Source organism: Pseudopodoces humilis, chromosome 8 (genome assembly GCF_049639895.1).
Source record: "Pseudopodoces humilis isolate 2021_Gansu_Grassland_sample_001 chromosome 8, ASM4963989v1, whole genome shotgun sequence".
Taxonomy (NCBI): Eukaryota; Metazoa; Chordata; class Aves; order Passeriformes; family Paridae; genus Pseudopodoces; species Pseudopodoces humilis.
This window is the reverse complement of record NC_142207.1, coordinates 35,399,421-35,647,921: the sequence shown is the minus strand read 5'-3', so window position 1 is coordinate 35,647,921 and position 248,501 is coordinate 35,399,421. Positions and strand designations below refer to the sequence as shown.

General features: G+C 44.8%; 7 protein-coding genes across 36 annotated transcripts; 4 read left to right on the top strand and 3 right to left on the bottom strand.

The window, feature by feature from the left end:
- Positions 1-12,441: 12,441 nt before the first annotated feature.
- On the top strand, positions 12,442-112,851 carry LRRFIP1 (LRR binding FLII interacting protein 1). 18 transcript variants are annotated; one of them, XM_014257776.2, is made up of 26 exons: positions 12,442-12,628; positions 56,088-56,174; positions 62,739-62,756; positions 66,003-66,050; positions 67,303-67,347; positions 67,851-67,901; positions 71,229-71,261; positions 72,315-72,362; positions 75,298-75,354; positions 78,191-78,271; positions 79,431-79,475; positions 80,399-80,464; positions 83,396-83,473; positions 90,388-90,420; positions 91,198-91,323; positions 91,836-91,907; positions 93,947-94,117; positions 95,010-95,102; positions 95,560-95,652; positions 96,789-96,881; positions 97,348-97,489; positions 106,842-106,888; positions 107,664-107,781; positions 108,213-108,292; positions 108,907-109,011; positions 110,029-112,851. In XM_014257776.2, exons 1-26 carry the CDS (start codon positions 12,539-12,541, stop codon positions 110,137-110,139), a joined length of 2,031 nt encoding a protein of 676 aa, XP_014113251.1. In that variant the 5' UTR covers positions 12,442-12,538; the 3' UTR covers positions 110,140-112,851. The 18 variants fall into 18 exon arrangements, with proteins under 18 accessions (XP_014113251.1, XP_014113252.1, XP_087915277.1 ...); XM_014257777.2 differs by lacking the exon at positions 79,431-79,475; XM_014257779.2 differs by lacking the exons at positions 12,442-12,628; positions 79,431-79,475 and adding an exon at positions 49,186-49,268.
- A 1,338-nt stretch (positions 112,852-114,189) lies between these two features.
- RBM44 (RNA binding motif protein 44) lies at positions 114,190-122,678 on the top strand. Of its 6 annotated transcripts, none has more exons than XM_088059032.1 (14): positions 114,190-114,303; positions 115,359-116,212; positions 116,333-116,382; positions 116,923-117,099; positions 117,463-117,637; positions 117,733-117,758; positions 118,240-118,287; positions 118,628-118,700; positions 118,999-119,089; positions 119,440-119,571; positions 120,223-120,296; positions 121,146-121,291; positions 121,412-121,563; positions 122,570-122,678. In XM_088059032.1, exons 2-13 carry the CDS (start codon positions 115,451-115,453, stop codon positions 121,530-121,532), a joined length of 1,875 nt encoding a protein of 624 aa, XP_087915158.1. In that variant the 5' UTR covers positions 114,190-114,303; positions 115,359-115,450; the 3' UTR covers positions 121,533-121,563; positions 122,570-122,678. The 6 variants fall into 6 exon arrangements, with proteins under 6 accessions (XP_087915158.1, XP_087915154.1, XP_087915159.1 ...); XM_088059028.1 differs by having other exon boundaries at positions 116,330-116,382; XM_088059029.1 differs by having other exon boundaries at positions 114,203-114,303; positions 115,363-116,212; positions 116,330-116,382.
- Positions 122,679-123,517: 839 nt separating this feature from the next.
- RAMP1 (receptor activity modifying protein 1) lies at positions 123,518-145,618 on the top strand. The gene is made up of 3 exons (XM_088058922.1): positions 123,518-123,617; positions 136,918-137,056; positions 144,603-145,618. Exons 1-3 carry the CDS (start codon positions 123,578-123,580, stop codon positions 144,856-144,858), a joined length of 435 nt encoding a protein of 144 aa, XP_087915048.1. The 5' UTR covers positions 123,518-123,577; the 3' UTR covers positions 144,859-145,618.
- Positions 145,619-147,379: 1,761 nt separating this feature from the next.
- UBE2F (ubiquitin conjugating enzyme E2 F (putative)) lies at positions 147,380-200,560 on the bottom strand. Of its 2 annotated transcripts, XM_005528931.3 has the most exons (10): positions 200,422-200,559; positions 198,465-198,598; positions 190,433-190,462; positions 189,433-189,498; positions 184,284-184,351; positions 180,736-180,806; positions 176,931-176,988; positions 168,056-168,088; positions 165,979-166,041; positions 147,380-148,162 (listed from the first exon to the last, which is right to left on the bottom strand). In XM_005528931.3, the coding sequence occupies exons 2-10, from the start codon at positions 198,580-198,582 to the stop codon at positions 148,112-148,114; spliced, it is 558 nt and encodes a 185-aa protein (XP_005528988.1). In that variant the 5' UTR covers positions 198,583-198,598; positions 200,422-200,559; the 3' UTR covers positions 147,380-148,111. The 2 variants fall into 2 exon arrangements, with proteins under 2 accessions (XP_005528988.1, XP_087915047.1); XM_088058921.1 differs by lacking the exons at positions 189,433-189,498; positions 190,433-190,462 and having other exon boundaries at positions 200,422-200,560.
- Positions 200,561-204,207: 3,647 nt separating this feature from the next.
- On the bottom strand, positions 204,208-205,330 carry LOC102112572 (interferon lambda-3-like). Its single transcript, XM_005528932.1, has 5 exons — positions 205,163-205,330; positions 204,842-204,904; positions 204,543-204,692; positions 204,400-204,462; positions 204,208-204,309 (listed from the first exon to the last, which is right to left on the bottom strand). Exons 1-5 carry the CDS (start codon positions 205,328-205,330, stop codon positions 204,208-204,210), a joined length of 546 nt encoding a protein of 181 aa, XP_005528989.1.
- Positions 205,331-210,980: 5,650 nt separating this feature from the next.
- Positions 210,981-215,547, bottom strand: LOC102104780 (putative methyltransferase DDB_G0268948). 6 transcript variants are annotated; one of them, XM_014257753.2, is made up of 8 exons: positions 214,712-215,025; positions 213,687-213,815; positions 213,253-213,413; positions 212,777-212,990; positions 212,108-212,208; positions 211,847-211,984; positions 211,271-211,407; positions 210,981-211,170 (listed from the first exon to the last, which is right to left on the bottom strand). In XM_014257753.2, exons 2-7 carry the CDS (start codon positions 213,795-213,797, stop codon positions 211,317-211,319), a joined length of 816 nt encoding a protein of 271 aa, XP_014113228.2. In that variant the 5' UTR covers positions 213,798-213,815; positions 214,712-215,025; the 3' UTR covers positions 210,981-211,170; positions 211,271-211,316. The 6 variants fall into 6 exon arrangements, with proteins under 6 accessions (XP_014113228.2, XP_087915370.1, XP_087915368.1 ...); XM_088059244.1 differs by lacking the exon at positions 214,712-215,025 and adding an exon at positions 215,413-215,547 and having other exon boundaries at positions 210,981-211,407; XM_088059242.1 differs by lacking the exon at positions 214,712-215,025 and adding an exon at positions 215,106-215,248 and having other exon boundaries at positions 210,981-211,407.
- Positions 215,548-218,752: 3,205 nt separating this feature from the next.
- Positions 218,753-233,149, top strand: MREG (melanoregulin). 2 transcript variants are annotated; one of them, XM_005528933.2, is made up of 5 exons: positions 218,753-218,887; positions 222,069-222,228; positions 229,769-229,859; positions 231,419-231,582; positions 231,895-233,149. In XM_005528933.2, exons 1-5 carry the CDS (start codon positions 218,799-218,801, stop codon positions 232,018-232,020), a joined length of 630 nt encoding a protein of 209 aa, XP_005528990.1. In that variant the 5' UTR covers positions 218,753-218,798; the 3' UTR covers positions 232,021-233,149. The 2 variants fall into 2 exon arrangements, with proteins under 2 accessions (XP_005528990.1, XP_087915372.1); XM_088059246.1 differs by lacking the exon at positions 218,753-218,887 and adding an exon at positions 221,089-221,177.
- The last annotated feature ends 15,352 nt before the right edge of the window (positions 233,150-248,501 follow it).

Here is a 248,501-nt window from a genome sequence, read left to right as displayed (position 1 = left end):
GGCCATGGACAGACAGATGGATGGATGGATGGATGTGTGGGGCTTTCCCCCTTGTCTTGGGATCCAAGATCAGCCCAGCTGCCAAGGAAATGGGGGTAAAACCCCCTCAGAACCCCCAAGGTTTGAGGATTAGGGAGGGCTGAGTGTGGCTGGTGTCATGGCATACACGGGATCTGTCCTCTCCGGATTTTTATAACACGGCAATTCCTGCTGATGAACATTAGACCTGGCTTTGGTCTTGTGCCAGGCACGGGCTCAGATATCTCGGGTTTGGGATTACAAGGGGGATTTGTTCTATGGAAGAAGACACTCCCACTTCTCTGGCGAAATGCTTCAGCTGCAAAACAGCTGCTCCTGAGTTTGGGAGGTACAAAGTGAGCAAAAACTGAGCATTTTACTTCCTTTTAATTAAGGTAATAGCTGGTTACCCCGGCAGCTGGGGCTCAGTGTTTTGAAGAAGGCTGCTCTTGTTTAATATCTTGAGAGAGAAATCTCAGCATGTTATATTGCATTGGGATAATGGGTCTGGAGTGAGAATGGGAAGATCTGATAATTAAACATCTGATAAGATGATAACGCTGTGTTTCTGTCACTCCTCTTGTCACAGTCAATGTCTTTCCTTCAAGTAAGATGCCTGGAAGTGAAACAGGCTTAACAAAATCTGGTCCTAATGGTTATAGGGAACAGGGTGAAAAGCAGAACTCCTACAAGAAAGCTTAAAAACAATATAATCTTAGTTTTGAAATGAAAAATGGGTCTTGTGACTTTCAAGGCCTAAGCACAGCAGTTCGATTACTTGCCATTTCAATGATGAAAAGCCATGTACAGTTTCCCTTCCCAGGCTCTTCCCATCAGCTCTGCAGAGGCTAGAGCTGGATTTGGGGATCCTTTGAAAACAGTTCCTAACAACCCTATGAATATATATGTAGTTTTTCCAGCCCAGAAGCAGTTTAAGGTGCTCCTACCCCTTTCTTATAACTTGTTTCCCAAAGAAGCTGACTTAAAGCCTTATTTTTTCTTTTCCTAGGGCTTTGGATGAGTCAGTCCTTCAGTGGGAGTCTCTGTGACCCTGTGCAGAGTTGCAGTGGTACAGCAAGGGGGTAGGAAGATACTTCAGGGTTTTGCAAGGGCTGAGTGTGGATACCTTGGGCTGGGGATGCTGCAGCAGGAATCCTTGCCCACAGCAATGATTTTACCCACTGGTTTGGACCTACAGGCTCTGGTAGCACCATACACTTAACCTAAGCATGCAATTTTTAGTAGAAAAAAAAGGCTGGGAGGCTTTGAAGCCTGATGAAAGCATGGCTTTGTCACTGCTAAGCGAAACTTCATTCCCAGTTTGTGCTGCTCTGTTATTTTCATACCAGTCTCCTCTGCCCCAGCAGATGTCACATCTCAGAGGCCTTTGTGAAGGGCTTGTATAAAAGAAGACGGTGGGGATGAGGTGCCCAAAGTGCTATGGTCTGGCTGTAAATGCCTTGGAGGCCTCCAGAGCCCAGGGGAGTGAGTCCCTTATGTGGGAGAATGTCCCCTGGAAGGCTCTTCTGCAGCTCCTGCTGAACCAGACCCCACTAGAGGGCACAGCTCAGCTACCATTTAAGACAGAGAGGATGCTGCTGCCCAGTCTCATTTCTGAGCTGGACAGCCAAACAGACACCAATCCATGAGAGATGGACTGAGGTCTCCTTCCAGAAGTGTGGATGGACAGACAAGCTTCTCTGTTCTTTGTGCCCCAAACAACGGGAATGTGAACATCTCTGACAAGCACTGTTGCAGTGCCAGGAAGACAGAGGTTTTTCCCATGTGCCTCTGTCTGCTTGCCTGCTTCTTGTGAGGGAAAACATCCAGGGTGGATCAGACCTCCTTCAGTGGTGAGTGGGTGGCAAATGGAGACTGTGGCTGCATGGATACTGGATGGGTAGAGCACCCAGAGCATCCTGCACAAACCTAGAGATGCACCTCACTGCGCTTCTGCAGTGAAGAGTTCCTCACCTGAAATAAATTTTAAAACTGGGCATGGGCCGTTTTTCCAAGATTTAGGGCCTGCATTTCATTTTACGGTCACCTGGTGTAATTACATCATGAATATTTGGAGGATGGGTTTGGCCACAGGAATGGTGTGGATCAAATCCACCTGGAGCCCCCTTGTAGACTTTTCCCCACTGCTCCACCTCAGCCTTTTTATTTGATTTTTAACTATGAAGGAAAGGCTGACACGTCAGTGGTGCACAAGAATTCCAGAGGAGGTCAAAATAAAACTTCTTAGCATGCAAGAATAATTCCAATAATCTTGTATTTTTGGCTCTGTCTGCTGTGTAACCTTGAGCAGGATGTCTCTCCTTCCTCCTTTCTCTGAGTTAAAGGAGGCACAAGCACAGAGATCTTTGTGGGGCAGTTTAGAAACTCCTGGAGGGTTCTTTTTCAGTGGTTGTGTAGCACTTGATTCTCCCTGACTGTGAGGAAGCATCGATACAGGCACTGTAAATCCTCCCTTGCTTAAGGAAGAGCGGTTGTGTGGGAAAGGCAGCAGAATATGGCAATAAAAGCACAATCCTGAGCTGAAAACAAAGACTGAAACTTCAGGTTTGCCTCTTGTTTGCTGTCTGCCTGTGGGAAGAGTTCTTTTTTTTCCCCTGACTTGTTTCTCCCTCTCTCCTTGAGCTTATCCACATGGATTCCATGTGGAATCCATTCCTGGTGGTCCCTGTGCAGGCAGCTCACTTCAGGAGGTCTGCTCACTGTCAAGGCTCCCACACTATTGAAATGATGTTCAGGCTTTGTATTGCTCTGAAATTATGCTCATCTTCATAATTTTTGGTCCTCTGAAGTCCCTGAATACCACAAAATCACTCCTGATGGGTCAGTTTGTAACCAAAACACTCTCATTTCTTATTTTTTCAAGAATAAACACCTGAAAGCACGGTCAGCAAAATAAATTCAAAACAATCTTTCCATCCAGAGGTCACAACAAATGATGTTCTCAAAACTGTTTGCCACACCTGTGCTGTTAAACATGCCATCCCTTGTTTGTGTGCTGGTTTTCATACAAAACATGGCTAAAGAGTTAAATCACAAAATGGAAATGCTGGAAGTGTCCCAGTCTTTGCTGTTTCTCCTTTTCTGTGTGTGATGAAGTAATGAAAACCCAGGGCATTACACTGATGATCATAAAGGCAAGATCTGTCATCACTGCCATGGAGAATTAAAAGGTCATTTTGTTTTGAGAGGATCAAGGGTTGTGCCTTTGCTAATGAAAAATAAATAAATAAATAAAACTTGAGGTCCTCACTGTTACAGTGATAAAAAGGTTAAGACATATTTTAAGGATTGGTGGAGTTGTAATGGTGAACAGTTCATTTACACTGTGGCTCAAAACTGTGAGCCTGGCCTGAGCTGCTTCAGGCCTCTAAAATGCTCATCTTCCTGAATTAATTATTAACGTTGCTAAAACACTCCAGAGATTGCCCTGGAAACATTAAACAAGCTTAATATTAATAGCTCCCAGATGATAAGTGATGGTGAACATTAGCATGTGTTAAAAACCGAGGAGGGAAAACAGCTACTGACTACAATAAACATTTGAAGACTGGTGGCATTAAATTACAAAAAGAATACAAGTGTGAACCACAATAAAGGCTTTCCTACAGCATTAACGCTTGAAGAGACAGGTGAGATTGTTTTTGCCTCTGAAATTACACTTGACAGGTCACAATAAATAGCCTTGAGATATGTGCTGAGGTTCTTGCCATATGTCTAATAAGTAAAGTGCAGCTTGGGTGAAAAGTAAATGTATGTGCCTTGCTCGAGTAAAGAAGTCTGCATTGAACATTTTGCTTATCTCAAACTTCCCTTTTCTCAGCAGATGTTGGCCAGGAAGATCCCCCTCCAGGAGTCCAGCCCAGGAGAGCTGCCTTTGGCTCTAGCTGGGTACCTGACTTCAAAGGAAAAGCCGCTCCTGAGGGCCATGGAAACAGAGGAAATGGTTCTGTGACACAAGAGACATCATTATCTAGAAAGGTGCAGGTCTGGCAGCATTTTATGTCATTAAAGCATTTAAGCACTCCCTTCCACTTGCAGGGTCTGGTGTCTACCCTGAGCTCCATGTGCCACTTTTTTTGCCAGTGGGGATGGACCTTGACCTCTGAGGAAAATTTGGTGGCAACTGGCCAGCTGGCATCAGCTTTTAGTGTGGGACTGGCAGAGTGATCACACGTGCTCCCTTAGGAAACCAGGCTAAAAATGTCAATAGGAGGTACCTTTCCAAGCAAAGGCTGTAGAGGAGCTCCCTGAGAGCCAAAAGTTGCTCAATAATCTCCCCCAGCAATGCTTCATCTCTCTGTGTTTGTGAGGCATTTGTATCAAATGTAACCGAAAATGGTTTGCCTGTGCATAGAAAGATAAATATTTAAGCAATGCTGTCTAGCACAGACTTGAAAAGCTCATGTGGGTGTGAAGATGAGCTTAGTTTCCCCAAAGTCCCCACTCAGCTTTGGGGATGCCTAGCCCAGAAAACTTCACAGGGCATTTTATGACAGGTTTTGCCTTTCCATGGCAGCCAGGCACAGTTTTGCTTTTTCAGGTCACGTCTAAATGTTTGGCTGGTTTTCAGCTGGTTTTTAGTCTCAGGCACTGGGTGTTGCAGGCATGGTCCTGTATAGGCACAAGAATAGAAATTATTTCATCAGTTTGAGCCTGAGTAACCTCGTTTAAGGCCAGATGCTGCTGGAAGAGTTGTAAAGCAGTCATCTTGGGCAGAGGTGAAATGAATCATCTGCTGCCAATAAACTTGGAAGGAACAGAGATGCCTGGGGGAGGGCGGGGACACCATTATCTGCTGTTACCTCCAGCAACTCCTTTTATAATTGAAAAGGGTATTAAAAATTATTTTGGGAATTTTTAATTAGTTGAGTTGAACCACTAATGTGCTCCGGATGTTTCGGAAACTTAACCTAGTAACTTCCCCTAAAGAGGCCACGCAGAGAAGTGTGTCCTCCCTGCCTTTCCCCTCTGCCACCACAGCTCCAAGGTCAGAGAGGATGAAAACCTCTGCAGAAACTGAAGTTGAGCAACAAAGGCAGTGCCTGTCAGCCCCTTGGGGAGGTGCCTCCTCCTAACAGTGCCCAGACATCCATGGCTTAAGGCTGGAAACCCTGCAATATATTGAGTATCTGTCTTTAGGGAAAGGCACAGATAGGAAAGGCAGAAGGCAAGAGGAATGAAAAGCAGAGACTTGGTGTCAGAGGCCCTTCTGCTCCTGTCTCTGGCATCTTTCTCCAGCATGATCCTTGATAAGTTGTTCAGCTAGCTGTGGAAATTGGTAATTTCTAGATGCAAAATATTTTACTTTCTGTGCAGTTTGGGGTATTCTGTGCTTTATCTACCTATTGATTTATTTGTTTACTGTTTTTACAGCAGCTGATACAAAAGGGTTCTGCAGCAACTCATTCTGTTTGAAGGAGAGGAAAATGATATTTCTAATTGTTGCTACAATGGGAGGGAAAACTAAACACTGGAGATACTGACAACACTTGCCTGACTGTTTCGGCTCTTTGTTGATGGAGAAGAGAGGAGCTGATTCCTTCACATTCCTACTGGGAAGGATCAGATGGGTTTTAGTGCTGCAATAATTAATGCAGAGGAAAAGCTCACAGGACAAAGGCAGAGCACAGTACCTGCTGCAGGGCTGGGGTGGATGAACAGGGTTGGGATGCCCAGTGAGGCAGAGGGCAGGAAGACCATGCTGGGCAGGTGAGTCAGCCCCATAGGCCATTCGTCAGTCACTCTGCATGGAAATCCAGGAATGCTATGGATGCCAGAAAAATGTGTTATGATTTAAAATCAGATGCACCAGCTTTAACACACTGTATCATCTCAGATGTTTTGTCTCTGTTTCCTCTAATGTTTTGTTACCAGTATCATCTTTCACTTCCCAGTTTAAGCAAAGTCCTTTATTTCAGGAAACTATAATGACCTGTCTTCCTGCCCTGCTGGTGATTATCCCAGCTGGAATGAGAAAGCACCAGCATGGCTTTAGGTAAGCCAGGAATTGTTAGCTGCCACGGCTGTTTTGCCGCTGTTCTGTGTGGGTGGGTGACTGGAGAGGTGACAGGAGGTGGGGTAGGGATGCACAGCTTCAGATCATAAAGCAGAACCACGAGACATCACACAGCTCTTCTGTCTGATATCAAGTGGTTGGAACCATTCACTGAGAACAGGCCTGGCAATTTTTCACTTTGCTGCAGAACAGGTGAGTGGAAAATACCTCCTCCCTGACAAGAATGAAAGATGGTTTGAAGCAGAGCACAGCTTTCTGTGCTTGAGAAGAGGGACGGTTTGCCTCTGCCTTGGATGGATCTGGATAGATTTCCATGGGGACAATAAATGGCACCTCCTTCCCCTCTTCCACTCCAGCTGAGGGAGTTTTAACTGTGATGTGGTTTCCCAAAAGCTCTTCCAAAAGCATGTTCATACGACATTTTACAGAACACTATGACTAATTAGTGCAAGCACTTGGTCTTTTGCAAACAATCGGTTGTTTTTAGGCCATGTGTTGTGGCTATGTTTTACTCGAGTCCAAAACAACTGGCGTTTAAGGAAATCTGGAGGGCCTGGTTGGAAAATGTGGCTCAGCTTAATGCTGCAACATTTGGGATGGGAGTGGATGAGGCCACACAGCATGGAGCAGGAAAAACACAGGGAAACTTGTAGCAAGGCCGTGTGATTCCTCACTCCCGTATCTCCGGGCTGTCAGTGGGGTGAGCACACCCGCACCACGGCAGCAGGAATGCTTTGATATATTAATCCCAAAGTGATGCAGGGTTAGTTTCTCAGCTGCTCCAGCTGATGTAATGCATTGTTTGCACCGAAGCCAGCCTGATTTTGTCTGGCTGAAGGATTTACTCGTTCAGACTATGTTTTTGGACAGATGTAGAGGCTGTATTCCCAAATTAAATATATACATTGATCTCTCGCCTGGGTTCTGCCTGGAGTTCAGGCAGAGGGGATGCAAGGCATCCCACAGCCTGGAATAGGTTTCATGCCCACAGCACTTGAGGTAGGGAACAAGGAGTGTTTTTAGACTAGGTGGAAGAGACAAGGATGTCTTTTCTTCTGGAAATAGCACAGGGCTCTCTTAAAATGTAGCTTTTTTTACACATCAAGAGGGGAAGCCACAGGAGAAGCAGCCAAATTTGGAGCTCAACAGTGCTGTGGCAGGCTGGGAATAGCAGATAGGAGCAGAGAGAGCAAACAACAGACCATGACCATCCGGCTTTGGGAGGCAGCCTGGGATGGTTTTGGCTCCCCACAACCCCAGCTGCTGTGGAGCTGGCTTCACTTTGCTCTGCTGAAACACTGAGCCATGGCATGTCTGCTGCTAATTAGATTAGGTCCACAGAGGCTGCCTTGAGCGGGTTCTGGTTTTTGCCTGAGATGTGCTGTTCTCAGTGAGCTCAGTCATGGCTGGCACGTTGCAGGTGAGCTCCCTGCCTGGCACAGTCACACAGAGTGCACGTGTTGGTCTGGGTGAAGGCTGGCTTGTGCCCTCCAAGCAGGAGCATTGGTGGGACAGGAACAACCTCTCTGGGGTCACTGAGTGTCAGCTGGGGGTGGATACCCATGTCCCAGATTTCCTGGCAGGGTAAAAAACCTGCAGTGTTTGGACACTAAGGCAGACAGACTTGACATACCCAGCTACTCACAACCTCTTTTGGGATGCATGCTCAGAAATTTGGCAAGAAATCTCTGGTATCCGGACTAAAATTATATATGGTCTGTTTAGCTGTATGCTTTTGTGCTGACTTGGCCTTAAGCTTTACATAGCATCATCCCCATCCCACTTATCTCCAAAGGACTTTACAGAAGAGAGATGCAGCTTGAACAGACAAGCCAACCCCTTCTCGTCTCAGTGAAGTCCTCCTGCTGCTTATCCTAGGAGCTTTTCTCTCCACAGCTATTTTTAATATGAAAAAGTAGACTTGCACACACCATTTTAGGTAAGGTCTTGCAGATGGTTGTGCAATGACCCTTTCTTGAAGTGCTCTCAACATTAAATGCAATGTTTTGGTGTTTCTGTTGTGATGGTGGCACGCAACCAACCCATGGCCAGTTTATGATCCCAGAACTTCCTCCTTTTCCCTTATTAACAAATGGTGATGTGATGAATTTAGCCTTTGGCATGGTACTGGCTGTCTGCTTGATTTCACTCCACTTGTTTCTCAAGTCCTTAACCTTTTGTATGACTTTACCCTCCTTTTTTGGTGACACTTTAACACTGTGTCATCAGCTTATTTCATTAGTGCTGTCCTACTTGTGCCAGGGTGCAGATGAAAACACTAAATGAAATCAACCCCAAGGTTAACCTTTGAAAAACTCCCTCCTAGGGAAGGTTTTTCCTCAACCCTAAAAGTGATCCAACGCTGAGACCTCGAGATCCCCAAAGTGGCATCCTCAGTGACCTGTGAGAAATTTACAAATGAAAAACTATCTCTCATGGCATTCCAAGGTGATTAGAGGAGGCCAATAACTCATTGAGGGGTTCTGGCAAGATGAAGCCAACCAATAAGGTTTCTTCAGAAAAAAAATCCCACATCCACTCTGCTGTTGGTAAAAGCGAACAAGGTCTGCTGCTGTTGTGGGATTTTTTTTCTCCAGTCCTCATAAAGCTTGGCTTAGAAGCCCACAGTATTCTCCTTGGACAACCCAAGCTCATGGATCTCTTTTTTGGACCAACTGGGAAGACACTAATCAGTTCTGGCTTTGCTGTGTGACTACAGACAGACTCCAGGCTAGACATGACAAAGCTAGGCAAGGCTCCCAAAGGGCCAGAGCTCTGCTGATGCAAATAATGACCCTGCTGACTTGAAGAGACGGAATAACAGTAAGAAATTTCATCCAGGCAAAATACACATGGACACCACCAGTCTCCTGAGCCCAGTCTTGACACTGCTCAGATGTGGCAGCACACCTGAAAGCTTTTCCCAGGAGGTCTGATTTGCTAGAGAGGATCACCTTGGGCTCCCTAGGAAGTCTAATAAAGTACAAGCCCTTTAGCTGCACCAGTGTTTTTTTTATTTTCCTGCAGAATTTCAGTGCCAGCACATACTTGTCTGTGATGTAATTTTTTTCCATTAATAAATCTGCAGACCCTGCTGGATATCACTGCTGTTATGTTTGCAAAATATTGCAATACTAATGGAGCCCTGCTCATCTCATGTATCCTGACAATCTCAAATATTGGCCTCCTCAGTGTAGATTTTCCAAGGTCTTGAAAGCATTCCACTCTCCTTGGACTAATGGACATCTTGTTAAAGCTGTCAGGTTTCATTTCTGGTTTGGCAGATGCCATGACCTTACAGAGTGGCAGAGTGGAGAGGTGCCCTTGTGTTTGCTTTTAACATCCTCACTCAGCCACTGGATTCCCCTATCCCAGGGCTTGCCTCTAATAGAAATGTAATCACATTTTTCTGCACAAGACACAAAACCACCCATTTTATTATGAAAAAGCAGTTTGTCAAGTGCACCACCACCAGTTTTAACAGCTGATTGCTTATTCTGATTCTCAACAGAGAGGTTTTGCAAGAGGCTTTGGTTTAAGAGCAGCACAGAGGGAAAACTGCATCTTTTAGGGTGTGCTCTGCACAAAGCAGCCTCCTTGCACACGGGATACTGGAGAATGAGGGGTGTATTATACACTTAAAACAGACCCCTTTAAAACTGGCATGGGATACTCAGTGTTGTCCAGCCATCATTCATCACAGTCATGACTTTCAGACAAAACGAGCCTCACCCTCCTGTTGCTTGTTAAAATAAGGAATCTATGTTCAGTGTTTTATTTTCATTCACTGCTCTCCACAGCCAAAACCAACGTGGTTTGAACCATTATTTCAAGTTTATCTGGACAAATTATCTATGTATACTATTTTTATAGCAAGATGGCTTATTTTGTCTATATTCAAAGAAAAAAAAATTACTATGCATGTCTGGAATGCAGGAGAGGAGAAGGATTTCTTACACTGCAGAGCACATTCAGTGAGTGATTTGAAATCTGACTGCAGTCACCCACCAGTGGTTTCTCTTCCAATTTCTCTGCTTTACTCTTTTAATTCTTCCTTCCCTCCTCCATCTTTCTTTCCCCCTTACCATGTATTTCCTTCCTCTCTTTCTTCCTCCTTCTTCCTTTCTCCCCTACTCTATTTCTTTCTTCTCTCCCCTTTCCATCCTTCCCCTGGATTTCTTTTTCTCTCTGTTTCTTCCCTCTCCCTTTCTCCCACCCATTTCTTTTCTCCTTCCCCTGTATTTCTTCTCCTCTCTCTTCCCCCTTCGACATCCCCCATCCTCCCCCCCCCCCCCCCCCGATTTCTATTCCCCCTCTATTTCTTTTCCCTCTTCCCTTCTCCCTTTCTTTTGTCCCCTTAATAGTCGGTTTTTGGATTAAAAATCCTGCCTTAGCCCAAGGCTCTGCAAAGCTTTCAGCCAGGCAGGCAAACATCAGTGATGCAAATCCTACTGCACCCCTGAACGTGGAAATTCCTTGCATGGATACGGTGATGCAGCTGCACAGGTGGCTGAAATCCCTGGGTAACAGGGACCTAAAAATAAGGCACTGCCCCGCCTCTTTAGCCAGGATTGCTCAAAGGGCAGGGGCAAGTGTGAGGCTAAGGGCTCAGGGAATGAGTTATGCAGAGCCTGAAAGGGTGGTAGCGATAAGCCAGGGCTTGGGGAGGTGAAGAAGGGAAGCCTGAGGGATATCCAGGAAAACCAGACCCAGCAAAGCTTGCCTCCAGGGTGAGAGCTCAGTTTAAAGCCCCTGTGCTGCCTTGCAAAGCATGCCCTTTTTAATCCACTTGTCTGGGGTCAGAGTAAACCTGACACCCAATCTGAGGGTGTGACACACGTTCTGCTGCCCAGGCAAGGTGGGGGACTCATCCATCTGCTTCTGCTGACAAAATAATCATTTGATTCTTGCAAAGATAAACAGGTGCAAGGAGCAACATCGATGCAGTATCACTACCCAGTCAGTCTGAGGATGACTCAAATCTCAGGTGTTGTACATGAAAACTGCCAAAAAATATTGAGCAGGCAGGTGTTGCCTTTTATTTCGATTAATTTTAAATCAATGGTAAAATTAAAGATTTTACATAAAGATTAAATGCAGCTTTCTGGTCAGAAGGGAGTGGGTGGGTTTTGTAGTCCTGTTCTTTGTTTTATGTAATAACATTAGCTTGAGAGACTTTAATTCATATTTAGGGAATTAGCATGAAAATTGAGGTATAAGGGCTGTGAAAAGAATCCCAGAAAATACATGTTCCTTGTCAAAGTGAATTAATTAAGCACTGATGTACTTGACACTAAAATTAATCATGTCCACTTATACTTGATAGGAAAATTCATTGTTGAAGAGACCCCACAGGGCTATTAAGATGTGTGAGGTGCCATGGCACGAAGAGTTGTGTTTCTGTCTTGCTCCCCTTCTATTTGTGGCAGAGGAACCCTCCAGCTTTACAGCTGGTGAGGTTTCAATGTCCATTTCCATGATTTCCATGTGTCTGGTCCTGGGCTCCTCAGGACAGGAAGCTCCTGGAGGGGATCCAGCAGAGGCTGCAGAGGGGATGAAGGGATTGGAGCATCTCTGAGGAGGAAAGGCTGAGGGAGCTGGGGCTCCTCAAGAGGAGCCACAGCTGAGAGGGGGCCTCTGTAATGTGTATAAATATCCAAAAGGTGGGTGCCAGAGCATGGATCAGGCTCTGCTCCATGGGCCCAGCAACGGGACACGAGAACAGGCAGATGCTGATGCCCAGGAGTTCCACCTGAACAGGAGGCAGAAAATCTTTCCTTGGCAGTGACCAAGCAGGGAACAGAGAGTCCAGAGAGGGCGTGGAGTCTCCCTCAGTGGGGATATTTCAGAGTCCTCCGGACACAATTCTGTGCTCTGCGATGTCCCTGCTGGAGCTGGAAGGTTAGACCAGATGACCCTTTGTGGTCCCGTCCAATTTGACCTATTCCGTAATTCTGTAATTTCCTAGGGCAGGGAGCCCAGGCACCCCAGCGGGAAGGGGGATGGCCCACAGCGGGGCTGAGGGAGCAGGAAGGGGCATGAGGGGAGCAGCAGGGACCGCGCACACCCCGATTTTGGGTGGCGAGGAGCGTGAGCAGTTACCATCCCACACACACACCGATTTCGGATGGCGAGAACAGAGAGCAGGGTCCCTCATACACTCCCCCTTCCCCCCAAAATTTCAGGCGGTGAGAGCAGCGAGCAGAGACCCCCAAACACACCCCGATTTTGGGTGGTGATGGGAGCGAGGAGGAATCAGACACACACCCCGGTCTCGGGTGTGGGGGCAGCGGGCGGGCACCCACAGCCCGGCCCCTCAGGGCGGGGGGCGGCGGCGCATGCGCGGGGCGGGGGGCGGTGACGGCCGTGCCGGCGGAGGCGGCAGAGGCGGCGGGAGGGTCGCTCTGGGCCGGTGGGCAGCGGCTCCGGCTCCGGGTTCGGCTCCGCTCCGGGCCGGGCCGGGCCGGTCGGGACTGCCCCGCCATGGGGACGCCGGGCGCCGGCCGCAAGCGGCTGCCGAACCGGGAGCGCCTGACGGCGGAGGACGATGCGCTCAACCAGATCGCCCGCGAGGTGAGCGGCGGGAGGCGGCACCCCCCCTTCTCCCTTCTCCTCCATCCTCCTCCCCTCGCCTTCCCCCCTGGGCTCCCCCGAGCGCCGCGCAGGCGCCCCCGGCCCCCGGCACCGCGGCGGATGAAGGGCGAGGTGGAAACCCTCCTTCACCCCCGGCTGTGCCGCCATCCCCGGGCACCGCTCCGGCGGTCGGTGAGGGAAGGGCGTGAGGTGCCGGAGCCCCCCCGCTCCAGCCCCTCAGGAGGGAACGTCCATCGCCAGCCACTGCTGCTGAGAACCACCGGGATTGGTGTTAACCACTGGAAATAGGCCGCTCGGGTGTGTTATGGATACGTATAAATCATAGAATCACAGCGTGGTTTGGGTTGGAAGGGATCCCAAGGATCATCTCGTTCCAAGCTCCCTGCATGAAACACCCTCCAGTATCCCAGGTTGCTCCCAGCCCCGTCCAAGCTGGCCTGGAACACTTCCAGGGACGGGAGTGAAAAATGAAAGCCAGAATACTGCAAGGTGATGCTGGGTGTGGGTATAAGCGAACCCTCTAACTTGGAAACTGATTTTTGTATTGCTGCCCACCAGACACTGCATCGTGCTCAATGTGACTTTAACCTTCAAAACCAGCTGATTGCTGATGCTTCCTGCCTCCTTATTCTTCTGCACACTTAAATTGGTTCAGTGGTAACCAAGATAATGGCAATTTGGTTTTTATGTTTCCTAAATCTGACCAAGTCTGTTCTCCATCCTTGCCATGGCAGTCCTCCAGTGGGGGAAAAGGGGGATAAGCAGCCCTGGGGTTTTTCTCCAGTAGGAATCCTATGAGAAAGATGAAGAGAGGCAATTTACAGGAGCATGTAGTGACCGGACAAGAGGGAACGGATTCAGACTGAAAAAGAGCAGGGTTATATGGGGTATTAGGGAGAAATTCTTCCCTGTGAGGGTGGTAAGGCTGTGGCACAGGTTGCCCAGAGAAGTTGTGGCTGCCCCATCCCTGGAAGTGTCCAAGGCCAGGTTGGATGGAGCTCTGAGGAACCTGGTTTGGTGGAAGGTGTCCCTGCCAATGGCAAGGGGTTGACCTGAGGTCCTTTCTGACCCAAACCATTCTGTGATTCAGTGTCTAAACTGCTGCAGTGCTGCTGCTGAAGGTGGCCATCCTTATCCTCTGGCATGGGTTATGTGTGTCAGGCCAATTGGTGTTGGTGTGGGTTACAAGAGAAATTGCTCTTCTGGAAGAATTTTAGATCTCTCTTGGTTTCCTTTCCGGATTCACAGCTGCAGCAGGATCAGGTGAATGCTAATGTATAGCTTATTTTTGGTGGCACTGGCTGGCAGGTTGAGTTAGCTGTGACATCGTGCTCCTTATTACACCAATGGCTTTCCAATTGTTGTGCACCATTTTCAGGTAGTTTGTAGCATCTTTGGAATACATTTAGTTGGCTGAGCTTTGTGTGAGTGATTCAGTGTGTTCTCTGAAGTCAGATTTTTGTGGCAGGGTGATGAGAAGGTTCCTAAGGATGGAGTTTGAGGTAGGAGGACAAGAATGTCTCATGTCCTGGACATGAGATAACAAGTAAGAGTGATTGTGCTGTCTGTTAGAGTAATGATAATACCCTAAGAACTGTTCTGGGATGAGGGTTTGAATTCCACAACTGTGTCCTGGCCGTGCTGTCATTTGATTAAGGAAGACATCAGTTTCTAACAAGGAACCCAGCTGCTCTTTTCTGTTGCACGTTTTTCTCCCACTTTCTCTTTTTCTTTATCTTAGATCTGCTTTTCCCTGCATTGTGTATTGGTTTGAGGACTCAAATATTGTGGTGGTTCATGGCTTTTTTTTTTTCCTTCCTTCTCCTGGGGTTTGTTTAAAGGACAACTCCATTTGCTCAAGAAACCCAACACAAGCATGTCTTTTATCTTTTCCCTTGAGTGCTAAAACTGTGAACTGCCAAGTTCAAGGTTCAGCATTTTCCCATATTATTTTATCTATTTGCATTACTCTGTCTCAGAGCGCTTTAATTGTTTTGTTGTTTAACTGCCTCTTCTCCACACAAAGGATCCCAGATGAATCCTTCTGCGTGATCCAGTCTTAAAATATGTCAACTAAGCCTTTTGTCTCTCCTTAGCAAGGATGTTGGGGGTCTCCATGTTAAGAAGGTAGGAGGGTTACTGATATTCTGGCTCTTCCAGCCTTCCTCACAGCTGTTTAGACAAAGCTGGGACACAGACATGTTGCTTTTGCACATAGATTTTTCACTCCTGTCTTTGCTTTGGTCCTTTGTTATCCAGAAGCCAGAGGTGCTGGCAAGTTATTTGCAGATCCTAGAGTCTCATTTTCCTGATGTCCATACGGGAGCCAAAGAGAGCATCCAAACTAGACTGGTTCACAGAGGTATCTTTTATTTTGTGGTTGTCAAAATATTTTGGCAAACCCACCGTTCTCGCTCTGATACGTGCTCCTATAAGAAGACAGCAAGACTTGCAAGGACTTTTTGAAACTCCTGCCATTTGAATATAAATTTGTTTGGATTTGCACCTGGGATGTCTTGCTCTGTGTCTTGCACAGACCAAGAGAGAGCCTGGTGTGGTGAAGGGGGCAGTGAGAGCAATCGGGAGGGGAAGTAACTGAGCAACAGGAAGGAAATGGTGAGAGTGAAGCATCTTGTAGTGACAAGGGTTTAGTAGCAGTATTAGTCATGTTAATCAGTAGCACTTTTAATGTTTGAGACATTAAACATCTGAGTTAATCACCTTGTCTAGACCTATTCAGAGCAGAGGTAGAAGGTGCAGTTACTGCAAATCACTTCCATCAGGAGAGGATAGTGCTGTACCACCAATCTGGCTGCAGAGTTTGACAGGCACGGTAATTAAGTGGATGGCAAATATGTAAATATAATTAGCACAAAACACGGTGTTCTGAGTTTCTGACAGACTCACAGACTGCCACTCAGGATTTGCTGTTCACACACCTGCCTTGTGCTGCTGAGCTTGTTTTTTCCCGGGCGTCAGCGAAGCCGATCAATGATCTGCTTCTCCGCTTTCAGGCTCGCCTTGACGCCAGTAGATTGTTCTGTGTTTAGGTCAATGGAAACCTTTGGGCTCTTTCATTCCCCTTGGTGAGCACATGCCAGCAGTGTTTGCAAAATCTAGCAGTTTGATACTGCTCAAGGTCTGTGCCAGCAGAGCCAGCGGGAGCTACGGCCGCGTGCTGCGCGCTCATCTGTCCGGACGGAGCGCGTGTGGCTCGGGAAGGCACAGTCCTGCCCAGCTGAGCCTTCCAGGAGCTGGCTTCCTGCTTGGATTAGATGGCTTTGATGTGATTACTTGAGACATTGTTCCTAGGGGAATATCTTTTTTGCTAATTTCCACTCCCCTAGCTGCAGGAATAATTGTTGTGTGAGCACGAGTTCTGAAAATCCAACAAGGAGCTGATATTTCTCTTGTAGGCTGATAATATTAGTTACTGTTTTTTATTTTCTTGAATGAGGAAGGACAAGGTCAATTTCATGTTTGTATTAGGAAAGTAATTGACACCTTGTTTTGCCACAGTTTTGCGGACAGATATGTGTTACACTTCTCAGAAAAATGATCCTGCCATGTGTCCTCTCTGTGCTAGAAATCTTCATCCACCATTTTACAGAGCAGAGTTCTTTAGATAATAGTTAATTTGAAATTATTTATTTAAGCAATATAATTTGTTTTTATTGTTAAAGAAAGTAATGTTGTGAGGGTTGTGCCTTCACTCTTTGTACACTTTATGTCACTTCCAAGAACTGTCACCTACCTCTTTGTACATACATAATTATACTTTTTTTTAAAATTAGCACGATCCATTTATGGATCATACATTTGACTATTTCACTGAAGTAATCAGTTTGGGCATTGATCTGTATTTTTAGTGATTCAAAAATTGGGATGTTACACTGCTGTGAAGGAGCAGAAAGTGCTGCTAATTAGAAAAAGCTCAAAATGCAGACGAAACCAGCCAGCCAGGTTTAATGGTTACAGTGAGAAGGCAGTAAGTAACTTCAGCAGGCTAACTTGGAGTTTAGGGACTAGTGATGAGATGCTATGATGGCTGAATGTAAAATCTGTTAAATTGAGGGGTTAATTTGGGGGAGAAAACTCTGTTTTATACAACAGTTTGGGTGACTTCCATAAATAGAGATGAAAACAATTTAGTACAAATTGAAGCTAAAGCAAGCAGAGTGGCTATTTGTATATGGGTATGCAAGCCACACAAACTTTATTGAACTGTTATGCAAACCAGAGCATTTAAAGCAGTGTGTTCCCTAAGGATATACTCCCTTAGGATATGTTCCCTATGTATTAGATCTGTGTGCCTCATTAGGGTAGAGGTGGAACTTTTTTGAGCAGTATTTGGCATTATAGATGTGTGAAGGCTTTTGTAAGCTGGGTGAATGTTCCAAGAAAAGCCCTTAGAAACAGCCTGGCTTATGTAGCACCAGTACTTGACTTATATTTTTATTGCATTACTTTTTCCCTTTATGAGTGTTAATGTATGATCCAAACAAATGATCTGAAAAAAGCATGTCTGGCTTTTCTGTTCTAGAACAGAAAGTTATGAAAGCAAGGGATGCTCTTGGAGGGCTTGACTCAGCCTGGCTGACCTAAATATAGGAAGGAAGGAGGACTTTGTAGGCGAAGCTTGCCAGTAGGGCGTGGGGAATTGTTCTAAATTTGAGATGATTTTATGTGGCAAATATGCTCTTCTTCAAACTCTCCTTTTTCCATAATGCTTTACATCCATATAGCCAGCAAATGGCATTGGCATCACTTACAATCTCTCCCAAAGTAAATGTGTGAAGGAGCAGTTTAAAGAAGTGAGATAAAAATCTGGAGACCCATCTCATGTTGGTTAAACTGGGGACTGGAAGCTGTCTTACAATCTACCTCTCAACTTGAAGCAATTAGCTGCCTTTTTCTGTGTCCATGCTTGGCCTGAGTCCCTTTCAGCTGTTCTCCTGCTGTCTGAGGAAGCAGCTGTTTAGGAACTGTGATTCCTGTTTCAGTCAAGCAAGGGACTACTGGTAGGATTAACAGCATGGGAAGCCCAGCCTCTGTCTTTGTAAGCCCAGATGCTGAGCTTGGCTGCAGGATGTAACACTAATCATTACCTCATCTAGAAGGATGTTTTTCCAGGCCTTTTGCTGGATAAAGTTGGAGCTCAAATGTACTTGCAAGGCTTTCAACACGGGGATCTCTTTTTTTTATTTTTTTTTTCATCCTTTGCTTGCAAGGAGCGTAATCCACGTAGTATTTTGGGCTTGTGAAGCAAGGTATTTGTCCCTCCTGTCAAGTGAGCAGGTTGCCAAGAGCAGTGAATGTGTCTAGCTAGACTGGAGCTCTCGTAGGCAATCCTTAAAATAGCAGCTCTGAAATATCAGCTGTTGTCTCACTGGTGCTGAAATACTTTTTGGGGAGAAGCTGCCCACTGGAATGGTGTGGGGGGGGAGGGGTAAGGGAGCTGCAGTAAACCAAAGTTTCCTTCAGAAAGGTGGCTTTGAGGGTTTATATTAAACCCCAGAGAAGGGAAGGTGCATGGTCCCTTCAATACCAGAAGCAGAGAAAGCTCCCTGATAACTGGTGCTCTTCCACCTCTGAATTCACCAGTGTCACAGCTGGCCTTGCATGTAGTAGAAAAATAGCTGATTTTTGGGCTTCATCACACAGTAAAGATGAGGGAAGTGCTTAAGGGCTTCTTGTCAGAAGACATTTGTAGACTTTAACTCCCAAGACACTCTCCTTTCCTTCACCTTAGTTATGGAACAAGAAGTAGGCTGAAGAACTTTCCTGGCTAATGCTGGGAAAATAAACTGATATGTGCACTGAAATGAGAACAAATACATTTCAAAAATATATTTCAAAAGCATCCTTACGGGCAGATTTGATGTAGAAGTTGCAAGAAATGTAAGGCAACTCTCAAAGGCCTGGCAGTAGAAGATTTAGCTGTTGAAATGAAAGCTTGGTGTGGCACAATAAATACTAAGTAAAGTAGTACTTCAGTGGAAACATGTGATGGTTTTAGCTATGCAGGAAGAGCCCTGCAGTGCATGCAATGTGCAAATGATTTCAGGTAGCTGAATGGCCACGTGACATAATTTTCTGTTATGAAGATGTGGAAGTTCTGGTCATGCTGTTAAAAACTCATGGTTTTGGGGGTCTGCAGAGAGGGTACAAAAGTCTGGGAAAACACAGAAGCACTGTTTTGATGTTGGCAGGAATGTGCTAGAACTCTGCCCACTGGGAGAGTTTGACAAGTGTCCTAACCTAGACCACAGCACCAAAGGCTTTTCCAGTTAATATTTGGATGGTTTCTCATTCTGCCTTTAAACAAACTTAGCTAAGTGGCATGAGGCATGAAGGGCAAGGCTTGGGAAGCATTTCCCAATGAGCAGAGCTAATAGCACTTTTATGGCCTAACCAGCTGAGAATTTTGGGTTTTGAGAGAAGATACAAACGAACTTATGACTAATGCTGTTTCCAAGACTGAGTGTCGCTTGTTTTGGGATGTGGATGTGCGCCTAAACCAAAAACTGGGCAGAAATGGGTGGATCCCTGGCTAAACTCTGTCGAGTGTCCTCCCCAGATGGATTTGACTTGTACTTGAGCATCCAGCCTGCAATTCTGTGCTCTGTTCCTCCATCCCCTCAATGTTTCACATTTTCCTGGAAGTGAAGTTCTGATTCGCTGTGTGCCTACGTCAGGAATTCTGAAAGGAGAGATGTTTGTCTTCAAATAGTTTGAAAAAATGTTTGTTTTAATCTCAGATATAAAAATGTGCAAGTTTTAACAAAATTATCTCTTTCTAGGTTGAGGAAGGATGGGTGTTTTGGGATTTGGATATGCTTGAACATAAAGGGCACAGCTCTGGTCTAAAACTTCAAGTGATTAGTTCTGACTTGAAAGTTTCACCGAATACGTTGAAATAACTTTTGTTAATTTAAAGACTTAAGATCCTATTTGATGCCAAGAAAAATGAGTGTCTGAGCTAATTGCTCATTAAAAATGTCTGACCTAGAACTGGGAAGTTGATTGCTTTGAGGTACGCTTTCAGTAGGAAATAGCCTGGGTGTGATTGGAGGAGAGGCGGATTTGCTCAGTGGCATCTGCTTTGCCCTTCTGTGTGCCTGTGAGCCAGCTTGGCATGAGCTATGGGTTTATCCACCTAAACACTCCTGCAGCTTCTCAGAGTTGAGCTGGAGACAAGGAAAGTGATCTGAAAGTGCTGAATCTGAGCTATGTTCCTGTCTCAGATGTATTGAGGAATGAGGAAGCCTCTTCATTTCTTATTGCTTCTACTCCTCGCTGGTTTATCACCTCTTTCCTCCTTCCTGCACAGTGCTTTTCTCTGCAAGAGCAGAGTTTCTTCTGTCATACAGCTTAATCCTCACATTAGGCTTGCAAAAACACCGTGTGCCTTGTGGTTCTCTGACACTTCCTGGGCTCCTGTGCTCCTTGAGACAACATTTAGATTTTCTTTTTGTGTTACATGTTGCTGTACAAGAAATCAGAGGCTTTGGTAAACCATAATTGCCAGGTGCACCACCGTGGCCACATTCCTATTTTTAATACCTGGTAATTAGGTATGAGAGTGCTTGTTGTCTTTGGCATGTGAAGAAATGCAAAGACAGTAGTTGGGTTTCAGGTTTGCAGTTTCCTTTTCTTTTAGCTGTTGGAAGGTTTTTGTGAAGGAGACTGGAATATTCAATTTGTATCCAAACTTCTGTCCAAGAAATAGCAAGATGGTATCTCCAACTGGCTTCCTCAAAAATATATCCCTCAAAGCTGGGCTTTTCCTACCATGATGTCATTACTTGCAGTTTTTGGACATAATTAGTGTCAGATTGATTTATCTCTCCCAGAACAGCAGAGTTTAATGGAAGAGTGTTCCACAAAAGGAGTTTATTCGTGTGTTTGCTGGTGTAGCTGTTTGGGCAGTGACTTTTGTGTTGATATTGCCTGCAGTGAAATGGTGATGCGTCTGTCCCACTGGTGATTCTTTGCAAACCATTCCCCCAGTCCAACAGATGCTCTGCTCAGACAGGGAATGTAAAGGAGTAATATTTCTTCCCTCCTGGTTTCTGCTTGTGCGTATCTTGTGACCTTTCCCTTCGACAGCATCTGATTTAAATTTAATATTACTTTTTTTTTCCCTTTGCCCTCCTCTTTTGAGTACTTCCTACGTCCCAAAATAACCTTTCTCTAATCCCACTGAATACCATGTTTAGTTGAGTCTGTCTCTTGTGTCAGCCTTTGCCAGCCCTTTCCAGTAGGCAGAAATGGAATACAGGAGGATCTGGCACACTAAAAGCTGGGTCAGGTTTTTAAACTCATTCCCTCAGGTCAGATAGATTTCAGGCATCCCCACTTGGGTCTTCTAATTATGGAGCGTTTATCAGCTAACATGTTGGGATGACAGGAGAGCAAGGAAAGGCTCCTGGTGTGCTTCACATGCAGAAAAATCCCTGGGCTCTGGTCTCCTATCGGACTCTGGTAGCTTCACATTTTTTCCCTTTTAAAACACATGTTGCTTCAGAGTCAGATAGTTGAGATATGTCTTTTTTTTTTATCAGTGCCAAAGTGCTGCAGTCTTCACACAAAACCCATGAAGTTGTGTTTGCTTCTGCTGATTACAAACAGAGGAAACAGCCTACTGCATTGGGTTTTGGAATTTTGTTTTGTTTTAGATCTGTATTTACGTTTTGTTTCTCTCTGATTGCAAACTTGAAGTTCCTTCAACAGACTTGCCAAGAAAACAGTAGATACAACTTGCTGTGCTCTCAGGAAACAAGTAAATTTTTTTGATGGTCTGCAACTCCTATTTCTTTGCTGTGCATTTCCCATAAGCTGTCTTCCTTAAAATGTCCGTTCTCCCATATGAAAAATGTGTGTGTTGGTCTTGGTTTGCTTCCCTTGCTGCATGTGCTGCTGGGCTCTAAGAGGATTTACACTGACAAATATGTTGAACCAACATCTGTTGAAAATGAAAGTAGGCTTTTGGGACTTGTTTTGTGATACCCAAAGGTCACGCTGCTCCATTGTCTCTTCCATATGAAATTGAAATCTGCCCCCATGTGAAATGAGTGCATTGGAACAGTGATGTGACCTAACCTTTACATGAACTGTGGAGGAATCCAGGGGCTCTGGGAAATGGTGTGGATGCAAGAGATAATGTTGGTATATGTAGAGAATGTCACTGTTTTATTTATAGAGGGTTACGCAGTGTTTTTAGGAATATTTGTGCATTCTTGTTTAATTACCCTGGGAGGGAAAAAAGTCATTATTTGGTGAACTGGAGCAAGTGAAGAAAGGTTCTGTGTATGTGCTGGTGAAATGCTTTTGTATCACTGATTGAATAAGCACATCCTATCAAATTTAGCAATAATTTTCAGTCAAGAGGTAACCCAGAACTTTCTGTCTAACCAATCTACAAATTTAGCATTAGAAAATACAGATCAGTGATCTTACAGTACTGTTAGAAAAATCTAGCCTAATGTTTTTTTTTAGGGGATGCTGAACCTGTTAGAACAGAGACAAGCTTTTTAGAGATCTGAATTATCTAGAAATGCTCCTCTGGGGTCTGCTGGCTACACAAGGCTCCTCTTTCAGTCTTCCCACTATAAAATCAATACAGTGCACCCAGAAAACATCTTGGATGCTCTGTGAGTTACAGCAATCAGGTATAAACCCCATCGGAATAACCTTTCTAAGATTCCTTGCTGCACCTCAGGAACTAGTAGGAAATCTTAAGGGAATTGGGGTTTCATTGTGATTTCCTCTAATAGAATGTGATTCTCCAAGGGCTAAGCTTTTGCTGTTTTTCAAACACAGCTGCTCCTGACCTTAAAGGTACTGGTCTGCAAAATTTGAGTGTTAAATAGATTGTGTGACTGAGGATACAATTTATAATTGTATCTGCTGGGTGGTAAAGACTGTTGGGGAAGAATGGAGCAGGCAAAGGAAGGAGCTGCCCAGGGACGAGCTGGCCTGTGCTGTTGGTGCAATTCCAATCTTTGATTTCCAGAATTCCAGTAAAACAGCTGTGAGGGTCACTCTTGCTGAACTCCTAGACAAGGTGCATGTAGCCCAGTAGCACATTTCAAACTGAATTAATTTGTTACCGAGGGTTAGGACACAGATTCCCCAGGTAATCCATTACTGCTGAGGCCCAGTTTGGAGGCAGTAATCCCGTCCCACCCCCACGCAAAAGCTGTCCAATCGTTTCTTAAACAATGCTGTTTTTTTAGCCCTAATCCCAGTTGAAGGGTGGTTCAGCGCCATCACTGAACTCTGGGCAAGTTCTCCTGACATGTCCTGGCTCTTTCTCAGGGAATTCCTTTTCCTAGGAAGGAGAGGGTTGTGGAATGATAGCAGCATGAGAGGGTAACTCCTGTCTGCCGGCCAGGTAAGACCGTCTCACGAATTTTTGATCTGGTTGCAGTTCAAAATGATACGGAGGACAGTGGGGCTTTTTTATTGTTATTTATTTATTTTTTTAATTTAGTTTTTGACAGGTCTCTCAAAATTGCTGGAAAAGTGTGAATTTTTTAAAAAAGCTTGTTCCCTGTGAAATATCCTCTGTGTGCTTTTTCTGCAAACTGAGTGTAGGACTTGGCTTCTCTCCTGGAGAGCCGTGGTTTCAGCACCGTTGCTAAATGTTTGAAGTTTGATATTTGTGCTTGAAGGACAGAAAATCCAGTACAGCATGGTGTAGTGGAGGCTGTTACCCATCCTCTGCAGCATCCAGCTGTATTAACAAGAAAAGTCTGGCTTTTTTTGAGGCAGTTTCTCTGGATTTAGACACTCTCCCTTATATCAGATTTGCTCAAGCGGGTTGTGGCACTCCCTTGGTGGATGTTACAAATGGAGAATGTCAGCCTGTATATGGTTTTTTCTGGCTTTCCCTTGAGAATATGGGTAGCCTGAGGGAGAGCTGTGGGCTATTTCTTGTAGCAGAATATCTAAATTAACCAGAAGCACAGTCCCTCTGCAGGAGGGCTGTACAGTTGGAAGAATTCCATGCAAGACTTTCCCACCTGGGTCTCTCCAAACACTTGTTACACAAAGAAGTGGTCCAGAGCTTAACAGAAATGTATAGCAGTGAGGGGCATGAAAAAGCAATTTTTACAATAATTCCCTTGTGTATGGTGATTTTTTATTTTATTTTATTGTGTGGTACAGGAGTATCTCTCATATGGTGAATTTGAAACATGGCTTGTTTTATATATAAAATAAAAACAGTCACTCCTAGTGATATCTCTTGTAGGGTCCCTCTTGCAATATATTTTATATACTGATTTATATTCTCATCTTCTCCAGTGCTTATGATGACTCTGGGCCCTTCTTTTAGAGTTCATATAAAATCAGTGTAGTCGGAGAGGGTGAGAAACCAGTGCCTTGCAGCTTGTAACCACTGCAAAATCTCCAACAAAACAGTACATTGTAAACATAATAAAATGGTCTATTAACAAATTGCTTTATTAACTCTAATCAGTCTAAAGAGCTAAATTTAATTAAATCTGCTTGTGGATGAGAACATTCCACTCATGGAAGGGTGCACTAAAGGTCATCTCCTGTTTTGAATCTTAATGTTTGCATGTAAAAGTTTGTTTTGTCTTTCATTTGCTTGAGGTCAGGTAGGCCTTTAAGGATTTATTAATTATTTGAAGAGGTTTTGTCTCCCTGCCTTTTTGTGAGAGAAATTAGAAATACACCTATAAGGCATGAAGAGAAACTTAGTCTATTAGATATATGAAGTTGTAGGTATTTAACACTTTTTGAAATGAAAAGTGCTGTGTAAAAGGAGGTGGAACCCTTTGTTCTGATACTTGAATGTTTCTGTTTTGAACTCCCACTTATTAAAGTACTTAACTCTAAATAGTAATTTGTTTTTTAAATATCTTGAATTTTAGGCCAATGCTTTCCAGGACAAAAGGCTCATAAATGAGGAAAAAGGAAAATATCTATTTTCAGATACATGGCTGGGAAGGGAAAATGCCACTGAGTGAAGATGAAATATTTTTCACTACTGAAAAGTTGTCTTTGACTTACTTTTTTAAAGGGTGCTTGAGTGTCCACCTTTCTGAGTGGCTTCTACTGCATTATCCCTTGTTTAGACATTTTTATATTAAATTTTGGAGCTAGGCTCTGGACATCTGCCTTCCCATGAGAGTGTTTCAACACACTGATTTTTCTCCTTCTGTCAATGAGCACTGGGACTGAGGATCAAAACTTGCAATGAGAATTTAGCAGAGGTAAAATAAAAATTATTTTGACTCCCTAACAGTTTAAGTAGTGCTGATAGCAACTGAGAATGTGGGGTCCTTGTAACCTGCTTTGATTATGCAGTCTGGTCAGAGATTTTAACAGAAGTGTTGTGTGGCACCTGAGATGAGGAGTGAGGCTGTGCTGAGCAGTCAGTGCTGCCCAAATGCTGGAGAGACACGTGCTGAAACAGAGAACAGGAGTTCCGGGGATTGGACAGGTTAAAAATCCTTCAGTGGTCATTAGAAAAATTCATTTCACTTGCACTTTTGACATGAAACTTCAGGAAGTTCCAAGGACTGACACCATGGGCATGGCAGGAAATCCTGCCTAGCAGCCAGAAGTCTGAGTGTCACCTTGGGAAGGCCTGCAGAATTTTATAAATTTGATCAAGGGTAACTGTGTTATGCCTATGCTATACCTCTGTTATGTTACTACTGGAAAACTTAAGTGGTTTTATTTCTGTGTGGGATAAAACACACTCTTCTATGAGTAAATGCACAGTGGTTTCTTGGATGTATTTTTAATATTTAAAAAAGAAAGGATGGGGAGGCAGAGGGGGAAGAAAACAGGCCACCTGGGGGAAAGGTGGATGCTGGTAGGGAGCGAAGGAGCAGCTGATAAGGTTTGATGGCAGCAGTGGTACAGCTTTGTCACTCCTGCAGGGTTTTGTCTACTCCTGGTCTCAAATCTTTGTTTTTACTGCTTTGAGTTCTTTACAAAAGGCTTTGCTAACTTAAATTCAGTAATGAAGTGTTAGTGGTAGGTGTGATGGCTTTTTTTCAAAGATTCTGTGCACTCCTGCTTCTTGAGAATATTATGGGGTGCTTTGGTGCTTTGAAAATAACTCCAAAGAGGGACTTTTTTCCCCCCCTCATCCAGGAGAACTTGGATTTGGCGTCAGGCCGTCTGTATAATTCAGACATACTGTGCACCAGACAGGCAGTTTATATATAGAAACAACACACTTCTACTACTCTCTTTAATGTGCTAAGCCCGACAGAATTCCATCTTAGATGCAGTAAGTAGCTGATGAAGACTGGAGAAAAGAGGGAAAGTGTGCCCTGGCAAATAAGGGAGATGTAGGTCATTAACATCGTACATTGAATTGTTTCCTTCAAAATATTATACATGTTTTCAAAAGGGGTAATAAAGTAATTATGTGATTTATTGATTTATTTATTTATTGACACACTCTTCACTTTGCTCTTGCCTCAGCTGTACAACAGGAAAGCAGGCACAGGATACAGTGAGATGAACTCTTCATCCCAATGCTGCCAAACCAGGACAACTGTATAAATGGATTTAATTTCCAATTCTGTGGTGTTTCAGGGGGTTCTTTGTGAAGTGTGACCTGATTGTGCAGGGAACACCTTGGGAAGTACAAATTTTTTTTATCTAAGATAATGGGCCTAGTTGATAATTCTGTGCTTATTTATTTATTAAATATAGCTTTTCTTGCACAATAGTTTTAAAACGAGTCCTATTTTTATAGCACATGAAGATACTTAGGGTGGGAGTCAGCAATAAATATTTTTATTCCCCAAAGTGGTGGCTCTTAGCCAACTTCTGTGCTCTTACTTGTGCCTTAATTCTGCTGAATTCAAATTTTTATTTATTTTCTTTTAATCTCTGAGAAGCAGAAGTAATTATTTATGCACGATTCTTGCTCCTGAGTGTTGTTTCATTAATGAGATGCTGTGATTCTGTGGTTCTTGAAAGGAGTTCATTCAGGGGCCTGGCTGTGCCACTGCCCTGTGTGACACCGTGCAACTCAATCAATAGAGAGGTTGGCTTCAAAGTGTCCTTTTTTTTTCCAAATTTTATTGAAGATGGAGTCCCTTGAAATATTATATGGTTGGCAATGCTCAGTACAAGACATTTTTTTCCCATAAAAAGTAAATTAAATCAAACTTTCAGCATAAAGGTCTCTCTTAAATAAAAGATATCCAAAGTGGGGGCTGGATCTGAGCACAGCAAGGAATTTTCACTGTGTTGGTTTATCTCCTCATCCTGCTTGGTTGCTTATGCTGTGAGATTATGCTGCATAAAAATGAAATCCCAAGATTAAAAAAAACCCAAACCCCACACACTTACAGCTTCCTAGAAGTTTGTCAGTCAGTGCTTATTTTAGAAAGGGACTAGTTCAGGGGCATGAGAGAAAATTATGGTAATGCCACTGAATGCTTCAGTAGTCAGATGTCAAAGCACTCTGCATTTGTTTTGCTTGAATGCCATTAAGTGTTGCTGCTTTTAGAAGATAATGTTCTGCTTTCTCACTTTCGTGCATCCCATGCTGGCATCAGCTGTCTCCCTTATGGAATGTTCCAAGTTCATCAAATCCAGAAGTTTCAGACTTCTTTTTGGTTACTCTGAGGTGCAGGAAATAAGAGCCTGGATTGTTTTGTTGTCTGGTGGCTTTTCTACCATAGCTGGAAATTCCAGGGGAAAGGGTTATGACTGGGATGGAAATGGAGAATGAACTTCCCTCACTTGGACATGGATTCAAACCAAGAGCAGAGTGATCCTGGGAGAGAACTCTGGGGAAATCTGTCAAATGCCATGCTGTGCAACAGCAACATTTATTCAAAAGAGGAAAAAAGGGAAAATTAATTGATTGTGGGGGGAAAAAAGGGGAGGATAAAAAGGAGAGAGGTGTTATATTTAAAATATCTTTGGAAGTAAATGTTGGTGTTGATTTTACCAGCTGCTTGGAAGTTGTGCTCTAATTACAGGAGGGGACATGATCCTGTGTGTTCATCCAGGGCACCAGTAAAGAATGAGAGCAGAACCCAGTTATGGTGCATCTTTATTCCTCTTTCTTAATTCCCAAGCAGTTGGTTCCCTCACTTTCCCTGTTGTTGGAGAGGTGAAGCGATGCTGGCTCTGGAATGGTGTTACCCTAAGGCTCTGTCTTCTTCCCCTCCCTGCTGCTGACTCATGTTTGCACCCCTTAGAACAGGAAAAATATTAACTCTTCTGGGAATGCACAGTGCAGGAAAACTGCTGTCCTTTCCTTTATTTTTTTTTCCCCCCCTTTGGAGTCTGGTTTTTGCCTCAGCACTGCAAATGTACTGAGCAGTTATCCAGGCTGAAGTAGGTCAGAGTGTGAACTGTCTCAGTCTCTCTGGTTCAGGTGTCACAGAGATTTCCTGCTTGCTGGCTAACTTTCAATTCCATTCTGAAACACGTTAGAGGTCGTTAGCAGCTTTTTTTGGATTCAGCATCTTGGGTATTAGGAAATGTTTTTTTGTTTCTTGGAGAAGACCTGCCTTTTCCTGCCTGGATTTGGCAAGATAGGAAGCCAGAATCGAAGGATTATTGAGATGAATTGACTGGAAGGTTAACCTTGCTGTTGATAGTCCTTCACTATCTCCGTGTCAGGATGGTTTTAATTTAGTGCTGGTCTCTAGCATCTGAAATCTATTATAAAGTGATTACATTGGGTGGAATTGCACTTCAGAAACCACAGCCTGAGTTCAGCAGAAATTGCACCAGACCTACTTTCTGTGAGTATAATCTTCCCTGGTGCAATGGATGTTGTCTTAGGATACTTCTAGAAGACAAGGATGTATTTAAAAGCAGTACTGATTTATTAGTAAAATCTAGAGAAAATGAGCTTTTGTGCTTGGCAGTTCTTTTCCTCCTCTAATACATCTTTTTTCCAGTGCTAATTTGAGAAGGTGTGTGTGTGTCCCCAAAGTTTGGCAAGTTCAAACTATAGAACTCTAAATATTTAATTCTGGAGAAGAAAATCAGTAGGACTTATGAATGAGGTGAAAGAATAGACAGGACAAGCCAAGAGATTCTTGATAGTTCTGGCTGCTTTTGTATGTAGTGCACCTTTCATCACTGCATTTGGACTGGAGTCACCTCCTCACATCCAAGTTTTTTGGCATCCTGACTCTTCTCTTAATCTAGCTACAGAAGCATTAGACCAGGATTGCTTAGCAGTAACCTCAAAGAACTTTTTGACAAGAGCTGGAAAAGTATCCTGGTAAAGTGCAGGAGCAGAGCTATCCCTTCATCTGTTTCTCAGAGTGACCAAGCTGGACATGTGTAGTGTGTGCAGGCAAAGGGGGCAACCAATGACAAATGAATGCTTGTGTTCACCTACTTCTGGTAAAAAATTGTGGTAAAACAGTGAAAAAAACTTGTATAGAGAGCTCTGCATTCTGGCTGTGGCTGAGGTTTTCCCCCATGCTGGAAGGCTGAAAGCTTAGCTCATTTCTTTTGCAGGATTATGTTGTGATCACTTGCCATCTGAAGCCAGAGCTTTGGCAAAAAAGACATTGAAGATGACAGCTGAGAGCTGAAGAACTGGCACACCTAAAAGGGGAGGGACTTGTCACACTTGTTGCTGTTCAGATTCTCTGCAGGGTTCTCTGAAGATACTGCAGATGCAATATTAACCTTCCCATATGGTCTGTGAGAGTGAAGTTTGAGGGACAGGAAATCTGTACGTGACAACTACAATTGAACCAGCCTCTGTGGGAGACCTCCCAGCTTGGCAGCTCCAAATCTCCCCTATTTCACCTTCTCAAAGGTGGCAGTGTCTGCTTTTCCCATTGTGCCAGTTCCCCCTGATGCTTGCAGTCATTCAGGTGCCACTCCTTACTAAAAAAAAATTTCCCTAATTGCTGTAAAATACCAGTCGAGGTCTGAGCTTAAATATATCCCTGATTTTAAATTTATGAAGCACAGCATTCCAAACAGGTGTGAAAGTAAAAAGATTTATCATCAATTTAGCATCAATTCTTTTCAACACTTCCTCGAAAGCCCATTTTATATCTCCAAGTGAATTTCGAAAGGGCTGTTGCAGACTCATAGTTGGATGCTAAAGCTTCTCCACAGAGATATTCACGTTTACCAGTTTCAGCTGCTCATTGTACTGAGCGAAGCAGTTCCATCATCATGAGCAGTTAAGGATGACAGATGATCAAATGGATTCTTAAAGAAAAAAAAATACCACACACACACACAAAAATAAAAATCCCCTCAAAAAATTACTCAGAGCTTTGATTTGTACTGGTAATTATAGCTAAAGACCTCTCTGAGTCCTACAATTAACTTTAATAACCTTATAAATATTCTCCAAATATAATTAAGGGAAATTACATGTTAGGGAAATAAAGATTAAGTGGCTGTGTTGGTGAGGACTAATAGGCCCTAGCAGAGCTGTGATTTACAAACAAGACCTCACAGAGAAAGTGGCATCTGTCTGGCAAGGATTTTGCTGATATTTCTAATGTGAGGAGTTGGTATTGTTTATACACCTTGTGCATCAAAATTAATAATTATATTGGATAATTTAAGTCTGATCAACACTAATATCACCAACCTCTGCTTGGATTTTTTTAAGTTTTGAAAGGTAAGTTCAGCTTGAACCAGACCTACTCCCCTTACCCTTTTTCCCATTGGATGGGAAGGATGAGAGAATCTTCCCCAGAGTCATTCCCAGGCAGGGAGGCACAAATAAGGAAGGGCTGTGTTACATGAGGGAGTTATGAGAGTTATTTGGAGTTGGTCGACAGCTGCAGCCCTCTGCTCTCGTGTGAATGGTTTCTTTTTTGTCACAGTGCTTATTTTAATGAACTCCATCTGCACAGAGCTCAGTCCATCACTGAGATGAGAGCAGCTTGTGATCCCTATGGATGCACTATGGATGCCATGAGTTGTCCAGTCTATCAGGTTGCACATGAAAGCTGGATATGAAAACGAGCTCATAATCTGTGAAGTTTCTTTTGTAGTTAACTCCCCAGGGGTTTGTTGTCATTTGGTTTTAATTTTTTCTTATTTTTCCTCCCCTCCAAAAGTCATGATGATAGTGCCTTACCATTTGGGATTTTCCTGCTGTGGAAAGTAATTTTCATTCTGGAATCTCTGGTTTTACTCAGATATTGGTGTAGAAACTCAATGTCCTGTCCTTCAACCTCTTGCCAAGAAAAATATGACAAAGGGAATACAGAACGGGATTATTTTAAGGCAAATTCCATCTGAAATCAAAGAACCTATTTTAAAACATAAATAAGGAAGCAGAATCAAAACAGAAATAAGGAAAATAACTTAGATTTGTTAATAAGACTTCATTTTTAGCCTCAGCTTACTCAGGTGAAGTTGCTTCTGCCTGAATCTATATATATGAAGGATGACATCCAAAGGTTACTGGGAATATATGGTGCAGCATATTTTCCTTTTCCTCTGCCATAGGTTGCACATAAATCCTCAAACAGCTCACCACACCAAAAATAAGTCTGTATAAATATCTGAGCACATGGAAAAATACCTCTCCTGTTGCTAGCACATTAGAAATTAAAAGAATTAGACAGTTTGAGGCACTAGGCGGGGACCTCTTAAATTAGTAACAATTCTCTGAACACAAACATCCAGGTTTTAGGCAGATTTCTGGAAATGAGCAAGGCAATGCTGGCACTGAGATGACAGTTCCTAAGTAGTATTTCAGAGGAAGTGTTTGTCTGAGCGCTTGAACAATTTCCAGCAACTGACATTTTGCAACCAAAAAGTGTGCCAAATTAGGTAATTTATGTTGCTTTTTCTCTCTTTGTGTTCCACTTGCTTCTCCTTAGATTGCACCATTGACACAGAGAATTCCTGACTTAATCTGTGACTGCCTGAAAGCATGAATTAGTCACCTGAGCACTTTTAATAATCTTAAAATGACTCTGTGGAAGGGAGTTAATGCCTTAGGCTGTCGCCGGTGGGATCTGTAAACTCTCATCTGCAGCTGTCAGGTCTGCATTGATAAGGAATTGGTGTTGCAATTGGATGCCTGTGATAACAGGCATCCAATTAATTAGGATGGCAGATAATTAGGATGGCAGAGATGCAGAAAAGAAACTCAGCTGTTAACCTGGGGTTGGTTTGCTGATGGAGGCTTCTTGGTGCTTCCTTTGGACACTTTCTAATAACTTTCTATCTTCTTTATATTGTGCTGCCCAAAACTGCAAACAGTAATCTCTGCACTCAGTAATCTCAGTCTCCCAGGCAGATTTGGGAGCACTCCCAGTGCTTTTCCTGTTAATGAAAAGTTAATACCACCTACTCCCCACAAATCCTGCGCAAGCCAAGAAAGGGAGAGTATTTTATGACTTCCTCTGATTGGCATAGCTAAGAAGGTACTAAAATTCAGGATACTGTAGCTTCCTGGTCCTGTTCCTGAGGCATTTCTTCAGTTAAAGGTTAAACATGACTTTAATACCTTAATCATCAGAATGCAGGGTGTTCATTCCTAGATTTTAGCCACAAACCCTTCGTGTTCAGCTGAGCTGTTTGCGTCTGGTGTGGCTGAGTCTCATTTCTGTTCAAAGGAGGTAGAGTTTAGATGGATGCCCTCATTCTCCTAGTGGAAGCAAGAATTCATTGCTGTGTCTCCAGGCAGCTTTTTACAGCATGTGTGGCTTTCATTGCTTCCAGCTCTGAAGCTGGGAATAAAAACATTCTTTCAGGTGAAACCAAGTGTTCATGAAGAATTTAGCCTGTATAGATTCTGTTCTGTAGGACTGAACTTCCATTGCTCGCGGGGTTGTGGATGTGTAGACAATGGGGGTGACTTCAGCTGGTTGTTTTTATGAACTTGTCCTTTTTCTGCTTATAATAAATACTCTGCTCAGGTGTATGAACAAACTAAGTGTCAGTTGGCAAAAATAAAAACTAATGCTAAACACGGGGTGAGAATAAAGGGATTGTGACTGGATTAACTAGGATTTTGCTGGAGAACTGGGTTAGAAATTCAGTGTATCATGTGCCAAGGTCTGGCTGAATTTGCTGAGATGTTACATTTTAAAAATTGAAAAACTAAAACAATGATAGATCCTGCTTTACTAATGGTGTAGCTAATGGGTATTTCAAATTTTTATATAGGCTGTTGTCGTAGTTACACTTGGTTTAAGTTTAGATTTGGAAAAATCAAGACACTGTCCATTTTTTCTGTGAATACCCATGTGTTAACAAAGCTTAGTAACTTTTTACTTAAGACCACTTCATCCCTAAGTCCTCTGGAGCATCATGAACACTTTGAAACCTGTCAGCTACCAATGAATTTGAAATCAAAAGCCTAAGCCTCAGATCTGTGAAAATATTTTCTTGACTATCTAGTTCTCAGTAACTTAAAAACCCCATCTCTGTAGTTGTCTGCATTTTTTTTTAACATCATGGTTATGCAGTTAAGGGTCAACTTAGAGACCTTGGAGTGGTCTCCCTCCACTGTGGCTTTGTCACATCAGGGCTGATGTGAACACGCACAGGTCCTGACCTTGTGTTCTCTGAATGCTTGAAGGAAATGACTCCTGTAGGTTTGCATCCATGAAACTGAAAACCTGTTTATGAGTATCTGAGGAAAAAGGTTCACATTTAAAAGGTTGATCCTCATTTCCAGTCTGAGCAGCAGTTGGTAACGGTGGTGACAAGAAGAGGAAAAGTAATTTTAAAGTACATTTTAAAGTAATGAAAAAAATAATTTCTCAGTAAATTTTTGTATTCCAGTTTCTCTTGGAAACGGTTTCCTGGAAAGCCCAGTGATGTGTAGATGGACCCATTGCTTGGGAAGCTGGGACTGAGAATGCCTGGGGGAAGTGCAGTGTGAATCTAATGGAGTGGTCTTTGAGTGCTTTAGTGAAAACATTTTAAAGATAAAAAAAGCACAAGAGCTGTGCTGAATTCGCGATGAAACGCCCCTGTAGCACAAAGGGTTTAAATGTCACTGTGAGGCATAAAAGTCTCAGTTTGATGAGAAAAGGCTATTTTTATACAGCTTATGTGCTAGAAAAAACGTGGTCACATACTGTCAATTCTGATGCTTCTTTAAGATCAGGAATATAATATCCCACTTATATTTAGCAGAACTATGGCTCTGTGTGAACGCTTGAACATTTTTTCTTTTTGTAAAGGCCTTGGGCAGCTCTGTGGGATTCAGAACAGTGCTGCTGCTTTTTGACACCAATGGACTGAAAAGGTGGGGGGTCTTCTTAAGCACTGCTCATGTTAAGACAACATAGAAAAGCCCTTAAAAACCCACTAATAATTATATTTATAAACAGCATTGCTACCTACCAGACAGGCAGGAATCTAGTTTTGGAGGGTGATGTGTGCTGTGAGGAACATGCAGCTTTCCAGAGTCCTTTCCTGGCTTTCCTGTCATCAGAAAGGCATTTGCTCGTAGTAAATGCATTTAATGAAACTAATTTTAGAACTACAGGTCAGCACTTAAATTTGTTTTCTCCTTGTTAGTCTCACAGCTGGATCAGGCCTTAGATTTTATAACAAACAGAACTTCCAGGTCTCATTTCTCCTCCCTGTGCCAGAGCTGTCTTTCACACAAGTGAAAGAACACAGTTGCCGCCAGTTTTGAACCCTTTATAAGTCAGGTTCCATTTTCTAACACTTGAATGTACTTCCAGCACTAGGGTGGTGCTTTTTCCCCTTTCTTACTCAATTTTCCCTTTGTTCCCGATCCTTTATTTCTTTTGTTAGCGACAGAAATAGCGGTTGCGTAAATCAGCAGCGTTGTCATGGGGAGACTTCACAGCGTGAACGTGATGAAAATGGCCAGTTTTCTTTTTTGGGTTTTTTTTTTTTGGGTTTTGGGTTTTTTTTTTCTTCCTGTACTGAGACACCACAGGGGGATGAGCAGGGAAATCACTGATTTCCTTTGATTTTCCAGGGGCAGCCGGTGGCTGGACAAGGAGCAATGGGGTGGTTGGTTCAGCGGTGCTGCTGGGCTGAACAAAGGGAACTCTGGGAGTATCCCTTGGCATCGCTCAGCGCTCCGAGGCAGGCGGATTCCTCGGAGCAGCAGATTTGTGGAGCAGCGTGGCTCCCGCAGGAAGCGGTGCCGGTGCCATCTGTCCCTTGTCGCTTGGATCCGTGGGGCTGAGGCCGGAGCTGTCGCCGCTCCGGGGAACAAATGGGATGGGTGGCAGCTGCCGTGCCTGCTCCGGGCATTAATTCCCTAAGGAGATCGGATCAAGCCCTGCCTGCAGAATGGGAATAGCGCGGGAGCTACGTATTCAGCACGGGGAGAAAGGCGTGAATCCCGTCTGTAAACGCCAGAGTGAATATTCAGGTTGTGCAGATGCCTCTGTGGGCACCCTCTGGACAGAGGTTTTTAAGGGATTGGTGATAATCGGTCTATTTAGGGTTCTTCCTGCTGCAGGGGAATTGGTGGAAGAACGTGGCAGTGGCTCAATCCTGAACATCATCAGGGGAAAACAAACCCTTCACCTTGGCTTGCTGGTGGTGAGAGATGGTTGTTATTGCAATAACACAGCAAGATTTAAAAGCTTGAACAGATTCAGGGAGAATGATCGATACAACTGATCCCAGCGGTACAATTTTGTGGAATTTACAGGACTAATAAAAAACTGCACAAAGAGGGCAATACAAGAAACACTTAAATTTCCTCATAAAAGAGATGGCTGGAATGAAAGCTGTCCAATGCTTTGCTGTAAGGAGGTGGGAGTATATGACTTTATGGTGGCTGTGATAAAGCTTTCCTTTTTCAGAGTATATTTAAGCCACGGGAATCTGCATGAAAGTGAGGAATGTATTCTAGGAGTAGCACACTAAACCTGTCACCTGCTTTGTTAATTATGTGCTGTTTTGAGAACAAAAGGTAAACCATGTGAAACATCTAATATAGAGCAAACTCCATATTTAATACTGATCAACTAAGTGATTTATTTTATGTGGGTGATGGTATTGGCCAGATGAATCAGGTACTGCTGACCCTGTAATTGTATCAGTGTTATATCTGCATTGTCCATCACAGCTAGAATCCTTATATCGTCAAATATTTAGACAGGCAAGTTGTGATCTCAGCTGAATGTTGCCAGAACATCAACATTTATAAGGATATTTTATAAATAAGAGATGAAAAGTCCTTATTTGTGAAGAGTAAATATTGCTAAATATAAATACAAGTAAATAACCTAGCTGCAACAATGTTCTGTTACATTTAAGTGGATAATTTATCTCCAAAGGTGATACCTGGTGAAAACAAACTAAGGGCAATTTTGTATCAATGTTGTAAAATGAATCATCCTGGTTGTGTTTTTAATGGGAGAATCAGTCGGAGAAGATCAGACGATCAAAAGTGGTTCAAAAGTGGCCACCAGAGAGGAGGACTCATAAAGCATCAGCGTGTGTGTGCTGTGTCCTTTGCACTGGGCAGTTGGGCAGCCGGGCTCTCCTTTAAACTCAGAAGTGGCACCTCCCAAGCCAGCCTCGGACAGGATTCTGCAGAGCCAGCGTTTGTTTTGCTACCTGAGATCAGCTCAGCAGGGTCCCACGTCTGATGTGGGGAGTGAAATCCTGTCAGTGCTCACTGGGGGAGACCCCGGGTTGGGATCTGGTGCCTGGTGTTGGGAAGTGGGACAGCGGCTGAGCTGCTGGGCTGGCTGCCAGGGCCCTGGAGAGAAGCTGCAGTGGCCAGCAGGAATCCGGCTTCATCCCCAAGGCATTCCTTAATGATGGAGATTCGTGGGTGCTCCCCAATGAAAACCATGCACATCTCTGCTCCTGCTGGAAATGTTGGAGAGCAGGGGCATCCTTGCCTCCCACCCCTCCAGGCAGTGTTTGGAGGAGACTTATTCCTAGGTTGAAGTGGGAGAACTGGCCAGTGAGGAGTGGAGGCTGGGCTGGGGCCCTGTCCTGGCTGCTCCTTACTCAGTTTTCAGTACCAGTGCTCAGCTTTCAGTCTGCCATAAAGCAAATACTGATACGTGTCTAATGTGAAGTGACTTGTTCCTCCTGAATTGTACATTACTTAAATTCTTCAAAAAGAAGCCAGTTAAGTTTTTCTTGCATAGCTAAAGAGCTGTTTCATGTATGTCTTTTTATGTGAAGCTTCTTTGGGGTGGTACTCTACACTTACTTGTCTCTTAAATATTTTGTGGATCCGTTTTTATCTTGCTGTTCAGGTGAAAAATGATATAATCTTGTAAAAAATAATTACACTTAGCAATATTCTCTCCATCCTAATTTCTAGATGCTAAGTGGGCCTTTGATATGGATTGCACTGTGACCTGTTCTTGTGTATAACTTTTCCTTGTGCTGGGATATGAGCTGTAGCATCTTAGCAGGTGTGGTGTGATATGATAGGTACTCTTTTAAGCATGGGAGTATTTCCAAGCAGTTTTTGCAGCAGAACAGTTACAAAGGTGCTTTTATAAAAACCGGGGCTGTTTATCATGTTTATTCCTAGTATACAGCTGGATTTGTGGCAGAGCTTCTCCCATTTGAAGGGATTTAGCCTCGCTTTTCCCAGGCCATGGATTTGCATAAGCTGCAGTTATACACTCCAATGGCTTTTCCAGGCTCTGTTCCACAGGCTTTCAGTGAAGCAAACTGCTGAGTGCAGCTCTTGTCAAGCCATTAACTTAGCTGGGGAGTGTCCTCTGAATGTTCAAGGTGGTTTCCAGATAACCTTGGCATTGCCAGGATTTCAAAAGCCCTGTCAGGTTAATAACAGTAGAGCTCCACAGCCTTTCCACTCCCCCCCCCCCCACTGTATGAATGGAGCAGTGACTGATTTTGTGATATTGCTGCCCACTGAAGTGACAGTTTCATTAATTGAGTAGTGGTGTGAAATCTGCAGCTCCACATGTTTTATTCAGAGGACACCTTTAAACCTGCTGGTAGCTAATGCATGGTGTAAGCTGGATGTATTCATATGCAGGCCCAGTCCTCAGCACTTCGAGCTTCTGTCTTCACTTTAACGTGTTTTTCAGAGAAAGACTTCCCTTTTTTACTTTATTCTCTGCTAGAAGCTGTACAAAAAAGTGGCTGGATAGCAGAAAATTTCATCTCCTAGATAGAATGAGGCTTGATGACCTCAAAGGGGTTTATTTAAAACTTTATTTTGGCACCTTTATCTCCATGTATAAATAGCTTACAAGTCTATTCCTTGGCATTGGCTAGATGTAAAGTAGTGTTAAATGCTTTTGGGAGGTGAAAGTAGGCTTTCTCAGTTTCTTGTGCATGGAGCAAGTCCAAGCTGCGTGCTATATTTACACCCTTAGGTTCCTTAGCAGCATTTAGTCCCTAAGTAATATGTGCTGATTTGGTGTAGTGTATTTAAAATGCACTCCTAACAAAAGATTTTTGCTGGACTTTGAAGATGGAAAAGTGTTTAGTTAAATCAGTTTGTAGCTGCATGCTGTCAGCAGTTCCATCTTAATTTATTCACACAATTTTTTTAAGTAATATTTTGATCAGCAGCAATTCTTACATCTCTTGAAGAGTCATTTAAGGTGGTCAGGTAGTGCTGCTTCCTTCCTTGGTGTTTGCTATGAGCAGCTGAATAAGCTTGTCATTCATGCCCTTGAGTCTGCACTGATTGATTTTTTTTGGAATTGGCTTGGCAAGGGTACATTTTTCTCAGCTCACTGCTCGTACCACAGGAGAATTTCTCAGCTGTATAAAGTGCCCTGGCACCGGATCCTGCTGGAACTCACAGGGAAGCACAGGTGGAGTTCACCGGGGACAAACCCATGGATTTATCTGCCTTTGCAAAAGGTCACCAGGAATTCTCAGTGACCTCAAGGAAACTTTTTTTTCCCCTTTCAAGCAGCATCTCAAGTTTCAAGGAGCTCTGTTGCTTCCCTGCTTAATTGGTGCTGTTGAGCCATGAAGATTTGCTACCTATTAAAGTGTCACTGACATGGAAGGCTTTGAGGTCTTCTCTCCAAATTTTAGTTGGTTTAAACTCTGACTGCCAGGTGACATGGCTGTGAGCATCATTAAAACTTGGGAGAAGTTGCTGTGATTCTTTTCAGAAATGCTACTCTCCGTGGAATTGTTTTCAAGGCTGAGAATATAATGAAGTTATCCTTTGTATAACTTCCTTATGTATTGTGGGTTGTTTTTTTAATATAACCTTAACCCCTACTTTAGCTTTAGTATGTAAACTGTGTTGTGATGATTAATATTTGACATTAATATTCTGGAATCCTTTACAATAAATCTTCTGTTCTCTTGCTAACATGCCTCTAGAATCTGTTGTTTTGTATGTCTGTAGCTCCAAGTATTTCTACATTCATAACAGCTTTTAAAAATCAGAGGAGCAGTAACAGCTTTTATTAAAGTCTGTATTGGGATAACTGATGTGTGCAGAGTCCATTGCCAAAGGAACCCAGAACATGTAAAAATGCCTCATGTGGTTTGGGGTTTTTTTTTGTGTCTGTGACATTTGTACTGTGTTGATTATAGAGATGAATGTTAAATTCTCTTTTTTTATTTTTTATTTATTTTTTTAATGATGAAAGGCATGGCTTCAGTTCAAATTCCTTCTTTCCTCCCTTTGTCAGTCAGTAGGATGTGCATATAATGAAATACCTGTTGAGGTCACTGTGGATAATCTCTCCCAGAGGGAGAAGCCTGGGAAAGGGGAACAGTAACAAAAAAATTCCAAGGGATGAGAAGAGGACCAAACACCGTCCAGGAGCTGCCAGAAGAACTAATGATGGTTTTCAGCTGTAGTTCCTGTGTCAGAGACCAAGCTCAGCTGTACTCTGTTGCCCCTCCTTATACTGCCCTAAGGTAGAAAAAGAAGAAATTCTGTCTCCATCTCTTCCTCTGTCAAAAAGTTTCTGCCAGTCTCCCCTCTCTATTGTAATTTATAGTTAAATGGTCCCTCTTTACAATTCCCCCTCTTAACTAACAAAAGGCAATAAATTATTAATAAGTCCTAAAATACTGAGCCTGGGAGATAGGTGACAAAACAATGCAGGAGGTTCTGCCCCTAAAAACAGCATTTAGTTGAATCCTCAGCTTCTGCTTTGGGCTCTGAGGTGCTCCTACCTAAAAATCATTTGTCAGCACAGCACATTGCTGCCTGTTCTTCCACTTAACCACAAGGCTGTGGGAGCCTGCAGGAATAATATTGTGAACCTTTTCAAACCTCTTTATGGTTTGGGGTTTTTTTTGTGCTGTTGAAGTGGTGCTGAATGTAGGAACTATTACCTTTTGACAGGCTGGTTGGTATTTAAATAAAAAACCCTGCGGGTTTTGTTTGAGTACTTCGGAAGTATTGGGAGATGGAGCAGAGAGTGAGGGTGCAGAACAGGAATTACTTAGCAAACAAAGCTAGCTAGGATTTGTGGGTTATTTTGAGAATCTGGGGGTTCTGGAGACTTAACACAAATTCTAAACATCCCCACTCCCCTGCAGGCTTGGTTGGTTTGCTTCTTCAAATAAGTGGTTGAAATGTATCTGGTAATGGTAATAATTTAAGGCTGAATGACCAGGTCATCAGCAGGAATACAGAGTTCCTTCTACTCTGGTCTCCTATCCTCAAATGATAATTTTCATCCACATCCTTAATGACTGAATACCCATGTAATTAAACATTTATATTGAAAATTCAGGGGTCCAGCTTTGTGTGGTGGAAGTAGTGTCTCCTTAGGGACACAAAAAAAGTGTGCTTTGCTTGATTTACTTGATTTGCTTGATTGCTGCTCCCTCTTGTGGGGTTCAGGCCAGTTCAAACAAGCTTGGAGTTCATTCTTGGTCAGTTTAGATGGAGTAATTAATCAGTGGTTCTCCTCTGATACACTGGGTGGAGTAATGACCTTAAGACTTGCTTCTCTGTGTACCTCTACAAATCAGAACGTTCTTTTATGTCAAAGGGACTAAATCTGTAAAAGCATTTAAATCACTTCTTAAATTTAATTTAGTTTTTTTTTCAAGAACTCATCCTGTTATATTGTTAATGTGTAGTGGGTTTACATTTCTGTCAGAGCAGAGATGAGGCAGTTCCACAGCTGTAGCAGACTTGGCAAGTCTTGCTGTACTGGCAGCAGTAAAACCTCTTACACCTCCTCTCCTGTACTCAGCGCTTCTGACTCTCACTCCTCGGGCTGTTGCCCTTCTTAAGTGAGTTGCTCCTGAAAATTAAACCCCAAAAAAGAGCTCTACCTCCCATGTGCTCTCCTGTATTCCAAAGAAATGCAAATGCCATAGCTGGGGGAAAGATTTTTTTATTTTTCTTGTAATTTCTCAGTTTTTCTGCTGGCCTAAAATCTCCACATCTAATGTGTTGTGCCTAAAGATATAAAAATACTGCTTATGTTTGTTTTCCTCCAGAGAGACAGATGAGCTCTGGACATATAATCTCTGTTCTCTGGACAAGAAACTGAAGTGCTGTGGATTTCTTCATTGCTTCTAATGATGGCAAAGACCAGTGCAACTTCACTGACCAGTTTTTGGCGTGACACTCTTCCAGGAATTTCCCACTGAAGTTTAAAAGACAAATTGTCCTGACCTCTTGCAAAATGGGAAGGGGCCACATCAGTGTGACACTGAGACAAGAGCAGTTCACATGATCTAATTTCTAATATTACACCATTTCACAATAATGATAGGATTTGTCTCAGCACTGCAGTTTCCATCACTTAACTCATGTTGAACTGTTTCTGTCCAGTAACTGTAATATGGGTATTAAATCTGAGCTTTGGAGAGTATTCAGTGGATTACCTGAAACTTTTGATCTTCATTTTACTTGGCTTTAAAAGAATAAATCAATCTTAAATGTGCCTACATGCAAAGTCTGTGCTTCTGTGGAGTCCCAGTGCTATTGCTGGACACATCATGAGTTCCCTGTAAATGTATTTATTCTTTCTGTGATGCAGGCAAAGGTGGGATTTTGGCTGAGATTAAACCAGGAAGCAGGTGCACTTGATTTGAGAAAAAAAAAAAGCAGAATTTGGCATTCTATTTATGCCTTTTCTTAAAGCTTTTTATAATTTTGTGGCACAGACTGGGTAATCCCTAGAACAGCATCATTAACCTTTACTTCAAAATTTGTGATTTCTTTTGACTGGTAGTGTGAGCATTATTTTAAGCAGTTGCTGAGGTTTGTATCTACATTTTAATGTGCTCTAAGTGCAGAGCTGTGTTAAGGATTTGCCAGTTTTTATTCAGATGAAATTTGCAGTTTAGTGGGGACCAGAGGGTGATCCCCACAGATTACATTGCTTGTAGCAGTCCCTGAATTTCACTTCTTACTTATACTTCAAATATTTTTTAGAGGAACAAAACCTCTGTCTATGTCCATGCATCAAAAAGATGTTGGCATCCACCCAGCCCCAGAGCCCTCCCCAACCTGTGTTTATGCTATAAAGGAACCAGATGAGAAATTGCACTTTATTGCAGGTTCCAAATAGGATTATTGTGCTTTACTTTATGGTCAAGACAAATGTGTTTGCTCTTTGGTAACGTGTACCAGTGGCTGAATTAATTTTGCATGTGTGCTGCCTTATTGAGAGCCTTTCTGCTGTGTGCTGGTGCCTGAGGATGAGTTCCCAGTGGGAAACACTGCTTGGAGCCTTGCTTCCAAAGAGAAGTCAAACACCAGAAGTCTGAAATACAACTCAACTCCTTTGTTTGTGAACTCTAAGTGACTTTAATTGCAGAGGCAGTTCTGCAATCAAACAGAAATACAGTATTTAAGTGGCGCTCTGCAATACAGCCATTCTATTTGGCTGTTCTGAAGTTCAGTTTTATTTAAATTTTAAATGAGGACAACAATTGCTGCAAAATGCTGCTGGTGCCATAGAGAGAGAACTACAAGTGGTCACTGCAGAAGAGAAACTTCTCTTTTTATAAAGAAGTTGGGTAGAATAAGTAGAAGAAACCACTGGCTGCAGCTTCATGCAAATCACTATTCCAGGAGACAACACTGGGGAGATTTTTATGTTTTCCTTGTAAAATTCCAGCCCATGGATTTGTTCTTGGAGGTAACAGCTGTAGAGGAGTATCCAAATTCTTCCCTGGTGGGACCAACCACTTACTGACCAGAGAGCTATTTAGGGAGAAAATGCCAATTGAAGAAGTGACGTAAATGTGGTCAGTTGATACTAAATGAGGAGCTGCCAGCCAACATCCTATCCTGGAGTTGCTCTTTCATCCCTGTTTTGCTTTTTTGGAGTGGAAACAGGACGAGTGATTGATTACTGAATAGCAGTGGAAGTGGTGCACTCTATATATAGAGTGGTGCTGGAGAACAGAGCTACAATGCTTATGAAAAAAAAAAACCAAACCCAAAACAAAAACCCCACCAGCAAAAACATTTACTGAGATAATAAATGCCTCTAAACCACTGCCAAGATGGAAATGATACCAAGATACCTCAGTTGTAAGAGGAGTTTTAAGATCAGTTCCTTATGGCAGGATTTGCTTGGCTAATCCATGCAAGCTCCTGGTGGAGCTCAGTTATTGTTTAGACTAAATATTGTTTATTGTTGTATTTTTAGCAGCAGCTCTTTGGGACTCCGTGGCAATATAATTTATGAGGTAGGATGCAAGTCCCTAATTGTCTCTTGCACTGGAGAGCTGTACAGGCTGTTCACTGCAGAATAAACATTCTCCTCCTTTGTGGGGGGGAAAAGGTCTGTGTCAACAAGACTTTCAGCCTCTACTCACATGCCTAAGTTCTATCTCCAACATGGGTTTCCTGGCAAGCACATCAGCAAATGTTTCTCCAAAGTGGACAGCACCCATGTATAAATTCCTTCATTAGTCGTGGGTCTTATTCCCTCCTCTCCTTCCCAGTCTTTGGCTCAAAATGTTAAGCAAGAGGACCAAGAATGCTGAGCCCTTAAACACAGATAACTTACAGCAGCACTCTCAGCATGTCAGAGCAGAGTGTCTGCCTGTTCCCACTCCTGGTGCTTGGGAATTAAGGAAAACATAAAAGCTCTGGTGTTCTGAGAAACTCTAAAAACAAAATTGGAAATCACTCTTGGAATGCCCTTGCAAGAAAAACTTCCCATAAAAAAAAATTTCCATCATTTAATCTCCCACCAAACTTCAGTCTTGTAGGATTGAAGGGTGTGGATTGAAGGATTGTCTTGTAGGTTCAGGCTGCAGTCAGGGTGGTCATGGGAACACCATAATCGTTCTTTTGGCCAGGTTTCCACTCTAGGTATACTTTAATATCCTCTTTGTATGGGAAAATTGGACACTTCTCAAAGGGAACTGTCAATTTTTTGCAAAAATGTTTGTTAATGAGATTCTTTGGTGTTTGCAGAAGATGTGATCCCTGTTCATTTAAGGTGCCATCCTAGTTCATTCTCTCTAGTGAATACAGTCAAATATTTGAGTTGAAGCCCTGATGCTGTTTAGCTGTAAGTCTGACTTTTTGGACTTTTTACTGTGAATTTGATTTGTCTTTTTTTGTGTGTGTGTGTGTTGACTGGGAGAACTTGGTGATTTAACTGTGGCACTCCCAGAGCTTGTAAATACTGGTGGTGTTTTCCCTGACGGAGGTGGGATGAAGTGCAGAACCCCTGCCTTTTTGTTTGGTATTTTTTTGAAATTATTGTTGGGTTCCCAATTCACAAAATTTACAGTTGTGGTGGAAATGGTTTATTCCAGCTCTTTAATCTCCTTGGGTTGGAAGTAGAGCCTGGGAGATGGCAAAGCCTCATGCCATGGATACACCAGCAGAGAAGCACTTTTCTACAAGTAAAAGGCTCTTGCTGGATCATTTTTGTGGTTTTTTTACACAGATGTCAGTACACTCAGGTTCTGTGAGATGATCCAAACCAAAAGTCTTTTTTTCCTTTGATTTGATGTTTTTTGGTTTGTTTTTTTTTCCATTATTAGGCAAAGGAATGGAAAACTTGAAGACTAGGTCAGGAATTTTTATTTTGGGAACCACTCTTGAATCTGTCGCTTCTAAAACAGGAAGATCACGTAACTTTTCATCCACCCATATTTCCAATTTCTGAAGCTTTCATCCACCCATATTTCAAATTTCTGAAGCTGAAGTAGTCAGGCTTTAATATATTCAATATTCAAATGCTGATGGCATCACTGTTTTGAAGCTGAATGACAGATGTGCCATAGGCTCCCCGAGAGCCTCCCAGCTTCCCTGCTGGAGAATGACTCAGTCTGACTTGTGCCTGATCCAGCAGTTTCCTTCCTCCTCCTCCTCCTCCCTCCAGGCCCCAGTGCAGCCCGGACAGAAGATAATCTGTTGATCCTGGCAGGGGATTTTGGTGCTGAAAACCGGACATTGTTTCCCTAAGGAGCACTTGGCTGTGTGCTCTGGAGTCCAGTGCCTTGGTGACAGGCTACAAGGAGGTTTTGTTCCCTTGGCCAGCTGGGCTCCAGGCGTGCCAGGATGGCCCAGCAGGCAGGGATGATGAAGTGATGAGGTGCAGACATCACTTTTCCTGTCCCTCTGACTTCGGGTGGGTATCACTCCAGAGGTTTTTATTGGCTTTCTTCAACATTCGAAGAACACTATGAACCTTATTTAAAAAAACACCCAAAAACTAAAGTAACCAAATATTTCTTCTAATACAAAGTATTTTTTAGCTTCTTCTTTCTCTGTTCTCACTGTTTGGAAAGCCAGGACTAAATAAGACCCGGATGAACATTACCGGAATTCTAAGAATCATAGAATCATTTATAGGTAATATAGAATCAGGTTGGGAAAGATCAAGTCCAACCAATCATCCAACACTGGCAAATCTACCAAAAAACCAAAAATCTACCACTTGAAGAGAATGCAGGAAATGCACAGCAGAATTGGATTTTTATAAATTATATAATCTGAGTTCTAGATGTTGGTGATGGATAGTGTTGAGGAGTGGCTGCTGTATTGATGAAGAATTAATACTGAGGTGGGCCAAGCTGGAGCCAGAATGCTCTAAGGTGAAGGTTTTTTCAGTTTTTAAACCTATCTCTAAAGGTTTTGACTACTTTATTCCTACTTGCATGCCTCTTAACCTACCTACAACATGTCTTAAAGACAAAATAAAAAGGAATGAGTATGAGCTGTGCTGGGGGCCAGGCTTCTTTGGAATTTTAGTTATCAGTGACATTAACATACCTGGAGGCTATCTGGGTAATCTTGCTTTTGACACAGCTCCTCAGTTGTTGGTTGTTATGGGTAAACTGCAGTTCTGGAAAGCTGATTTTTAGGATTTGAGCCAGCATTTGTGGAGGGTTGCATTATTCTGGGTGCAGGCATGCATTTTGTGCGTGTGTGTTTGCAAAGGAGAGGTGTGTTCCCCATGGGGAGATAAGGAGTCTGTGTCATTGGAATCAGAAATGCTGTCCTGAGTGCAGTAAACTTCCTTTTTATTTTCTGCTTAGACATACCCAACTCACAATTATCCCACCAGGTTTCTGGAAGTGTCAACTGACTCTTTTTTTCTCCCTTCTAAATCTCCCATTACCTATTTTCCTTAGGCTCAATTTAGCATTGTAGCATGTGCAATGTGTATTTTTACTGGGGATATCCTTCCTGCTTAGATATGTCCTGGAATTAATGTCACTCTTCCACAGCATCCTATTTCAGATAGGAAATGCATGGATACTAGAACTGTGTGCTGATTAAATAAATAAATATCATTTTTAGAAGATGCTGCTGTTTTTCTGAATAGGAGAGAGCTATGACAAGGTAGGCACTGCAGTTTTGAGGGGATTTGTCAGGACCTGATTGGAATTCCGAGCCTACCTTTACATAAATTCAATTATAAAATGTTGAAGTGTGTGTTCAGAGTGCTGTCAGCTCTGTATTGTTGAAAAATTGAAGTTTGCTAGCATAAAAAAGATCTCTTGATCCTTCAGTTCCGACCCAGCAGGGCTGTAGTACAGTTGTTTGTTTGAATTTATCCCGGGGTATGTACGAAGTGCTTCCTCAAGTAAACCAAATAAAACCAAACATCTTGGCTTGGAAAGTAAATAGGAAAAGGTGTGTGTGGGGGTGGGGGGGTAATTTATGCCTGGTGTAGGAAATACTTACATTTTCAGTGTATTTTCCAAGTGACAGTGCAAAACCTGTAGAAATTTTTCCAGTGAATGTAAGGGGAGGTTGATTCCCATTAACCGAGAACCAGAACAAATTGTCTGTTTCAAGCTAAGATGAAGATATTTGTCACGCTGAGTTGTTCTGATGCTTCAGATTTACACAGTTAACATCACTCCCCTTCTCTGTTAAAATGCTTACATATAAGGCAATATGTATTTTTCCTGAAGAATTAACTGCAGTGCCTGGTCCTGGCTGACTTGGGGTGAGCTGCCATGGTGCAGAAGTGCCTTCTTCACAGCTGGGCACCAAACATTGCTGGAAGCCCCAAATCATGCTGTTACCTGCACTAAAAGTGAGTCCTGAGCAGCCTCTGGGAAATAGGGCATAACTCCTCTTGGACTCGGGGCTGTTCACAAAAGCCAGGCCTGCTGGAGGATGAAATGTCTGTTAAATGAAGACTTAAATTATAGATGCTTCACAGGAACATATAGTATTTATTAGTTTCTTTATGCACATGCTGGAGTGGATTTGAGGCAGTTCAGATTTATTTTGTTAAAGCAAAGTTGGGTCATTTACCTGGTGACAAGTTAAAAATAACTTGTAGGCTCAACTGGCGGCTGTGGAGTTTAATGAGGGATGTGACTTTGGAGATCTTATTGCAGCTTTCAGTACTTAAAGAAATTGTTGTAGGAATGACAGAGGCTTTTGACAAGGTGTATGGGAGTGACAGGACACAGGGGAATGTCTTCCCACTGCTAGAGGGCAGGATTAGCTGGGATATTGGGAAGGAATTGGGAAGAAATATTGGGAAGGTGCTGAGGCCCTGGCACGGGTTGCCCAGAGATGCTGTGGCTTCCCATCCCTGGAAGTGTTCCAGGCCAGGCTGGACAGGGCTTGGAGCAGCCTGGGATAATGAGAGGTGTTCCTGCCCATGGCAGGGGGTGGAACTGGATGGGCTTTCTGTAGTTCTAGGATTTACATAAAACCAGTCTGTTTTACAATTGTAAAGCTTCACCTGACTTAAGCAGGGTTTCTCCCAGGGACAGGGTGCAAGTTGGACATCCCTAATTGCTCTTATTTAAAGGAATCATGACTGGCCTTCCCAGGGACAGTGAAACATGGCTTGGATCCAGGGACTGCCAGTGAATCCGGCTGAAGTATTGCCCCCAAACAAAAAACACTGCCAGCGCTTCCAAATTACCTAAAATACTGTCAGCAGCATGGCAGTGTATGCTCTGCCAGCCTGAGCAACCAGATTCCTTGTCCTGGGCAGGCAGCTCACGGAAAAACTGAGCTCAGTGGCTGGGTGGAGGCTTCGCTGGGCTCGCTGACCGGGAAGGAGGGCGCAGGCTGAGTTGCTAAGGAGCAACCTGTTTGGCTTGATGTGGAAAATCCCGTGCCAGGAAGAGATGACTCCCCAAGTTCTGTGCTGTTGCTGCGGAATGGCAGTGGGTGAAATGAGCTCTTCAAATTCTGTAGCTCTCCCCGCCCTGGCGGCTCCTCCCTGGCCTTTGTGAGGGGATGGGTGTGCGAATTTGGGATGAAATCAAGGGGCATCGAGAGATGCTTTGGGTGAAATCTGGTGGAATCAACAGGTGACACTGATTTCTGCAGGATATCTGCTCTGACCATGCCTTCAATTGCTCGTGGGGTGTCCTGCTCAGTGCCACTTCAAACCACTTGTGCCCTCTAATCCTTCTGTGCCTTTGGCTCATCCAGCTCATCACCAGAGACCTCTTCAAATGCAGGGTGTCCTTATTTTTTGGCCATCCACTATTCCCGATTGCTCTTCTGCAGTCCTGTCAGGCTTCAATTACAAGTTTCGGGGGTTTTTTTGGTGTGTTTTTGTTTTTTATCTTCATTATTCCATTATTCCATAGCGTGCAGGTGTTGCATGTCCAAACAGACTTTAAATTATGTAGGAGTGCAAGAAACCTTATCAGATTTTTGACTGATAAAGTGTGACTTGGCTAAACACAATGAACGGTCCTATAATATTTGAGGAAGAAGATACAGAATACTGGAATGAGACAGCATCCATTCTTTATTTCTTAAAGAATAAAACCAACACCAGCCTGTCCAGCGTAGATGGCTCATTTTAAGTTCTGCTCTGCACAACGCAATCCGCAGCCCCGATATAATTGCATCAATTAACAGCATTGGGGAGGTTTGTTTCTGCCATGCAAAGGCCACTTGGCGTGAATTGGAATAGATATTTATAAGCATCTGCCCTGGGTGTTACCTGCTGGATATGCAGCCCGGAGGGAGGGCGGGCGCGCTCCGAGTTGTTGGGACGTTCTGGGGCTGTTTATCTTCCTCGGGGACAAAAAGGTGGGGAGGAGGCCCTTTCCGCGGTGGATGCCGTGCGGGTTCCGGAGCGATGCCCGGCGGTGGAAGGTGTTTGTTCTCGGGCAGCGCTCCCTCCGTGCTGCCGAGCGCAGCGCCCGCTCCCCGCCCGCTCCCCGCTCCGCCCCCGGGCCGTGCCGGGCGCGTCCGGGCGGGCCCCGCCGGGGACAGACGGCGGCAGCGGGAGCCATGGACGCGGCTGCCGATTGCCTCAGCCCGGCTGCCCAGCAGCAGGTAAGGCCGGGGGGCTGCGGGGGGCTCGGGCAGCGCGGCCGGGACAGCTCCGCGGAGCGGCCGGCGCCGTGTGAGCCCGGCCCGGGGGCTTGTGCCGTGCTCGCTTTGCGCATCCACTGACCAAAACGTGAGCTGCTCCGGGGACCGTGGTGTTAAATGATTGCCGGGTGTCACAGCAGCCCCGTGGGACCGTCAGATGGCCGCGGGCGGGTCAGGCATCCCTGGACACGAGCTGTCACTCGGGCTCACCGCTGTCACTGCACGGGGGAGAGGAGCGGTCACACCAGCCCAGGATGGGCTGTCGGGCCAGCGGCGCTGGGGGCATTACAAGGGAATCGCTATATTTACGTGTAGGCTAAGGTTCATCAGCCTGCTGCCTCTGAATAGTAATTTGCATTTAGAAGAAAGGTGAGGAGTGAAGCAGGATGTGGACTGACCGAGCCCTATGTGATTCACGAGTTCATTACCATATGAGTAAGTGGTGCAAAGTGTTGTTTGTATTTATAACTCACACGCAAAAAAAAAGATAAATATGATGGTTTGACCTCTTAACATAGAAGTCATTATAGTCATTCTCGTTTCGATGCTAAATAGTCACCACTCACCGGTGAGCTCCTGGAACTCCTGGGTTAAGTCACATGTTGCTCAAATGGAGATGGGGAAAAACATTGCCATGGGTTAACACTGGTTCTACCCGGTAGCTATGTTGGTCAGCTGTGTTGCAGGAGTATTGCAAATCAGGTGTTGCATGTCCAAGCAGACTTTAAATTATGTAGGAGTGCAAGAAACCTTATCAGACTTTTGACTGATAAAGTGTGACTTGGCTAAACACAATGAACAGTCCTGTAATATTTGAGGAAGAAGATACAGGATACTGGAATGAGACAGCATCCATCATGAAAAATTACGTTGGCCCCAAAAATGACTGGCTGGCTGTGTCTTAAGCATGTTGGCAAGAGGTTTAAATCAGCCTGAGAATAGTTATTGCAGCAATGCACAGCAGTGGTTGCTTACAGGGAGCAGGTGTAATTTAGTCAGGCAGACTTGTGTTTTAAGGTTTCACTGGCAGTGGGATCAGAGAGCTTTTCCGGGTATGGTTTGGTACTGGCAAGCTAACACTTCAATCCTCCACAAAAAATACTGACTTTGGTTACTAGTCTTAGAAGGAGGTAATTTTGAGTGCACTGGAATTGAGGGGTGCTTTGTATAGCTGGAAAACTCTTAGACGTGTAACTATGTGGCAAGTCAACATAGTCATTTTTCAGCGCTCAGAAAAGCAGCATAACTTCCTGTCTTTGTTGGCTGTGTCTTGGGCCTTCCAGGCAAACAATGAAGCCCTGGCCATTTCAGGAGGGAAAGGCTCTGAGAATGCACACCTTCAGGATGTGTGTGTCGCTGGCCTCTACCTTAGCAACTCACCTAAATAATTCTCTCATCGCCGTGATAATGACAGCGCAGCCTCCCCAGCGCGGCGCGCAGGGCCAGGAAGCCGCGGCTTCCGTCACCATTGTGCTTTATCCCCTGGCCACAGGCACAGCCAGGCCTTGTCCCCACCAGTGGTGTTTAAAAAAAGTAGGGGCCACTCCACAGCAGCTGCACCTCCCCTTCTCCTCATGCTCCCACTTCTCCCCACTGCTGTGTGCAGCGGGAGATGCTTCTCATCCTTTCCAGCTGATACCCAATACCTGGTTTGGGTTTTTTTCAGAGGTAGTTGTGCTCCAGTTACAACCTGCGTAGTTTTTCCCTCTTCAGATATAAACATACTGAACTCCTTAAGCCGAGGTAAAGATTTGCTGCTGTACAGGGCTGGGTTTTTATTTTCAGGCTGAGTGACCCTTAAGCAGGAGTGTCAAGTGCTGAACAAGTAGCCCAGCAAAAGCAACGAGCAGTTTGCAGTTCAACAGTGCATTTGTTTCAGGGCTTGGTGACTGTAAATAATTTTGAGCAACTGCAATTAAAAGACAAGAATTCAGTGTGTATATTTGTAGTATTTGAGCGAGTCCCATAAATTAAGGTGATGATTTTTCAGCTGGTGCTGTGTTCATCTCAGTCTGGTTGCCATCTCCTCTCATTTTGCCCATGGAGCTTTACAGAAGCCTCTTATGAGGTTTGGGGTTTTTTTGGTAGGGCTGAAGCTGCCAGTTCTTCTCGTCACATGAACAATATTTCATAAAAGGGAAGTCGCAAAAGCTTTGTAATGAGTGCCATTAGGCTTCATATTTTTATTCTGTTTTTGACAGTGATCTCTCACTTTTGATTGAAGCCTGTATTGCTTGCTGAGTCACTAGTGAATTTTATATGATTTTAAGATTAGTTCCTTCAGTCATAGTGATTTCTAATTTCTTTTTTTTTTTTCTATCTTTAATCCTTTGAATAGTTATTTATGTCTTAGGCAGCCTAAAGAACAGCTCTTAGTAAGCTGAATTTCAGAAGTGTGTGAATTTTTTGGGGTGGTTTAATGTTCAGCAGTGTCTTTTGCAGGCTGCAGTGTCTTTCTCTGCTACTGCCCTTAGAGGTGACTCGACTCTGGGCTCTGCCAAGTGCTTGGGCTGGATGAAGACCAAAGTCAGCCAGGCAAAGCCTGTTTTGGTTTAGTCAGCACACAGAGAGAAATGTAAAGTTAGCATTGCTGCTTGCAGGCTGTGCAAGAAATCAAAGTATTTATAGCACAGAGCAGAGTCCAAGAGTCTCAGAGAGTGTGGTTTGACAAATTCTGATGAGTTCAGTCACGCCCATGCTTCTGAGGAAGAGGCCCACAATAAATCTGACGCTCCTCTGTGTTTGGCTGAAAGTCTGGCCTGTGTTTTTCTTCTTAAATGTCCTAAAGGTTCAGAGCTTGAGCAGGTGGGGGTGGCAGTGGGGCTGCTCTGGGTGTCCTTGCCCCGTGCCGTGCTGGGCAGCACCCATTGTACCTAAGCTGGGCTTTGGCACAGGAAAACCAACTCCCACACTAACTGCAGGACTTGTTGGGTGTTAGGGTTGCTACCAGACTTGGTTTGACTTTGGTAACATCCTACCCAGGGAGGTGTGGACTCATCCCTGCCCTGATGGATTTATTTTCTCTGAGCTTGCGGGTGACACCAGGTTTGTCACCAACGCCACCTACAGAGTGTATATATATATAAAAAAAATAAATTCATTCTGAGTTAAGTAATTCCATCCATCAAAACATTCTAGAAAGTGGATTATGAAGGCCACAGGTTGACCATTTGATGGCTGGTCTGACTATAGAATGATATATTTCTGTTGAGCTAGAGAGCACCCTCCAAAGACTTGTGGGTAGCCTCACAAAATGAAGCCTTTTTTTTCTCCTTGCATATTTCCTGCCCCTCATTCTCTCATTTTACCATGGGCTCGAAAACCCTTTAGGGAAGGATGGCCTGTTTCTTACAAACCCTCCTTTGTCCAGCACAAATGAACTGGTGTTTGGTAAGGAACCACGGCGAAAATAACTGTGTAATCATCTAAAAGGCACACAGACATCCTTGAGAACATGCTTGAAAATATTGCTTAGTGCTTGATGCAGCCCTTAAGGTACAGCAGCCTTCTGACAGAGAGGCTGGGGTCACTAAGGAGCCAAGAGCAGGTTCTAACATGATTTGGTGGGGACTTACTCCTTTATTCCATGAGGACGGTCAGGCAGTGAAACAGGAGTCTGGAGAGGCTGTGGAGCCACCCAACTCAGAGGTTTTCAAGAGCCAACTGGACCAAGCCCTAAGCAATGTGATCTGAATGTGATGCTGAGCCTGCTTTGAGCAGAAGGGTGGACTGGAGACCTCATGAAGAACCTTCCAGCCCAAACAATTCTGTAATTATTTGTTTTGATGTGATGAAAATTACTTGCTTTAAAATATGAGTGCTCAGGACAGACTTGATGACTTCTTACAAAGGTACCAGTATATGTTAACCACAATTTTTTAGCTTAAAGTTCAGGAACCCAGGATATTGTTTCTATTGTTTGTATTCAAAGGTACTTAAGGCTGACGTGGTCATAGAAAGAAAAAGTTCATAAATAAACAATATCCTTGTTCCGAGATATAAGCTGTTGTTAGTCAAAGCTGCTGAGTGAAAATGTGTTTTTATTCTTACGAGGTTTGCAGGTTGGCTTTAAATGGGCAGCTGGAGGGCTGCAAAGATGAAATAGAATAAAGTGGAGATGCTCCATGGATTGGCACTAAAACCAGAATCCTAAGAAATGACAAGCAAAACATACACTTTTGCACAGAGCAAAATTAATTTAACTTCCTGCAGTTGGTATCTGTAATTTGGAAACCAGCGAGCCTCATTCTCAGGAAGTCCTGAGAAAAACTGGCTAAATTTTAAATTTTTTTACTATTTTTCAAGTTGCTTCATTTCATATTATATTGTGCTTGCTTCTGGGAGAATATATAATTCTGCAACATAGGTGAAAAGTGTGTAAATCCTTTGGCCCTTATCATACAAGGAAACCAAGGGGAAACATGTATAATTTGAATTACATCTGAATTTTACATATAGGCACCTAGTTGTGATGTGAAAGCTCAGCTGGTTATTGAAATTCATGAGGATGACAGCTACAATCATGTTAACATCCAAATAATCTTGTTTCTGCCTTCTTCTGTCAGGAGAGAAGTTGGGGATCCACAGCCTGTACTGTTTGGTGTGTTTTGCTTATGGAGACTTTAGGATCCTCTGTTTTCCATAGGGAAAAAACAGTTTGTGCTGGTTTTATTCCTCACCTCTATCAGGTGGGATTTGCCAGTGTTTATTTTTAAATAAACAGAAGGGATCGCATAAGGTCGATACCAGACTTGTTTCCAGAGCTGAGATTTCGTGCCTTTAGCACACATTTCAGTGCATGTTTGGATAGTGGGTGTCATGAGCAATTTCAAACACTACAGGTGGATCATGGCACTGCCTGCCAGGGATTTGCCCAGCAGCAGCAGGGCTGGGGCTTGCTTTTCTTGGACACTCTGCTTCAGGTTGGGAAGTGTTGTTGAAAACAAGTTTGGGGATTCGTGCCTGTACCCAGAGCCTTGCTGTCACCTGGCTTTGTAAGTAACAGGTTATGAGAGGGGATGGTTTTTGGTGCAGGTGTGGAAGGTCTGCTCCTACTATGAATTTCTATCCATGGCAGAGCCACTTACCTTGAAATTCAGGCAAAGGGCTCAAGGGAGAGCAGTTCTGTGCAAAACCCACCCTTTGCTCTTTCTGCCATGGACTTTTTTTTTTATTCTCTGAGAAGGCTTCTTTCCTTGTTACAAGTAATTTTTCAGACTTCACAGAAGCACAGAACATTTGGGGTTGGATGGGACTTCTGGTGTCCCAGTCCAATCCCCTGGGTCACCTACAGCAGGTGACACTGAAACATGTCCAGTTGGGTTTGGGATGCCTCCAGAGAGGGAGACTCCACACCCTCCCTGGGCAGCTGTTCCAGTGCTCTGTCACCCTCAATGAGCAGAAGTTCCCTCTCATGCTGAGTTGGAACTTCTTGTGTTTTAGTTTATGGCCTTTGTGCCTCATCCTGCCACCAGCCAGCACTAAAAGAGTCTGGCACCACCCTCTTGGTACCTGTCTTTGGGATATTTGTATGGATTGATGAGATCCCCTCTTGGTCTTCTCCAGTCTGAGGTTTTATGATCTACATCATCACAAGGCTCCTGGTCCTCCCATGCATCAGCTCGTGCTTGAATTTCATCAGCCCTTCCCTGTTAACTCAAGTTTCAACCATCCTACTCCTTCTTTTTAATTTTTTTTTTTCTTCCATTCTTTGTTTGTGGTTTTGAAGTGACCCTTTTCCCTGGGCTTGAGTGGTAAATGCACTTACAGAAGGGAAATTACTTTTTTATTTTTGGGGTGGTTTTCCTTCTGTTTAGAAGCTCTGCTGAAAACACCAACATTTTGATTTCTCTGTGTGCTTGACCTTGATATTATGGCAGTTTTTCCTGTCAGTTTGGGTGCTGTGCTTACAGTAAAAGGTTTCAGAAGCAGAGGAGTTGGGTGTCACAACACCAGGGTGGCTGGCTGTGAGTGGTGCCTTTGGCTCCCTGCTGAGCTGCTCTGAATTCCACTGGGTGAGCTCCTCACGGTTGTACTGTACCAAGCCCGAGCTAATTTTACTTTTTCCTCCGAAAGGCCTACTGGCTTTCCCTGGGATTTAAATCAGAATATTAAAAATGTTACTCTATAGCATGCTCCATCACTTCCAACTGGGCTGAAGTGATGAAGCACTGTAGATCTCTCGAGAGGTCTGTTCTTGGCAGAATTCCACTCCAGCAAGGTTTGGACTGGAATATGGAATTTTGGGGATTTGTAATGGAGCTAGTTCATTTTCTCTCCTTAATTCCAGCCTTAGCTGTGCCTACTGAACTCCAGTGTTTACCCAAATCCTGTGCCCAGGTATGTGTGCACAGTGTCAGTGGTTAGGAAAAATGGCACATAATGTGTTTGGCGTTGGTCAAATTAATTCATCAATAAAAACCAATCCACACTGTGGGGGAGGGAAAGAAAAACCACAACCCAAAACAAAAAGAGCAAAACCTGCCTATCTTAAATAAATCTCCCTGCTTCCTCTCCAGCCACACAAATAATAATTAAAGAGCTCTTTTAAACACAAGTGCTCAGGGAGGGTAGTGCCTGCATGGGGGTGTTTCACCTGACTGTTAAGATAACAAGTAAGGGAAGGCTGGGCCATTACCTGCAGTAGGGAATTAACTCCTACAGATGTGTTTACAGCCTTGCTGAGTCAAGCCTCCCCATTCCCTGCCCTGCTTCCGGAGCGCGTTCCCCGTTGGGTTGCCCAGCTTTCATCTCATCCCATTCCTGTGTTCCCATTCCCAGGCTGAAGCGAGACTCGCGGCGAAGCGAGCGGCGCGGGCGGAAGCGCGGGAGATCCGGATGAAAGAGCTGGAGAGGCAGCAGAAGGAGGTAAGGCCGAGGCTTTGGGGGATGGCTGGGTTGTATCCAGGGAGGAAGATGTTCAGAGATCCGGGAACAGAAGGCTCATCTGTATTTTGTTTGAAATAGTCTGTGTGGAGCTAATGTTGATCATAGAAAAACCTGGAAAAAAAACATGGATTATGGCAAGGATTTTATCTTGGTGAAGTCAGCGTAATTATTCACAGAAAGTTCTGGTGGTTAGTAGTTCTTGTTTAATGTTAAACTTTGAAGTGTGCAGCTTCTTTGTGTGCCTATCGGAGGTGGTGGATTCTTATCACTTTGTTAGAAATCAAATGAATATGGAAGATTCCTGGCCTTTGTATAACTCCACTGTGAAATTGTTCTGCTTCCTTCTGTGAAGCTGGTGCCGTGTTTGTAAAAAGGATGGGTTGCTGTTGGCAGGAGCAAGGGTAGAAACTGCACTTGGCAAAGCATTACCTGGTGAACTGAACCAGGAGTGCTCAAAACTTGTGCTTGGTGATGCACATTCAGTGAAACAGCAGAGTAGCTGCAAGAGTGACAACAGTAATCACAACTGAGTTTTTTCAGTAGATTTTTGAAGGAGAAGGAAGAAGTAGGAAGTCTGGGGGAAGGGTCTGGGAATACATAGTAAGAATAAATGTGGGGCAGGAAAAAAGAGAAATGGCTTCACACTGACAGAGGGCAGAGCTGGATTGGATATTAGGAAAAATGTCTTCCCTGTGAGGGTGGTGAGGTCCTGGCACAGGTTGCCCAGAGAGGCTGTGGCTGCCCAGTCCCTGGGAGTGTCCAAGTCCATGTTGGATGGGGCTTGGAGCAACCTGGAATAGTGTAAGGTGTCCCTGCCCATGGCAGGGGGTGCAACTGGATGATCTTACGGTCCCTTCCAACCCGGGCCATTCTGTAATTCAGTGGTTCTACATTTGCTTAAGGGTGCAGAGCGGGATCTGGTTGAGCTTTGGAGCAGTGAATCAGGAGGTGACAGCAGGATGTGGATCAGGATGTGACAGCAGAGCACTGCCAGTGCAGGCTGCAGCAGCCAACCCACAGAGAAGCTCTTGGGCAGGTTGCCCACGCTCAGCTTTTGATGAGGCAGGTCTGGATGTGTCTCAGCTCCCTTACTGCAAACACAGAGCTTGAGGAAGGTGGGAGCTTTTTCCTGCTGCAGTTGCTGCTTTCTGAAGTGTGTTTCTTGCAGCCTGGCCCACAGTGGGAAGCGTTGTCACTGCCGAGCTGCTGTGCTGGCAGCCGGGGCGGGGGGAATTGGAAGCAGCCATGGGAGGGCTGTGCCAAACAGGCCCCACGTGTTTTGTTTGGGCAGCAGAGTAAATAGGGGTTTCCTGGCAGCTGACACCATCTAATTTACAGGTGACTTAATGGAGCTGATGACCCCTTTGCAGATTAAAAGTTGATGCTGCAAAGGGTGTCTCTCGGTAAACTGAAATTTAGGTGTGAAAATTAAAGCTCCTGCAATTAAGAGCTTGTCATCTGAAAACCTGTGAAAACTTTGTATAAATAGAAAATGAGTAGGGTAGGATGTCCCTCTCAAATACCACAGTCAGTCTGCTTTGTAGGTCCCTGGCATAAATGACACATTTATTAAATAGTTTGCACACTTGGATATTCTGTAACTTTTCGAAATAGTTTAATCTTAGCCTCCAAATGCCAGGTAGAGATACTAAGGGTAGCTGCAGGAAGTTTTTCATTGCCACAAGTATCTTGCAGGTATAATAAAACATAAATACAGAAAATCCCAAGCAGCGATCAACACAAGATATTTGGCACCTATCCCTTCCTTGGAGGGGGAACCTGCTGTGACACTGGGATCTGTACACCTGGTTCTCTGCCACCTTCATTTCCCTTTGCAAACTTTTCAGAAACATAAAAAGCGCTTTTCCACTGCTGCCATGTTAAATAACTAGAAGTTAAAGCACTTGCTCTACTACTTCAGAAGGCTTTTTAGAGCCCTAACTCCCTTCTGGGAGTTAAAAAGCAATAAATGAATTTATTGTGTGTGCGTGTAGTTTTTCATGCTTTAAGCCGTGTGCATGCCCTGGCAGGCTTCTTGTGGAGCATGAATTACTTGAAAATATATTTACACTGCTGGTCTGAGTTAAAAGTTTCCAGGTGCTACCATTACAGGCTATAACTATGGCAGTGAAAGAGGGTGTTTTAATGGTTTGAATTTGGAGACTGGCTCCTCTCCTGCCCACCACCTCATATTTATGACATTTCTCAATCTTGCACTTCATTTCCCTCATTTTAAAGTAATTGGGTGACTTTTGCATGAAGAGTCTACGCGCACGATTGAGAAATTGTATGGCAGGAATAGGTGGGTTTTTGGCAGAGAGCACTCAGTTGCAGGATGAGATGTGGGAATGTTCCTGTGAAAGACTGCACTGTGGTGGGGCAGGATTGCAGGTGTGCTCCAGAGGTGGTATCATCTCATCACCTGGCACCACCTTGTGCCAGGCAGCACGAAGAAGGGTAACTGTGCCAGTGCTTTGGGTTTTTTGGTTTGGTTTCTTTGTTGTTTTTTTTTTTTTCCCCAGGGAGGGGAACTAAGGAGGACAAGATGAGCACAAGTTTCATAGGAAGATATAATTTGGGTACATGAAAAGTGTTTTCTGAAGCTGAAGAAAAAAGCGAGCACAAGAATCACATCCTGATCACAGAATCCCAGAATGTGTAGCATTGAAACAGCCTTAAAACTTAACTTGTTCCACCTCCTGCCATGGGCAGGGATACCTTCCACTATCCCAACTCTGCTCTGTCCAACCAGGTCTTGAACACTTGCAGGGATGGGGCAGCCACAGTTTCTCTGGGCAACCTGTGCTAGGGCCTCACCACCCTCACAGGGAAGACTTCCTCCCCAATATCCAATGTCAACCTATTCTCTGGCAGTGAGAAGCCATTCCCCCTTGTCCTGTCACTCCAGTCCCTTGTAAATAGTCTTGCACCATCTTTCCTGTTGGATGGAGCTCCTGTTGGAACATACCCAATTCTCTCAGCCTCTCCCCACAGCAGAGCTGCCCCATCCCTCTGATCATCCTGGTGCCTTCTCTGGACTCTCTCCACAGCTCCAGGTCATTTCTGTGCTGGCCCCAGGGCTGGAGGCAGCTCTGCACGTGGAGTCTCACCTGAGCAGGGCAGAGGGGCAGAATTCCCCCTTTCCTGCTGCCCACACTGTGGGATCAGCCCAAGACATGGGGAGTTCCTCCAAAGATTGATCTCTCTTGAATCCCAGAGATATTAATCAGTTCATATTTATTAGAGAATGTATTCTTGGTGATGAGGCTTTAGGAAAGGCACAGGTCTAACAAGTGTTACAGCTTGAATGCTTCTGACTTCTCATTCAGAGCTGCTCTGTTCTTGTAATCCACCAAAGATGTAAATAATTAATCTGGTTAAATTCTCTGGTTTGCTTCCACACATCAGTGAGTGCAGGACAGCTCTCATTGCCAGGGCCTGTTCTGAGCTGGAAGGACAATTAAAATACTTGGTATTTCCTCCCTTCCCTGTTTTACACCCACTGGTGGGAATCGGAGCAGCAATGGGTCCTGGTTTACCATACCATGGAGCCATGCTTTTGAAACACTTGGTTTCCAGCTGCAGAGTCTGAGGCCAGTCCCTTTGGCTTGTATTGTCGAGATGTGCTTGGTCCTGAGACAAATTCCTGTGTGCACTCAGGTATTCACTGTTAATTCACGCAGAAGAGTAAGCTGAGAGTGGGCAGCCCAGTTTTTCTGAGTAACAATTTGTTAATGCTCATGGGGCTATGAGGCAAGCTCATAGGAGAATTTTTTCTTCCTATGCATTTTTTTTTTCTCTCAGAAGTTTGACCTGTAATGTATTAAAGCCTTTTTTTCCCAAACAATATTTAACAGTAACGTTTTGAGACATGTAAAAGCTGCAGCATTAGGGCTAATTGTGGAGGATGCTTTCTGTAGGAGTGCTTTCTGTGTGTTCTGCTGGCAAGGCTTAAAATGTCTCTTCAAGGGCTGACACTTGGAGACCGTAGTGTAAGCTGATATTAGTGCCTGAAGTGAAAAGAGACTGATCTCCTCCCACTCCTTAATTGGTGGGATAAGATTTTTTCCCTGCCAGTTCACACAGTAGATGAGCCTGTACTTCTAGTTCAAGGCAAGTGCACTGTACTGGTCCCCTGACTTCATTTGCAGCACTTGCTTTAAGGGAACAGCATGAAAATTGCCTTGGCTGTTTTGTAAATTCCTTCCTTACCTCACTTGCACATACTTTTCCTCCTTTAGATTCATATTTCTTTGGAATTAAATACGCTACTAATGCTTTCTAGTAAAAAAAAAAAAAGGGAAAAGCAGATTCTTGTGGCTCAAATGGAGAGGGGTGAGACTTACAATGAAACCTGGTGTTTACACAAGCATGGAAGAAATGAAGAAGGCTTGTGGTGGTCAATCTGTGTCTTATACTCTCAGTGTGAAGATGCCAGGAAAATTTGGAGAGGGATGATGTGGATGATGTATTTAGCAGACTGTTCTGCCACCATCTAACCATGCAATGCTGGCTTGTTCCGTCCTGTTTTAAAGCTACTTCTATAAAAAACTTTATTTTTGTGGGCAACCTCCTTTGATGAGGAAATCAGGAAAGCTGTCTGCTGATAATACTGTGGATGAAACACATTTGAGTTTTTTGGTCATACCCTAATACAGGAAACTGCTCTTTGACTGCTTAGATATGTATTGACTCTTTTTGGGAGGGACACATCTGCAACAGAGGTGATTGTTTAAAAGTGTATGTTTTTTCTTGTATCACACTTTCTAAAGAGGACAATGTCACCACAGAATTCTAAAATGGCTTGGGTTGGAAAGGACCTTAAAGATCCCCTAATTCCAACCTGTCTGCCATGGGCAGGGACACCTTTCCCTCATGCACTGCTGAGGGATCAGTCAGTTTGGAGCAGAGCTGTTGTAATGCCTGTTGGCTAATGGGTTCCTCCAAAACTCCTGGTTTTATTAAAAGCTGGAGTAGTTGGATGATGCATTGGCTTTATCCCTGAGGCCTCCCCACCTCCCTCCACGGTGCCTGGCCTGAACAAGGGCCCCGTTGTTATCTTGTCCATTCTGGGTCCAGGGCACAAGGCTCCTTGTGTGCTTTGCTTTGGACTCAGCCGGGAATACCTGCTGTGCCAAGCCTGGAGCACTGTGCTTGGAAAAAATATGGCTTCCATGGAGCTGCCTTGAGGCATGGGTGAAAAAGACAGCGTGGAATAGTTAAAGCTTTGAGATTAATTAGCCATGTGGTAATTGCCACATTTGAACCTGTGGTGTTTGGCTCCTGTGCATGGATGAAAGGCACTCTGAGTGTGCCATGGAGAAGCCAGAGATGGGAATTTTCTGCAGCCTGGTGGGAAGGCCCAGTTCATTTTCCTCTTCATGGCTTTCTTAGGGAAAGGGAAGTACTTGTGTGGGGATGCTGGTTTTTAAATGGATCCTAATTTTCCCTCCTGTGCTTGTTGGAATGAGAATTAAAGCTGCTGAGGCATTAATCTGGGTTGTACAGATGTCCTTCGTGAAGGGGAACCTGATCAGGAGGGCAAGGATTGAGAGACATAAGCTTTGCTTCCCAGCACGGGGATCCGGATTTCCATGAGGTATCTCTGAGAGCAGTGAATGGTAGGGATCCTCCAAATACCCCAAAATCTGGGAGACTTGACTACCTTGCCACCAGAGGATTGTGCAGCCAGACAGGTGTTTTTGAACAAGAAGTGTTCTTCAGGTTTGTTTTTTTTTTTAGCCCAGAAACATTTCTGGTTTCAGGAAAGATGTGAGAAAAAGCTTGTTTTCTGTTTTCACGTGGATACACAAAGCTCATCAGTCAAGGGCACTTCTCCAAGAACACAAAATTCAGATGCAGGAGAGTGGCTGTAAAGGCTTTGTGTATTATCAAAGTGCTCCAAGACTATGGAAAAACAGTGTCAGCAGGGCATTCATTAAAGCCTGAAAACAGTGTGAGGCTTCACAGAAACACTAAAAATTGACAGGGAAACCTGCAGGGATCCTTTAAGGCCAGCAATATATGTGCAAGGAATTTCCCAGGAATTTTCACACACTGGCACTGTGCTGTGCACAGGTGAAAGGTGTGTGGGGTTGTGCTTCATCCCTCAAGGACAAATTCTATCCTTCAAAGAGGAACAGTTGGTGAATATTTGGACATCCATTCCTGTTGTCCACTCCTGTTGTTGGAGGGAGGCTGGAAAAATGAGAGGTCCTGGCTCACAGCTGGGCTGGGCTCGGGCCTGGTGCAAAGCCTAGGGATAAAATGTCCCATGTGCATCCCAGAGCCTGATGGGAATGGGAACAGGAATGCTGTATTCTTGCTGGGCACATGGAGGAGGCCTATGAAGCAAACACTGCTTTTGTCCTACCTGAATCCACAGGGCTTCACTGTGCTCTTCTCTGTTTTCATGTTCTGCTGTATTTTCTGTATAAATGCTGTTTTTTCCCTCTAGAACGAGCTGTGGAGCGTTGTGTTGCTATGTATCCATCATTCACGCTAGCTTTGTTCCTTGTTTCTTTCCTCTCCCTTTCCCCCCAGATCTATCAGGTCCAGAAGGTAGGGCTTGCTCGCTTTCGTTCTTGTTTGCATGCCTTCCCACCTTGTGAGTCTTGCTACAATTTCAGAACCACTGAGACATTCAGGTTGCAAAAGACCTCCAAGATCCTCAAGTCCAACCTTGGAAATCTCTCTAAAGAGTGGGAGATGCCCAGCAGTCTGCAAATTTCCATGTAATTCTCCCCTCCCACAATCTTGTGGAGTGGACAGTCAAGGGGAGTGGGGGAAGATGACCCATGTAAGATGTCTGGTCAGGCACTAAATGTGATTTTTTTTTCTACAGCCTGTTTGGCAAAGAATAAGCAATAACAGAAAAGTGACTTGGCAAAGGAGGGTCAGGGTCGCTCCCTGTGTCACTGAGGACCTGTGTGTCACTTCTGTTTGTGTGCTGAAGGCCAAGAAAATCACTGCAAGTGTTTCAGGCTGGGCAAGCATTTAACAGGTGCCAGCAGGAAGAATGACTTTCAGATTACTTTATTTGCACAAAGGCCCTGAAGGAAATCAGGGATGCTGTGTTTGAATTCATAATCCTTGGGTAAATAAAGTGTATGGCCTTCCTTCCAATGGCACCCAAACATTAAAAGTGCTTTTATATTGTTTAATCCTTTCTCATCTCAGTTGAAAGTCATGATCTCTTCCCTCCTCCCAATTTCCTTTCCATGATGATGGCAAAGAGGATGATAACAGTAGCTCTAACTGAGGTCCCTTGCTATGTAGCAGCAGAGATTTTGGAGTTTGTGTTGTGATATCTGGCTGTTCTACACTTTCAGCATGTGAACAGTGTGGCACCTACAAACAGAAATAGCTCCCAAGTATATTTAAAGGGAGGGATAAAGCACATTTTTCTTCAAGCCTTACTGAATATTTCTCTTTTTTCCTGAGATATTTTTATTGCTTGCTGAGTGACGAATGTCTCCCTAAACCACAGTGTGCTTGGTTTTGTTGTGGCACTCCAGCTGCCCTAACTGCATGTTTCAAAGCCTGACCCAGCCCTGCATATGCTTCTTGGGAGTGCTGTTCTCCTCTTTGAGTGTGTGTTTATATGAAGAGAGCTGCTCAAATCATGTGCTCTGGTGTTTAATCCTGACCCCATCAATTTGACAACAAATCTCTCTCACTCCTGGTTTTATTTCTTGAGTTGACTACATACTGAGTGACTCAATGTCTGCCCATGGATCAACAGGCTCGTTATTAATCTTCTTTATGGGAACTAATTTAACCTTCTGGTGCAAAAGCAGCCCCGTGGGAGCCCAGGAGGTTGTTTACTGTTGGTGTCCTGACATGGATGAGGAGATAAGTGGGTTATCCTCCCAACATCCCATGGTGAGTTTGCCAGTCTGGCAGTTTCACTGTCACTCAGTGAGCAAATCGCATCTGGATTTCTCTCTCAATGGTATTAACATCATTAATTATTTAATTGTAATATCACTCTTCAAGGCAGAAGGGAACCTGAGTCCAGCAAGGGCCTCTAACTGAAACCTAAATGAATGGAAAAGCACCATTTCCTCCTTGAACCCATTGGAACCAGGCCCCTGGGGGCAGAACAGAAGAGTCAGTGTAGAGAGGGAACTAAGAAAAGTGGCTGTGAGGGGTCAAACTACTTGAGAGCTCAAAAGGTGCCAGTTCAGTCCAGTATGACATGTGCTCTTTAAAAGATTATAAAGTAGTCTCTGGGCAGTCTCATTCATTAAGATTTGTCTTCAGGGGATGTTAAGCATGTAGCTGAGTAACTTGAAATGGAGAAGGAAAAGCCTCTAAGTGGAACTTCAACTGTGGCATAGCAAGTCTTGTAAGGGCTGTTTCCTTATCTGCCTTTTGCAAGGCTGAGTTCATAAGCCAGTGTCAGACAGTGAGGAGAAGAGAGGGCACGAAAAGGAAGCAGCAAACCCTAAAAAAAATTACAAGTGTATTTATGGATCCTTCCTGTGTGTGAAAAAGGATTTTCCATTTTAATAGTGTGTTTCAGTTTTTTAAAATGATGTCTAGTGTTAGAAAATGTTCTCAGTCTGTTAATGGCTAAAAAGCCTCTAATAAGGCTTTACCTGACCTGCTTTACTACAAAGCATATAATCTGTAGGTTCTCATCGTGTACAAAGCTCTGGGAGTTCATGGAATTTTCAGAGGTCATTCTCAGGCTGAGATGTGCATAACAGTTAATTTTATAACAAGCTGGTGTGTAAGTTATGAATCTGAAGTGGGAATAAAATAATACAGCACTGAAGAATGTGCAGCTGCTTGTTTTGGTTTATCAATAAATAGTGAATGCGTTTTGAAGGGTGAAAATAAAATTACATTAATGCCATTGAGTGAGTGCTAAAACCAGAGTGCAATACAGAACAGGTTTCTGATTTTTTTTTTTTTTGATAATTTCCCAAGGTTTTGGCTGTTGATACTCCTGCCTCCTCAAGCCTGTAAGGAAGCTGTAAAATACATATTATTCTTCCTTAATTAAGCAGCATTTCCACTTGGTTATAGCTGCACTTTAGGCCAGTGATTTTAATTCACACAGAAATCATTTTAATGGGCACCACTAAAAATGCAAAATTCCTGAGACCAGATTTGACAGGTTTGTTTGGGGAGGAAGAAAAGTCCCGTTGAACCTGTGGATCTTTGAACAACTTCCTGCCTGGAGGAAATTCAAGTTCATTGGGAAGTTCCCAGTGTTGTCCTTGCCTGCACTGGTGGATCTTGTCCTCTTGCACCCTTGTTGGTGCTGCCACTGCTGTCAGGTGGCTCAAATGTAGGCAAAAAGCTCTGAAAGGAGTTCTGTGGAGCAGAGATCCAGCAAATCAGGGTGCCCAGAGATGAATTGTATCCAACTTGTCTGCCCAGTTTGACAAACCTTTACGGGAAACATGATTTGACAGCAATTTTCATCCTGGAAGTGTCCTGTGCTCGCCTCCCTTGTAATGAGTCTTGACTTAACTGGGTCAGGAATTCAAGACTCATTACTCTCCTTGCTCCTGTCCCCCAGCACGGGGGCTTTTGCACTGCTGTGGGAGGAGAAGCTGCTGAGCTTTGGTCATCCCCAAACTCCCCAAACTCCCCAACCTCCCCTTTCCCCTTTCCCAGCAGTTTTTGCCAGGCACGTGCTGCAGAGGGCTCCGGTGCCGTGCGCCACAGCTCTCCCTGGCACGTTCGTGTGGAGGTGTGTGGCTTGGCCAAGGCCTGGCGGTGCATGTCTAAATGTTCTGCGTTTGCTTTTCTCATCTAAATTCTACTTTTTTTTCCCTTTTCTGTCTGTAGAAATATTATGGGCTGGATACTAAGTGGGGAGACATCGAGCAATGGATGGTAGGACTTGATCAACGTAGCTCAACAACTTTTGTGTGTTGAAGTTCTGTGTAGTTCATAGAGTTTGAGATCCCTCAAAATAGGTATTTTCATGCATTGGGAGTGTGAATTCTGCTCCAAGCAATCCCACAGTCTTGCTTTTCCAACTGAAATGTGAGTTTTGATCAGCTTAATATTGGCAAGGACTGGGTTAGAGCCATCTCTTTTTACAGACCTGTGTCCACACTATCACTGGAAGGTTAGGTTAGGATAAAAACCTGTTAAAGCCCCTTGGGATACAGGGAGCATTTGTGCTCATTTTACTCTTTGTGGGTTTCACCACCATTTGAGTGTTCTTAAATCTGCCTTCAGGTAAATTGTGGACAAGTTTCACTCATGCTGTTTCATTTCCCTTAGCACTTACTGGCCCAGGGAAATCCCTCAGATGAGTTATTACTGTTATGGTGGTAATCCTTGCTTTTTTCCAATAATACAATGTCCTGGATTTTAGAATTTGCTAAAACCAGTGAATACAGTATTGAGCCACTAGCAACATCTGACTGTTTTAACACCCATGATATGAGATGAAGAAGTTGCTAATGGGCTGGAAGTCACTGGCTTCAAATGTCTTTCAACCCTAAGTTTATAAAACCAGTTACCAGCAATGCCAGATGAAAGCTGTGGCCTTGCCTGCCAAAGCTGAGTAGTGCACACTGGAAAAGGCAAAATTGAGCAGCTGGCTTCCAGTGTGGAAGGTAACTTCCCAAACTCCTTGGTCTTTGATATTTAATCAATAAGTGCTGGTTTGCATGGACCACCCAACCACGCCAGACTCACACTGAGTCTCCTCAAATCCTTGCTGGATGAGCATAACTCCACCTTACTGGCAGTTCCCTTGCCTGGAAATCAGCTCACCTGTGAGAACCTGTTGACTACAATGTTGAAACCATTTTTATTTTTTTTTTTAATGTTTTCTACTGCTGTTTCTAAATTCAGTGGCAGATTAATTTGTTAAAATTGGCCTGTTGAAATGTGAAACATCTGACAGCGTTTCCAGTGTCGCAGAGGCTGTGTAGCAGGGGGGAAGAAATTTGGGGTCACATAGGAGGGAGGAAGGGTTTTTCTGCTTTGACAGGGTATCACCTCCCATTTTTTGGTTTAACTTTACTGTCTCCTAAGCGTGGCTGGAGTTCACTGTGTGTTTCTGGAACACTCTGTTGCCGTCTCTGTCCTCTCACCACCTCCCTCTGTTTTCTCTCTGCTGCCTTGGTAGGAAGACAGTGAGCGTTATTCCCGTAGAGCCCGAAGAAATGCCTCGGTCAGTACCTACTTTTGCTTTTCTTGTTTAGCCAGACATTTCAGATTAAGAAAACAGATGTGTATAAGGCACTTCCCTCTCAAAAGAAAAGAACCAAAGCAAGCTCCCGCCACCCCCGGCAAGTGGAAACCCCAAAGCCACTTCCTGCCTTCTCTGTCCTCTCCCCAGTCACTCCAGGGAGCTTTTGCAAATGTGCAGGAATAAAGGGGGTGAAAGTGAGGAAATAACCTGTTTGGAGTGTTTAATGTTCATTAAAGAGCCAAGAGCATAGAGCAAGCTCCTCCTTCACCCTACAGTAAAATGCTTGAGTGTTTCTTGGGCAGGGTATGGTTTCATTTGCTTTCTGCTTATACTTTCAATGCCATTCTTTTTTATAAACATTGAGTTTTTGCATCTTTCCCTTCCTCCTGTCCCATCAAAGCCATCAATCAGCATTTGCCTCAGTGCCTGTTACCTGTGTTCTTTTCACTGTTTTTTTTTGTCTCTACGCTTTCTCTCGCTAGGCTTCGGATGAAGATGAGCGCATGTCAGTGGGTAGCCGTGGAAGCCTGAGGGTTGGTAAAAACTGCAATCTCTGTGTGCATGTCTGTCTTTGGGTGTCACTGTCCCCCCGTGCCCCTCACTCCCAGGGGATCATCCTTGACGTGTTCCATGTAGGGTTTTTTCAAGTACACGTGGATCACTGATTCTCTCCAGTGTGTGCCCTGTGCAGGACCCTTTGTGGTCACTGTTCTTCGCTCTTGCAGGAAGGACTTAGCCAAGACATTGGTATCTGCATGCACCTTGTAAGCTCCCCTGTTTCACTCTTGATACTTGGAAATTTGGGAAGGGGAAGTGCTAGTGGGGTCGGTGTTTATTAGCTCAGGAAACCAGAAGTGATTGATCAGTGGAAATAAGTGTCGAGCGCTTTGAAATTGCAGGGGAATAATCATAAAATAACAGAATAGCCTGAGCTGGAATGGACCCACAGGGATCATTGATCCAGCTCCTGTCCCTGCACAGACACCCCAACAATCCCATCCCTGAGAGCGTTGTCCAAAGGCTCCTGGGGCTCTGGCAGCCTTGGGGCTGTGCCCATTCCCTCTGGAGCCCCAGCACTATCTGGAGGAAGAACCTTTCCCTGACGTATAACCCAAAAATCCCTCTGACACAGCTCCAGCTGTTCCCTTAGGTTCTATCACTGGTTACTTGCTTTAAAAATGCTTTAGAAATACTTGAAAATCATCTGCAGGCCTGGGCTTTGTGGAGGGCAGGATTAGTAAAGCACTGGGTACTCATCTGTAGGAAAAGTTCAAACACTGTTTTTTTTTTTCCTCAAAATGTCCAGACAGTATTTTCCCAGATAACACATATTTATATAAACCTTAACTCTGTTTTAACATAGAGTCTACAAGACTTACTAAAAAAAAAAAAATAAATTGCTACTGCAGAGCCTGCCCAGGAATCCCACTGTAATATTGCACAAAATGTGCTTCAAAATCTAAAATGCTTCCTTGTTCCCTTTTTAGTGGAATCCTTATTGATACTTATGAAGTGCTGTTAAAACCCTTTTTCCTCAAGATGACAAACTTGAGTGCTTTTCAGAGCTAGGAGATGCCTCAAAGCTCCAAAGATTCAGTGAAGAAAAGCCTCTCTCTGCACAGCTGAACGTGAAAAGTGGTGTTTATTTTACTTAGGGTTAAATGTTGACATATGGAAGTGTTTTTTGGAGGGGAAAAAAATCTCTAGCTCAGTTGAAATATCAATTCCATCTATTTAGAAGGTGATGACAACACAAATGGGTTGTTTATCCCTGGCTGTAAAGCGGCACGATGCAAACACACTGGCTCTGTGTTTATGGCACATCTTCATCTGAAACGTCTTCTCTTCATGGAAATCCACCACTGATTCTTTCTGAGGTGTTTTTGCAACACAATCCTGTGGTTTATAGACATTTAAAGAACAGAAGCCTTGCATTCTGCCTCCTCATCATTCCTTGGAGAAGCTTTTCTGGCCTTTTTTCCCCAAGCAGTCTCAGGTTGCGATAAACAGCGCTGGCCTGGTGAACAGCAGCCTGCAGCTGCTCTGTGGGATGGCCCCAAATTCCTCATACTTCTGCAAGGAATGTCCTTCTCTGGCAGAAGGATCTGACTGAAACTTTCCATGCTGGTGTTTCTCAGTGGTGTTGCACAGACCCTGTCCCCATAAAGCAGCATTTGGTGGATGCACTGACACTTTGGCAAAAACAGGAAAAGTTTTGACAGAGCTTCCTTCCCTCATTCTTGTGTCACTGGCATTGTAGAAGCACGTAAATATTTGCCAGTCTGAACTGAAATTTACTCTTCTGTGTCTTCCAGTTTTTTATTCACAATTAACTGATAAAATCACAGAATGGGTTGAGTTGGAAAAGACCTTCAAATCATCTTGTTCCACCCCCTTCCATGGGCAGGGACACCTTCCACTATCGCAGATTGCTCCAAGCCCCATCCAGCCTGGTCTGGAATACTTCCAGGGAGCAGCCATAGCTTCCCAAGGCAACCTGTGCTGGGCCTCACCTCCATCACAGGGAAGAATTTCTTCCTAATACCCAATTTAAACCTATTTTTTTTTTTTTCAGTTTAAAGCCATTCTTTCCTTTCCTGTCACTCCAGGCCCTTGTAAACAGCCTCTCTGATCACTTTCCCAGTGTGGGTACAGGAGATGCCTTTAGTAATTTGACCACATCTCTGGCTAATCTGTGAAGGTTTGGCTCTTGCTGCATCTGTCTTCAAAATAACAAAGATAAAAACCCCAAAAATTTTGACCAATCTTAAAAAATTACCTGAATTCTAGTGTCCAGTTTGGCTTTGGAGCTACTTTAGCCTGAAGACAGCATCAGAAACAGTTGCCTTGTGTTCATGAAGGGTTTATAAAATGACTTGGAGAATTCTGAATGATGCTGTCTTTTTGGATATTTGAAGGCTCTCCTCCCATTGTTACAGGATGCCATTTTTGGAAAATTCATCTTCCATCTTTGGCACTTAGGCTCCTTGCACTGTGAGGGGCTGGTGGTGTCAGGGGTTCCTTTTTGTAGCTGTGCTTCCCTTCTATACAGGAAGTTTTCACTGAAATGAGCCAATATCAGACATTCAACTTCTCCCTAGGGCTTCACCACCTCACTGATCTGTGTGGGTTTCACTCTGGGCTTTTCTCCTGGAATATTTTTGAAGTGGATGCCTGGACTGCAGGCACCAGGGATGCGCTGCAGTAGCTTTTGGGGAGTTTCTGAATGCTTCTGGCAGAGCTGGCAGTGCTCCACACTGCAGAACCTCCAGAGATATTCATTAGACCATGCCAGCAAATGGGCTGGAGCTCCACAGCAGTGGATGTGCTGCAAACAGGGACCTGGGATCCAGGGAGTCCTGGCTTGGACTGGCTCCTCAGCTGCCATGGAGAGGCTTCTTCAGCAGCTTCTCTGATGATCCTGAACCCATCAACAGCTCCTGCCACTCCTGTTTCAGGAGTTCTGCAAGTTCAATTCTGTATCATGCAGATTTTCCTAGGAAGTTCAGTAACATCATTCTGTGTTGAGGCTCTTGGGCCTCTCTTCAGTCCCTTTTCTATTTAATTTGTCCTGGTTCTCCTACTTCCCAGCTGGCTGCCTCTAATCCAACACCACCAGCATGAAATATTGTGTTATCAATCACTCCTGATTAATTCATGCATCCTCGTTTGTATCCTCCCAATTTTCAAACTTGTCCCTTTGTTCAAGAAACCTTGCATTATCAAAGTTCTTTAGTTGGGATTTACATCTCCCTGCCTATTTTTGTGTTTGTTTGTTTTGTTTTGGGGAGTTCCTTTGATTGACATAACTTGTGTTTTCCTTTTTGTTCTGATTTTCCTCTCCTCTCATGCCTTTACAGTCTCATTTGGAATATGCCAGCACCTACCCAGTGGTGAGAATAGTCTGCAATTTGCAGTGTGTGTGTGTGTGTGTGTGTGTGTGTGTTCAAAAACTAATCATGAAGAAGAAGCTAACACAGGTTCTGATAACTGCTCTGAGATCAGTGTGATCTGGAAGGATCCTGAGGCAGTTTGTGGTCTGTGATGTCAGGATGCCACTTCCCTCCTCCTGCTCTGCACAATTCAGATGAGAAGTGACAAATGATTAGAGAGATCTGAGCTAGGTTTAGCCCAGTAGTTACCACAGGCAGAGCAGAATGGCTTGGATTTCCCCTAAAAACTGTCTCTGTTAAACCTGTCCATTGTTGGACCAGATGCATCTGGATTAATTTCAGCACAGATCTGGAAAGGAATAAAAATCTCATAAACTCACTGTAGATAGATCTAGCAAAGGTGGCAGGACAAACACATTGCCTACCAAAGCTGCAGCTTGTGTTCCCTTCACTCTAGAGGACAAAATCAGATTAATAATTATGCTTTGACAGCGAGTATTTCCTCTCTCAAACACTGAGAGAAAGCTGGCTCCTGAAAGAACAGAAAGGAACAATGAGGATTAAATCTCAGTTTAAAACATTTCCTGCTGCCTCATGTTAACTGGAGGTGTCCTGGTGTCTGCAGGAAGCAAACTGGGGAGTGCAATTCCATAGATTCTCCCGCTTTTCGCCTCTCCTTCATCCCTGGCGCTATTTCCCATTAGGAATGCATCTATTTGTGTGTGACCTACATCCCAGAATAGTTCAAACACATTTGGGTTTTGCATGGCTGTATTGATACAGTCAGGATGGACAGCTGGTAGCTCTGTTAATTGACTGAAGCCAGCCAGCGTGACTGATTGGAGCCGTGGCTGCTAAATTTGACAGCACTATCATAATTTTAACAATATTCCCTAATAACTGGGCGTTTGACTCCGAGGGTGGATTCGCTGCTGGGCGCTCACTGAGCCGTGCTCTGCTCATGTTCCTGCATGGGGATGTGCATGCCAGGCTCAGGATGGGTGTGCACAGACTCACTGATCTTCTCACCCCCCATTCTTAATCCCACTGCAGGCTGGATTAGAGAGTGAGAGGACCAAAAAGAAGAACTACTCCAAAGCAGTATGTATTTTTATCTGTCTCAGAGAGGGTTCTGCCTACAAACCCACTGTGGCAGGACAAGGAGTGTGTGCAAGTGCGAGAGCTGCCAGCCCAATGTCAAGGATACGCCAAAACTGTCAGCACTTGCTGATAATGAGTATAATAATGAGCATCAGTTCGTCCCCCAAATGTGGGATAATCCAAACTCTTAATTCAATGCTGTACATAAAGAGCAGAAAAACTCAAAACCTTACTGGAGTTGTAAGATGGCACAGAAATAGGTAATATTGAGAGAATATCACAGAATCCCAAATGGTTTGGATTAAGAAGGGACATTAAAGCCCATCTCATTCCACCCCCCTGCCAGAGGTGAATCTTCCGGGAAGCAATTCCAGGCAGGCAAAGAGGACAGAAGAGAGGGTGAATTGGGAGTATTTCTGTGGAGGGAAGGCTCCTCATCACAAGTGGAGTCTGGCTTGAGGTTCTTTGCTAGACTGGAAACAAGCAGAGAATTTTTCTGAGGGCTGGGAGTTGGATGTGGGATAGAGAAAGCACGAGCCACAGCCGGAGGTAAGAAAGATTACAAGCAGAAATGGACACAATGACAGCGGAATGGTTTCCTTTGTCAAAAGGAAGAAGAAAATACAGAGAGAAATAGGGTCACTGAAGGGAGAACAAGTAAAATTGAGTCATTTCAGCCTCTCTAGTATGCAGTTTTATTTGTTCCAGATTTTGTGAGGGGTCAGATGCTTTGCATGTAAATGTGGCCTAAAACGAAGGTCAGATAAAACTGACCCTGCTCTCCAAGAGCTGCCTGGAGCATTTGCCTTCAAAAATATGCACTGGAGAGGTTTCTGGAGAGGATGGGTCAGAGGGGCAGGGGAAACAGCCTCAGCTCTGGGGCTTCAGGCTGAAATCTGAAAGACACAGGGCAGATTCCTTTAGAAGGGACTGAACTGTAAAGTGATAACAAATTAACCTGGCCTTGTGTAAAAATTCATCATGCCAATTCAACTGGAGTTCCTTAGCAAGAATTGTTTAAGGTAATTATTTAAGGGCATAAAGGATGTTACTGTAAATTGACTGTAAGGCTTTTGGCGTGTCTCTACGTGACATTAAGTGAAACCTTGGGCCAGATCTCGTTCTTGTAAAAGGAATGTACAGTTGGAAAATAACTTTGTTAGAAAACAAGGCAGCTGGGAAGGATCTCAGCTGGTCTGTTCCCATCTAAGACAGCATCATCTGGGTTTTTTAAGGAGGGAAAAGCAGTTCCCCAGGAGTCTGTATTGCCTGGCTGGCTAAGTGCAGGGAGTGAAAGCAGTTTCATACAAGAGTGAAAATGATAATGGTAAACAGGAGACAACTTGTCAAAACAGAATAACAGTAAAAACAAATGAGGAATACCACATCTGGGAAAAATGAAGGTACTATTACAAAGTAATAGGATGGTTCAGATAGTGATCAGAGGTTGCATTTAATCAATATTACACCGTTGAAAAAGGCAAACAAGTCCTCAGTGTGGCAATAAAAGGGGTGGTGGAGGTAATTGGTCTGCACTGAGGCTGAGATGCAGCATTGCCTTCAGCTGCTGGAAATCCATTTTAGCCATTCTTCAGGGAAGTGTTTGAGAAATTCAAGGAGCCTGGAAAAAAAAAAAAAAACAAACCCTGGTAAAAGCTGGAAAGAAGCCAAGCTGTGTGAGAAGGCTATACAGCAGTATTGCAAATCAGTTCTTGAATAAAAGAAACTTGGATGTTTGCCTTCCATTTGGCTGATAATATTGCATTTCAATAGAGAATCTAAGCTTTTCCCAGAAGTAGCGTTCCCAGCTTGGCTCTGAACTGGTTTCTGAGTTAATTTGTTTAATTTTTTATGGAAGCTGCTGAAAAGTGATGATAAATATTTCTCTTGGAAATTGATTCAGATTGGTTCTAGTGGATTTTCATTTCGGGAACGCATTAAAACATGGACTTCAAAACTTAATTTTAAAAGAAATTCTAATTAAATTTCCACTAAACCCCCACCCCAAATACACAGAGTGCTTCCTTGTTTTCAGTGTTAAACCAGGGCTTGTTGTGAGGTGATACCAGAACAGTGAATTGCTGGGGAAACCTGAGCTTTTAATGCTATTGATAGAGGAGACTTTCGGGCCTGTCCTCTCTTCTTCACCACCGCATTCCCAGACTCAGGACTGAGTCACTGTAATTGTTTTGTTTTATTCCCAGCACTGCTGCCACAGGGATTTGAAGCACCTCACCTTGTTTATGGAACAGTCCTTCTGGGCCTGTTTGTTTTTCCTCCCTTGAGGGAAAACATCTTCCTGACACCAGGGAGGACAGCTGAGCCCACCCAAATCTCTTAGCAGCTCTCAGACTGCTGCAGAATCCTGGGCTGTGGCAGATGGACACTGTCTGGGTTTAATTTTGATGCTCAGAATCAAAAAGAAGATAATTTATACAGCACTGCATGTTCACTAAGCTGGGTTTCTCAAATAGAATTAATTCTTCTACTACAGTTTGCTGGTTTTTAGGTGCTTAGCTGCCTGAGGTATAAATAGCTGTAGTGATATATGCCTTTTATTGCAGTTTCTGATCTCCTTTTTGTGCCCATTTTGTCCCCTATTTCCCTTCACAGTGTTTGAATACAGACCAGTAATAATAAGAGAGGCCATAAAAAAAAAGGGGGGGAGGGGGATCAAAAAGGGCAAGCAGGAATATCCTTGACATTTTTGGCTGTTCTAGAGGTAGTGACACAAATGTTTGTGTCCTCATGTTTGAAATCATGACCTAATCCTGCACTGCTCCTGTTCCTGGTATATCTTTGAAAAGTTCTGTCTCTGCCTTTGCTTTTCATAAGTGATGACATTTGCTTAAAAATTCCCTTCGGGGGTCTATGTCAATTTTTCTTCTCTCCTTTTTTTTCTTTCCCTTTTTTTTTTCCTTTCCTTCCATAACAGACCAATGGTTATGAGGAAGACGTGTATGGATCATCCCAGAGTAGAAAATCTAGCAGGGTTAGTAGATGATTTCTATTGCTGTAAAATTCTATTACTCCATTTAATGGGATTAAACTAATTAGCAAATTCTTTTGGGTGGTGAAGCAGGTTTTTCCTGTCTTGCATGTTGTGGGGTTTGGAGTTTGTCAGACACTGGAGGTGCATCAAGAAACTGTCTGGGAAATAAAAAAAATATCAAAAATCAGGCTGCGAGTGAGGATTCTCAGAAATTCATACAGAAAGATCTTGGAAGCCAGAACTGCTTGAACTTGTAAACAAAACTGGGTAAAAATTACATTGTGACAGCACTAGCAGGGAGGATTCCCACCTGCTGGAAACAGAATGAGTGCTTTTCAGCTTCTGCAAGGTGTTCATGCCTGCTCTAGTACTGAATCTCCTAATTTAGTCCATGCCTTGAGATTTGCTTAGTTAAGATGAATTAAATTGAATTTTCTCCAAATGCACATTGTTTATTTGAAGTTTGCTTAACTAAACACCTTTGGTTTTTTGGGTTTTTTTTGGTTTTTTTTGTTTGTTTGTTTGTTTTTTCCTTTATAAACCATATGCTAGGATTGCTGGAAACGCCTACAGCTGAAGAGCCAGTGCAAGTGTTCCCACTTAACTACTTAACATTGACGACCTTTTATTTCTAGTCCAAAAAAGCTTAATTATTAACTCCATTGTGAGGATGCAGGTCACAGTGTTCCCTCCTGTTCCAGCACAGCAAGTGTTGTGTGTCAATTATAGCAACTCCTGGCCCTGCTTTGTTAAATACTGGGGATTGTGCAAATGATTTAAAGGGGTTGTCCAAGCACAGCCTGGGGGCAGAGGGGGAACTGTTTGGGGTTTTTTTCCCTTTATTTTAACAAAGCCAGACAAAAGTTCAGAGCCTGTTGATCTTTGTGCTATCAAGGCTTCTAAAGAAATTTAGTGGTATGCAGCCTAAAGCTCAGTGTTTAGGCCAAAAATAAACTCCATTTAAGCCTCCATTTAGCCAAGTGTTTGAGCAATAACACACTGAACATAGAGAGAGTTCAGGGGTTACTTTGTAGGCATGAAGTTAAGCAGGATAAACAGTGAAAGGGTTCACTGATATTTCACATCCATTTGAAATTGTTGCTGCTTTATAATTTAACTGGCATTACATGGATAAGAGAAAATGAAATACTGTTGCTTGAGCTGCTAAGAGAACAGCCTGTCCTGTTGCTGGCACCCTTGCTGGCCCATTTGAGGAGTTCAAGGAGCTTTATTCTGTAGCACTGGTGACAAATGATGTTCTTACTCTTCACTGACATACTGCAGTGCTACAAGGACCACAGGGAGAGCAAAATATCTGCAAGAAAGTCATCCAGGGAGAAGAGGTTGTTTGGTTTCCATTTAAATAATTTAAAATCATGCTGGAATTAGCATTTGCAGCATGGGGGGGTTTAGTCTGAGTAAGGCTTAATTACAGCAACATCGTTAGTTCCTTGTAGTTCCATTGCTGTTTGGATTAATTATTAATTAGGATGGGGAGGAGAGTTTGGGGGTAACTCAGAACAGCTGAAACTTCAAACCAAATTGATGCCAGCCTGGCTGGCGTTCACTTTTTAGGAGTGTTCTGTCCAAAATGCCCAAGCTGAATCATAAAGATTGTTGAAGTGACAAGGAAAAATGAAAAAGAGGAAATTTCTTCAGGACAGCAGGGAAATGATGAATGAACCTGCTGGCAATGGCTGTTTCTACAATAAGTGTCCAGTTTTAAGTCACAGAATGGACTGATCTCCATGTGGACACTGAACTTGCAGTGTCACAGGTTGATCCCTTAAATATGATTAATGCCATGTGCTTAAATAGTCCACGTGCAGATTGCAGACTCTTAAGCAGGAATGAAAGTAACTTTAAGAAGTTCAGTTCAGGTTTCCTTTCAGTAAAAGTCTTATTTTGCAGGTATTGTTTGGGTGGTATTGGTTTGTGGTTGGTTGTTTCTTGGGTTAGGTTTTTCTCGAGGTTGGTCAATGATTTGCCCTCAGCCTGTCCCTGTGGGTATTGTGTCAGATCTAAAGGTGTGTTCGCTCATGGTGACAGAAGAAAGCAAACTAATTTCTTTAATTTGCCACAGATCTGCCTCCTTTGTGATGAAATTAACTCCTCCACGGACCACAGTGGTGAAGCGAGGATGAGTTAGGGTTTGTGAGAAGCCGACTGCTGAAAGCAGAGAGCCTTGGCTGTCTAGACCCCCATGAGAAATGTTTGGAGAGGAAATGTTTGGAGAGGAAAGGTGTCAGGGAACAGGTGTAAAAGGAGAGCTCTGGAGAGTAGCAAAGCAGGTGAAGGTGTGAGATCTTTCAGAACAACCATTCCTCATTAAGATCCCCCGAGTGGACCAAAAGTGCAGTTGTGACTGGATGCAAGGCAGAAAGCAGGGAAAGAAGGTGCTTCATTTAAAGAAGATGTTTAATGTACACAGTCTCACTTCTTAGAGTTTTCTCCCCACTCAGTCTTGCTATATCTGACAGCTCGCATTTCCTGCTGGGCACAGCCAGCAGCTTTGGTCCCTGGCTTTGGTCTCCATCTCCCAGGATCTCACCTTCTCCTGAGGGTGCAGCTTACAGGACACAAACTCCTCAGGCTCTCAGGAGAAAGCTGACCACCTCTCTCACCAGTGCATTTTTCCAGCGCTTGAAAGGTCACATAATTTTCACACATCCTCAAAGCTATAATGCAGTTCTCTCTTCTTTTTGCATCTGTGACCACTTTGACTGCTTTGCAGTTTGTAATCATCTAATTTACTTTTTGCTTCCCTTTAAAGGAATAAAGAATGAAGCTGAGTTCTCAAGGAGTTTTTTTTTCTGCTTTGTTTGTTTTAATGCAGGCTTCGTACTACTCTGACCTGGGCCTCCCCAACAGCAGCTATGCTTCCACATCTCAACTTTCTTCCCAAAATGGAAATTGGGTCTGTTGCCCTCTGGCTTCACCTGGCCTGGACTTTGTTTGGATAATACAACCTCTTGTACTTAGGAATCAGTTTGGACCAATTGTAGCTCTTTTTTAGTGAAACTTTAAAAAGCCCCAAACAAATCAGACCTTTTAAGATTGGAATGAGTAATGGAAAACTGTTTTCAAATGAGCACAGTCAGTTTTCCTTTGCTGCTCCTCCCTTTCCTTGTCTGCCATTGGCCTCAATTGGTCTGGAAAGATAAGGGAAATCTTAATTACCTGAAGTTCTTTACTTGAGGCAGCTCCTCTGCATAGCGTGTCAGTCTGGTGAGCTTGAGACAATCCAGTCTGCACAAGATGAAATTACAGAGAGGCAATTCCCAGAGTGCTGGAAGAACATCAGGGAAGCTGTAAAACCCCCGGGAGGTTGGATTGTCCCCTGTGTGTGGCAGAGCTCAGCCAGCCCAGTGCCAGCAGAGCTCCAACAGTGCTCCAGGTCCTGCCTGGGGGCACAGCACAGGGCTATGGATGGGGCACTGGCAGCAGGACCTGGCCTCAAGCCCTGGGCTGGGGATCACTGCTGGAGTCTCTCTTGCACCCAGTTCTGCCAGACACAGCGAGTGCTGTGTTGTTTAACTGCTGCATCTCGGGGGGGATGGTTACTAACATTTGTTTCAGGCTGCTCTGACTGAAGTGCTTGGAATTTTTTCCTGAATTAGTTGGGTTTTCTCTGCATTTGTGAATAATAAAGCACACAGGAGATGATCTTGCAGCTGTGTGTATGTTGAAGCACTTCTGTGCAGCTCTTTTTCTGGCTTTGGTTGGAGTGAGGAGAAACCCCTTTTCTGGATCCTGTACACAAATGTGTGGGAGACAATAACAGCTTAACAACCTAAAATTAAATTATGCTGTTTTGCTTTTGCGTACTGTCCTGCCCTCCCTTCCTGTAGGAAATGCACGTGTCTGCTTGGTATTCTTGGTCTTTGGGAGCTGAGATCTAATGCTTTCATGGTGCAGATGACTAATATTTTCTGTACTGGGTTTCCTTCTGTTGTCGTGTAGTGATCCTAATCTCTCACCAAGAGGGTTAATTCTGCTGTAGGCACCTTTCTTTTGTTTTGTTTTTGTTTAATTTACTCTGCCAAACCAAAAAGTCTTGTGCTTGTCTCCTTCAGCCCTCCCTGCTGTACAGCGATGCCCTGCCAGCCAGGAGTTACAGGGTTTGTTGTGCTGATGCTCTGAACATCACCAGATGCACCAACACCAGAGCCACTCACCCCCAGCCATGCACATGTTGTCTCCTGCCTCTGTCTGTAATTCCTGTTGGGGTGCATTTGTCTCACACCCTGGTGTCCCACCCATCTGAATGCCACGTGTGTGATGCTGTTTGTGCAGACCTGGGGTTGCTGATCCTTCCTTTAATTCCTGTTGGGACTGTGCTCATGGGGTTGTGATGCTGCCACGGGTGTCGTGTCTATGTGGAGAGAGTTGTCTTCCTTGGTGTATTTTCAGGAGCAGGACAGAGAGGCAACATCAATTCTTGCTGCTTGCTTAACTCACAAAAGTCTGTTCACAAATTTTTTTAGACAAATTCCTGCCTTCTTGTTTAAAATTAGCTTCTTGGAACTTTTTCCCAAAGCTTAAAGGTAGAGTTTCCTACTCCCCTTGTGTTTCCTGAGCCATATATCTCTATGCTAAACTGGAGACAGTCTTAAAATATGCATTTTCCTCCTATTTTATTAATTTCCTAAACTGGCTGGTAAGTGAGGCTTATCAGGTGGGAGTTTTCCCTCTCACTGCCAGCACCAGCAATGAAGGTGAAACAGATGGGAACAGTTTAAGAATTGATGTAGCCATTTCATGGCTAGGCAGTCAAAGTGTTGAATTCGACTTGAATTGAAGCCCTGGGAGAAGGGTTAGAAATGCATGGGGTGTGATGGCCTCGGGATGTGTCAGATCTTGCACGTCTCCCGTGGCGCTCCCCAGGTCGCATTGGACCTTCCCTTGCATGCTGCTTGTGGTTGCACACAGGAGATGTCCCTGTCCTTGCCCATCCTGCTCGCTGCCACGTGTCCTCGGTGAATTTGTGATTCAAATCAGCTTCAGCTGCCACTCCTGTGCTGACTCTGTGTTTTAATTGTAGGCGTCTGTGTACGAGGAGAGCGTTTACAGCGGGAGCCGGCGCTATAGTGCCCCCAGTTCCCGCGCTGTAAGAGGTTTTCTGCATTTCCCTGCTCTGTGTCCGTCCTTTGCTGGCCTGAGGAATGTTTCACGTGGGCTGTGTGACATCCAGGGCCTGCTGCTGCACGCAGCAGAATTGGGAACACCATTCCCATGAGCTTCCATGAAGTAACGAATAGTGATCAATGAGAACTCGCCCCTCTGTGGGACAGGGAATCCAGTTCTGCCTTGGTTTGCAGATAAAACACCTTGGAAAGGCCATACATGAAGTCCTTTCCCTCCCTGAGACTTAATTCTTCTTGTCAAAACTCAGAAAAATACAAGTTTAAAAAAATAATCAGTCAAAAATTTAAAAATCAGTTCCACGTAAGCAGTGTGAAGTAAATTACATTTGTGAATATATGGCTTGCTTGGTTTTGTTTCTTGCATTTATATTCAAATTATTTTGCATTCATATATGTGACAGTGCTTCCAAAATGTGTGTTCCTGAGAGTGGAGGTCTCTGTCATGGATGGGGAGCAACAATATAAGGAATAACTATATAAATTGTTTACTTTTGAGAAAGAGAAACTCCAGGAGTCGGTTTACAGATTAAAAGGCAGAAAATGCCTTCACCTCTTCTCCTCTGTGGGTGTTTGGGCCAGGCAGTCCATCTGCTGCTGCTGTGTCCACCTGGGGGGGGGAAAAAAAATAACAGCCAATCTCTTTAGATTTTTAAGTCCTCTTCTGTGGGCCCACTGCTTATTCTGCCTCTCATCCCTTTCACTGATGGTAGCAAAACCCAACCAACCAAAAAAACCACAACAAACACATAGGCACCATCTAAGGCTATAAGAGTGAAAAGCCTCAAGCCAGAGCACTGATGTTACATTAACTTTAAGCATTTTTATTAGCTTGGAGGAGGAAACACTTTCAAGAATGCTTTACTAAGCACTTCAAGGGCTGTGCCATCCTCTTGCCATCCCACTGATTCACAGCTGTGAGAAATCATCCACAGCAAACCTATCAGCCCAAAACCTGTTTGCAAGCCTTTCATGGGCTATCAATGGCATGAGCAGGGAACACTGACTAAAAAAACACTGATGCTTTCCCCTCCCTCCATCCCCATCCCACCCTGAGCCACAGGTATTTGTGTGTAACCCAGCCTTTCCAGTTCCTGCTGCCTGTAGTAATGAGAGAGTTGAAACAGGAGGGGTTTGCCTCAGAGGCAGCGACCTTGTCACAATAACTGTGGTTGTTTTAATGCCTCTGAACCTTGCAGCACTTTTGACGTGGAGAGGGGAGTGCCACCTTGGTTGGCTGTTCCCAAAAAATATTTTTGGAAGAGCAGGTGAATGCAGGGCTGAAAGTAGCCTTGCTTGGTCACAGCAACTCACTTCCATAGTCAGGCCTGCAATGCACAGGGAGCAACTGTGGAATAAACAGGGCCTGGAAACATTAATATGGGACTCATCAGTAGTTAAAAAAAAGTAGTAAAACTTTTTTCCTGTCATGTGTTTCAAGTTTATTCTAAACCCTTCTTTTGTTAAACATAAAACACTGCAGTGACCAGACAAAAATCTGTATTTTTACTTCAGTGCTTTTTGTCTTTAATTTAGGAATTAAGGTATGATTGGCAATAGCTGTAAACAGTGTGCAGCAGTTTTATGCTACACATATTCTCACCTCTGAAATGAAGATCAGGTGCACAAAGCCACTGTAAGACACAGAGTCCTAGAATGGTTGGGGTTGGAAGGGACATTAAAGGCCACCTTGTTCCCACCCCCTGCCCTGGGCAGGGTCACCTTCCACTATCCCAGGTTGCTCCAAGCCCTGTCCAACACTGAATATTCCAGGGATGGGGCAGCCACAGCTCCTCTGGACACCCTCTGCCAGGGCCTCCCTCTGGGAGCATCTGAGGACACTGCCCTGCCCATGGACTCGCTGAAGGCTGTGCACCTTGAATGTTTTGTGGTCAGTGGCTGACCCTATCCTTGTGCTCTAGCTGGGGTTATTTCCAGCTTACCCTCTCACCATTTATTAGTGCTGCAAGCTTAATTTGCAGGTGATGCTGTGCTGCTTCGTTACTGTGACTAATGATGATGGAGCAGCCCTGCACTGGCTTGGTGAAGGCCTGTCTGTCTCTGTAAAGCTAAAGAGTCCAAGAATTCCTGTAGTGGCCAAGTGACTTAATAAAAAAAACATTAAAAAAACCCTTAGCAACTCCAAAGTATGATAATTCTTCAGGTTTCTGTGTGTTTGTATCTGAGAAACAGTCCTAATCACCTCTGAAATAACCTCATTATTTCTAAAGTAAGTTCTAGATCTGATGCTTTAAACTTTCATTTCCCTGCTCCATTTCCAATGCATTAAAAGCTTTGGAAATAAAACAGCATAGACACATTTTGTCCTTGTCAGCAACCAGCCAGCCCAGTCCTGCACCTCTGTTTAGATGTTTCCTTTTAAAGAAAAGCTAAAAGACTTCTTTGGCAGGAGATGAGGACTGTGGGTGCTGGAAAACCAGGAGAGAGAGACAGTCTCTGAGCTGGGCTCAGTTTTTACTTTAATCTCCTCATAGATGGATGTTTCTTCCTTTGGCCTGTGGAACACTTGTTCATTGGGAACATGGGAAAGTGATTCACCAGAGAGCCTCAGAGCTCTTGGAAAGTAGTAGGATGGAGCCTTTTGTAGAGAAACTGAATTGTTTACTTGTCACTGGTACCTGAAGAGATATAAAGAAATGATTTGTATTCTAAGAATTGAATCAAAACTCTGCTTGAACTGCCAGTGGAATTACTGCTTGTTTTAATTTTCAAATTAACAATTCTCTGACTTTTACTGCTGTTCTTTTGTCCAGCTGCACGTAACCATCTCTTTAACTAATTTCAGATGTGATGCTGTGCATCCCCTCCTGCTTCCTATCCCACTTCTAATGCCTTTCTCTTTTCTCTGCCTGCTGTTCCTGGTTTTCCTGCTGCAGCCTTCTGAGTACAGCTGCTACCTTGGTTCGGGATCTCGGGCATCCTCCAGAGCCAGCTCTGCTCGGGCCAGTCCAGTGGTGAGCTCCTCTATTTCTCTTTGTCCTTCAGTTGTTTCATTCCTCTCTTCTTCAAGGTCTTTTTTGTACAGAAAAGTCACTGTTCCTCATGAGGCAGTTTCTTAAGGGATAAATTGGACCTCCTGGTCAATTAAGCACTTAAGACAAAGAAACTAGAGGAGAAATTGCAAAACCGGAGTGATTTCTATGCAGATGCATGTTTTTACAACAGAAAATACACTCTGGACTCATGGCAATGCTATATTTGCTTTAAATGGAGAATAAAGCACAGCAAGGTTACTGTGGAAAAGACTGGGTTGTTGATGGAAGTGCTGTGAATCCTTTGGGGAGCAGGAAACCCTCATTCAAGCAGTTCAGTTTCTCTCCAGTGAGCACTATTTTGGTGCAAAGTAGCAGGGCTCTCCAGAGGTTTGAACATCTTTTTGGAACTGTAGAGTGCCAGGCACTGCAGTCTTTAGCATGGTGAAGTGCTAGAAGGATAAGGAGTACCCATCACAAGCTGTGGCTGAACAACACTTAAGTGCTAAAGGCCTGTCCTTCCCCTGCTTTTAGGGGATTTCTGTCTTTAATTTCTTTAATGGCATGTTGTGCTTTCTCTCTGTGGCTGTTAACAGCTCTGGGTAGCTTTCTGATTTATTTCCAAGCATGGGGACAGCTGCTGAGTGCAGTAGGATGTCTCGTAGAGGAGACGTGAAGTTTACAGTAAACTGAAATATAACAACATTAATTTGCCACAGAGAGTAAGTTTTGTAGTCTGCCATTTGAAAACTGATACAGCAGAGCTGTGTGCTCTGAAGTTTTGGTGCTCCAAGGGTGCATCCACTTTTTTAAATTATTAAAAACAGAGGGATTTTAATCAGATAATGTATGGCAGCCGGTGAGCTATAAATAAATCAGTGTTTTAATTAGCCCCTGAACCTGAGTCCCTAAGCTATGAGTTCTTGCTGAATATAACTTATATTGCTAATACATCTTAAATGGCTTTGCAAACTGAATTTCAATTACCCCCAAAGCAAAAATGAATCAGAATAAAAGGGGATTCCGTTACAATTCTGTAAGGGTAATAAGAATTGGGTACCCACACACTGCAGTCTGTTTCTATTAGGTGTTTTCTGTATGCCAACTGAGTCATTCCTGCAAGGGAGGTTTCTGATTTTAAATTCCCTGCTTACACTTTGGCCTCTTGGTGTGCAAGTGGCTGGAGATGGTTTGCTGTGTCAGCTGAATCTGCTCTGCAAGGAGACAGCAGGCACTCCTTAAATTACTCCTTAAGAAACAAACTTTTTTTGTTTTAATTAGTGGTTTATTGCCCAGTGTGAAGAGCTTCCCTTATCTCTGTCACCTTGAAGGAAAGCAGAGGGTTAACATCATACTGAGTCCAGGTGATCCTGAAAGTTCTTATCACTACACAGGGTCAATCCAGCAGCACCTTGTGATTATAATACTTTTTCCTGTATTAAACAGATATTTTAAACAGGCTTTTCCTGTAGCTCAGAGTGAGGGATCACTTTTATTGACAGGCTTCAAAGTGTTCTGGTAGCATTTTCAGTTGGGAGCTTGAGAGTGGAGAATGATTCCATGGAACTTTCTAAATTAAAGCAGACAACAGCTTGTCACTGCAGGTCTGAAATGTTTTTATCAGTTTTGTTTCCCCCTTCTATCACTGTTCACTGAACAGTGAGCAAAAAGCAGCAGTAGTTTTCCTGCAGTGGTTTTCCTGCTGTGCACAGCTTTGTTAGCTCGTGTTCTCATTTGTGTTACCATGTTGGTAATAACAGTCAAAGGCAGAAAGATACTTAAACACAATGAGTGAATATTTGTCTTTGTAGTTATTTTAAGAATTCACTGTATCTGAATGAAGTTTGCTGTTTGTTTATTTTTCTTTAACATTTTTCATGTTATCCCCACTGGTAATTATCTGCTGTCCTTGCAGTTACTGCAGATATGCAAATATGTTGTTTAATATTAAACCATCCTCACATAAAGTACAGGCTGAGAGCAAACATCAGATACTTTTGTACAGATGGGCCTGAGCTCAGCATGTTTTGGCACAGCTGGACTTTTAATATGAATTGCAGGAGTTTTGTTATTTTTCTTCTCTAAAGGAAGAAGCTACTAGTGAAAAGCAGTTATTTCTCCATCTGAGACAGGATGCAGTAGTGTTTGACTGAAGGCTCTCTCAGGCAAGGCAGCAAAGCAAGAGGAGAGGGCAGGTTTTGCTATGCTGAGATGGTGATGGTTCATCCTGACTCTCTCCCTTCTGGTGCAGGCTCAGGCAGCAGCACAAGCAGTAAGAGTTCAGCCTGAGCACACACAGAGTTGTAGAATATCCTGAGCTGGAAGGGATCCACAGGGATTATTGAATCCAACCCCTGGCCCTGCACAGATACCACAGCAATACACAGATACCCTGGGCATCCTGGGCAGTCCAAATGCTGCTGGAGCTCTGGCAGCCTCAGGGCTGTGCCCATTCCCTGGGGAGCCTGGGCAGTGCCAGCACCCTCTTGGGGAAGAACCTTTCCCTGAGATCCAGCCTGACCCTCCCCTGACACAGCTCCAGCCATTCCCTGGGTCCTGTCCCTGTCACGGAGAGGAGAGATGGGAGCTGGCCCAGGAGAGGAAGATGCAGGCCATGATGAGCTCTGCCCTCAGTCTCTCCTCTGCTCCAGCTGAACAAAACAACTACCCTCAGCTGCTCTTCCTGTGGCCCCTCCAGACTCTTCCCCATCTTCATGTCCCTCCTTTGGACACTAACAGCTTTGTATCATTTTTATATTGTGGCACTCAAAGCTGCCCCCAGCACTGGAGGTGAGGCAGCCCCAGCCCAGAGCAGAGAGGGCCAATCCCCACCCTGGCCAGGCTGGCTGTGCTGGGCCCAATGCCCCAGGACAGGGATGTTCCTCCTGGCTCCAGGGCTCTGCTGACTCAGATCCAACTGGCCATCGACCAGGACTTCCAGATCCCTGCTGCTCTCCAGCCTCTCATTTCCCATCGTGGCCATGCATCCAGGTTGTACATCAGTGCCCAGTTGTGAACACCTTTGAGCATTGGCACACGCTTGTCGTGTTCTCACCAGAAATAAAATTAAGACACTGACAGACTTAATTTTGGTGGAGGCACTTAAGAAGCTTTGCCTTCTCTCTATCTGCAGGTTTATGGTAGGTTGTATCCTAGCCCTGCCTCTGACAGTCTGGATGTGCTTTGGGCCCCTCTGGAGTGAGGATTTGCTGCAGCGCTAACTTGCATTTCTGGGACTGATAAGTTTGTTTAGGCAGTGACGTTTGGCATAGCACTCATTCCTGAGAGAGGATTCTTCTCACAAACCCTCTTCAGACCTTAAAAATTTCAGCAGTGGTTTTCCCCTGCTGACTTTGAAAGGTTTGTTGCTAATTGCTAGAGTTAAGGTGGCTCTCGTTGGAGAAGCAGCAGGAACTCTGTTACTGCCTGCCCGGGCCCAGCTGATCAAACTGGTAAGATGGGGGTTGTAGGAGGGATTGGACTGGCTGAGACAACAGAGCTATACCTCTTTTCTTCTTTTTAATTCCAGATTTTGTAGACACCATGCTGTGTTAAGCTCTAGCCTAACAATTTTTCTCTGCTGTGGGCCTTATTTCCACTTCAAGCTGCGCTGTGCTTCTTTAAGGGCAGGAAATTATCTTAATTTGATTTGTCACCAAAAAACCCCCTTGCTTTCGTGAGGAAGTTGAGCTAAGTGCAAGATCTGAGCTGGAGCTGAGCAGTGACAACCACATAGTGAACACTGAGACTGTTCTGATACCATGGGACATGGCACAGACAGAAGAGTTCCAGGTTTCCCTTTTCCTGCCTTTATTCAGGAGCCTGGAAGCTGGAAACTGTGCCTCCATCCTGGTCTTTCAGTGGTTTGAAGATCCTTTACTTGCAGTAGGTGTTTGGTTGGTTGGAGGCCCTGTGGCAGTGCTGCAGGGACTCATTTTGACCTGTACACTCCACTGGTGGCACAGAGCTTCACCCTAAAAGGGTTAACCCTTTTAATCTGTGCTAAATGGGCACTTTATCCATATAAAGGCTTGTGGGGTGATTTTGCTCACGTTATGTTTCCAGCTGTGGTGAGCTCTGATACTGCTGACATTTTTGTAATGTGGCTCTGGATTTATTCCAAAATTGCTGTCAGAAGAGGCTGAACTCTGATCCCACTGAACTTATTTTGCACGGAGCAGCCAAAACAAAGATGTACGTGCTGGAGTTCCTCAGAAAATGACTTCCTTTTCCTGCTTTTTACACACTAAAGTACAAATTGCCCCAGTTGTTGGTGAAGAGAAGAGGAAGATAATCTGTGATTAGAGACAGACCCATACCCTTGTGCAAATGAAAAATGGTAGTTTTTTTGTAAATTAAATGTGTAATGTAAGTGCTGTGTAAATTAAAGGTGCCATTAGATGAATCCCTCTTTAAATCTCCTTTTCTGGCAAGTATTCTGTCAATCCTTTCTGTTTGTGTGTGGAAAAGTCCCAAAGCCAGGATATTTTTTATGAAGGGCTGTGCTGAGTGTTTGTGAAGGTGGAGAAGTTCTTTTCACCCTGTTTAATAATTGCAGTGTTCTTGATTGAATGCTAATGCAGAAGGTAAGTGTTTTGGGCAAGAATTCTGTACAACTTCAAGTAAAGATAAACATTTCTCTCCTGACCTTTCTCTGTATAAATAAATTAATTTTATAGCAATAAAATAGCAATAAATATCAATATCAATATAAATAAATATCAATAAATTCATTTATTGCTGAATCAACTGCCAGAGGGCTTGGAGGCAACTGGGGGAACACTGGAAACCTGGAGGTCCCTCTGGTGGCTGATTCCTTTAGGAAAAATTTATCTTTTTAAAGGATACTGTGAATACATTCATCTAAACATGAGCACGATGAAAGCTCTATGGAATATTAATCTAAAATAGGTTTCTCTCTTTCTACAAGACAGATTTTGGTGTATCACTGCCATGTAACCATAAAATTAAATGCTGCTTGTTTCAGACTGGCTTTTTGCTCAGGAAAGTGTCATGTAGCAGGAAGCATCTATGTGTAATGTAAGGATGTTATTTTGGTATGAGGATCTGGCTTTTCTAGAAACTGATTGAGTTTTTAAGTGTTAATATTTAAATAAATTGTTAAGGATTTGAGGAGAAACTGGTTTTGAGGAAATACTGCTGTGAGTATGGCATTCATGGCACCAAGTGGATGTGTGCAAGGACATCACTGGGGAAGATGAAATCTGGTTTGTTTTCTTAAACAGCTCAATTTTAGTTGTTACATAATAGCTTTCATTATTAGAGATTATGCCCCATCAGAGTTATTATATATAGTTTTGCAATAAAGGTGTAGCAGGCTTCACAGGTGTGGTTATGAATGCTTTGAGTAGAAACACTCACTGTAGTCATCTCTCTCACCACATTGTCTTCAACATTCCCCTTTGTAAAGGGAAGCTTTAATTTGGCTCATGTGATGCATCATTAAAACAATACCAGTATTTGCTCCCTTCTTTATTTTGCTAAAAACTGAGATTGCACTTCATTCCAGAAAATAGAGGCCATTGTGCAAATGGCTGAAGGAAAATAAATATTTTGAGTTGTGCCCTGTAAGATAGATTTTGCAAAGGCTGTACACAGATTTCCAGAGGTAGATGTGTGTGGACAAACAAATCTTTTGTCACATGCCATTATTGACACTGCCACAGCTGTCTTGATTAACAACAACACAGTGTTTGGCCAGGCTAGAAGGCTGCCAAATCCAGCACTTGGAGCTGTCTGGCATGAAAATAAAAAGCTGTTTGCACAATTCAGTCCATCTTGTTCATTGGGTCTGAGCTAAATTGTCTGCCTTCATTAATGACCCTCTCTTATTGCCTCCAAGTTCAGAGATTTGAGGTGTTTTTCCCTAAAGATTTTATGTATTCAGTGTCTTTGCAAGTTTAAATCTAGTGCTTTAAGTCTGGCTTATTTTACTTTGAAGCCTTAAGTTTTCTTAATGCTAATTCATAGGGAATTTTAGCTGTGAGATGTCAGTGTAAAAAGCTGATTTGTAACAGGTACCTTACAGGTCTGAGATTTTTTTTTTATAGGGTAATATGAAGAATAATGAGTGAGATTATCCCCATATTGTTCTATATAATAAAAGAAAAAAAAAAACTCTGAACAACTGTGCCAAATGCATACTGATTATAAAGAGATGTAGTTTTTGCGTGTGTTTTTAATGGAAATTATCAACTTAGCCTCAATTATGTCCTGCCTTCCCCTGAATCAGGTCTATCCTGATTGTTTTTCCAGTAGTTTCAAAAACACTATTTCCTTTGGCAATTAGGCTCTTCTTGGTCTGGGGAAGACATTAATTTTCTAGGAGTCTTTTGGGAAACCATCTTGACTGTGCTGAATATTCCAAGAAGAATTCAGGTTTTGTTGAGTTCTGCTGAGTTTTTGATTTCATTCAGTCCTTTTTACATGTAGCTCCATTTTAGATGGAGATATTCTGTAACTTTTAAACCCTTCAGCTGTCTGCATCCATGGTAATTTTCTGACCTCCTAAATGCTACTTTCTCACTGTTTGGCTTCCTCTAGACTAGTTTTAGTACAGGATCTCTCTTGTAAATTAGTAAATTGCAGTGAAGTACTGAAACCCTAAAAGAGCCATTTATTTAGACTTTGGACTGATCCCTGATATTTGACTTACAGGTCAGATTTGTAGTCTGAGATCTTTGCTTGAAGCTATAGTCCCTGTTTGTCTTGAGAGGGGAATATTAACCACAGGTTCAAAGCTTCAGATTTCGAGTCTAACTTGGTACCTTGCTTTTTGGGACCTGGAGGATGTAGTAACATTTCTGGTATATTACTGCTTTCTCTGACCCTTTATTGATTCTATTAATGATTCCTTATCAATCTCTCTTTTACAGATTGAGGAAAGGCCAGAAAAAGACTTTGAGAAGGTAAGAAAGTTCTTATCAATTATTCTGACAATAGTGCTTTATTCATTCTTTTTGCTGGTTAGAACTTGCCATGAGTGTACAGAAATCTCCTATAAAATCCATTGTGAGGCAAAAATTTGAATTTCTGAGGCCTTCTTCTGCTAGAGCATTTTTGAGGATGAACTTTTCAGCCCCTGCTTACTCAATGTTAGGTAGCTGACCTTCAACAGCAGTTGGCTGAAACTGCTTTAGGCTGAGCCACACAAACACTCTGTGTGTTTATTAGATCTTAGTTATAAGATCTAAATTATTTATGTAAAAATAAATAAATCATCATAATAAAAGAGGAGGCTAATGCATTAACCCTGAGTACAGTTGAACAGTTCATGTGGCCACTGCTGCAGAGTAAATAAATGTGCATAAAGGAGAGAAGCTTCCAAAGCTTCCACAGGATGTATTATTACAAGTTTTGAAAATGTCTGGCAGGCTGATACTAGCCCCTAAAGCCTTTCTCCAATTAAGAATTAATAGTTATAGAAGCTAAATTATGCAAACTTCTATTGCAGTATTATTTAAATACTTCTGATCTGCTTTTTCTCATTAGTTTCCCTTGTTAAATCTTGATTTTGGTTTTTTTTTTACCTCTGAGAAAGCTTGATTTTAATCAAAAGTACATAATTTAGAAGTGCAAGGATTGGTATCATGTGTCTATTAAAAAAAATGAAAAGGGGAAAGCTACAAACCCATAAATTATCTGGAAAAGAAAGCTCTAAGCAGTTTATTTGTGTGTGATTGTAGGGAGCACGAACTGTCTCAAGTTTATCAGCAGCTACCTTGGCTTCTCTGGGCGGGACTTCTTCACGGAGAGGCAGTGGGGACACGTCCATCTCAGCTGACACAGAAGCATCCATCAGAGAAATCAAGGTGAGGAATACTTAAACCCAGAATAAATTACGGAATATCCTTCAGGCTCCTTTCCCAGGAAGGAGCTGGCAGCTGTGGCAGTGCTGTGAAGGAAAAGCTTTGCTGGAGATGTCTCTCAGATGGGATTGGCTTTAAAAGGCAGCTTCCATCCTGAAACAGGGAATGATAGGAGGGTGGGGATAACACACTGGAGAGCAGAGGAGAGAGCCTGGGACAGAAGGTGATCATCAGTGGAAGGGACAGAGAAGGGCTGGGATTGTTGGAGCCTTTGAACCTGGGTCTGTGCCTCGTCCTTCGCGATGAAGATTCCATTTTTTTCCAGCCAAGAAAAGCAGAATTAACAGAAATTGCTGACCAAGAGATCTGGTTGTCTGGCAAGGCCTCAGCTAAGGCTCAGAGCCCTTAATGTGTGTGGGGGAGGTGTTGCAAGGAGCACTTGGAGCATTGCCTGTCCCTCCCACCTGCCCGTTGGTGTCCGTGGCATCACTGACATGTCTCACCATCTCCCTCAGGACATCTATGAGTTAAAGGACCAGATTCAGGATGTAGAAGGCAAATACATGCAGGGGCTGAAAGAACTGAAGGTACTGGTGTGTGAGCATTAACCCAGTGTGAGCCCCAGAGCTGCCCTTGCATGCTGTTCTCCTGGAGAGGCTGGGAACTGCCTGCAGAGTGTCTCACTGACTGGCAAACTGTTCTGACTGGGTGGGTTGCAGTGAGAAATGCTTCCAAGTGTTCACTGAAAGGCTGCTGGTTGCTACTGCACCTTGTCTTTGCTGGTTTGAGGTCGTTTGGGTTTTTTTTAATATTGTTTCCTAATCCACAAAACCTTCCAGTATTGGGAGATGAACTAGAACACATCTCCTACAGTACTAAAAACAAATATGGGTTTAGAACCTTGTATGTTTTTATTTTTATAAGGCCATGTGAGGTTTCATGTTTCATTTTGGTTTCATGTTTAGATGACAGAAGACACCCTTAAAAAATTCTTGCAACAAAACTCCATGTATCAAAGGCTGTTACATGAAGAAGGAATGCTGAAACTCTTACTGCTTCCACAAAGCCATAAATACATTTTGGTGCCACAATCACCTTGTACATCCATGTACCACCCACCTCCTAAGTGAGCAGTGACATGAGCTATGGCCTTTTGGAAAAGGCAAATAGATAAATTCAACATTTGCCAGCACTAATTGCTGATTGTGTCATCAGCTCAGCACCAATAAATGAAGGTGTTGCCATCTTAAGTGAGTTTTCAATGGAAACAGAGCAGTTAAGCTCTTTTTTTTGGTAAAATTTTGGGTTTTTTCCTGGTCACTGAGTAGCAGATAGAGCAAAATAGTCACACTGCATAAAAAATTTTTCAATCTGTGTCCCTTAGACTGCCTTTTGGGCTGATTTGGATTTAAGCTGCACTGTTTGATACTAAGAAACCAAAATGTGGCATGCTGAAGGAGTGGAGCAGAACTTCCTTAACTTCTTCCTTGCATATACTTCCTTTCCAGCTCCCTTCTGAGCTTTCCAAATCCTGGTGGCATTCCTGTGCTTGGTATTTCTCATCTGGAGCTGGAAAGTGCCCCAAAACACAGTTAAGCATTTGGAACTGGAGAAATTCATGTCCTAAAAGACAAATTATCTCATTTGTTAATAGAAATGTCTATTAAACTGATTTAGACTTTGCCACTATCATCTTTTGTTCTATTAACAGCTGAAAAAGGAAGTATATGAAACTCACCCATACTTCAGTTGAAATAATTAAAATTACACAAGTTCCAAGAGAAATTGTTTGATCAGTAAACTAAAATGTTTACATGTGTGTCCTCCTTGTTTGCACATTTACACTGCTTTGTTTATATAACTCTTTTATTTCTTTATTAAAATCAAGTAGTGCAAAGTTTGTCTGCAATAATGAGAAATTATGCTAATCTTTATTTTACCATCATCTGTTATTACAAATATCTCATTATCTTATATTCAGGTCAAGCAGACAGAAGGGGTTTTCAAGATACTGGGAATTGTATTTTAGAGAGCAAATTTGTAAAGAAGGGATGTGATATTGGAAACCTAATGGGAAATCACACATCAGGTCACAAAAGCTGCAGCTTTCTCTTTCACAGTGAATTCTAATTCCTGAGTCAGTATTTAAGTATTTATTCTTCCCACACTGCAAGGATCTCTGAAATTAGTGTGAAGAGGCTGTCAAACTGCCTTCAATTTCAGGTCTCAGATCATCCAAAGTGATCTTAAATCAAGGCCAGTTTACCTTTAAAAAAAAAAAATCCCAACTTGTCATCTTCAGCAGCTGCTTTGAGCTGGCAATGTGCAGGGGCAGGGGGAGGAGGGAGAAGGAGGAAATCTGGGAAGGCAGAAGCTGAAGCAGCAGAGGACAGGAAGCATTTTATCCGTGCTGAGGTAAGGCTGCTTGCATGGTAGCATGAGTGTGGCAGGGACAAGGGAGGTTTTCCTCACTTTGGGACAGCTGGGAAGCCTCCAGCACAGGATTTATGCTGCTTTCCATAGGCAAGCTCAGTGAGCTTGTGCTTTATTTTCTTACTGAAGGTCTTGGTTGGCAAAGTGTCCTCCTTTATTTCTGACTCTGACTGGAGCTGCTTATTCTCTGCAGGACTCTCTAGCTGAAGTTGAGGAGAAATACAAGAAGGCTATGGTGTCAAATGCTCAGCTGGACAATGAGAAAACCAATTTCATGTACCAAGTGGACACCCTGAAGGATGCGCTCTTAGAGTTAGAGGAGCAGCTGGCAGAATCCAGGAGGCAATATGAAGAGAAAAGTAAAGTATGTAAATAGCTCTGCCATGGGAAATAACAGGGAGAGATTTGGATGGGGGGTAGAGACCTTTGGGAGGAAGCAGCTAAATTATTATTGAAGATATTGAACAAATTGCTGGTTCAATTAGTATTAAATGAAATACCAATTTGTTGTGTACTTGTGATCATACAAATGAGAATTTTCCTTAAGCCGCTTCTGAAGAAGGTGAGAAATGTTCTAGCTGGTAAAGGCTATATTGATATTATCCCATCTCCTTTTATATTCCATCTCTAAATTCATAGGGTTTGTCTGTAGGGACTTCTGGAGCAGTTTTACACACAAAGGTGTCTCCAGGCACCCTGTGGGAGAGTTGTGCAGTTCAGGCAGCTCCATGGTTAAATGCTGAATTAAGCTTTACATCAGTTCAGCATCTGACAGTGATTTGGTGTTAAATAATAAAACTGAGGCTTACATTTTCAGAACTGCCTTCTTGTAGCTTGGGGCATTTGACTACACCCCACTTCAAAACACAGCTCCTGAAAGAAACATTGTGGTTTTTTCTTTTTATTTAAAAGTCCAGCTAACTTTCAGTACATGGCCATGTGGGAAGAGTGGGTTAAATTCCCATCCATTCCTCCATGCAGTCTGAAGGACTGGAGTGTGAAAGCTCTTCAGCCTGCTGCTCAGCTTATGAAATGGGCTAAATGATGTCTGTCACTTCTATATTTGGTGCAATAATAGCATCTTGGAAAAAGGACAAACTCGATAAAAATGGCACTCTTGTGGGATTGTGATTAGAGGGATATTCAAGAATTACATTGCAGTAAGCATTTTCTTTGTGTTTGGGATTATTTTCCTCTTTTTGATGGGATGCTATTTTTGATTAATAATAATCTTGTGAATATTTCATTATTCACAGGAATTTGAGAGGGAGAAGCATGCTCACAGCATATTGCAGTTTCAGTTCATGGAAATCAAAGAGGCTTTGAAGCAGAGAGAAGAAATGCTTGCAGTAAGTAATTTATTTTTTTTCTCTTTTAATGGCTTCTTTGATTGGTACATTCCCAAGTAGCAGTAGAGTGGAGAACGTGAGGCATGGAGATTTTTATTTCCTATTCAAGTTCCTCACCAGAAGAAATGTTAAAGGCCAAACAAGTTCAGAGCTGACTAATGCAAATAGTACTTTCCTAAGTATTACCTTATTCTTCCTAAGTATTGCATTTTGGACAGCTGTTTGTGGAGATGCAATGGAAAATAAAAGAACTGTGAAACTTATTTTAAGTCATGATGTGGATAATAAGATTGTCTTCAGGAGCACAGGTCCAGTTGGGATGTCAGAAACTGTGCACTGTATATACTCATGTACTTCAGCACCTGACTTTTTTCATTCTTTGGCATCACTGCCATCTTGCCTTCTTTGCTAACCTCTTACCTGCCTTCTGTCTTCTTGTTTTGCTCCTGCCCCTCAGGAAATCCAACAGCTGCAACAGAAACAGCAGAGCTATGTCAGGGAAATTTCCGATCTTCAGGAGACAATAGAGTGGAAAGACAAAAAAATAGGGGTAGGACTTGTCAACTCCTGCAATGTGTTCAAAGTGACACTGTCATTCTCCACCTGATCCTGCTTTTGTAAAGCCCCATGGATAAAACCCTCCATAGTGCCTTTGCTTGGTGTGGCTGTCCTATGATGTTCCCAGTGAAGTAGCAAATAGCAAGTGTTGTCTTTGGCCAGTACCTTAAAATCCAAGGAAAACCTGGCAGCTGGTCTGCTTTCAAACCAAGGGTAATTGATTTGCTGTGCTGCACCATTTGCATTTGCCATATGGGGAAAGGAAGTGCTATTTATAATGCAATTCCATCAGCACTGACTTTTTGCTTATTCAGATTTAATCTGCAGACTGAGCAGAAACTGGAGTGGGATAAAGAGGTAATGGAGCTATTTATAGGCTATTGGGATGAAAGTCTCCCTTGCTTCTCATCCCTTCCCACCACCTCTTATCAAACCCACTCTGGTTTTCTTTTCCAGCTGAACAGTGAAAGGCTTCCTGAAGAGAGTAGGAGAAAGAAATCTGGAAGCTTGCCCATGTTTGTGATGTCAAATAATTTGTAGCAGCTTGAAACCAAAAATTGTCTGATTTTTTTTTAATTGTTCTATTTGTACTTATATAGAAATACTGGGAGCGGGGAGTTCAGTAGCAAAATATGCATTTGCACATGGTGCATCCCAGACTAAGGATGACTTAGTGGCAGCTTTCAAATTAATTAAAATGTAAAATAAAAAGACTCCTGAAATCCAGCAGATCTATTTCCATGCCCTTCCGTTGACATGTGGGAATGGCCTGATGTCTTCAGTGTGCGTGCTAAAGCACAATGGGTATGGATTAGCTTGCCCAGCAGATAAGAATAAAAAGTGGACCCTCATTTGAAGGATCCCTTGGAAAGAATTGGGCTCTGAATGTCTTTGGCAAGAATTGTTGGTTATTGAAGAAGCTGTGTCTTTCTTGGATTTGAAGTCTCTCTCTCTCTGTATGCAAACTCAGTCCTTTAATCTGTAAACTCGACCTTTTTCATCTGTGCCCCTTCCATCCCCTGAATATCTTAAATCTGCTCTCTTGTCTACATTTGCTTTTCATGGCCTTTACTTGTCTCCCTTCCTTTCTTCACATCTCCTCGCCCTCTGTCTGTGTTGGGAACTCAGGCACTAGAGAGGCAGAAAGATTTCTTTGATTCCATAAGGAGTGAGCGGGATGACCTTAGAGACGAAGTGGTTGTGCTGAAGGAGCAACTGAAGGTATGCAAGAGGAATAAAAGAAATTTATATTCATCTGCTGACCCTTTTCCCCTGTACATTTGGGCAGAAAAATTAAGTCTAGCTCAGTAGCAGTAACTCAATTTTCATGTTGCCTATAAATTGCCATTTCAGGGATTTTCTAGATAAAGTCCTTTCCCCTACTATTGATTGAGAGTTCTTACTGTAGACTGGAGTATAAGGAAGTTGTTTTTGTAGGAGACACTTTTCTGAAGAACATCTTATGCAGCAGATTTATGTTAAGAAAAAGAAAAGAGCTGGACTCACGTGCTTTCTGTCAGAATGGCTGAACTGAGAACTGCAATATCTGTTCTCCTTCCTGACTCCCAGCCATGTTTAATGGAATGATTGAAGCAATTGTTTATTCAGAGTATCTTGGACAAGAGCACTTGACTATCCTTCCCTTTCCGATCAGCAGGCTCTAAAGCATTGCTTTTGCTTCCCACAGAAACATGGAATAATCCCAGACTCTGATGTAGCCACCAACGGGGAGACATCAGACATTCTGGATAACGAGGGACACTTGGATTCTCCCCGAACTGTTGCAGGCACCACTCAGGCATTAAAGACAGGAGGGGAGGCGATGCTAGGTAAGTGCTGTGTGTCTTCTCAGCCCCTCCTGCCTGTCTGTCCTTCATTCATCCACCTTTGCTTGGATGGGGCAGTTGTTAGTGGGACAATTAACACCACACAGCATGCTCCTTCTCCAGTCACCCCCTGTGCATTTTCCTGCTTCATGTTGATTATCACTCCCAGTGTGTCGTGCAGTCTCTTCCCTGGCAGACTTCACTTCCCCTGCAAGATGACAAAGGATGGGAATACAAATAGGACATTACAGATGAGTTAGCAGTCACTCACATCTCCATTTAAACCCTGACTGGGAAAATTGTCCCAGGATAATCCTACTGCTGCTCAGTATTTTTCAGCACATACCTTAAATAATCAGGAAAAAAAGGCGTTTTAGTTTTCTCTAAAGAGCTTGTTTGTTGGTTCACTGATATCCGTGAGAACTGTGTCTGCTTGAACAAGTGCTGGGCTCTGCCAAAGTGCACCAAAGGATAAATTCTTTGTTCCTGTGCTATTGAACACTTAAAATTAACACTTCTGTGTTTTTACTTGTTACATTGACACTTAAATTCAAAGGATATAATTGATGTGGACAGCATTAGGAAGGAGAAATCTGGTTGGCAAAACCTCTTTATGTTTTTATACGGTGAATGGTCATTGGAGAACTATTGTGCTAGTGTAAGGAAAGAAAGTAATCTTTTTGGTTTGTTGGATTTTTTTTGTTCTAAATGAACATAGCTGCAGGCAGCCAATTGTTGCAAGTGCAGGTTCTCTTGCTTTGAGCTTTTGGCTGCTTTTTCCTCACTCAGTTTCTGTGTGGAAACAATGTGGAACACCAAAAAATAAGGTAAGGGTGTATTTTTAAATGTAACATGTTTTCTACATCTCCTAATCCTATTTTTTTTCCAGTATAGGTACAGCATAGACACAAAAGCTAACAACAAACACTATTTTTTAATATCTGTTGCTTTCAAATAGAAATTGAAGGAAAACTTACAACAAAAATAACCTTCAAAAAAACCACAGAAGTCCCCACCTCTTCAGGTGGCTGAAATAAGGGGCACAGGTTACCTGAGCTTTGATGTGTGTTGGGAGGTCTGAAGAGCCAAACCATTAGCTTGCCAATCAGATTTGACATTCAGTGTCTGTCCTGTGCACTGATGATGCCTGTCTGAGATTCTAAAAGCAAAATATTACTGAATAATCCTTCATAATTCCATTTTAATGGCATCAGACTCCTGCATGGATAGAGGGTGTCAGGGTTAAAGTTGTAGAGAAAATTGCTGAGGAAAAACAGTCCTGCAAGTATTGCTGTTAAATTGCTCTGCTTCAACCAGTTGTTCTCCTCTACGAAAGCTGTCATTCCCACAGCCAAGAGCATAAACCTCCTCCTTTACAAAAACACGAGCCAGCACCAGAGACTTCTTGCTTTGAGAGGGTGGTGGTGAGTTTCACTGATCAAACCCCCTGGATCCTTACTAATTCAATCGCTGCTTTGCCTCACAAAATTGGCAAAAGCTGATCTTTTATTAACCTGTTCTTCTCATTCTGTCTTTCGGGTTTTAAGCGGGGAGGTGAGAGCTGTGGTGTGGCCCCCTCAACTTTCTCAATGGTCTTTTAGGCAAAGCCAATGAAGTGGAGATGAAAAATGAGATTTTGGAGGATGTGGGGAAAAGAGAAATCTTGCAGAATACTGAGCATGAGGAACACAAAGAGGAGTCTGAGGAGGAAGTACAGACATTGCATGCTGCTGAAAATGCAAAGGCAGAACAAATGGTTGAAGAACGTGATGCCCTGCCAGCAGTGATGTTACCAGAGAGTAGGTTTGCAGAGCAAGCCCAAAGCCTTACAGATCCTGTGTCAGGGGGCACTTCTTCAAACACTGACAGTGACACAGATGGCTTGAGAAAGGTCACAGAGTCCAAGGGCACAGCAGTCCAGCAGCCAGAGAGTACAGAGGCTGAACACCATGACTTGAGTGCAAGGACAAATGAGAACTTGGAGCTGGGCTCTCTGCAAGGCCACCAGATTTTTGAGACTCCTCAGGAAATGTTTTGTGACTCAGGTACAGAGCAGGAACTGGGAGAAGCTGCAGCCAGCCAAGGAGAGCAAGACGATATTAAAACCAGCCATGCCCCGAGTGATAATGAAATGGATGAAGGATCTGACAGTACAAGTGAGAGCAGTGAGCTGGTTTCTAACCAGGCAGGGCTACCTGAGGGAGTAGTGGCAGGCTTGCTTAGGGAAGAGGGAAATGTGGAGAGTTCCACTCCAGAGGAGCCCCAGGACTCAGAAGAAAGTTCTGAAAACAAGGTTGCAAATGTTTTGGAGGAAAAGTTTGTTGACTGCACTGATGGAAGCAGTGATAAAACAGCAGGTGACAGGGCTGAAGAAGAAGATGAGCTTGGGAACATGGTTCAGGGTCAGCCAAGGGAAACTGAGTCTGTGGGTTTGGAGGGGGCAGAGCCAAGTGAAAGGGATGTCCCAGCAGAGCCACTTGAAAAGGAAGGTGGAGAACATCAGGCATTCATCCAACCAGCTTCTTCAGAGGACAGTCCTTCAGCATCCCCAGAGGAACCAAGTACACAAGGTAAAACTGAAGATGGAAGTGCTACAGCTGAGAAGGATGGACAGAAGAGAGGATTGATGGAAGAGCTGGAGAAGTGTTCTGCTGAAACAGGCGAGCAAGGTGTGGCACCTGTGGAGGCAGGAGGCTCCATTCCCGAGGAAAAGGGAAGTGAGCTGCAGCAGGCACAGCCAGGAACAGAGGTTGTGAGAGAGGTGACCACTCAGGAAACCCATTCAGACCTGAGTCTTTCAGATGATGAAATTAAGGAGTCAGAACTTGAAACAGGGGATGAGGCTGGGGAAGGACAGGAAAGTAGGACAGAATGGGTAGAAGATTTGAATCCAAAGGTAGAGGTTCAAACAAGTCAGTGTAGTGAAGAAACAACAGGTGGTACAGAAGGAGAGAAAAATGTTCCTTTAGAGGGTGAAGTGCAGAAGGTGGTTAAACAAGTAGAAGGTGAATCTAAAGAGGAGTCAGGTGTAGGCATCACTGAAACGGCTGAAAACAAAGCCAGTAAAGAAACACTGAAAGAAAATCAGCAAGAGGTAGAGCTTGCAGACCACCCTGGTGGGGAATCTGCTTCTGAGGAAGGTGCAAATAATGCCCTGGCACAGAAACCCGTGCAGGATGAAAACATTAGTGAAGAAGTTAAATTGGAGGAAGGTGTAAATAACTCCCTGGCACAGAAACCTGTGCAGGATGAAAATACTAGAGAACAAGTTAAATTGGAGGAAGGTGTAAATAATTCCCTGGCACAGAAGCCTGTGCAGGATGACAACATTAGTGAACAAGTGAAATGGGAGGACCAAACAGAGGAAAGCCTGGAAGATGACGGTGATGCATTTGATTTTGATGAAGAGTCAAATCAAATACTAGAATCTGATGAAAAACGTGATGGAGAGAAAGATGATACACAGGGAGAAGAGGGTGATGGAGCAAATGGTGCTGTTGGAAAAACTGCCCACACAGACAAAGCTGAAGAGGGAACAGACAAAATGGAAACCAAAGATGCCTTGACCAAAGGTGAAGTCCTGCAGCATAAAAAAGAAGAGCCTGAGGAAACAGAGTGCTTGCAAGGGGAAGCGTTGGGGAAAACTGATGAGGAGGCTGATGTGGAGGAAGATAAAATCAAATTATCAGATTCTAGTAAAGTGGGAAAATTACTGGATCAAGATGTTTCAGAACAGGATTTGGAAAGTGCTTTCATTAAGAGGGCTGAAAGCAGGGAGGATTTGCAGGCTGGTAAAAGGAGTAAGGGTAGATCCAGAGATGACTGTACAATCTCCTGAGTTCAGAATCTCAAGCCTACGCGAGTTCCATGCCCTGTGACCAATCCCAGGACACAAACATGCACTTTGCACAAGACATCAGACCTTGGAATACTCTTAGAGCTTTGTAGGTAACTCAGCATAAAGCATGGATGTGGTAATGATGCAAGTATTAAGTTATTCGCTGTCATACCCAGCCACTCACCCAAGAAATGAGTGAGTTTGGTTTTGCTGTGTCTCAGGTTGAAAGCTTATCACCTGATAAGGAAGCTTCACAACTTGACTATTCAAACTATTATGCAATTAAAGTACCTCTAGTGTGGATAGCTGCTCCTGGGGAATTTCTGCAGGATTTTTTTATTTTATTCTAGCCTAGTTGATCAATATCTTGAATGTACGTTGGGCCTTTGTGAACTTATGCACATTATGCTTACTTGTACTTCAGTCTACAGCAAGTACATTAACTCTTCATGAAGGAACTCAGCAGATCAGCCACACTGGTGGTGAAACTTCTTTCAGAATGATTAAAGCCTCTGAACCAATCTCTTTTTTAAGATGAAGAAAAAAAATATCTTTTCATTCCACCTTGCTTGTATTTCTTATACGGTCATATTCTAAAATATAATTAGATCACTGTGAATCTGCTTAGTCTGAGCACTTTGGAAGAGCAGTACACAGTTTGGAGAAAGTGCAACATACAGGTCTTAGTTTTCTGAAAGGAATAAATATATACATGTTTACTTATCTAGGCACTTTGCACCACAATAGGCCTTTTACACCATGTCTCACATGGGGTTTTTAGTTTTTCCAGAGAAAGCGTCAATACACACTGTAATGTGTGCTTATGTTTGCTATCAAGTACTGTCTAGATATGAAAATATAAAATATATATTTTTCAAAGAAGATTTTTGTTTAAAATTGTATTTGCTTACTGAATTACGTTTTTGGGTTTTTTTTGCAAACTCTGATTCTGAAAGAATGTTTTTATCTCTGAAACAAATCTTCTCTCTTCCCTTCTGGAAAGAAGATAACTTTGCATGTCTTAACTCTTGGTGGATATCAAACCAAAGACAACAGTTTTTTTGTGTACTAGCCCCCCTGTGCCTTTTGGAAGAGCTGGATTGCTTTGAATTGCTGGTATAAATTAGGCTCTTGGACTCCCTTGCTGTATTTCCCCTTGCATCTCTGCTAGTGCTTGGGAGGAAGAGCATGTTTTGCATATATGAATATTCATGTAAAGTGTTAAGCAATGAATGTCCCAAGGGAATGCAGATGGATGGATGGTGTGGGCTATGGAAGGCTGTATTTGTGTTGATGTTACAAAGTTGTCAGAGCACGGACAGACTGCAAAATTTGAAGATGTATATCAAAATGTACTGCTGTATATAATTTAAATAAACATATTTTATACTTTAAAATACCTGTCCAGACCACTGTTTCTAAACCTGCACAAGGAGTTATTTAAACCTGTGTCATTTCAACACCATTTTTCTGCAGCTTTTGTTCAATTTATTGCCTTGTGCTACGTAGCTACAAGAGCCATCTCCCTAGGACTGGGCAGCCTCGGGGTTTGAGCACCTTGAATATGTGATGGCACCTTAACTGTAGAGCTCTAACAGGTCTGTAACCCTGTAGCTCCTTTCATGTGGCTTCTCTCCAACTTACAGCAGATCCACCACGGTTTCTGTAAGTATTGGCAGTTGTTCCTAAGGGTTTACACTAGATGCTAATCCAAAAAGTCATAGATCTTATAAGCATTTCTTATTAGCATGCAGCAGTGTTTAAAGATTTGGCTCTGCTGTACTCTCAACAGTAATATGTGGCTTTAATGTTGGAAGTGGGGTTTAACTGTTAAATAGACTTAAACAGATCATTAAATGTTCTTGCTAGGCTTCACCTGTACTGTGGATGGATCTATCAGAGTTAAATTAGGCAACATGTCTAATTTATATCCTGTATTTCTTATGAAAATATATAATCTATATCGTGTATTTCTTAGGAGTTAATTTCTGATTTTAAATAGTTTTTTTCCACTTCAGAAAACACAGCATCTTTAGGAGCATTCCTTTTCAAAGCCAAGTCACAAGAGCAGAAACACCTCCAATCTTACCTGTCCATGTGGCAGCTTTGATCCCACTCCCAGTGTAACTGGGAGCAAGAACATGGAGAGACAGTGCAGAGTAGCTGCTGTGCCAGAAGTCCATCCTGGAATGTTGCAAATCAGTATGTGACCCAAGGATGAAACTTTTGTCTTCCAGAATAACCCCAAATGCTTACTGGGTTTTCTGGTCATCACCTAGTGGCACATAAATGCTGTAGCCCAGGTTTGTGCATATCAGAGCTAGAGACTTACTTGATAAAAAAGGTGAATAAATAGTGAAAAGGTCTTGGTCAATTCTTTACTATAGAGAAGAACAGTCCTGTCCTCCTCAACATCAGGACCGCAAGCTGGTGTCTTCCAAATCCTGTGCTGTCCCTGGCAGTGTCCCTCTTCTGGGAAGAACAGGAAAGCTTTTTCTCATCATCCAAAATAAATGGACAGATCTGGAGAAGGAGTATTGCCCAACCTGCTCTGACAGCTGGATTCTTGCAGGCTGTTCTGAATAGCTGCTTGGGGCTGGGATTTCATGGGATGTTTTTTCCATCCTCCAAGAGCAGTTTAGCCCTTCCATTTACATCAGGGTTAGTTACATCCTGGGCCACATCATGTAAATGATGCAGGTAAAACTAGCTGCTTCCCATCCCATGCTCCTCTCCAAGTGGAAAGAGACATGGAGGATCTGTGGCTGATTTGGGAGTTTTTGGTGCCACCAGAGCAGCCCTGAGTAAGCAATGCCTCGAGTCACCTGCAATGCAATGCAATGAGATCAGTCACTGGACTTAGAAACTGTGGCAGAACTGGTCAGCACCACGCTCACCCCTCTGTGTCCTGCTCCCTCACAGGCCCCATCTCCTCCTCAGTCCTCTGTTAAACTCTGTGCTGTGAAGGCCATGAACTGGTTCAGTGAGTACCCTGGGAATCACCTTTCCAAAGTTACCTGAGGTGAATGTCATACTCTAATTATTCACTGTAGTATCTTTGTATATGGAATAAGGATAATGACTGTTACAGATGAGAATTTTAATTAGCTGCTTCCTGTCCTGATTCAATAGACTGTTCTTTCCTGCTCACCTCTTCTCAAGGTCCTCAGATTTGTTGGAAAAATATCTCCCAAATGCAAAATTAAGGTGACTGCAGAGTAAGTTTGCTGTGTTAGTGTGGGGGTTTAGGATAAGTGAAACCCAAGAGACCCTCATCTCTACAGGCAGAAAACTTTTCTATGTGAATGGAAGTTTTAGCAAACTGATTTTTTCCCTGATCTGGTAAACCCTGCTGTCTGCATGTCCTAGTGGGGTGCAGAGATGTCTGTAATGAGGGCATAGAGAATTTGAGGGTGAGGTCAAACTTGAAGATTCACCCCAAAATGCATCCTTTTGGCAGGAAAAGGGCTTTGAGGAAGGCAGTGTGCTTCCTCACTGGAAGCTGGAAGAGGTGTCCCTTCTTCAGCCAGGTAGATTTCGCCCCACAGCAGTGGTTGTTTTAATGGAAGTCACAACTAACTGACTTTCAGGATCAAAGAGCATTACTCTGCCCCTTTGGAGTCAGGAAGTTTGGCCTTGCCTTTGCAGTGACTTTAAGGTTTCCTGCTGCACCAGTCCTCATTCTCTTTCCAATCCTTGGAACTCCATTTCTCAATCTTTGCTGGCCTGTAAATCACAACACAATCTTTTGAGTCCCGGTATCTCCAACCTGTTTGCTGTTCTTGCTTTCTTCGTTGACCTTTGTTTTTCTTCCTTATCTTTCATCTTTGCAGAATTTCTGCTTTTTCTTTCCTTCCCATATAGATCTTGTGAGATTGTTTTATAATATAAATAAATTGTTTTATTATTTTGAAGGGGTTTCTACTAGAAAATTTTGCTTGTGGGTGGTATTTGCAAAAGAAAAAGTGGGTTTGGATTTTTTTTTGTTTTTTCATATCAGTGCTCAGGTGCAGCAATGTTGGGTGTGTTACAAATGGATGGGAAAAAAAAAAAAAAGAATAGGACTTCAGGAGGTTCAAAATTAGTCCATAGGTCTGCTGAACTGGGATGTCACGCTATGATCTGTGTTTGGGTATTGCATCAGATAAAGGTAAAGGTTTTATTCCATGCTCTGGAATGGGACTATATGGAGGTGTGTATTCCCAGGAGAGGAATGACATACCACATTAATGGACTTTACATGTCTGCTGTACAGAATGACTTCCATTGGGAAACCAGTTTCCACCATGATTTGATTGAATAAAGACTCTTGATTCCCTTTAAGTGCATGTGCTAACAAGAAAAAAGGGAGACCTACAAGACTTTGGCCTGTTCAGAAGTTGTCAACAAAGAAGATATGGTATTTTTAAAGCTCTTCAAAAATATTTAAGTCTGTCTCTGAGTAGAATTTAGCTGGTAAAAGTCAACCAGGCTCTTATGTGTAATTTATCTTGCTTTCCTAAAGTTTACAAAAAGATCTTTTTCTTGAGTGACCTTTGGATTCTAACCATCTAATCAGCAGGCCAGACCTCAGCTGTGGAGTTGTGCTCTGAACAGCCTGGGCTCTGCACTGCTGGCAAGGGAGGCCAGCTGAACAAACCTGCAGTGAGACCCAGTTGAGGTCAACAGATCCTCTCCTAATGAATGTATTTGAATGTGATGTTGCAGTGTACTTCTGCCTGAGGTGTACCTGAACAAACTGAGCTTGTTAATTAATGAGGTCATTTGGGTGGTAAGAAAATGTACTTTCACATTTTTCAGCCCTTAATGGGGAAGGAAAAAAAAATGAAGTTATTTGGATGCTTACTTTGGAGTTCTTTTTTCCAGCTGTCTGATTCTGTAGAGTGCACTTTATTAAGGACGGCTGCACGTACCCATGTGCTGATCTGTAGCACTTCCAAGCCCAAATGTAGCACAACAGTCGGTGCAGATTGTCCATTGACTCTTGGTGTTTGACCTGGAGAATTGACTCTGAAGAGAAAATAGAGTTTTACCAGACTGCTGCATTCAAAACACTAATAATTTGATGGTCAAATGTTTTTCTGGTCATAATATTGGAGCTAAAATGTCACTGCCATGTAAAAGAAGGGAAGAGTTAAAGTGCAGAGAATGTGCTTAGCTGTGATTATAGGTGTTTACAGTATTGTCATTGTGTTGAACTGTCAAGATTTGTGAGATTTTGTGTTGCAGTTGTGCTTGACCCTAGAGTTCTTGCATGCTAACCTAACGTAGAAGATTAGCCTCTTTGCATGCAGCTGGCTGCTGCTACTGCCGGGACAAGCATGTTCTGTGAGAATGCCATAACTGCCCTGGCTGCAGCCCCCTCCCAGCCCCAGCTGGGCCTCCTGTCCTGTGGTACGTGCCCTAACTCCCCCCATCAGTAGTCACTAACCTGGACGGGTCAGTCTCGTGTCTCAGATGCGCTCCCCGATGCGCCGCGTGAGCAGCCAGCACTGAACTCTGCCCTTTCTCTTCCAGACAGGCTGAAAAAGCTCATTGATGAACGGGAGTCCTTGCTAGACCAGGTAAGCACAGGGCAAGTGAAGATCAGTAAAGGATTAAGGAAATGAAAATAGCCCCGACACAAGGTGTGGAACAGCACTGCTGAGGTCTGGCTGCTCTTGATGAGGATTTGCTGCCTTGCTGGCCACTCTGTTCTTCCTCAAAAACCTTCCTCCTGTGTGTTAACTCAGGGTACTTGGATAATACGTGTACCTCTTACTTCTGAATAATAATCCTGCAGATTGGCCAAGCCCAAGGGAAAAACAGGCATGTCTCACAAATCATAGAAGCAAATTTTCTTTCCAAGACTAAGCCCTCCCCTTTGCTGGGTCTGTGGGTAAAGGGGCCGTTTGCAAAGGTTTGTTGGAGTAATTGCAGATGGGTAAAGAACAATTAAAGGAATTCTTGCTGGTACCATGGTATTCCATAGGGGCTATAAAATTCAAAAAAACTTCAGTTGATCTGTTGTCCTGCAGGACACTTTGGCCTTGAGACTCAAACACAGCTTTGGGAGTTTTTAAGAATGTTTTACATTAACGTGCCTGCAGAAGATTTATGGCTTTTCTAAGAAACCAGTCATCTTGCACTCATTGTTTTGGCCCTGAACTTGTACATAAGCACTGACATGCAAGATATCACGAGTCAGTTGCCAAAAGAATTTCTAGAATGTTATTTTGCAACAAAAGGTTTTTTGGAATTTAGGTTTAAAAAATAAGTATTTTTTTTTTTAATAATACTGGAGTGAATTCGAGCCACAATTGCCCTTGGTGATTTTAATAACTATTTTCTCTCCTTCAGATTAAAAAATTAAAGGGACAACTGGAAGAAAAGCAAAGGAATAGCAAGATGGAAAATACACAGTCTGAAGATGAAGTTCTGGAAAACGGGACAGATATGCACATGATTGACCTCCAAAGTGAGCTGTGTTTTGATTTTAGGAGAATTTTGTGCCCTGCATGTGAGTGAGAAAATGTATCAGTTCAATAATAATAAGCACATGGCTCTGAGTAAGAATGAGCCTTCAGTTCCAAGGGAGCTTTGGCCCAGGAGCAGCCATGCACCTCTACAGAGGTGAGGGAATTAGGAGCCTTTGTTTAAGATTGCAGTTGGAAATCTCCGTTATTGCTCCTCAGCAGAGCTGGGGTGAGATCAGATCAGTTCTGCCTTCAGAGTGGTTGGCAGGGGATCAGGCAGGACTGGGAATGGTGCCTCTGCTGGGCATTTAGTGACAGAACCACTCTCCTACTGCCCCATGTAGATCCCTGATGCATGGAAATTTTATGACAGACTTGTTAGAAACTGTTCACACTTGTTCTGACATCTCTGATAAATCTGCAATTCTTTTAGGAGATGCCAACAGACAGATCAGTGATCTCAAATTTAAACTAGCAAAGTCTGAGCAAGAGATAACAGCATTGGAGCAGAATGTAAGTTCTTGGCTTGTTCTGTTTGTTCAGGCATGGTGAGAATACAAAGAGAAAGTGTGTTTTGATAAATGAAATCATGTTTACTGTGATTTTTCCCTTAAAATAAGAAATTTATTTTAAGCGTTGGAGCATGAGGGCTACTATGACATTTATGTATGGGGAAGAAGGAATATATTATTCCTCTGTACTGAAGAAAGAATGGTCAAAGACAAAAGTACCTGATGAATTCTGCTGAAAACTTCCTTATGCCTAGCTGTCAACAGGTTTTAAATGGTTCCCAGCATGTGATGTGATAGAGACAGATTTTGTACACAGCTGTTCCATTTTGATTGTTTGCTCTTGTCCAGGGTACATCAGCAATGCTCTTGCTAAGAGAAATTTACTCAATGGACTGTATTTTTTGTTGCTGGAAGCATATTTAATATGGTTGTGTATAAAAGTTACTGTTGCCAGGTTTCCTTGGTGTTGTTTTTTTTCCCCTGAAAATATGCCTTTATTTTATCCAAGAGGAGCTAGCATCTCTCTGGTTATTCCTGGGGCACTAGTGGAAGAGTAAAGCTTCAGAGCAACTTCTTGGTACAGCTTCTAATTCCCAGCCTTTGCCTTCACCTCAGGTAATACGACTGGAAGGCCAGGTAGCCCGATACAAAACTGCTGCTGAAAACGCCGAGCGAGTGGAAGATGAACTGAAGGCAGAGAAACGCAAACTGCAGAGAGAGGTAACTCCACCTGCAAGCTGTGCCAGGTCAGCCTGCTCCATGTGGGGGAAACCTGCCTCCCTGGGGAGTTTCAGGGGAGGAACCACCCTTCTTGGCACAGCAAGGGATAAGCATTTAATTTCTATATTGCTTTAACTACTCCTTCTAAATGCACAACCAGATTTTCAGCACTCAAACCGGAGTACCGGTCACAGCTGTGAGCTCCCACTGCCTTTTCAGCATTCCTTCCTAAACTGACTTGCTAAAGGGATGTGAGTTGTTCTTTGTGAGCCTGTTTTCCTTGCTCTGCCAATCTGTTCAGGCCTGTTTGGGGTAGTGTGGCTGTCCACAGGCTCTGACCGTGCCTCTGTCTGTTTAGAGCCTGAGTAGCTTTATCAGCTTCTCTCTCACTTCTTCCTAAGGTGCTTCTTTGATTTTTTTTTTTTTTTTTTGGTCAGTATGGCTCCTTGCTTGTTCTAAATACTCCTTTTTCTTTGCTGCCTGTAAATACTGTTCTGTGCAGGCCACCTCGCTCTCCCTGTCCTGATCCCGTGGTGGGTTTTACAGGAAACTGAGGCTCTGAGTCACAGCTGTGGATAGAGTTCTAGGAACCAGGAACATAAAAGCTGAGCAGTGAGACAGGTGTATGTGACCCAGAGCCTCGTGCCTCTGGATTGAGGGAAATTCTGTGATTCTCTGGGAATCTCCTGTTCCACAGGAGTAACCTTCTCTCAGTGCTGACTGCCTCAAGACACATGGTTCTATCAAGCCAAATCCAGACTTGGGAGATCACATTTCTTCTTAACTTGGCCTTCTTTATTCAACATTCTGTAAATACCCTGGGTTCTTGGCAGTGTGCTTAAACACCTGTGTGTGTGGCCTGCAAAGCAGTTCAACTCTGCTGAAGGAATTTTAACTGCTTTGTGTTCCAAGTTGGTATGGTCAGTTACTGTTGGAGACTGCAAACCTTGCTTTGCCTTTGGAAAGGGATAACATGGTGAAAGTTACGGTGTTTTTCTGCTTCCTTCCTTCCTTCAGCTTCGTTCAGCACTGGATAAAACCGAGGAACTGGAGGTCAGCAATGGCCACCTGGTGAAGAGGCTGGAGAAGATGAAGGCCAACCGGAGCGCTCTGCTGTCCCAGCAATAGCCACCCCGTCCCACGGGAAGCACCGCTCCTCGGAACCGGAACGACGCCGCAGCCGCTTCTGCGTCCTGCTGCCCGGGACGCTTCGTGTCATTGCCTTGTGAGACCAGGCCACCCCAACACCTGCTCCGTGCCTCCCAGCCGGCGTCTCCCCGCGCAGATCCAAGCCTCTGCTGCACTACATCCATAGGAGGAGCTGATCCCAGTGGCTGTGCCCGCGGGAGCCCTTCCACGCCGAGCTCTGGGGACATTCGAAGTACAACACACAAGAAGCACATGGAATTCTCCATCCACAGGGCACAGCAGCCATTTATTGCCATTTAAAATGGCACTCAAAGAAAAAACATTTTGACTGGAATTTTGTGTCTTGCTGAAAATTTTAAAACAAACACTGTAAGTTTGGGACTTTTCTCATGACAGTATCTGTAATTTAGTGACTACGGTAGAGTTATTCATAGTAGGTTTTTCATTTACAAATCACTGTGGAACCACAAGCCATTACAAAGCAAAACTCCTTCAGTGGAAACCATGGAAGAAGATGGTCTTGGAAGCAAAAGTGACCTTAAATGACTTTGCCAATAAAACAAATGTGTTTGGAGGGATTTTTGCACCAGTAGAATCGTGAGACTCTTTTATTTCAGGGTAAATAGGCAATAGCTTCATTGAATTTTCAGTTTTTATTTGTATTATTTAATCCCTGCTCTTGAAGTAAATGACTTTTAAAGGATGTAAGGTTGCATTAATAAACCAGCATAAGGCCGTGTTTTCAGAAATGGCGGGGGTTTGCACTTAGATCGCTCTCTTTGGTGCATTTATCAAAGCAAGTGTCATTTGCTTAAACAAAATATGTAATGGGTTTTTTACATCAGAAACTATCTGCTGGTCCATGGCCTACTAGGAAACGATGCCGCTACAAAATACAAGTCTGATTTTTAAAAGAATAACTGATGAGTAAAGAAGCACTTTAGAAAATATTACTGCCTATGGGTTTTCTACAGCTACGGAAGTAGCGAGTTATTTCCTTCTAAGATCACTGCGGAGGTTTTCCACTTCTCACGCAGAACAGCGTGACCAGCTGAGACGCTGCGGGCGATTCTCGCGTCTGTGAAAACGGCACACGACTGGCACTACAGCTCTGGTTTGTCAGAACTCATTCTGAATGTACTACTCAAAGGAGAGCAGCAGCTACCCCAGGAATAAAGCTGCCCGTCCCACCTCAGCCCTAACAGGAAAGCCAGTCCCTCTGGGATCTGCTCACGTGGTGAAGCAGCGTCTCCTGTCCCACGGGAGCGACCGTGACTGCCTCGAGAGGTTCTACCAAGCCAAATCCAGACCCAGGAGATCACATTTCTTCTTAACTTGGTCTTCAGAACCTGCGATCCAGGGCTTTCCCCAGCCTCCTCCTCGCAGGCGGGAGGTTAGAGTAGGAACCGCTGCTATGTTCAACGCAAGGGGATCGCTGGTATCTTCCTCAAGCACCTTCACAAATTAAATAAACCAAAACCACTGTCTGAATGTGTTTCTATGGTTTGGCTAGAAAACAACACCCTCGTCTTCATCTCTTCCCAAGTGCACAGTGAAATTTAGGAATCAAGTACTGAAATTATTATTCCAGGAAAAAGAAGGCTTTTTTTGTGCCCCTGGGGAATTAAGTATGTCCTTGTTGATGAAATGTGGTGAAACATGGGGATGGAAGGAATCTTTTTTAATTAAATTTCCGCTCCAGTTAGGGCTTCGGGTTGTTGTTTTTTGGGTGTTTTTTTAATTGTTTTTGAGAGGAACATTCAGGTGCAGAGCCAGGTTTCTTGTGGAATACCTCAAAATGGCTGTGGATACCAATTTACAATTTTCTGTGCTCGACTTGTGTAATTTCTGGTGTACAAAGCCTCGGGGGCCTAACAAACCAGGGGTTTTCAGAATTCAAACAAAACGTGCTAAATACAACATCTTACCAATGGTAAGGTGTGTGATTGCCACCAGTAATCATTTCATTTGTGGCAGCAGTGAAAGCTGCCTCTCCTGGCAAGGCTCAGGAGAAACAACCCAGCAACCAAGCGTTGGTCCAAAAGGCAAAAAATAACACTTTGTTCATCAAAAAATGTTTATCATTTTGAAGTAGATTTCATCTCTCACCCCATAAGCATTAACTTCATGACGGAAACCAGATGTGTATTTCAACCTGGATATGCTCTTAGTAGAAACCTTTGTGTGTGATAAAGTAGGTGAATGTTGAAGCCACGTTTCCCCCCCTCCCCCTAACTTTCAGTATGACTTAGCGTTAGAATAAGGGAAGAAAAAGAACTGGTTGGTTTACTGCAAACTGTTCTATGTTTTTCTGTGAAGAATGTACAACAACAGGGCTTTGAATGGTGATAATAGCACATGTCCCAGTCCTTTTATTTGAGCCCCAAATGTGAGCACCTTGGTACCCTGAGAGCGGGGCTGAGGTGGTGGCAGCCGGGCGAGGAACAGCTCCTGGGGGAACCAGGCCGGGTTTTCCTAGAACTTCTGTTTCAATTTGCTATCCTCTATATTATTTTTAAATGTTAAAAGATTTTTATCCTTTGCAAATGGAATGTTACCCAAAATGGTTTTGTTTTTGTTTCGGGTTTTTTTTTCCTCCCAGTCGCTCTGTTAGGAGATGTGAGCGTGGAAAAGGAAATTCATTATGAGCAGAACTCGCCAATAAAATGTCACTTGTTTGGGTAGTTTTTATGGAGTGGTCTGTCCGTGCTGATGTTACAAGTTCTCTTGGAAAATACAGACTTTCAGGGTGATACGGGTGTAACAGCTCATTTTCCATTTTGACACGTTGCTGCAGGATCACACAAAACATGAGCGACACCAGATGGAAAATGTACAAATTCAGGGGCTTGTGTGACTGAGGGCACTGGTGTGAGACATACCTCCAAATACCAACATTTTTAGTGGCAGGGTGCACAAACACCTCCAAATTTTGACATTTTAATGGCCAAGTGCACTTGGGGAGGGGGAGGACAGGGACAGACCCCCATGAGGAGAAATTTAAATGGTGTTGCTAATTGGATTCATTCTCCACTTTAAATTTATGGTGAACATAGAGGTAATCCATTGTAGCTTTCCGTGGAAGAATCCTTCACATCACAAAGACTCCTTCACAACAGGAGGCAGTTTGGTTCATCAAAAATATGTTATTATAGTATTAAATGTTCTCTTGCCCTGATGTGTTGCCAGAGCAGTCACTTACATGAGAGACTAAGCAGGAGGGTAGTGCTTGTCTTGGCTTTAGATGCTCTAAACCATTGCATGTCTCTGAAGGTTTATTTTAGGCAACTGAGTGATGTTTGACACACTTCATTACGACCTTTACACGTAAGTGTTTAAAGAAAGAAGCAAAGCCCCTTGCACAAGTAACATGTACCTGTGTGGCAGGTAGGTTTGTCTCCACTCCTGTAAACGCACTCCTTCAGGCTAACAACTTTCAGGTAGGTTTTAAAGTGTGCCAGAGGAGGTTAGAGCTGAATAGTAGAAAAAGTTCTTCCCCCAAAGGGTGGCTGGGCACTGAACAGGCTCCCCAGCGAAAGGTCAGGGCCCCAAAGCAGAGTTCAGGGAGCTGCCAGAGTTTGGACAATGCTCTCAGGCACAGAGTGGGATTACTGGGGTGTCCTGAGCAGGTCCGGGGGTTGGACTCCGTGATCCTCCCTTGCAGCACAGGATATTCTGTGATTCTGTAGCAGCCGGACGAGGGCTGCTGCGCTCCCTCCCCGCCGGCTGCGCTCTGGTCCGTCCGTGCTTGGCGGCGGGAGAGCCGTGAGGGGAGGGAACGGTCCGTGAGGGCAGAGAAGGGACCGGGAGGGAAGAGCCGTGAGGGGACACGGGGGTACTGCTTCTGGGGGGATATGGCAGATCCGCCTTTGAGGGGATACAGCGGTACCGATTCTGTGGGGATATGGCGGCTCCGCCTCTGAGGGCGGGGGGAGGAGCTGCACGCGGCGAGAGCGGGCTCCGCGCTGGCCAATCAGGCGTCGGGGCGCTGCGCGCCGCAGCCAATGAGCGCGGGGCGCGGCTGCGGGCGTTGGGCGCGGCTGTGGCGGGGCCGTGAGGCGCGGGGCCGGCGGGAGCGGGAGCGGGGCGCTCGGTGCTCGGTGCGGGCGGCGGGACCGCGCCTCAGCCTGCCCTGGAGCTGCGGTGAGACGCCCTTCTCTCCCCCGGGGCTTCCCCCTGGGCGAACGGGAGCACCGGGCTGCCCTCTGGGCTCCCCCGGCCTCAGCCAGCGCTGAGACGGCGTGCGCTGTGGTTCAGCGTTTGTGTCGGGATAGGTTATGGTACCTTAATCAGGGGCGTGGAGGTGTTTTGGTTCTTGTTCTCAAGGGGAAAGTGAGGGGGGAAAGTCGCTTCTCTGTGCTAATAATGTTGTGATTTCTATAAAGGCATCTGGGATGCGCTTTGGCAGCGTTTGGCTTTTCAATTCCACGGAGTTGCTTATAGCTTCAGTTAGGGGGTGAAGGTAAAGTTAGTGTAGTAGAAAAGGACAGCGTTTTTGAGGCAAAAATAGCTGTAGAAGTGTATTATTAAACCATGTAAGTGTTAAAGACCAGGTTGGATAGGGCTTGGAGCAACCTGGGATAGTGGAAGGCTTGAAAATTTGAACATTTGAATATTAATCCTTAGCGCCCCCCACGCCCCCTGGGGAAGGGTTGTCAGAGACAGTGACTAAAATTGGGATATGTCATTTGAGTAGTTTGGAAAGCAGAAGTAATTGAGAAATATGGCTTATGTTTTTATGTATTCCTTTCTTTGTTAGAAGCTTCTGAGGGAAGGCAGAGAAGAATTGGCAATATCCTAAGAAACAAGCTTCACAAAGAGCATCTTCCATCCCTACATGCTTTCTCTCTGCTTTTTGTTGGTGTTTGTTACACAACTGGGTTATATGCTTTAATTTCCCCCTTGTCCAACACCCAGGGGGTTTTTAGTTTTTGGGAGGCACAGAGCTCCAAGTTCACCTCTTCTTTAATATAAGTAACCTTTAATTGAACACTTAGTGTACTGTAGGATGCAGACATCTCACTGTATATCGACAGGGATTCCACCAATTCAGAAATGAGCTCTTTAGGAACATGCTGTAGAATTCCTACCTGCTCTCATAGCACGCAGTAGGTGAAAATAGGATAGTTAATTTAATGCATTCTTTTGTCCTTTTGTATGCCATGGAGCATCTTGAACTTCTCTTAATTTTTATTAAGGTAGGAAGAGCGAAACCAGTGACGGAGAGGTTGCAGTGGCAGTGGGTTGTGTGGATTCCTTCTGAGGAGGAGGAGGAGAGTGTGTCAGTGCCATGGAAGTGGAAAAGAGCAGCAAGAGGAGTTGCTTCACTCAGACCTCCTGTTTGGGTGAAGATTTAGGTGAAGACTCGCAGCTGGAGTATCTCAGTGCTTATGAGGAGTGTGAGGAGGATAAGAACAACTCGAGTGAGTTTTCTGAGCAGGGGGAGGTTGAAGAAATGAAGAAGATGCCACTGATTGGTGACAAGGTGCCACCCCAAATCAGGGCAGGGGATGAAGAGTCTGGAAAGAGCGAAAGACCCACCCACAGCGTGGCAGTGGAGCCAGACATTCCTTTCCTGCCACCCAGGGAAAAGGCCCGACTCTGCAAAGGTGCAGAGCCCTCCGATTTCAGCAGCTGTGAAAAACCTGCGGTGTGCACACATGGTGCCAGCAGCGCTGACAGCCCTGCAGAGCATGCTGAAACCCAGCTCCCAGTCCCTGAAATCCCCCCTAGCAAGAATCCTGTTGCTGGTATGGAAGCTGCAGATAAATCCTCTGGTGGGAGCCCCGGTGCTGTGGAGTCAGAGCAGGGGGAAGCCCTGAGGAGTGTTCCCGGTGTGTCTGCAGCTGTGCAGGCTGTGGATGCTGGCTCTGATTCTGGCTTCCCAACGTGCAGAGGCAGCAGTGCCCAGGTCTGTCTCTGCTCCAGGGCAGTGAACACAGAAGTAACCATGATGAACAAAACTCGACCTGTGGGGTGGCTGGGTCAAACCTCCGTGGATGCTGCTTCCAACACAGAGTGGTCCTTCAGAGCTTGGAGCTCACACATGCAGGTAATTGACACAAAACAAGAAGGGCCATCAAACCAGATTGATAGAACTTCTTTTAACTGTAATTTGTCTGCAAGGATGTTAATCTGTAACTTTAGACTTTTTTTTTCCTTTGAAAAGCAGGAATCAAAAGATCATCTGTGTATCTGTGACTGGAAGACAGGCACCAACAGGTGGGTCAGGAGTTGTTCTTGGTTTTGGAGTTTGAGATTCTGATTAAGAGGTTTTTTCATTATTGAGAGGTTGTCTCTGGCTTGGCAAAACTGATGGTATTAAAAGCTTGCTGGGCAGCAGTTTCTGCTGCAGGGGCCTGGACAGTGAGAAGAGTGAGCTGAAGACTTCCTGAAGCTGAACAAAGACCAAAGCAGCCTTGTTCTGTGGCTGCAGAACTCCAGAAATCCTTTCCAACCTAAATTATTCTATGGCTGTGGAAACAAAATAAGTGTGTTTGCAGATCCACAGTGTGGCTCAGTTTGTTCTTAAGACTTCACTTTTCGGGTAAAAGTTGTGATGGTGCTTGTGCAGGTCCCACCTCTCTGGTAAAACTGACTGTAGTGCTACAATCATTAGTGTGGGCTAAATGGGATTGTCCTTAAATCGTACCAGAAATAGCTTCTGGCAAGCTCCTTGCTTCAAAATAAAACACTATGAACATAAACAAAATCTTGAAGCCCTGCAATAAATACTCTGTTATTGTTGTTACTATTTTAAAGGCCAGAACATCCCAACAAGCAAACTGGGAAGAATTCTACATCAGGCTGCTGTCAGAACGTCCTGCAGAGAGCAGCTGAAGCAGAGCTGCAGCTCCTGGCCATCCATTACAAGATGTGCTTCCAGCACTGCTTGAAGGTTTATGAGCTGGCTTCAGAGGAAATCACTTATTTTGGGAGGCACGTGCTTTAACGTCCTTTAAAATAAAATGGATAACTGGGTTATCAGGGAAAAACTGCTAAATGGTACTGGTAGATTCTATCCAGAGCTTCTAGGAATGTTCATAATTAGTGGTGTTGGCCAGAGGACCCCCAAGTCTTATTTCCAGCTTTACTATTTTTCTGTAGCATTCACAGTCCCAGAATCCTGGGGTTTTTTTCCAGGAATAAAACCCAAGTGATGCACAGTACAGTTGTTACTTCATGTTCTGGTATAATGTAGAGGAATCTTTAAAGCCTGTAAAATCTCTGGGCATCTCCAGAAGCTGTAAAGTCAGTGAAATGCCTTAAGCTGATGTTGCTTTTTTACCTATATTTTAATAGATGTGAGGAAAAGTCCAAGTTATATTCGTCTCTCCTGTTGGTGTTGGATGAGCTGGACAATAATTACAGCAATATGAGAATGGAATTAAACATGGGCATACCTTTAAATGAACTTCCACCACTGTCAGTTGAGCTGAAGTTTTCCCCAATCTCTTCCTTTTACGTCCCCTCCAAGGTAATTTCTTAAATGTTTTCTGTTTTTAATATAAATTGTTTTATAATTAAGATAACTATAGATAAATATTTCTCTTTTTTTTTTTTTTTTGACAGTTTCTCAGGAAAAGTGTTTACTCTGAGTAAGTAGTTTTCATTTGTTGTTGTACTTACTAAATTAAATGAGGAATGAGATTAAAGGATGTTAAACCTATGATTTCTTTATTTCAGGATGTATCTTGTTGTATCAGGCTGTTCAGTTGAAAGATCAGAGTTGCCCTGGGGGTACAACAATTTTATTTTAAGGGCATTTTTCCTCTGTGGTGTTCTAGCAGGCAAAGCAGGGAGTGTCTTTACCATCTTTATAGTAAAGGTTTTCAATTTACAGGTCATTTTCCTGGTGCCCTGCTTTCACTACTAAAAATCTTTGTCTCCAGTTATAATGGCATCTGTCTTAAAAACCAAGCAACAGAAAATCCCACACCACAAAAGCCCTAAATGAGTTTGCTGCCAGCAGAGATAATATTAAGCATATAGATAATATTAAGAGATAATAGGAAGCTGTTTTTGCTAAGATTATCATTCAGATATGAAGAATGATAGAAAAATAACTTTGTATTTCAGGCAGGTACATGACAGAACGTTTTCAGGAACCACATCCAGTGATTTTCTGTAAGTGCAGGTGAAAACAAATTTGGCAGTAAGTTTTTAGTAAATTGGGTGAACTGCTAAGAGACTGTTTGAAATTCCCTGTTAAGTATGAGTGAAGTTAATCAAGAAAAAGTAAAGGCAATTATTTTGTTTTGTAAATAATTAGCAAAAGTTGCACAGGTTTTTCAGATTGTAAGGAATACATCTGAACATCACACAGAAAATTATTCAGATATAATTTAAAAAGCCAAGATTCATGAAGTGTGTTTATTTTACTCTGAGCTTCTGGAAATATTTAAGTTACTGTAGAACTTGAAATTCTTGTCCCATATTTTGTATGAAATTCTTGGATGTGTTTTAGTGATCTTTCAGGTGAAGGGAAAGCTGACTCCGAAGACCCAAAATCTCAAGAAAAGGGGATTTCTGTCAATATGGTAGGGAATTCTTTACTGCTGGGTTTTGGAGATGGTAAGGTTGAGAAGGATTTTCTCCTTTTAGGTGCCTGGGAATGTGATCAGAGTCTTCTCTGCCCGAGACCCTCTGCCACTAATTGCAAATGCAGCTCATATGTTCACAGTTTTAATTGCCCTTTCAAAATAAAATAACTTGGGGATTCTTGAGGATGATCAGCAGATTAACTTTTTTAAATTCACCTGTTTCATGGGCAGATATTACAAAAAATATTTTATAATCAGGTGGGAGTGCTGTGATATAACTGAAACGTGTTTGTAGGACAAGTTACAGACTGATGGTGATCAGCCAGGTGACTCTGCCTGCCCTGAGACATGGGAAGAACAACCTAAAGATCAGGCTCTGGAACGTGGTGAGTGATCTGCTCCTTTAGAATCCTTTATTTGTGAGCTGAGTTTTCAGGGGAGGAAAGAAACCCTGTGGAAAACAGATATACATGGTAACACAGCTGCCCTTTCTGTGTTGGAATGTTTATGTATCAGCTATCCAAACTTACTGATAAGTAATAATAGCTCTATATTATTACTTAAAAAAAAAAATCTACTTAAATTAGAATTCCAAACTAGTAATATCACTTCTTTGAAATGTAGTACCAAGAAATTTAAGTAGCTGAAGTCCTCTTCAGCACAGAAATTTGATACTCATTTATTTAGCATACCGTGGTTTGAATTTTAACACTTGAATTTTATCCTAACTGCCAAGGCTGTGTGAAAAATGAGGAAGGGAGTGAGTATTGGTTTGATGCTAAGGAAGACTTGTCAGTGGCAGATATTTCAGTAATGTGCAGAGAAATGAAAAAGCAACAAGGAAAACAAGACTCGATTGACTCAAGAGGTAAAGTCATGTGCTTTAAGCTGATAAACCAAATAATGGTGTTTATTATTGGAGTGCTCTGTTCCTTCTCCAGGCATAACTAAATGTGGAAAAAATGCCAGCTGGGTTTTCAGATTTATTTTGTCATTCACTAGCAGTGAATCCTTGTAGTCAGCTGTTTGCATCCATCCATGTTTTTCCTTGAAAACTTCACCTGCAGTGCTTGAACTCAAATTAGTAAATGCCCAGCCAATCACATAGATGGAAATCTTTCATTTTTTACTTCTTCTTATTTTTGTGCTGCATTCCCATGCTGGACTCTTGAGAGTGAGTTGCAAATGGTTTTTGTGTTTGGAGACTTGGGTCACAGTGATGGGTGTGGTGAGAAGACAGAGAGCTTGAGGGTTATTTGTACCAGCCTTCAGCACTGGTAGTGTTTCTTCAGAGCTGTGCTTCCTCTGCCTCTTAAAACCTCAGGAAGCACTCAGGGAAAAGATGTTCCACAAACTGAACTCTGCTGTGCTTCTCAGGACACTCCTTTTCTGTTAGAGGATTCGCTGCTTTCTCTTTGTTTCTTCTAAGGTTTTCTCTCTAGGCTGTCCAAAGTCTACAAGAGAAGATGTCAGCTCAAGAACTGCTCGTAACTCTTTGCTTTCTTACATTTATTATTAGAAATGAAGACAGTGGGGAGTGGGAATGAGCATTCTTCTGTTCATGTTGGTGGCCTAAAACCCTCAGTGCCTGAGGTAGGTCTGTTCTTAGTTTTTAGAAGGAATTTCTTGCCTCTTTAAGGCTTCTTTCATATTCCACATTTACAACCATGTGCCCTGATCTGAAATCACCCACTTGAGAGCTGGCACATTCTTTGCTTGGAGATAACCAAAAGGTAATTAATTATTACTGACACTCCTTTCTGTGGCAGACTAAGAGCCTTAAATCTTCTTGTCTCATAACATTTAATAGATAGAAAGTTACATTAGGATAGGAAAATATGTTGCATATTGGTAATAAATTTCTGGCATGTGGCAGAAGAATGAAAGCACCATTCTTTTGCCCCTGCATCAAACTATGAAACTCCAGCTGTTTTTCCTTAATCCTAGGACAGTTTGGAATTTACCCATTTGCACTAGATTTTTCCATCTTGTAACACCTATTTTTTTTAATGTAAATGTCATGTGGCTTTATACAGGAAAGATTTTGGGGGTAATGGATGGGAAAGAAACTCTTGGACTTCCTGGCATAAATCTAAGAGTCCTTTATTTACAAACAAGGTGTTTTGTATTGGCTCAGCTTGGTTCTTGGAGACTAAAGGGCAAATCAGTAATTGCTGGTGTTCCTCCTAAACCACACAGATTTGCTGTCTCTGAGGATTTCCCTTTAAACATGCTGGTAACTGGATCAAATTTAAAGTATAGAATAAGAGGATTATTAGTAATAATTAGTATAAAGGAATAAGATGAGCTTTAAGGTGCCTTCCAACCCAAACCATTCTGTGGGTCAAGGATTTTATATTTATTAGTAGGAAAGAGGTGTTGTATTACCTGTACAATGCTTAACCCATGCATTTTTTTTCCTTTATTTTGATGCAATTCTAGGAGCCTGGGGAAAATTCCCTGCAGAAAACATCCACTTGTCCCTCTGTCAACCCATCTGGTATCTTTGTTTCTCCTTATGCACTGAACTTGAGCAGCTTTACCAAGTTAATAAAGAGACTTCAAGAAAGGCATCCAGAGTTTAGCAGGTGAGATATTTGCATTTCTTTTATGCCCTGATTTGTAATGGAGCCAACATCCACGGTAACCGATTGCTAAATGTGTGGCACAAAATGTGGTGTCAACACTTATTTCTTTAATTGGCACAGAGCTGAAATTGTGGAAGCTGTGCAGGAGGTGAGGAAAATCAACAAAGGTGTCCTGAGTGGCTTGGCCATTAGTTCTATCGAGGAAAAGACCTCTGCCATTCTGAGGAGATCGATGCGCTGAGGAGATCCCGGCAGGAGCAGCAGTGGAAAAGGTGAATATTCCAGCCTGTAGGGGAATAAACCTTCTGTGAGTTTGTGTAGCTCTACAGCTTGACTGGATTCACTCAGCCTAAAGCCCTGCAGGAGGTCATCCACTGGAGCAGTGGTTTGTGAGGTGTAAAGCAGGTTGCATTGTATGAATCTTGGTGGTTAATTACTGAAGGTGGTTAATTGCTTTGCCGCTGAGCTTTGTGGAGGGCGCTGTCACATCTGCTCGGTACAAAGCTGACACCTAATGGCCAGACCTTGTGTGGCCTCTGATAAAGAAATCCCAGCACTGGCTCAGTTCTGGATCACTGATGATTTCTGTCTGGAGTCTGTGGGCCAGCTCAGGGCTGGAAACCTGACAGAATCAGATTGTGGCTTGTAGTTTTCTCACCCTGATCCCTTTGCACTGTGGTGTGGCACTGCAGGAAGCTGCAGCAGGCTGAGCATGCTGAAACCACAGTCTGGAACTCCAGGGATGTGTCTATCCATCCTTGCTTTAGTCTCCTAAAAGAGCTTGGTGCTCTGCTTGCTTTGGGTACCTCCTAGCAGTGCCACTCCCAGGTTTCCTGCAGAAAGGAAATCTTATTAATCTCCTGTCTGACTCTCACAGGACTGCAGATAGGAACAGAAACTCATCCCCAAAAAATTAAAATCTTATGCTTGGAAGCATTTTCAGTCAGTAAGGTTTTAACAGCCTCAAAACGTGTTGTGCTTTCCTTGAGGAGTGATTATTTGGTTTTCCAGTGGTGCGTGGGCTCTGCAGACCTAATTGTTCCTATTACAGTATCTTTTCCTGTTGTTTTGTGTGGGAGATGATGACTTAGAATAATTTTTATTTTCATCACGAGGGAGGTGTGAAATGGCTAAGTCATTAGTAAATAATGGGGAGAAAAAGAATCTCCATCTTCCATAGAAAAGGAACATTTAATAATAATAATACATTTAAGAGAAGGTGATTCTGCTCAAAGCCCACCTGTACTAACTCAGTCTCTTTGTTGTACTTTGTTCTAGATCTGCTGCAATTGCTGCTGGAAAGAGCAGCCTTGTTTGCTGTCTATAATAAAGGTTAAAATTTGTTCTTCAAAAACGCTGGGCCAATGCTGTGCTGTTTGCAGACCCCTTCTGCTCCCTCTGCCCGTGGCTTTGTGCTGTGCCCTTGGTCCCGGTGCTGCAGGTGAGGCCTCAGCTTTGGTGTCCTGCTGTGTGGAGATGGGAGCAGCTCCAGGCTTTGCTCTGGCACGTCAGTGCCAGCAGCTGTTGCTGCTTCTGCCCCCCGGCCTTGGCTCTGTAATGAGGCAGGTGATAATAGTTCAGGAAGAACTGGCTCTCTGGCCTGCAAGCTGTTCTGTTCCTCTTGGGAAAGAAGCGTGCACGATGAGAAAGACTCGAGTTAGCTCACTCTAATGTTCCTTCACGTTCTCTTTTTTACTGATGTCCCCTTGGAAGGGAGAGCTGTCCTGAAGCGTGAGGGAAGCGATTTGTGGGGCAGTGCCCTCGCTGCGCCCAAGGGCTCATGGTGATGCGGAGCGCCCGGGGAGCCCCGGCGGGCTCTGCACAGCTCGGGAGCGAGCTGCAGGTGGAGCTCTGGGAGCTCAGCAACGGTGTCACACACCCGAGCGAAAAACAGGGGAAGCCACAAAACATTTCTCCTTTAAATCGCGTTCCATGTGTACGTTCAACACTAGAAAGGGGAAAGGCAGGGCTTTTTAGCTAGGGAGAAATCCCCTCGGTGGATGTGGGAGCGGGGATGAGGAAAGGAGGGAGTGAGGACGCAGGACTGCTCCGCGCTTTCCTTCGGAGCTCTTTGCTGCCTTTGCCGCAGCTCTGGGCTGCGAGGGGGAGAGGGCGATAAGGAGAGCCCGGGCTCCATCCCAGGGGAGCGGATCCCCCTCGTTCCCCCCGCGCTGCCGCCGGGAGAGCGGGGCGGGAGCGGGGCCGAGCCCGCCCCTCCCCTCTGGCAGCGCCGCGGGCGCGGAGCCCGCCCGGCCCCGGGAGCGGAGCCGCTCCTGCCGCGGGGCCATGGCCCTGCTCCCGCGGCGCTTCCTCTGCTTCGTGCTGGGTAAGTGCGGCCGCCGCGACACAACTTCCCCGGAGCCGCTGGGGCGGCGGGCGAGGCTCCCCGGGATTCCCCTGGGTACGGGCGTGCAGCCCCGGCCGCCTCCTCCGCGCTTTCAGCGCGCTCCCTGAAGCCCGGCGAGGCTCCAGCCTGGCTTCGCTGGCGGCACAGCAGTAGGGAGTCAAAAGGAGAGATGATTCCAGGGCGCTGGGACGCGGTAAAACATTGCGCTGGGCTTCGGGAGCAGTGAGGCGGGGATGCCGTGGGACGCAGCCTGCTTTGTGCGGGATTCCCTGCTTGCGAGATGGACCGAGGCGGCTTCTGCCCGCTGTCCGTGCCTTTTGTTGCAAATGTTTAATTACTGCCTTTGGAGTCTGGCTTGCCATTCCTAAGCCGCAGGGAAGAGGAGGCAGCCAGAAGTGCCCCTTGAAGGAGCTGAGGTTGGATGTTCTGGGGTTTACGGGTGATGGGGTTGGAAATGCTTGCGGTGCGTGGTTGTTTCCATGGGATGCAGCGTGCCTCGGTTTCTTTGCTGCTCCTGGCATTTCAGTGCAACAGGTAGAGATTGGTGCCGTGCTTGTCACCTGTGTGCCCACAGCAAAAGCTCTGAGGGATGTTGGTGCTGTGTAAAAGTGTGTTTATTTAAGGTACTCCAAAGGGAAACCGCGCACCCTCATCCTTACGCTGATCTCCCACAAAATCAAAGCGCTGCTTGAGGCAGCACAAATTTCTCCTTCTTTCCCTTCCTTTCCCTGTGCTGGTTTTCTCCTCCAAGCCCTGGTGAATAATGCATTGAGCCGTGCTGCACGTAATGTGCTTATCTGTACCATGTAATTAACTATTTACTGCTCCTCAGCTGTGCAGGGGCAGCCTGTGCCCTTGGACGAGGCGCATTCCCCTGCTGGGTTGCAGGGAAAGGCTGCACGTTCCTGGCTGCAGAACCCTGTGCAGGGAGCACTAACTCCTGCTAGGATTTCTGTCTGCTCTGCTTTCCCAGCCCCTGTCTCCTTTTCCTGACTCTCCCTTCTCTTGGTTGGGGAGCTTTAACTTGTAAAAGTACTCCAGGCTGCTCCTTTCCATCTCCAGTGGGCTCGGAAGCAGCAGGATGCTGCCTCTTGTGTGAACCAGGTGACCAGTGGCAGCTAATCTTGGTGCTGTGGACGTGTTTTTCACTACATTCTCCTCCTGGGATTTTTTATTTTGAGCACATTTAAGGAAAAGACCCACCCTTTTTACACCTTTCTGCTTTTACAGCTCGGTCTGTGCTGAAATTGCAAGTGGCAGCTGAGTGCCCAGAAATCAAGGTGATTTGCACCAATGCTGGTGTTTTAAATCGAGAATTATTTTTTAAAAAAGGAAAGGCTCTGAAAGAGCCTTTCTTTCTTTCTGAAAGAAAAGCCTTTCTCTTAAAGCTCGAGTTTTAAGTAGCTTCACCACTGGCTGCAGACTTTAAAAAGTGGTGGCAGTCAGGGAATCAGCCATCCTAAAAACCCCAGTCTCATTCAGCGGGCCAGGGATCCAGTGTAACCACTTCCATTAAGGTAAAACGTGTTTTTTTCGGGGTTTTGGCTGCATCTCACTGCAGAGGCTGCTCAGGGAGGAGGGGATGAGCCAGGCTCTTGCTGTTACTGGGGCATGATGATTGGCACCACACACAGCTCTGTGCTGTATTTTGGTGTTTGAGGGCAGTGCTGGGCTGCTTGGATTTCTTCTGGGTGTAGATAACTATTACTGTGAGAGGTAGGAGGCAATTACAAATAAGGTAAAACATTAATACCATCTTGATTCCCTGCATCTTCTGTCTATGCTGTACAGCACTGGGTTTGCACAGTCTACAGAAAATGATGCTTTCTTAAAAACAAAACTTCTGGGCACTGTTTATGACCTCTCCTGGAAAACAGGAATTAAAGTCTTCTCTCAGCCCAAAGCACACTTGGTAATGCCTGCCACTGATTGCAGTTTGAGAGCCTCCTTTAGAAAAATCTAAAGCTCCCTTTAAAGTCAAATTTAAGGCTGCTGCCTCTCTCAGAAAATCCTCCTCAGTATTTAGAGAGTGCCCTGTTAGAAATCCCTGACAATAAAGTAAAACATTGCTCCTCCCTTTCAGAGCATCTCTGGCATGGAGAGGACTCAAAACTTCCTATGCATCAAAAGAAAAGCATGTGGATATGGACAAAAAAATTGCCTCCACCCTGTAATTTCTTGTACTGCTCCCATAGGTGCCAGTGGTTTTCCTGCAGAAACCAGTGGCACAGGGATTTGAAGGCTGTGTGATCAGGTCAGGAAGCCTCGTGGCTTTGAGAAATAGGATTGCATTTCTTAACTCCGAAACGATGCTGAATTTAAGAGCCAGCACCGTAACCTCCTGTAATGAAATTACAAATGCCATGACCTGGATGGAATGAAATGAGAGGCCTCCTGATGGCTAAAGATGGGATTGGCATCTTTCACGTTTCCGCAGGGCTGGAAGTCGACACTGGGGTTATGGCAGAGTTGAGGGAGGTCTTGGAAAGCTGTGGGTGGGAAGCCAGAGTTTCTGCTCTGCTCTGGGAAGTTCGTTCTGCCTCCCTGACTGAATGCAGAGTCTGGCTCTGTCATTTTTTGGGGCAGGTTTGGGCCCCAAAACCATGCTTGTGCTCAGAGCCCTTCCCAGCACAGACACCAGGCAAGGGCTGAAAACGCCACTGGGTTGGAGCGAGAGGAGCATTAAAAGCCCATTAGAGGGGAAAGGCAGCGTTTCAGCTCACTCAGATAGCTAAATGCCTTTTTCTCCTCTAAAATATTGCCATGGCTGGGGTTTGCCAGGTCAGTTCCTGCTGTGGGTGGGTGATTATCAGGGAATCTTGGTCCCTGTCTGCCTCTATGCTGCCTCCAGAGCTGGCTGCTTTTAATCACCAAACCCACTAATGAAGCTGCTTCATGGTTTCAGTCCCTTGTCTCTGTGCTTCTACGACATGAGCTTTTGGGGATCTGAAAACACATCCTGACACCTCAGAGAAGCACCCCAGTGGGGAGGCAGGCAGCAGCCTGGGTGAGAACCCCCAGATTTCAGCCAAGGGTGATCCCCTGGGCTTCTCTGTATCCTTTAGGTAAGGTTTGCTGGGAAAGCAGCAGCGCTGAGTGTGGGTGAGCTGCGGAGAGATGCAAAAGCTCTGTGTGCTCTTCAGCTGGAAGGGAGGAAAACCACATCAAGAAGTCCCTGTTGAAAAGGAAAACAAATTATTCTGGTGATTCCTGGGCTGCTCACGTGGTTCAGCAGCAGATTTTAGTCTGGAAACTCTGTGTTGAAAATATTTAGTGAAGCTGCTGTTGTGTGCAGCCTGTGATGGGTGCACCAACGTGACAGTGAGGTTATTTTGGTTTTCTCCCAAACAAATTTTTAAATTTATTCATTATGTGTTTCCTCATGGGAAGCCTGTTAGATTGCCCAGGCAGTGACTTTTTTTATCTTGAAGGTAATTCAGTAAAATGTTTTCTAGTCCCATGTAGCAGAAAATCTGTGTTTAACACATGTTGGAACCTGAACCAGCAGGATCACAGTGTGTTGTCTCCAAACCAATGCCAAGCACTTTTAACCTTGGTGTTGTTTTTCCCTGTTCTTATTTTAGCCTCAATCAACTGAAATAGCTGAAGGAAAAAATAATCCCGGGGGTGGAAGGAGAGTACATTTGCCTTTAGCACATTCCTGAGATCTGGAGTGTGGTGGCTGCTCGTTTCTCCCTGGCTTTGTGCACCAGGACCAGCCTGGCTTTGAGACCGAGCAGACATCTGTGGCATCCAGTGCTTTGTTGATGTTTTAAAAATAACTCTAAACCCGGCTCTAACGTTGGATTAAGGTGTTGGGATGACAATGCTGGACACCCCAGTCCTCCCTGGGAAGGCAGGAGGGATGTGGCTGGTTCCCTTCAGCCCCTGGATTTGGGCTGCACAGATCCAGTGGGGATCCCTCCTTTCTTCCATCCCGCTCTTGTGAGCAGGGATTTGATTTGATTTGATGGTGGCCACAGCCAGAGATGATTTGAATTCAGGCTGGGCAAAGTCAGGGCTGTACAGACAGTGCCAGTGCCTGATTAAAACCTGTGGTTTTCCTCCATTAATTCAGTCAAGAAGAACTATTCCAAAAGACCCCTGCTATTCATCAAGGATATAATTATCTTTATAACTAACAGCTTGTGGCAGATTTTTCCCTCCCCTTATGTGCAGTCAGACAGCAGTTAGATTTCAGCATGCCTGGTTTTTTATTTCCTTTCTCCTTCCTCCCTTCTCAACTGCTTTTGATTTTATTTTACCTACTGAGTGAATTTTGGTGGGTAAATAAAAGTATTTTTCATTCTGTTCTCTGCAGAATCAAGTCTAGGGATATGTAAGTGCCATTCCTGGAAATGTGCTTGGTGACCTCTGAGGGATAACAATGTGTAGTGACCATACCATAACTTGTGCTGACTGAGGTGAGGAAAGACCCTCATCCAATTCCTTGGAGCAGCCAATTTCAGTGTATTTAGCAGTTAATAGTATTTAACAGCAATGCTTTGTGGCAAAAAGTCAACCCCTTGTGACCCAGCTAAGCAGGACTGCCCTGCACTGGGCTACACAGTACAAACCTTTGGTTTGCATTTTCATTTTAATCTCATATTCTGCATCTTACAGGAGCAGTTACATGGAATCTTGTATGGATTGGAATGGTGTTAAATTATCTTTCCTTTGGGGATGGATTGGCTGTTTAGGTGCTTCATGAAATACTGGACTTAAATAACACAGTCCAGTGGTACCTCTGAGCCCCCAAAAGCCCCCAGACAGGCTTTGCTTTCAAGCAGCCAGCTCCTACCTCAAATTTCAACTAATAATTCCCTGGCAGCTATTTTTAGGCAGTTTATTTTGTGCCCTCTTATAATGCTTGCAGTAGCTATAGAATGACAACAAAAACTCAAGTATCCCCAACCCAGCAAAAAATAAATGCCTACAAATCATCCAAGTACCAGCTTGAGGGATAAATCACTTCCTTCCTTTGCAGGCACAACAGGATGCTGAATTTAAAACCTGGGAGATCCTTTTGGGTTTCATGATGATGTTCAGCTGTCTGCAAAATACCTCATTAATGCTGGTGGGGGAAAAAAAGCAGCTTTCTCTTTATTTTGCTTAGTGTAATAAAATGAAGGGAATAACCCTTCCAGGAGCAGGGATGAAGTCCCTGCTACACTGAGTTAACAAATCTGATCAAAGGCCTTTAGGTTGTGGGTGCACTTCCCCTTAATATAAAAGTGGCTTGTGGGATGGGCCCCAGAGGGCTCTTAGGGCCACCACATCTTGTGCCACATTTGCTAAGAGGTGAAAACTTTTGGCCCCTTTGGAAGCTCTCCACACAGCCAGGTCCCTAACAGGGGCCTGTCCCCAGCTTGGCTGAGCAGGGAGTGACTTTCTTTGCCAACTGTGGATCCAGTGTCCTGTCTCCCAAGCCAGCAGGATGTACTTCAGCTCCCTCCTGCCACCATGGGCTGTATCCTAACCCTGCCTCTTTCCATTTCAAGTTTTTTCCCTTCCATGAGATTTAAAATGATGACTTCTCTAAGGGATAATAAAAAATTATTTTACAAATACATTAATGGTAAAAGGAAGGGTAAGAGCAACCTTTGTTCTCTATTAGATGCAGGAGGGAACTTAGTAACTGCAGATGAGGAGAAGGCAGAGGTGCTTAACACCTTCTTTTCCTCAATCTTTAGTGGAAAGCGGCTTGTCCTCAGGACAGCTGTCCTCTTGGGTTGGTAGATGGTGTCAGGGAGCAGAATGGTCCCCCTGTTGTCCAGGAGGAGGCAGTCAGAGAACTGCTGAGCCACTTGGATGTTCATAAATCTATTGGGCAGATGGGATCCAGCCAGGGTGATGAGGGAGCTGGCAGACGAGCTTGCAAAACCACTCTCCATCATTTACCAACAGTCCTGGCTCACTGGTGAGGTTCCAGATGACTGGAAACTGGCCAATGTGACAGCCATTCACAAAAAGGGTGGGAAGGAGGATCCTGGTGATTATAGGCCTGTCAGCCTGACCTCAGTACCTGATAAGATAATGGAGCAGTTTATGCTGAGTGTCATCACACAGCACTTACAGGATGGCCAGGGTATCAGACCCAGCCAGCGTGGGTTCAGGAGGGACAGGTCTTGTTTTCTGACCAGGTGACCTGCCTAGTGGGTGCAGGAAAGGCTGTGGATGTTGTGTACCTGGACTTCAGCAAGGCCTTTGGCTCTGTCTCCCACAGCATTCCGTGGAAAAGCTGCAGCCCAGGCTTGGACAGGAGCACTCTTTGCTGGGTTAGGAACAGACTGGATGGCTGGGCCCAGAGAGTGGTGGTGAATGGTGCTGCATCCAGCTGGGGGCCAGTGAGCAGTGGTGTCCCTCAGGGGTCTGTGCTGGGGCCTGTTGTGTTCAATATCTTTATTGATGACATGGATGAGGGGATTGAGTCCACCACCAGTAAATTTGCAATGACACCAAGCTGGGAGCGTGTATTGATCTGTTGGAGGGTAGAAGGGCTCTGCAGAGAGACCTGGAACTGTTGGATGGGTGGGCAGAGTCCAATAAGATGAAGTTTAGTAAATCCAAGTGCTGAGTCCTGCATTTTGGCCACAATAACCCCCTGCAGTGCTCCAGGCTGGGGACGGTGTGGCTGGACAGTGCCCAGGCAGAAGGGGACCTGGGGGTGCTGGTGACAGCAGCTGAACACGAGCCAGCAGCGTGTCCTGGTCGTCAAGATGGCCAGTGGCCCCTGGCCTGGATCAGGAATGGTGTGGCCAGCAGGAGCAGGGAGGTCATTCTTCCCCTGTGCTCGGCGCTGGTGAGGCCACACCTCGAGTGCTGTGTCCAGTTCTGGTCCCTCACTTTGGGAAGGACGTTGAGATGTTTGAGCACGTCCAGAGGAGGCAACGAGGCTGGGAACACAAACCCTGTGAGGAACAGCTGAGGGAGCTGGGGTTGTTTATCCTGGAGAAAAGGAGACTCAGAGGTGTTCTTACCACTCCCTGAAAGGTGGCTGTGGGCAGGTGGGGCTGGTCTCTTTCTCCAGGCAGCAGCTGACAGAAGCAGAGGACACAGTCTCAAGCTGCACCAAGGGAAATATAGGTTGGATATTAGGAAAGAGTTTTGACAGAAAGAGTGATAAAACACTGGAATGGTCTGCCTGGGGACGTGGTGGAGTCACCATCCCTGGGTGTGTTTAAATAAAGACTGTATTTGGCACTCGGTGCCATGGTTTAGTTGAGGTGTTGGGGCATGAGTTGGACTCAATGATCTCGAAGGTCTCTTCCAACCTTGTGATTCTGTGAATTCTGTGAATCTTTTCCCTCTCTCAGCTTGAGTGACTTCTCCCCCATCCCAGTTTCCTCAAGTCCTTTTGTGGCAGTGAAGCTGTCAGACAGAATTTGGGATGAACTTTCCATTTGCAGAGCTCCCAGGGGAGCTCCAGCAGGGCTCTGTCCCTGTGTCCATGACGTGCTTGGACTGCTCTGTTCAAGCAGGAGCTGTGTGGTTTCTTCTGCTGCTCCATCTGCAGCTCCCTGGAGCAGAGGGCAGGCAGAGAGGGGGGATCCTCCTCCTCTTCTCCCAAGTGAGCATTGGCAGCCTGTCCAAGACCTCCTGGGATCAGCCTTCCCAGTGCTTGGAGATGGGCAGATCTCCCCCCACCTCCCAGCATCTGCTCTGCCTCCAGAATCCTCACTGTGCCACGATTCAGTGGCGTGTTGGAAAATCCCCACTCCATTTCAGCACATAAAAGCCCTCAGATCCCATGAATTCCCTTTTAATTTACATCCTGAGTGGCTGTGCTGGGAGAGAGTCCTGCAGATTAAGGGACAGTGCCACAACAGTGGCAGGGGAGGCAGAAGCTCCCTGGTTTGGGGACCTGAGGATGCTCCTGAAGCATCCACAAGCAGATTTGGGATGGGATGATCTCTGTCTCCCCCATGTTCACCTGCAGGGCTCAGACTTCTCCGTCCATCTCCATTCCCAAGCTGCTGCACAGCCCCTGGAGCTGCTGTTGGATCCCAGCCCCCATCCTGAGCCAGCCAGGCAGGGAGGAGAGACTTGAAAAATCCATTCCCTGTGCAAATCCCGGATGGAAATAGCCCTGCCCGGGCTCGGAGGTTTTAGCTGACTGTGGGGGCACAGCCCAGGCTGGCAGCAAGGGGAGCAGATGGCTCCTGAGGAAGGCACAGTGCTGGGCCGGCCACCCTGCTGCCCTCAAGCCCCACATCTGCAGTTTTCTGTCCAAAAAAAGCATTCCAGCTAAACACCAGCTTAGATTTTTCCACCAAAAAAGAAAACTGAGGGCTGTTTGCAAGCTCTGAAGCCCCTGCTGAGCTGGTGGCTGCCTCGGTGGAAGATGTTTTTAAACAGAGGGTAGAAGACCCTTCCCAGGCTTCTACAGATGCTGGAAGGGCAATTTTTTCCATTTTTGTGGTTGCAAACTGGGATGTTTTTCACACTCATCTTCCTCCAGCCCCATGTCCTTTCCTCACCACCCTGTGAATGTTTTATTCTGCAGCCAAGTCCAGACCACGAGGCTCCTTCTCAATAAAACAGCAAAACCACCACCTTGAAGAGGAGAGGAAAACAGCCTGTTTCCATCTGGGGCTTATTGGGAGCACTAATCATTTCACAGGGGAGGTCTGAGAATTTGGGAGAAGCCCAAGGGAAGATACTGGGGTGTTTGTTCTCTGAGCCCAGAGCTTTGCTGGTGCCACATGTGCCAGTGCCAGCCTTGCTGTGAGTGTCACTTGGCAATTATCTGCCAACTTTGGGGTTCAGCTTTTGGATTCATATCTGCCTATTTCCTGCTCTTTGCTAGGAAGCCCTGAACTGTTTCCCCCCAAAAAATCCTGACAGTCTAGCTGGATGGTGAATTCTCTGCTTGTGTCATCAAATTGTTCCATCATTCACCCAGCACCATCAGGGGTGCTTGCAGAAATGTCTGGGAAACGGGAACACCCCATGCTGTGCCAGTCTGAAATTCCCAGATCTGTTCTCTGCCTCTGCTTCCCTTCGGGGTTGGTTGCACATCCCTGCAAGACAAGCCCAGGAATTCCTGGAACACTGAGGAGAAAAAGGCAAGAGACCAAGGAGTTGTGCAGAGGGATATCGATGTGAAGGATGTTCCTTGTAGGGAAAGCTCAGGGGTTTTTGCTGGTGAAGCACAAATGTGTGGGTTCACAGAGGGGTCCCCAAAGCTGTTTCTGGAGGGGTGGCCCCAAGCTCTTGGTCCAGGCTCCAACTCTGAGAAGTGCAGTGTAGGAAGGTCGGGTTGGCTTCCCTCTCCCTGAAATTTTTGTAACAATTCAGGACCAACACTGTTTTTCTGCTGAAATAAATGTGTGACAGGCTTTTTGCAGCTAACCCTCACTAAGCTGAGTCCTGGTGGATGCTTGCTGGGACTCTCCAGGACATCAATCCCAGGGCAATCATGAGGATCTGGGATGCCTGCAAAAGCCATCCCTCCAATCACCTCCTCACCACTGCTCTCCAGGTGTTTCCTGTGAGGAGGCAAACAAAGGGTCCTTAATATTGCATTTTTTAACAGGCAATCAGAGATTCTCTCAGCAGGGAAGGTTGTTCATCAACAATTCTCGTGATAGGAGAAGAGGGAATGGCTTCCCACTGCCAGAGGGCAGGGTTAGACGGGATATTGGGAAGGAATTGTTCCCTGTGAAGGTGCTGAGGCCCTGGCACAGGGTGCCCAGAGAAGCTGTGGCTGCCCCTGGATCCCAAGTGTCCAAGGCCAGGCTGGACAGGGTTTGAAGCGGCCTGGGATAGTGGAATGTGTCCCTGCCCATGGCAGGGGGTGAATGAGATGAGCTTTAAGGTCCTTTCTGACCCAAACCATTCCAGGATTCTATGATTCTCTGTGTCCATGTGACACCTGAAGACCCAGCTGGGCTTTGGAGGTACTGTATGGCTCCAGTGGGATGCTCCCAGAGGAGCACTGCATTCCTGCAGCTCTCAAAGCCATTTTTACTGAGGGAATGGCAGTGGCAGGGGGCCCATGAGAGGGGAGCTCTTTGGAGGCAGCTCAGCCTTGGTACAGTTGGGTTTTGGAGCTCAGTTATTCAGCAGCTTCTCGCAGCTTTCACAGATGGATGCTGCTGAGTACAGAGCTGTGACTGCTCTGGAGCTCAGTTATTTACAGCTCACTGCAGCTGACTTACACCATCTCCATCAGCAGGGCTGAGGGCAGAAGGAAAACCTTCTGGAATGAGAGCCAGGAGATGCAAAAATCCTTCCCTGCTTTCCCCGCCCCCCCACCTTGTTGTTACAAACCCTGAGCCTGTCCCAGTCTGTCCCCCAGTGGGGCTGGGGGAAAATCTGTGAAGCAGTAGGGATCTGTGGGGTGAGCTGGGAACCATGTGGAAACATGGTAGGAGCTTCTCACTTTGACCTTAAATTGTGCAATTGCAGCTGAAGTCAGTTCTCCTGGTCAGCTGGAAACAAAAGAGCTTTTTTTACCTGGCTCCATCCTCGCAGCACTGACACAACGGGCCCTGCTGGGCCTCGCTGCTCTGGGGTGTGAAACAAAAGAGCCCTTCACCATGTCCAAAATCAAATGTCCTTGGAAAAGGTCACTGGCTGATGGCTCTGGTTTCCCCAGTCCCTGGGGCAAAGGGATTTGCAGAGCCCATGTGTAGGTGTGGGAGAGGCATCTTCCAGGAGCAGGTTCTGGTGGGGCAGACAGCTCCTGAGGAGCTGCCAGGGGGGACAGCAGGGTGCTCACCTGCCTCTAAAGGACCTCTAGAGCTGCATCTTCTGAGCTGCTGTGAGCTTAAAGCTCCCCAGGGTTTGGTTTTCACTTGGTTTGGGTTGGGATTTTCTTTTAATAGTAGGACTGATTTTTATGCTGGCTACCAGCCATCTGTGGCTTGCTGCTACTTTCAGCCAGGTTGTGGTTGCTTCCTCCCCATTGTTTCTTCAGTACTTCTCCTCTCTGTGCTCAAGGTTAAGGTGTTTTCCTCCAGGTTCATTCTGCATAAACAGCTGTGTGGTCATCAGGAAGCATTTGGGCATCCCTAAGGATAGTGGTGGTACAGCTTGTCTCTGGGCTTATCTCAAATGAGAGTGGGGAGGAGCAAAGCCAGGCAAAATGCAGCCTGGCCGTGCTTGCTTAACTTTGCTTCTCTGTCTCTTTGCTTGTACTGCATCACTGCTGAATTTCCTCAAGTGGCTTCTCTTCCTCAATTTCTCTCTGTGCTTTGGATGTCTCACTCATTCCTTCCTGGCTCTGTTTCCTCCTGTGCTCCTCAAATCCCCTTGGCTGCTCATCTATCTGCTTTTTGATCCGTTCTCCTCCCCTTGTCCTTTTGCTGTGCTCTGCTGCTCTGCACCTGACACATTCCCCAGCAGCATTTTCTCTGCAAGCTGCTTGTCCAGACAAGTGATGCCTGTGATATTTACAGGGCACTTGTCCTTCACAGTCCAGTGCATGGACGTCACTGAGCAGTGACCCCTGGGGTGGCTCCTGAGTGCTCGTTCAGCCGTGTCACTCCTTCACTTGACTCATCCAGATTGGAAGGAATGGGAAGGGGACAAAAGCCTCCTGGCCATCAACCATCCCTGAGCCTGCCCAGACTGAGATTTGCAGTCCAGAAATAATTTACATTTATCTTTCTTTTTCCTTCATCTCCTTCATCTCCTTCTTCTTTTCTTCTTTTTTGTCTTCTTATTCTTAGTCATCTTTGTCATCTTCTTCTTCGTTGTTGTCTTTGTCTTCTTCTTCATCTTCTTCTTCATCTTCATCTTCTTCTTCTTCTTCGTCTTCATCATCTTCTTTGTTGTCTTCTTCCTCTTCTTCTTCATCTTCATCTTCTTCTTTGTCCTCTTATTCTTAGTCATCTTTGTCGTCTTCTTCTTTGTTGTTGTCTTTGTCTTCATCTTCATCTTCTTCATCTTCATCTTCATCATCTTCTTTGTCATCTTCTTTGTCTTCTTCTTCTTTGTCTTCCTCTTCTTAGTCTTCGTCTTCTTCGTCATCGTCTTCTTCATCATCATCTCTTCTTCATCTCCTTCTTCTCTTTCTTCTTCTTCTTTGTCGTCTTCTTCATTGTCTTCATCTTCTTCATCTTCATCTTCTCTGTGCTTTCCCTCAGCATGTCAGACCCTCCCATCTGGGATCAGGGCTTATCCCTGGCTGAGGTTGTGCCCCTGGCTGCTATCAGCTAGGCAGAGCTTGAGGTTTTGATAAACTCGGTTTTATTATTGCAGCAATGAGGGTTTAATGCTCTTTAGCTTCCCTTGGCTCGGTAACTCCCATGATTTTATCTCAAGTCAGGCCAAAGTGGCTGCTGCTATCAGAGGCAGCATGGGAGCCCTGCATCCATCCAGGAACATCAGCCAAGGCTCTGGGGGCCCTTCCCACCCAAATTCCCACCAGGGCCTGCCTTCCCACCCATTGCCATAGGATGCTGGTACCTAAGTGCTCCGAGGATTTTGGAGGCTGCAGAGGGATGGTGTCCCATGGTGATGTCTCTTGGCCACTAAATAAGCAGCTCAATCCTGTTGTGTTAAAAAAATCAGATAAAAATAAAGCACAGAGTTATTCACATGTAGCAAAAAATAGATCTGGTATGTGGTGCCTGGCTGCAGTGCACTCCAGGACCTGCAAAGGCACTAGCTGGCACTTTGGGACCAAGGGAAAGCTATTATTTATAGCCAGGCTCACTAAAACACTTCCCCAAAGGATTTTTTTCCCCTTCCCTGTGTAGCATCACTTTCCTTTCCCCTCACCAGCAGCATTGCACAGTTTGTGCATGAGGCTGTAAGCAGCACCTTACTCTTGTCTGATCTTGGAGCAGTTGCAGGGACACATTCCCAGGAGGGAATTCAATCAGCAGCCAGGGATGGATTTGATGGATTTCCCTGTGTCTGTCCCTGTGCTCTGTCAGAGGTGGATATTTGTGCCCAATGCAGGGCATTTTTCAGGGGTCAGCAGCAGGGTTCTCATTCCCCAGCTTCCCCCACACCCTCGTTTTTTAAGCCCAAAACCCGGACATTTGATGTCCAAAGGCATTTTGGGTGATCAGCAGAGAACAAATCCACATCCTTACTAATTTACAAGTTACCCAGCATGTCTTGAAAAACTGATTTATCAGCGCCAGGCACTTGGGAGGGTGCAGGGCCCCAGGGGTGTGAGGAGGGAAATGACTCTGAGAAAAGGAGGTTTTGAAGAGCTGGGGTTGCTGTGGGGATCAGCTGTGCTTTGGCAGGTGAGGACAGGGGGCTGTGGTGCTGCTGTGACCCCAGCAGAGCCTGACAGCCCTGGCCTGTGTTGCAGCCCAGCACTTCATCGCGGCCACGGCGTGCCAGGAGGCCGACTACGGCTGGATGATCCGGCACTACTGCCTCAAGCAGTTCCAGCTCAGCATGGAGGGCATCGGCCAGCGCCTCTGGTGTGACTGGGACGAGACCGTGGGGTAAGTGAGCTCCCTCTGCTCCTCCCTCTCATCCTGCTCCCCGCTGGGATTTTGGGGTGAAAGGGTGTCGGCACTGGGGTTTATTTTGTGGGGGGAAACGCCCTGATTTCACTCTCTTGGCTGCTGCTGCTGCCCTGGCTCTGCCCCTGCTGGGTCCCTAAGGGGTTTCTCCCGCCTGGTCTCACATAGGGAGGGAGGGCTTGGAGCGGGGAGCAGTGGGTGTTGTCTGCCCAGACTTGGGTGAGGTTTTTGGCACTGTCTCCTGTGTGTGCTGGATGAGGTGGGTTGGGAGATGCTGGAACAGCCAGGCCTGGGAGGTGTTGATGCTTGGCCAAACCCTGGTTGCTGCACCCAGGGGTGCATCATAGGGGTCACACTGTCCTGCCTAACCTCTTCTTCAGTCATGTGGGTGATGGGGCTGAGGGTGACCACAGCACCTCAGGCGACACCAAACCAGGAGGGGTGGGTGACACCAGAGGGTTGTGCTGCTGTCCACAGGGACCTTTGCCAGCTGGGAACCTCCTGAAGTTCACCAAGGGGAAGGACAAAGTCCTGCACCTGAGGAGGGACAGGCCCAGACACCAGGATGTGCTGGGGCTGCCCCAGAGAGAAACCAGGAAGGGACCTGGGGGGTCTGGTGGGCACCACGTTGAACATGCACCAGGAAGGTGGCCTGGTGGGAAAACATGGGCAGAAACTGAGGCATGGGAGGTCCCCTCTGGACACCAGGAAATGGGTTTGCACTGTGAAGGCAGCTGAACACTGGCACAGATCTCCCAGGGAGGATGTGAATCTCCATCCTTGGAGATACTAAACAGCTGAACGTGGTCATGAGCAACCAGCTGCAGATGGCCCTGCTTGAGCAGGGGTGTTTGGACAAGGTGAAGTGGATCTCCAGAGGATCTCCCAGCTTCACCCTTCTGGGATTAAAGGGGTTTTCAAGGAGCCCAGCCTAGGCAGGGTTTGGAAGTCAGGGTGGTGGTCATGCTCCACCACACAGCAGTGGAGCTCCAGTAGGAGAAGACCATGACTCTTGCTGTGTGCTGGACATTGATGGCTTAATGAAGAGGCAGGTTGGGATCCCCATCACGGGGGCTTCTGGCACCTCACAGCTTGATGGACATATTTTCTATGAGATTTTTCATTTTTTTCTCAGCACTCTGGTTCTCCAGACAGTACAAAACACCCTAACTCAGCGTGAAAACCCCATAACCCACTGAGATGTCCTCAAACCCTCGCTGTGAGAAAATCCCAAACTGTCCCACAGGAGCTGCTGGCTCAGCCCCTGCTTCCAGAAGTTGTGTGTTGATTTTTCCAAGCAACTAGAGGGAGAGGCTGGAATGGTATGGCAGTGGCAGCCACCTGCTAAGCCTCCTGTTTGTAATCAGTGTCAGGGAGTCAGCCGTGATTTACGATGGGAGCAGTGGAGACGCAGCCTTGCTTCCCTGGTGGAATACTTGGGAGCATCTCTGTGGGGTAATAAGGAGGGTGGAGAGGGAAACCTGGTCAGTGCAACCCCATCAAGGAGACCAGGGATGTCACATATGGAGAATGTGCTGCTCTGCGGGGGTTTGTTGGAATTTTTGGGGGAGTTTCCTTTGGGTTTGGTTTTATTTTTATTGCAAACTGTCTTTGGATCAGCTCTTTCCTGTTTATAGTCAGCAGAGCTGAATCCTTTGGTACCCCCGTGGTGTAAATGTGCTGAGATGGCTTTGATTGAAGTTGAAAGACTGCTCAGGGGTGGCTGTGTGTTGGTGTGAGGGCTTGAGAGAATAACTGCCCTCTTCCCCCCTTCAGCTGACTTTCCATGTTGTGCCTTTTCCCTGGGAAAATGAAGCAGCGGAACAAAAATGAGCTCATGTGGCACCAGTGGGGTCAGCTGGAAACAGGGAGCAGATGGTGCTGTGTGCCATGAGTGTTTTGCAAAAAAATTAAGAGGTTTTTTGAGATTTTTGTGATTTCCTGCTTCATGGCCCTTTCTTCTGTGTGAAATTAAAACCTACACACTTATGTGTATCCATCTTTTAGTCAAAGGTTGGACACCAAGATCTTGGAGGTCTTTTCCAACCTTAATGATTTGATGACTCTGTTCTGTGATTCTTAGCATACTACTGGGTTTTCCTTCCCCTTGATCCATGGCGGAATGGAGGGGAAGAAAAGAGAGCTGAAAGTCTGGGAGGTTTGTGGTTTTGAGAAGCTTCATCTGGTGCTCAGAAATGCCCAGTGCTGCTGATGTTGTTCCAGCCCTCACCATCTTGTTCTTTATCTCACATGCCCTGTTTGTCTCCTAAAAATCTTCAGCTAAACTTGTTACGCCTGAGGCACTTGGAGGAAATGTTGATAAGCTTGTAGGATTTAATTTGATTGCCTGAATCCATTTGCTCTGTGCAAACACATGGCTCAGGGTTATTTGAGAGATGCCATTCCTCTCATCCTCTTATGCCCTTAGGACACTGGAAAAATTGGGTAGAAATAGTTCAGTTACTGCAGTAAATCAGCTGCAAGGATATGGGGTTTGGGTGGGCTCAACATCTTGTTCCCTGGATATGTGTGGGAATCACCATTTCCTTTTTGGGGAGAGGGAAGACATCCCAGCAGGAATGGGCAGGGGGTGGCAGAGCTGGCTGGTCGCCCCTCTGGCTCTAGGGGAAGGATTTTGTCTTCCACCAGGTGTGAGACAAAGAAATGGAAATAAAGCACCTGCCTAGAGCCTGTTTTCTCCGGATCTTCTCCCAAACTAAGGCATTTTGATGCTTGAAACCTGTCTGAAACAAGAAATGTTGGGAGGTTTTACCTCTAAACCACCAGCAGCGTTGGTTTGGAGCTCCAGTTTCCTGGATGCAGCATTTAGCAGGGAAATGCCCCTAAGCTCCGTCATTTCCTGCTTGGTTGAGGATCAGTGGGAACATCTGGATAAATGAATTGTCTCAGCAGAGTCTGTAATTGTGGGTCACTGGTCCTAGATATAGTTATAGGTGATCTCACCCTCAGAGGCATCAGCTGAGCTCTGGCACCGCTGCTCCTGCTGTATTCTGGTGTCACCAAGGGGTCTGTGGGGAAGCAGAAGTGTTGGGTTAGGTAGGGTTGGGCCATGTGGAAAAGCACCGACGCTCTGGGAAGGTTTATCCAACCCCCTTGAGCTCTGCTGGCTTTCTTAGCTTATTATTGCTTATTTAGGGAAAATGGGTGGATTTTGATATACAAGTTTTTTTTCATGGGCTGAGAGAACTTGTGTGAGCTGTTACACACTTTGGCTGCCCTGGGATTCAAAAACCAGATTGGAGCTGCATCTTGGGCTCTTTGGTGTCAAGGGTTCCTCCACTCTGTTGGTGGTGGCCGAGCTGCTTTGGCCTGGAGTTCAGCTGTGCCCGATGAATTATCCCAAAGATCAGCTTGGCTATTTTGATTCCAGCTCCAGCTTCATCAGCGTGGTGGCTGAGCCAGGGGGATTAGCTGTGGTCTCCCTTGAGGCAGCTATTTCAGGGATGTGGAGGGGTCGGGCTGCCACTGCCCACCCACGAATGCGTCAGCAGGAGCTGATGACTTGGGGATATTTTTCCCGCCTGATTTTGGCTGGAGGGCCGTGGCCAGGGAATGGATTTACAGGAGGGTTTGTGCACAGGGGTATGCTCACGGTGCCACAGCTGCTCGTGTCACTCCAGCCCAGCCAGGCATCTTCATCCCAAATATACCCACCCTGTGGCATTCCTGAAAATCCCCATGGAATGCTTTCCCTCGGCCGCCGCGGGCATCCAGCGGGAAGGAGCTCAGCGGGGGGATCGTGCTGCTCTGACAGCTGCAGCCAGGGATGGAGCTGCTCTCCCAGCTGTCAGCACACTCACACTCTGTCTTCAGGTTATTTATGCATTATTTACAGAAAACAGATTGATCCATTCTCTTATTATCTCATTACCTACTTATTTATCTTCAGCTTGCCAGGTCCCTTCTGGATACCCCTTTAGCCTGGCTCCAGGCTCACCCTGCAGCCTTGCAGAGGAGGAAATCAATGTTTTCTTTTCATTTGCAAAGCAAAAGTGAAGCCTCATGTTTTCTTTTTTCCCTTCTGAAGCAAGGAGTTCAGGGAGGATAGGAAATACCAGGATACTCGCAGTGAAAAGAGAGAGTTGCCAATCCTGTGAACCCCAGGCCTAGTGCATCCACATCCAAGTGCTGTCAAGGAATAAATGCCAGAGCCCATTCCAGTCTTGACTGCAGTGGTAAAAAAACCCAGAGGAATTTGTTGGGATTTATAGCAGTATAAGCATTCAGATGCCATCAAGCCCTAAATCATTCTTTGACTGCTTCCCACCAGTGGCCCATCCCCATCCTGCCTGCAGCCCTTCATCTCCATGCAGTCCATCCACAGCATCCTTTAAAACCAAACCATTTCCATGGTGATAGGGATAACAGTTCTAACTGCAGTTCGCACTGGGTAAGGAAAAAATACTCTGAAGCACAGCTGAGCTTTTCAGGGTCAGGTATCTGTCTCCTGGCAGTGGTGGGATTGTTTGGGAAAACTTGCCCTCTTCCCATTGCTATCCTAGAGCAGCTGCTTAATACTTTTGTGGAGGAGATGGTGTTTGGGAGGGAGATGGAGGCTTACAAATGAACTGTGGGCTTGTCTGAAAGCAAAAAATTTGATTCCACGTTTGCTACAGGCGGAATGGAAGCTTGGAACAAAGTTTCTTAGGGAGGCCCTCCTGTTGAGTCAGGAGATGCAGGAAGGACCCCTAACTTCCTCAATTTCCTGGGGTGGGGTCTGGCTGGACCCAGCTACCTACATAGCATAGGTAGTTAAATATATAGCCCTATTTATTGAAACACTATTGAAGCAAAGCTGCTAAAATGAGCAGAATAATTATTGAGTAGAGATTGATGTAACCCACGTGGGCAAATCGTGACTTCCCTGCTTCATCCATCCGTGAGAACTTTCACAAGCAGGGTAAAGTTCAAGCCCCACGTAGGCAGAGCATTCTGCTCCAACCCTCTCTCCCAAGAGTTTTAACTCTGTGACTGAGGATCATCTTTTCAGCCCCCAGAGCCTGGCTCAGCTTTGCCCTGCACAGCGTGGTGGGGGGTGTGGGGGGACGTGGCTTTCCAGGGCTGGGCTGTGGGGATGGCAAGAATAGGGTAGAGCTGAGCAGGAAAACAACCCCCCCTCCCTGAGGTATTTCACCACCAGCCCAAGCTGAATTCCCGGTGGGATCAGGCTGGCTTGGTGCTATCACAATAATGTGGCCTTGCTCATGAGAGGAGAGAGAACCAGATAGGATGAATGTTCACCATGGCTGTGGTGAGGAACAGCACACTCGGGCCCAGACATCCACACTGCTGCTCTCCAGAGGGATCCTGATCTCCGACAGGACATCCTGGATCCGATGGCTAACCCTGGTCATCCCTCCCCAGCCAATGGATCCTGTTGGTATCCTGCTGTGGTAGCTGCCATTGTGTCAGGAGAAGGTCCCCAGTGCCCTGTGACAGGGTGCATTTGGGATGTACAGGAGATGATGGAGTCTCACAGGGCCATTTGGGCGGTCTGTGAGATAAAGTGGAAGAAATGGGAGCACTTGGCCATAGCTGAGAGCTCAGCTTTGCTTTCAGCTGGCTGTTGATAGAAGTACAGTGTGCTCTGTGTAAGCAAAGGGCAGAAATCGGCTCTTGAGGAGCACCCAGACTTGAGCTCAGCAGCCCTTGGTGTCACTTCTGCACTTGGACCTATCCCTGAGAAGAGTTTCTTTTCCCTGTGAGACCCTCCCATTCACTCTCCACTCAGGCCTATGTGGCTAGAGGGTGGGAGTGCCCATGATGCCACCCTGCTCCTGCTGAGGATGCCATCTGGAGCAGGGGGGCTGTAATGAAAACAGCAAAAATAAAAGGGACAGGGTCTTAGGTGAAATCACCCCATGAGGATGGAGGGACCTCCCTCCAGTCACAGTCCCATGGGCCCCTCCTTGTCCCCCCACACTGCTGGTGGGGCTGTGGCTGCCCAGCTCCTCTTCTCGGATCCATCTTGACATCCAGAGGTGGCCGAGTGCTGGAATACAGCTGCTGCTTCCCCAGAAAAGGCAGTGACAGTTTATCCTTTCATTTGCTGGCACCACTGGGCTTTGGTTCCTTGCATGTCTTCACATACAGTGATGGGAACAGTGATTTATCCCCATGGAAGCGCAGTTGGAGCCAGGGAAGGGCTAAGCCAGCTGCTCTATGGCCCTTCAGCTTTAAAAATATCTTTTGTTCGCCTGTTAACACTTTCCCTCTGGTTCCTGAAGATGCTGCAGCTCCCGAGATCTCCTAAGGATGCTGATGAATGGGAAATGGTAATTTTGCACATTGGGATGCTGGGCAGAAGCTGCTTTTAGCAGCTGCAGACCCCGTTAATTGAATCTCTGGCTGTGTGGGCACAGCCTGTCCCAAAACCCCAAACCCCAGCTGAGGAGCTGTGCAGGGGCTGTGGCGAGTGGCCGGGAAACTGCTTCGAAAATATTTCTTCCCCCAGGCAAGTTTTTAATTGGAGAGCTGGGGTTTGCTTTGCTTTGCTTCTCTAGGATTAGATGTGACTAATTGGGCTGGGGGAGTGGGAAATTGTATCTGAGTTTTTATGCATAGCCAGTTTTAAAGCAGGGAGTGTCTTGTCATTCCAGAGGATGCTGGATGGCCTGGCACAGGGACAGTGTCTCTGGCTCAGGGCTAATCCTGCTTTTCCAGGTCACAGAGAGGTGGGATGGGCTGTGGGCCTGCCCAGCTGCTTTCTATGCAACCTCCCCAGTTTTAGGCAAATTAAAGGAGATTTTTAAGTAGATTCAATGTACTTATTTCTGTCCCCCCTTTGGGCTGAACTCGCACAAGCTCTGGAGGATGGTGCTCCAAAGGCAAGGTTGGGATGAGTTTCCTGAGGCTCTGCTTAAAATGTGGGTCTGGCCTGTATTTTCTAATAGCACCAGTTCAGCCAGGAAATTCTGCAAAAATTAGCACAAACCAAACAAAAAGCCTCCAAATTAGCTTCTTGTTATTCCTGTAAATACTATTTCAGTTTTCATTTCCTTCTGTAAATTAAACCACCACCCCCACATCATTCTGTAAATGAAAACCACTTTTGGCTCTGGGTGAGCACTTAAAAGTTGCCATGAAAGCGGCAAAACCTGGTGGGAGTTTAAAAATACCCTCTTACCTTTCTACCTCTCTAGCTATGAACTCAAAACTCCATATATGTTTATAGGTTATTTGCAAAATATTTGCAAAAACCCACAATATATTTTTTATGGGGCTAGGTGTTTCTAGCTGTAAACTCAAAAAACAGCTAAAAAAATTTAAGAACTCAAATAACAGCTGTAGTACAATCTCAAGTACACATCTCTGTAATAGAATATAACATATTGTACAGGGAGGGATATATTGCCTTCATAGATATATGTTATAAATGATGTATTTTGTGTTTTGTATGCATTATATATATACAGTAGTTCATACTGCATGGGGGGAGGGTGGCGTGGCCGTGTCTGGGCGCTGGTGTCACCGCGGTGCCACCCGGTGTCCCTGTGTTTTGCAGCACTTACGGGGAGCTGACGAACTGCACGGCTCTGATCGCCGAGAGGCTCGACTGCTACTGGCCCAACCGGCTGGTGGACGAATTCTTCGTGGCCGTGCACAAACAATACTTCAGGAACTGCTCCCCGTCGGGCCGGGCGCTGCACGATCCCCCGAACGGTGTCCTGTGTCCCTTCATCGTGCTGCCCGTCCTGGTCACCCTGCTGATGACAGCGCTCGTGGTGTGGAGGAGCAAACGCAGCGAGGGCATCGTGTAGGGCCGGGGCGGGCGGCTCTGCCCCGGAACGCGCCGGCTGTTTGGGAAGAGCCTGCCAGAGGAGCAGCACGGAGGGTACCGAGCTTCGGAGGCAGAGACAGCATCGCCACCGCTCCTCCTCCGCGGCTGTGCCCCGTGGTTTCCAAATAAATGGCATTTAAGCGATGGTTGTCGGGCAGAACGGGCTGCCCGGGGAGCGCCGCTCAGCCCGCACCGGCGCTGCCGAGCCCTGCTCCGCCTCTGCCAGCCGCTTCCCCCCGGGATCCCCTGCCAAGCAGGAAAATTTTCAAGATAAAAAAAAACAAACCCGAGGGGGTGTGGGGAGTTGAAATCCTGCCGGGCCTGCAGTGGTAGTGCGGCATCAACACACGTGCGGTCAGCGAGTCTGGGTGCGCCTGAACATCCTCGGCTTCCTCTCCGTCCGAGAAAGGATTCCCCCACACGAGGAAAGGGATCTTCTCCCCCAGCCCCCTGCACAAGGCCGGGGTTTGCACGAGCTGGGCTTTGCCTGGGAGCCGGGGAACTACGGGGAGAGGTCGGCGGTGGGAGCGGGTGGGGCCCTGGGGCTAACGAGGAACGGGAGTAAGGTGCTTTTCCTACCTAAGTAAATAAATACATGAATAAACCAGGTGACTGTCTCGGTGAAGGCTGAGGTGGAACCTCCCCCTCAGTGCCCTCATTCTGTGATGGCAGAGAGCCCCAAGAGTGCTGCCCCTTTGCCATGAGCACGGGGTGGGGCAGTGGGGTCCCTGGGGAGGTTCCTGGGCGTGGGTGGCCAGGTCCAGGAGTGGGGTGAGCTCCAGGGCAGGGACACTGGGCAGCACCTGGGATAGGATGGGGACCCCCAACTCTATCCTGACAGCTCTGGTCCACTCCACACCCCTTCAGTGCCTTGCTGGCTCAGGAACTGTGGGACAGGGGGAACCCTGGGGACACCCTGCTGCTGTTTACTCTTGACTCATATTTCCCAAAAAAAACCCTACTGGGACAGCCAGCCCCCTGCCTGGCCCACCCTAACCCTAACCAGTCTATGATCCTGGAATATACATAAAAATATATATAAACAAAAATATATTTTTATGTATATACATAACCCCCCCATCTCCTCATGTTAAGGAAAAATTCAATTTATTTTCCTGGACTGTGAGGTGATGAGATCTAGGATTCCCCCCCTCCCCACGTCTTGGATGAGCACAAACCAATGCTCAGACCTTCTTGTACAGTATTTAACAGTATCCAAAAACTTTATTGTTGTGCTCAGTTCCTCCAGGCAAGAAACAATACAAGGAAGGGGTTAAACAGGAACGTTCTGGGAGGCAGGGATGGCTTTGATGGCTACAGCTCTGTGCTCACAGGGCTGCTGGTACCCCAACACAGCATTCCCTGGCTCCGCCGAGCAGCACCCTGGCTTTGCTCTGCCCTGGGCACAGCAGCAGCAGCTTCTGGCGTAAGTAGGGAGCCATCCATGGTGACAGGCCAAGAAATGGGGACTGTGACCCCTCCTCCTGAAGGATGGAATGTGCTAACAGTACCAGGGTGCCTCTACAGCAAGAACTACTTTGTTACAACAACCTGGTTGAGTTTCCGACTCAAAGAGAATCCTTCTAATGCCATAAGCAAAATCTAAATGTATTTCCCAGCCTTACTATTTCTGTGAGTGTTTTACTCCTTACCTCTGCTGACATAATTGTTTTGGCAGCAAAGATTTCTCATTGCAGTTGCCTGCTGAAAATACTGGGCTGATCTGTGTTTCCTTGTATTATCTGCAGCTGAAGCTCTCCTCCTGCATGCCAATCCCTGCATTTCACCTCCCTGCTTTCCCAGGCCTCCAGCAACAGCTACAGGAGCTTGTGAAGCTGTAAAGGAAAAGGCACAGGGAAAACTCAACACCAAGTTTCATGCTTACAGTTTGCACTCCAGCTCTGCTGTGCCCATGATGGAGATTCTTTTAATGTCCTCCAGCACCTGCAGCAGAGGAACAGCAGGAAAGAATGAAGGGGGGATAAAACCCCAACAGTCAACGCCCGAGGGTCACACACACGCTCTGTGTGAAACCACACATACATTTATATTTCTCTGGTTTATAAAAGCTCCTCTGACCCTGGAGGATGCCCAGGGAGCTCTGGCACACGGACTGAAGCTGCTCCTGAGGTACGTGCCACTCTCCTCTGCAGGCTCTCAGTGCCATCCAGCTCCTGACAGAAAAGGCAATTGCAACATCACATCCTTCCAAATCAAGAAAGACAAGTGTGCACAAGTGGGGGGAAATGTGTTGTGGTTCCAGCTGCGTCATTCCCTTTCAGTGCAGGAATCTGGAGAACACAATTAGGTGCTCTCCAGGTAACGCTGCCTAAATTTACCTTCATTAGATCAAACAGCATCTGATGCTCCCTCACCACATCCACACTGGAAAGCCAAAGGCAGATTTCTTTAAAAAAAAAAAATCTTCTTTTCATTAATTTTTTCACAGAAATATATATATTATATATATATATATAATTTTACTAATACTAAACATGTACTTAAGTTACATATTAGCTTGTATTTCTTTCAACTACTTCACACAATGAATAGAAACAAAAAAAAAAACCAAAACCAAATACTGTAGCCCAAACAGGCCCCAAAATTAACAATGTAAAAATTCCAAACTGTGACAAAAACATACTTACATTAAATAGCATTCAGAATTTCAATACCAGAAGTAGAATCTCATTTTGCACTTCCACTCTGGCAAGCTCTAAGCCTCAGCTGAGTGACTCTTAGAAAAAGCTCATATTGTTTTTGCTCATCAAAGGCAACAGTTTTGTGATTTGGTTCACAGGAGACCATTTATTGCCAACTCAAAGTGTTCCAAAAACACGCCACCTTTTCTGTTTGGCATTTTTGGGTTTGTTTTTCTTTTTCCTTCCCCCCTCCAGATTAGGCAAGAGTTTAAAAAAAAAAAAAAGTGTAATTACAATTTCAATAGTGATTTCTTTTAACTTCTCAAGCATATCTCATCAACAGGATATACAGTACAGTTCAGAAGAGTAAACATTTGTAAAAGGAAGCAGACAACTTTTTCAACCAACAGACACAATTTCTCGCTGTATTTATGCTGAACTCTCCTTTGAACATGAACAGGTTATGAAGTTAGTTTTCTTCTTCAGTACAACATGGACACAGGACTGGTACAATCCGGGCTGGTTTGGCTGCTGTTGAAGTTAAGGATAACCCTGGAGTGGAGCCGTGCTGCTGCCATCCATCTCCCTTCATCATCTCGCGTAGCGCTTAATGTAATCTTCAACTTTATTCCGAAAGTCCTCCTGGAGGGAAGCACAGGCACGGTTACCCCAGGCATGGACTCACACGGGAATGTGCTGCTGGAAGTGCTGAAAGCTCCCTGCAAGGGGAAGGCCCATGGCTCTCCCCCAGAGCCTTGAATCCTTACAGAGTGCTCCACACTGGGGAATGAAGTGGGAAAAGAGTCTGACATCACCAGCTACCAGCTTAGGTACGCACTGCCTGCTATTCCATAACCTCTGCATCCAGGGAAAACCACACAGTTCTGGGAGTTTGTGCTTATAAAGCACAGAGATGCTGAGCGAGAGGAATTCTGACATCATGTGCAGGTCAGGGTGCCAGGCAGACACCACATTCCTGGCATGTTATTGCGAGCCTGAAGCTTACAGCTTGGTATTAAACTATATTCCACCCAAACAGACCGAGGGGCCTGTGCTCCAGAGTGCATTCAGCTCAATTTCCAGCAGCATTTGTGTGTGCTGCTGGAAGATAAAGCAGGAAAACCCGGGAAATTTATGTACTCACATCTGTTAGAAAACAACTAAAAAAACAATGCATGCAGATGAGGAGGTTTTGAACACAGCCCTGGTACACTGGAGCTGCCTGGAGAGCAGTGGCCATGAAAGCACTGAAATCCTCTGCCAAGGCTCTGCTTTTACTAGGAAGGGCACAAAATCCCACTGCCATGACCTGTGGGATCACAACAAAGCACAGTCCTGCTTCAATGTCACTTGTCAGCTCCAGGTTTGCCAATACATAAAATGATGCCTTTAAAACACATCCCAAGTGTTTTGGCACAGACTACCAAAGGGGACAGCACATCACACCAGGAAGGAGCATTAATATGACCTTTTTGCCTCAGTCAAGCTTGGAACACATCAATAGTTCCCTGGCTTCAACACCAAGCTTCAAACAGTTAAGATCAGCTCCCCTTATGATGGTTTGGTTTTCTACCAGTGAAAGGATAAATGTTGGTTTGGTTAAAATCCAAAAGGATCAAAGCAAACCTGTGATCCATCAGCAACTCTGTGATTTCACTTTTTAGCTGATCAAGTGCATCACAGATGTCCAAACCTACGTGCAAAGTGCTCAGAAATCTCAACAAAGTTTAAAATGAAGTTTAAGGCCAGAAATATCATATTACAAATACAGCTGCAGAAATCCCACTGTTCCTTAGGAACAGGCTGCCTGCTCTTCTGGGGTGAAAGAGCAGCAATTTTGCTCCAATATGTCACCTACTAAAGGCAATGCTGTGTGTAGAGGTTTTTCACTCTGCTGCAAGCACACCCATTTCCACACTCATCCAACTGCACACTGTGTTAAAAAACTAACACTACAAAGCTAATACCATCTTCAGCTGAAATAAAATTTCCAAACCCAGGCAATTTCAATCCATAGATGCAGGTTATGATAGCTGTGGTGGAAACTGAATTCACTGAGGGCTTCTTGCACATTGTTTCCCACTCCTGTGTTTCTCCAGAAGATGGATCAAATGGATGAAAGGAGCTGAGCACAAGGCTGAGAAACACCACTGGACACACACCTGCACCTTCCCTATGTGCACAGTATCCAAGAGCAGGGCAGTGCAGACAGCTCAGAGCACCCTCAGCTTTTCCCTCTGTCCCTTTCTGAGTTATTACACAGGAAAATGGGCTCTCACTGGTGCCTGAAGAGAAGCAAGAGCTCAGTAAGGAAGGAAAAGGCTCCAAAAAGCCACACTGTCACTCAGCAGCCTGGGCTGAAGGACCTGATGGTGTTGGCAGGGATGCATTTGCAGGGTACTCACTGCGTGTGAAGCTGGCTGTGAACACGAGGGGCTCACCCCAGAGCTGCAAATATTCCATCCTCACCTGCCATATGGCTCAGCACTTCCTGATTAATGGGGGGAACTTCTCTCTGGGCACAGCTGCTTATGTGCAACACTGAATAATCAGAAGCAAAAAAAATTCAGCAGAGCAGGATGTACCCTGTATTATAAAAAGGCAGAGGCAAAATCTTGCTAGAAATGAGAAGGGAAAGAAGGATTCATAACATCCCTTCAAAGACATAAGATCCCACACAAAGTGTCCTCTGTGTTTAAACAAAGATGTTTGTATGAAAAGGTTTAAGAAATAACCTTTACAATGAATAAACATATACAAAATGAACAGGACAAGGGACAACGATTTTAAATGGATAGAGAGAAGATTAAGATGATGTATTAGGAAGGAAATTCTTCCCTGAGAGGGCGTGGCACAGGTTGCCCAGAGAAGCTGTGGCTGCCTGTGGATCCCTGAAGTGTCCAGGGTCAGGTTGGACAGGGCTTGGAGCAACCTGGGATAGTGGAAGGTGTCCCTGCCCATGGCAGGGGGTGGAAGGGGATGGGCTTTAGGACTGATGGATAGTTGGAAGGTTTTAGTCCTCCAACCCAAACCATTCTGGGGTTCTGTGATTATATTTAAGAGCACTTTGGAGAGGATCCACAGAGCCTCAACCCCAGAAGAAAATTCAATTCTACCCTTTCTTAAAAGCTTGTAGAAACACACACTCAAGAACCAGGAACTGCTTCAAAAACTGACTTTTGACCTGATTTGGCAGATCTGGGAGAGGAGACACTGTTTTTTCAACTGTTTGTACAGCATCAAGTTCTGCTTATTAACTGCTTGTCTTCTATTAAGCTTTTAATTTGTAACCTGAAGAAGATGTGCTCAGTTATCCAAAGCAAACACAATACTTTGGTGACAGCTACCAGAGATGTCTGGAAAAGTTCTGATGGAAACTCTCCCTCGGGAATATTTTTTTATTTATTTAAAACAAATTATGTATAATGATTACCCAAAAAATAAAATTTTAAAAATATGTATAAAGAAAAACCCCAAAGCAGATTTAACTCATTTATTATCCTTAACATACCCCCACTACTGGCACTTCACACCCTGCACTATTTGGCCAGTCCTTGCAGAAAAATGAGCAGTATAACACATCTGTCCCTACTGTGGCAAAACTTCTGATCCACCTTGACATCCTTTAGAGCTGTAAAATTCAGGAAAAAGATCACAGATCAATTACTCCTGCCTCTTTTGTACTAATAATCACAGTAGTAATAATATTTTTTTTAAAAGCAGCTCTATTTTAACAGAAAACTACCTGAATCCAACATTTATTACCAAGGTTAAATTCCTAAACAACTTCTGCTAGGACCTGACTTGTGGTGCTAAAATGATTAGGGAAAGGGAACTTCTGAGCACCAGTAAAATGGCAGTCACTCCAATCAAGTCAATCCAAGGCTTTAGGATATAATAACCAGGTAGATCTACCCATTAGCCCTATGAATTATATTGAAAGCCACCTTTGCCTTCTTTTCCCCCTTTCAGAAAATAATAAGTATTCACACCCATCAACCCCCACACATCCCCTCCCATTTAAAAAGGAGCTGAATGAAACCTTTGAATAGCACAGAAATCTCAAGTATGAGGTGCTTTTTTTACAATTTGTGTTCCTGCCTCGCTCTCATTGTTTTATTTAGCTCAGTCTCTACATGATGTGAGGAGTTTTCCAAGCTCTGTAATTAAATTTTAGCTCTCTGAGGAAAGAAAAGAGTGGGGGGTGAAAAACCTATATAAATGTATCTCCCACAAGCTCTCTGCTTAGCAGGTGCAGTCAAAGCCAGATTGATTTTCATGGCCTATGATCCCAGCTTTAGATTTTAAAATTCTCCTAGATACCAAGCAATTGTGATTTTGCAAAAGGATGAGGAAATGCTTTAGCAGATTTCTTAGTAGCCAAACCCTAAGTGGAAAAAAAAAGGTGAAATTTTTACTGCAGGGAAAAAAAAAACAACTACCAAAGCCAGAACACACCACTGCAGCTATTTGGAAAAGAGCAGCATTGTGAAGAAGAAAAACACTACAGTTTGGACTTGTTTTTGTTAAGTATCTGCACACAGAGGTAGGTTAGAGAATAAGTGTGGGAAGCAGTGACCTGCCTGCCAGGGTAGAGAGAAGTTACCTTGCAGAGACAAAGCAATTCATTAACACACTGAACACATTTGTACTTTTGTTTGAGATTTCACATCTTAAGCAGGAACCATTTCCCTCATGCTTCCACAAATTTTCTGCTGTCTGCCACTGGAGAAAGATAAAGGGAGAGAAGGACTCTCTGAAGTTCCTAGAAGAGTAACAGGCTATGGATTAGATAAATACACCTAAATCCTGTTTGGGCAAAGGCAAGAGAATTGAGCCAGATGAAGAGAGCAAAGCAGCTTCTCAAAGAAAATTGTGTCCTGGATCAAATATGAGTCCAAATCCACCGTGGGGCTGGATGGAGACAGAGGCCAGGAGAGTCCTCTGGTGCCAAAGGACTTGGGATTTTCCCAGACTGCCACAGATTGGCAATTTATTACAGAATTTATTGCCATTTAAGATTTCACCTGGGCTGCTGAAAACACAGAAAACCCCCTGGGAGTTAACCTGGGGAGCAGAGACTGCTGGATCCCTCAGTGCCTGAGGTCAGGAGCCTCCTCTGCTCCTCCAAGGCTGGCCCAGGCAGTCATCACCTTGCCAACTGCCCTTCACACAAAAGCCCTTCAGGAAAATTACCTGAATTATCCCAATGACTCTGAGCTTGACCTCCTCTGAGCTGCAAACACACTTCCACCCATGAGGACGCCACTCATTCCCAAGAGAGGTTATGTCCTTGGGATCTGGGATCTTGATGGATAAATCACAAGCACAGAGGAAATGGGAGCTGCCTGGGTCAGGCCAGAGGGTTTTGCAAGTCATGCTCTACTCCAGGCAAATGGTGTTCAAACTAACCTGACTGGGCAGCTCCAGTAGCTCAGACTCCATGCTGGCACTGAACAACCCTGCCATATGTTCCCTTTCAGAAGCCATGGATGTTTCTAAAGGGTGCAAAGCAAAAGCTTTCCTTTTAAGCCACTTAGCTGCCTAAAGCATCTAAAACAAAAGCTTTAAAACATCTGCATTTCTTCCACATTACCTCAGCAAATCAAACCATCTGCAAAAGCTTAATCAACTTTGCTGAACCTGAGAAAGGCTCCATCCATAATCAAAGTGTTATGGAAGATGTGGAATGGTTTCTATAAATACTTGCAGCATTAGAGAAGTAATGGGTTTTCCTATTTACATCTGTGAGCACAATTAGCAGCTGTGCTGTTGCTCATTTGCACATGCCATTTAATGCACTTCGTGCTCACTGGGAAAAGCTTTCAAAGGCTGTAAGGAGGACACAGAACATAAAATGGGGAGGCAATCCAAGAAAAACCCCAGTGCAGTTCTGTAAATGCAGAAATGCTGCAGAAAAACAAAGATGTATTCTACCATGGCTGCCATGGTTTCAGTGAGAACAACAAACACCAAACAGGGTGGTTGGGGGAGCAGAGGAAGTAAAGGATTTACTGCAATAAATATGGAGATAAATAAATGCAATGACTCACTGGGAGAATTGTTATGAAAAGATGTTTTTGGACTGGGATGGAACTGTTGTTCTTAATAAGCCATTAAGCTGTAATCAGAGAGTAATAAAAACCCCACAACAAAAATTAAATAGCTTCCAAAAAAACCACATCAAGCTTGAAAGCCTTTTGGGGCTACATTCTTTTCCAATGTGGTAAAAGCTTGGAAAGCTGAGGTTAGCCAAAGGTGAAGATCTACTTCAGTTCTTCAGATACACCTTGTGGGTGCATGAAATTAAAACAAATCTTCAGTGTTTCATAATGCCTCTAGAAGAAATCAGGGAAGAGGTACTTGATTCAGTAGCCAGGAATAAATGTGAGTTTCTTATTTCATCTGAAGAAGGTTAAAAGCACCGTCACACTTTCATCCCTGCAGTTTTGTACTGTTATAAATAAAAAGCAGTGTTCTCACAAATGTTTGGAAATAGATACTTTCTATCAGGAAGAGATTTCAGGATGTCAAGTGCTGGTGCAGGGCTATCATTTTAAACCAGGGGATGGGGTTAAATGGAAAACCTCACACTAGACCAAGGACAGAGACAGATCCCAGCCCAGAGGAAACTCCACAAGCACAGCAAGGATGAGACTGCCCTAATTTAAGCAACAACAATGACTCAAATATTCTACAGTGCAAACAACATAAAAAATGAGGTCCTGACAAAGCCAGCTTGAAGCAATCATAGTGAGAACCAGCTCTGGGTCATCTCTGCTGATGCCCCTGTCTTGACCAGTACTAAAGAGCTCTTCTGCTCTCTACTCTTCCCTAAGTTAAGAGCCAGCAACAGAGTTTTTGAAAAAGTCCAACACCAAACAAGTGGAAAACTAAAACAATAATTTGCATCCTACATTCTTGGACCCAGACCAGAAATCAAAAGCCTGGGAAGTTCCTGGTTTTAAACCAGTATTTTTTTACTGTTTCTATGGGTACAGAAGTAGTTGTATCACCTCAAACTGTTTTCTAACACAGCCTTGGATCTCATTATAAACTCTCAGGAACTTCCCTTTCTTCACTGTAATTTCTCACTATGAAAGACTGTGACCTCACAAACTTCATATCAGAATAATTCCAAAATCGTGTGGGGGAGTTGAAAAAGAGAAATCCAGTTTTGAAGATGAACTGAAAATAACTGAAAACAGTAAAAGGGTAGTCCAAGGAGATGTTATGAAAAGGAGAGCAGAATGCATGCAAATAGAGGAGACAGTGTGACAAAATACACAATTTTACAATGAATTTTATAATGTCACTATTTCTGTATGCCTTGAGAATTAGTAATTCACAATGAAGAAACAGTAGCTTCAAAGCCTTGACCTCAATTACTTCTTCAGCAATTCTGACAGCACATATTGCTCCAATGTTGGGAGTAAGAGCCAGCAGCACTGAAAATGAAAAAAAAATCAGAATTGCACAAAATCCCCTAAAAATTCAGTGATGTGCCTACTAATTACTTCAAATTGGCTAAATATGGAAGAGGAAAAAAGACAACTGCAAGTAAAAATATGCACGTCTTGTAATCAGTAGGAATCAATGGAACACCCTGTGGTGTTTGAATAGCTTGTGGGGAGTTCTCTTTACCAAAATAAAGCCTCACTTAGTGTGCAAGAGTCTGGAGCACCTATAGCCAGGGAATGTCTAGCACAGGCAAGAAAGGGCTTTACAAGACACATTTAGCAAGCAAAGACGGCAAAATCTGACTGGCTCACAGATCTGCAGACTCTCATTACTACTCCCCACACTCACCCAGCTTTTCCTTGGCACTTTTCACCACCTCAGCCTGACCAGCAGGGCAAAGCCTGGGCTCTGCTCTGTGCTGGATGTGCCCAAGGAGCCCACCTGGAGCTTTCCTGGAGGCTCCCTCCCAGCCCAGCCTCTCTCTGCTGCTCCTGCTGCCAGCTCTGGTGACAGCTACAGGAACTGGATGTAGACTCTGCTGCTCTGCCAAATCTGATGGAAATCCATGTGTATATTTAAAAGCCCTTGGGATTGAGGGGGAGGCTGGGATGAGTGGACAGATGGATGGCATCACTGCATAAGCCTTGATTCCTCTGCCAAAAACACTAAAAAGCAAAGCAATTGCCAAAGGTTCACTTCAGTGAAGCTCCAGGACAAACTGATTCAGAACAGACCAGGTGAAGGGACAGATGTGGGAATGGATCTGCTGATAGGCTGAGCTCAGCAGGCCACGATCAGTGGCAAAGAGTCACTACCATCCCCACAGGTACCTGCTAACCTCAGTAACTCCGTAAAATACCTCCTGGAAATGTCTTCATGATGAAGTGCTGGAAAACCTACAGCTAGACAGCAAACACCCCCTCTAATGTGATTCAGAATCATTTCACTTGGTTACGGTGGCCATGAGGAAGAGAGAACAAAGAAATATTTCTATCATGTTCTTTAACTTGCATTACATTAAAATGCAAGATTATTTTCATGCAACTTCACAGCTGCCAAGTTTTCCAAAGGCTCCTTACTTTCATCTTTATCCATATTTTTATATTTCTTCAAATTATTCTGCTGCTGTTACAAGACTATCAGACTGACAGGCTCCAACTTTCATCAGAGAAGTGAAAGGACAGAAAACAGAAATGCTTTAAAAGTAACAGTGGCACTGGGTTGACACATCTCTCCACACCACAGTGATGCACCAACACAAGAACATTTTGTTAAAAGGATAGTTTTTCATCTTGGGGTATGGAAGAGAAAAACATCAGGCTTGTCAACTCAGTATTTTCTTCAACCTCAGATCTGCAGAAGTTCTTTCTGTTCTATACCTAATTGCTATTATCTTGTATTTCAGTATGTTCAAGACCAGACTGTTTAGTTTATGGAGGAATTCCCCTCCATCCCCTACCCAATTACATTTCTACAGCCTAAGAAATTTTAATCAAAAATTTACTTTAAACATGAAGTGCCCTGCAGTTCTGAATCTCTCCCCACTCACAATATTTTGACATTAATCACATTAAATTGATTGCTTCTAAGGATAAGGCAAAAACTTTCTTCTCCTTTTCACCTATTTTAGCAGCTATCTGAATTATAATGCCTCCTTAAGGATATTACTCTCCTGATGACAGCCTTTGCTTCTGTTTTTGAAAAGATGGCCACAGACTTCAATCACACACGAGAGAAAACTTCCTTTCAGCCCAGGAATTATAGCTGGGGTTCCCAGCAGAATACAGCAAATATATCATGGATGAGTGGCCATTCATCCTAAGCCACTGCCAACCATGAAGAGCAACTCTCCCCTGAACAGGACAAGGAGAATGGTTTCAAAAACCCTGCTGGAGCCTCTTTGTCAGTGTCAGGCAGTGCTACAGGCTTCCCAGGGGAGGGTGGCTTATCCACCCAATTCTGACACTGTCAGTGACTCAGACCTTGGTCTTGCACTGAGCTTCTTGTCAAACATTCTTTACTCTCTTTATCACAAGCCTAGAGGGTTGAAGTTTCCAAGATGCAGCAGAGAAAAGCCCTGGGATGAGAGTCTCAGCTGTGACTGCAGCCAGTGCAGCCCAGCGCTGATTTAATCCAAGGGCCAACCTCAGTTCTGGCAATCAGAAAAAGGATTTCTTTTGCAGGCAGATTAAAAAAGTGAAAAGTAGAATGCCAAGATTAAAAAACTGTTTGTTTCTTCCCTTGTGCATTTTAGCTTATCTGAGGAACGGGAACCTCTGGCACCTGCAAGTACAAAGGGCAGCACAGCAGAGGAAAGTGGTCTGTATTTACTCCTTCCAAAGTGATCCTGTCAGAGCAGAGATAAAACAGGTGAGAGGTTGTCTGTGTAAGAACATTACAGCAAGACTGAGACATGCAAGGAAAGGATAAGGAACAGAATGCAATTTAAATGTCAGGCTGTTAATCCAGGACTAAGATGATCCAAATGAACGCCCAGCCTCCCACTGCTCCATTGTCCAACCCGGAGTGAATCATTTCCCTCTCCACAGCACGCCAATTCTCATCAGCAAAGTACCAAGCACCACAACAGCTCTCCATCATTTAAATTTAGTTTGGTTGCCCAGCACTGCAATTTGTGGACATCAGATCCTATTCTATTTACACAAAAGTAAGTGTCAAGCCTACAAATTCTATCGTAAACCAACACTAACCACTTCATGATACTGAAAATAAAACAGCCATCTATTTTTGTTTAAACCTGTTTTTCACTTTATAACAAAAGATACCGAAAGTAACTTACTACTGAACACTATAAGGAAAATCAAGACAAGGTGAAAAGCTTGGCTTGCCTGTAGCTGATAAAGAAAAAACCCTGATTTGCAGTGGTAAAACATGAATTTTCATTCCTGATGAAATAAGTAAGAACTTTAAACCAAAGGATCATCTTTTCTTGCCACCTGTTAAATCTTTCAGTGTTACCTACCTATTTAAACTTTGCCAGCAGTCATCTGTGAATTTTCAGAGTACGAAAAACAGAATATTCCAAATTTGCCCAGACCTGGTTTCCCCTATTAAATGAAATCCCCATATTTTTTTCCAGAGTGATTTCAGCCCAGGGGTTCACATGCTCAATTATACTGAAGAGTGCAAAGCAGCTGTTGTTTTCTGCACCAAGCACTGCAAGGGCTGGGCAAGTTAGAAGGGCTGGTTTTCAGTTGAGGGTTATGTTAATATCCCAGCAGGGTTAGATGGTGCAGGAATGCAAGAAACCCAGCTCCCTGAGCTCACATTTCACTGCTGGGGAGCACACACCCCTAAAGTCTCTTCTGGCCAGCAGCACCATTAAAACTTGTTTCTGTTGATGCAGCCAAATAAAACACAATAAAAGCAATTGCCCAGTCCTCCAGGATAAAGTCTCTAATCCAAGCACGGAGAGTACCTGACCATGAGCTGACATGGTAGAGAGCTCTACCTAATCAGGAGTCATTTGATAACCACCAACCATCCTTATGATACTCCCAGAAGAGGAAACCCAGGGGGATGCTTGATTAAAGGGCTCTGAATAGACAGGGCTGTTAAACTGTTCCTGCAGAACCTGTAAGAAGTCTGATTATTTTTTTTTTTCCCCCAGTGCTAAGACACAGTACAAAATCTGCCAAAATTAATGTGGCTGCCCCAACCTTGGAAGTGTCCAAGGCCAGGCTGGACAGGGCTTGGAGCAACCTGGGTTAGAGGAAGGTGTCCCATGGCAGGAGGTGGCACTGGAGGTCTCAAGGGTTCCTTCCAAGCCACACCACTCTGTGACTCACACGGAAAGTAATTTGGAGTTACACGGTAAATGTTTTACTACTGAAATAAAGATCTTTCAAGACAGCAGGAAAAAAATATTCTGGCCTCGTAGCTGTTGTTACTGAGTTATTCACACTCCTGACAAGGCAGGCAGGGCATGATGACAAGCTGAAGTTTTTAGATAGGTTTCAAGTCTGCCAGCACAGGGCTGGAGCCTGTGGAAAAGCCCCACTCCCTGACAACACCTCACTTGACAGCTGTAACCAATCCCCTTTTCTCCAGTCACTTTGTCAAAATGAATGAAGGGCTAACCCAGGCAATACTTGTAGTCAGCCATCAGCATGGTGCCAGAAAAAAATTCCAGCGAATTTTGTTTACTGCTGATTTCCCACTCCTTTATGCCATGTTCAAGGGCTCCAACTTTGATACTTTGGTTTTTCAACCCCTTAAAAATAATTCAGCTCAAGCTGTTCATGCCTTATGAGCACCTTGCACACCCAACCCCAGCACATTGCTCCTCCAGCACCAGCTCAAACACAATAATAATAATAAAATACTTTTAAAGACTACATTAAAGTAAATGTTTTTCAAGTATTTTCTCTGTTCTAAAGCAAATTTTCCAGCTGCCTTGAGTCATCACTAAACTTTTGACATTCAAGCTTAAAAAATGGTAACAGTAATTATCAGAACTCTTCATATATCACTGTCACTGTTTAAATACAGAACTTTCTAGGGATATGTTTGGAAAAAATTCCAGCTGGCTGTGATGGGAAACTATCTGCAAGGGTGAAAAGCCTGACAGAGAGAACTGGGCTAAAAATAATGCGTGAATGAATTAAATGTGCATTATTTCTTAAAAATTCCTTAGGAAAGGCATTAGAGAAAGCAGTTTGCCATTAAAAACCCTTGGAGTGCATTCTCTGGCTCTAGTCCAATAAAGAAACATTCAGATAGAAATTTGATATAAACTTGGGCCATAGAGAGCTGGTATTTGACTTTTGACCCACCCATGTGCTTTGGAATATTTTGCAAAAGAAAAGCATTTCAACTGTTCTGTTTCCTCAAGGACCACTACCATCACAGAACACAGATTATCCACAATTATCTGGAAAATAAAATGCTTTTTCAGAGCTATTTCTAATGCTTTTTACCACAAATAACATCTCCTCTGAAATGCACAGTGACAGGATGCAGCATGCACAGACCATGAAATTTTATTTATTATACTTTATATTCTCTATGTGTTTTATATAAAAATGTCTTTCAGAGAATCTTGGACAATTTTGGTGACTTGCTATCCCAACAAGCTGTTTTGCACCCAAATTGGCCAACAATCACTACAGATCAGTGGATAATATTTGTAATTCCCAGAGAGTTTTAAGCCTCAAGGAATTAAGCCAAAAATAAAACTGAAAATAAAAAGCAGAATCTAAGCAGTTTGGAGGTTAAGGAAGTGGCAAGGGAAAGACCTGATGTCTTCTGAACAGGAAGAATCCCTGCAGGAGCTAAATATTCAAATATGCCTTTGACATAAAAATTATAACAAAGAGCAGGTACAACAGAGAAACAAAGAAACTACTGTAAATCATTTAAATGAACTGCTTTAAACCAGAAGATCTGAGGAAGAAATACAGATAATGAGTAATTTCCCCCTAAACTTCCAAGTTTTTTAGTTTGTCTGCTTAGAGGATCCAACACACCTGTGGCACACTGGCATTTACAGCATGCTTTTCATTCAGATGTATCAAAGAGCATTTCAAACAGACTGATCTCCTGAGACAGGAAATTACATTAACAGAAAAAAAAAACCCAACTAAATTCAACATGATCAATTTAAGATAAAGCAGAATCCAAATCTGAAGGCATTATTTAGTTTCAAATGCTTTTCTTCAGCTATACAGAAAAATGGAATTTGAAGGAAGGCTTAAATCTAAATGTAATTATGCCCTTATTATGTATGAGCACAAAAAATAAAAAGCCAGGAAGATGAAAGTACAGCTGGCCATGACATTATTTTGCAAGAGCCTTTAGAAAGATCAGATCTGAAATGACACAGAGGCAGTGAGCTCTGGGACTCTTTAGCTGTCTAAAGGCACCAGCAGTGCAAGGACAAAATTACTCCAAACTTCAGCAGTGATAAAAAATCCCAAATCTGCCAGCTCCTGTATTTAGCACCCTGAGGAATAATTCAGAGAAGAAAGCACCAGGCTCTCAGATTGGTGCTTGATTAAACTTGAGGTGAGACATGAGGACAGGAATCCCTTTCCACTTTGAGATGTGCTTCCCAGGCCAGACCTAAGTGTCTGTTAAAAAAAATAACCAACAAACCAACAAGGAGGAAATTCTTGGCAAAAAAAGATTTACAATCCCAACCTGCTGCTGGTTTCTGGTGGCTCCAGAGCTGAGGAGGCTGTGCTGGGCAATGACAGTTTTTTATGAAAATGGAAAATCTGGGGGGAAATTCAACTCAGAAAATCTGTATTTGTTTCTTACTTTCATTACTTACTTGCTGACAATCTTTTCCCATGGCTCACCTGTTCTCAGGAGGTATCAGCCCAGGCACTGACACTTTGTCAGGTGCTGATTTGGGTTAGAGGCTCATCCCATTCCACCCCCTGCCATGGGCAGGGACACTTTCTACTTCCCCAGCTTGCTTCAAACCCCGTCCAACCTGGCCTCGGACACTTCCAGGGATGGGGCAGCCGCAGCTTCTCTGGGCAATGCTTGAGAAATTAAGATTCTTCTGCAAAAATTCAGAACTGTTTGCTGTTTAAGGACTCTAAAAAACTGCCTACAATTATGAAAGGTTATAAAAATTCTTCAGTGAAATCCATGCTCAGCAACAGTTCCTACCAGTGGAATTTCTCATGGAATTAGACTAGTGCTCTCACTAGTGAGGACAACATGACAGTCCCTCAAGTAACTTTAGGAAAACCTTCATCCCACAAGACACATTAGAACAACCTGCAAAGATCACAAGCCACTGACAGGAAGGACTGGGTTTTTTAAGCCAAGTTCCCTAAAGAACTGAGAATGTGTAGGGCAATTACAATCCTAAGAGGAAACCTGAAGAGACCACTTCGGATTCCCTAACACCATGAACTTCATAAATCCATCTCCACAGAAACAATCCTGAAATAAAAACCTTATTTTGTCACCTAGAGAAAGCTTTAATTAAAATTTAAAAATTAAAGAAAGAATTGCAGAAGTCAATCCAGAGCCAAACTCCTCCATGCAAACCTATGCAAAATAATTGAGCATTAAATGCTGCTTTCCAAAGAGGATGCAAATACAATCAGGGCTCACTGAATTAAGTAAAAAACACTTGTGTTTAAAGTGGATCCTTGGCAAACACACACCTATTCCCATTACATTTCTCAGCTCTGGCACTTCAGAGCTGCAGGTAAATATGATAAATTGGATTTTCACAAGGAGGAAGAAAAATTCCCTGCCAAGTGGAAGGGACTTAGTCCTTCACAAGGACACAGCACAGAGCACTGAATGCTGACAGATGGGTTTCACTAAGATGGAAAGATTGTGCAGGGAAACAACATAGGGAGATGTAACTCAGCTTCTCCTACTACTGAAACAACTCCAGATCAGAAGGATGGAAAAGTAAATGAATGTTTGCTAATCTGCAGGATGACAAAAGTTTGCTTGAATTGCACCAAATACAGGGTAAATACAATTCAAACAGGACACAGCATTAGGGTTCTTGGCACAGCAGGCCTGGGCAAGGAAGAAATCTAAGGAATACTTGGAAAAACATTTCTACTTTAAGCCACACGAAGTGTGCAATGAATCTTCTGTTGTGTGTTGTACAAATGGCTTTGAAATGTTTTTTGGCAGAAGTAAACACCACTAGGAAATGTAAGGGCTTTTAAGGATCCTGGCAAAGAACTGCAATGTCCTGAGGCAGTTCCCAAAGCAGCCATGACAGATGGACATATGGAAAGTATTTCCTAGATTTCAGCTAACAAATCACAGACACAGCACCCACAGCACCTCTGGATGAGGAATACACAAGTCCTGAAGCACTAAGCTCACTTGGTTTTCCACTGCCAAGCTCTAACTCTGGTGTTTGAGTATTCAGCCTACCTGGCTGCCACAGAGCAGAGCAGTATAGCTCTATGTGTTTGCTGTATAAAAACCAGCAAATCCTACAGTTTTCAGCTCACATAATTTTTAAGTGAGTAGTCATTAAAACTTAAACACTTGCTCATTGCTTTAGAATCCATGGAATTGACTTGATTGACAATTAATGGCTCTGGCTATCCGAAACTACTGACAGACTTCTGTGCTCAATGCAGAGCGGTCCAAGCTCACTAATTAGTAAGAGCTTCTTTAAATTCAGCAAGAAAACTCATACCACCAAACCACTGAGACTGTATCAGTGTGAGAAGACTGAATGTTGGGCAACTCCTTGCTTAGTTTACATAGAGACATCAATCATCTTTTTATTCTGATTTATTGAGCTCTACACCAAGAGAGGATGCTTGCTTATCTTCCAGTGACTGTGACCCAACTGCAGAGCAATGTGGGCACCAGGATGTCCAGCATTTGGGAAAGCAGGTGTTGGTAAATCTGCCCAAATTTGTTGTGCAGCCTGCTAAAAAATTACTGGCACCTAGCAAGGTGTGTGTGGGAGAACTGTAAAATGAGTAAAGCTGCATAAACAAACATCTTTAATTTTTAAAATAGCTTGTAAAAGTTACTTGATGCTCACTGGCTGAAGGAAGCTGCAAAGGAACAAGCTCAGTAACTGACAGCTCCTTCCTGGAGCTAAAGGAAGTCCTGGAGGGCTGGAAGCTGATGGTGAACTAACACATATTTCAGATAAAACATGTTAATAGAGCAATCACTTTATAGAACTTGAGCTCTGAATTTTGTATCATTTTACATCTTAGAACAAGGCTGCTTTTCCAAAAGCCACAACTACGTGCTCAGTTATAGACCACAGATTTAATGGAAAGGTGGAGAGGTGCCTTACAGAGGAAGGGATCATAACTGCCCCTTCCAGCCTGATCTAACACAAACATTCCCAGCACAGCTGTTTCCCAAGAATCAGCAGTAGGGATTTGCTATCTCTGACGTGACTTTTTCCAGCATCTGCAAGGCAGGAGTCATTTGTGATGACCTAGAGCTGACCAAACCCCAGCCTCAGCTCTCAATAACCACAGACAAGGCCTGCGATTAGCTGTTACCCTCTCGGGCAGCCAGGCTCAGCCTGGGAGGTCAGCAAAGGAATGCCAGGATTTCAAATCTGAAGGGATATCAATGAGATTCTGAGTCATCTCCCCTGGGAGAACCACAGGAGACAGCCTGAGGTGCAGTGGTTTGGCTGTTACACAGCACACACTCCCAGGATTCCCTGCTGGACACAGATGTTTGTGTACAGAACTGTTCCTGTGTCGATGGATTTGCACATCTGCTCATACAGATACTGAACATGCAAGCATGTATTACATGTACGCTACCTGTGGAATCATATTACACATGTAATTAATTAATTAGCATTAATTAGCATTCCCATATTAATCCTATAGGGCACTGCAAGTATTTCTTAAGAGCCAGGATGGGACCACAGCAGTCTGACTCCACAATAAAGTGTTTATGGAAAATGACATCTCTGCCAGGGGGAAGCAAAAAACAACTCAGGCTGCAACTGCAGTTTTTTCTCTCCTTTGCATTATTTATTCTCTCTACAAAGGCAGCACTGGGATTTTTTGATGTCACCACAAAACACACTACAGAGAGTCCAGCCCTACCTGGTGCTGTCACTGTCAATGAAATGCCTACATTAAATTCAGATAAGCTTAAAAAAAAAAAAAATTAAATGGCATAATATGAATTTTACAGATGCTTATGACAGTGTTAGGAGTGTAATAAACAAAAAAATGTTTGTTCCCAAAAAACTGTGATTTAGAAGACTGTCAAAAAAACGCTCAATTTACTTTTCACTTCTTCAAACAACCCCCATGCAGTTAGTGTAGCAGTACCTATTTTTGAGGGCTCACTTCTGGTTTTGAGGGAGGTGTGTCTTTAAATCAGGTAGCATTTACCTTTCTGTGGATTCCCAAGATTTCCAATCTCTCAATGAGGCTGAGAGGTCCAGGACACCAATTTTAACCACCCAGGGACAGGAGGTGGAAGGGGATGGGCTTTAAGGTGCCTTCCAACCCAAACTATTCTGTGATTCTATGACAAAACCAAACCACAGAGACCCCTCTCTTCCAGAGCAGGTCTGTAGACAATTTTTTCCAGCTTTGCTTTATATTCTAATCTCAGCCCTGCAAACAGGGATGAATACCAGAATAGCTACAAGATCTCATTAATCAAAAAACAGCTGGAAAGATGAACTTGCAATCCTGGTATTTCCTCTCGAAAAAATGAGATAAATTAGGTACGCTGCCTGACTGTATTTTCAATGAACTCTTCCAATCAACACTTGCTTACCTGGAAACTTTCTTCAATCTGAAAGGTTAACTTCAACAAAAGTGTTGGAAGAGTTTAAATTAGAACAAGAGGTCTTGAAAATACCAAGTGTGAGTTTCATGTGCTTGAGGAATACATCTGTGTAGTGTAACATGATGGAATTTTGGAGATGGATACAAAGAAGTTGGCACTTTTGCTCAGATGTGAGCAGTACATCTCATTTATGTTCACTAGGCCATGTTCTGCTTTGCCCAGTCCATAATACACACATGAATATTAGGATCAGTAAAAAGAAATTAGAAGTTTCCACGCTCCTGTTCTTTAAACTTGCCCAGATTTCTCCTGGCTTTATAAATACATGCACCTCTGAATAAAAGACCTGTCTTTGGAAAGAGAGAAAGAGATCTCTGCAGATGTCTTCTAAGGCAAAGTTCACTCATTTCGCCATGTCAAATCAACTCATCATCAGTTTGTTACACAGAACATACAAAACTTCAGGGGAAATCTCAGACATGAGAAGGAAAAGATCATCTATTTTGGGGCTGTGACCACATTATAGCCCACAACCCCCAGCATATGGTGACTAACAGTGCTGTGGAGTTTACTTTCCCAGAGAGAGCACTTTTGTTTGAATAATTGGTTGCTGATATAATGAGTCACTCGACTGCCTCAAGCAGCAGCTCCACCCCTCTAAAAGGACTGGCTGGGAACTGCTGAGTACAGAATGTGTGTTTGTTTAGGAACAACCTGCCTGAAATAAACCACTGACTCACCTTGTCACGCAAATGATGCTCTGCAGCCTCAATATTCAAAGGATCGTCAAAATTCAAAAGATCCTGGAAAAGAAACAGAGAGAACATTGAAGGGCTCCCACTCACTGCATCACAAGGAGCCCAAAGCCCTCACGAACAAGATAATGGAACAAAGCAAACAGGGCAGCGAGGGCAGTGCCATTTAATCACTGCCTTGGTGGTGTCCCTGCCAAAGGTAAATGCAAATTAGTTTGGTAATTGGAAACCAAATCACAGGACAATTAAATGGCAACGGCACCAGGGCATTTAAGCCCTTCTGGTGTGGGCCACACACAGCCACATGGCACTTCTCCCTGGAAGTCAATGCATTTCTATTGGAAAACTCAATTTTGGAGGAACAGTCAAACTTCCAGGATTTTTCCAAAACTCCTGTGGGATTTTGTTAGAGGGCAAAGTAAACCCTTAAAAAACTTTCTACTTTATCAGCACACTTTTTGCAGGAGTTTCCTTAATTCCACCTCCATAGAAAAGCAATTTAATTTCCTCTGTGATGAAGCTATGTAACCAATAGCCTGACAGGGAAGTTTTATTGCTCTGGGAAAAACAAAACCTAGAAGAAAAGGAGTGCAAAGACCCAGAGAACTAAGGACAAGTGGGGCCAGGGAGCAGAAATAGTCACAACAAACCTCAGGCCTCTCAGTTTCATCTCAAATACTAACTTTGGAAGGAGAAAGGGTCTAGGGTTAAAAACAATGGAGAAGAGGAATTATCATTAAAAGTAACAATGAATCACAAGGCCCCTGCTCTGTCTACAGCCCAGATCTTTCCCCAGTCTAAGTGAAAATCCCACAATGTGAAAAGCTCCTGCCAGCCCCAACTCATCTTCAAGCAGCAAACCCCATGTTTCACTCCTATCAGGACACCAACCCACCTCATTTTCACTCACTTTCTTCAATGAAACCCCCTATGATTCTTCCAGACCAGTGTGATCTCAGTGCCAGCTTTTCAAAGCCTAATTATTTACAAGAAGCTGGGTGTGAGGAAAACCCAAGAGGGAAGCACAGCTCTTACCAGCCATGACAAATCCCTGTGGTCTCCTAGGCATGACCACCCCTTTCTGCAGCTCTCTGCCTAATATTTATATGTGCAGCTCTGCCCCTGAGGATTTTGTTTCCTTCTACTTACTTGACATGCACAGGGAGACTGGCTATGAAATGCAATTCACTTTTGCTGGAATGGCAAATGCTTTCCAAGGTTTTACATCAATTTACCGAAGAAGTTGTTGAAAAAAAACAACCAAGACTTTGGATGCCAGGAAATCCAAGCTTCCTTCTACACCCTGGAGTGGCTGGGGTTGGTCTCTCCAGAGGGGTAACAAATGTAGCCACCAAGTTAGTGATGCTCTTTGACTTCTCCTGACCTTCCCACCCAGTAGCAATAGCTAAGGAAAGGAATCCCTAAAAAAGGTGACTTTTGTAAAGACTTAGCCTCTCTCCACTTTTAGGGCAAAAGCAGTTGTTGCATTCTGCCTGCCTCTTGCAGCTTCCTGCCCTCTCCTCCATTTCCAAGGTGCTCCTCCAATTACAGGTTCCTTACTCCCATCAATCTTGATAAAAAGGGGAGGAAAAGGGATCCCTGAATAAAATCACATAAATTCTCTGACAAGTCAGGTTTTATGCAAAGCCCCTGAATAGGAATATAAGTGTTCAAACAAGGAATGAGACTGCAGGGCAGTCTTTAATTCCTAAAGAGCATTTTTTAAAAAGACTAACACCAACACAATTCCTTCTCAGAGAAGAATAAATTTCTGTCTCCTGCACATCATCAGAAGGAGTTTCATACTGTGTTGGAGATCCCAAATTTGTTATCAGAACATCCCTAATATTTCTAACCTAAGTAAAATCCATTTACAAAAAGCTGGCATTTCAGACAGTCTGGATGAGTTCCACAAGCAAAAGCACAATCTGATTTCATACTTGTCCCACTGAACACCCACTGAAGCCAAGGGAAATAAAGACCTAAACTTTCAGAGACAGATGCTGAAACTAAATCAGGCAGGAAAAAGGAAAGTGGACATGCAAAATATTCCTTTACTTACAGTAAATAAAGAGTTTAACCCCCAGACAATATCCTGCAAAGGAAAAACACAATTAGTTAGACATGCATTTCAGGAGTTTTGAACATGTTCACTAACTTTATTTTTCTGTTAATCCATGAAATAACTTGGAAAAAAAATCTAGATTACAAGTAATGTTTTCCTAGTTTGAATCAAAATGTTGAAAAAGCTTTCCCATTTCATGGCCACTTGATATTTAGAAGCCAGCAAAAACCAAATACTGCATATTCAAATATAAGGTCAGATCTTCCTGCATGTGTTCCCGTTGCTCCTCCATTCAAGGAAAGGAGTGATGCCTTGGTGCCACCAACTAAAAACTGCACTGCTTAGTTTAAAGGGTGGGTAATGGAAGTTCATTCAGCAATCTATTCTTAAAATGAAAAAGGGGTCAAACAAATACATGAAACTGTCAAAACAGCAGAGAAAAGAGGGTGAGCTGTAGTAGGAGTACAGAGGAATACTGCTCTTACATAAGCATATGTCTCAAGTCATTCCACAGCTAAAACACACCTTTTACAATAAAGATAAGGCCTCAAAGTAAAGAACTTCCTATGCACAGCAAAGAACTTCAATAAATGAGTGTATTTGAGCCTGTTTCCTGTTCTGGGCCCTGTGCTGAGAGTGTGGACCAGAGAAATCCATATCCCTTAACGACACTGTCCAATTATGCCCTAATGAACAAGACACGATGTCAGCATTACGCAGCCAACAGCCTCTCACGATCCAATTTCCCTCTGATCTTGCACAAACAACCCACTCAGTTTTATCTGCTTTTAAAACATCAATCTGCCCAGCAGGGCTGGCACTGTCAACGTTTCCATCCTCAGCACCTTCTCAAGTGTGGCAAAGACAGCAACTTTCAAATGTGCTCATCACCTTCAGTGGCAGCACAGACAAACTGCACAAAAGGGGTGAGCCAGACATTTAATTACAGTTAACTGTAAATTTTAAGACTCTAGTGCTGAGCAGTCATCCTCACTCCCAAACAACAACTTTGCCTGCTCCCTGGCAAGCAGGAGAAAATGAACTATTTCAAATAATGGATGGAAATCATTGTTTTACACTTTATTTAAGTTGGTACAGAAACCAGGCACAGCAGAGGTCAGCACAGCATGGTATTAAGGGAATGTGTATTAATCCTAGTGATAAATTATTAGTACAATAAATCTGTCAAGTCACAGATTAAAGGAAGATTTATTGGCATGGAGAGCCTGGAGAGCAGCAAAAGGCAGGAAGGTCTCAATTTCCACTTGATTCTCCCACATCCAGGCATCAGAGGGTGCTCAGCAGCTCTGGGCCCTCTGCCCCAGCAGATGCTCTGGCCCCAGAGGTCAGGAGCCCATTCCACTGCTGTCCTCCAGGGCTGTATTGTCCTTCAGGGAGGAAGAGTTGCAGAAAAAAATCCAAAATTTTTAGTTGCCTTCTACCTACACTATGAGACAGAAGGCTGCAGTTGCAGAGGGTGATGCAGAATCCCAATACTGAGCATGAAAACCATCCTGAAAGGGTACAAGGTCACGTGAATACTCTGCGGTCTGGCCATTTCTAAATCCTGAATGCCAAACCTGCATTCCCAGGCTCACAAACTGTTCACAGCTGTTCAAGCACCAGCATGGCTAAAAAGGAACAACCAGGAGCAAGTCAGTGCCTTCTAAAATCCTCAAGAGCTCATCTTCTCCTTACACTGAGCAGTGCTGAACCCATGGTGTGCCAGAACCTCTCCAGACACCAGAAAGAGCTGTCCCCACACAGAACTCCTCCTTGTCCAGTAGGAGCTCCAATACCTCACACAAATAAATGCTACAGCTCAAAAAGGAGATGTGATGTCATATTTTCCCATTATATAATCAGTTGCTCCCAAATTCTTATTTGCTGAACTCTGGTTTTAATGCTTTGGGGTGCTTGACTCATTCAGGATGGTTTCATAGAGTTCTATTAAAGAACAAAAAAGGAGGCACCAAACCAAAAAAAAACCAACAAAAACCTGTGTAAGGCACAAGCTGTCAGAATGCTGAACATTTCCACTGCCATTCTAGACACCAAAAAGCATAACAGGATTATTATTATTACTTAATAATTTACCTGTGAAAGTTATCATACCATTTTTGATGTTTCCATCTATTCAAATTTTATGATTTGCTGGATTCATTTTATACCCTTGCATGGCTCCATAAAAAAATAATGTTAAATTACTACCAGAGGTCAATTACTTTTTGTAATGAGTTTGAGGCTAGACTGGATTTAAATCTAGGATATTGAGAAAGGGAAGTGGGATGGAACAGATGAACAAAAAGTGAAGTATTTGGTGTCTGAGAAACTCAGCATTACTGAATTGTAGAAATAATCACTCTGCATTACTGACTTCAGCAGAGCTGCTGGCTGCATGCAGGTAAGCACTGGCCTAGATGCTTGCTTTGGGTTTTCCTGAGGAACTAAAAGATGTGCCAGTCACTGAAGATCTCGTCAGACTTAGCAGCTCAAAAGCTTCTGTTTTCCTTCAGTGTAATAAAGCATCAGGCTTGTCTTCAAATATTTACTGAACTTGTGGCTTACATAGTCTGAAAACAAAGTTAAGCCTGTGTGCAGGAATTTTTAAAGGTTATCTTCACAGGGAGGAGCAGGGCAGGTGGCAGCTGAAAATGGTAATGGTGCACACCTTGACAGTGCTGCACCTCAGTGAGACCCTACTTGCACAAGATCAGACATCTACACCTGACAAAGCTGGTTCCTTTACAAAGCTGCTTTTCATCCGATTGTTTCTCTGTGTTTAACATCAAAGTTAGAGAGGACAAGGGCACCACTGCTGAGGGACAGCCACAGAGCAAAGCTGAAAGCCTCTGCTTTTGTACCAAACCTGCTTTTTGCACCTGCCCAGGCTGGACCTGCAGTCAGGGCTGCCAAATTCCTCGAGCTGCTTTATGTGGTTACTGCTCCAGCCGTGCCCAGGCTGTTCCCTGTTCAGTATCCCAGAGGTTTCCCAGCAGCTGAGATGTCACCACAGGTCAGATGCCTTCAGGAGTCCCAAGGTGGGCCTGGATATGCAAGTGGGTTTCATTCACATCTATTCTCTCAGTTCAGAGGAGGCAATGATGCTATTTGAAATCAAGAGCTGGGGTTCCCAAGCACAGCAGTACCTGGCTAAATCCACAGTGCGTAAGTGGAACAGGGAATAATGAGGGAAGCACACTCTGCTCCATGGCACTGTCACCATTCTGGGCTGGAGCATGGGGAAGTCAACACAAGCAAGTCAGAAGATCAACAGACTGTTGTAAACACTCCTTTATAATTGTCCCTTTTCATTCTGGACTATTTTTGTGCTGCATCTGAGTGAAAAGTTACACTAAACCCCTGCCCACAGATTTATTTATGGCGTGCCAAATGAGGAGAAAAAACCTGCTGCTGCAGCAGTGTCTGAAGTTCAAGAGCAGTGACTCAAAATCCTCAATGCAGCTTTTGAAACAGACTCTCCTGAGGCCAGGGAGTCTCAAGACTTTACATTTCTAGGAGATCCTAACTCAGTCACTGATCTTTCCAAGTGACAGTTCTCAGAACCACTTCACAAAAGCATTGCCACTGAAACCATGCCACAGACAAGGGTTTCAGAAAGACAAGCACAAGCATTTCTGGAGAGAGAACAAACACAGAAATTGCAAATTAAGATTTTCCTTTAACAGGCAAAGTGTATTTAATACATTCATTTAAGAAGAAAGCAAACAGGACAAAAACACCTAACAAACTTCCAACCAAAGAAAATCCCTTAAGAGATCCAAGAAGCATTTCTGATCTAACAGACTGACCAAATCAAAGCTCATTGCTGAACAATTTTTTAAACAATTAAATTGCAATTTAACCCAGTCAGATGAACAAAAGGAGCAGCAGTCCATTTATACAAGCACATGTCTGAAGCACATTTTTTTGGTTTGTTTTTGGAAGGGCTGGAACTGCCACTCCGAAGCTCAGCTTCCTCTAGTTCAGCTTGCATGGCCGAGTCCTGCGGTAGCTCTCTGCTGTCTTGTCTGCCTAGACACCACCTCAAGGTGGTTTTCCTCTTCCCCTTCTTCCACTATCTCTAAAAAACAAGCCCAGCTTCTTCCTCTCTCTACTGCAGCCTAAAAAGCCACGCACACTTCATCCCACTCCACCAAATTTATCACTGTTCCTGGGGATCAAAAGAAAAGTTTTCCTTCCAGAGACCTAGGCACTTCTCAGCTTATGAAAACATTTCTTCCCTCCTAAACTGCCTTCTCCCAAATAAAATCTCCTTTTATATTTCCTCTCCTGCTCCTCTCTAATCTTGCAAAAGTTGGAAAACATTGTTTCCACCCAGAATAAGGTGATAAAGTGAATGCCACCTTTCTTTAGCCACCCCAGTTGTCATGTGCCTGCCATCCCGGCCTGTGCTTCCCACCCAAACACAACAGCAGCTCCCTACAGGACTTTGGGTAACTTAAAAGGCATAAACTGCTCCAGTTAGCAAACACAAAACAAGGAGGAAGGCTGGAAAACCATTTCTTTTGTACTTAAATATAGGAGGAGAAAGAAAACAGGAACAATTCCAGCCTGTTCCTCTCGCAGTGTGAACTGCCAAGTATGCAGGAGCACTCCTCTCAAGTCCCTCGCTTTGTCACTGACTCCTGACATTTGTCCCCGTGGTAACTTCAGGGCAAGTGGATAATCCAGTATAAATTATTCCCTGGGGAATTCTCTGATAGCTTCTTAATGAACTACACCGCAGTGATTACAACACTGAAGCCACCACCCTCTGGAAACCAGTCTGCTCAGTGCATTATAGCTGACACAAATTGAATATTCAGAAATGAACAATCTCGGGAGAACAAGTATGGTTTAATTACACTTAGTGAGGTACCTCAGCTCTCCTGACTCAGAGGCTTATAATAACAGCTACTGTATCTAAACCAAAGATTTGGCTTTGCCAGGGGACATTAAAAAAAGAAAATTAAAATTTTGCAAATATTTTCTGAAGCAAAAGCTATTAAAAGACACTGAGTTGTATATTTTCACCAGCCTAGGCATGTATGGAGGGGAAAGAAATAAACCACTTCTAACAAAACTGCTAAAGTCAATTTATAATAAAGTCAAAATACAAAACAATATATCCCTGGAAAAATATTTCCAGAAGCTTACTTTAAGAAAAAACTGAATGTCAGATCTACACAGAAGATTGTATTCAGTGCTTTACAGCTTCTCTTTCCAAATACTGGGTCTGAAGTTTTTATTCAATTTTTAGAAAAGACCAACTCCAAAACAGGATTTAAATAAATCAATAGCTGTACAATGTTATCATAATGCTGAGAAAAACAGCCTGAGCAACAAGAATTAATGTTAACATAAAGCATACAGGTTTCTTTTTTCTCTTCATCCTCAAGACAGTGACAGTTATTTTATTGTCTGTCTAACACACTCCTCTACACTAATTACAGATGATTTGACAGCAGACTATCTATTTTCCTTAAGATGATGGGTGAAAGTTTTGTACTTTCAAAACTCCTCAGGTTGATGCTCAAACATTGAGGTAAACTGGAAAAATTAAGTCACGACCCTCTGATTTATTTCTCCAAGAGATTAATCTGACATTTGGAAAAATCCAAATGAAGTCATTCCACTGCCTGAAGACAACAGCAGAACCAGTGAACCAAACAGGACCAAACCTTGCCATTTAGTATTAAAACACTAATTAAATAAGCAAGGCTCTTGAAGATCAACTCCACGTAGCAATAGTTTAGTGGAAATGAGTCTTAATTGCTTTTAGGTCAGGTAATCTAATATCACAGACAGATATTTATTAACCTAGGATCTGGAGTTATGAGAGAGAAATTCCTGAAAAAGCAGTGGTTGGCATGAAAAAGCTGTCTGCAGACCTAGTTTAAGACTACCTGGATGTTTCCCACTCCTGCTCCTGTCTCTCCTGACAGCAGTAAGACAAAAATTACAAAACCTAGCACTTCAAACTATCTCAGTGAAAAACTGAAATGCACATACACCTAAACAAAAAGGGAAACCCTCCAGAAAACAGCCCAGCTCCCTGAGACCAGCTGGGTCTCCACCAGAACACAGCTACAAAAAGAAGAAAAAGGACAAATACTCCCTGTGAACATCCATCATACATTGTTAAACACTGGTTTTAATGTTCATATGCTCAGCCCTCCACAGAGCTGCCCAAGTGTGCTTTGATTATTTTTAAGGTCCATCAATCAGCCACTGATTTATGAACCAATTTCCAGTTGCAGTTACTTAGAGGAAACTGCAGAAGGAGCCTGACTTTTAAAACCAGTCAGGCATTTAAAATACAGATCCGCTTGTTCAGTTATTAAAATCAATCACCTGAGATGTTTTCATAGCAAAATGAAAACAAACATTTAGGACAAAGCTGAGGAATATTAAGGAGAAAGCTAGGCAGGTGATAATCCTGGCAAATAAGGTGCAAGTTGAGGACTAACAGTAGCTACTAAAGCACCCTGGAGGTTGAAATTGAAATTACTGAAGGGTACAAAGCAGAGTAGCAGAGTTAACAGCAACAGCATGAAGTCATATGCGGTATTTAAAAGCTGGTCTTTCCAGTGACATAAAATCTGAGAACAGAATGGAATTAAAACCATCTATTTGCTTTATGCCTGGGAAACATTAATTTTGACCATCACACCTAAAAACAGGAGAAAAGCAAGTTCAGACACTGTGAGCCGGGCCCAAAGTAACTGCAACAGTCTCCAGCTTTGTGAATAAGCTGTCTTAGAGAGGAAAATATGCAATAAAACAATGTAGAACATGCCAGAATGGAGACTGAAAGGTAAATAAGCTCCTGCTGCTAACTCATGTTTAGCTACAAAGGATTGAATGATGACACAAAGATCAGCTGGAAAGCACTGCAGCAGTGTTCACACAATCCAGGAGACCAACCACTACCAAAAATTACCTAAGGGTTTGGAATTCTGGAGTGTTTCTGTGAATTAAAAAAAGTGATTTAAAAAGTGTATATATAGACAGGCTGGCAAGTTAATGTTTTAAACCTGCTTCAGGCTAAGAGCCCAACCCTGCTCAGAATCTGATTTTAAAAAAGCATCTAATGCAGGAATTCAGAAATAGCACATTCATTACTGCCTTCCCTCACACACAGGCTGCTCTTCACAGTGGCCAATGGAAACGTGTTCCCAAGCACAAAGAAGCGAAAAAAGATAAAGCTCAACACTTGGTAACCTGAAGAGAATTCAATTATGAATGAGAAGACACCAAGTGCAAAAAAATGCTGGGAAACAAAACTGAGTTAGGTCTTTCCCCCCCTTAAGAATCCTCCACACTGTTAAAAATACACCTTATCACGTAACTTTTACAGACAATTGAGCAGATTTTCATTTTTATTTCAGAAAGTTTCTTCATGTTTCTATTCTTCATTTAATACTAAAAAAAAAATATTAAAAAGGTCACAGCAGTTTATTTAGAAGGATTTTTCACATAAGAGCTCTGCTGCCACCACAAGGATTCAGAAATGAGACACAATCAAAAACTTGAGCCTTCTAAAGGGTTAAGCACACAAGCTCCATCCATCTGCATTCAGCACGGTTTGTGCATGAAGCTTCTCATATGTATTCTAGATTTGAATGGCTTTTTTAATGCCCTTGGAAACAGTTTTTGTGGCAGAAGGACATGCCCCCTTCTCAATTTAAATCTTTAGGAGTAGTTCAGAGTGTTTTATTGGGCAGATCTGGGTGCTATTCCTCCAGAAAACCAGTCTGACTTCATATTATTGAAAAATGAAATACTGACTTTGAAGTCCACAACAGGCCAAGACTGGACTTCTGTTCACTGTGCTTCTGTGAAAATTCTCACTGTTCCCCTTCTGGTGATGAAAAGCTGTAAAAAGTGAGCTCACAACTGTGGTGCTTCAATGTTAAAAAATTAAAAATCCAAGGAGGACATCTGATTTGATTCTTTTCTTTCTGAAGTTTACCTATTACTTCCTTTTCTCTTGCTGAATCTTTTAATTCAACAATCACAGAAAAAGCTCCTTTTGGGTTTCTCTTCCACTTGTACTAATTTTTTAATGGCTGAAGCTTAAAACTTGTAGCCTAAAAACTCTCTCTGAATGAAAACACAGGGACAGGAGCAGAACTAGTTAACATAAATTACTCAGTGCCTTGATTTAACCTGAGATAGAAACAGAAACACAAAGGGCAAAACAAAATCACACCAACTGATAAAAAAAACAACAGGGAAAGACTGTTTAAGAAAATCCACAAAACAACGCACTCATTTTACCTCCTCAGAAGAGATTTGACAGATGAAGAAAGTCACAGATCTCATTCACAGTGCCAAAAAGCAAACCAAGTATCAGATAAAGGTCATTCTCAATTTGGTATTTGAAAGAGACAAACACCTGATGTGTACCCTTTATGCACTTAATGTTGTTAAGGCTCTGGAAGAAACAATTCTGGCAGCATTCCTGGGAACAGCAGCAACAGGAAGATAAATTCCTGCTCAGTGCTCTGCAGTGATTTTGTCAGGAATACCAATCCCATGGAAATTACCAGGGTTATGGATTGCTGTTCACAGGATGCCTGGGTGAAAAGCAGCACACCTCACAGAGTGTGGGTTCTCAGAGTCACACCAACCTCCAAAACCTTTGATCAGAGCAGGACTTGTGCAGCCACACTAAAACTACCAACATTTCTACAATCAGAACTGTACTTGCTCCACTGTTGCCACCAACACTTGCAGAAAGACAAAAATCCCACCTCAAAAACTTGTTCTCGAGCAAACCACAAAAGCTGTTTCTTTCCAAGGCCAGGAAAGGATTTTTAAAGATGTATCTAGTTTGATAGACACATCCAAAAGGAAACAGTACCTTTAAGGTTCTAGTTGGGGCCCAGCCAGTGCCATCAATTGAGTGTTCTCTCAATAAACTGCAAAAAAAAAAAAAAACAAAAAAACCACACATATTATACAGAGCAACTTCTGCTTAAAATGCCTTTGTCAGAAAGTTTCTCAGAAAACATTAGGAAGTAATTGCAAGATAAGATCTAATTCCTGTACTATTTATATCCAGGTAATGGAATTTTAAACCCCAGGAGTTGGGATGTCTGCCTAAAATTACCTTCTACATACTGTCATTACAGAACTCCCCATCTGAGCTCAACCTCTGTCAAAACACCTGAATTATCTTCCTCCAGCAGCAGACAGTGACAGAAACCCTTGTGACAAGCTCAACATTGAACTCTTTTTTTTATTCCCTCATGCATTTTAGAACATGCTAATCTCTGATGAAGAGACAGCATTGCAGGATGACCCATCTCTCACCAAAACTGGCACAAACCAATGCAAAAAAGGGTGTTTTGGGGAGGGATATTCGCAAAGAGAGGATTATCCTCTATTCTGTGAAAGGACTTCAGCTTCCTATAGGTAAAGGAAAGTAAGTGGAAGAGTTTTAGTCTGTCTGCTCCAGAGGAAAAACTTCCTTATAAAATATAACCTGAATTTTAATATGAATATTAATATATAAAATACAGAATCTCCTATATGCACACATCCAGTAGAAAAATTCTATATGACCAGTGTATTATGGTATATATTAAGCCCAGTGAAGCTGCTGATGTATTTGCAATTAGAAACCATTGAGGTGTTCAGGCATTTCTGGACCTTTCAGATCCAACTTCAGAAGTTATAAGACGGAGATATACTGGGGATCAGAGCACAACTGAGAAATAAACTGAAGTCTTGCTCAGAAAATGAACGAAAATGTCTAAAAAACTCCTTGAACCATCATTTCACAATCACACCTTCCTCTGTAAGGAGTAATCTAAAACTGCCAATTCACGCAACAAAGCACAAAAATTCACTACCAGCAGCAGCTTCTGCTACTGAAATGACAGGGTTAAAGTAAAATAGTCTTAAACTATTAGGTTTTAGCAATTTCCAGGGTGACATGTAGTAAATAATTTTTAAATTACAGTAGATGACTAAACCATATAGATTATGTAGTTATTTAATGAACACAGCAAGTTTTTATCCAAGGAAATTCAATCCTTGTTCAGTGCAGAGATCCTAGGAACAGAATAATCAACCTGGACAGGCCCATTCCACCTTAACTGTGCTGCTCATCTCATTTCTGTGCTTTTAGAAAGATAAAATATGCCATTACCACTTGTGCAACATTAAAAATAACATCTTGTGGCAGCAGTTTGTGTCCATATGACAAAAGCAAAGAAAGCTTGCTTTTTGTCTGTTCCTTATCAAGCTGTATGACAGTACTTCCATTTGCCTCTCCACACACCTCACTGTGAAATTCCAAGCGAGGAGGAAGTTAACACACAAACTGAAATGATAAAAATATTCAGTGACAAAACACCTGAGCATGAGCTAAGCCTCATGAACAGCCCTGCAGCTTCTCAAGGCCTCAGAGATCTCCTGGCACATCTCCAGCTGGGGATACCACAGCCAGGACTGAAGAGGTACTTTTACCTCTCAGAGTACTCAGGCAGGAAAGCAGTGAAGACAGAAGTGTCCCTTTGGCTTAATACTCCTCATTTGCTGATAGAATTTGTTTCACCTTTCTTCCACAGACTGGGAATGATCATTAAGCTCCTAAACAGAACCTCTGTCCAGATTTAAGGAGACCTCCCAGTCTATGATTACAAATCCTTGTATCTGGGCTCCTATGGGCAGACTGAAAAATCACTGCTTTTCAACTTTTAGTAACCAAAACAGCCACTGATGTGACCAGTCAGCTGCTCAGCTTTCAGTTCAACAAATATCTTATTCTGGGAGTAATTCCTGCACGGAAGAAAGCTTTGAGGATTTTTTTTTTTTTTTTAAATACACACATCCTAAAGAGATCTTTCAAAAAACATCTCCTGAAGTGGGAACTGCATGATTCCAGTAAGTGTAAAACCTTCTGAAACTACAGCTGACCCAACCTGCTGCTTAAGTGACTACTATTTACTGTAGGGACTGAAGATCAATCCTGGAATATTCTCAATTTTTTCTATCCACATGAGCAGTAGAGGTGATATCCAGTGTGGGCCAGACCTAATTAGCATCCATCATTAATAATATGGTCCAGGGTAACTGCAGTCCATAAAGCACAGAAAAGCCCCACTTTTCCTGCCCCCTGACCACAGCTTTAATCATTTAGAATGTCTTAATCCAGGGATGATTATCAAACCAACACACACCACAGCACAAGGTATGTGGGGGGAAACCACTGATGAAGATATTTTTTCTGCTTTTAAAAATAACTGAAGCTATTTTAATGCAAAGACTCTTGGGTAAGTTGATTGCAGACACTATACATAGAATGCATTTTCTAACAGGCATAAAGCAATTAAGTTATTTTAGTTTTTCCATCTAATGCCAGACATTTCCAAGGCATGTTAAGGTATGTTAAGGCACCTGACAATCCAAACTGTTTCAATGTGGATGCTGAAAAAATGCCTTCACTTGATTAGAATGATGCTCCAAACACCACATTCATCTCTTATAATTAAAACCATTTAAAGAGATGGAAAAGTTGTGGCTGTCCCGTCCCTGGAAGCGCTCCAGGCCAGGCTGGATGGGTCTTGGAGCAAACCTATCTAGTGGAAGTTGTCCCTGTCCAAGGAAGGGCGTGGAATGGGATGAGCTTTAAGGTCCCTTCCAAACCAAACCACTCTGGGATTTGATGAATGTGAGGCTTTATTGAACCTCAGAAAATGCTGTGCTATAGCTGGAGCTTCAGCTTGGTTTGGTGCCCTGGTTCAAACACTTGACTTGCCTAGGAAGGGCAATTAAAAACTTCATTTTCACCAGGACTTTCAACACAGCACAAAAATGATTTTCCATCTAGAGGAGAAAATCAGCTTCTCTTTAAGCACTGTTTTGCTACACATAGTGACAACCATGCTGGATTTTCAGAACAGCTTTCAATCTCACTTATGGGCTTTGCTTCTGCTTCATCTGCTTTTTCTTCTGTGTGCCATTAACTTGAAAATGACAGGCAGGCTTCTCACTTCTGTTTCTGTTTGGTTTCTGGCCAATTTCACCATCAGGTATTGAGGATGACATTGCAAAGTTTCACAAATTCATTTGGAAGAGGAAACATTTACTATCAAGGAAAACCACCCAGCAACAGAAGCCTCTCAGTCTGGCAAAGCAAAGCTTTCAGGTTTCATATCCTGACTTGACCCCAACTTTGTTATAACTGGCACATGTCTTTTATCAGTGGCTACTAAATATTATAATTAAGAAATGGCAAACAAAGAATAATTACTGTCAAAGTTTAACAAACACTTTTTTCCCTCCTTTTTGAAGTATAAAGCATTTTCAAGCTCTTAACACACTTGGGCATTAAATGGTAAAGCCTCAAAACCTCCCTCTGGGCCTGAGGATTTTTCATTTATGAGAGAAGGAAGAAAAAACCCAACTACATTTTGATTAGGCTGGAGTTTACATTTTTACCCCAAGTAGAACAAAATACTAAGTCTGAACCTGAAAAGTCAGGCTCTACATGGTCCCTACAGCACAGCAAGAATGAGACTTTCAGTAGATTTTTATGTTCCTAAAAGTTACATGCAGAATCAGCAGAAAAAATACTGTCACGAGAGTTACATCCAATATTTTATCAAACAGAGAAAACCTCCAAGGTTAAAAAAACTCTAACAGAATGTTGTTCCTACCTTAGGCAGATTTCTCCTGTCTCTGTAATGTTCGGGTGCCAGATTCTTGTCAAACATTTTACCTTTGGAGGCTGCCAGGAGAGAAAACAAATTACTGTGTTATCTTTAAGATAAAACCCTGTTAATAACTCATAAAACAGAAAAAGGCAAGTATATTTGATATTCACAGCCTGGATTTGTATGTTTAGGGCAACAATACATAACCTAAAGAGTCAAACCAGGTTTCTCTGCCCTTTTAGCTTTTCTCAACTCTTCATAAGAACCAGGCTGGTATTAGGCTCTTCCTTAGAAAAAAAAAAGAACTTTTAAGAAAGCCAAGAAAATTTACTCCTCAGGGAAAAGAAAACACCCTAAGTCATTCAGTTTCCTCATACTTAACTATTAGGACAATCATTTAAACCACAAAAACTTCACCCTTCACCGAGGCTTGTCCAAATCAGGGATTTGTTAAAGAACAGCAGAGGACACAAAGGTAACAACTACACCAAATAAATAACTTTTTAAATGCAGACCCTCCTGCTCACAAGGAATTCCTGAAAAGGAATGCAGAGCTGAATCTGAGACACTGAAATGCCACAGGCAAGATCACCAAATTTCTGAATTTCATAGTAGTGTTCTGAAATTCAGATTTTTAAAGTACAATCTCCTTTGCTCTAGTTTTGTGAAGTAAATAAAGAGTGAGACATAAAAATTTCAGTAGCTTAGCAACAGCACGTTGTTTCATCCCTGCTCTCCCCATCAGGACTTGCAGCTTTCAATCAGGCAGATTATTTCTGATAGGAAGTGTCTTGGAATCCATCAGCACACACCAGCACCTTGCAAAACTTCAATTAAACCACATATTATAAATGTGGAGCCATCTCCCTCCGCTTTTTCCAATGATGTCTTCAATCAAGAGGCAAAACAACTCCAAGAGCTTTATTTGCATGACAGTTTCATGTGTTTTGTCTCATTTTGTTCCCAATTTCCCATTACCTTTTTAAGAAAATTTTTTAATTAACACTCCTTGGAAAAGGTAAGAAAATATGCATGGCACTGAGACACCAAAAACATACCTAAAAGAGATGTTCTAGAACAAAAACACTGACCACCACAACAAATCTGGGATTAATAATGCAGGTTTTGCCCTTCCTCCACTTTATTTCTGTGAAGTAACTCAAGGGACATCAGTCATGGCATTACTGAAAATTAAGTGGCTCACAGTCCAGGAGTTTTTGACCTCCAAAATACTTTAGAAGTTTTTTTAACAGCACAAGCTTTTCATTAGCTACACTTTCACACTGTTTTGAAAGATGATGTCTAGTTCTCAAGCTAGGGAAAGCAGCAGAATTTATTCCATGCCATTAGATCAAGATAAAAGAGGAAATTTCTACCATATGCACCTTCAAAAAAGGAATGTATTGATGAGTCTAAAAAACACTTTATAGGAACTCCTTTAAAAAAAAATCCCCAAATCCTCACAGCGAATTAACTGGTGCCTCATTTTTCGTACTGTGGAAACAAAAAGAATTCCTTTAGCCTTTCAAAGTGATTTTCATTGCTACAAGTTAGAAAAACCCACTCCTGACAGTAAGACAAAGGTGTTTCTCTCTCTCCTTTTTCTCATTTAGACATACAGGACAACTGCAGCACTACCATAAAATCTATCTTCATACAAAACTTTTCCTTGCAACTTGTTCCAAGTCATTTTTGAACCTTCCCCAGGCTAACAAATCTGAAGATTTCCTCAGGGTGATGTTTCATTTGAACACCTGTGACACTCTGCACAACAAAGCTCCCAAAATCCATTTATTTCCTTGCTCAAACTCCTACTTCCCCTCAGACACCGCCAGCAGCACGCACAGGTAGATCCAGCCTCAGCTGTGACCACATTCACTTCCTTCTCCATTTCCAAGCAGCCACCTCTGCTCTGGGATCACTCATTTAAAATTAAGTTTCAGTTCTTAATAAATTTGCACTCTAAAAGGACAAGTGTACCAACAGACCTTACAATTTTTTTAAAAATTATGCATTATTTCTATATGTAATTTGATCAGTATTCTGTAGCTGCAACTCTTCACTAGTGAAGAAATTTACCTGGAGAAGGGATGTGGCTCCTGAGAGAAATCTGGAATCAATGTTATTTGAAATGTTTTCTCTAGACACCAGCTAGTCCCAAAGCGTTCTGCCAAATCACCCTGCAACTGCAATTACAGATTTTCTTACAGTTTGTAAAAAACATAACTCCCCCCAGGAGGCCCTAATATGGATACAAGCTCCTGGGGATGAAATAATGTCCAGCCCTGAGATATTTCCTACCACTTTCCACCACCAGTTTCTGAAGAACTCTGAGACTGGCTGAAAGTGAACACTACAGAGTGAAGCATGGAGTGGTTTGGTTGAAAGCCACAGTACAAAGTTTTCCAGATTTTTCCTCTTGATTTATTTTCTGCTCCTCCACTACATCACAATTCCACATCCACTCCTTTTGCCGTGCAGAGGTGTGATATCCCAACCCTGCCTGCAGGCTGAAAGCCCTGGCAAGTGTGCAGAGCTCTCCTGAAAACAGGCATCACTTGTTTCAGTCCATTCTGCCTGGCAGGAGACAAACCACAGCCTCAGCATAACTCAATATTGGGGAGCACATGTGAGTTAATAACCTGACCCAAATCAAACATTCAACCTCCTGCATTCTTCCAAAGCATTTTATTTTTGTATTGCATGAGAGGTGTTCAAATTTAAAAATATTTTATTAACATTTGCTGTAGATTTTCCTGTCAGTGCTGGGCAAGGAACCATAACAAACTAGAGAATTTTTACGTATGAGAACTGAGAATCAAAAAACAGCTCAAAATTGGACTTGAGCTCTCCTGTTAATGCACAGCAAGCACTTTCCTGCAGCAGTGTTAGGTGAGCAACTGGAGTACAAAAATTAGAGGAAATAAAATAAGTACAAAAAAGTTAGTAAGGGTGACCCCCTGTCATAGTATGAAATTCTCTGGTAAAGTTAAGGGGAACTTAAAACTTCCACAACCAAACCCACACAACTGCAAACACTACCTAGTTGTGACTGCAACTACTACACATAGACAATGCTGAATTTAGGCTCAGCACAGCTGAGATGAACCAAAGATCCTCTCTGAAACTCTTCCCCAGGATCCTTCCCTACACATTCTTCAGCCTCTCTGAAAGGAGTCTCAACTACCAGCATCAAAAGTGAGACAACAAAGCAGAAGAATGGAGGGGGGGGGGGAAATTACAGAACTGTCAACTTTTTCCTTTGGTTCATTTATTTCATTCTTAGATATATAACTTTTTAATGAGAATAATCATTAAATCCCAGTCTCATTAATAACTAACAGGAAAGAGCAGAATCTAAGCCAGAAGGGAGGACACTCAGGTCTGACTCATCTGCACTTCCAAGAGCTTCTCCCAGACAGCTGCAGAAACATATTTTATTAAAAGATAGACCATCTTTTCTCAGTCCCAATGCCAGGTTCCCCCTGAAGTCCTGTTACCTGCAAAGAAAATCTAAAATGACAACTATGAGACTAAAGACAAATACTTACCACCATATTGTAGGCATCAGGAACTTCAGTTTCAAACTGAAACTTTCCCCCTTGGTAATAGCCCTCATCTAGAAAAGGGAAAACAAGGAAAATAGTTAGATAAGAGAAAAGCACCCAGATTAAAACAATAGCACAGGGTTATCATCAAATACTGGCTGCACCACCAGCTGCCACCTAATCCAAATAGTTTGTGAGCATCATGTCTTTCTGCACTCCCAACATTTTTACAGCAGAAATTCAAAGTCAGGAGAGCCAGTAGTCCAGAAAAATCCACCATTCTGATCACAGGAACAGGGGTGCTCACCTAGAGGAACCTTGGACTGAATTTCTCGCTGTAGGAAGAAAATCCTGGCACTTGGCAGACAGTACAACATTAGTGACCCTTGGAATGAGCTGGAGAAATCCTCCACTTGCTAATGCATTGCTAAATCCTGCTCCAGGGCTGAGCACATCTTCCCAAACTTGTGCTGGCACTCATGGTGAGGAGTATGAATGATGTCTGCAAGAGCATTGTTTCAGAGTGTACTTCAATAAGATCAAGCAGGCTCTTTCATTGCAATTATCTTAATATGATGTATCAGCTAGGAAAACATGTCTGCTTCTCTGCCAACCTCAGTATTGAATTATTAAAATGGCTAAATTTTCCAATATGACATATTAAAATATCTACTTACATTTAACCAGGGCTAATGGAATGGGATGACAGTCAGCCTGCAACTCTTGAAATATCTGTGTTTGGAAGCTGAAATGCTTGCAAGTGATCTGAAATGCATCTGGCATTGCTACTTCTGAGGTTTTTCACTGAATAAAGGGAAACAGGTACCCAGCCCACACTGGGGGTTTGAGACATCTGAGGGATGCTCTGGCTTAAACCACCTTGAGCACTCCAGCCCCACTGAAGGCCGCAAGGGCTGGTTAGCATTATCTGATGCAGGTTTTTTATCTTTCTTAAACCAACACTGCAAAGAAATGTTCCATGAAATAATCCATAGTTTACAGAAAGACTAATTTTTTTATTATCTAGCTTGTTCCAAATGACAAAAAAAACCAAACAGCTTGTCTACTGTAGGTTATCAAAATCCTCTTTCAGGTTGCTGTCTCCTGATCTGCTTTTCAAATCTATTCTCTGTTCCCACTCCAATTCAATTCTGAAGTCTGCTGGATTTATTAAGCAATTTTAGGCCTGCTATGCTTTACCAGAAATTAAAGAGACATGCACTGATTTTTATAGGAAAAAAGATAAAAGCATTTCTCTTTTGTTTTTAAATATACAGAGCTAAAAACCAGTAAAGCAAGCCATTACTGAAGAACAAGAAGTAAGAGGTGAGTTACACTCATACCCTTTGGTAAAATTGTTACCTGTCAAATGTGCAATACACTCAGAGTGAGACACTGTTCCAGAAAGCAATTATTGGGAAAACGGTCCAGTATCCCCCAGGAGTTCTAACACCACATTTATCCAAGAGAACACAGACAGCTGACTGCACTTTATCCACCATCCAACACTATAATACATTTTAACCAAGTGTCAGGAATTATCACATTTCCAAGTACAAAAGTTATTTTCCTTGGCTTAAGTTCATTAGTTCCCTGATTTGCTGGACTTGGGAGCAAAGCATGCAGCAGCTCTTCACATTCCACCCCTGCTAAAATTAAATAAATGCCTCCTGATGGATGTATCCACATGTGTCTTACATCAAAGAAAATCCTCAGGTTTAATGAACACTCACTGAAATCGTTGTCCACCAGAAACACTCAAGAACTTTCATATCAAGCCTTCCTCCAGGACAATTTAATATTCATCACTGCCCTCAAATTACAACTCATTTTATATTTTGGTTTTACCTTGACAGCAATCACTAATCACATTAACACTAATCAAAAACCGCACTGGGTAAGCTCCTGGCTCTGCTGTTAAATAAGCAAGGACATATTTTACACAGTTATGAGAGCAAAACATCTCCCCTCTTTTAAACAATTCTTCCTCTGGGTTTGTATAGCAACAATAAACTACTCATTAGCAATCACTCAAATACATATTAAAAATTCTGGAGAGCCTCAGTATCCAGGCCAGAAATCTTGCACTGCATTAACAAGATAACCCTTCACAATGAAATCATCTTTCAGCATCTCAAGTAAATAGGTTCTCAGACCTGGAGAGAAATCCTCAATTTTTTTAGGCATGTGAAAGTGGTGGGAAAAAAGTTCTGGCAGAGTTAACAGTGAGGAAAGAGCTATAAATAAACCCATCAAATGGAACAGCCTTAACACAGTTAAAGTTGGCCACAGAGGCTTTTGCTAAAAAGGGAGTATGTCTGAGCCACTGTTTTCCTCCTACTGCTTAAATTTATGTCTTCAAGCTGTATTAGCAGAGCAAGCATCCCTCCCACTTCAGTCTCAAGTTTCATTACCAACAACCTGACTAATCTTAGCTTGCATTTGTAGGGTGTTTTAATGCCTGAAAGCGCTCTGGAAAACACTTAACCAAATTATTTCCTCATTTTAGAAGAAAATGCAAGATAATTAGGGCAGGCCACAAAGGATGCACTTTGGATAGTAGCTCCCTGAATCAGCCATGCTCAGCCATGCTCACCAATATTTGTGAGCATTTCATCAGAAAACAGGGTCTTTATTAAACCCCTTAGTGTGGCACTCAAATATCCACACCAACCCCAGCAGCCTGAGAACTGCAGGGAAACTGCATTTACTGCACTTACTCTTCTGGGTTTTTTCAAGTATAAGCTACCTAAAGTTACCTCCTTTATTTTTTTTTCCAGGTCATTACCATGTTTTAGTCCTTCCTCAGCTTCCAATTTTGTGCTCCAAATACCAGTGCAGCAAGCCTGGATTCTAAGCATCCATCGCCTTATCTTCCCTAGATTTTAATCCAATATGATACTGGTGCAAAAATAAGAACAGAGGCAAGTGGTGGCACAAGGGTATTTTTCAAAGGCAGAACAACTGTTTCAATGACAAAAGCGAAGAGAAGCTTCAGACAGCAGAGAAAACCAGCAGTGCCTGCCTTGGGGACACAGAGTTTTGTCTGCTGCAGCAGAAAAATACAAATCTTAGCCATTTTCTAGCATGTGCTGCTAAATATTCACTGAGGGTGCACTGCAGAAACATACAGGGACTGGAATTTCTTCCATTATGTGAAAAAAAGCAGCCACCCTTATCAAGGTCTTCTGAAAAATCATTTTAAATGAAAAACTTCCTGTGACCAGGAAAATTTTGTGTTATTAAATACTGGCTGAGAAAGATTTTTTATGAGAGGTGCTGAGCAAGGGATCTGAAATGATTTCTGCTCGGTGGTCAAGTTTATTTTCTTATTCAAATTAGTCTATATGTGAAAGCCTAAGGAAGCCTCTTTTACTGTCCTTTCAAGACCAGCCACATTCAAAATGACTGCATAGAACAAAGTCAAGATTCATGCAAATACTGTTCAGACAAACAAAAAGAGTTGGCTCAAACCTGCTTGAGCCACAAAATTTCTGTGACAACCACTCTGCTGCCTCAAGAAAAACTAAGAAACCTTCAATATTTAAGAGAGGCAGAAAATTACAAAGACTTTCTTGATTTGTGCTGTTTTCTGCCTTTAAAACACTAAGCTATAGCTGATCACAAGATTCTACACCTGTAGAATGCACAGCTGAAAATAGATGTTTACTTGGGTCAGGCTGCAACTGCAGAGACTTCAGCTGTGCAGCTATATTTAGAGTAACAAAAAGTTAATTAAGATCATCTCATTGGCAAGATCGTTTCAGCAACGAAGCTGGCACAAAACCCATGCTCTGCATTCAACAGCTGGTTTCTGCCTGCAGCATCCTGCTGCACAGCAGCCAACAGACAAAACAATTCCTAGGATTTAAACACCTTGGAGTTAGGACAGCTTTTTCATACATCACTCATTTGTACAGTGATGCTCTTGTCAAGTCAACTCCTTTCCAAAATACAATTAAGTGGCATCATGTAAAGTGAAGGGCATTTGGTGCAAGCAGAATTAACACCCACCAAATAAATATGAGCACAACTCCTACACAGGATAACAGGGCCAAGGTTCTAAATTAGCTCATGCATCTATTTTTAATTGCACTGACAAGGGCAGCCTCACTCCTTTTGCCATCACAAAAGGGAGCCACATGAACAGACATGTTAACGGAGACCACCCAAAATTTCTGCTGGAGGAAGAGCCAATAAACAGCAACAGTGACACCTAGTGCTGCTCTGGCTTCAAACTGCTGGATTACAGAAACATTTTAGGCATTCCATTAAGTGCACACCGCTGTTTCTCCAGGTTATACACCAGGATGACTGACACACCTCACCCAAATTCTGCTGTCACAAAGCATCTACAGAAAATGGGCACCCACAGGAATGAGCTGGCAGGGGTCCACTGAGCCCAGCACATCTAACTCAAACCACTCAGTGCACTGCACACAGCAATGTTCTCATTTAAGCAGCTGCACAGTCTCAAACACAAGAAGTATGTGACAAGTTTAAATCAACTTCCATGCAAATTCATCCATAAAACACAACCTCCTATTCTAAAATAGAGAAACACAGAAAACACTAATTTCAGGTGGCTATTATATATTAATATATTAACTTATACGGAAATGATAATTTATGAAAATGCTTTTACTCACCAGCCTGCCAGCAAGAGCTTCACAGGATACTTAAGTTGTGTTAATAATAAAAAAATCTGATTTCACATATTTGAACAATCAGACTCAGAGATTCCTCCTTGCTAAGCATCTTCAGACACGCCTAGGATTGAAATTTTCCAGCACTGTTATACTGGCAACCTCTCTTTACACCTCTGCAGAACCAAGCAACCAGTACAAGGGAACACACAACCCAACAGGGCTGTAATGCAAAATAAATCAAGGTGGTTTGAAACTGGCCGAGAGGAAAAAAGTTCTCAAAGTAAGCAAACAAGTATTTCCTAACCCTACTCATTTTTGAAGGCCTTTTTACTGGAATCTGGTTGTCAAAACTCAGCCCAGTTTCTTCATCCCATTAATAAAATAATTACTATAGTAGCCAGACTTTCTGTGACTCGAGGCTTTATTGGAATTCCTCTTGGAATTATGTTTCCTAAACACGAGCACACACAGAGAAACAAAAGTAACATAATGAAAAAAATTACCTGGGGTTACAGTTAGTTGAAAGTAATGGAGCTTGTTTGGGTCAGGAAAATTCACTTTACATGTACCTGTGAAGCAAAGGAGTAATTTACATCAGAAATGAGCTCTCCACTGTTGGCTGGCATGAGGAGGCAAGTCTATCATGGATATTTTATCACTCATATTATGCAGTCTTCAGCTTCTTAGCCCATCAAGCCAGCTGTTCCTTTTCTGTAGCCAAGGAGCTAAATAGTATCATAGTTATAAATCCTATTTGCCTGAAAAAAACTACCTAGAACTGTGCACAAACCCTTGTAATGAAACCACACATTCTTCAGGTATTTTTACCCTATAACAGAACCTACACTGAAAAAAGTTTAACTAAAATTACTCTGTGTAAATTCTCAGTAACTGCCCTTAAGGAAGGCTTTTATCTCAAGGAAGATTCCAGGTCTAAAACCGTATTATCTTGCCTTGGTTTTTTTTTTTTTGGTGTTTTTTGTTTGTTTGTCTTCTTTTAGGGAATATGGATCACTCTTAAAAAATTTGTTTTCTTGAGTATTTTCACTATTAACAAAGACATCAGGTTATATCCTGAAGTGAAAAAACTGCAGGTTGACTTCATATTCCCTAAGAGCTGAGCTATTTCCTCTGCCCCCTAAATCAGAATCACCTGTTTCAAAAATGAGGGAATAAAGAAAAAAACAGGCATGAGGCACTGATAGCACCCTTGAGCCCCAGGAACCTTTTGGGCTCTTTGTGAAAGCTTTGCTGCCACTCCCCAGCAATCAAAAACTAGAAGCAAATTATCAATACTACTTCCAAAGGACAGTTATGAGAGTCCAGTTCTCCACAGCCCCTTAATGGGAAGCAACAGAGAAAATCTGTTCAAGCCAGAGTGGAGGAGCTTTGCACAGCTTTCCCTGAGTTAACAAATACCATTAGTATTCATACTTTAATCAAAATGTTCACTTCAATGGTCCTTTCCCCCTTAAAATGCATACTGTTAAATGTTATACTCACAAGGTAAATTAGCTTCAAGGTCTGCAACCTCTGTTGAAAGAAAAAAAAACAAAACAAAAGCATTATTTATATAAGGTTAAAGCCCTTCTTCAAGTCCAAACTGGCAGATCTAATTTAAACCACACAATAAATCCAATTTTACTTAAAAATATAATTAGGCTGCAGTGGAAGTTTACCTTGAAATTTCTCTTTTAAGCCACTCAATTCATTACTAAAAATGCTCATCTGCCCTACAGACATTGCAAATGGATCTTCCTTTGATGGGGAGTTCAGCTCTGCCGAGACTGAAGCACAGGGGCTGCTACCACACACAGCAGTGGCATTTCCAAAGCACAGGTTTTGTTACTGATAGACACTCCTATTCAATTAAATTTTCCTTTTATTTACTTCCTGAGTTAAAATTCATAAAAGAAAGGAAGTATCTTGATTCTATTCCACAGACCCTAGGAAATGAAGTGTATTCCTAAGCCTGTCAAGTCACCTTCCCTGGAAGAATCCCTGTTTTTGTGTATTTTATTGAAGTCTTACTTTCAATTACATATGAATGAGATGCATCAAGGTATCTCCCCCCCTTTACTTCTAAAGTCCTAGAAAATCAAATTGAGTATATTTTTGGCTTTTCCTGTGGTCTTATTTTCCACTTTAACTGTTTTCAGGCCTCCACAGACACAGCCCATTTAACTGGGCTGACAATGCTTAAGAGATTTCAGTACCAACTCTCAAAAACACACACATCTGAAGAAACCTGTCATTCAGAATTCTTGGTACTGAACCCAAACTGAACTCATCACAACTCTCCAGAACTTCTCCTGCCATCCATGCTTATCAAACCTGGCATTTCTCTGCAGTGGGAACGATGATTATTTGACTCCCTCCTCCCTTGTGCTTGGCACACCATGCACGTGCAGCCTACTACACCAAGAGAAAAAAACCACCAAAACAGAAGCATTGTGCTTCACACTTACTAAAAAATTCACAACTTCACTCTTTTAAAATCCCACACTTGCAGCCAGAGCTGATTTAACCAAAGCTATGCACTGAAAGACAACAGTGGAGCCATACTTTTGCTAAAGTATTGTCTTTAAAAAACACACAAATTTCAGCTGTAATCAAGAACTTTATTTCAATTTTCCCTTCCTGGTTGATAAAAAAAGATGTGAAATGAACTACTGAAGGCTGCAGCTATGAAAACTTTTTGTAAGATTACTCCCTCAGTCCGTCTTCGAATTCACCAGCCTTTCATAGTGGGAGGCACATCAATCTTCACTACAGTGCAAAGCTCAGGACATGGTTCAATTATTTTAAGGTGTTGACTGCTTTCCTTTATTGCTTTCTGTGCTTTTGTGATGTGCAGTTTAATGAATCCTGCCTGCCCTTTCCCTGATCCCGAAAATGGGAGACATTTAAGGGCAGAGCATGTTCAGCCCCAGAGCAGTTGTGCTGAGCCAGGGCTTCACTTCTGCCTCCTGCAAGGTTCAGGAGGGAGTTTACAATCACCAGAGTCCTCCTAAGTGTGAAAATTCCCTGTAATGTGTTCACACTTCTGGGTCTCTCTCTTGGCACAAGAATGAGTATTTTTTTCTTGTTAAAACATGAAAACAAAATCCTCACACCCTGGAGAAGGGAGCACTGTGCTCCTTCTCTGAAGGTGTGCAAACAGGTGGGAATGCTGTGCTAATAAATCCACACAAAGGTTTTGGAAACAAAATGGCCCAAAATTGAGGTTCCTAATGAACTCTGCAATAAACCACTGAAACTAAGAATGAAACAACTTCATGGAGACAAAGCAGATAAAGATCTGCCTTCAATAATCTAAATGTTTAAAACACCATCAAGTAAGTCAACAGATGTTACTATTAATTGTGCAATATGAACAAACACTGCTGATTCACCAATTACAAAGCATATTTAACAGGCCAAAGCTCAGTGTTTGAGAGTTTTCCAAATTCTGTGTCTCTTTGGTAGTGACAACATTGACATTAGAAGCATTTTTGTATGCTGCTGCTCAGAAAGCAAACATTTTGACCAGAGTATTCAAGCTCCATTAAGATTCTGATGTTTTAATTTAATTTTCTGCATAAAGCAATACCTCAGTGTGAATATTCTCTGTAAGGAAACACCCCTTGTGCAGGCTGCCAACTTATTTAACAGACATTTGTAAACAAGCAAAGCACAGAAATGACAGAGCTCCAATGCCCTCAACTTCCAAGAGCTCCAAAATTAAAGAACTCACTAAGTTAGAGAACTTAGTTTTTATGAGCTCCTCCTTTAAGAAATGACTGCCACTACAGCTGAACAGTGAAGAAAATTCAGTTTGACTACTTTTCACGGTCATTTTGTGGAGAATCTGTGTCTGTGTCTCAATTCACACCATTAAGATGACGAGACAACCAGAAAATCCAAGTGTCAGGAAACTCCAAACAGTCCATCTGGTGTTTCCAAAACCTTGTGTGACCTGGTGCAGGAGCAGCCCAAGTGGAGGTGCACTTGCAGAATCCTGCTCTTGACCTGGTACACACTTGCTTGAACAGTTCCACATGCTATTTTAAACCATAAAAAAGTGAGGCTTAAACTTAAACCCAACATAAACACTGGAAGAGTTGAATGCAAATGAATTATGTCTCAGCTTTCTCTCTCCTATACAGCTCCTGAGCTGCTTCTAAGCCTAACACAAGCAGCCAGAGTTATTTATTCCACAAAAGATTTCACAAACAATAACTCTCCCTACCCATGACAGCTCTCCAGACAGAAATAGGAACACTCCTGCTGTGTGTACAAGGTTTATGAATGTTCTGTGCACACACCACAACCTCATTGCTCTGCTCCCTCATCTCCCCAAATCAGAATTTATCAGTGCTTTGTTTACTAAATTTTCCACAAAAATCAGGCTCCATGCTTCCTGCTGGAGTTTGGTTTCAAGTATACAAAAAAAAAAAAAAGCATTATTTCCTCAAGTGAATATTCTTATCCATAGCAGTTATTACTTCTCTCTGGTTTTGTTCAAAAAGCCCCCTCTCCTGTTTAAGTCCCTCTTTAATTTACTTCTTTAAGACTTCTAGATAGGAAGGTTAAATACCTTGGCACTAATAAAAATCCCATTTTCTATGTACTAATTCTAATATTCTGTTAATTCTGGAAATGCTGTTTGCCTCCTCATTCTTATCCATCTATCTTTATAGCATTCCCTACTTAGTTGTACAGACCAGTGCAAGAAAAAAAAAAGTATTTTCTCCCCCTCAACTTTCCTTCCCTGTTTTTGTGAGGAGGGATATTACTATTTTTGAAGGTTATAAAAAAGCAAATAAATGGCTTCACTCCTTTTTAGTTACAATGGATATTCACCTCATTTTCATCATCAGTTTCCCACTTCCATTCTCTCAGGCTTATACAGAGGCACACATAAAATATTTTCTGGTTCAACATAAATATAGTTGTAAAAGCCACAGATATTGAAGACAACCCAGGAATAAACCTTGTTAACTCATTTTCATATACACTAAGTTATTCCAAGTTGCCACAATCAAACCAAGCAGTAGTAGTAATTTAAAGCTGAATGATGAAGTTTCTGTGCACTACCAAAAATGCAGCGTAAGGGACAGCCTTTGTGATCCATGAGCTGCTACTACCACCCTGGCATGCTTTCTATCTTCAATTCAATTTAGCAGTCACCTTCATTATACAATATTAATCTCAAACACCACTTTGGTTTGTCCTCAGCCCTTTTTAAAATTCAGAAAGGATCTGCCTTTCAAGTTCAGCACTGCATGCTTGCCATCCTGGAGGAACAGTCATGCTGCCCCTGCTCCCCAGCTTAATGAAGTTCCCCTTAGAGGTGAACAGAATATTAAAAATTGCCTCTGCAGCACGGAACAAAATGAAAGCTGCTGAAGCAATTGTACTGCTTGCTCTATTTTAATTTGGGTACTAGGCCTACAGGATTAGGGCCTTACTCTCCAACTGAGCCTAGAGAGAAATGCAGTGAAAACAGATGTACAGATGAGTCACACACCATTTTGAACAAAGCTGCGCTTCACTAGACCCTCTCTACAGCTGGAAGAGAAAGATCCAAGTGACTCAGAACTACTTCCCTACATATAAAACTTTAGGGATAGAAAGATTTCCATTCATAATACATCCACAGAATAACCCAAGTGTCCTGAGACGTGACTGATACCTGAATTCATCTGTAACAATGCTGGATATAAGCAGTCAAAGGAACAACTTAAGGAAAAACTAACAAAGGGCATCAGTATTTTGAGAGCAGCTTTTCCCCAAAAGTAGAACAAAGCCTGTTTAAAGTGCATCCATCAATAAAGTCAAGGTCAGTGCCTGACACCACTACTTCAAACACCAACTGAGATGTTTCCTCACACCCATAGAGCAAATAGCTACCATACCTAAATTAGCACTTATTTTTCCTACTTTCAGGCAGCATGCAGTTGGTTGGTCTACACCAAGTCTTTAAAAGTTTGTAAGCATCACCTACACTTGTCAGTGGCTGGGGTGGTGGCCATCATCTCAATCAAAAGAGCAGTGATCTACTGACCAGGCAGAGGACACAACACAGCTGAGGGCTGCAGGGGTATCAGTGTGACAACACATCCTTCAGAGATCCTCTACTGCCTTCCTGGACTGGACTCTCTATCTAGAGAAGATATCTCTATCTTGTGTTTGTAACACAAACAAGACTGTCTGCAATTTACCTCCAGAAAAAAAAACAGACACTGTCTGTGTCTGGACAATACCCTTAGCAAAGCTGGCAGACATCCGTCTGCAGGATTTATTAGACTATCCGCAATTTACTGTGGAGCAGGAATAGGACAGTGGTGCTTCACCACTGGCAGAACACTCTGAGCCTTTTCTCATCTCCTCTTCCTCCCTTGCTGATGGCCAGGATTTCTTTTTTATGCAGGAGAGATTATTTTCTAATTTGATGCCAAGACACTGAACTGATGGAGCCTTTCCCCAGTTCTGCCACTGTCATCTGTTTGTAACTCCAGCCAAAACACGCACCAGTAAAAACTTCTACTTAAAACTGTTCTTCCAGGCTCCCTTTGGAACCAGTACAACAGCCCAAGTTCAGCTATTACAGTTCCATACAAACAAGCAGTAAAAGCTCTAGTGCTGGTCCAGCTGCAGCAGCATCACTGCTGTGTGCACACCTTTACTAGGCAGGTTTGCATACCCGTTCAAACTCATTCCTGCAATCTTTACATGACCTAGAAACACCATAAATGCCACAAGTTCACCTCCACTCAGACTTACATCATAGATGCTGCTGCAGCTGATCTATCTTAAAGTGTTGAAGCAAATTCTAGAAACTTTTGTAAACAAATGGTCTACATGAGCAGCTTAAAACAGAATATCCCCAACAATATAGTCTTTCCCATTATATTTCCCTCTCACTTTCAGCAGTGGCACTGGAATGATCTGCTTCTCCTGTCAGTTACCTCTGCACCCAGAAACCATCCTCAGCACGACGACAGCTGCTCCTGCAGCCCTTTTGGGAGAGCATCGCGATTGTGGTGGCGCATCCTCTCTCCCAAACTCTGGCCTGCTCTGCAATTTCAGCAATTCCTATCAGGCCCTGGCCTTTGCACAAGAGCTCGCTGGTGAAACATTCCTGAACTGTACCAGGAACTCCTGCTGCCTGGACAAGGTGGGAGATTGGAGCAGGAATCATCAGTCATTCCCTGATGGCTTTGAAACATTCCTTAGCTGAATTATATCCTGAGTGGAATGGTACCATTCTCACTTGAATTTGAGAAAACTCTAGTAATCCCCAAAAAAGGATTAACAGGACTATTTAATGAATTCTGAGGGGAATTTTTTAATATGTATTCCCTTGTATACATACATATCCATACATGTGCTACTTTTGCACATTTGTGTGTGTATCTATATATCTATATGTATCTTTGAGTATGTGTGTGCATTGACTTGAACACACTGTAAAACACTATTATCTTGAATCTGTATTATGCTTATAGCTGGTTAATAATTAATGTAATATTTAAATGCTTTTATCATTAAGTTCTGCTAAATCTTTTAGACATAACTGTTGAGTCCAAGCCTGAAACTGGGTCCAGCTGCACTGGGACTCCTCTCTAAGGAGTTTAGAAAGGATTTCACCCTGAACCTCCTGACTCAACCAAGTTTCCTTTGCCTTTTTCCCTTTTTTCATCACAGCCCCTGTATATATCACTCTAAATTGATTTTAATTTGGTTTTCCTTTACATGTATTATCCATGCAGTAAGTAGTGTAAACCCTGCCAACAACCTTTGTTGTGCTTTTGCAAATTTATATTAAGGCACATTTTCACCAAAGCCTTTGATGGTGACTCTTTAAGTGACCTACACCACTCATTTCACAGCAGGGATGCAACTTCCATGCACAATCAGATCAGGATCCAGCACTCAATGCTTGTCAGAGCCATGTGAGCACTGACCTGCTTTTAACTAGTTCAGTCCAGGACTCGTTCAACACTTAGTTTGAACTTAGTTAGTTTAAATACCCAGTTTTACTTAGTTTCTTTAAATACTTAGTTTTACTTACGGAGCTGCTCTGCTATCACAGCCACAGCAATTACAATTACAATACTAATTTTCTATAAATTACATTCTCTTCCTCCCCTGCAGACTTAGGTATGGTTTTGAAAAACATGACTGCTCTAAGGGTAGAGTAAAATTTCTTTGGCACCTCACATGAAGGGTATTTATTTCACACTGCTGTCTTCCCCTCAAGTCTATAGCTGTAGGTTAGGGAAAATCTCAGATTATATATATTTAGTAATTTGGCTTTGTAGCTTAGCCCAGTTAAAGAGCTTATTTCTCCTGCCTGAATCTTTCCCCCTCAGAACTGAAGTTAAATGAGGATTTCCAAATTTTAAGTGTAAGAGGGATCACAATCATGATTTAAAGAATATAAAAATTCCCTGCCCTTCAAACAATACAGAGGGAAAAATGTGGATATAACATTCCTACAGTCTCGCTGAGGCACTTCCCCGTGCACTGAGGTAGCAGCGTTTGCAGTGACACCTTGCTCCTGATATCTGACAGAATTACAAATTTCCTAATTTGGAAAAAAACTCACATGTACTGCTAGTTAGGTAGTATCAGTCAGGCAACTACAGCCATGTCTGCCTTGAATCATTCTGAAACAAGAGCAGGAAATGTGGATTTCCTCTGACTGGCACAAATCCCAACAGCAGTGTATTTGCTACTGATCATTTTCAGCAGAAACATCAACCTGAACAACACATTCCTCTGCCACTAACACTCAACTATTACCAGAGGGAGTGAACCAGAGTTTAAATTCATAGTAACTGCAAGCTGTAAGCATCTATGGATTTTTAAACATAATATTATCTATGCTACAAAAAAAAATAAATTGAAGTACAGGAAAGTGCTGTCCCTGATTTAACTACAAAATAGTTTAATTATTGTCTCACTAACTACTGCATTTACCCACAACTGCCAAGCACTGGGTTTGGGGCTTTTTTTTCCACCAGCTGATAAAAACCTACAGCTGCCTTCCTAAAACATACCACACCGTAATACAATCACTGGTTTATCATTCACAACTTCACACTCAACTTAGTGATTCCAGGCCTACAAAAATCTCCCTCTGCATTGCTTTTCAAATCTTTCTGAAGTGTGCTGCCTCCGACCTGTGCGATTAAAACCACTAAAACACTGTTGTTACTTTCAGGATGTTCCTTCCTGTGACAGACAGTTATGGTTTTGCTCAAAAAACACCTTCCTACCAAGGCAAATATACTTCTGTTCACATTCTCCTCCTATACACTCAGTGACACTTATGTGGCAATTTTTTATCATGGTTTAATTGATGATGGAGTAGTTTTCAACACAGTAAGGAGGACACTTGTTTTTATTTTCGTTATCCAATAAAATAAGCATCCCACAGGACGTTTGAAAAATACCTGTGGAAATTCATATGCAATTTAGTGCTGTTTACTGGCAACACACCTGAAAACAGTAAATCCCAACATATTTCAATATATTCTTTCACCTTTAACGAGTAGTTTGTCCCGGACAGACACCCTGCGAGTGGAGTCAGACGCTGGGTTGGACGCACGGGGGCCTCTGACACCATCATCCCGCTTCAGCTTGCTTGCCAGCGTTAGCATTACTGCTGCTTCCCACCTGGAACACAACGGGAGGGCAGGGACAGTCACCAAAAACCAGGGCGAGGAGGAAAACAAATCAAGGTTGTTGAAAGAGGAGTGAACGACCGCCATCAACACAGAGCTGCTGCACACAGGTAACAGCGCAGCGATTAAAGGCGGGGATGGCACCTGAGGAACGAGCTTGCTCGGGCTGTGAATACTGAGGGAGATGCAGTGCACCAGGCCAACAGGAAATTCAGTTTTCTGGAGGGAGGGTCAGGCTCACATCAGTGTTTACAACCCGATTTCACTGCCTGACACTGCTCCTTCAAAAGGCCGGCTGTGAAAATGCCCCTGTGGCAGCCCCCTACTCTCTTCCACACCTCACAGGACAACATTCACAGCTGCCTCTTGGCCGGCCAAAAGGGGAAAAAAAAATAAAAATGAGAAATGGGAGGCATTCCTGGAACAACTCTAACAAGGAAGTGAGGTTTGAGACAGCTCCCAGGGCACAGGAAAGGGACTGAGGCTGCAAACAGTGCAATTATCTACACAGCTGCACAACACCAACTCCTCACAGGGCAAAAACCTGACACACAGAGACCAAATAACTGAAATGAAGAGATACTTTTGCTGTGCCAGCCTTCCACTCCCGGAAATAACTGCACCCATAAATTAATTAAAGTAAAAGGTGTTCAGAATGCCAAAGTCATGAAACCAAAATATCCAATCTGTCATGGCTTAATATGTTTTGAGCCTACTCCCAGTTGAAGGCAACTCCTCCTTCTTTAACATTTTGGCTAAAACCAACATTTGGGGCTGACAAAACCCAAACCCTTCAGGCCCCCTAACAGCTAAAATTTCAGGAGAGCTGCTTATTCTTGAAGTCATATGAATTACTTCAAAAATGCAAAAAGCCAGGGCATAATCTTGACTTGGAGGTTGATAAGAGCTTAACAGAAAAAACGAGCAACAAAGCTCAGAAAAAGGAAATAATGCATTTCACAACAGTCCCTAACAGTAGGAAACTCTGGTGAGATCTACACGAAGGTCAAGCTCCCTGATGCTGACAAGTAATGTGTGTGTCAGCTTCAAGATGCATGTTTAAAAACAAAACTACAGTTCAGGGTAAATGTAAAACCCAGCTGGTTCAACTGAAACAACTGTAGTTTTTACCCCGGAGGAAGAAATGATAAGCAGAACAAAACAGTCCGTTTTTCCCTGGAGAAGGAAAAAACAACAGCTGCTTTCAAAAAAAAAAAGGAAAAAAAAAACCCAAAAGAAAGAAAAAAAGGGGGGGGGGGAATAGGGGGGTGTGAAAAGTAATGAACGCGGCCATAAATTAAAACAAAAGAGAAAAAAAACCCCAAACCTGTCAACTGCAGACCAGACCAGCTCTGTCCCCTCAAAAATACCCCCATCTTTTAGGCGCTGATTCCAAATAAATTCAACTTCGATGGGCATTAAATGCCTAAATACCTTTACAACTTGACCTAGGCAACCAGGAAACCCAAGAGGAGCGTGACCAGTCTGGAAAATAAATTATTCGCTTCGTCTGTATCCTAAATTCTAATGAAACACAGCAAGAAAGCACTCACAAACCGCAGTAAAGCTTTAGCGAGGAGACAGAGGAGGAAGAGAGAGGTGCTGTGCTTATTTCTAAGGAAGGGAGCAAGAGTCCGGGGAATTCTCCGGCTCCCCCGTAGTGAGGAAACCCCTCTGCAAGGCGCGGGGATCGCGGGGGAGCGGGGCCGGGGGCCCCGCTGCAAGCCGAGGCCTGGCGGGCCGGCGGATGTGGGGACAGCGGGAGCGGCCAGGCCCGAGCCGGCGGCTGAGGGAAGGGGGACAGCCCTCACGTACCTGAGCGCGGCGTCAGGGCCCGGCTGCCGCGGCCAACACCATCCCCGGCGCCGGCCCGGGGGGGAGCGGCGGTGGCGGCTCCTCCTGGCTCCTCCTTCCTCCTCTTCCTCCTCCTCCTCCCTCAGCGGAGATCTCGCGAGAGCCCAGGTGGGACCGGGACGTGACCCGCCGAGATCTCGCGAGATTTTATCTGGGGCGGCGGGGAGGCTGTTTGCCGCCGGGAGGGCGGCGCCATGTTGGGGCTGCCTTTGAGGGGCCCCCTCCGGCAGCGCCGCCATATTGGGGCGCTCCCTCAGCGCCAGCGGGGTGCCTCAGGGGAATTGATGTTGTTAAAGTTATCTGTCCCCAGGCCTAATTTTCTCGCCTTTTATGAACGGAACCACAGAATCATTAAGGTTAGGAAAGACCTCTGTTATAAATGGAATTGAAATTTAGACAGGTCTATTAATAGCAATTTAATAACAAGGAAAAAAATTATACAGTTTAGTGAATTGAATACGAGAATACAATTTAGTAAAAGAATGCAATTTAGGGAATTGGTATAAAAGGGATACAGTTTTAATAAAAAAGTACAATTTAGTGAATATATTCATACATATGAATATAGCTTGCTAGTAATTAAGTATGATTAAAGCATAAGCAAAACCGACCAGGGTACAGGGAGGGCTTTCACCCCACCTCATGTATGAAACCAACCAGGGTACGGGGAGGGTTTCTCACCCTACCTCAGGTACAAAACAAAGCAATTCAAACTAAACTTATATACTCTATGCTTATACATATTCATTAATGTTTCCTCTAAGTCTCCTCCTATTTCCAGTTTTTTAATTTTACATCACTCTTCCTCACGGCGCATGCCTCATTTGTTGTTAGGGGGTCTTCAGTCTTCTTTTGGTGGTCTTTGGACGAAGGCTTACACTCATCCTCATTGTCTTCTGGATAACTTCACAGGTTGTGCTTGCATACTAAGCCTTGTGTTATGTAAGTAAGCATTACGTTCCACTCATTAGTCTTACATTTAATTATTTTCAGGCCCTATGCCTAAAGTCGTTACAACTTTATCCATCTCAAGGTCGATTTTGTCTTAGGACATTACTTATCTCAAAACTACATCCTGTACCTTACTTTTAACATCTGTAAAGGGGTACATCTGCCTTGTAACACAAATTCCCTTGGTTGTTTCTAATAATAACTTTCCAAATAGTTACAATTTAGTTAGCACAAATCATTTCCATTTATTAAACCTCTGAGATCACCAGGTCCAACCTTTGATCATCACCATGTCACCCAGACTGCGGCTCCCAGTGCTGCTTCCACTCATTCCTTAAGCACTTCCAGGAATGGCGAGCCCACCACATTTTTGGCGAGGCATTTCCAATAAATTTCCTTCTTTTACTGTCGCCTCACACTGCTCTGGAAAGGGGGGAGGTGATTTAGACACAATATAAATTATGCTGAGGCTATGGCAAATAGCAACACACCAAGAGGGAGGAAAAACAGCAATTGTCAGGGGGATTTCAGGAGCAGAGCTTAACCAGGCTGCAGCATTTGCCTTGGTGCCTGCTTAAATTAATCAACTATTTGTATATTCCAGCAGCAGATGAGTGGAAGACTAGTGAATTAAATGGAGTAATCAATCAAAATGTCAATAACATCAATATGCAATAGTCAATCAAGTGAAATATCAATCATATTGTAAAAAATGGAGTAACGCTTCAGAATTTTTTTAGAAGTTTAACAGGGGATAAAATAAGAGACAAAAGTCCAGCACTGGGGTGCTCTTTGCAAACAGCCAAAGAACACATGGGGGTGCAGTCCCCATAGTGTTACCTTTATACTGTTAGAATACTGAGGTACATGCCTTTCATGGAGTTCATACATTATTCAAACATTCTTGTGAACTTTTTGATGTTATGGGAATTCTTCTGTTTGTCTTCTTCACACTCTGGCTTATCTGCATGACATCCTGTGTGTCAAGTTAATATATTTTATCCCTCCTTGTGTCTCCATCCTGTTGTTTTTGCATCCTCTGATAAGGATTTAGTAGGTCCCCTTTAAATTTAACCTGGTATTTTCTAATTGTCCTCCAGCGCTCTGGTTTGTGTCACAGTTATCACTTGGAGAATTCAGTCAGCAGAAAAAGGAGGGTAACAAGATTGTTTTACACCATTTGTTTGGTTACATAGAGGTATTTTAACACCCAGTATTTAGCTAAGGCCTATAATACTGTATATTCACCACACTGCTATTTCTAAACTGGCACATTATACTAACAAACAGCTAAATAAAGGTATATGTGATACTAAATTCTTATGATCAATGCAAAAACTGATATATAAATGTGAAAGCCAATATCATATTATAGTCCTTTTTAATACAGAAGCACAACTCCATCTGATGGAATCTGTAAAAATGGTAAGAGTGCATTTAGTAACGGAGAGTGAATACTTGGGTATCGTAACTAGACTGCCCAAAAACTTCAGACATTTTCACAGTTCTGTTCAATCAGCCCTCCCAACTGTAAAATAGGTGCATAAACTTAAGTTCTTCCATTTGGTAGCTTCCACTAAATAAGGGAGCCAGGAATTAGCCATTGAAGCAGCGTCTGGGTTTGGTGTGGTAAGGCCAAGCTGGAGACCTGACACAAGGGAAGTTTGGCAGACAGCTACTGAAATACTCACTGCATCCTAAACATTCACCACAATGATACCACTACCCCTTCCCTAAAAAAAACATGGATCTGAGCTGACTGAAATCTAGTTAAACCAGCACAAAACTGCTGCTTAGAGCCCTTTCTTCCCTCCTTAGGCTTTTCTTTCCAGATACAGGTATAGTTTGGATAACACAACACGGCAGCTTCGGACAGAAATGTCCTGAAAACACCCTCCTCCTCCCACAGGTGTTGGCTGTTTGTAGGTCCCAGAGAGGGCTTTCTTACAAGCCTCCAAAAGTGAGGGGTGAAATCAGGAGCAGGATCAGGAGGTGGGTCCCAAAGCAGGTACCGATGGCATCTGCCTGCTGGGAGATCCCAGGTCACAGAGCAAAGCATTCCCGCAGCCTGGCTCTTTCGGAGAATGAGCCGTGCCTCGCTGGAGACAAACCCCGGATTCCACGGGGAATTCCGGACACGCCTTCGGGGCTTTCCCTGCCCTTGGGAGGTGTTGGCCCCAGGGCATTTCCCTCTGGATGGGTTTTCATTGCCTCGGGTGCTGCTCCTGACATTAGATGGCAGCACACGGGTAGCGCCTGGGGCGTGGCCAAGTGACGGAATCTATTAAAGCTCTCCAAAAAAACCCAAAATCCCGGTTTTTTAACTCTCCCCGCCCCCAGATTAAACGCAACGAGGTTCCTTTTGGGCAATATCCTTGCAAGGATGTGCAGGCTGTGGTATTGCAGAAAAGCATAGTGGAAACACGCGATGGCAGCTTATCTAAGTAGTTTCCTACTTTAGTTTTCATACGAAATAGCACTTAAGAAAATAATTTACACAGGCAAGTATGCAGAATATACTCTTTAATAAATAGCAGATAAAAAAATAGATTTTCTTAAAAACATTTTGAGAACCAGAAAAACAAAGGTACCGTATAAATAAGCATTTTCACATTCTTTCAGGAAGGGCATTATCCCGAGCCAATAATTTAAAGGGGGGGGGAATAAAAAAAAAAGTTTCCTGAGCTGGCATAAGTGAGAAAAAGGGTTAAATAGGTTAAATGGGAAGTAACAGCGCGGAGCAGTCGCTTTTCCCCGGTTCTCGGGGCGTCCCTCGGGGGCGGTGCCGCGGGCGCTTCAGCACTTGTCCTGGAGGGCAGCGCAGCGCAGGTCGGCCAGCACTTGCAGGACGTGCAGGATGGTGGTGGCCCTCAGGCACGCCGTGCTCTCGGGGGTCTCCTGCGGGGGGAGATGGAGCGAATCAGCTCTGAAGTGGGGGCGCTGACAGCCCGAAAGCGTCACCCCGCTGTCCTGACTTACTGTGTGCACGGCCGCCTGCAGCTTGTGCAGCCAGTGCCTCAGCCTGCCCGAGGGCTGCTGCGAAGGATCCACCTGCGAGGAGAGAGGCTGGGTAAGGAGCGGCCCCGCAGCGCGGCCGCTGAGCCGGCCCGGGGCAGGGCTCTGGGGGAGGCACTCACACAGCCCCGCACATCCTCCCGGGCCTGCCTGAAGAACTGCAGGGGCCGCCGGCGCACTTGGGCAAAGCTGGGGACAGCGGGCAGCTCCAGCATGGCAGTGGTGAGGTTCAGCTCGGCCGCCACCAGCAGCACTCGGTCGGACATCTGTGGGTGTGAGTTGGCCTGGTTAGTGACCCGAAGCGCCAGGGCTGGAGGATGGGGGGTCTCAGAGACCTGCCCGGGGGTGCGGGTGGAGGTGGAACCGGCTGACAGGAGAGGTGTGCCCCCTTTTTACAGCATCAGCTCGCTCTTACCGGCAGGTCTACTGCATTCCATTTGCGGTAGAAGAGCCTGGTGTTGCATTTGTGGCTGCTCACCTGCAGGCATAAACCAAGAGAGAGGCTGAAAAACTCTCATTGTGACTTCTGGCAGTGCTGTACAACCCCAGCCGGCCTAGAGGGGTCTGAAACCAGGACAAAATTTGACCCAGCATCCTTCATGTCCCTAAACACACTTGGAAAAATAACTTCCTCATCTCCAAACTGCTGCAGAAAACATGCACCTTGTCACTCAAGTCTTGAATTCAGCATCCCCTCTGCCTTGCCCCTGCCAGCCTGCAGCCCCCTGTCACCAGCAATACTCACAAACTCTTGTCTCATCTTGTCCACAGCCTTCTTCTCCTCGGGTGCAATGTTCTGGTACTTGGACAGCCTGCAGCCGTTCCTCAGCGTGTCATGGGGAAAGGAAGCCCCCAGGCTGACCCCCAGCACCAGCACGAGCAGTGAGCTGAGACTGAGGCACATTTCGGCAACGAAAGCTTGACAGTCAGCGATGGATTGCGATGGGGTGAGGAGGCTGCGGTGCAAGGTGCCAGAGAGGATGAACTGGAGGATTCCAGGCAGGATTCGCTAAATTTCAGATGCAGAGGTGCCTGACGGGTGCCACAGGTATCCTGTTCAGACGTGGAGCTTCTGAGCTGGTGGCCGTCACAGGGAGCTGCTGTGCTTTGCTGCTCCATCTCCAGCTTTTTATTCCTGCGTGGCATTTTCATATTCGTAGGAAAATCCAGAGGTGATAGAGCTAGAAACAAAAATGAAAGTGGTGCAGGGAATCTCCCCTCCGTTACCTGCCCTGCTGCGCCTCAGCGCGGGATGCCGGGGCGTGCTGGGGCTGAGGGGGCACTCCGCTGCCAGCATGACCCAGCCCCACCCCATGCTGAAAGCTGCAGGAGACACCTGGGGACAACAAGAGGGTTTTGGTGCCTCCTGAGTGGCAGCAGGAGTTCAGGCCTCAGTTTCCCCGTGGGAAAGGCCATGGCAGGGAGGGGGCATAGCCAGCACTGCACAGTCCAGGCTACAGGCATGAGCTTCTGTGTTCTCCTGAGGGACCAGGCTCACCACCAAAGCAGGGAAAAAGGTGAAAGCAAAAGCACTTCCACCTGAAGTTTTCCATGTGGTACACAGAGTTGTGGAGGGAGATGAAGATGAGCAGGGCTGCCACTCTACAAGGTACTGGAGCTGGCTGGGGTTTCCTCCCTGTTCAGCCTGGGGACACAAGTAGGGTGTATTGACATCCCTCTGCTGACAGCTGGAATGGTACCTCTCAGCAAACTGTCCCTCCCTCAAGAGAACCTCCTGTGGTCACTGCTGTGCTTTTAGGGTTCTTCAAGCATTAAATATAAAAAAAATTAAAAATATAATAAATATAATATATATAAAATATATAAAAATAAAATAATTATATATTAATATATATTAATATAGATATTAAATTAAATATTAAAAAATAGGGCAATACCTGGATGTAAGAAGCAAAGACAGTAAGAAAGCAAAAGGCATAAATGGACTTCGCAGGGCCTTGCAGAGTGGCCACAGAACACTCCAGGAGGACCCAATTTTTAATGTTCATGTTTGGAACTGTGTTGTATTTGAAAGTGCTGATTTCAAAGATGCCAAGAAAAGGAGGAAAGTTCTTGTGGAAGCATGTGTAAAGGCACACCTGTGGGTGAGCAGAGTGGCATGGATGTGGTTGTGGAGGTGGGCTGGGACCTCTCTACATTATCCAATCCAAGCCCTGCTCTGGCAGGATCAGCTAGCATGGGCTGCCCAGGACAGTGACCAGTTTTGAAAATCTCCAGGGATGGAGTGGACACTTCACAGCCTCTCTGTTTTTCTTGTGCTCAGATGGACTTTCCCTGGTTCAGCTTGTGCTGTGCTGTCACACCACCATGAGCCCCTGAGCCTCCTCTCTCAGCTTTTCCTCATAGGAGACATGTTCCTATCCATCATCTTCATGACCTTTCTTGGACTCCTCCAGTCCCTGCCATGTCTCTCTCCCACTGAGGAGCCCAAAATGGACCTAGCGCTTCGGGGGTGGCCTCACCAGGGCTGAGGAAAGAGGAGGAACCGTCTTCCTTGGCCTTTTGGAAACATTCCTCCCAGTACAGCCCTGGATATCATTCACTTTCTTTCCCACCAGGACACTTTCCTGGCTCATGTGCATGTTCAACCACTCAGAACATGAATTCTGGTACCCACCAGGCCCTTTTGTGCCCTGCTTTTCTCCAGGGCAGCCCCAACATGTCCTGGTACATGGGGCTATTCCTCCTCCCATTGCCCTTCCCGTTGCTGAACTTCAGAGGTTGTCATCAACCCATTTCCCCAGCTTGTTGAGGTCCCTGTGGACAGCAGCACAATCCTCTGCTGGGTCATCCACTTCACCCAGTTTGGTGTCACCACTGAACTTGGTACAGAAAGGGTGCCCTGGGCCTCATCACCCAGATCATTAATGAAGAGGTCGAGCACGACCAGCTATTGACTCACAGGGTCCATCCAGCCCTTCTTGAGCCCTTCCCCTGCTCCAGCAGCATCCCAGAGGTCTCAGATCTTTCCTGGAAAACCATGGTAGAGATAAAGAATGGGAAGAGGCAGAATGGATTGGACAGTGGTTCCACTTTGTCCAAACTGGATGCAGAGACAGCTTGGAGAAGAGCCAGGACAGCAAAACGTAAGTAAGTCTGTGCTAAAGCCCCAGAGCGTGGTGGGCACAGGTTTTCCAGTCATGGATGTGGCCACTGGACCAGGCTGCTGCCCAGGCTCTCTCACAGCAGCAGGTTAAGAGGAGGTCAGTAATTAAAAGCCTGAGCCCTGGTGTTGGCTGGGGTCCCTTGTCTGCCCTTTTGGTGAACAGGACAATGGCTCAGTCTTTCTCTCCCATTAACAAAACCCACAGGAGATTAATTTTTATTCAACACAACAAAGTTCATGATCAATATAGCTGTGAAATACAAGTCCAAAGCAGCATAAATAAGTCCAGTTTTGTCATTCAAACAGGCACAGCTCAGCTGGAATAGAAGGCACCTTAGCAGAAAATCCCAACAGATGTAAAATAAATGTGGCCCCTAGTGAGAGAGGGGTGATCCACCACCAAGCATGGTCCCACACCACCGATTCCTGACGAGACACTTTCGGGTCACCCATCAGGTCACAGAGTAGCATCACATCCTCGTGGGACAGCTTTGACTCCTGTTTCCCATCGCTGTGGCTTTTCTCTCCCAGATGTCATTTCTGTTTGAAGAAGTAAAGCGAAACCTCATCTCTTCACAAATGCAAAAGGAAATTCAGAGGTTCCAAAGAAAAGCTAAAGCTGTGGGGCAAAGCTGCGTCATGAGCACTGTGAGGTGCCCCCCACCCAAAGAGGCAAAGATTTCGTTTCAGATGTGCATTGTTAAAGTGAGAAGCGTGGCTTTACAGCCCAGGAAGAATGGATTCCATCCTCTGCCTTGGGAGATGGGCCTGTGACCCCAGGAAGAATTGCCTCACCCCAGAGACCCCTCGTGGGGTGGCAGTCCAGGGTTTGGGTTTGAGCCCCTGGGGTTTCTCCCTTGCTGTGTTCCTATTAGACCCAGACCTTAAACTCCACCCTGGTTCTGTCCCACAAAACCCATCACCCTGCCTCTGTTTGGGGCGCTCTGTCTCTGGATTTGAGCTGAGTTTGTTCCATAAATGGTTTCCTGAGCAGAAGCCCCTCTCGTTGAGTCCCATGTTGGTCCACTGCCTCCCTGGACATGATCCTGCAGGCCTGGAACACAACAGCGCAGCCCCCAGCACTCACGATGGCTGGGATGGAGGGGTAAGGATCTCTCCTGGGCACCTTGCTCAGATATCTGTGCCACCCCCAGCCACAGCTGGGCCCTCAGGGGCTTGGCTGAGCAGCAGCAGGGGCTTTTTCTTAATGGGATGGGGTGTTGCCATTCTGGGTTTTGGTGCATGTCTTAGCTCCCCCATAGCCCAGCCAGCAAAGTACCCCTGCATTCGCCACAGCTCCTCCAAACCGTGCCAGTGCCAGCTCCTGCCCCGGCAGTGGAGAGTTCCCCAAAGCCAGCACGGGCTGGGGACATGACCCAACAGAGTCCATAGGGCACTGGGAACCCACCACAATCATCGTTCCAGTGCCAGCTGCCAATGGTGCTGTGCCAGGAGAGCAGCACAGATGATGATGTTGGAGTCCCTTGGGTTCACCCAGCCTGGAGGCTGGAGCCATTCCAACTTGCTCAGAGCAAGAAATCCCAGGTGTGGAATTTCCAGGTGCGAGAACAAAAGTGAAACCTGACTGTGGACAGGGCTGGTGTCAGCACTGGGTGAGGCAATCGCTCCATGGTGACTCATGGGTTCCTGCATGGCACGAGCGTGGGAAAGCTGTTTGCCACAAACCGTGGCATTAGAGCGGGTATGATGAGCCCAGGTGGCTCCTGACCCCAGCGGGCCCCTGACTCCCAGTCTGGGAGGAAGTGAGTCCTGTTAAACTGACTAGTCTGGGTAAAGAGGGTAAAAAGAACAGAAAGCATGCCCCAAAAAAGCCAGCTTTAAAAATAAACCCATGGGTGAGATGTGGGAGCCCAATGGTGCCAGGACAGGGAGCATCAGGCGGGCTCTGCTCATCAGCCATGACTGGACTCATCCCTGCCAGCCCAGGGTGTCAGTGCCACCAGAGTGGCCCCAGCCCCCTCCATCCCCCATCCTCCTTCACCTCTCACCATGTGTGAGCTGCAGCAGCCGCTGCAGTGGCTGGTGCTGCTCTGCTGCACCGCCATGCACAGTGGTGATGCAATCCCTGCTGTCATGGCCAGGCACCCACTGCACAATGCCAGTGCAGGGAGGGAAAGGCTTTTTAAATCAAATTACAGATGTAATTATCAAGCAGACTTAAACTTGTTTTAAAGTGAGGAAAAAACCCAAACACTTTTTCTCCAGAGCCTTTTTGCCACCACTGCAGGGACACATAGGGACTGTAGGGACACAAGATGTCCCATCTCCTGGGGGACCCCTCCCTGCCCTGGAATGGCTCCCAGGGACAAGCCCTGCCAGCAGACCTGGGGCTTCCCCGGCCCAGGCAGCCAGACAGGCCATCGGCATCGCAGCAGTGGTGCCACCCAATGCCATCCCAGGCAGGAGAGACACCTTCATGCTCACCCAGCAAGGGAGGCCTGAGAGCTGCTGCTGGCCCAAACCCAACCTGCACCTGGAGCAGCCCCTCAGCCAGTGAGAGCAGGGTAGAGCCAGTGAGAGCAGATCCAGTATTGCTGCTCCAGCACCTGGCCATGGACACAGAGACCATCCATGGCTGTTCTCCCGAGACCCCATTGCCCTCCTGGGGGACCAAGTGGAGGCAGAGCCTTTGCTCCCCACCCTGGGCAAGCTGAGGGGAGCTCACTCAGGGCCCTGAGAGCCCAGGACCTCAGCTGAAGTACCTCCAGCCCCTCTCAGCCCCCTGCAGGTGTGTTCTCTGGGGCCAGGAGCAGAGGTGGCACTTCACCTTTCTTAATAATGCACTGATGTAGAACAGAGTGAGGGCACAGCTCTTCCCATGGTGTCAGGGAAGCTTTCTTGCCAAAGACAGGAATTACAGGAAAGGGAAAGATTCCTACAGAGGGTGGATCTGGACTTTGAAATATCCAGAAGGCAAACAGGATGTGACCTGTACCAGGGTATGCCCAGATTTGAGCCCTCATGTCTCCCCTTGCCCCTCCCAAAAAATGCAGCCTCTAATCTTCCCTTTGTAGTGTGGGTGGGTAATAGGGGCACAAACCTGCTGTCTCCTTCAGCAGTGATCCCATAAAGGCTCCTGAGCTGTTCTGAGGGGCCTCACTAGGGCCAAGGCACTCCTGGGGCAGGGAAGGGGTTGATACCTGCACCAGCCAGCAAGGCACCAGGGACAGGGGCACACTGTGGGTGAGAACAGCCCCTTTCCAGGGCAGCCTTCAAAGACCATGCACAGCTCTTCACTTAGGCAGGGCAGAGAAACAGGTCAATGGCCCTTCCTGCCCAAAAGCCACCTTCCCCACGGAGCAGAGGGGCACTGAGGGCATTGGGACACTCAATGTCAGTGTAGCAGTTATTCCCACGCCAGTGGGTGCTCCACAGCCTCTTTGAAAAACAGGAGCCACAGGCAATGTTTTCTCAGCTTGATTTTTAATTATTATTTATTGTGCAAGAAAGGCAGTGAGTTTCTCAGCTGTTCCTGTGTTTCTCTTCCCCACAATAAACCAGCAGTCCACAATGGAACACTTCCAGTGCCGAGTGAGCAGCACTGGGCAGACTTCAGGACCAAGGTGGACAGGAAGCTGAAGGGCATAAAACCCCATCTGCTTTCCATAGGAGACCAAAATTCCAATCAGCAAAATCAGCACCAATATTCCCAAGGAGCAAGAGCGGTTACAAGCAGGGTTTTAGGAGACAACCCACCTTCTCCATCCACTGTAAAACCAGATCAGGAGAAGGGTTTGCTCTCTCAGCGTCCCTTGCACCCCAGCACACAGACGTGCCTCACCCAGAACTCCACCGGGGTCTCACGAGAGGAAACTCCCATTGTCTCCAGCATCCTGGAAGGACAAGCAGAGGAAGGGTCTCACCTTAGACAGATCTCTTCCACCCACAGCACAGGGGGGATGGCAAATGCTTCCAGCTGCTGCACAAGGGTCATTCTGGTCAGGGAGTAAACAAGCAGGCACCCCTTTCCAGCAGGCCCTTGTTGGGGCTGAAACAGATGGGTGAAGATGCAACCACCAATATTTTTCATGACTTTTGCCAATTAAAAACAAGGTAAAGAAAGTCAGGATAGTCTCATGTCAGAGGTTTCATGGATACATGAGTGCAAGCACATCCTACTGCTACATAGGCTTAAAATTTAAGGATCTGCTGTTTAAGCCCTGACAAATGTCCACCCCTGAACACTCACTTGCAGCTTTGAAGGGGTCTGCACAACCTCCCTCTGCATGCACTGCACAGGACAGGTCCTCCACATCCTGCTTGTTTTCTCACCTCTTTTCAGTCTCTTGGAGGAGGGATGCTGCACCTTTGGGGTCATCCTTCTTGAAGGTTTGATATGGAGAGGCAGACTCCATGTAACCAACCACACCTTCAACAGTCATGGGAATTTGGTCATAGATATCAGTGACTCTACAAGAAACACGGGCAAGAAAGGAGCATTGGCAAGTTAAATCTCAAAGGCAGGGGAGCACAGAGAACAGGATGACCCTGGTAGATAAAATATCTGACACCATCAAAGGTGGTTCTGCTCACCTCTTCTTGTCTGGGAATGGCAAGGCCTCAAAGATCGTTTTGTAGTCCTCCAACACATACTTTATTCTATTATGTGAGTATTTTAAAATCTTGTCCCAGCACTGTAAAGACAGTGTATTAAACACAAAACCTTGAAGTTCTCAGATGCCACTTAACTCAGGTTTGGGCCTGCATCTGATACATTCATATATGTCCTTTTTTTAAAAGACTTGTTGTACACCAAAATCTTGCTTAATATCAAGAATTCAAGGATCCTATTATAGAAGTAAGGCTCCTGTCCTTCCTACACAGCTCTTACTCATAGTGGAGAGTCTTCTTTTATCCAATTAGTCCAGAAAGAGTCCTAAAAAGAGAACTTCTTCCCAACAGTTTATACTTCCCCTTCTTTTCACTGTGATCAGGGCAAGAAGAAAAGTCTCCTGGACAATACCAGCTCCCAGATCTGCCCTTCTCACCCCCACCAGAGCCTGCCCTATCAGTCCTCATGTCTCCCTCCTCACGACCCAGCCAGCCTTGAGTGGAAGTCTCTAAATCCTGCCTCAGCCTTTATCCCTACATTTACCCATCCCTTTGCCCCATTCTGCATTAGGATTCCTCAATCCCATTCCTTCCTCTCTGAATCCAAGTGCCACACATTTCCCACCCCACCCTGAGGTTTTACCAGCTCACCTCCCTGAAGACTTTGGTGAGTTTTTCGGAGCAGTCTCCGTAGCGCAGGCTCATGTCTGCAGAGTAGGTGCTGATGGCCACGCAGCCGCCGGGTTTCAGCACCCGCTCAGCCTCCCTCACAAACTTCTCGATGTCAAACCAGTGCGCGGCCGTGAACGACGTCAGGATGTCCACGGAGGCGTCCTGGAACGGCAGCTCCTCTGCAGGGCACACGCTGCAAGGGGCAAGGGAAAAAGCCACGTGCGATGTGGGAATTACAGAGCAGGACGTGAAGTCAGCGGGTATTTTTTGATGGTTTGGGATGCAAGACCAGACAGCTTCTGGAAGTCTAGGACAATGCTTGTTCACACCAGGAATTCCATCAAATGGAATCTTTGGTGCCAGCTGGCTCTTCAAACAGTCATACTCACAAACCACCACCTCCACATGAGGACCTGAATTCTGCCTCTGGCTGGGCGTGCTGTCCTGACACTCACAGGTAGGAGATGTTGGGCATGCAGGGGGTGTCCTTGGCCTCCTGGATCTGCGCTTCGCTTATGTCCGTCCCCACCACCTTCTTGAAGTGCTCCCCAAGGAAATGGGTGCCTTGGCCAGACCCACAGCCAACATCCACCGCCAGCTCCGCAGGGATTGCCTTCTGCAGGGAGCAGTGCATGTGTCTCAGTGGGAAGCCACCCAATTCCTGTGCTTTTACCCCATTCCTCCCCCCAGCACCCACTCAGGAACAACCTTGGCATGGCAGAACCTGTAGAAAGCCTCTTCTGTGCCCCCATGTGGCCTTGAGCCCAGCTGCTTTATCTTTCCCCGAGGCACCGAGCAAGGTGACACTCCCAGCAAGGTAAACACTGCCACCCACGATTAAATAAATACTCCTTGGATTTTTCTTCCAGCCTGGCCGTACCCCGCTCACCTTTTCCTGCAGGTAGGAGAGGATGGTCTGCCGCAGCTCTTTGCCAGGTGCAAACCTGTATTTCTGGTAGACGGACGCATGCCCTTTGCCCTCGAACATTTGGGTGGCCATGCTTGCCTGATCTGGCACCTGAGAGGAGACAGCAAGCCGGGGATGTCACACGGGACCAAAGTCCTGCCGCCTCCTTAGCCCGGGACCGCAGGCACTGAAGCCTCCAGCTCCCAGCGGGACCACGGGGAGGACTTTGCCCCTGGGGCTCCAACAAGGGAGCGTGAACCTGCTCTCCAGGAATCCCTCCCAGAGCCCTGAGCTAATCACAGGAGCAAACCAACAGGAAAAGCTTTCCAGGTTTTTACACAGTCCATAAGGAGTGTTTAACTCCTTTGCTTCCCCCACCCACCCGACTGTTTCCTCAAATAATTCACTGAGCAGTGAAGCAGGAAAAACTACCAGTAAATCACGAGGGTTTTGTTGATTGGATTTTTTTTTTTTGCCTTTTTAAAAAAGGCAATCCATTTTCTAGTATTGGCAACACAGTCACAACTCCACCTTGCGCTTTCCGAACCATCTGCTATTTTTGGCCCTTCCCGGCCAGGAACCACTCAAACTCTCTTATCCCACTGAACGTGGACGGGAGCTGGGTCCAGGGGCAGCTCAGCCTGGGAGCCAGGGAAGCTCCCCGGGCCCGGAGCTCCGCACTCCGCCCCCGCTCCCGCCCCGGAAGGCTCCCGGCCGTATCCTGTTTGTGCTGCCCGGGGCTCGGTACCGACCCCAGGCACTGCTAGGAGGGTTCCGTGCCCCCTTTCCCGGGGAAGGACTGCTCGTGTGCCCGCAGCGAGTTTATCGAGCGATACACAAACACACCGGGAGATCGAGGGTTACTCTGCCTTCACGCAGGAAGAGATGCTCAACCAGCTCAGGGCTGGAGCTCGCAGCATGGAACAGCGGCGCTTTCTAAAGGGATCCTCCCGCTGCTTTCCATGCGCTCAGAGGAGCCTTCTCCCCGCAGCCCTCCCGCTCCTTACCGCCAGCAGCCCCCGCACCAGCAGCTCCCAGCACCTCCCAGTCCGGAGCTGCGGGATTGGGAGGAAGGGGAAGGCGAGGGATGGCCGGCACCGCCCCCGGTACCGCCCGCCCGCCCCGGCTTGCTCCCCCAGCCAGCCGGGGCGGTATCGGGAGGTAAAGTCCAGGAAGCAGCTTCTGGATGCTCAATCCCACTGAGATTCCGGAGCCGCAGAGCCGAGCTTTGGCCTTTACACAGCTCTGTATTTACATAGTTAGAGCTTTCAAAATGACCGCAGATCCTGGGGATGCTCAAGCAGCCTTCACATCTCTGGAAGCAGAGGCAGAGCCCAGAGGATGCTGCAAGGTAGCAGAACAGGATTCAAATGCTGCAGGCAGCTAAAGCCATGCACCTACAGAGCTCTGCGCTGAAGTCCCCTCCAGGTGTCCAGAAAGAGAAAATGCAGCAAGAGCCCTCAACACCAGCACTTTAAGAGCTTAGAATGTTGGTATTTCAGAACTAGGCAGTCTGCCCCGATTCAGGGCAGGATTTTACTCCTTCCCCAGAGAGTAATGTTAATTCCGTGCAGCTGAGGCCAATGGAGCTGTGGTTTGCTGGAAGCACGGTCCCTTCGGTTTGTACTTTGCACAGCAGTCATGGGTCCATGCTAATTAGCAGAACCTTTAAGCCACTCCTAAGTTTTAGCGAAATCAGTGAACTTACTCAAGGAGTGAAGACGGAGGCTGGCTTGAAGCAGTTTGCTAAATCAAAGCACGGGCTGGAGCTCCTGGGCTTGTGTCCCAAATATTTTATTTGGGCCACCTGCTGTTTAATCGTGCAGGGGTGGTACCTGCATCAAGAGAAAACACCACACAATCACCAAAGGCCCCTGTGTTTTCACAACCTGGCTCCTGGGTGTTTGGACACCCCCATTTTGCCCGGATTTTGCTGAGAGCACCACTGCACACAGGAAGGGCTGATGTCCCAGGTCTGAGTGACCTGCTCTGTTCTGAACTCCGCAGTGTCTGTGCTGCTCTCATGAGCGATGTACAGGTGATGTTTAACTACAGCTGACACCAAACACCTGCAGGGAAACAAAACTCCAGCCAGACATAGGAAAGGCCTGGTGCTGTTTGCAGCCTAAGCTCTCCCAACCTTTGGCACACTGGATTCTGCTGACTTTGACTCCCTCCTCCACATCTGCTGCGCTGCTTAAGGGACAGCTACTCTCTGATGGCCCACTCAGAAATAAACTGGTCTCCTCAAGATTTAGGTTGCTGAGCCTTAGGCCAAATGTGGGTTTAAACACCAGGCACAGAGAATCAAACACTGTCCATTATCCCTGCCTGCCCACTTATTGAACCCAAAGGCTTTAAGGAATGCCAAAGTGCCCTGGGGTCTTCCCAGCTTGTTCCCCAAGCTTTCAGACTCTGTGGATTTTAATTATATAGCAGGCTCCTGGATTAATAGACCTTCATTGGGACTGCATCTCACTATGAAGTTTATTAAAACTGAAAAAATGAATCAATCTATTTTAGGGGACAAAAAGGCCAAAGGATACTCCTGTCAGTCCTCCTGTGACCATTGGTATTTTTTACCAACAGGTTTACCTGCTTGGAGCCAAAGGAAGAGGAGGCAAATGGTACCATTACCCTGCTGCATTTAATTTACAAATTTAATTGTTTTAAATTTCATTTCAACTTTGATTTGGAAGCTTTTTGCTGGACCACACAAAAGGGAGGACACCCACAGGGTTGGGTGGGCTGTGGTCCACCTTCCCTTCCCCAGGATCCCCTGAAGAAGTCAGTGATATGTCTCCTACCTTGTGGAAAACTTGATTTGATGTTAAGATCCCAATAAGGCTTTGGCTCTCGGGACACTCTCCCTGTTTATTTGTTCTCTGATGGAAAAAAAGATTTATTATCACAATGAGGAATACAGGGATTGGAAAATAGTTGGTATTTCTTCAAGGATCTGTTTACTTAAACCTTAAATCCTTAAACCTAGAGGGCTCAGACCTTAAATTAATGAAGAACATAGTTCTCTTGTCTTAAAACCAGTGGGGTACGGATAATGTTCCTTGAAGGTGTGAAAAATGAGGTTCACATTTTTTTATATAGAATTTAAAAGTTAAATAGAAAGACAATTAGGAGATAAAAATAAAGTAAAATATACAAATATGGCCGGGTGTCTCTGCATTCAGCCAAGAGAGCACACTTTACTAACGAAGGATTGTCCCTTAGAAACAGAACCCTATTACATATTCATAAATTCTCATACATATTCATATACTCTTATTAAGTTTTTTGATGTTCCTTTGTTTAGTTTTTACCTTTCCCCCTTCCCAACAGATCAATCTTCTTGGTGCCACTGGGTTTTATATCCTCTGATAGTGGATGCAATAAATCCTTCTCTTGGAGGGCTTGGAGGACAAGATAATCTAAGAATGCAGGAGGTCTCTGACTATCTTTTCAGTCTCTGGGTTATATAAACAAAAGTAGTTTTTGCTTTAATATCATGTAATAGCCTAACATATATATGTATTATACCACTATTTCTGAGTTTCATCAATAACAGAAATAGAAGAAACTATATTAATACAACAAAGTTTTCTAACCTTATACATATAACATTCATTTTAATATTTGTGAAAAGCCAATAATATAATATGCACTTTTAACAAAGGGAAGGGAGTTATCCACAAACACAGGAAATCTGGTTGTGGAGCCAGTGAATTAAATGAAATTTAGAAGTCACCTGGGAATCTGTGGCTGAGCAACCTGAGATCTGCCATTCCCCACCTAGGGGCCAGATCCGCTGCTGATGAATTAACAGTTCTGGAATAAAGAGGGAGAGAAATGTGAGCTCAAAATGGCCTTATTTCACTTTTCCTTGCACTCTCACACTGGGCACAAGGAGGTCGTAGCTGATACAATTATATCTGCTGGCACAAGCAAAAAATCCAGTGGTGTCAGGGAGTTTCTGTACTAAAATTAAATAAGTCTTGGGGATGTGATGTGCATGGCCAAACCAGACTCAGAGCAGTTGCTCTGGGTGTGGCTGAAGCCTGATGGGCTGCTCAGAAATGCAAACGAATTTGTGGTGATTAAACAAGACTCACTCAAGACTGTGCTAAATCTTTGGATTTAGAGAAAAAAAAAGAGAGACACAAAGAAAAAGAAAACTGGGGTGGGGGGTATGCATGAGAAGGGTGTCTTAGGTATTCATGGAGTCTGTACCTCTCAAATGCCTCAGGCAATGGGGAAAGGGAGAGGGAAATGCAGATGGGAAATTAGGATAAAAAGGAAGCTGCATCCACAAAAAATCTGAGAGACCCCAGGGGAATGCCCTATGGCTTTTCCCTTTATTCAAAGAGAGTAACAGGACTACTCTGTCTCCTTTTTGGACAAAAACCTCTGGTGTTTGTGGATTAATTTTCCTGACAACAGGGAGAAAAAGAGGAGAAGGCAGCAATATTTTATGCTTTTCTCTTTTTCCTCAAAAGCCCCTGCACCAGGAGACAGCCGAGTCCATCCCCCCCTGCCCATTTCCCTTTGCAGCTCCCAGGATCACAGCCTTGTGTCCCAAAAGCCAAGTGGATACAGGCCTGGAAGTGTAGTGGTGCAGAGAGGGTGGGAAAAAGGGGAATTGGGGTTCTGGCCGTGCTGTGATGGCCAGTGATGCTCTGTTCCTGTGGGGACACGAGGGCTGCAAGCTGCAAATGCAATGTGACATTGAGGAGGGCGCAGGAGGGTGCGGAAGGATGTGTGAGGATGCAGGATGTGCAGGAGGATGCAGTGGGATGGAGGAGAGCGCGTAAGGACGCAAAAGGGCAGGGAAAGATGCTGCAGAGGACAAGAGGGTACAGGAGGGTTTGGAAGGATGCAGGAGGGCGCTTCAGGATCCAGAAGGGTGCCGGAGGAAGATGCGGGAGGGCAGTCAGAGGAGGATGCGGAAGGACACAGCAGCCCCGGGGCAGGGCAGGGCTGGGCCGGGACAGGCCGGGCTGCGGGGGCGGTGCGGAGCCCAGCCCGGCCCCGCTGGGGCGGGGACAGGGGACGGCCCCGGGGCCGGCCCGGCCCGCCGTGCCCGGCTCTCCGGCGGCGCCGATGGGGCTGCGGGCCTGGCTGCGATCGCTCGGCTGCTGCGGCTGCTGCGGCGGGGAGGCGGCGGTGGCCGAGAAGGAGCCCCTGCTCAGGTGAGAGCCAGCCCGGCCACCAGCTCTTCCCGTCCCCGCTGTCCCCTGCCCCGCTCCGCCGCTGGAGCTGAGCATCCATCCCCTCCGGAGGGATCTTCCCCGGGCGGGATGGAGCCGCTTCCCGCTCTCTTTCCGCCCGGCTGGGCTGCCACAGGGGCTGGGCTCCTTCTGACAGCCGGCGCGGTGCCCGCAGGAGCCCTGCCCGCGGTGTCCCTGCCCGCGGTGTCCCCTCCGTGCTCCCCGGCCCCAGCGCTTTGTCTCTCCGCGGTGCGATTTCAGCAGAGGAGCTGAGGCACTGAACTAAAAGAGGGTCCCTGCATTCCTAAGCAGGGAGTCGGGTCCCGCTGCCGGCAGCTCTGGGTTGTGGAGAGCTCTGTTCGCAGGCTGGGGTCACAGAATCCCAGGATGGACTGGGATGGAAGGGGCAGTAAAAGCTCAGCCAGTTCCACCCCTTGCCCTGGGCAGGGACACCTTCCACTATCCCAGGTTGCCCCAAGCCCCATCCGACCTGGCCTGGGACAATTCCAGGCATCCAGGCACAGCTTCTCTGGGCACCCTGTGCCAGGGCCTCGGCACCTTCACAGGGAAGAATTTCTTCCTAATATTTAATCTAAATCCCCTCTCGTTGAGTTTAAGACCGTTTTCCCTTGTCCTATCACTGCCTGCCGCAGTAAAATGTCACTCTCCCCTTCAGGCACTGGAAGGGGCTCTAAGGTTTTCCTGGAGCCTTCCCTTTTCCAGGTGAACCCCGCCGGCTCTGCAGCCTGGCTCCATTCAGGGATGCCGGGGAGGAGATGAGGCTGCACAGCCGGCTTTAAGCGAGAGCTGCGTGTGCTGATCTCTGGGGAGCAGATCCTGCCCTCCTGCTGTCGCTCGCATCTGCTTTGTGCACAGAGCGTGAGCTTGGGGGTGTTGTATGAACAGATTCTCCGTGTCCTGTGGAGAAGAGCTGTTCCAGCACGTAAAGAGGGTTTGCATGTGGCAAAACATCCGTGTTTTTCGGCGGCTGTCCCTCCTTCCCCGATGGCACCCGCAGAAGGTGTCCCAGCCCCGGGCTGGAGCAGGGAGCGAGCCCTCCCTGCGCCACCGCTGCGTTTTGGGGAGAGGAGGGTGCGATGCTCCCAGCGCATCCTGCATCGGTGTCAGCTAACAGCAGAGCTGGCGACACACGGCTTCAAACGTCCTGATTTCTCGCTGGTAAAGCAGTTACCTAAATAATAACCGGCTTATCCCGAGCATGGAGCCTCCAGCCCAGGAAATTGGTATTAACCTCCCGGGAGCCGAGCACACACGTGCGGGGAGGCTCCTTTCTGCTGCCCCATGGCCACGGTGGCTGGCCCTCACCTGGCACCTCGCTTTAGTAACACGCTGGGGATCCAATTAATGCTGGCCCTAAGAAGGAAAGGCTCTATAAATTCTGGGAATTCGAAAGACACCTGCTCTTATACGCGTCTGCCAGCATAATTAATCTAACAGCCTAATCGCTGTCCCTAACAGCCTAATTAATGCTTGCCCCTTCTCGGGGGTCTTATTTCATAGTGGGGATCTTGCAATAGCTTGCTGGCTGTATTTTTATTTTTACTGCAGTGCTGTTTAAAGTGAATGAATTGCTTGAGATTTCAGCTCTTTAAGCTGAGTTTTAGGTTTGGGAGCTGGTGTTGCAAAGCATCCGGGCTGCTTGGTTGTCTCTTGATGTGTGAAGGTGGGGTCTGGCTCGGATGGTGCACTCAGGATGAAAATAAACTAAATATTTGGGCTCCAAATGCCAAAACTTAATGTGAACTGAAAGCCCCCGGAGCAGAAATCAATTGATGAAGCATTGGTGCTCACCATTTTCTGGATAAAATCCACAGTGTGAAACGCTTCCTGTCCCTTCTGGTCCCACGGAGATTCCTTAACCTGCAAAGCCGCTGCTGTTCACATTCTTCTTTTCTCCCTCCCATTTCTTCCTTTGAGATGTTGTTTGGAGGAGCTGTTGGCAGTGCTGGGATGGATTTGCTGACTCCTGGGCACTGCCACTTGCCTTCCAGGATGCTCCATGCTGTGATTTGGAAATGGGACTGTGCTGGGAAGTACCTTGGGAGCTGTGAGGGAGGGAGTGGCCCAGAAAAGCTCAGGTGTGGCAGTGTTATTGCTAAATACCGGCGTTTTAAATAACTCAAATGTTAAGCATACTGGTAAATGTCTGAGTGGGAGGAAGCTGTGGAAGGCAGGGTGGGAGTGAGCTCCTGCTGATGGCACAGCTGGCTCCTGAGTGCTCTTTCTCTGTCTGTTCCACGATGGAAAAATGGTTGTGCCCCTCCACACCCTCCAAGTTACCTTTGTTTGCTTGTCTTTAATGAGAGATTGTAAGAGATTATCTTTCCCCTTATTACCTGTTGCTCAGGTTTTCGGTTTGTTGAAAGTCTAATTAACCTTCCTGCTAATTCCCTTCATGCTGATGGGAATTAGTTTTTTCTATTTCATCTATGTGCTGGAGCTCCTCTTAGCATCTTTTTATGGCTTGGTGCCATGGCACCCACGTTGTTACCTGAAGTTTCTCTGGATGGGTTCCTTGGGAAAGGAATGGGGTTTGGGTAGCAAACAAACAGTGGGTTATTCTGACAAGAAGTGAGCAGGGATTGTCAGAGGGTGGTAAGGCCAAAAATAGTTCTCCACTTGTATTGTTCTGTTGAAGTGGCTGGACATTTTGATTAGACACTTTATGGAAATGCTAAAAGTTCTCTTGGCAGAAGTGTCCTTGTTAAAAGATTGTACATCCCAATAGCAAGATAAAGCCATAGAACACAGAGCTGCCCCAGTGTAAAGAAAAGCTCCTCACCTCCATGGGGACAGCCTTCCCAGAAGACAATGCTCAGCTTTGCTAAGCAAATAAAGCCTGGAGTTCATTAGAATGCCGAGGACATTTCCATTGCCAAAATAAGATGAGGCTGAATATCCTTTCCATGCCTTGTCTGCTGGAACAGCACTTGCACAGCTCAGCGCATCGCTGCAGCTCCGAGGCAGGAGCTGCTGGGTGGGGGCACCTGTGGGAATCTCATGGTTAGGTTTGAACCACGTCAGAATGCTAAGGAAGAAAACCTCTGTCTCCCCATTCCCCCCCTGCTCCCCTCTGGCAGCAGCAGTGGGCACTGGGAAGGCAGCAGGGGCTGACGCTGCCTGCCCCTCTCTCTCTCTGCAGTAACAACAACCCCTACGCGTCCTTCGGAGCCACCCTGGCGCGGGATGAGGAGCAGAACCTGTGGAGCACTCCCCACGACGTGACCCACACCGAGGCCGACGACGACCGCGTGCTCTACAACATGATCGTGGTCAGGAACCAGCTGGACAAAGACTCGGAGGTGAGGCAGCGCTCGGCCCCGCCACGCGCCGGCGCTCGGGGAGTTCGCAACCCCACGGGTTTTGGCAGCGTGTGGGGAATCACAGAACGCTTCGGGATGGAAGGGATCTTAAAGTTCATCCAGTCCCACACCTTCTACTGTCCCAGCTTCCTCCAAGCCCCACATAACCTGGCACCTTGGACACTTCCAGGGATGGGGCAGCCAGAGCTTCTCTGGACAACCTGTGCCAGGGCCTCAGCACCCTCTCAGGGAGGATGTTTTTCCTGATATCCTGTCTAAACCTACTTTCTGTCAGTTTGAAGCCATTCCCCCATGTCCTATCGCTGCAGGCTCTTGTAAATTGTTTTTCCCTATATTTCCTATAGGATTCCCTTCAGGCACTGGAAGGCTGCAATTAGGTCACCCTGAAGTCTTCTCCAGGCTGAACAATCCCAGTTCTCTCAGCCTTTCCTCATAGCAGAGCTGCTCCATCCCTCTGATCCCCTTGGTGGGCTCCTCTGGACTGACACCAGCAGCTCTTTCCTTCAATTAAGCTGCTGTGGAGACCCCAGAGTCCCTCTGTGTGGCTCATGTAGGCACCAGGTCCTCCCACCTGTTCCATCACCCTCCAGATTTTATCCTGCATCTGGTGTTGATGTCTCTGTGGCCCTCTCATCCCTGGGAAGCTTGGGGGTATCTCCAGCTATATCCAGGCATATCCAGGAGCTGCCTTGAGGTGTGTTTATCACCTCCATGGTTCCCTTGGATTCATCTCCCTCTGTTGTGAGAATCCCCCATGTTCTCCTTGGCTTGGACACTTTCAGTGCCCTCCCAGGGCATTATCCCATTGAGCATAAATTGCCTTCAGAATCTTTTCTCCCCTCACTGCCCATCCCCTTCAGAAATCTCTATCTCTGTACATCTTTGGTCAGCCCAAACCAAAGGTTATGTGCTTTCCATAGAGGAGTGAGGGAACACAGCAGCTGACACTTAAAAACCAAGGAAGTCAGGAGGTCAGTAATGGGCTTCCTACATGAAGGGATGTGGGAAAAAACACAAGGTAGGCTTGAGATGGAGACCAGGGACAAAAGGACATCTCAGGGAAGGAAACTGAAAGGAGAAATAGAAGAGACAGAAAGGATAAGAAAGTGACAGGGAACAGGAAGAACATGAGGAAGATGCTTTACAGTGGATAGGAAGCATTTGTTTCTCAGATATCAGGAAGCAGGCAGATTGCAGGAGGGTTTCCCAGGCATTCATGGCAGCTGGAACTTGCTTGGGAACAATGCCCTGCAACCACCACAACCCACAAACCTGTGCTGGGAGCTCTGGGGCCCAGCCCCATTTCCTGCCTTCCCAGGCTGCTTTTTTGGTTGGATATTTCCCCAGCTTGTCCTTTCCATGGCCAGGCTGACTCTCGTGCACCCAGAGCTCTGCTGCCACTCCGGGGACGTGTCAAGTTAAATCCTTCTCCAGTGGGATGCACGGCAATTATTGGGAAGCAGGGAACTGGCACAGCTCTTAGTGGGAAGGGAAAAATCATGGCTGTTACATAAAGGCTGTTTTGCAGCCCTGATTTCCTTTGCTAAGGCACTTCAGCGCAAAGGAGATTGCAGTGCCCTGATTAGGAGCAGGCTGTAGCAAACAGTGACACATTTTTTCCCTCTCTGATTGCTTTCATGACTCCAGAATGTTTGCAGGAGAGCCTGGAGGCTTCGTGTTTAACTTAAGCGTGATCCTGCTTCATCCAGGAGTCTGCAGGAGTGTAACTGTTTCTCCTGTGATAGCTTTGCAAGGAGCTTGAAACTTCAGAGAAACCAAAATTACGAATTGTAATTCGCTAAAAGAGGTAATGGAATCCTTGTATACAGTTGGCCAGAATCCCCATTTAATGGGGTTGTTTTTTGGTCAGTTTGATTTAATCATGGTGTTTACAATGGATGGTTTTGTAACAACATTTTCATGGTGGCATGTGACCTTTACAGCTAACTGGAGATTTCTTCCCTCCCCACTGCTGCTCCCTCTACCTTGAGTTGCTTGTCTGAGAGAAGCCAGGGAGCTTCATCCATCCATCCATCCATCCCAAAGGGGCTGAAGGAAACAAGGACAGCTCCATTTAGGGGGGTGCACTGGTTCACAGGAGTGTTGTGTGTCACCCTGGTTCAGTTATGATTGAGCAGGAAAGTGCTCCTGCCCCTGCATGTCCTTAACCCAGTGCTCCTGTCTGTCCTAAGTCCTGCCCTTTCTCCTTCAGAGTACCTGTAGGGTTTTTGGCAGGCTTGAGCAGTCCCCATGGCTGCCAAAAAAAGAAAAGCCCAAAACTCACGGGGCTTCCTCTCAATAGCAAAGGTAGGATCACATACTCTGCTTTTTCATGCAGTGCAATCAATAAACAGCCTGAGGAGCACAACATCAGCAGTAAGGAAAGTTTTGAGGAAAGCCAATGCACTTTACACTTGCTTTGAGTGTGGCCCCATGCCCCTTGCAGCCCAGGGTTGGCAGCAGCTCTGCTGGCCCCTCTTACAGCTGGGAAACTGAGGCACACCAGGGAAGCAGTTTCCAGCTGCAGCTCTTGCTGGGTGAGGGGCTTGCTAAACAGCATTCCTGAGCTTGGCCCCTTCTGCCAAAATCTCTCCTTACTCTTACTAGCAAGCATTTGAAAACTAGGCCAGATTGCAGTGCCTTCCCCTCCTAATGAGACTTCAGCTCAGAGAGAGAGAGGAAAAAAGTCCAATTGCAGAACAACAGCAGGCTGCAAAAGCTATCATCTGCTTTGGGGGCTGCTCTGCTCCCAAAATCCCCAGGGTGAGCCTGTGGATACTGCAGGACAGAGGATGGAGGAGCAGTTTCCTTTTGTGGTGCACAAATGTTACAAAACTGTAGGTCCTTATCTTCCTGTGGTTAAAATTGACTGAAAGGAGAACTTCCTGCATTTCTGTTCCTTCATTTAACAAATAAATTCTGGTGTGCAGTGCACTCACTGTGTGCTTTGCCATTTCCCCACCTGTATCCCAGGGATTTGCCAGCACAGGCCTTTGGAAGGATCCCAAGGAGCAGGTTGTTCTCCATCATGTGTTCATTATCTCTATGGCACCATCTTGGCAGTGCTGGTGCTCTCCCTTGGGGTCAGTTCTTTGCCCCCACCATGGGGCAGGACCCACACCTGATCCATGTGGAGCTGTGTCTTCCTCCTGTCCCTGCTGGCAGCTCTGCTTTGGGAAAAATGGCAGCTCCAGCCCAAACTCAGTGTGTCCTTGGCTTGCACAGAGAAAACCAGGAAAGCCATTGCTGAGGGGCTTGCTAAAGTGGCTGGTCAAGCAGATGCAGCCTTTGAAGATCAGAGATGTCATCAACAGCTTTTGAAGGCTGGGATCATGTTTTAAATATGGGAAAAAAGTGAGGATTTTTCTTTTCCCTACTCTGGCTCTGCAGCATCATTGAGCATATTGTAGGGTAAAATAAATCCAAGATCTGGTGGTGAAATGAGAGCAAGGGCTGCACTGAGGTTGTTGCTGGGCTAATGAGTGTGGGCTGCACAGAGTCCCCTCCATGAGGTCCACCCTGGGGTGACCCTGGTTTCTCCACAGCCTCTGCTGGGGTGTGTGGAGCTCCCCAGCCGTGGGCAGGGAGTGTGCACCAATCCTGGCTTCAGAGAAAGAGCTTCAGAGAAGGAGCCAGGGCTAGAGCAGCTGTGCCACATCGCTGGGAAGAGAAACTAAAGGTGGAATTTTGCATGGTGGCTGAGGAAAACCCCCTGTTCTCACCGCTTGCTGTAAATGCAGAGTTTCTCTCTTCTCTTGGCTTACTCCCTAGGGAAAGGTGGGATCATAAACCCCATAGCAAAGGCAATTCCTCAGCCTGCATCCCTGCCAGGGGCCTGGCTAGCAGAGCAATGCTGGCATGATCCCCCTGAAAAGCCCATTAATGAGCTGACAAGGCCTATTTTTCTTTCTCCTCCTGCTCCCCTACAGGATTATTCTTTTCTAAACAGGTTACAGAGAAGGTCAGAATTGTGACCAGCTGATACTGGGGCATGGAGGGGTGATGGGATTTGTCCAGGGCTGTGGAACCCAGACCCAACCCTCTTAATGTCTGCATGCTTCTCTTAAATCGAATCCAGTTTAAGCTTATTCTGAGATGTCAGTCTGTAGTTTATATTTGTTCAGGAGCATCCCTGGTACCTGCCTGGACTGATATTTTGCAGTCTTTCCCTGCTAACTCTGTTTTGACCTCATTTCTAAAATAACTCTTGAACAGAAAGGCGACCTCAATTGCTTTTAAGTGAATAAAGACAATGGATTTGGTAGAGGATTGTTCTGGCACCATGAAGAAAGCTCCCTAGTAATTAGGAAACTTTCATATGATCAGGAATGAGAAGCTGGACAGTGTTGCCTGTTCTCTTGGCACATTTTTTTTCCCAGAGCTCTGAGTTATGTACCAGCCTGGCTTATTCCATGTCATTTGGCATTTGGAGATTTAGTGTTTCACACTAGAGAGTCTGGGGAGGTTTTTCAGGTAAATATTTGAAGGGCTGAGCATGTAGAGAAGGGAGGCAGCGGGGTTTCCCTGCTGCTCTTGGGATATTCTTGACTCACACACTCAGGGTTTTCTCTGGTATCCATTGTGCTCTGCTCTGTAGGCTTAAAGGGCAAAACTGGCTGCAAAAAACAGGTCTGGGAACTGCAATGTGCTTTGGTTTCCCGTGGTTAACTCAGAATTTGGCAAAAGGAGTCTATTTCTTAAAGGATTGCTTTTGAGTGCATGGCTGGGATGTCCCAGAAACACCACACATTTGGTGTTTCAGTCTCCCTGTGTGTGAGAATCCTCCTCCCTGCCCCAGGAGTCCCACCCAACTTGCCGAGAGGGCTGAGGGAGAGGGGTTTGGTGTGGAGCCGCCTGCCCGGGGGCTGAGCAGCCCCGTGATGCCTCCTGGCCCCTCCAAACGCTCCCTGGTGACTCACTCGAGGGATGTGTGATGGAAACTCCCTCCCCAAAGCCTCTGATGTTGCCATTGCCTGTGCATGGGCAGGGCAAGCTTTGCTCTTCTTCTGCTGTGTAGCTCAAGGGAGATGCTTTTTAGAATAATTTTGGGTATGGAAAGATGCTCTTGAGTTTATTCCCTCATTAAAGGCACACAGAGGACAGACAGCCCATGGCAGTTCAGATGTCTCTGCTGCAAGGAATTGCCTGGGAAAATCCAGTGGCTCCTGAGACTGATGGAGACCAGGGCACAAGTCCCTTTGAGAGCTCAGCCCAGTGGCATCCTGATAAGAAGCATCCTCCTCCCAGCTTTCTGCAGAAATGTAAATGCATTCAGCTCCATGCTCATGCAAAAGAAATCCCACCAGAACAAGAGGTCCCACCCAGGGACCAGGGTTAGGCATCGTTTTGTGTACCAAAATCATTCCTTTGCACAAAGCTCCCCAAATTCTCTGTCAGCAGGACACTGTCAGAGCTCCCCTGGGACTGAATATTCACCGTATTCACTTCCATAACACAACTCAGACACTGTGCTGTACAAGAAAGCCATAACCTAGATTCCCTTAAAACAAAAATAGACAAGGGAAAACACACTGCTGTTAATCCAGAGAAAATCAGGAGCAGCTTCTCTGCATGCTAAGCACTGCAGGCCGTGCTTAGCGAGGAGTCTGGCTCGGACCACGGGGTAAATCCCCATGGCCCTCAAAGCTGTTGCTGAGTGCCAGGAGGCCACATTTTGTGGAGAGGAGCATCTTTCCCAGTGCCCCAGCTCCTGATTCCACAGTGTGAAGCACGCCTGGGATCACAGTGGCTGTCTGGATGGATGGTCTGCTCTAAAGGCCTTGTTTATCTCCATGGGAGGGCAGAGACGTGCAGCTATTCTCCACCAGCCTGCCCAGACTGGCTCCCTCTCCTTTCTGCCTGTGCCAGGGGGTCACAAGAGGGCCAAGACGTTTCCAAGGAACCCCTGCCAGTGGGGACCAAGGCATCATGCAGTTTTTTCAGCCTCTTTCTGAAAACTCTCAAGTTTTCAATAAACTTCCCACAAAGCTTTAACACAATAACCTCCCCCTCTTTTATTTTCCTTCTAGAGGAGCTCAGTTCCCAGCTCTGAACTGGTGTCATGGGAGAGGAGAGTTTTGCCCACCTCTTTTCCCTGGTGAAGGGCTGTCCCTGTGCCTTGTGCTGGCAGCCAGGCTCTCCTGTGCAAGCAGCAAAGCTGTTCTCAAGTGCCACTTCAGGAGAGAGGGAAATGTGCCTCTGGAAGGGGATTTTGTTTTCTGGGAGCGAGCAGCTGTGGCAGAGCTGGTTTCTCTACTCTCCTGACCTGGAGTCACCACTGTCTTAACCCCACTGGCTGCTTTTTCCGAAGTGTAATCTCCCAGGGCTTCCTGCAGCTAGTGCTGATCAGCAGGAAAACAGGCTTGGCTTTAAATCCCTGCAGTTGTGGCATGTCAGCCACATTCAGGGGAAAAACACTGAGCAATCTTCAAATCTTTATGGAATTGAGTCAGCTCTTTGACCAAGTAGCAGAAAACAGTGGGATTTCTAACACACAGCTGACCTCTGTGGGTGTTATTTTTCTGCTCTGAACCCAGTGTGACCTGTAGGAAAATCTCAGGGTGACAGCACAGGTCAACACCTTTTTATTCTTCAGGAGCCCGTGTAGGTAATCCCTTGCTGAGAAATGAGATTAATTATGGTTTTTACTGGAAGGAAGTTATCAGGTGATGTTGTGACCCTGCTGTTGGGCTGCTTCTAAAAATGCAGTGTGTGCATTGATTAAATCAGCTAGGAAGAGCTGGGAAAAGTTCTCCTGGTTTTCATGCAGAACGTGTGCATTTCCACATGAATCGTGGATTGGTCATGGAATCATGGAATCTTTTAGGTTGCAAAAGTCATCTAATATCATTGAGTCCAGCCATTAATCCAGCATGGCCAAGCCCACCATGAAACTTGTGAGGTTGTGTTTAAATGTGACTTCAGTAAATAACCCCAAACCCTCTCCTCTTGCCCAGTGTCCCATTATCCAGCTCTAGGGTCAGAGGTCCAGTGCAAGGATTTCAGCTGGGCAGTGAAGTGAGGCATTAAATGCAGCAACTGGCAGCCACTAAAGGTTATCATTGAGATGATTCCAGCCCTCATCCATCCATGTGCACCTCTGGGTATGTCTTTTAAAAAAGAGTACCCTGATCTTTAAAAAAAGTCTCTTTTTCTTGTTTTCTAGTACTTTTGAACACCTGCCTGCTCCAGTTTGTGCCAAACAGGGCTCCATGTCTGACTGAGGAGCAGTTGTCAGCAACACCTGAGCTAAATTCTGTCATTTCAGGGAAACTGGAAGCTGTTTTGAACAGAGAAGACACAGAAAAGCTGAGCCAAGTGTCAAGCTAAATATTCTGTGTTGGTCAATGTAATTTCTTCTAGGGGCAAAAGCAGCCTGGTCATCGACCTTCACACTCACCACCTCACAGCTCAGTGCCTACACTGACTCTGCACCTCTGGCTCCCTTCCTCACAGCCAAAATTCCTTGAAAAGCAGCAGATTCCAATGACTGAGTGTCTCTCATGCCTTTGCTTTGCAGGAGTGGCAGAAGCTCAACTATGACATTTATACTTTGCGGCAGACCCGGAAAGAAGTGAGGAGCAGGTGGAAACACATTTTGGAGGATTTAGGTAAGCTGGAGGCCAAAGGGATGTAATTCCAGTGGTACTGAATGTGAGATCCCACCGTGGCTGAGGATGGGAACAGCTCCACAGAATCAAGCTGGAGAGGAGGGAAGTGAAAGGAGGTTGCTGAGCGATGCTCTCAGGTGTCCCACATGATACCTGAGGCTCCCCAGGGCTCAGGCAGGGTGGGGAGGGGACAGTGGCACCGTGTCTGTGGGCTCATCAAAAGCCCATGAGCCACAATCAGCTTCCAAGCCCATAACAACAGGCACAGCCATCCATTTCAAGCTTCCTTGTGGAGACCTTGAAGTGGGAGTTCACCCTGTTTTTTTCTGAACAAGATAAGCAGGAAGGAATGAATATTCTTTCAGATGGGAACACAGATACACCTATTTCGTTTTCTTAGCCAATGGCAGCTGATCAGAGCTAAGCCACTCGCCCTGTTTGCTCCCAAGTGGATTTGAAATATTCTTTCACCAAGTGGAATTGCTCCACAGAAATCCTCCTGCTGCTGTTTCCAAGTGGTGCTGGTGGGTGTGACGGGGTTTTCCCAATTGCCTGGCACACAGCATGTGACACTCCAGACATGCCAGCACATCAGCTGCGTGACTTCCATCATGCTCTGGAGGAGGTTGGTGGCTGATGAGAGGAGGATGAGTGAATCTATTCTAGGATACCCTCAATGGGAGCCAGAGATGGGTATCTCAGCCACTCCTGCCCTACCTGCTATTCTGGCATTTTTGTGGGAGGAACATCATAAATCCATAACCAGGTGTCAACCCTCATCTCCTCCCAGGTGCTCACACAGGCTGTGCAGGCTGAGCTTGGGAGGGATCACTTGGCATCCTTCCATCTCTCACTGCAGGCTGACAAAGGCTCTCCCACATCCCTCTGACATCCACAGTGGCTCAAGAGATGCTTTGCAAAGGCTGGGGAAGCTCAAAGCCAGGGATCATTTGCACTTTGTGAAGCTAAATGAGCAACCAGATGTGAAACCTGCTATCTTCTGCTATCTGGGCCTCTGCTTTAATCATAAGCTCACCACTCTTACCCCATAACTGTTTTCATGTGAGATGCATCACCACCAGCCCCTGCAGCTGAACACAGAGTTGATGCTAGCCACTGCATTTAAAGACCCTTGCTGCATTCACTCTCCTCCACTTTTCCTTCCCTGGATACCCTTCCTGCCATCGATGCTGACTGCTACAGGAACAATTAGCCTGGTGTTCATCACTGCCACAGGTTTTATCCCTGTTACCTGAAAGCTCTGGTAGCATCAGGAACATGGAAGAGCTGAAACAGCACCCAGGGTTGTGCATGTTCACACACCTTTTCTCAGGAAAACCAGCAACAAACTCACTGTGACTACTTTTGTGATTTATTTTCCCCACCAGCAAGTTTACACCTGTCCCACAGCCTGCCTGAGGGAGTGCTGGTTTATTTTAGGAAGTAGGGATGCAGCTGCCCAGGGTGGAGGGGGAATAAGGAACCTTCCAAGAGCCTGAAGGGCTCAGGGGTGACCCTACTCTCACGTTCGACTTGTTTCTGTAACATCTCTTTCCCAGGTTTCCAGAAGGAAGCAGATTCCCTCTTGTCAGTGACCAAACTCAGCATCATCAGCGACTCTCAGAACATGAGCAAGGCCCGGGACATCTTGTTAAAGCTCTCAGAAGAGACCAACATCTTCCCTACCAGCTGGGAGCTTTCTGAGCGCTACCTCTTTGTGGTGGTGAGTACTCCGAGCACACCTTCCCCATCCCACCCAGCTCTGCAGGGAGCTCACAAGAGGGGAAGAGAGCAGGTGAGCCAGATGCTCAGATACACGGTGGCATCCTGGGGGATCCCTTCAGATGCTGCACTTGGAGCTTGGCTATTTAGTTTCCTCAGAAAGTGTTGCAACACCAGGAATTCCACGCCCCGCTGTGAGTTCCCTGCAGCTGGATGCTCTGAGGTGGGAAGAGATGAGCCCTAATGCCTGAGAGGCCGTGGAGGGATGTGGAGCATCCATCCCACAGTGACCATAATCCCCGTTGTTTGGCAGGACCGGCTCATCGCCCTGGACGCCGCGGACGAGTTCTTCAGGATGGCCAGCGCGGTGTATCCCAAGCGGCCGGGCGGGGACGAGGCCCCGCAGCCCCCGCAGAGCGGCCCGGCCGCGGTGCCCTGAGGATGATCCCTGCCGGGGTGACACGGCCAGCGCTCCGGGACAGGCACAGCGCGGAGAGGACCATCCTTGTTTCCCTGCGGAGAAGCGCGAGGGCGGCCGGAGCGGGGCAGGGAGGGCAGCGAGCCGTGCCCAGCGGAGCGCACGGAAAGGCGGACGCTGGCCCCGGGGGGCTCCCGGGCACGAGGGGGTGACAGCTGCCCTAAAGCAGCCCCGCTAGGACACCACTGGCCAATAGTGTACGCAGTAGGCACGGGGAGGATCTGCCGTGCAAGGCATTGCTGCCAGGAGCTGCAAAGGCTCAGGTGCCTCTGTTCCAGGGGCTGTGAGGAAATCCACCTTCCACCGGTACCTGCCACTGTCCCCTTCCCTGAGCCTGCCAGCCAGGAGGAGCAGAGAGAGAGGAAAAACATCTCCGTCATCTACAACTCCATGACTCTGGGCACTGGTCCTCTTCCTCACCCCAGCCCTCCAGGCAGGTCCCAAGGGATTTGGGAAAGAGGCAGGGGCCTTGCCAGGACAGGATTTAATTCCAGGCAGCAAAGCCTTGGAGCAGTGTCACAGCTGGGTGATCCATCCCCAGCCATTAGTGCTCGAGGGATGTTTTTGTCAGGGGTCCTCAGCTTGACATCTTAAAAGAAGATAGTTCAGGAAGGTGCCAACTTCAGAGCTGCTGAGAATTTGGCTCCTGGAACATTGGTTGCCCAGCATCTCAATCTATTTTGAAAAGTTTTGGTCTTAATTGCCTAAAAAACCCCATCACAAAGATGCACGTACTGGCAATATAAAAATCCTCACTACCAGCAGGGATGGTATAATAAACATCCTTTTTATCTTGGGGTTTTGTCTGATAATGAGCAATAATTTTTAAAACACTGGATTTGATAATTTAAAAACAAGTGGGAGTTCTTCACTGATAAACACACATGCTGCTATTTGGCCAGTTGAAAATGCTGGTTACACAGGGCCTCCCAAAGTAGCAAACCAGAGCTTTTATTTGTTTATACCTATGGCATTTGAAAAAAAAAATATTTATAAACTGTTTTTGTTTGTCAGTCTTCCTGGAAAACATTTTTGTCAACTCAGAACAGCAGTGAAAGCTGAGTTTAATAAAGAAAACATTACAAAACCAGCCTTTCTTATTCTCTCTGTGAACCTATTCAGGTAACATTGTTTATGCTGACTGCTGATAGCAGAAGGGTTGGGATATTTGTAGAGCTTGTTCTCCACACACTTTAAATTGTCTGTTGACTTAGGAGAGTTGCATTTGCCAGCCTAAGACCAAAGTCTTTGCAGGAGATGATTTGGATCAAATTTATCTTCAGTGGGATTTGCCTTTAGGTACCCATTTCCTACCAATTTATTTTTTTCTAGCAGGAGTTCAGCTGCCCTGTGGAAAACCTCCTGTGTTTTTATAGAAAATAAACTTTGGTGCATGACAAATCCAGGCTTTGATCTGAACAAATTGTTGCAGAACAGAGAGATCCACGTTCTGAGGAGCGCCGTGCCAAGGCGCCTGACACCACCCAAAAGTCAGCCCTTGGCACACTGTCATTTAAAGTGCTACCTGTTATTTAAAATCACCTGATGAGTGTGGAAACCTCAGAGGCAAGAAGAGAAATCCTTTTAGCTGTGCTGATTTTTTTGACCACGGAGGTCAACGTTCAGCAGTGCCTTTGCAGAGCCACCCCTCGCTGTCAAATCGGTTCTGATGTCACCAAAATGCATTTTGTTGTAATTTAATAGGGCAGAGTGCCCAAAAGGGACAATAATCGGTATCTCTGAGTGAGTTCAGCTGCTGAAATAAGGCCCCGTGTGAGGAAAGCCCTGAGTTTCTGAGTGCAGCCACAAGGAGGAGCAGGAATTTGCAGGAGTGTTGGATCAGAGTGGAGCTGCTCCTTTCCACACTCGGGGAGGAGTAACCTGGCTCAGAACTTGTGTTTTTATGGATGGATCACAACAGGAACAGAAAAAAAACCTGTCAGTCCCAGCACTCCCGTAAAACTGCTCATGGGGTATCCTGAAATATTGTAGAACAGCCTTTGGTGAAGCAGAAGGATGCAGAGATTTGGAAAATACGCAACTTGAAAAACGACAGAAACCAGCAGAAATTTTTTCCATGTAGATCCAAGCTCAAGTCGGTCATTCTGTCCACCTCTGTAGGAAATATCCTTTCATGCACTCGGGATAGGAGACCCAATGGAGCACATTTCAATTAGCAAAATGCAGAGAGTCATTTCCCTTTTCTAAACTCCATAGAAAATTCCAGGGACACAAGGCACAAGGGTCCTGGGTCCTGGAATTCCTGCTCAACAGAGCAAATCCCTTCTTCACTGGAAGCAATTTGGGGCTTGATGCACCACCCAAGCCTCCAGCTGCCAATCGGGTGGGCTTGAGCCCCCCACTCGAAATTTGAGATGTTTTGGGGCATCCTGCATGTCCCAGGTGCCACTGGGGAGCCAAACCCTGCCCATGTCCAGGGAATGTTCCAGCAGCCGCCTGGGCAGCGCTGGCTGTAGGAGAGCCCAGTGAACAGCAGATGCCACTGTTCCCTCAGCATGGGAAAAATGCTGTTTACAATGCAGGGGAAACATTCCCAATCTTTTCTTGTGTGTGTGGAGTCTCTCAAGCCTGTAAGAACTGGCTTTCTGTTAAAGGTTGGCGTTTAGACATTCAGTAATGACTCTGGAGCTTTCCAGGAGATGGTGCTGAGCCCATCTCTCTTCCAGAGCTGGGCCAGGGCCTCTGCTCCTGCTTGGAGGTGCCACTTGGCCTGAGGCTGGCTGCTGCAGGGATTAGCATGTTCACTAAGAACATTGCTTTTTCCAAGTAGAGGGTGATTTTTGTATCCCTTCCTTCAATCAGGCAAGGAAAAACACCAAGAAGTCTTTAAAATGAGTGATGTGAGAGGGTTTAAAGTACATCTTGGCTTTCAGATACATTTTTTCCCCCCTCAACTTGACATTGCATTTAGCTAATATTTCATCAGAAAAGAAAGAAAAAGGGGATTTTTTTTTTTTTCCCATTTATAAACCATGGTTATGCTTCACTTGGATTTCTTTTCCTAGAACCAGAGGATGGTTTGGTTTAGAAGAGATATTAAAGATGTTCCACCCCTTGCCATGGGCAGGGACACCTTCCAATATCCCAGGCTGCTCCAAGCCCTGGCCTGGAACACTTCCAGGGATGGGGTAGCCACAGCTTCTCAGGGCAAAATATTTTAATATTTTTGGGTCATGGGGAGCAGCATTGGTGAGTTCCCTTCCTCCAAATTAAAGCTAAGAAGTAATGATAGTGCAAATAATAGAAACCAGCTGGGAAAAAACCCCAACAATTTACAGACTGCGTTGATTGTGCATATGCACATGTGGTTTTTAATTTGTATTCCAAATTTTCCTAGGACATACATCCCAAATTTGGCAGGATGAGCCAAAAAAACAAACGAAGTGTGGTATAAATTCAGCTGTGAGATGTAAGACAGGCAGAAGGTGGCAGTGCAGGTGTTTGATAAAGGCTGGAGCAGCAGCAGGCAAAGGAGATGGGATGCAGTGGCCTGGAAGGAGTCTGGCTTATCCATTTTGCTTGTTAGGGATGTAAATCACAGCCTAAGTTCTGATAAATAATGAGAATGGACACGGGAAAGAAAACTGTCATCTTTTAAATTTCAGCTGTAGGAAAAATTACCATTTCAAACTGCTCAGTTTCAATAATTTCTAACGTTAGAAATTCCAACACTTACATACTCTTCCTGGAGGGAAAGCATGTACTTTTCTGGTCTAATGAGGATCAGTAATGTTGAGTGGCTGGCCACAAAGTAGCTCTCCAGAAGCATTCCTTTGAAGGCAAGCAACCATTTTTGTGAGGAGAGTCCTTGTTAAGCAAGTTATGGATTATCAAAACATTTCTTTGCCTTACAAATCGCAGACCTTGCGGACACATCCATGGGGAAGCTGTCCTTGCATGGGGGAGACCATGGAGAAATGTCATAATAAAGGCCCCAAGGAAAGACTGGCAGAGCAAAACTTTGGCTGTTTTGCCTGTCTTTTTGGTCTGATGAAATGTGTCATCACTCTCTCTGTAAGCCTTGTCCTTACTCTTGGGGAGAGCAGTGGTTTTTCAGAGTGATAATAAATTTAAGTGAATATTTTGTTGGACTTGAATTAGGAAAAGGAGATGCCATGGAGGTCGTGGGTGCCCTCCATAACATTTCAGCATCATTAGAACAAACAGATTTAGGGAGCCAAAGATACAAGTAAATGTAGGTATAGATTGAGGTAGAGCCACGTGGCTGGATAGGGCTTGGAGCAACCTGGGCTGGTGGGAGGTGTCCCTGCCCATGGAATGAGCTGGGCTTGGAGGCTCCTTCCAACCCAAACCATTCTGTGACCTCAAAGCAAAGGCAAGAGGGCAGCAAATGGAGGCAGAGAGGCCCAAGGGGAGGGCAGAGCTATTATTTGGTGTGTGCAGAGCTGGGGTCAGAATCTGGGTAGCAGCAGCAGGATGAAATGTGTTTGTGCATGCCCCAAAAACCACCAGCAAAACCCCTGCCCGAGGAGAGTCACCAGCACGTCAGAAAGAAGAGAGATTTATGAAAGGATGTGTTACCAAAAGTTTATCCTTCCCAGAGTGGCAGCTTTATATCTGTTAAACTGCTGGGATTCTTTCCACTGGCTTGAACTGGGTTTGAGTCAGACTTTGGAGACACAAACACCAGAGCAAGTCCAGACACCACTGGAGTCATAAACAAACCTCCTGCCAGCTGCCCATCTACTCTTCTTCTGCATTGAAGTCACAAAAAATAACAGACATGGTTCCTGAGAAGACTTTTTACCAGTGATCTACCTGACCTTCCCTAAAGAGTGAAAATAAAGCCCAAACCATTTCTCACAGCCAAGGGATCACACAGAAAATTCAGGTTTGAGGAGACCTCAGGAGGTTCTCTCAGCCAACCTCCTCCTTGCCTGAAATCATCTTCTCTCCCCTTTGGAAAATGGCATGAGCAACTTGTTTGGAAAACATTGTTGGCATGCACAGTGTTTCATCTCTCCAAAGTGGCGCTGGTTGGTACAAAGAGAATAAATAAATTTCTTTTTTGTTTGAATTAAGAGAAATAGATCTGTGAAACCCATCTGGAGGGCAGGTTTGGAATGGATTAATCCCTCCATAAAACACTGCTTTGATACCTGTAACTCAAGTGACCATGGGCAGCTTTAAATGTGCATTTTCCCACTCCTCCTTAGGTGAAGGAGCAGGAGGGAGGAGTGATGGGAGCCTGGAGCCACCCAGGGTGATCCAGCCAGCCTGGGACATGACCAGAGGGGAGATCAGATCAGCAGGGAGCCAGCAGCACCCACAGGGTCAGCAGCTCCCAGGAGCCTTTTGAGGATGAAGAGGGAAGAAAGGCAGGGAGCAGTGTTAGTGACTGGGAGTTGGCCCCTAGGATTTGGAAACTCAGCTGCCATTCCCAGACATGCCCCATCTGCCTCTGCCCCTCAGATCACCCAAAAGCAGGATGGTTTGGGGAGGTTGTGCCTCCTAGAACTGGTGGCAAAATGCTCTTCCTCTGCTGGAGGTATTGTCAAGGTCTTGGTATTTCTGCATCTGTCTTCAAGTAAAGCTTTGTATCTCTAAAATGTTCACAATGCTATTATCCAAAAGACTCTGCTATAATACCTTCAAGATGTTTTGCTTCAATTTTGACTTTTTTTTTTTTTTTTTTGTATATATATAATGCTCTCCAGCTTTTTAATACAAGCCAAATCAAGCATTGTTTCTATCCAGAAAATAACAGTTCAAATTTAGATCACAGCAGTGCTGAACCCGTTGGGTTCTTTCTAAATTCAGGGGAAAACCCATTCCCCCAAATAGTTTCAATTCTGATAAATCAGAATTTCCAGACAGAATACCAGTCAGTTTAGATTTAAGTATTAACCCTGCCCAACACTTAATTCTTTTTGTGATCTGCTTGGGGATGCACTAACACAGTGTGCTGCACAGCTGTCAGGAACATCCCAGTTGTTTTTTGAGGGAAAATTACATTTCAAAACAAAAGGGAAGGGCATCTTTTAATCATTTTGACTATGTTTAAATGAGATCACCAAGAGAGACTATAGCTCTGCATAGACATGTGCAGGCATGCTTAGGAATTTGGCTTGCCTGCAGTTTATCTGTCCCAATTAAAGGCAGATGCAGCCTTTTGCTTCCATGGACATTTATGAACTGGCAGATGTGCTAGCAGGGAGAGAGCTCACACACAGCAACTGGTCCTGATCTAATCACACACATTCTTACAGTGCTGTTTGGCTCCAGCTTGTTCAACTGCACGAATATTTTCAGTTTTCTTTCCTACCTCCTTGGACAAGATGCAGAACAGGAATCACCCCAGTTTGGGTCATCAGGCAGTTTGCAGTTTATGTGTCTTCTCCCCAGTCTGTGGCAAAAGAGGGGAATTACAGGATGGGCAAAGTGGCTTAGGCTCCAATTGTTCTTTGCAGATGAGAAGGAGCTTCCCTGGAATACCTGCAAACATACTGGGAATGCTGGGGTGTGGCTCAGAAAGCTCAGCAGGTACTGAAATCTACCTCATGCTCAAATATCCCAGGAGTTCACTGGAGCTGAGCACCACATTCCCACTCTGAAGTGCTGGGGATACCCTGCTGATGAGAATTTCAGGTACCTGGTGAAGCTGCCCAGGCTGCAGCTTGGATGGAGTGGGGACAGCAGGAGACAGCGAGACCTGACCAGCTCCCCTGCAGCCCTGGTGTCACCCATAAAGCAAATCCAACCCAGACCCACATCAGAGGTCAAGCCCTGTCAGCTCCTCTCAGCAGTAGCTGCTCCCTGAACAGCAGCAGAGCACAGAAAGCTCCGTTTCCAGCGCTCTGGATGTGAGCCAGCACAAACCTCTCCAGGCAGACCTGGCAGGCAAGCAGGATGTCTCAAGGTAAGCTCAGCGCAGTTTTTGTTCCTGTGTTCATAAATACCCTTTGCTAACACTGATTTCCCTACAAGTTATGTTTTATCAAGAGTTTCAAGAAGTCTCCCAGCAAGGCCCACACTTCACACCACTGCAGAGCATACACAGGACCAGAGGGCTCTTTTCCATGTTCCCCAGCCCTTATCTATCTTTCTTAACAACAACAATTCCCATCACTACCCACCACCTTTTTTTTCAGATTATTTCCTTACTTTTATTACTCTTATTTCATGTTATGTTTATCTTTACATGTTTTTTACCTTTGAGCCTTCCCCACCTCCCTGTTTCCTAGTTTGCAATACTGTAAATCTGTTTAAAAGCTGATGAGGTGGTAGGGGCTGACTGGCAACAGGACCTCCTGATGTCAGTGCTTACCAGGCTTTTCCTATATTTAGGAAAAGATGTAACCATGGAACTATGTGAGGTGACAGTCAGAAAACTTAGAGCTCTGCTGTGAAATATGTGGCACAGACATAAGCACCAGCCTGTGACTGAGTCTCCCTCCCACCCATCGCCCTGCACAGGAGAACTTGCTGGGGACAGCAAAACTCTTCCCTTTTTTAATGATCCATGCAAATACAGCCACTGACTTCAGGGGAGAGAGCTCAAGGCTTGAATCTGGGGGGAGGGCTGGTAGTCACTGTGCAGTTTCTAGATAAAAATAGATAAAAATAAACACATTTCTCAACACTGAAGGATCTTCCAGAAAAGGTGAGTGGCCCGCTCCACACAGCTTTTCATTCCTGTGTTTGCAGCTTCTTTTGGAGATGCTGTTCTCCATTTTTTCCATTTCTTTTAGATTTGTGACCACTTGAACTTGGTGAAGTAGCATTGGATAAAAAGGTAGGGAGGAAATGAAGATGAACAAGGAGAGGGATGGCCGTGATCCTGAAGCCCTGAGCATTTTAACATTGGGTTTTCCCTTGCTAAGCTAAAACTCGGAGAACCAGCACTGCAGGGTAATCCCTCCAAACACACAAAGGGCAATAATGCACCCATTTAATCTCAGAGCCTTGCACAAAAGGGGTTTTACACACAGGGAGGATAATTGTGGGTAAGGAAGAGGTCAGTGTGGATGATGGGACTGAGTTGTAAACACACCTGATTGAGGCAGTTTATCTTCTTGCTTTAAGTGCACCAAACACTATTTCTCACTTGGATTCCTTTGTCCAACACCTTCCTGGTTCAGGAGGATGAGAGCCCACGTGCCCCAGGCCAACAGAGCACCATCACTCATGGCAGGTGCACCCTCGAGATGTTTCTGCAGCTTCAAAGGTGGGTGAGCAGCAGCAGGTGTAAGGATGCCCAAACCTCCATGTGCCAGGAGGTCTGGGATGCCATCCCACCCACCTGTCCTGCAGAGAAGATGGATATTTCCTCAGTGGCTTGGGGAAGCTCTCCTGGTGACATCAACTCTCTGACCGATGCACGAGCAGAGGGTTTGTGCCCTGGAGCTGCTCACATAAATCACCACAGCTCTGCTGAGCCCAGGTGTCCTGGGGCCTGGCCCCAAGCACTGGGCTTGTGCAATTTCTTCTGGCTGTCTTGGGATGATTTGTGCCTTTTGAAGATGCAGAAGTGACTCCATCCTGAGCCAGGGCCAGTGACCTGTTCCTGGTGATAAATGACAGTCAGGAGCGTAGGGCATCTACTCTGACTTTCACACACGTCTTCAGTAAACAAGGGGTGGAGGCAAACACACATTTTGCTGTTTTAACCTGCTATTAGCTTTTCAGTTGGAATTTCCAGCACTAGTTACAGCCTTTTTTTTGGAATGATTTTCCACCCCAAGAAGAGGCAGATGTGATGTTTTCACTGGCTGCAAGTGCTTTGTGTTTGCTTTGCCCTGTGCAGGTCCGTTCCAGCTGAGGATTTTGTTTAGTTTTAGTCTTCTTTAGGGCCATAGGCCTGCACTGAGAGGAATGAAGGACGCCTTGCCAGGCAGAGATGGGCATTTAGGCAACACAGTCTGATGGGAGAGCTGAAAAAAAAAGTGTGACCTTGCATTTGCCCACTGTGGAGCACAGAAACCTCTCCATAAAGGACTCTGGGAGGAGGAGGAGGGGGCAGCTGTCTCCTTCTACCCTTACCAGAGGCACTAACCCCTCCTGGGCTGATATTATCCTCTAAGAAATAGCCTATAAAAGATTAAATTCAAGTTATCTGTTTCTATTTGTATTCCTCCTGTGTAGTCCTTTGAAGCATATTTTAATTCTCCCTGTTCCCCAACCTCATTTCAGCTGGTGGTGGTGGAAGGTATTTAAAGTTACAGCCATAATCCCATGGGCCACCATGAAAGAAATTAGGGAAAAAAAAAAAAAAAAGAGAAAAAAAAAAGAAGGAAGAAACACAGAAAGAAACCCCAGGTCTGTCTGATGCACAGCAGTGCTTATATTTCAATTACAGAAAGTGAGGGGCCAGACTCAACAGAGTCTGAGACAGGGAAAGGAAGAATTATGTTGGAAAACCAGACATTGAATCTGTAAAAGAGCAATTGGCTGTAAATGGCTAATCCAGGTAACGAAGTGAGCAGGTGCTGATCATGTTTTCCATCAGAACTGAGCATCCACCACCCGGTTTATACTGCCTGAGGCTCTGACCTGCAGGGCAGGAGTGACCCCTGGCTCCCTGGGTGATGGCATTCAAAAATCACCACCCAGAAAGTTAAACAGAGCTGCTGCAGGGCAGGCATCATTTCCCAACATTATTTCCTCGCTCCTTCCTTCCTCGAGACGTGGGCAGAGAGGGATTTGTGTCCTACCCGTGGGTGTTTGCCTCCTGCACCCAGCGCTCATGGCAGGCCTGCTGCTGCTGCTGCTGCTGCTGCTGCTGCTGCTGCTGCTGCTGCTGCTGCTGCTGCTGCTGCTGCCAAACCTCATGCACAGGGAGGGAGGCAGAGGTTCCCCAGGCAGCCAGGGATGGATGAAGGAGCTCTCTGTGCTTCCAGCCTGGCCATGGCCTCTCCGATAAGCGAAGCCGCCTGCGCCGAGTCCCAGCCTGACCTGGGCAGGGCTCCCCGCACAAATAAAGGCTCTTGTGGGATTTTGTGAATGAGGCTTGGGCAGGGATTTGTGTGTTGGAGGTGACACGGTACAGCTGCCTTCCCCTGGGAGCCTGGGGGGAGATAAACAGCCCCACTGGCTCCTCAACTCCCATTACCCAATGTTTTCCTCCGGGCTCTGTTCTCCACATCTCATAAATCCCCTCGCTGCTTGGCCCCCGGGCAGCCATGGGGGCTGTGAACACCCATCCAAGCCATGCATCCTGTTCCCAGGATAACAAGGGAGTGTTTCAAAGAAACTCTGAGCAGGATGATGCCAAGCCAGAAATTCTCCTTGTGGAGGATGTTGCAAGTCGGGCTTTGAAGGCAGGGTTTGTTTGGGGACGTCGGGTTTCAGCTGGATCCGCTGATGCCGGACATGCCAATGAGAAATCCCAGGTACCAGGCAAAATTGAGTAAGATTTTCAGGAGTTGGGTACCTTTGGCTGAGCAGCACATAAACATCCTGCCCTCTCCTCAGCAGGGAGGGGAGGAGAAATCACTGTGCCTTGGGGGCTGTGTCTGGGTTAAATCAGAGCTCTCAGACTTCCCCAACAAACACAACCATGGGCACCTTTCCGAGCAACCACAAACCAGGGGCAGCAGAAAGGCAGCAGGGGCTCAGGATAGATTAGAAGAGTGCAGACCTGAGACAAGAGCTGAGCTATGTCAGGTTCCACTGCGTTCTTACAGAGGTGTCAGTCAGGCTTGCTGAAGTCACCAGGAGAGCTGTAAATGCACAGTGCTGCTTCATCTTTATAAAGGAATTAAATAGTAAGAAATCCTGCTTGACAACAAGGATATCAGAGAATGGGATATAGCCTCCTGAATTTCCAAATTGTGACTTGGATCTGATCCTATTAAGAAAAGGGTTTCTAAAGGAGTTTCATTCTCTCTGCCACAGTTTTCCAACAGGAGATGGGACCAGTCTTTGTCCAGAAGCCACTCCAAGTGGGGAATGCTTTCTTTCTGGTTTGCTGCTCTCAGCCAACTCACACCACAAGTCCTGGAAGCTGTATTGAGCAGCTTGATGCTCTTAGGAGACGCAACAGATGCAGCCAGGCTTTTATCTTCCAGATCCTCTAAATGGCTGGATCTGTATTTTATTTCAATGATCTCTCAATTGCTGGTGATTACATAGAGCAGGAGAACAGACCCATTTGGATAACTCCTGCTTGGTCAAAGCCTATATTTAACCTCAATTCCTGTCTCCCTTTCCAACAGCCCATGATAAGGCTAATTTTCAAGCTGGCACCTGAACACCCAAAAGTCCTCAAGAAATCAACATTAGAGCCAGAAATGATCCAAGTCACTGTGCCTGCCAGGAGCTGAGACCAGCACTTCTAATTGCTGTGAGCTCCCTTTACCCACCAGTGAATCACCATCTCCAGGAGTGGAAGCAGAGCTCCTGCACCAGCTCTGCCTCTGAAGGGTGTCAGTTCCATTTCATCCCATCACTATCCATCTGCAGCTGTATTCCCCAAGTCACCCTTTGGGAGCTTGATGACATTATAAAGCATGACTGGGTTTTGTTTCAAGAAACAAAACCAGCTGCCTGCAGGGTACTTTGATTCTAAACAGTATTTTTAAGTACTGGGGCTGGGTGAAGCAATGAAATAATTTGCTGGTGGGTCAAATCTCTTTTTGCAGGGACCCACTCTGTCAAACAGCACACCTGATTTTCTTGCTCAGTGTCAAATATTTGCTGTCTGTGTGAGTAGAAAGGCTATTTCCCAGCAGTGGTGCATCCTTTCACTGCTGCCTACTCTCCCTCGCAGGTGTACACACACTGAATTGTGCAGAGGAGCCAGACACAAAGCCAAGGTGAAAAAGCAGTAATCAGAGTTGCACACAAAGCAAAAAAATTCCCCCAAATGCCATTAACTTCCAGGAAACAGTAAACCTTAAGAGTCCAAATTACCCCTGGTGAGAGCAAGCCCAGCTCTATTAGGTTCAACAGACTCTGTTACACTTCACTGAAGTAGGTCTTTTGGGGTTTATTTAAGGTTAACTGCCCAAATCCCTGGCTTGCAGAGCTCTTTATGTCCAAGATAACAAATGCAAAGGCAAATGGGAGCTAAGAAAGAAGCTGTGCTAGTGCCTGGTTCCCTGCTCTGGCTGCCTGTGTTTGCTGACAGCACAACTATGCAAAGCATTTGGCTCCACACACAGCATGGCCATCCTGCTTTTATTCCAGCAGTCCCAAATATGGCCCATTTCTCTTCTGTTTGCTCTTGGGGGCTTTGCATAGCAGCCAGGTAGGGATAGCCACAGAGAGCAAACATGTCTTATCAGCACTTTTCCTTGACAAGGAGAGTGAATTATAAACAGGGCCTGGCCAAAAGCTGGGCTGTCTGTACCTGGAGGATGCTGCAGTGGGAAAAGCCTGGACAAGCTGGGAAAAAGGCTGATGCTGCAAGAGGCCAGAGCTCTTGGTGCCACAGAGCTGTCCCCTAGGATGGATGCTCCCAGAGTAAGGACAGTGGGATGACTGGCCATGCCATGTGCTGCACCATGCTGAGGTTTTACATCGCTGCCCAGCTCCAGGCACAGGAAATCCAGATGCAGATCAGCATCAGGCAAATGTCTCTGTGCCTGGCACGCCACAACACCTCTGGATCCTGCTGTTTTCTCATGCATGAGCAAGTCTGGTCTCTATTTGCAAGTGCAGCAATTAAGCTCAAGTGTCTGTGTGATCCAGGACTTAGAACCATGAACCTCACAGTGAAACATCAAACCAGTCTCTCTTTAACACATACTTATCTCACAGATAAAAATGGACAGATGAGGTGGGGGGAGGAAGAAGGAACGTGCCTTAAGGACTAGGAACTGGGAATAAAGGATTTTATTAGTCATGTCCTCAGGGTTCAGCAGTAAAGCAGCTCTGATCTCAAAAGAATGCACATGCTGGGTGCAAGCTGTTGGGAAGCAGAAATGGGGTGTTTGTTGGTGGGACAGGAATGTCAGCACACATGGGATCTGATCAGTTGGTTTTGCTATGGGACAGCTTCTGCTGGGCTGGCACTCAGACATCCCCTCCCTCCTGGGAACTCTGCTCCTGGAATAACACGTGAGCAACTCCTCGCACGTCCTGTCTGATACTTGCATTTTCCAAAAGGAAAATTTGGAAAATTTGTTTGAGTAACATCCCACCGTCCCCATGCCCGCCCTGGGTAACCCCAGACCTTCACTTTCACCCAGCACCTCCACACCACAGGCTGTCATTTCACATCAAAGAGGGATCTGGGAACGTGGTGACTGCTCCCAGGAACCAGGATGGGAATTATCTGGAGAGAGTCCAACCAGGATCAGCGAGAAGACTGAGACGACACGATTTATGCGGAAAGAGTGAAAGAATGAGGATTGTTTAGTCTAGAAGATGGATGATCATGACCTTCAGATTCACTCAGGACAGAGGAATGGATTCATCCTTTCCCAGAGGTTGTGGTGGATAGTAGAAGTAGTAAGACAGAGGCTTAAGCTGCATCAAGGAGGATTTTGGTTATATATTAAGCAATACTTTCATGTTTGCTCTCCAGACTTACCTGTGGAGTCTTTCTCTCTGGATTTTTAAGAATGGGACTAATGGGTTGATTGCCAACCCTACCTAGAAGGGCCTAAGCCCCAGTTCCCCCCTCCCCCTTTTTTATTAAATTAATAGCACCAGTGCAACCCTCACTCACAAATCTGATTCTTGTTATGGAAAGAGCCCCCATGTGGGAAGGGATTTGGGGATCAGAGCCCATTATTATCTCAGGGCAAAGCAGGGTTCTTTATGAGAAGAAAACACTCCCAATTCCCAGCTGCCTCAGGGGAGATGTTGTGGTGCCTCACCCAAAGAGAGAACACAAAGCCACAGCTGGATAAGGGCTTCAGCACCTTACACTTCAGGAATTTCCTTACACTTCAGGAACATCAACTGCTCCTGCAGAGCTCCAGGGAGGTTCTGAGCAGTGGTGTTTGTATCTGGTATTCCCAGCATTCTTCTACTTTCTCTCTGTTTTGGGATCTCCTGCCTTCAATGCCCTTGAAGCCTCTTGCAGCTATTTACATTCCAAGAGAAGCCAAACTACCAACAGTTGCTGGCAGCTGCTCAGTGAGGATGAGGCAGGGAGCACTGTCCCATTTACCCACCCCAAATAAACACTCCTTCCCTGTAATTCCCAGAACCATGTGGGGGGATGCAGAGCTACACTTGGTGGTCTTGCAGCCCCAAAATTCCATGAGTGACTACAGTTAGACAAAAATACTACAGGATTTTTTTGTCTGGTGAACAGCTATCATCACCTTATATATCAATTTCTGATCACATCTACATGCCATACTCTATGCCCTTATGCCATACTGGCATTTCCTAGGATTCTGAGGACCCTGCCACCTGTTCTTCCTCTCCTAGCAGGCAAGGCCCAGTGGTTTAGGATAGCTTTTTCCTTTGGTAAAGAGATTTTCTACCCCCTGTCACACCAGACAGCCTAATTTCCTGCTCCTTCCATTTTGACCACAGGTCACAACAGCTGATGAACACAAATTCTGTCCAAGTCCCTGAGGCCTGGGAAGAGATCTGTTATAGCATGGACTATATAAAAATAGCTCCTGCTGGGAAACCCTGAAAGGATAAAGCTCTTGCAGGGTAAGCTCATGGGATCCTATTTAAGTGTAAAACAGAGTTCATCATCCACTAGTCCCCAGTGGCACCCAGATCCAACCCAGGCTGCAGCCCACCTCAGGCCATGGCATTGCTCACTCATGGGCTGCAGGGGCCCTGCAAGCCACAAACCAACATTTTTCTGATTTGGGGCTGGTTTCTGGAGCTGTGGAAAACAGAGGGAAAGACATAATGAGTGCTGCCCTTGTGCCTCAGCAGGACATGTGCTGAGGACTGCACAGGGACAGAGGAGTCTCTGTCCTCATCTGGGACAGAGGAGTTCCCAAGGGATGCTCTCAGGGAGGGAAAGCAGCTGGGGAGATGGTGGGAAGAGAAGGAGGCAGGGGAGAGGGCAGAACAATAGTTATTTATCTTGATTTGAAAACCCAAAAATTTCTAGTTTGTTTATCCTGCGCTCTGCAGAGGGAGCGCAGATTCCCAGAAAAAGTGTCTGGGAAAAAGAGGATCCCACGTCCTTCAACCATTCAAAGAATAGTACTACAATGTTTATTTGAATTTAAAAAGAAACAAAAACCAAAACAAAACAAAAAAAGGAACAAAAAGAAAGAAACAACAAAAAAAAAACCCACCAAACCTCCTCCCCCCCAAAAAAAACCAACAGAAAACCCAAAAAGCCAAAACAAAAACAAAGCCAAGCAGCAGCCCCAGTGCTCATCCACACATGGATGATGGCACTGCTTGTCTGGATGACAGAATCACAGATGGAGTTGGAAAGACCTTAAAGCCCATCCCATTCCACCCCTGCCATGGGCAGGGACACCTTCCACCATCCCAGTTTGCTCCAAGCCCTGTCCAACCTGGCCTTGGACACTTCCAGGGATCCAGGGGCAGCCACAGCTGCTCTGGGCACTCTGGGCCTCACCACCCTCACAATAAAGTCTTCTTCAAGCCTCCCCTGGTCCCAGAGCAGGTCTGGGTTCCTCCATCTTTTACTCACCACTACAAGATTTTGGAGGGAGGATGGAAACAAATGAACAAGTGCCTTAAGTGACAATCTGGGTGGTTCAATTCACAGAAATCCACAATTTCAGTGTTAAAGAGGGAATCTCTCCACAGTCACTCAGCTCGCCCTGGTCCCCAGGCTGACAGCCTGTCTCAGGGGCTGACCACACTCTGAAGGTGTGGGACACACCAGCTGGTGAAAACAGCATGAAGGTGGTGAAAGGGAGAAGTCTATCAACAAAAATCAGATAAATGTTAGAATAAGATGTACAAAAAGGCACTGCACGTGTTTGTACTCAGTACCAATAATTCAGAACGTAGATAATAATTCAGCCACCAGTTTGGATGATGGCCCAACACCTCCTGCCATTAGACCCGTCACAGAAGTCCAGAGACAGCAGAATTAATTTTTTGCATTTTTCTTGGATAGGTTTTAGCCAAAATAACAGCTTAACTCTTTGGTGTCCTGTAGCAGGCACTATGGAATATTATACATCATTCTGATGCGTGAGCTAAATGAAAAAGAGCCTTTTTTTGGCTTAAGCCTCAGACTGGAGAGGTTTGATCTGGCACTGCTTTTCAGCAGAACAGAGCTCACACTTGGCAGGAAAACACCTTTGAAATCAGACTTACTGCAAATGGAGAAGGAACCTTGCCTGCCATTCTTCATGAGCAGTTGTCTGGTACATCAAGCTCTCCTGGGGACAGCAGTATTTGGTCAAATTTTGGTTCTCAGCAGGGGCTAAAGGAAGGCAGGGAAATCACACACAAAGAGGTACCAAAAGCTATTTTTACCCTGTCTGGGTTTACACCCACAAGTGTGGGTTTGTTGGTTTGGTGCATGAGCCAAACTCAGCTGG

Bases quoted from the DNA above. Each gene is read 5' to 3' on its own strand.
- RBM44 (XM_088059028.1), top strand. From the start codon at position 115,451: ATGGAAGTGGAAAAGAGCAGCAAGAGGAGTTGCTTCACTCAGACCTCC. The intron at 118,288-118,627 runs GTAAGTGCAGGT...GATGTGTTTTAG, and splicing joins ACCACATCCAGTGATTTTCT to TGATCTTTCAGGTGAAGGGA. The intron at 119,090-119,439 runs GTGAGTGATCTG...CTAACTGCCAAG, and splicing joins AGATCAGGCTCTGGAACGTG to GCTGTGTGAAAAATGAGGAA.
- MREG (XM_005528933.2), top strand. From the start codon at position 218,799: ATGGGGCTGCGGGCCTGGCTGCGATCGCTCGGCTGCTGCGGCTGCTGC. The intron at 218,888-222,068 runs GTGAGAGCCAGC...CTCTCTCTGCAG, and splicing joins GAGAAGGAGCCCCTGCTCAG to TAACAACAACCCCTACGCGT. The intron at 231,583-231,894 runs GTGAGTACTCCG...GTTGTTTGGCAG, and splicing joins AGCGCTACCTCTTTGTGGTG to GACCGGCTCATCGCCCTGGA.
- LRRFIP1 (XM_014257763.2), top strand. From the start codon at position 12,539: ATGGGGACGCCGGGCGCCGGCCGCAAGCGGCTGCCGAACCGGGAGCGC. The intron at 72,363-75,297 runs GTATGTATTTTT...CTTCCATAACAG, and splicing joins AGAAGAACTACTCCAAAGCA to ACCAATGGTTATGAGGAAGA. The intron at 90,421-91,197 runs GTAAGAAAGTTC...GTGTGATTGTAG, and splicing joins CAGAAAAAGACTTTGAGAAG to GGAGCACGAACTGTCTCAAG.
- LOC102112572 (XM_005528932.1), bottom strand. From the start codon at position 205,330: ATGTGCCTCAGTCTCAGCTCACTGCTCGTGCTGGTGCTGGGGGTCAGC. The intron at 204,693-204,841 runs GTAAGAGCGAGC...TCACACCCACAG, and splicing joins GGAATGCAGTAGACCTGCCG to ATGTCCGACCGAGTGCTGCT. The intron at 204,310-204,399 runs GTGCACACAGTA...CTCCCCCCGCAG, and splicing joins TGCACAAGCTGCAGGCGGCC to GAGACCCCCGAGAGCACGGC.
- UBE2F (XM_005528931.3), bottom strand. From the start codon at position 198,582: ATGCTAACGCTGGCAAGCAAGCTGAAGCGGGATGATGGTGTCAGAGGC. The intron at 184,352-189,432 runs GTAATTTTTTTC...TCCCTTTTCTAG, and splicing joins TCAACTAACTGTAACCCCAG to ATGAGGGCTATTACCAAGGG. The intron at 176,989-180,735 runs GTAGGAACAACA...TTTTTTTTGCAG, and splicing joins ACAGGAGAAATCTGCCTAAG to TTTATTGAGAGAACACTCAA.
- LOC102104780 (XM_088059244.1), bottom strand. From the start codon at position 213,797: ATGGCCACCCAAATGTTCGAGGGCAAAGGGCATGCGTCCGTCTACCAG. The intron at 212,991-213,252 runs GTGAGTGTCAGG...TGCCCCTTGCAG, and splicing joins ATGCCCAACATCTCCTACCT to CGTGTGCCCTGCAGAGGAGC. The intron at 211,408-211,846 runs GTGAGAAAACAA...TTGTCCTTCCAG, and splicing joins CTCCAAGAGACTGAAAAGAG to GATGCTGGAGACAATGGGAG.
- RAMP1 (XM_088058922.1), top strand. From the start codon at position 123,578: ATGGCCCTGCTCCCGCGGCGCTTCCTCTGCTTCGTGCTGG. The intron at 123,618-136,917 runs GTAAGTGCGGCC...CCTGTGTTGCAG, and splicing joins CTTCCTCTGCTTCGTGCTGG to CCCAGCACTTCATCGCGGCC. The intron at 137,057-144,602 runs GTAAGTGAGCTC...TGTGTTTTGCAG, and splicing joins GACTGGGACGAGACCGTGGG to CACTTACGGGGAGCTGACGA.